General features: G+C 35.4%; 1 protein-coding gene across 1 annotated transcript; it reads right to left on the minus strand.

Annotated features, from left to right (window-relative positions):
- Nucleotides 1-61,038: 61,038 nt before the first annotated feature.
- On the minus strand, nucleotides 61,039-174,485 carry LOC124358901 (homeobox protein HMX3-like). The gene is made up of 3 exons (XM_046811153.1): nucleotides 172,708-174,485; nucleotides 62,929-63,194; nucleotides 61,039-61,706 (listed from the first exon to the last, which is right to left on the minus strand). The coding sequence occupies exons 1-3, from the start codon at nucleotides 173,828-173,830 to the stop codon at nucleotides 61,587-61,589; spliced, it is 1,509 nt and encodes a 502-aa protein (XP_046667109.1). The 5' UTR covers nucleotides 173,831-174,485; the 3' UTR covers nucleotides 61,039-61,586.
- Between the last annotated feature and the right edge of the window lie 92,834 nt (nucleotides 174,486-267,319).

Genomic DNA, 267,319 nt, shown 5'->3' on the forward strand with positions numbered 1-267,319 from the left:
CGACTTCAATTCCAGTTGTAGGTCTGATGATATTTTATTTTAAAACTAAAGTTCTCACAAAAAATTGTAAAAAATTATCGGAGTGTTTTATTTTGTTTTAATTACTTACGTATTTATGTGTCTGATTGTAGGTTTTAAATGTATCAAGCTAGTAAAAATTTGATCTGAGGAAAAATTATAATTTCATATTTTTCACCTTTCAATGCCTTTCAATTTTGACCTCCACCAAAACTAGCACTTTTACGAGAAATTTTTCTAATGATTTCAAGCAATCCTAGCTTGTGTGCTTATAAAAGAAATCCTAGCTTGTGTGCTTATAAAAGAAATCCTAGCTTGTGTGCTTATAAAAGAAATCCTAGCTTGTGTGCTTATAAAAGAAATCCTAGCTTGTGTGCTTATAAAAGAAATCCTAGCTTGTGTGCTTATAAAAGAAATCCTAGCTTGTGTGCTTATAAAAGAAATCCTAGCTTGTGTGCTTATAAAAGAAATCCTAGCTTGTGTGCTTATAAAAGAAATCCTAGCTTGTGTGCTTATAAAAGAAATCCTAGCTTGTGTGCTTATAAAAGAAATCCTAGCTTGTGTGCTTATAAAAGAAATCCTAGCTTGTGTGCTTATAAAAGAAATCCTAGCTTGTGTGCTTATAAAAGAAATCCTAGCTTGTGTGCTTATAAAAGAAATCCTAGCTTGTGTTTTTATAAAAGAAATCCTAGCTTGTGTGCTTGTACAAGAAATCCTAGCTTAGCTTGTGTTTATACCAGAAATCCTAGCTTGTGTGCTTATAAAAAGAAATCCTAGCTTGTTGCTTATACCAAAGAAATCCTAGCTTGTGTGCTTATAAAAGAAATCCTAGCTTGTGTGTGCTTATAAAAGAAATCCTAGCTTGTGTGCTTTTATACCTAGAAATCCTAGCTTGTGTGCTTGTACAAGAAATCCTAGCTTGTTTTTTATACCAGAAATCCTAGCTTGTGTGCTTGTACAAGAAATCTTACCTTTAGTGCTTATACAATGAAAATTGGCTCTGGGTTCTTGAACTAATAGATCGGATATTAAGATCGATTTTTATCAGTTCTCTCGAAAGTAATTTAATAATAGCTAATAAGCTGTTTTTCTGAATTGGACCTCATAAATTACAGTCATTATAAACCCTTAAATTATTACAGATTAATAAACTATTATTTATTACAGTTTTATAGTGTAAGACAAAAAATTTAACTCTCATGACGCTAGACCATAAATTCGCTGTCATGCAGTTTTGTGGCCCATTACCAGTCCCATTTAATGGCGCCATTATCAGTGATGGTGCATGACTCTTCGTGACGGCGCCTACCATCATTTGTCCATCACTTCTGTCCATTAAAATCTATATAATTGATAAAATACGCTATGGTTTTATCGTAAACCGTTTCGTCTATCGTGGGTTTATCGCATATTCTTTTGAAGGCAATTCATATAAGAGCAATGAAGATCATTATTTATATTAAATAAATATTTTTCTCTGCGAAACTACATTTTAGATGGTTTTTTAAATGAGGAAATAATTAATAATTATTTAAACACAGATCATACGTATTCATTTTTGGGTTTTAATTTTTTACAGGATATGTATTGAAATTCAAATCACTACAATTGTAATCCCCACTCGTTTTAAATGGAGGGCAATCAAACTTTTAAAAATATACCAATATTCAAGGTAAAACAATTAGAGTTTTGACTCATTTATCCTTCTAACTTTTATTTTTATTTCGACGTATTTTTTTATCTTCCTGTAAATCTATTGTGTGTGACGGATTCTTTTTATTTTTAAGAATTTAAATTTTTCAAGTACTTTTTCAGTTTTAAGTAATTTTATCTTTTATGTAAAGCAGTTTCAAACTGATATTCTATCTCTTTTCAAACGTTTCCTAATATTTCTTAATCTTTATTGTGCCAACGAACTTACTCAACTTTTTGCCCCCCCCCTGCTCTAAAGATACAGCCAACTAATAATTTACCCCGTGAACAAACCCTTTGGGAGACCTACTCCAAAGTATCCAATCAAACAACCCCTTCCTCTGCCACCCTCAAAGGCCCCAGGAAGTGGCACAATTACGGGGTAACTGCAGTTCCAGCACACGCTCGAGTATCTGTATCAGATCAGTTTTGCCCTATCATTTCACCCCCTATTAACCCTTAAACTCCTCCATTATTCGACGCAGGTGAAGGAAACATCACCACGACAGCTGGGGTTGATGGAGTCCTCATCATAGGATTGAAGGCACCCTGAGCTTCCTGTCCCACACGGGGATAATTAGTCCAACATGGCGGCTAACTCCCCCAGTGACAAAATGGCGGAGCAAATGACAAGTGTTCTTGGGTACGTTTCATAATTCTCCTTTTTAACAAGTAGCGAGTACAGGAAAAAGTACCATTCATGAAGGTGGTTTGAATGTCCCGTTTCTAGAAACAAATAATTAATTGACGTACATATGGTAGGAAGGGTTGATTCAATTTGAATGCTGGGTTTAATTCCAGTTCACCTTCTCTTTATTTCAGCGTCTGGTGTCAGACTTGGAAAAGATAGGTGAACTGGGGCAAAATTCAGCATTAAAATTGAATCAATCCTTCCTACCATAGCTACAATATGTGTAGAAAACTCAGTTACTCGTCCGTGCTTAGAGATCGTATCAGTAACATCGTAGTGCACTTAATTGTATACCTGATGAGACAATTCAACTATTTAGAGGTGCCTCTGATGTCGAAATGATGTAAAGGTTCGTTGTCAGCTTCTTCGTTACCTACTTCTGTGTTTCAAGTCTGAGACAGCATCAGATACCAGACACTGCAACAAAAGGAAGGTGAAGTGGAGCCAAGCTCAACATTCAAATAATGGATTATCATATCACATACCAAATAAGCAAGTCATCAGACAAATTAAAAAAAATAAATTCTCATATTTCATATTCATAGTTTTTGGTCAAATTAGCACCAATGAATATATATGTTTTTGCAGTAAGATATTCGCTAACTGGCATTGGCAAAGGACTAAAAGGTAGACACTGCTAGGTTTCCCAGACTAACACATTGGCAGTTACCTCGGTCCAATATTGTTATTGATCTTCCATGAACTGAATTTCTTGTAAGTCTGCATATAGACTCACTGACTGACGAAATCAACCCATGATATAGTATATATATAAAAAAAATAACCAGAAAGCTTGTTAAATATATCGGTTATCGTATTTCAAAGAGCATCGAATCATACATTGTCAGGGATGATTGGGCTAATAAAATGTTTAATTTCTAAAATAGATTTTTTCTAGAAAGATATATTTGTTCAATTAATTGAAATAACAACTGCTTGAAAAAGCAGTGAGTTTTGTGATGGTCAGAAAACCTTTATTTAAAACGAACGAAAAAACAAGAGATACGTCTCAAATTACGTATCAAACTCTCCGTAACATTATGCTTATTGCTAGCCTATTTACAAGTTCTGCTTCTTTGACCAGACTACTTGCAATTGCTACGATAATTAGCGTCTGCCATATTAATAATAACTTAATCATCGCAAGGAATAAGTTATGTTCCAGCAACAAGTAGTATTAATTCTTACATCAATAGTTTTTAAGTAACCAAATCAACTGCAATACTAATCGATTATCTGTAATGAAGTAATAACTATTGTTCTAAAATCGTTTTGGTAAATTGCATGAGAACGACTAGCCAAATTAATTTATCCGTGTCGTAAGTAGTCCGTTATTCCTCAATAATTGTAATTACCAATCTTTTAGGAAATTAAGTTACATTGAGTAAGGGTTTGTTTAAAATTATATGTTTCATTCCAAGATGAGCCTTATATTTTTTATCATCTCAAAAATTCCTTGCTAGAAATTAATATCTCGCAAACCGCTTATACGAGTAGAGACTGTAAAATTGAAGTAGAATATGTGTAGGGATGTTGTGCGTAATGTAGTTAAGTTAGACGAATCTAGGAGACAGCTATCCCAGAGGCAGAGAAAACTACCGAACCAGGAGACATAGAACAGTAGTTCATGAACGTATACCTTCACAGGCAGGGAGGGGTTCATCTCATCAACAGCTAGCTAAATAAAATTAAAAATTCGTCTACGCTAAAAGCATTTAAAACTCGTTTGAAACGCTGTCTTGTGACGAACTCGTTTTATAGCGTGAACGAGTTTATAGCGTGTAACTGGGAGACCGCACAATCAGAAGACTTGCTCTCGACTTGAGGTGGGGAAAAATTGGCGATGAATGGAGCAGAGCGAGTATCAAAATGTATGTATAAATGAGAGTTCGTTGTGGCAAGTGAATAAATATTTGACTATTGACTATAGGTCATATCCCATATCCTTGCATGTGGTTAAAAGAAAGAGTGAAGAGAGATAAGTACCTGTTGAGAGATAAGTACCTGTACTATTAGCCTACTAGTATTTGCACTTCAAGAATAAATGACTTTATATGAAGTCTTGCTTTATAAGGATCGTGAAACCCAATGTAAAACTAAACTCATGACCATAGTGTCACTAATTGATTATTTAAATTTTTTTAGGAGAGAAGAGCAGCGAGTATTGAATAGTTTTGGGTAACAATATAAAATGTTATTTGTTTAAACAGTAATTTAAAGCTTGAACTATATTTTCGAAGTAGTTCGTAGAATAATCCCAAAAGTGATATTGGGAGGAATGTTGAGACGATGGTGCTTAAACGTTATATTTGCAATTTTATAGAATAGCAATCCAGCAATTATTTTCCCCCAACCTAATAAGAGTACCATAGGTTATTTTATATTCAATATTTCAACAATATTTTACTAATATTCACTAATTGGTTTCCTTGTTCTCTGAAAAATATATAAAGAATACAACATGTAATAACCTTTTTTAAATTAAAATACTTCGACTTTCAGTTTTTTTAATTTTACAACGTTTTACGTAATTATACTTTTGCAACGTTTCTACAACCAACTATTTTACAACAAGCTTTAAGATACTAGCATACCTCCAAATGCATCAATTTCAAACTGGTCACAGTATTTCAAGTAATAGCACAAAACTTACTTTCATCCTAGGGAATACGTGCTGGAATACATATGTTTAAATTTCATAATTGTAGTTTAGTTGGTTATTAAGACGCCTACTTAAAGGTCTGAGCGAGTATGGGTCAAGTGATGGATGATGTAATGTGAATAATCTAGTTACTGAGATTGGCTCATCTTAACACAAACTCGTATTATTGATAAATAGTTTAGTAAGAAGGTAACCTAACGAACGCGTAGTTCAACGTTATAGTTGAGGGTCAATTAAAACTGTATAAGCACACAACTTGGTTTTTTAATCGGAAGAGGACATTTTTAATATTGTTGCTAATTCTGAGCAGGTTGAAATGAAAGTTTATCGAAATGGTAAAAAGTATGAAATAGCAATTTTTTAGTTTATTACAATGAAAACCAACCGTCGAACATAAATAAGAGTTATATCATAGTCAGAAACTAGATAGAAGACAAGAGACTGTAATACGTCACTATAAACACCTGTATATGGAGTCTGAAAATGTTAAGTATGCAAAGCTAAGAAAAATGTGAACTTAGAAAATATTATTATTTTATATTTTAACCCTTTTGATTCCGTTCAATTTTGACTTCCTCCGGAACTAACACTGCTGACAATCTGGTTTCTTTCTTGGAGGAAATTTCTCCACTGGTTTCTAAACATTCAAGTTTTGTGCAATGAGAATTGACTTGGCTCCTGGAGTATTGTATAGTTCTGAAATAGTAATGGTCTGATTCACATAACGTAGCTATGGTGGAGGGGGTAGATTCAATGTGACTGTTGAGTTCAACTCATTTACTCCTGGAATCTGGAGTCATGTTTGTATGATGTCGAAACTATCTAAAGAGTCAATTTAAGCTTATTCATCACCAACTTGTGTTTGATCTCTTCAGACTAACATGACTCCATATTCCAGGAGTCAAGTCTGGGAAAGAGTCAGATCCCAGACGCTGCACCAAGAGGAAGGGGGACTAGAGCTAACCTCAACAATCACGATGGTCTGAAAGTTTTCAAGATCTACTCCCAATCCTCACCCTAGGTGTGAACCAAATGGCAATCCATAGTCGCAGCAAACGTCTCTAGTGCAATCCTTGTTGACTGGGAAAGGTAACAGACATACAGACCGAGAGAAAACACAGTAATCAAACCCCATCGCCTCAAATTAACCATTACTTTAGCCTATGGATACGACTCTCTAACCGAGAGGTCATGAGTTCGATTCCCGAGATAGTCAATAACAATTTGTAAATTAATGTGAGCCGATTCTCCCTACAAACGTTTAATATCCTCAATAATAATGACCTTGGTGTATAAAGAAGTCCCCTAATAAAAATACAGGCTAGCTTCTAAGTTGCTTGATTACAGTACTAAGCCATGATTGCGGACCACGTGTCGTACAATGGAGACGTACTTACGCTATGCTTTCCCAGGGCCTAGTAACAAGGCCCTGATGCTTTCCAGTCCTTCGAGGCGGTAGAAACATCGGAACAACCCCACATTGCAGTATCAGAGCGCAGCTCTGCGGCGTACGGAGGTACTGAACATTGCACACGACGTACAGCCGCCATCTTGGACAACCTCCGTTGTGAGATTATCACATAACAGTGCGATCTCCGGTCCTGTAAACTTCGCTTTTGTGGTTTTTGGGAGAACAAAATTACCAATAATTTATGTTTTGTTTGTTTGTAAACACATGGGATAGCAAAGTAGGTTTCATTGTTATGGCAGCTCGTGACACAGACTTGATTGCTGGAATCTGGAACCAAATCTGAAGAGATCAAAAGAAAATCGGCAACGAAGAATCTCAAAACGAACCTTTACATCGTTCCGACTCCAGAGACGATTGGTGATGTGGCAGTGTCATTGTCTCATCAGATACACAATTGACCAACGAAACTGCCTCTTCAACTATTTATAGGTGTCTCTGATGTCGAAACGATGTAAAGGTTAGTTTTGAGCTTCTTCGTCGCCGACTTTTTTTATCTCTTCAGAAGTCTGAGACACCGTCAGATGCCAGACGCTGTAATAAAAGGAAGGCGGGCTGTAGCCAAATTCAACATTCAAAAAGTAAAGACAGTTAGTACAAGATTTTGCGTGATTTATAAATAAATACAAGTCTAATGAGTACAAATCCAAATCAGTTTTCACATCCAGTACATATAGTACCATGCTGTATTGTATTTTCGAAATCTTAAAAAAATAGCTAATAAACGATTTCGTCATAATTTGCAAAAATGTATTACGTCTTTTTTTATTAACTTGGAACTCACAATTTTTACTATGTCGTTCATCAACATTAAAATGTTGTATATGAATTGTTTTGCCGTAATATATTTTTTTAATAATGAGGGGTTAAAGTGGCGAGAGCTTAAATTTTAAACAGAAAACTGGCGTTTCTCAATAGTTTTTGCTATTACAATTCACATAAACTCATATTTTTCTTTGATTCCAAAACATGAGTGAATACTACCCAAGTAGTAAAATGTTAGATCCCGAGGTAATTTAGATCTATATTTTAATGTGGTATATGTTTGAAGTGAGATGTTTAGCGTGGGAGAGAGGGCTGCGATTGATTACTTATTGAGATATTGCCCCAGTCTGCACTCTTGGCCAATTCTAAATTGATTTTGTTTTTGAAGATTATGTTTCAGTGCTTCCTCTATAGACGGTGGACTTAGGGTCCAGTCATGTTTGGACGTGATAGCAGAGGGATTTAGTGGGTAAGAAGTCACCATAATCGGGACATCACCGGCACCCTTCAAGACGACTTCTGCTTCAAAAGGCTGGAAAATCCACCACTATCTAACATATAAAATATATTGAGTTTTCTCAAAATGATTATCCGCGTGCACAAAGTTATATAGCATTCTTGAACTTACATTTTTTTCTATTTAAAGCACAAATTACCCTAATGAGTATTGTCAATTAGTTAAAAATTGAGGATATCATTACATAGTAAGGTGTATTGCTGCTTTCTTTTGTTACTTCAGAGATAATAATTATGAACTTTACATTTTTTCTATTTAAAGCACAAATTACCCTAATGTATTCAAATAGAGTAAGGTGTATTGCTTTCTTCTTACAGAGATAATAAATATCTCTCTCTAAGGATTCAAAAGAGTAACCTCTCAATTTTTAATAATAGGTACTTGTATAGTAAAAAAAATGGATATATTATACAACCCATCCCTCTTTATTCCCGAACACGTGAGTTTTATTTCAGTTTTTATTAAATTCGGAATCCAACTTGCTTCGGAACTGTTGCTTCAAATTAGATTTCTACCGGAAGAAATCCATGACCGGTTTGATAAGGGCAAGAAAAGAATTCAATTTCCTGATGGATTCCCCGGTCGATCGAACCCTTTAACAACTTAAACGTCAGATAATACCAACACCGCTACGATCTCTGACGGACAGACCTACAAACAATGGCCGAGTCACGTGACTTACCGGGGCGCCAAGTCGGGCTGCCAGTTCCCAGCGGTGTCACGCTCCATTGGCGCGACTCTCCTAGGACTGGCCGCCACCACAGGACGTGTGTCTTGGTCTTAGTCATTACCTCGATACGCCCTATTGGGCGGGACCGGGTCCTGGCCCTGCTTGTCGGACGTGATCCGGGAACCCGAAAAATTGGCGAGCTCCATTATTGTTCGAAGGATACTGATACTGTTATCGTTTGTGGTTTCCTATCGTGTGGTCAGATTCAACTAAATCACGCCACAAAAGGGGAGTTGGCACTACATCTGGGAAAATATATTTTTTTGTTATTAAATACATCTTTAAAAATCTAAATGTTACTATATTTCTGACTATATGTGTGTATAAAAATATCAATTACTAAAAGAATGAAACAAAACTATTTGCGGGGTTTGTAACAACTGTAGTCCTCTTCAAACTTTACAACTTTACTTGTAAAGTACAAATTTATCGTGTATTAGATTTTAATTTGGGACTCTTCAAAGCATGGAGATAAACATCAAAATAATAATATATTATTCAATTTAAAAAAATAGTATTTTAGGTTTTAGCATTTAATTTATTTGTCAATTACAAAATTTACTCCAATAATATATGAAATTACAGTTGGCGCAGGAAAAAAAAATCAATCAAAAAAAGAAATAGGCGTTTTATTTTTACCAATTAAACATCCTGCAAGCCAGCATACAGTTAAAGATTCAGCAGTGAACTATTAAGGGGGTTGTGTACCTCAAAAATCGAAAAAAATTATTTTTTGTTTTATTTTGTTTTGTTTTGTTATTCTACGTTTCTTTCCGGTTAAAATGATGTATAATATGTGCTATTTCAGTATTTGGAACATATTATAAAAAATTTATAAAAATACATTGCAATGGTGAGTTTTTGTGATTTCTGAATCTGCACTAGTTTTTCTATAGTAACAGACTTTATAAAGTAAGTATGAGTGGTGAGATATTTTGTTTTTTCATTGGCAGCACTGCCAGTGACAACTGTTGCTATGGAGCAATTCATTATTGTGTTTATTCCCAGGTTTGGTTATGTTTGTTTAGTTTCTTGTGGAAACAAAGTTGTTTTATAAAAGTTGCAGTGAACTAATAGGATCATTTTGTTTGAATAGTGTTATAAGTGAAGATATTGTTGAATTGTAATGTATTATAAGTAAACTTTTAAACATGTCAAGGTCTTGTACACCTTCTGCTTTCAAAAGCAGAAAAGGGAAAGGCGGTAGGCCTAGTTCTAAAATGTGGAAAGGTGAGCCCTAGGCCTAGTGTGACAACTCCAGAAAGTAGTGTAAAAGGGGTATCAAACTCAAAATTGACTCCACAGTTAGATAAGTACTCTGAGTTTGAAGAATAAATTGATCAAAATATCATCATAAGCCTTGACATATTAAAATCATTAATTAAAAAAGCATCAGTGTGTTGAGACTGTGGTTGCGATTTGACTGTAACGGTTGGTCGTTTGTATGGTTTGGCAACTGAGATTGTAGTAGAATGTACCTATTGTTGTGCCACAAGTAAATCCTTTTCATCACCATCAATAAGCCCAGCAACTGATAGGCCTTTGTCACCTAGCAACAAACTTTGCTTATTTGATGTAAACGCTAGGCTAGTGTACGGTCTTCGGTGCATTGGCAAAGGGCCTACTGCAGGCAAAATATTTTGCGGGATTATGAACTTGCCACCACCTCCTCCTACCCGTTTTTTCAAAATATACTACAGTTGTTGGTGATGCAGCACAGAAAGTGGCGTTAGAATCAATGCAAACTGCTACAGAAGAAGCAGTGATCGCTAATGAATGTAACCGAGACATTAGCGTTACATTAGATGGAACCTGGCAGAAGCGTGGCCACAGTTCCCTCAATGGTATTGTTACGGCAACAAGTCTCGATACAGGAAAGGTGTTAGATTTCGCCATAAAATCAAAATATTGCCGTTGTAAAGGACAAGCTAAGAATGAACATGACAAAAACTGTACTGCTAACTACAGTGGTGTTAGCGGAGGAATGGAGGTTGCAGGCGTTATGGATATTTTCAATAGATCCCTGAAAAAAAATTGTCCGTTATGAGTATTATTTAGGAGATGGGGATTCCAAGGCTTATGAGAGTGTAGCACAGGCCAATATTTATGAAGATCTTCCCATAAAAAAACTAGAATATATTGGCCACGTGCAAAAGAGGATGGGTACCAGACTTCTAGCATTGAAGCGAAAAAGTAAAGGTCAAAAATTGGACGACGGGAAATCTTTGTCGGGTCGTAATAGGCTCACAGATGTTGCTATTTTAAATATACAGAAATAATTTGGACTAGCGATTCGAAGGAATCAAAACAATTTTGACGCAATGACAAAAGCTGTTTGGGCGGAATATTTTCATCTGAGTTCGGGTAATGATAAACCGCAGCACGGCCTATGCCCTCGTGGCGAAGATAGTTGGTGCAAGTACAGAAAAGCAGAAGCTACAGCCACTTATGATCATTCAAAGCACTTCCACCTTTCTGAAGACGTGATGATAAAAATAAAACCTATTTTTCGTGATCTCGCAAAAAAAGAACTTTTGAGCAAATGTTTGCATAGCAAAACCCAAAATCAAAATGAATCATTGAATAATGTAATATGGAATAGAATACCAAAAAACACTTTTGTCCAGTTGGAGACTCTATCACTAGGGGTTCATGAAGCTGTAGCAACATACAATGATGGCAATATAATGAGATGTAACATTCTGAAGACTCTTGGGATCCGTCCGGGAAAGTGTTGTGCGAAAGCGATGAAGATGTTAGATATGTCCCGTATTCAAAAAGGTGACCGTGAAGCTCAAGAATTATTTAAAAAGGCCAATCAGAAGTCTATAATAGCTAAGAGGAAGCTTGAGGAGGAATTTGAAACTAAGGAAAATGAAGCTGGACCTTCCTATGGAGCAGGGCTCTACTAAAAAAGGTGATCGCCTTACAAAATCCTCGTTTTCCGAAAGTTAACTTTTTAAATACATAATGTACCTTATCTCAGAACGTTTTATAGCTAGGGATTTCAAATTTTTACCAATTATTTAGTATAATAGTAGTAGCCTACTGAGTTTTTTTATGACAATTGGTTAAGGTTTAGGTATTTTAAAAAAAATATATATATATATAAAAAGAAAAATATTTTAAACGTTTTAGAAATATATCTTTTTAAAATAGGAAAAACACTTTCTTAGTACAGTAGTAATAAAAACTCAGTGGGTAGATGAGGCTTCAAGCTAAAATAAAATCATAAATATAACTCTCTATCTTTATTGGCTCCTGAGAAAAGGTACATCAAAGTAGTGTAATTTAACATGGGCGGGATAGAGAGGTACGCAACCCCCTTACACTTGAACACAAACGTCCTAACGAGAAATTCCAACTAGAGTCTTTTATATGATAGGGATTGCCTAAAACTGTATTATTATTATAGGTTTTAAAACCCTAAATTCAGATACTGATAGATCTAGATTAAGATAAATACTGTTACCCATTTTAATTAAGGTTCAGAAGGAAAATCAAATCCTATGTAGAGTTTGAATAAATCCTGATAAATTCAAAATTTTATGTCTAGAACGAATTGAGTCTAATCTTATCAGAAACGATGGAAAGGGAGTAAATGAATAAAGCTAAAAGAAAAAAGGACATGGAAGTAGAAGAGAAAATTAGAACAGAAATGTACTGAAAGTTGTTTCGTGGCGGGTTTCAGTGAAAAAACATGTTGTCACATTAAAATCGGTTTTCCGTAACGTGTTCTATTCTTGAGGACTATAATGTGAAATGCATCTGACAAAAGTATTGCAAAACGTTATGATGAAAAGAAAATGATTTATTTACATATATAAAACACAAAGAAAAGTTTTAAACAATAAACTTTTAATGGACATATCATTTAACTTCACTATATTAAACACTACTATATAATAATACCCATAAAAATATTTTTTCTTTAATTAATTTTCACGTTATAGAAATAAAATAAACTTTGTTTGGATTTAATTCAATTCAAAACTAACTTATTAGCCATAATTACTTTAATTTAATAGATAAGTCGTATACGATAAGGAAGCCATTATTGATTTACGTAGAGGGAAAGTGTATTAATAATTAGTTATTAGCATAATTAGTTTTGATTTTCTTCCTTGTGGCTTTGTTGTTTTTGGATTTTACCCCAATAACACAAAACCACTAAAACCAGATGACTGGGACACAATTATGGATACTATAAAATACGACTATTTTTTTAAGACTAGAAATTGAGACCTAGTTAGCTTTAAGCTGTGTTAAGTACATGTTCATTGTATTATTATATGTTGTATTTATTTAATTTCTACTGTTATTTATTAAATGTTATATATTATATTTTAATTTATTAGCGCTATTTATTTATGTTCGCTCTTATCAATCTTATAATTTCGTTAGCTAGTTGATTGCTTGTTCCTGTTGCACAGAGAGTTTTTATAAATATTTCTTCCTTTACGTAATTATTTATTATTTTACTTTTGTTGATATCTACCTATACTTTAGTTGTTTTTTATGTAAAGTACAATTTATTTGAATTAATTTTCTGAGTTGTTTCCGTACTTGAGTAATTATTGTTGTTTGTTAATCTTTATTTTTATTTTTTGTTATGTTTTGGATATTTATAACTTGTTATATCTTTGGATACTTATTATTTATTATCAAATTTTTGTATACCTATTTTGTTACTTTATGTAGATTTTTCATATGATTGTATTAATTTTATTTTCCGCTGTATTCTACCATCTATTGCTTGTCTTTGTAAATTGGCTGCTGCAGTTGGAAATAAATAAATAAATAAATACGACAATAATGTTGAAACATTGCCAGATGTTTCATGTGTATCTAGATCAACATTCTTTGTTTAAATCACATTTAAGTATTTAGTGTTGTGTCTGCGAGGCGGGAAATAGACTCTGCAGCTCTACATATTATTAAGGAATTGTCATTGTGGATTTAAATGTAGCAAACAATTTCTTGTCATGAAGAAGACGATATTGATAATTAACCAAACTGATATAGTCTGCCGTGGTAACACACTATGTTCCTTTTGTAAGCAGAAATGTCATAGAGCGATTGAGTTTATCGTGTAATAGATTTTAATTTGGGACCCTTCAAAGCGTAAGGATTCTTTTTCATAATAAACCTTCAAAATAATATATTTAAAATTAAATTTTAAAAATTAATGTTTTAGGTTTTAGCATTTAGGCTAATTTATTTATCAAGAATAACATTTACTCTAATAATATATGGAATTTACTGTTGCCACAGGAAAAATCCATATTTTGTTTCATAAGTTTACCGTCTGAAGTATACATGTTATTTAAACCAATTAAACATCAAGTAGCAGATAAATACCAATTGCACTTAGAATAACATAATAATCATAATATTACTTCCAAATTATTCAAAATATAGAGTGAAAAGAAATACAACAACGAGCAAGCTGAGTGTTTATGCCTTGACCTTTAAGCAACGTGATGTTAAACTGACAATAGTAAAATATCATTTATTTATAGCAATACTGAATCAATAAAAGAAATTATTGCATGAATGAATTATATTTTATGTTTATTTTATTGTAAGGATTTATTACGCCGTTAAACTAACGTTACGGTACATTAGTGCTATTAAATTATAGGAGACTCACTAGGCTGGCGCGACAGTCAGCTGTTCTGTGCAATTTCATTGTCAAAAGTGTTTTTCTATTGCATATTTAAAGTGTGGCAAAGGTTTCTACATTTTTTGGCAAGATATAACTGTAAACTGACCTAGATAGGTATCTTTGGCTTTTCAAAAAAATTTAAAATATTCAACATCAAAGTTAAAATTTATAAAAAAAATATTTATTTATTCAATTACAACAAAATGCTTACAAATTTAGGTTTTCCCGAGTTTTCCCAATCCCATGATTACCAAAAACTGTTAGATTATTGACATGATAGTAATATACATAGCCTACCATGTATTTACATTGCTCTGTCAAATAAATTTAAACTCTGTATGGCTGGGTGGCAGAATTCATTACTTAAAGTATACAATAGTGGCATTATTACAACCATAATCTCTATGTTACTGGTGACAAAATGACATATTGAGCAAAGTGTCTTAGGAGCTAACAGGGCAGAGAGTAAATAGTAATATGCAATAAGGAGGCATGACTAGCAAACAACATTGGCAACAACTGTAACAAGACTGGAAAGTGTAAAGGCTAGTAAACAATTTATAGCTATAGAACATAGAGCCTGAGGAGAGTTATCAAAATAAAAAATAACAACAATTAATAAAACAGCTATGAAGGAATGACAGCAAATAAACTATATAAAAAGGACTAACATCAGTAAAGAATCTGAGATAACCGTAGAATAAACTAGAGTGGAGATTGAGTCAACAGTGTATAGGGCTGCAATTTTTATAGTAATTAAGAAATAAAATATATATATATATTCAATTGTATAAGTGGCAATAGCCTTAGTTAATTTCAATAAACATTGAATCACAAAAAGTACTTGCTCCGCCGGGACTCCCGGATCTCTCACTTGCCGGGTGAATGTGCTACCATTACACCACAGAGCCCTCACTTTTTCCGATTCAATTATTTTGTATTTGGCCGTATCTGTCACATATGCGTTTAAATAATCAAGCTAACATATGATCGGAAGACCAAATACCTGACAATGACTTTTTTTATTTAAATTCAATTGTATAAATGGCAATAGCTTCATACTTTTTGTGATTCAATGTTTATTGAAATTATATATATATATATATATATATATATATATATATATATATATATATATAAAGACTAACAACAATAAAATAGCAGGTAACAATAACGGTAGGATAATCAACAAGAATAGAGATTAGGTGAACAGTGTATAGGGCTACTATTTTAATTGATAACTAACAGAAAAACTAAGTATAAATACCATAACAAAAATAAATATACAATAAACAATAACGAGAAGAACAGAAAAAACAAGAAACTGAAAAGGAGGCATTGGCTCTATAATGAGGGGAGCCGACGGCCCCAGCATTAGGTAACATCACACAGAGCACTCAATTTTCTTCTGAACGATGGTACAGACTCGTGGAAGAAATACAGATGAGTTGATGCCACCCCAACTGCTATTGCTGTTATTGTTCCCATTTTAAGGTTATATACATGTACAAGTGTTCTGTTTGTTATTACATCTTTTAGGAACAAACACTTAACGTACGGTGCTATGAACGAAGATTGCTTCCATTTTAAAGGTTTAATTGAAAGTCACTTTTCTGAGAAACAATTTTATGGCCCTGTTGCAGGAGTGCCTTGCGAAGAATCGAACCATTGCAAGAATTTTGGGGGAAATGTTTACTGACATACATTATTTTATTTATCGTTTGAAAGAGACAGTTAATATTTCCCAGTACCCACCACTTTAATTCAGGGACTTCTATTATTTAGTGTAATGCTTTGACAGAAAAATAACGTTGATTGGACTCTTCAAATTGAAAGAGATAACAGGATTTGGGACATTTGCTGTTATATGTTACAAAAGGTATAACACAACTTTTATAGGATTTGAATCCATCCTCTTGGTCAGGAGGGGAGGTATTAATGCATACAGGAATTCATTTCTCCCCCACCTGACGAAGAGGGTAGATGCCTATCCTCGAAACGGTGTGTTAAACCTTTTGTAATATATGACAATGGTAAATGTCCGAAATCCTGTAATCCTTTCAAACCTTCCATCCTCAATAAAACTTTAAACAAAAACGTTCAGTTAGGTTCCATAAATAACTATTGGAGTGTTTGAAATTGATTAGAATCAACAATTTAGTGATGTGAGGAAAAGTCGTTGAATTTCTTTTATACTCGTTTCTAATAAAGTTATTTTAAGTGATTTGAAAATTCCTCTTCAGAAAGATGTGGATAACTACTGATGTAGTAACGAATTCTAGAGACGGTTTCCTGATGGATTACAGAGGGAAAGAGAAATCTCATTAAACTCATTGACCTCTCCAAGTCTTTACATGTTCAGAATGAGATACTGCTTCAATCCCTGGAACCATAGCAATCGTAATCTAATCAACATCTAATTTCACCTTAGACAAAGAGTAAATACATGCTCTTGTATTCTATCTTGTCTTGAAAACTAACAGGCGGAGTATCATTCATTGATACAGTTACACTGGAGCTGATTGTCCTTTTTTGTTTTCACCTTGTACTTGCTTATCCCTCCAATGTCCAATGGCTGTGTTAGGCCTATAGGCTATATAACAATTTATTAGCGCTTGACATTTTTTGCACTTATTAATTGTGTTAGAATTGTAATTATGAATTTATTGGTGTTGTTAAACTATAATACCAAACCAGGAACACGTACACACATAACTTAAACAACTGTCCTTCATAAAATCAGAAATTCCATCCTCACTTAATCAATATCGAAGTAAACTGTTTTTTATAAATCCTTGCAGGTCCTTTTTCATAAAGTTTCGTTTATAATTATACAATAGTCAATAGTCAAGTATTTATTGTGGAGCCAAAAAGTACATTTGTATAGCAAATATCAATTATCTAATAATTTTGACACACATGCTACATCGAACTCTCATTCATACATACATTTTGACACTCACTCTGCTCCATTCATCGCCAATTTTTTCCCCACCTCAATTCGAGAGTAAGTCTTCTGATTGTGCGGTCTCCCAGTTATACGCCATAAACCCGTTTACGCTAACAAAAGCGTTGGACACTAAACAGCGTTTCAAACGAGTTTTAAATGCTTTATGCGTAGGCGAATTTTTAATTTCATTTGGCAAGCTGTTGATAAGATGAACTCCTGCCTGTGAGGGCAAACGTTCATGAACTACCGTCCTGTGTCTCCTTGTTCGATAGTTTTCTCTGTCTGTTGTCTCGTACGAGTGCACATCCCGTCCGTTGGTTAAGGTGCATTTAATTAAGCACAATATGACGTTGTTACTAAAATGTAGGGACTTGGCAAAGTCAACAGTTGCAATCTTTTGAAAACTGGCCTGTATGATTCTCTTAATTTTAATTTTGCAATGATGCGTATCGCTCGTTTATGAAGTTTGAAGGCTCTTAAAAATTGGTTACTTGCATATGCACCCCACAGCACTAATCCATAGGCGAGGTGTGGATAGATCAAGCCATAATAAGCCGTCATCATAACCTGAATAGGGCAGTATTTAGCTAGAGACCTCAACACATAAATGCCTGAGGCTAATTTGGAGCAAATATAATCGATAGGAAAATTCCATGTCAAACCTTGATCAAGATAAATTCCAAGGAATTTCTAGGAACAGACCTCTTCTAATACGGCCTCATCCAACACGATGGCCGGGCCTGAGGGTGTAAAAATGTTGGATACAACTGAACAAAGGTTTTTTGTTGTTTCATTAAAACAAAGAGTCGTATCATCCGCATACTTCACGTTTCTTCCGTGTGGTAGTGATGATTCTATGTCATTGACTAGATCAGGAACAGAATAGGGTTGAGAATTGATCCTTGAGGGATTCCATAAATAATTTTCATTGAATAAGAAACATGGTTTGAAATTTGGACAACTTGAGATCTGTGGCTTAAAAATGAACTAAGCCACAAGAGAGGCACGCCTCGGATGCCATGGGACCCCAATTTGTCAAGCAGCGTAAGATGGTCAACACAATCGAATGCTTTAGATAGATCGAGAAAAATACCTGATGTGTGATTTCGACTCTCTAGCCCCTCTACAATCGTCTCAACAAGACTATGCGTCTATCGTTTTGCCTTCTGAATCCAAATTCTTCAATTGAGAGCTGATTGTATTTGTTTAAAAAACTGAAGCATTCGTAATAAAAAAAGCTTTTCTAATATTTTGCTTATTACAGGCAAAATCGAGACAGGCCGATAACTATTGATGACTGTAGGGTCGTCTTTTTTGAACATTGGGATTACTTTTGTGATTTTTAGGGCCGAAGGGAAACCCCCTGTGCGAAATGACAGTTTAACTAATACAGTCAAAGGTCTCACAATATGCTTAGAGCATTGCTTGATGAGCCACATTGACATTAAATTAGTATCATTAGACCTTTCGATGGAAACTGCTGAATGATTCTATACACCTCTTCCTTAACGAAGGTGTCAGGACCATTGAGGTTACTGGACTTTGTCTTTGAATGGGTTTTACTTGATGTGATGATGGACGAGGGCTCTGCTTACAGGCTACATTTGCAAAAAACTTGTTAAATTCATTTCCCATTTAAATCTCATCATCCACAATTAAACCCCCGATTTTATGAGATACTTATGAGAATAACTCAGTCAAATGTATAATAAATGGGGTTGTCCTATCAGAGGCAATCGTTCTACACAATGTTCTTTAGTGGAACGCGATGGTTCTATTAACATCAATGACATTTTAATTTATTGTATAATGAATGCATTTTTTATGAAAAAGTTTTAGACCTATTTGCAATTATTTTATTGACTACCCCGGGAATCGAGCCTGTAACCTCAGAGAGTTAAAGTTTGAAAACCTTACCCTTACTCTACGGTGAAGTCAATCACAATCGTTCTTAGATCAATTCTAGAACTGAGTTACGTAATAGGTTATTTTATACGATTATAAAGATAGGTTATTTAAATAATAATCTGTAAAATCGTATACAATTAGAGTCAGAATGGTTGTTACACTGGATATGAGAAAGCAGAATGCAATTTATGCCTTCAATTTTTAAACTTAGATTAGTTTTGTAGAGCATCAATATTAAAGTTAAAGTATTATGTTTCGATGCCAACTTTAAATGCTTTTTTAATGCCTTACTTTGTCTGTAAAACTAGTATTATCCTTATCAACTAATTTCCATAAAGAATATTACAATTAATAACGATAACTACGCACAATGTTTATAATAAAGAAATTTCTTTTATAGAAAGTGGAGCTGTAGACGAGGAACAATACGAATGTTCAATAAATCTCGATCGATTTATAAGTTATAGTTATTGGTCTAAAGCTTTTTAAAGACTGAAGGTAGAACAAAGGGTAATTTCTATCAGGAAAGTGAGTTCCGTTATAACAGGAATAACTAACAGAAACCGTTCCAACAGATTTCTTTCCTAATTTATTTCCAGAGTCTGTCAAAGGCGAGCTGATTAAAGAACTGAGAGCGCGAGCTTGTGAAGTGATAATTTGATTTCGTTTCTGACGCCATTTCAGAGAATCAACCGTTTGATTGGAGAGACAGAGACGGAGATATAGAGAGTCTTGTTTGTTTGTGGGCGGCACTTCAAACAGTCTCGATGTGGCGCCTCTGCCGGCAGCTAGGTGAACTGAGGTCTCGGGTAGCAATGGATAAAAACTGGGAATCCTACGCAACAGTTGCAACCAGACAACAGTTGTAAAGAACCGTTATTCCGCAACTGCTCCACAAAGCGATGGTTCGCAACTGTGAGGAAGAAGCAGTTCGCTCCATATTTTAAAATAAATGTTGTATAGAAGTTAGAGTTGGAACTTTTTAAGCCTAGTACCAAGTAAGACCTATTTCAGTTTCGAAATGTGTCCAATAAATATTCTGAAAATGTTTAAAATTCTTTGAGAAGAATTTTGTGGGACAAATAACAGTTTTATAATAAAATATATGTGTTTATAATAGGCCCGCATCAGGACCTAAATATTCAAGTAATTTGTATGAAATAATTTTGCTTTTGAATAAAACATAACAAAAATTTATCGTACATCCTGCTAATTTATGTTCTTGTAGTTTCCTACGTACAGCTGAGAAGGTGAAAGCTACAAAATTATATGACAATTACTGGAAAATAAGAGAAAATACATCTAAAATAGTAACGTTATTGTAACTTTAAAACGTTTGAAGCATTTAACTATGTGCCATACGTGAGGAATGTACTGCAAGTAAAAATATAAAGATACCCCAAGCTAAAAAACATATTAGCTTTCCATGTAGGACCGATAGGATTTTATTATCTGAGGAAAGATTATTGGCTAAATGTTAACGAAGCCTATCACTTGAGAGACAGGAAAAATTCCATTAAAGTCTTTCTTCGCACGATATCCCAAGAGGAAACTGATCTATAGACTTGAAACTTTCTATGTAAGAACCGTCGAATTTGATGTTAGTACATGTCAGTCCACGGTATTTTGCTGAGCGTTAGTGATCATTTTAAGTTGTTATCATGGGTAACCACGATGATAACGAGAGCACCATAGAATAAATACTCTGAGTAAAATAACATGCAATTTAGAGAGACATTGTAACCTAATGTTATTAATTATGTTCCTGGAATAGCATACATCTCAACGAATCTTGTTAAGCGATATGTAGTGGAGCGTACTTATAACTTGTTTTAAATTAAGTGTGATGTAATAAAGTTTTCAAACGGACAGTTCAGATGATAGTATTCAGCTTTTAAAAAGATAATGAAACAAAATTGTTTTGAAGCTCAATATTGTTATGTATTAACCCAAGTGAATACCTTAAAGTACCCCACTTTAATCCTTCTATTGACAATATACCTTCAATGGAGACGTACTTTCTTCTTGAACCACCAATGTACACTGTATATAAACTAGATGATCCATGTATATTTGAAATGTCCACCAGATGTCCATTGTATATCCAGAGATTTCTACAGTAGAACCTTCACTAACTCTTTTAGTGGCCACTTATAGTTCAATCTCAAACATAAGTTTCGCAGAGGTTTCACATCATCAAAAGTTCATTTAGGGTGTAAAGAGATGTGCGAAAACCAACAAACATATTTAATTCGAAAAAAGAAAGGAATTACCCGTGAATTTACCAGTGTTACCAGTGAAATTACAATGTGTTCTACTACATCCAACACTGTGGGCAACAACTCGTACATTGCGATGCGTGACAGAAGACCTCGCCCAATCGCCCAACCTTTAGACAAATCGGCGACCCACTACCAGAAGGTCTTACTCGATTGAGCAACAGGAGTCGAGCCGCTGTCGTGGTAGAAAGTGGGCGGAAGTCATCACCAACTGTGGTTTCCGGATGACTCTGCGTCACCTCCTGACTCGTGCCACAGGATCTCCCGGAATGTGGATGGGCTGGAGAGGATGCTGAAGATTCTGGTACGAGTAGCAAGAGGAATTTCAACTCTGAAGTGGAGTTAAGATTGAAGGTTTATCTAATTAGCAAGTGAAATTTTTGTAACTCTCAAATTCATTCTAGAAGATGTTAAAAAGGGCCATCTTTCTAAAAATGGGGGGGGGCAAAAAGGGATTATAGAACTGTACTGTAAATAGGAACAAAAATTCTATTGTAGCATTAAAATAGGATTCATTATAAAATATATGTAATGTAACAAAGGGTAAGTGTTTAAAAATTGGGAGCTACGAGTATTAACACATGAAAGGTGTTATTGACAGCTACTAAATTACGGTATCTTACAAAATTAGAGATCTAATGAAGTAATTCAAACAAAATAATTCAGCATAGGATACCAAATAGATGTATTAGAAAAAAATATGACTAATTAAAAGCAATAAAATAGTAAGTAATTAACACGTTGAGAAACGAAGATAAAATTTAGAACAGTTTTATACCTGTATTTGAGGTGTGGCTCCAAACAAAACTTTTGAGATTCTCTTAAGGGATGTTTAAGTTCGTAAATATAATCCAACATCTGAATTGGAAACAGAATTTCGTAGAGCACAGGAAATAGGGGTGGTGGGGACCAAGAGCAGGCCCTAGCAGACTTCTATGAGGTAAAAGACACAAATCTTCGAGGCCGATACCAGCGTCGAACCACCTTCGAATATGAACTTAAAGACATTTTGGACTATAAACATCACCCTTTTTATCAACTCTCTGCCTGTCTGTCTGTCTGTCTGTCTGTCTGTCTCTCTCTCTCTCTCTCTCTCTCTCTCTCTCTCTCTCTCTCTCTCTCTCTCTCTCTCTCTCTCTCTCTCTCTCTCTCTCTCTCTCTCTCTCTCTCTCTCTCTCCTCTCTCTCTCTCTCTCTCTCTCTCTCTCTCTCTCTCTCTCTCTCTCTCTCTCTCTCTCTCTCTCTCTCTCTCTCTCTCTCTCTCTCTCTCTCTCTCTCTCTCTCTATCTCTCTCTCTCTCTCTCTCTCTCTCTCTCTCTCTCTCTCTCTCACTCCTCCCTCACTCTCTCACTCGCTCTCTCTCCCACTCACTCTCCCCTATTCTCTCACTCGCTCTCTCTCCCACTCACTCACTCTCCCGTTTTCTCACTCCCCCTCTCACACCCTTTCACTATCTCTCTCTCATCTCCCAAGGAGCGAATCCTCACACCTCTTTGAACGATGACGTAAGTTATCGAGGTCCTGACTATCCTTAGGCCGCTCCTGGTCGCCACACACATTGTTGTAACTACAGGTCCGCTCGTCCTTAAGCGGCGCTCACCAACGAGACAGAAAACAACCATTTCCAGTTAAAAGTTAGAATTACTTTGGGTACCTGCGGTAATTTGGCCGGTGTCTGTAATTTGCGCGCCGCTCTGGTAGCCCGCCCGCCCCTTCACACGCGGGACAATGATACTCTACTCCGCCAGCTAAATGAATTATTAGCCGCACAGGAGCAGTCGCATTCCTGATGGTATCGCTCGGCAGTCGATGTCCTCTGCGGCTGATCTCCGTGAATCATAACCGCAAGCTCCGTGGTTTTACAAAAGCATCTCTTGAAAAACTCCTCTGTTTTGAGTGACTTGATTGACAATGAATCTCCGAAGAAACTTAAAAGAATCACATAGTTGGGATTTAATTTATAGCGTGTAGTATTCAAACCTCAAACAATGATACTATAGAGCGGAATATCGAAGGCCCCAGAGAACGTAAATTACGTAAGTCTTACTGACCATCCAACAAAGTACCTCCATCACATGTGTTATTATGTCACATCGTAAGCCTCGCCACATTATGTCACATTCATCACTTGCTCAATCTTCAATTTTCTCATCGCCATCATAGTTATCCATGAGACCATCCAAATCCCATAGATTACCTTGCACCACCATCGAACTCAGTGTACATAAAATAAAGGTGTACATGAAATTAATACAAAATCCTATACGTTAGTTCTTTCTCGAGATATCTTGGAGACAGGCAAAACATAAATGAAGATTCTCCCCTGAATAATAGGCTTCGCTAACGCTCAGCCAATTAGTACAAGGTGGGAATACGACACTCCACGTTTCGGTTAGAAGATTTCGCTAAGGTTTCAAGCAAAATTTCAAGTCTATACCTCATTTCATTCTCGAGATGTCCTGCGAACATATAGGCGCAGAGAGACAATCGTCAAAAAAGAAATGTTTATTTGGGGGAAATTGTGTCAGTCATAGCCTTCAATGAAGCTTAGCCAAATTCCATAACTGGTCATCCACCATCATAAAATGTAATTCTTGTCTATGAAGCAATGAAGTTTGATGTCAAATTCAAGTCTATGGGTTTTTAATATTCTACGACAAATTTTAGAATTACATATTAGAATTTCATGTTAATGCTTAATTTTGTCAGTTTTTGGCGCTAAAACCAACAAAGATATTTCTTTGACCTGGAAGAAACAAGTTTCACTATCGCAAGGACGGCCAGACAATGACACAACGTTAAGAAAGCCCTGTTAGAGCCTTAATAATAAATGACCTCAAAGTCAATTTCAAAAGCCAATTCTCACAAACGATTTTGGAATTTCGTAATTCCGAAAGTGAGGGTACAATTATCAGAGTATGATTATTTTTCTTGATTACAAATTGATTACTTTAATGTTACATCGCTTAGTAGTCTTTTATTCTCTTGGCCAATTGGTGATCGGCCAGTGACACCATCTTTTCTTGCACGATCACCTGGCCTTGAATCAGATCTTCTAAAACGTCAAATCTTGATCTGACATTTTATAAATAGTGCAATGGCAATATTGTCTTTTTAATACAAAATACTTGTCAGCTGAGCTGGAATAATTGTGAGGCTGGAAAAAAAATTTCATTTCTGTCTATCTGTCCGCAAGATATCTCGAATAATAACTGAACTGTAGGGTTGAAATTTTGAATGAAACATCATTTCTAAATAAGGAATACTGCTTTCAATGGTGTTACATGTCACTCTATGGAATTTGGCTGAGTGTTAGTGAATATTTTTACATTAGTCTTACGGACAACAATGATGACAGTTAGAAAATAGTAGAAAAAATACTTTTTAACAAACTGAGAGCAATTTTATAAGATAACCTACGACATATTAACACATGTAGGCAAGATTTTATTTCAGCTCACTCTTCCGTTTTAGTACCTTTCTTAACCCATGGAACTGTTATAGCTTAACACTACTATGCCATCTAACTTAATGAACAGAAATGTGAAGGTCTGAATATACCATACGGCGCGATACTATAGATACGAGTAATATGTAGACTACACATTCGGAACCAAGGTGCACAATAGTTGTATGTGGTGACACTCACATCATAAGGCATTGAAACTCTAGCTAGCCAAAGTATTCAATTTTGATATATCATTCCATACAGTAGTGACTTCTACTGTATGATGGTGCATGTGTAACAATAGATTGTGACCGAGCGTCATTGAAGACTATCATTCAGTAGGCGTCCCAATTTGTCTTTGTTTATGGCATAGTTATTATTGTAGTTTAATCGTTTTTGGCCATGGATTCATTTGGAAGAAAACAGGATTATTCGGACACTTACTATCATTCAGGGACACAACAAATCAGAAATCACACTATATTGTGTGTCAATTTCTTGCATTCTATCTCTACAAAATGCATTGAATAAAATCGAAACACTAATGAACTCTAAGGGGCATGGTTGTTGTGATTCCTGACTTATTCATGTCACAACCCTCTGGTATGAATAGTTAATTTTACCTTAGATTGTAGTTATGTGTTAGGTTAAATTCACCTGAGGAAGAGATCAGATTGCAGATCTTGAAACGTAGTGGTACTGATTTTGAATCACTGAACGATGGCAAATTCCTGGGAAAATCCAGTTTCTCTCTCTGTGGTTTTCCGAGGGATGTAATAAGTTCTTTTGTGTATGATTATTTGTCTGTCTTTCAGGACATCTCGAAAAAGAAATGAACTGTAGATATAAAATGTTGAAGGGCAACATCAGTGACAACAACGTGACAACAACGACACCATGTGGCATGTTCTTTAGCATACTCCTATCTTGTTTAATGCGTTGTTTAAATACTGTATCGGCTGCTGCATGTTAGTCCTTCAAATTTTGGAACCTTCCATGTTGAATTTGAAATAATCGTGATCGACAAATGCCATGGGAAGGGCCACTCTCTCGCTGCATACATAGTTTAGGGTTCAGTAGATTTATCGCTTATTGAACTCTTGGGTTAATAATATCAGTTGGGGTCGTAAAGTAAACACAAGAACCGACATCCTTGACATTACTCGAGGAGCGGAACTTTGCCAGTCAAGTGAGCAGATCGTGGGAATCGTAATTATTGCGTGAAAGGTGGAGCTATTGGGAATCGAACGGACAAATTTGTTTGCCCAAAAGTGTGTTGAGGTCAGTAATCAGTCACCGGAATCTGAATCTGGGATTGTCCAGTCATCTGGAAAATAATTATTGATTGTGGTATCGTCTGAAGGATCTTGACCAGTGAGATCGCGATCTTTAGGGGCAGGATACGATCGTCTCAGAAGCTTAGAACGTTGTAGATTAAATACTGCATTATAATTCTTGATTAGAGATCTCCAAGGCTTCAAGGTAACCAGTAAAATTGTTTAGTTTACCGCAGTAATGTTAACCATCAATATTTTTTTGAATTTACAATAACACTAAAAAGGTGCATGGTGCATTAATTAATCTTGTAATAAATTTAAGGCTTTGCATTAAAAACCATTGTATTATCAATATTAGAATATAGTTTTTACGAAATATAATTATCGTTGCATTTTATTTATTTCCGTATCAGAGAAATTGGAGTCAGGTATTACCTATATTATTATTTGGCGTGTAACTTTGCTTTTATTTCTTACTCTATGCTGTAAGTAATACAATCAGAGGTGTGGGGACTGCTGTCTGCTGTTTTCTAATATTTTTGACCTTACCAGCAATCTGAAGAGAAGCGAAAGAGAAAATATATAATAACTACCAGTTATTAGCGGCTACGCACGCTACTTTGTATGTTTTGCAACTGTATGGACGCTTTTAGTTCGAGTTAATTATATTTCCGACGCCAATGTTGAGTGTGCATTCTTCACACGATCAAGAAAATGTAATAAAAAGGAGTTCAGTCAAGGCGTTGGTACTGCACAGGGTGCAATTCCCTGGATGCGTTATGTTCTTGTGAAATTAAAGAACATAATTTTAGAATTAAACAACATAAAACAATATGTAAAAGGGTGTAATGCAGAAGTATAAAATTGCTCAACATTGCTGGTTTGAAAATCATCACATCCAACCAACATAATACACAATTGTGAGGAGAATTTTCTCAAACACAAACTTATTGAGGCTTCATACGTAAAATTAGCCACAAACCAACCGCTAAGTCAACTTGCGGTTGAGGTTAGACAACTTTGGGTACCAATATTAAAAAAAGAACTAACTAGGAAACCTAAAAAGATCATAACAATTAAACACGCGTCAACCAACAAAATTCGTACGCACACAATGACACTAAGGCCTAGTACGAGTACATAGGGCCGGAGCGGTTACCTTTACACATTCCTCCTGATTATCGCCTTCCTGTTCCAAATTATACTACACGATGCCGATGAAAGAGCCGACAATTCTTGTTAGTATCCTTCTGTAGCCTGTGCTGGTGTGATGTGTGATTGTGAGTTTCGAACTCGTGATTTGTGTTTGGGACTTGCATCTTGTGCAGTGATAACACACACACACACACACACCCGCGCGCGCGCGCGCGCGCGCACACGCACGCACGCACATGCACACGACTCAAGCAGATTTTGGATATGTTTAAGCTATCTCCTTTCCCTTATTTTCTTTTGTCTGTTCTTTTTTTGTATTCTTTAATACTCCACCCCCCACCTGACGAAGAGGATAGATTCCAATCCTCGAAACGTTGTGTTATACCTTTTGTAACATAAAGCGAAGGAAAATGTCCGAAACCATGTTACCCTCTCAAACCTTTCATCGTCAATAACAAACTTTAAATAAAGAATTAAGGGAGTGTTCCAGTGACAATAGCGTATTTAAATCCAATTTAAAAATATAAAAACAAAATTTGAACAAATTCTCATTGAATCAGCCCTTCCCACCATAGCCGCCTTATACGTAGAAGAGTATCTATCGGTTGCTCGACCGTGCTTTAGATCGTGTCAGCCAACATCGTAGTGCACTCAATTGTGAAGCTGATGAGACAATGAAAACACCGCTTTGTCTAAATTGCACTACTTTTTGTATTCTGGGTGTCTCTGATGTCGAAACAATGAAGGAATTTGTTTTTAACTTCGTTCTTCGACCTGGAGTACTTTTAGGATCCATACAGACGAACATGACTCCAGTTTTTAGGAGCCAAGTCTGCAACAGCATCAGATTTCAGATGCTGCACGTAACAATGAGGAGCTAAACTCAACATTTGCATCTAACCATGGTCGTTCCATAAATAACAAAATATAAATGTGCCCGCTATCCCTACTCATGGTGGAAGTACTCGTAACATGTAATATCAGCAAGAGGAGGCCTCTACCCCCAGTCTTACCCACGCTGAACTCTCTGTTACACCAAAATTAGTCCAAAGGGTCCTTTTAGTTTTCATATTTTACTCCTAAACGAACGGAAGTCTAAAAAATTTCTAAATGGTGCATTTTTAAGCCTTCTTACTTTTTTAGTAAATTGTCTAAATTATAAAAATCTTATGTATAATATGCAAAAGATTTCGAAGAAAAGGGTCCACAAGACAGTATTTTTGCCTGAGCCAAAGTTGCTGATACTTTTAGTAACATTAAGTTAAATGCTGATCCCTTGGAAGGATGTAGTTTAAACAGCGACCTGCCCTCCCCTCCCCTCATCACCCACCTCAGCAGCAACTAGGCGCTAATGGTTATCGGTAATTGTAAACTCAATGAGTTGCGTCGTTTATTAAGCAGAAACTAATCAGAGCATTTTGCTGAGCCAAGGTGTCCTTGTATCAGCAGATAAAGTTTACGTAACTTGTGAAAGATAACCGCTTCACAACTAGTTCTCTGGTAAAAGTTATCTTTTATTAGTTTTGTGAATTCTTTTATTTAATTAATTCAGACAAGATTATAGTACGATTTTTGTTTCTTTTTTTTTGGGGGGGGGGGGGGGAGGTGCTTACAAAGTATTAATAGGCAAGCAAAGAGTATTTCAAAATCACACAATACATATTATATTCTTTTTAATTATATTGCCAATTTAAAATTTTGCCTATACGATAACTTTATGTTCTGAAGGTCCTTAAATTATTCTATTATTTTGAGAATTGTAAATGATGGAATACATTCCTTAACATATGACAGGAAAAGTAAGAAGTAAATTATTTAGAGTTCCTAAAGTAAATAAAGAATATTTATTAAATAAATAATAAAGAATATTTGTTAAATAAATAATAAAGAATATGTTAGATAGTTTTCTCTATTCTAGTCCAAAGTTTTTTAACGGTCTACTAATGGAAATTATATGCATTAGAAAATTCGAAATTATTCCTGACCAGAAAAAAATGCTTTTTAAAACAAAAACACGATATTTTAAAGAGTGTACTCAGGTAAGTGTTCTATCGTATACAAGTGATAAGTAAAACACCGTAATTTCTCTCAAGTTGGTCTTGTGATATTTGCTTGATTGTATTTTTGCTGATTTGTTGTAGTATTGTTTTGTTAGCGGGTTTTGTTTTGTTACTATTGTTTCTGTTGCTATTGTTTTGTTCTGGGATGTATTTTGTTGTTACAAGCTGTTTGTATTAAGTTGAATAATATGAACTGAGCTAATAAAATCTGTGACTTGGTAATTTGCTGTAATTTAAAAAAAAATGTAATTATAAATTTTATTTTAATGTTCATGCAACTAACCCAATTACTGGTAGCTTGGTTAGTTATTAAATTAGAAAACTGTAAAAAATTAGAATAAATCGTGATAAGGTATACGTACTCCACGCAAAGCAGACTTCGTTGAGGTTTCATGCAAAATTTTAAATCTATAACTCATTTAATTCTCGATAAGTTCTGCGGGTAGATAAACAGACATGCAATAATACAGAACAGAATTGCCACAAACATTACGCTCCACCAAATTCCATGGTTGGAAATGCCCATCCTAAAACACCTTGTATATGTAGAAATGAAGTTCTATAGAAAATGTAAAGTTTACGATTATAAATTTCTCGGGACATCTTGCCACACGATACATTCACATTTTTCATTAAATTACTTTTTATATCGGTATTTAAATAATACAAGTTCCGGTGATCTAGGGATGATACTACACCGAAAGAGTACGCTAAAATCAAATCACCGACTTTTTACATTGACTTTACACTATATTCGTTTTACTCTATGAATAAAAATTTCATATGATTTTTCTCGGTTTTTCACAAATTTATTTACTCTGCAATTTAGCGTTGCCATCATATTTAACTGTAAGTCCAATGTACAAATATTTGCTAACGTTGAGCCAAAACCCATTGGATAACATGCACCATCATTGAACTCGGTTTCCATCATATTGAAATGAAGGTTCATACAAAATGTCAAGTCTATAGGTCGTCTCATTTTCGAGATATCGCCTTGACAGACATACAGATAGACAGACAAGCAGAAATTTGTCCAGCCTCTCCACTCATACGCGTCGCTAAAATTCGCTTGATAAATAAATATATTAACAGCGATTAATGAGATAAAATCTGGATTGGTAAATATTATTATTGTAATTATTTATTTTCTTTGTATAGCGTTCTTGATCACACTCATGTGCGCAATATACTACTAATTAGTTGACTTTAATTATTTTAGAATGAGGTAGACAACCACTAAATCTGCATTAAATAATTTGTATTTTGAAATTAAACCTGGAAAATATTTGAGTACTCTAAAAGTGAGTGCAGTAACTGTGTAAATATAAAACCGCAGGACTGTAAGAACATTTGCTATTGATAAGTCTACGAATAAATGACTAAAACTATATTTTTAGATACTTTTAAATCTCGCCTAAAAACCCCTAGTAATTTAAATGTACATATTATGTTACACATTCTTACATAATTTAAATAAGTAATACCGTACTGTGATAGCTTTCAAGTTTTTGCTCTCTGTAATTAAAGAAAACCGTGTATAAGTTTGCCTGCTTATAATTGCGAATAAACTATATGAAATTATGAAATTAAAATACTAAAAAATTAAATAATTATAAAATTCTTACGAGATCACAAAACCACATGATTTTGTTATAGTTTGCATTAATTTTTTATATGTCTATAATTTGGAGTGTTTTTAAAATTTAAGTGTTTTTTAATCGATTTTTAGCTTTAATTTTATACATTTCTAGATTTAAATATATTATTTTGTTTCGATGTAATTTTATTAATTTTTTATTTATTTAGTTAAATAGATATAATTTTAATAAATTATTAAATAAATATAATTTTTAATTCAATGTTTATGAATTCAAACAACTTTCAACGCTAGATTAGATTAGATTAAAACAACGTCTGATTTAAATTTGAACATTATTATTTAAATTCTTATTTTATTAACAAATGACACAATAAATAACAAAGCAAGGATACTAAGAAACTAAATCACAAATTAAATTCATGATTGGTAGCTTTTAAAGGATGTTATATTTTGAAACTTTAAATTTTGAAGTTACTACAGGATAACACTAATTTATAAAACTCTATATTTATATTTATAGAATATTTAAATGTGATATTACGGCACTTATGAAGAATAGTAGTTTGTTATGTATTGGCCTAGAATAAGAATTAGAATAATGTATTCACGCAATAGAACACAAAGGTTTTCTGTACGAGTAAAAACATCAGAACAATTAATAATTATAAAAAATTAATTGAGCAGAACTTTATGCAAAAAAGCACACCATCTAAATATAACATAAACTACACTCTTGTATAATTATACAAAAATAAAACCAAATATTTTAAACTCTTTACAACTTTTAGTACGTCTCAGCGTACTTCTTCAGACGTAACATTGAATATTGAATAAATGTTTACTAAGTTGAATTACTAAACTAACTAGAAAGATAAAGAAAAAAAGAACTAAAATAGAGCAATAATAAACAGTGGAAAATACCTCTCAGATGATGTTTCATCAGAAATGCCCAAGAGTAAAAATACCTCACAATTTAAATATATATATATATATATTTTATTTATTTATTTATCTTCAATAAAAAACTGAAAAATGAAACAATCACGCCGTGTGGAAACGAGAACTGTCCCCAAAAAAGTTGAAACTTGGTACAAAATTAATCTTATAAATGTCTCACCATTCCGTTTCAATATATATATGTAAGATATATATATATTTCAATATATATATAAGGATAACAACTTTTATTTTAAATTTTCTTTCACAATTAGATACCTGAAGAAACTATACAAGTTTCAAGTTTCAACTTTTTTGGGGACAGTTCTCGTTCCCACACACCGTATATATATATATATATATATATATATATATATATATATATATATATATATATATATATATATATAAAACACTTGAGGGGGAGAGGTCTTTGGTTCTAAATCTAAAACTCTAACTTCATAGTTTAAATATAATTACTATGAATTACGTAGTTGTAATCATAAACTTACAAGAAATTCATACGCATTTCTAACACACAAGTCTAGACTTTTACTTCTTTCCCGCAATCTATTGTTTTTAGGTTATTTGGAATTGCCCATGCCAAAAATGTTTTGTTTTTAATCAACATGAAATAAACATTCAATTTAGTCTTTATTGCTAACAAGTGTATTTATTAATTTAATAGTTCTACAATTATACATTTTGTCACATTTAAAAATTTGTTATTATTTATTCCTAATTACGAATCTTCCCTTATTATTTTGTTCAGAGTCCAGTCACGTAAATACATACATATATATATAGTATATATGAATTCTCTTCACACAAAAATAAAACCAAATATTTTTAAACTCTTTACAACTTTTAGTACGTCTCAGCGTACTTCTTCAGACGTAACATTGAATATTGAATAAATGTTTACTAAGTTGAATTACTAAACTAACATAAAAAAGAAAAAAAGAACTAAAATAGAGCAATAATAAACAGTGGAAAATACCTCTCAGATGATGTTTCATCAGAAATGCCGAAGAGTAAAAATACCTCACAATTTAAATATATATATATATATTTATTTATTTATTTATTTATTTATCTTCAATAAAAACTGAAAAATGAAACAATCACGCCGTGTGGAAACGAGAACTGTCCCCAAAAAAGTTGAAACTTGGTACAAAATTAATCTTATAAATGTCTCACCATTCCGTTTCAATATATATATATGTAAGATATATATATTTTCAATATATATATAAGGATAACAACTTTTATTTTAAATTTTCTTTCACAATTAGATACCTGAAGAAACTATACAAGTTTCAAGTTTCAACTTTTTTGGGGACAGTTCTCGTTCCCACACACCGTATATATATATATATATATATATATATATATATATATATATACATATATATATATATATATATATATATATATATATATATATAAAACACTTGAGGGGGAGAGGTCTTTGGTTCTAAATCTAAAACTCTAACTTCATAGTTTAAATATAATTACTATGAATTACGTAGTTGTAATCATAAACTTACAAGAAATTCATACGCATTTCTAACACACAAGTCTAGACTTTTACTTCTTTCCCGCAATCTATTGTTTTTAGGTTATTTGGAATTGCCCATGCCAAAAAATGTTTTGTTTTTAATCAAAATGAAATAAACATTCAATTTAGTCTTTATTGCTAACAAGTGTATTTATTAATTTAATGGTTCTACAATTATACATTTTGTCACATTTAAAAAATTTGTTATTATTTATTCCAAATTACGAATCTTCCCTTATTATTTTGTTCAGAGTCCAGTCACATAAATACATACATATATATATAGTATATATAGTATATATGAATTCTCTTCACACAAAAATAAAACCTGGTGTTGTAATAATGGAGCTGTCCTGTTCTTGTTAGATTTTGATTAGTAGTGTAAAGAATAACTTCCTGGATGTAGAGGGATACTGATGTTAGTATCTTTAGTTCTTTAAATGTACTTCTGCAGGAGTCAAGTGGATTGAGGTTGGCTAAGATCCTAATCGCTTTTTTTGAATTACCAGGATACGTTGCACATTTTTTGCTGAGGTGTTGCCCCAGACTGTTATGCCATATCGAAGATGAGCCTCAAAAAGTGCAAAATAAATTCTAGTTATCTCCTGAGTATTGTTAGCCTTTAGTCTTTTAAGGACATAGATGCAGGAGTTAAGTTTTGAACAAATTTTATCAATATGTGGTGTCCAGGTGAGTTTGTTATCAATAGTTACTCCCAAGTATTTCGCTTTATTATCTAGGTCAACTTCTGGGAGTCCTGTAAATTCAATTGTTCTTCTTCCAAAGTTTAGTTGTTGAGTCTTATGGTCGTTTAATACTAAGTCATTCTGATTACAATATTGTTTTGCTGTATTTAGAGCGATAAAGGATGCTATTTCTAGTTCTTGTACTTGTTTATTTGCTATGAGGAGGACAGTATCATCAGCATACATGAGTACCTGGCTAAGCTCTTGGAGATAGTTTGGGAGATCGTTGGTTAGCAGAATAAAAAGTACCGGTCCCAAGACAGATCCTTGAGGGACGCCTCTACTTAGAGGGAGTGGTGTTGATGTTACACGATATGAGGTGTTGTTTTTGGTATATGATATTTCTACCATTTGTGTTCTTCCCTCCAGGTAGCTTGCAAACCAAACTGGCTGCATTTCCTCTGACTCCCATATTATTCATCTTTTGAAGGAGGATATTATGGTCCAGGCAGTCAAATGCTTTAGTAAAATCCAGAAAAAGGCTAGTCACAGCAGCTCCATCTTCCACTTGATCTATAATGAATTATGTGAGTTCTATCAGTGCTGAAATTGTTGATCTTCCTTTCAGAAACCCATGTTGTTGGGTGGTTAGGACATTGTGGTCGGTCAAATGTGTTATAAGCCGGTTTAACATTACTTTTTCAATCACTTTTGAAACTGTAGAGAGGAGGGATATAGGTCTGTAGTTGTTGATGTCAGTTGGAGATCCTTTTTTTAGTTTTGGAAACACTTTTGCCAACTTTAGAGCTCTAGGGAAAATGCCTTGGGAGAAAGTTTTGTTGATAATAGATGTCAGAGGTGGTACAAGTTCCTGTGAGCAGCCTTTCAAAAGGATTGATGAGATGTCATCCACCCCAGCCGAAGGCTTTTGTTTGAGGTTAGAAATGGCTTCTTCTGTTTCTTTCAGGGTACAAGGCCATAACGATATATCAGGTATTTGATTCTGTGGCTGTTTGGGTTGTTTGCTTGTTTGTGTGAGTCCCATTTCTGTTAATGTTTTGTTAGCTACCGTTGTAAAATATAGATTAAGGTGGTTTGCAACAAGTAGTGGGTCTGATTGGAGTTTCCCATCAATTTCTAGTTCTATGGAGTCTGAAGTCCTGTTGTCCCGGCATCTTTCATAATTTATCACTTGCCATAGGGCTTTTTGCTTGTTACTAGATTGCTTAATGAAATGTGATGTAGCCTGCTTTCTGAGTTCCTTAAGCTGCAGATCATACACCCTTTTTTTTGCAACAGTTTCAAGTTTGTCTATGTCTCTTCCATATAAATTTTGTTTGTCCAAAGCCTTCAGATAGTCAGTTTTTAACCTATGAGATTCTTCGTTATACACCTTTCTATACTTTTGTTTCTTCTTTGCCCTCGTTTTTTTATATGGACAAGCTGCATTGAGTGTTCTACACAACACATTACTAAAGAACTCATATGCTTTGTCAGCGTCATGTGTATTGTATACATAGTCAAAAGATTCAAAGCTGAGTAAGTTTTTAAAATGATGCATATTGTCTTTAGTAAAATGTCTACAGGTTGAGCTAGGATAGGTTTTTTTCTGTATTTGCAGGTTTACAGTGCATAATTGTGCTGTATGGTCTGACAGACCTGTTATGATGACTTCAACACCGATGTCCTCTTCGTTAAGATTTGTGCACACTACATCGATTGAAGATGCAGAGTTGTGCAGAACTCTTGTTGCTGGAAGTTCTAGTCTTACAATGTTATGACTGGTTAACATTTCTTCAAGTTTCTTCTTTGAGTTGTTAGAAACCTGAGGGAGTCTGTCAATATTAATATCTCCTATAATTATAATGGGATGTTTCCAGATTGGTAGAAGGTCAAGGGTGTCAGAAAGAGCATCCAAAGCATAGTCCACATTTCCACTTGGAGGTCGGTAGAGGCCGAGGATATAGATGTCTTTATTTTTGAAATTAACTTTTATTATATGTTGTTCATATATAAGTTCAGTGGAGTTAATACCAGTTTGTACATTTTGTGTTGAGTTCCCTAGCTCTTCATTAGTATATATGGCTACTCCTCCTTTCTTGAAGGATATTATACATATATATATATATATATATATATATATATATATATATATATATATATATATATATTGTCGAATGAAAAATGAGAAGAAAAAGGAAGCTAAGTTCAGGACTCCACGTGATCGTAAGCGGTATCTACACCTTTCATCTGGTCTAACTCCTCAGAATACCATCAACCCCTTCCTTTGAAGAGTACCTAAATATTTCAATATTATATATAAAAATCTATGATACTAGAAATATCCCAAAATATTGTCCTGAATCAACTTTGACCTCAAATAAGCCTAAGTTACCGAGTTAGCCTAAGTAATGCCAGTATCACGAGCCTCAAAATTAATTTGAGAAAGGATAACAACTTTTATTTTAAATTTTCTTTCACAATTAGATACCTGAAGAAGAGAACAGATCCTATGCTCCGCGTAACTACATATAATACATATAATCTTGTTATTTTATTATACATTGTCAACAGTATGTTTTAAACAAAGAATACAGTTTTGTGACAAAGCACCCCCAAAATAGTACATACGCTTCATGTTGAACGTAGTAGTATTTTTTAATTTTGTATAGTTTTCTAAGTAATATAGTTTTTTTAGGGTAACTTTTAAATGACACATCTTTTTCCTTCCTTAATCTTTTCCAGTAATACATATTACCGAACGGTATGCAAACATATTTAGGAACTAAATACATTTATTAAAATAGTATTGGAATTTTCGACCAGCATATTTGAATCGCCGGGCTTGAATTTACTTAACAATCCCGAATCTGTTCTTGTGAACTTTGAATTTCGACTATTTATGCTGGGTGTCATTGCAATCCAAAGTTGTTAGGTGCAAAGCGTTTTCTTTTATTATTTCATTCGAAAGGCATTAAACAATTTCTAACGATTAAAATCCATTAGTGGCAGGTGATAGTATTAAAAAAGTCGCCAATACGTATATGCTAGTCATAAAGTTTTATGAACCTGTTGATGTAAAATAAATCGTCTGGAACACTGTTAACGATTACAATTACCTTTATATTACTATTAAGATAGTGCCTTAGTACACATAAATTAAACATTCATCCATTGCTTTATAAACAATAGAAATTAATTATTACAACAAATATAGATATAACAACATTTATAAATAATACACTGCAAAATTACACAAATATTATATATCTAGGTATATCGAAATGAATAAATATGTATAAATAATTATTGGAATGATACTCACCAACATTCCAGTAACATGGTCAGTTCCAAAGAAATTTATATTGATAAAGTTGTAAATTAACAGAGTTCTAGATTTCACCTCTAATTCGTTAACATGCTGCATTTTTGACGTCTGTGTAATAATAATAAAATTTATATAATAACATTCCAATTAGGTTCTTATAAATATTAGCAGCAAAAAAGGGAGCAGAAACGTCAAAAAGAAATTTAAAAATTGATTAAAACTGAACACATAGTTTCAAAACTGTATTTATAATTGTGACTCACTTTAACCAAAATAGATTTTCAAGCTAAAAAGAGAAAAGAACGAATCAACCAATAATAAGCATAGAATTACATACATACATACATATACACAACCATACATATAAAAGCACATAAATACATATCTAAAATAAAAGAAAAACTTGTAACATAAGTAATAAAGCTTATATCTGTAAACCCAAAGAGCCTCAGTTTCAAGTTTTTAGCCAATATTTGTGAATTCCTACTGGATGTTATGTTAATTGGCAATATATTGAAATATTTCGGTGCAACATAAAGAAAACATCGTCTATCTTTATTTACTTTTTGTAGCCCGGAAATACAATCTAGATGTGCGTTGATTGCTTTCAGTTACATTATAATATACAGAAAATATTAAAAATTAAAAAAGGAACATTTCTTACATTTTCATGATTAATTACACAATAAAATTCATAACATTCGTCAACTGAGTCAGAATTGCGATTGCTTCAAGCATTTCTTACAGATACGAAAGGACACCGAACTACGAATTCAATTAATTAGCAGAAACGAAGAACTTATTCAATTAGCGATGGACTGCAGTGCTGACGCCATTTTGTGAGCGGAAACGGGTGCATAAATCCCACACCTCCCCTCATTCTGATAAAAAAAGCTAGTGCGAATATAATCCCAATTATGCAGAGCAATTATGTGCAAATTGGCACTGGAAAGGCAGAATAAAATACTTTATGACCCGCAACCATTTAAAATTTAAAGGACGATCATAACTTTAATTATTTTAATCGTACTTATTGATTAAGCGATAGAGAAGACTATTGCTTGAGGGGGGTTAGTCCTGACATATAGACTTGGAATTTAGCATGGAGCTTCAATTCTACATATGCAACATATATCTCGAAGATTCTGCGTGTCACTTAATGAGATTTGGCTGAGCGTTAACATACAACACATTGAGCCTAATGAAATGAGATAAATTTTGCATGGAACCTCAGTGAAGCCTGTTACGCCACTTGTGGTGCAAATACAATTTTTAATATTATGGTTCATGCAATTGTTGATTCAAACAACACTATATTGATGAAATGTATACTCATTTACAACAAAATAACATGAATGAAATAAAAGCCATATACCATTCACTCGCTTATCACTACTCAACATGCTGAAATTTAGTGTGGCGATTCCTCGCAGATGTGCGATCATTATTTCATTTTTAACGGTGATTTTAGTTCTAAAATTTCACTTCAACATTCTCACACTAATCGTATCTGGATTCGTGTATTATACTGGGTGTCAAAAGTCCCACCCACTCCCCCTATTAAATTTCTTATTAACAGAGGTGGGGTGATTCACTTTAGGGAATTTAGATAGGAACCCCTAGTAAGGGACACCTCATTTTAAAGGCATTATAAAATGAAGAAGAATGGTACAAACTAGAGGTCTAAAATGTTACAATATCAAATTTGGTGGCCAATTTTGAATTGCTTTACAAAACCACCAAAGATTAAGTTACATTTAAAGTTATTGTAAGGCAGATAAAACATTCACTCACAAGCTATTTTGAGCACTTACGACACCAAATCATAAAAAAAGTTATTACAAGAATCTACAAACATCAAAAACCATTACTAACATAGCATTTATTAGAGTTGTCTTTGTCTGACTGAATGCCATCAAGAAGTCCTTGGAATTGGTATTGAAATTGGTGTCGATGGTTTTGACATGTGATCGTATTGGTTAACAGTTAGTATGTGAGACACATTCGGTCCAGTTACTGTGACAAAGTAAACATTTTGACTTACCCTCCAAAAAATCCCATTTTAGAGGGGGTAAAAACTGTTCATACACCAAAATACTCCTCAGAAGGTAATATAAATATCCCTTAAATTAATTCACTCCATCTGTATTCATAAAAACGTTAATAGGGGAGGGGGTGGAACTTTTAAAACAACCTGTATATCTCTTGCATTTAATGCAATATTCTATGCTACTATTCTATGAAACATTAGCTGTACAGTTGCAACAATATTCATATCGAAGCCGCGACTATTAATAGTGAGTCATTTTACAACTTGTACAAATAGGCTAAGAAGATTTAGTAGGATAAGTACAGAAATTGTGTGTCTATGGAAATAACTCACTATAAAATATATAACGCTTTTTAAAATATAAATCCTAACATATTGACAAACAGTTAAACATTATACCTCAACTAATCGTTGCGTATTCAAGACTGAAAAAACATATGAACTTAAAAATACGCATGTAGCATTCTCTCATGATATTTGCAGTAAGGCAAAATTTCAAACAAAATTCTCTTTGGAAGTGTTTTACAATGAGTTTTTCTTAAAAGAGGAAGTTATTCTTGGTAAATAATGCAATGTAAAACATGTAATCTAGTTTAATAATTGTAAAGCTACATCAACATTGTTTCTTGAAAAAACTATATGCTTTATTAAAATTCTTAAATGAAAAATGTGTATTAGCTTGGAATAAACGTTAAATTAAAGATTAAATCTGCAAAGGTTTTAAAGGAGAAAATAATCGTTTAAATCAAATAAATAGGTGTGTATAATAACGTTTAAAACAAAATCTACATATTCGGAAATAGCTACTAAAATCAACTTCATTAATCACTACAGTATTTACTAACCAAATCTCCTTAAAAAGTAGTTAATTGTGGCTTTTCTTTTACTTCCGAAGAGTGTATCGAATATTTATTAACGAGTTAAGATTACGAAATAACTTAATAATCGTTGTTATTTTTAGTCTAAAGTAAGTTTAATATTGATGATGGAATATTCAATGTGATGGCTAGATCACGCGAATTTTCCATCATTAAAGTTTTAACTGTGGCAATTTCCATGATCTAATTATAGTTATAATTGACTTTAAAATTGGCCATTATTTATATTGGTCCCATAATAACAACGTTATACCTCAAAAATACGTACACTCTCATTTTTAGTCTTAAAAGAAATTATGGAATATGTCCTATTTTAAATATGTTATGATTCAAAACTAAACCTTTTTGTTTTTCGTTAATGTCATTTAGATAGGTTACTCTATCACTAAACCTAATCAAAATCTAAAACTCTAACTTCATAGTTTAAATATAATTACTATGAATTACGTAGTTGTAATCATACACTTACAAGAAATTCATACATAATCAGCGTTGAACATTTCTAACATACAAGTCTAGACTTGTCTTAATTCTTTCCCGCAATCTATTGTTTTTTTGTTATTTGGAATTGCCCATGCCAAAAATGTTTTGTTTTTACTTAACATGAAATAAACATTCAATTTAGTCTTTATTACTAACAAGTGTATTTATAAATTTAATAGTTGTACAATTATACATTTTTTCACATTTAAAAATTAGTAATTATTTATTCCAAATTATGAATCTACCCTTATTATTTTGTTCAGAGTCCAGACACATAAATACTCTGAATAGTAATATATAGTATATATATATATATATATATATATATATATATATATATATATATATATATATATAGTATATTTTATGAATTTTATAACATGTAACAGTGAAAATGTAGTATATAAATTATCCTGTCAACATTGCCCTAAAGACTACATTGGAGAAACATCTACGTCACTTAGGCTGAGGATAAATAATCATCGTGCCGATGTCCGACATCAAAATTTACTTAGACCCGTATCTGCACACGCTGTCCAACACAATAAAACCTTTGAAAATTGTTTCTCTCTAATTGGCATCAAGAAGTTTCAAAATTATGACAATAAAGACTACACCAAATTATTACTAAGAAGATATGAACAAGCTAACATAATGGCTCTTCAATCAAAATCACCAGTTGGATTAAATTTGAGACACAGTAAATTTTAATTTTAATTTATTATTCAAACATTTTATCTATCTCTGTGTTTAGGAAAGGTTACATGTTTAATTAATTTACTTGTTTCGATACCATATGTTTTTGTTGTTTGAAATGTTTTTATAACCTTCATTCTTTTGTTTGTTTATATTTTATTATATACATGCTTTTGATAATGTTACTGAAAAGTAACGAAATATTAAGCATTTCGATTTGAAGAAACGTGTATTGTTTTCTTTTATACCTATATATATATAGTATATATGAATTCTCTTCATACAAAAATAAAGCCAAATATTTTTAAACTCTTTATAAATTTTCGTACGTCTCAGCGTACTTCTTCAGACGTAACATTGAATATTGAATAAATGTTTACTAAATTGAATTACTAAACTAACTAGAAAGATAAAAAAGAAAAGCTAACTGAAATAGAGCAATAATAAACAGTGGAAAATACCTCTCAGATGATGTTTCATCAGAAATGCCCAAGAGTAAAAATACCTCACAATTTATATATATTCATAAATTTAATAGTTGTACAATTATACATTTTGTATATATATATATATATATATATATATATATATTATATATATATATTATTTATCTTCAATAAAAACTAAAAAACGAAAAAAACATCTTCTATATTTCGTCTAAAAACAAGACATTTTCAAGAAATATAAATAGGATATAAGACATATTTACAAAACAAAAAAATATACAAACATATTAATTTAAAACCCTTAAATAAATACTTGTATATGAATATGACTACAGCTTTATTTGAATACTATTAGTCCGAATTAACAAATACTGAATACTGGTTTGAATTAATTTTTTTTTTAATTGCATTACTTTCAAAAGTATTTGAATTCATTTTGAGGTACTCCAATACGTGAGTAGACGGCCTATATTCGATTCTGTATACGGTTCTTTCATCACTAAGAGGAGGTGAACTTTAGCTAAACTCAAAATTGACTTCAACAATTTTTCCGACTACTATTGTCAAAATTATTTTATTAAAAACTATTTGTGGTTTTACCAGGAAATATATCTGTCTCAAACCAATCACTTGGAGGTAACCGGGAGTGACTCATATTTATTAAAAAGCGGAAGAAAGATGCTGGCTGGTCGGACTGGAAGTGCCAACTAGACCCCCAGAGAGCGGCAGTGTATGTGTATTTGTACTGGGACTGGCTTTTGACACGGTTTACAATCCCTGGTGTGAACCGGCGGCGACTTCAAAGGGAGTGATTAAACAAACACGACTACAGCTTGTCCGCCGAGAGATGGTCTCACATCAGTGGAGGTTCATTATCAGCTCAAGTCATACCTCATGACAAGCAGGAGGGAGATCGAAGTGGAGAATATCACGAGGAAACGAAGCACCTACTAAACATTGTGGATGATGGTTAAACATTTAAAACATTCTTTTATAGTAAATGGTGCCAATTTGTGGTACAAACTGTTCCGCTTCACACATGAGAAGTTTGTTTCGCCTTTTTATAGTTCTGTACGTTAAAGTTTTGATTAAGGGACAACATTTCTACTATATAACCGTACAACCTAGTAAATTGAAAGAGGGAATTTTCTTAAATTAAAGATTATTATCCGTGCTAGTTTGCATAATGGTCGAAATATTATTGTATCGAAAAGGTTAAAAACATCGAACGAACACTTTTTCAAATTTTAAATACATGGCGCCTAAATAAAAGTTAAATTTGAGTGAGTCTACCATATAAATATCAATTATTAGGTGACTAAAATGGCGACTTTTAATCACGTTGTCACAGAGGGTATAACTAATTATTCATGTCTGGACGATTATTGTAAAAAAGGAAGTTTAATATTTTTGCAAAATTACTTTCAATAACGTTATATTTAGACCTCCACCAAAACGTTGCTCATAATCAACGTAATTTATAAGATAACAAAGTCGTGTGCTTATGAAATGCTGTTTACAATTTTGAACCAGTTAGGTTTTTGGGTTAAAATGGTTTTGCATCATCATGCCTACAAAAAAAAAATGAAGCTTTGCCTAGTTTCAATCTGGAGAAGAGTAATCTCAATATTTAACTCCAACACGACCAGCTGTGCAATACAACACCAGAGTTGGATAGAGCGGTAAAGCCAGTTTTGTTTCCAACTCTTTAATTCCTCTTAGGCGTACTCCCCGAGAGTACAAGAGTACTCCAGAAAGCAGCAGCGGAAAAGTTTCAGTCCTGAACACGAGAGCCAACTCAAACTGTAGCATACAAGCCGGTTTTTTCTAGAAATCGACGTCGGAGTTTTCCTGAGAAAGAAGTCGAAAATTCAGACATGCTGGTTTTGGTCGAGGTCGAAGTTCAAAATTTGAAACATGATGAATATTTAAAAAATGGAAAGGTTCTTGGTGCTAGTTGAAAGTATGTTGTGATAACAAACAATAATGGTGAATACGCTTTGGTATGATTTGTTTATTTTAACCTAGTTTGTAATTATGTATTGGGTTAGTTATTACCTGAAGAAGAGATTAGATTGCAGATCTCGAAACGTAGTGTTACTGATTTCTTGTTTCATTGAACGATGGCAAATTCCTGTTTCCTTTACAATCCTTCCATCGTCAAAAATAACCTTCAAACAAAGAATGGTGAAAACTTATTTGAATTTACTGGACCCTTATATACAAGTACTTGAAAATACTTTTTAGGCCAATCAATGCTTAGACAACGAAGGGTATTGATAAATAAGCAATTACAATTTTTACTTATTGAGTTTGAGCAATTAAAACATACAAAATGAAACATTTAGTGGTATTTTTTAAACTATACTTACATCCTAGGTTTAATGAAATTTATATTGTCTTGTAACCAATTTCCATTTAGGTTTTAATACCATGTGATACCAGATTTAAATCTAATATTCTTATACGTAAGGGTTGTTTCAGATGTTTTCGTCGTTGACAAGTTTCGTGGTAATTATTTTCACTTCGTGTAGCCAAAATTTGTTATTGTTTATTAAGAGAAATTATTTTTATGCTGAAAATAATCGGGAAGTTTGCTTGTTAGAGTTTATGATTAGAACTATGGGACTATGTTTTGTGAAGGTTACGTAAGTTCAAATCAGTTAGCTATATTTGTCCCTGGCGACATGTCAATAGCTTACATCGGAGTGATAACCTCCTGAGGAAATTAAACCCCCTGATGTCTTAACCCCCGGTAACACTAACCCCCCTGGGAATTTCCTAGCATGACTATATTAACTCCTGAGCAAATTAAACCACCTAAACAACTTAAAAATACTGACTTAAGATCGGTATTTATTATATTTATAAAATAAATCACGATAGTTGACCAGTGCAGACTATCCTTCCATGCTCTGTACCGGCTAAACTAGAGGTCGTAGCTCAAATATGAAAAAAATAAATTTCGGACAAGAAAGGTTCAGTGACTTTTTCTCGTATCTCCAACGAGAACAAAACGAGCCACAACACTCCCTCAAACTCAAATGTTTGGTTAAAATCAAACACTTTGCTTTCCACTTCCTGGCAAACATAATCTCGGACCTTAGTTATCACCCAATTCTTATTCTCCTAAATTTGCTATGACGTTACTTAATTTTTCGACGAAATATGTTGATTATTTTTATATATCACACATAATTTGGCTGAGCGTTAGCAAAGCATTACAACCCACGAGAGAGGACACAGTTGGGAAGACCTAACTTGAAAACCTCATGTCCGAATTTAACCAATAACCAAATCACTCCTATCCCCGAATTTCAAGCACTCACCTTGAGGGCCTGGGGGCGTAGCCCCCTGCGAGTCGAAGGCGAGTAAATCAATATTGGAAGCCCTGAACAGCTAAGATTTATTTATACGAGTTCAACCTAATTTTGTACGGCACAAAGTGAGAATATGAATGGATATGTAAACTTTACTCAGTTTCTTCATTTAAACATTTCGTCATCAAGATAATGTCCCATGACTTCATACTTAAAGTACTAAGATTTGTAAAACATCTAAAAACGAAATTTTCTTCAATGAAAATCAGGTTTTTGTAGCACGTTATTCAAGTAGAGTTGTTGGTAGTTCTCAATTTAAGTTTACACATGGGTTGGTACTTTGGAGAATATCACTCTTCTTTACTCGTAAATGTAGTAGTTCGGTAAGATCACATTGGTAACCCGATGTGTGATAAGTTTATGATGATCAAACGGCCGATAAAATCTTTGATATCGGCGCTTCTGGTTTCTGTTTTCCGTATCCGGCGTTCTCGGAAGCTACCTTTGATCATTCGTTAAGGATAACATAGTTGTTCATTTGATCCGTTTCACTGATTTGTTGGTTCACCACAGGACTGTAATTTAGATTTAGCTCTTATTCCAATACATACAAGTGCTGTAAAAGCTCATTTATTTTTCGTACCTGGATTGAATGTAACGTCAACAGTCTTTTACCTTTCAGGCAGTTTTGGCGACCTTAAAGTAAAGCCGTTAATATTGGTACTTCGTTATTGACATACTGATTTAAAGAAATAACGGGATTAGATTATGAAGCTACCATCATCATGTGTTGAATATCAGAAAAACAACGTTTCGCTACACGGTGTCGGTCTACTTCTTCAGGCATAAAATCCTATAACATAATGTTAAGCATTCAACAATTAGACAATTTAAAAACATGGTTCGGAATTAAAAGATGGACGGATTTAAAAACATAAAGTATTGTCTGAAACCAAGCATGTCATGAGAAACAGAAAGGAGAAATAACAACTCAATACAAGTTTTGGTCTTTAAAATATTCACACAAACACATAAATCGTTATTAGAGCCAAGTATCGGTATAATGGTATACCCATACTTGGCACTCACCCCCTCCCCCCTCACCAGGTTTAAGTGTTAATTCGAAATAAATCATTTTTAATAATGAAGTTCAATAAAAAAGATTAATTTTATTAAATTCAATACAATAGTTCTAGTTTGGAAATAAATCATTTTTAATAATGAAGTTCAATAAAAAAAGATTAACTTTATTTAATTCAATACAATAGTTCTAGTTTGGAAATAAATCATTTTTAATAATGAAGTTCAATAAAAAAAGATTAATTTTATTAAATTCAATACAATAGTTCTAGTTTGAAATTTTATAAAAGAAATATCAGTTGCAACGCTGAATTTGCTGTTTTTACTTTCATAATTAAAGTGTACACAAATGCGTATTAGTCGATCAGAAAATGTCTTTCAGTGTTCGCAGAAAACATATCTATTTTAGGATATCCTCAGTCACACAATAGTATTGCGAAAACGTGTTAAGGGCCGCTGAGACTATCACTCGAGTTGCTGGAAAAACAATTAATTTCTATTTACCTATCTGTTCCTCCGTACAATATCTCGACGAACTGACCTATAGACATGAAATTTAATATTTGCATGAAGTTTCGTTTCTATATAGGTAACACTAAGGTTGATTATGGTGCATGACGCTCCGTAGGATTTGGCTGAGAGTCATTGAAACCTAAGTATGCTGTCAAAATTCTCTTCTTTTTGCCGAATGATGTAAAACAATTTTTATTTATGATCTATGTATATAAATTTATCAGCAGAAAATCTTAAGAATGAGATCAATCACACTCTTCGTCAGGTGAGGGAGGTATTAATACATACAAAAATAACGAAGAGAAAGAAGTTCAGAAGGAAAAAGAAAAGGGTTCAAACATACACAAAAGCTGCTTGGAGCCCAGTCCAGGCGTTTTCACTGCACAGGATGCAAGTCCCGAGCACAAATCACAAGTACGAAGATCACAATCACACATCACACTAGCACAGGCTACGGTGGGATATACTCCCCCATCTGACGAGAGGATGGATTCCAATCGTCGGAACTTTGTGCTATACTTTTTATAACCTATAACGATGGTAAATGTCAGAAATCCTATTATCGTTTCTAACCTTCCATCGTCAATAACAAACTTTAAACAAAGAAATCAATCAATTATCTTTTATTGTCATTAACATGTTATAACAAAGATAAAATTACAATAATGTACATTGACATGCATTAAATGTACAACAATGGTCAAAAAAATAAAAGTAAAACATGATCATTAAACAAATAAAGAAGACATAACATCGCCTAACATAATAAAACACATCTTACTACTAACAAAATACAACATAATAAAATATCAGTCAAGTACTCCCCAACTGAGTAAAGTATTCCTCAACTAAATGCTCTCTTAATCTCTTTTCAAACAGGGCCTGTTTTTTAAAATTTTATAAATTTTCAGGCGGATTCCAATAGAATCTATCTCCCGATTTTGAGGCAGAGCCGCCAAGTAATGTCCGCATGGACTCGCGTATTGTGTTCGTTTATAGCAGCGCTATATATTACATTTATGCTATTAAGTTTCGTATACACTCTGGACTCGTAAACGTATAATGGTGGGAAGGATACAATACTGAGCTGATGGTATTTTTGCAGGAGCTTCTTCGAGATAAGCCATCCACAAAATACCTAAATCTCTCCTGAAAAATAAAGAATCTTTTCAACAAATACCGAGTATCCGAGCCCCAAACATGAAGACTTAATCTTAACCGTGATTTAATCAACCCAAAGTATATTAGTTTCAGTAATGACCATGGCAGCATTTTGAATTCTGGGACATGAGGTAAAAGAATGAAGACAGGGAAACGCAGAGTTGATATGAGATCGAAGTCAAATCTTCAACCACTTGCAGTCCCACATACTTCACTGTTTCCATTCTGTCCTTTTTTAATTAAAATACATAGAGGCAAAGAGCAACTAAAATTTTGTTTCATTGAAATTAAAATGTATCTCGTATTAAGATTGTTTAAGAAATTATATATCTGATATAAACATATTGCTATTAATTTCTAGAAATGCGATTCAAAATTACGAGATTAATTTCATTAGCTTACATGACAGTTTTTTCGTGGTTGACTGAGGCTATTAAATTGTTTATGTAAACATGAAACAAAATGGGTCCTAGGAATGATCAATGAGGAACTCCAAAATTAATCTCAGCCAGTTTTGGGCTTTTATTATATAATTTTCAATTTAGTTTTTTATTTGTAAGGTAACTTGACTCTAGCCACCTTAGTGCCTCGTTGCAAGCCTTCTATCGGTTTAATCGAAGGCTAACATGAGTTATAGAGTTAAATTATACATACAAATTCACCGAATCATGTTACGCGACACGTGATGTGGCGTATCCCTACCTTGTGAATACACAATATTAGAGATCACATTAATGACCTAACTTAGATCAATATTCAGACTAAATTTTACATACAAATTCAGCGAATCATGTTACGCGACACGTGATGTGGCGTATCCCTACCTTGTGAATACACAATATTAGAGATCACATTAATGACCTAACTTAGATCAATATTCAGACTAAATTTTACATACAAATTCAGCGAATCATGTTACGCGACACGTGATGTGGCGTATCCCTACCTTGTGAATACACAATATTAGAGATCACATTAATGGCCTAACTTAGATCAATATTCAGACTAAATTTTACATACAAATTCAGCGAATCATGTTACGCGACACGTGATGTGGCGCATCCCTACCTTGGGAATACACAATATTAGAGATCACATTAATGGCCTAACTTAGATCAATTTTCAGACTAAATTATACATACAAATTCAGCGAATCATGTTACGCGACACGTGATGTGGCGCATCCCTACCTTGGGAATACACAATATTAGAGATCACATTAATGGCCTAACTTAGATCAATATTCAGACTAAATTTTACATACAAATTCAGCGAATCATGTTACGCGACACGTGATGTGGCGCATCCCTACCTTGGGAATACACAATATTAGAGATCACATTAATGGCCTAACTTAGATCAATATTCAGACTAAATTTTACATACAAATTCAGCGAATCATGTTACGCGACACGTGATGTGGCGTATCCCTACCTTGTAAACACACTATATTAGAGATCACATTCATGACCTAACTTATATCAATTTTCAGCATAAACACCTTCAGATGTTGATTTTAAAATTTTTTATTGTGTAATCCCTGTCTCACAAGGCCCACAGCTACCAGAACTTATTATAATACCATATTTCTTTAACAATATTTAAAAACTAATAGAACGATTACATTTTATTTCATGAGTTATATAGTTAATGGGGTTGTAAAAACAATGTATTATCCACATTTATATAGGCTAAAGTTCAAGGTAAAACATTTTTATAAAATGTTTTAAAGTGTGGTCAAATTGTAGCCTTATTTACTGCAAACACCAAACGGCATGATTTTTTTTATTTATGGTTAGTTTTTTCCACTGCCAAGTCAATACTATCGAGAAAAACCGTTTGGACATTTAAAAACCATCAATTCTTTGATCTGAAATGTGAACTTTAAGAGATGGGAGCATAAGCACAAAACAGCGTTTTAGATATCAATGTCTCTCACGATAAAATAACAATTAATTACAACACCAACCAAACCTGTTAGGCATTTTTTTTTTCATCGTTAATAAGTTTTCATCCACTGGGAGCAACTAAAGTAAATACTGACAAGTGACGTCATAAACGACTTCTTCCCTACTTCAGATTTGTGATTGGATATTTACCTGAATGATGAGATAAATCCTTTTAATACCTGAAAAAGAGTGATTTTGAAACTTGGACCTACAGAAGCCTCTTCATGTACTTTTGTTCTCATGACACGCTGTATGTAACCTGGACAAATACTTACTACATTACTCAATGTGAGCTAAACAGTTTTAGCTAATGCCCATAGATACACAAATTTGCAAACCAGCCCCTGACTAACAGCGTTTTACAGAGCTTCTGTAGTTCTACATTAGAACATACATCCTTCAACGCCTAGGACGCCGGCAAAAACCCGGTTCATTCAAATATTTTTTTCGGGATATAATAGTTTCTTAATGATTCGGGATATAAAGATTCAGTTTCTTATAAATTCGAAAAAATATTGCTACCATAGTTTATCTCTATGTCGTCCTCTTATAATAATGGTTTAAGCATTCAAGATAAACGTTTCAGGCAAAAAAGCTGGATTTAATAGATTATTGTGAAGTGAAAAAGATGGCCTCTTTATACATAAATATATTTTGTATAATATGTATAAATATATTTTGGCAATAAATAAAAATTCAATCAAGTTTGTGGCAGGTTATTTTACCATTTATGAAAATATTTGCACACAGTTGTTAATATTCTGGGCGTTTTTATTAATCTTGTTATTTTAAAATTACCTTACAAACGATTTCTAATTAACTTAAAATTAAGGGATTTCTTTAAATTTAAATAGTTTGAATTAAATTCCGTAATTTCAGAAAGTACAAACAATTTCAAAATACGCCTTAGTTTTTGGAAATGTATCAGTTTCAAAAATCTTCACTGCACAGAATATTTTTAAATTTAAAAAGTTGGAATATCCCTCATAATGCACTGTCTGCAATTATCATTAAATAGCCTATATGACTGCAATAATTAAAGAACTTGCAAGATATCTGCAAGAATAGTGATGAGGGGAAAGAACTGCGTCGCAGTCCAGGTATATACGTTCCAATTCACAGCTTTTTAGTTAAAATGAACTACTTTTTATTGTTATACACTTTGCTCATTAAAGCGGTGTTTGGTCTTCTTGAATATTCACTCAAATGAGGTTAAAGCAATAAGTTCATAACTAAAGTCTTACAGGATTAATTGCGTGTACACTCCCTGTATCTGTTCCAAAGGATTTCTGCTTGCTTGAAAATTATTTAGTATACAAAAAGACTTCATTGTCTTTCAATATACATTTTCTCTCCCTAACATTTATAAGACGGTTTTGCACGCTTTCGTAAAAAATAATATATTTTCCAAATGTGTCTATTTGGAAAATTTCTTATCTTCTGGAATTTCTTAACTGCATTTATTCTATTTAGAAACCTTGATTCTTTTTTAAGAAATATCCCTGTGGGGTTTCAGCACTCATAGCACATGTTTTAGCACAGAAGAAAATGTTCTAAAAAACCGCTCAAGGATTTGAATATTGTTTTAAACATGCTGTATGAGATGCTCAAGAACTGACATAAAACTGCATAGCCAAACAACTCGCATTCAAAAGTTACATAATTTTCTATAATACATTTATATTTTATTACAATACAATGGATTAGATAAGACAATATGGATTTTTCAAATTTTTAGGAAATTCAGCATTGAATTCTGACTTTTAAGTGCCTTTCATAAACGTTTTCATTTTGATCTAAGTTTTTGGAGTTTTGTACCGAAAGCACAACTATGGTTGAGGAAACTTCCTCCCGGTCTGCAAAGCGTGATTTGCTTCAATGGTAGAACCTTTTTGATTAAGTATTTTCCAATCATTGCTTATCAGTCATTAAAGTGAAATAAACCAGTTCTCGTAAAATTATGGAGTAAGATTTAGTTTTGATATTTTACCAAAGTACGATTTAAGCTGGCATACATTATAAATTTCATATAGATACACAAACTATTAGATGTTAGAAAGCTTCAGGCGATATTTATGCACATGCAGATTTGAATAAATTTAAGAATAGGTAAACATTTTGGATAGTTCATTGTGTCTTAACATGTGTTCGAACATTTGCCATCATTGATGCTACAAACGTCTTTTTTGACAGATCTCAAAATGGATTTTATTGTTTTGCCCACCGCACTTCAAAGCTATAGTGTAATTTCGTAATGTACTCTCCTCTTTCCGCATCAGCCACTAAACCCAGAGTTACATCACGTGAAACATCACATGCTGTTTTTACTATAATACAAATGTTTTAAAAATAACACAGTAATTTTATTTTCCAGTTATGAATCGATGAATCATAATACCCAAGAAGTTATAGCAAATGACTTCAAAAACATTATTTTTAATTTTTGGCAATTTTGAACTTCAAGGTTTTTTGGCTGAAGATAAGTGACAGTCAGGTGTTCAGAAATGTCTGCTGGTGTGTTCCACTTGTCCCAGGCTCAGATAAGGACCCTAATAATTGTAGTCTCAGAGGTTAAGATATACATATACCGCAGCCCACTGTATATTAATCACTTTTATTTCATTACACCTTACGCTACGTTAGCAGCAAGTGTATATGTACGTCTATTCTTCACACTATAATTATGTGAAGAAGGGTTTTTCGATTTCAATATATCATAGCTTTTTGGTTTCCCTTTTGGTCGTGTTTCGTCTGAATCTCTAGCCCGTAACTGATTACCACGTGACTTCAGACTCGGGTCCAAAGGTATAGATACCCGATTTTTAACGTTAACAAGAAACTAACCTATATAGCTACAATAACAGGAGTTACTTTAAAATTTATCTTGTTTATGTCCACGTTAAAAAATATAGCTAAAATCATTTACAAAATAATGATGAGTTTTTATAACGGTGAGAACGAAAAAAATATAAAAGTATACAAATTGCGGAAATTTATCATGATAAATGTTTGTGGTCCGATTAAGGCCAAATTCGTATAAGAAATATGTTCAGGTGTACTGTTTTGCATTAGGAAATTTAGTATTATATTTAAAAATGTATTGTTAAATTACCTTATTAACTTATATTCTTGCCGGGTGTTGTGGCCACGGAAGTTTGCGTTTGGCGCGTTCGAACGAGTTCTAACAAAACATATGTGTAAAATATGTGTCAGAAACTAAACATTTTTAATGGTGGTTAACAAAACATCAAGCTGAAAATAATGACTTAAAAATCTCCAAATCGACACCAATGCCGAGTGTATTTAACCACCCGATCAAGTACAACAGTTAAGATAATATATAATAAAAACTTGTTTATATAATTCTGACAGTTACGATGATTGATAACAGTAGCAATTAATTAGTTAAGCTTTATTTACCTAATCCTTTCACTCGTGGAGCTGAAAAATTGTATTAATGTTGTCTGTCTGCCTATCTCCGCGATATCTAAAAATTTTAGTGATCTGCAGACTTGAAGGTTTGCATGAATCTTACTTTTTATATGTAACACTTTTTTCGATATCACTCCATAGGCTTTAGCTGAGCGTTAGCGAATATTCATTATTTAGTTAGTATTTGAAAAGCTGTGAAGCTTTGTTGTAAACTACTATAAATAGCGCAATATGAAATTATGCTCTTTTTTGCTTTTGATGTCATAAACTTTGATGTATATTACATATGTTAGGACTAAGTAACCAAAATATTTGAAAACTTTCTGAGATGAAGTTAGTTAAATTTCCATAAAATTTACTACCTAATTGTTAATATATGGTCTTGGACTAGGGGAATGACAGATGAATAGTAGTAGTGTAGATTTGGGTTTACGTCATAATTAACTTCCAACCTGAAGAAGAGGTTTACAATCCTCAAAACGTTATGATGTACATTTTGTAACATATAACAATGACAAATGACCAAAATCCTGTTATCCTTTCAAACCTTCCATGGTTTAAGACCAATATATAGGGCCGGAGGTGGTGCCTATACCCTTCTCCTTCCCGACCATCGCCTTTCTGTCTCATTGTGTCGGATGACACGCCGCTAGGCCGCAGGAATTGCCGACATTGGTTTTCTTGTCAGTATCCCACTTTCGCTTGTGCTGGTGTGACGTGTGATAGTGTTCTGAACCTCTCGTGTTCGTGACCTATGCTCGTGACCTGCACCCTGTGCAGTGACAACGCCTGGGTTCATTTTCTCCTGTCCGGAATCAGACGTTTTTGGGCATATTTAAACCCTATTTTTGTTTTATTTTTTCTACTTTTTATGTCTTAATCATCTTCTCACCTGACGAAGGGGATAGATTTCAATCCTCGAAACCTTGTGTTATAAATTTTGTAATATATCACGCAAATTTCTAAAAATATATTATCCTCTCTAGCCTTTCATCGAAAACATCAAACTTTAAACAAAGAACTAATGCAGTGTTCCAGTGATAATAGCGTGCTTCAATGCCAATTTAAAAAATATAATATTGCAAAATTTGAACAGTATTTTTATAGTTTTATGAATTTATTTTTAATGCTACAACAACATTAAAACCATTATAAATAAAATAAATAATAATAAAATGATCAATTTTAATGTACTGCAATTGTTAGAATTTTCAATATTGTAAGAATAATTAAATTTTGCACTTTTATACATTTTGTATATGAGTGTTAACCACTCAAAGTGGTTAATCATTTTATTAAAGTGAGTAGACTACAATTTATTTTTTCGTTGTTTCCTTTAACTTATAACATTAGTAGAACACTCAACTATAATTATTTTTCCTTTAATGATGAAATCCCACCACAGGCAAACCTTTTGTGGTACTTAAATAATTCCAAAATCTGAAATAACAAGCCATACAGATTTTGTATAAAAAAATAATAGCCTTCATTAAGACAGTTACAAACATACATATATTTTCATTTATCATAACATTTTGGGCGGTAATAATTTAATCCATATGAATAAATAATCGATGTCTAATAAAATGTGGGGGAAATTAGGGAAAAGACATTTAAAACTCGTTATGTAATTACCAAAGGTTTATGTCAGTTTTGTTGAGACCTTTATAGGGAGCGATTTTCATACAACTAGTCTAAATATAAGTGGAAGTGAGATTCTTCCTTGAACTTATTCTTTCGTTGCTTTGATAGAATGATTATCCTGGATAATTATCATTAGATTTAAAAGAAAGAGTCAATAACTGAGCTTTAGCGAAGGCTGTCATTTGTGGAGCTTGCAAATCTCGTATACGCTTGTCCACAGATATATAGAAAATGGACTAAACTAAACATGTAAAATTGTGCTCATAGCTTCATCTCTATATGAGGAAAACACAGTAGTGTTCGATAATGTTGCATGTCACTCTATGGCATTTGGCTAAGCGTTAACGAATATCTTTACATTTGTCTTATACGTAACCGTGATTGCAACGAAAAAATATCAGAATAAATCAATTTGTAAGCAAACCCAATATATGTGTAAGAGATTCAAACAAGTGACACATTAACTCAACACATACAACTTCATTTTATAGAGGCTTGGTATGTAGACCTTTATTATTTCAACACTGATATGTATCATGTGGCAAGATTCGTATGTCAAGAAAACTTTAATGTTATGTAGACTTTGCATAAAACTTCGTTTCTACAAGAATGAGTTGTATGATACATCATTTTCGAGTCAACTTCTGTTTTGTATGATCATCTGTCCGAAGGGCATCGCAAGAGTTAAATGAGTTATAGATTTGAACTTTTGCATGCAACCTTAGCGTAACCTGCTACGCTATACTTGGTGTGGCGTACTACTGCCTTGTTTTAATATGAGTTGGGTAACTATTTTTATATAACAACATGAAATATTATTCTCTCAGAGCTAGATATTACCATAATAGTCATTCAGGTGGAAGGTTGCATATAATATAAATTTTAATTAAATAATATTTAAGAAAGCAATAGCATAGACGTTATCTATCACTCGACAATATTAATATTCCAATCAAGAGGATCATTAATTTGATTATGGTCACTATTGGCTTTATAAATGGATATTGTTTAAGTTGTAACGCTCTCATATATGATAATCTTCAAATACAAGCTACTATTTATCTTAATTGTCTTAGTCCAAAAGAAAATAAATAAATGCTATGGTAATGTACCTAACTTTAGCTCAGAAAGTTCTTAAAACTTTTGCTTATTTTACTTATGTTATATACAGCAACGTTTATGACATGAAATCAAAACCAAACAAAATTTAATATTGCGCTATTATTAGTAGTTTACTACTACAGTCAACCAGGACTGGTAGTATCAAAAAATTATTTTCTCGTATTTTTGTTGAAACATGAAAAAAGTATGAGACCCAAGTATTTGCTAATTTGTGCCTTATTTCCCAAATAGAATTCAGGACGATTTAACAACACAAATCACACCTTATCCTAAAAAACCAAGTTGTATCAAACGTATGGTTTACACGAATTAAAATTATCCGTTTATTCCAGAACTTGACTTTTACAAAATTCGTATCAAACTTATATGTTAAACAGATAATTTATATTAAAAGCATAAAATTATTAAAACCAGGCAATCTTGTTATCCTAGATTGAATGTGATACCTTTTACTACCAAAACTTGGCTTACAACCTTCAAACTTAAAACAATTTTTCCTTCTTAATATTTAAAATGTTAGTACTTATAGATTTTACCCCAAATAAACACACTAGAACACGAAATTATTTTTTTAAATAATTTAAATAAAAGATCAATCATAATCAAAAACAGCGGTGGTATAGAGACTTCCCTGATTCAAAAGAAACTTTTATTGGCTGAACTTAGTGAAGGCTATCACTTGAGAGGCTGGAAACATTTCATTTCTGTCACCCTGTCCGCACGGTATCTCGAAAATTAAATGACATAGAGACTTGAAAGTTTGCATGAAGCTTCACTTTGATATGAGAAATACTGAATTAGATAATAAAATTGTGTATGTCACTCCATGGGACATGGCTGAGCGTTAACGAATATTTTTATATTGGTCTTATGGCTAACCATGATGGCAAGTAGAATAAATAAATTTTCTTTTAAACTAAGAACAATTATATTAGATTTGAAAAAATCACAGTTTAATTCATAGAGTAAAACGAAACATAATAGATTGGAATGTCAATGTTAAAAGTCGGTGCTAAGATTGAATTTCAGTGCATTCTTGCGTAGTAGTAATTTCCCTAGCTCACCGGAACTGTAATTGTTTGAACACTGAAATGAAACCTACCTTAATGAATAAAAATGTGAATACATCATTTGGCAAGATATCCTGAGAAATATATTAACCATAGACTTCAAAGGTTTTATGAAACTTCATTTCCGTATACACAAGATAAACTCTAATATTGGGCTTCTCCAACCATGGAATTTAGCCAAGCGTAATTTTTGTCTCAAATTCTTTTTTATGATTGTGTGTATGTTTATCTGCCCACAAGGCATCTCTAGAGTTAAATGAGTTCCAGATCTGAAATGTTGCAAGGAACCTCAGCGAAACCCGTTACACGACACGTAGTGTGGGGTACTCCTCCCTTGTAATAGGTATAGTAGAAAAATATCGCATTTGTCACTGTTGGATCGCAAAGTCAAAATAGGTTAATAAACATGAACAGACCATAATAATTAGTCGATTTGATCATAGCAAGTGTTATCTTCGGTTGATCTTCCCAGTGTAAAGAGCGGTAAAGATCAGATTGGGTGTGCAAAATTATTGTTAATACTAGTAGGAAGGAGGCACATATTCCATGGTTTTAAGAGTGTTTCCAGATTATTAAAATGCCCTGTAAGGGATTTCTGGAGGTGCAATATTGAACAAATATTGTTGTTCTATGAATGATCCCACAATTTATTTTTTTACTCTAATGATGTTCTTTGCTATTTCACGAGATAGAAAAAAAATTAAATAACAGAACTAAGCAAACAACTGTAATAAGTTACCGAGATAAGCAAGCAGTTAATAATTAGTCATTTACGCTTTAAGTACTGCAAAGTAATGCAGTTTTAGTTACCGAAAACAACTACAGAATTTTCAGAATTTACATATTTAAGAAATTAGGTGATTTGTTGGAAAAAAGTTGAATATATTCATTCTTGTCTTATGCATGTTGTATGTAGTAATGAGTTCGAAGTGAATGAAAATAAACTTTAAACTCTTTTAATGTTTAACGGTACAGCTAAAATATTGAATTATTAGTTACTTAGTGAGTAAATTTGAGCATGTAATATTCTTTATTTAAGAATTGAAATGTAATTTTCCATATTTAAAAGTGAACACATTTATCTTTTGAAATCAATAGTAAAATGTTTCAATAATTCATCTTTTTTGTTTAATTTAATATTTTTAACAGATCATAAGGTTTTTAGTTATATAAAACATATTTGAGAATGTTTGTTAACTTATTTTCTCATGTTTAATTAATTTCCAGTATAGAGAGTGTATTAATTCATTATTTCCATTACTTATATTACTTTGATATTTATTGAAACTTTCATGAATTCTTACACATTTATTTGCTTATTAGGTACATAAACATCCAGCACAACTAGGTTATTCATTTTAGAATCGGGACTGTTAATAAGAGTATACAGCTCCAATTGAATAACCATTATATGCCTCAAGTCCATACTTCTTAACCTGTGCAGAGGGTCATATGGAATGAAAATACACTGGAGCTTAGAATACACTAATAAAGAGCTTTTTATTCAATTGAATGACAAGTTATATACAAAGTATACACATAAGCTACACTATTGCACTATGATCTACAGCGTGGCAGGAACTCAACTTCGATAGTAAGTTCTTATCGTATTAATAACATTTGAAATTCGTATGAAAAAACACCTATAGTATTTTAAGATAAGAGTTTTAATATTCTCTGGAATAACCGACTGAACAAATAAAAATATACTTAGCCATCAATAATGAAATAAATTTATAACTAATACCTTATTGTAAAAATCACTGTTCATAAATATTTTGTAAACCACAAAGGAAATGGCACTCTTAGTAATGAAGCTAAAAATATGAAAATTTATGTCAAAATATTTCAGCCTGGAGGAGTTTAAAATACACAATTTCACGTATAAAACATGTGTATGATTATACATTGCAAAAATCAATCCTTTTATAAACTATTATTAAACATTGAACAAATTTAGTATTATATAACACATAAATAGCAAAAAAAGCAATTGTTTTATTAATAAAAGTCAACGTTTTTCTCAATAATAACAATATTTATTTCAAAAACTATTTGCCAAGTAGTCTCTAAATGTTAAGTAGCTGCCAGATAGTAGAAGTCAATAAATACTAAAAAAGATTCTGTACAGCAAAATTTGTACATGATTGCACAGTTGTACATAAATAATACTGATAATACACAACTAACAGAAAGTATATACAATATTATACTTTAATATATTTAATACTTTTATATACAAGCATCTTTATTTACACTATTTAAACATTTAATTAAACAACCTAATAGAGAAAATTATAATTCGTTGTGGTACTTTTAATTCAAAATAAAAACCGATGTAATATTTTTTTACATTTTTAAGTATCAATAACTTAAATAGACTGCCAATAAAAACTAATTTAACAAAGCGTGTATTTAAAAACTGGATGTATTGCTACGTAATTATTTACTAAATTTTTATTACTTTTAATTCGTGGTTTTTTTACTTTCATTTTTATTTTTTTTATTTTATAAATTAAACATATTTTTCAAGTTTTACTATAACAGTTGTGAAATAAAAAATATGCACAAATATTAAGTACACGTGGCCGTTAAATTCGAGTATTCGTATTTACAAATCGATTATGATAATAATATGGACAAACTAAGTTCTATAGTTATAAATAATACTACAGTATTATATATACAGTAAAACATAATACATTAAGTACATTAAGGAACTTAGTACTTAACACGAATTCATCAACATCGAGACATACATGTAATTTCACCTTCAGTATTAAAATTGTTCCATCTGTTAGCACTTACTACATATGTCAATATGGACTTTCATGTTGTTGTTGAACATTGCTTAGTCACACAAGTCCAATAAAAATAATACTATATAGGTCGTAGATGGCTATATATCACCAGTGTACTGTTTAAATAGCAACAGGAACATTTAAGAAGTATTTCATTAAAACGCTAACGGAATTGTTTTCTTCCGTTATTTAATAAAACGTTATTTATTTAATCATAGTGTAATAAGGAAACAAATATATTAAATAAATAATTTAACTATATTACAAAGACCTAATGTAGATGAACAAGATAATATAGTATATAAGTAAAGTAAATACATTTTGAGAATTTGAAGTGTATCATCAAACAAACAAAACTGTTCCAAAAAAACATGATTTCTAAAATAATTTTGTGTATTTCATAAAAACCCATTGCTAAAAAACTCAATGAAGAGCATCGTTTTTAAAAAAGTAGTCACTTTGAAATGTAAAAATTTTAAAAATGGATGTAATATCAAAAATATTTTTTTGAATCACCAAATCATAACGATATAAATTTCCTTCATCTGAAGATTAAAGATTAAGAACGAAATCCACATTTACGATACATTTAAAGTACGTAAGTAAACATATAAAATCATATAAATGTTATAGATGATAACTGTTATATTTTAGTTCATTACATATTTTTCATCTCATCTTAACAAAATTAGGCATTACAATTCGTGTCATTATTGTTTTCTTTGAGCTGTACTGTACTCATAGCTTAAAGTCTTAGCGTTCTATTTTATTTGACTGAATTAATATTTTGAATGTGCCTAAGTTGTAGTACAACAAAGCTATAAAAAATAATAGTAATATTAGACAAGTTTAAGTTTATATTTAGTATTAATTTTGGCCATTAAAATAAACTGCATTCTTTAACTTAAACTGTTTTTTTAATTGGGTAGAAAAAAATATATATACATACATACATACTTATATATATATATATATATATATATATATATATATATATATATATGTATTTATATGTGTATATATATATTATAATGTAAATAAACAGATGTAATATATTTTATGTTTAGTCAAACTTTATTGTTTATTTTCAGGTCCAAAATATAATTTCCTTTTGGAATCTCTATATGATATGTCTTTACAAACTATTTCGCCTTTCGATTGGAGAACAATTCAGTAAAATACAAAATCCACGAGTTTCTTGCTAGCAAAATAAAAATAACATCGAAGAAAAAAATACTTTTTATTCTATTACAAAAGTAATTATTTGTGGACTTAATATTACAAAAAATGTTATGCCAGCTAGGAATCATTAAAATAATATAATAATATTTTGACTAACTTAACAATCTGAGGAAATTAATTTAAGGTCACTTCAACATTACTTGCAGTATTAACTTAATTTTAGAATCGTTGAACTCATGAATTATTCACATTACTATAACATTAATATTAGAATGAACACTGAAGAAACGGTAAATTTTTGAGGGACGTTCATAACACAAATTTATTATTTTTCAGAGACAGTTCAGTTTGGCGTTATTCACTTCTCCATGACAACGTTCATAGGTTTGTCTTCTGCTCCAGCGCTCACCACTGACTTCTTCTTCAGGATTCCGAGATTTTGTACGTTCTCCAGGAAGGACTTATGGGCGTTCAGCACCTGAAACGATAAACAATCTAAATTACTTTACAATAATTATAAACATTTAATAAATTCGTGTCAATCAATTAAATATTGTACATTATATGATAAAATATTATTTGTGACTTTTCTTTTATAACTATAAAAATAAACACAATACAACATACAATATTTTTAATAACGAAAAACTAGATGCTATATATTTTAAATTTCAAAATGTGTTTACCAAAAATGTAATATAATATCTTGTGTAAGTAAAGCCAGTCCTAAATATTTGGTAGTGAAAAAAGTAACAGTTTGCTAATCTTTGATACATTAAAAAATTTAAAAACTAATTGTACATTATATTTTAAGCTATTCAATTCTTGTATGTTTTTCATTGAAAAATGTGATTCTGAAAACTAGTATATGTTGTGTATGTGATAATGCTCTATTTTCGGCGATACATATTTAAAATTCTAATGAAACGATCGTAGAAAACACTTCTTAACAATGGATTTATGGATTCCAAGTACATTGAATATAAGATAGGCCATATTAAAAAACAAATTCAAATTTACTATTTTGGTCTATCTTCGTCCATTAAATATTGTTACTGAAATTTACTTCAATTTAAAATTTCAAAATTAAGTAGTATGGCTCATCTAAGAGCTGGGCTGACTCTTGTTTATAATTCACCACTCAACAATAAGAGCAAGGAGTGTTGATAAAGCACCAGATTGTTAATACTGATGAAAAGTGATTTAGTCATACATTACTCTAATCTGCTCTGTCTAAACTCAATAGCTGGATGTACTGGCGACCATTTACATTGCAGCCCCATAAGAACCATTATAATCCTCATTCATTTTTTTGACCTTATTCTTAGTCGTTGTGGACATGTCTCCTTTTAATTATGTAAATGATACCCATTTCAAATGTGTTTAATTTTTTGATATTTTTAATTAACTTTCATTTTTAAATGTTTTAACTATTTCGAACTTTAAATTTTAATATTAGGATGAAATAGCTATCACTTTAAAATGAGACATCCCCCATACCACTGCGATCACAAATAAGGCCGTGAAGTGCATGAGATTTGTCATCGTTTATAGGGGAAAACCTCAGGGTCTTTTCACTACGAACGACCCTTAAGACCTAAACTTGATGCTATGGGGAAGCATGGAAACGGGCTTTTCTACGGTATTATTCTAACTTGAATAGGAGTGAATGAAAGATACAGATTACTTGCCTAACATACCTTGGTAGACTCGACGTCCTTCTTCAGTTCCTCCATGTCCCGCTTGAGCTTGGCTCGGCGATTTTGGAACCACGTGATCACCTGGGCGTTGGTGAGGCCCAGCTGGGCGGCTATCTCGTCCCGGTCGGCGGGCGAAAGGTACTTCTGGTAGAGGAACCTCTTCTCGAGCTCGAAGATCTGGTGGTTGGTGAAGGCTGTCCTTGACTTACGTTTCTTCTTCGGCTGTTGTCGGCTGTTGAACAGATTCAGATGGTTCGGCTGACCCTCTGAAACAGAAAAATATACATCAGCTATCTAAATTGTTTAATTCAAGGAAATACTAAGTATTGTTTTTGATTATATATGTTTTGTGTAAATTATTATCCTGCTTCAAACCAAATCGCTTTTGAATTACTTGTTTAAACACTTATCTAAGTAGAAGTAAGCTACATTATTAGATAAGTGTCAGCGAGAAAGTAATAAACTGGCAAAATCATTTCTGAGGAAGGAGGTTAGCAGAAATAACTTCAGTAATCCAACATAGTCTTACAGAGATGTTGCTAGGTAGGCTTAATCCAACGATGTAGCCAGTGAGGGGGTGCAAGAGGTCCAGACCACAAAAATGTTCAATTACTTTTTTATTAAACTATTATTATTATTTAAATAATTTAGTATTGCTGACATGTACTGCTGGAAGGTCATACTCAACAAAAATAAGAGTCAAGAACTATTTAAGGAACAAAATGGAGCCTTACTCCCTATAGATTACGGTAAAGTCTTGGAGATCCCTTAAACCGTTCTATAGCCAATTTGTCACTTTCCTCATTAAGAAATCCATTACCACTTCTATATAACGATTACAATTGGATGCTTCTATTTTAAAGAGCCACGTTTATACATCAGTTCGCAACTAAAATGTTTGAAAATTTCGGAGAAAGTTTGAAATATTTCAAAATACGATTTGAAAGTTTGGTGCAGCCCTTTCTAACTAAAAGAAATCTTTGAGTTGCGAAACGAATCTCATTATTTCCCTGATAGTCGGTAAAATGCCGAAACCTTGTTTTCTTTATAGGTCCTAGCAAACTTCTGCCATACTTGAAGTATGAGATGTTCAAAGTTACTGCTTGTCATTCTCAAACTGCTATCCTCAATTCTCCTGACAGGAAATCAATACCATCCCTGTCCAGATCTGCTGAAAGTCCACTCCCACTATATTGGGTCCTAGCTCGTGATGAGGAGTTATCCAGAATCCTCTTAGTGCTCTCTGGATAGTGCAAATGTAACAAGCACTTGCAGCTACATTTACGTCCTTCACTCTCCATATTTTGAATAACACTAACCATGCAAATAAAGAGTTTCAAACACTATCAAAGCTCACACATTTTCAACCTTCTGTTTCAATTCAAACAGTTTGGAACTAAAATGACGAAAAGCGAATCTCATAGCTGTAAACTTTTTAGGTGAAAACTACTGGCGGCTTCAGATTCCATAAAGTTCACGGTGGATTATCCGACAATAACAACCATTAACGAACCGCGATGGTTTCATAACAACTCAACATCTTGAACGGCTCGGCATGTCGGCATGGCACGCGGCAGAGGTGTTGAGTAGTGTCATGATTTAATCAGAGGATGACTGGCGGGCCGTGGTGTATTGTTCGCTTGGAGACATGACGAGGACAACGAGCTCGGTTGTCAGCTGTCGTCCGTGATTAGCGTACTGCAGACTGTACACAGCGTAGTAGTCTGACCTCGCATATCCGACCCTAGTAGTAGAGTTCACTCACTACTAGATGTAACGTTCTCTTACTCTTAAATGTAAATTAAGTACATCCGTATCAACTCAAATAATGTAAGATCTATAACATTTTTACCACGACTTCTGTACTACAGTGCGTTGATGTCTCCCAATAAACAGGAACTGATGAAGGACAGGAATATTAAAAGAAATAACCTTGAGACTATGTCACCATGCATCAAACCTTTAATAATAATAATCTTTTTATTGCAAAGACAATTTGACATAGTATGGCAATCGTCAGAAAAACCATAAATTTTTTATGGTAGCGGTATATACGATTTTCATTCATTCTTCCGCCTAAATCCATCTAAAACGTGCAATTAATTTCTACATTTACTCATTCTCATTCATTCCAATCGTCCCAATTCAGCACCTGGTCAGTCTGCCAATTCTGCGGTCTCCCATTGATAAGCCAAGGACTTGTCTGTGCTGTAGAATGCTTTTGCAATCAACGCAATTTCCAGACGAGTTTTGAGTTTTGTGCGAGCATTGGAGCACTTTTGAGTGATTTTGGCAAACTGTTGACAAATTGAACTAATTTTTGTGATGGCAAGCTTCCGTTCTGTGTCTCCCAGTTCCCAGTTAGTATTACCTGCCCCTATTGCGGCTCTATCTCTTACTTTGGCACATTTTAACTTGAAAAATATACATGTCTTTAATATATAGAGGCAGTGTAGTGTCAACAGTCTCAAACTTTTGCAACTTCTGCACGACTCTCTCTTTTGCAACTTGGCAACGATTCTGACTGCTCCTTTTTTGGAGAACGAAGACTTTTAAAAAGTTTTTATTGGAGCAACCTCCCCACAAAGCCAATCCATAGGAGAGGTGTGGATAGATTACTCCGTAGTACGCCGTCATCAGTACCTAAGTCGGGCAATACTCGGACAGTTTGCTATTTTAACTAATGTACAAGTATTGACACATGAGAAATAGAAGCCAAATATTGGGTCTGATGTTAATCATCGAGTTCGCCACGAAATACACAACTCTGGTTGCTGGATGTCCGCCTTACGCGCTACAAAACTTCGTGCTTTGAGAGGACCTATAACTGAGAGACGTTCCTTTCATCAGTAGTACGGCACAGTAGGATGTCCTCACTTAACCCCAAAATCGTAAAAGTCTGAACGTTTTTCCTTGATACATATGTGTAGTATGAACCACTTGGGTGACGTGTACCAGACACCTTTTCGTCCTCGGTGCATCTGGAGGAATGTTTCCTTTAATCACCAGCATGCAGCGAGTGCGGTTTTGGAACTTTGGATGTCCAACGCCATTTGTTTGATTGCTTACAGCCTATCCATACGTTTTAGGGTTTACTTTTTATGCACAAACAAACATCATTGTTCGAACATTGGTGTTTAAATTGCAGTACAAAAACATTGCAGGTTTATTTTGATATTGGCACTAGACAAGTGCTAAATGGTTCGATGTAGTGAAGCTGTTTTGTTTCTGTATCGCTGCGACTGCAGGTGGCACTCTCTTGTACGCTTCATGCCCCAAGTTGGTAATGTTGTTGTAGACCAGTATTTTGTGGCAGCGGTGTGGAGCGGTCGGCGGCTGAGAACAAAGCGGAGCGGGCCGCCCCTCTGTCATTCATATCGTAATATTTCACAGCCTCATAATCGCAGCCGATTCACCACACTCTTTATTTTGTCCCATTGAACGTGTTCATAAATAACTGTGAGTTCCTGTAACAAGTATTTATGTTGCCCGTGCGCACGCGTGTGTGCGTGTGTGATGCGTGATTAGTAAGGAATCCTATACCTGGCATTGCACTGTGAGGACAATACAATTGTTCCTGCTGACTTCATACTTCATGGTCAAAGCCCTTGCATTCCTTTTTATCGCCGACATAAACTTGCCTGGCCTCTACATGATGAGTGAGAGGCAGACGGTCTGTCATTCACTTACAGGGTGATGTAACTTCTCTAAACCGGACATTTAAAAAATTATGTAGCCTACATAAAACAATACATAAATAATTAACAATGTTTAATCTCAAGACACTTTTTGTTAGACAGTCCATTACGTTTTAATGAATATTGCTGGGATCGTGCAAATCGTATTAATTCAACAGTTAGTTCCCGCTACCCACCGTTCTTGCATAAGTGTTCTAGCTAAATTCCGTTAAATTCCACGTATACACTTAAAATAATAACGTGTATTGGGTACCCTTCTTTGTTTGAAGTTTATTTTTGACGATGGAAGGATTGTGAAGGAAACAGGATTTTTCCGGACATAAATCAGGTTAATAACTAACCTAATAAATAATTACAAACTAGGAATAAACCAATCATACTAAAGCGTTGTGAAAGGCCTAGGTCAGGAATCACAACCACCATGTTGTGTGTCAACTTCACTAACTCTAAAACATGCACTTAATGAAAAACTATATACTACAACACTAATCATTAAAACTGAACTACAGAATACAGGCCACAATACGTCTGCATTCGTCTACCAACCACCTACGACTGACCAGAGGCAAATAGCAAATGGCAATCGTCACGGAAGAAACAAGATGGCGGAGTCAGTGTAAAATTGAATACAACAGTTGAAAACGTATTGATAACCCAAACGGCGTACAGATTTGTATTAATATATGGAATAATTTTCAATATCAGAAATTAGTTACGTTTAAAACTATACAAATTTAAGCGCTAATCGAAAATGGTGGTGACACCCCGGGGAGAACTGGTCGCAGTAAACATTGCAGTTTCGGCGAAATGTCAGGCGAGGCGAGGCGAGGCAAGGCGGCAGAACCGATTGAACGAGGCCGACAGTAGAGTAAGAGCCGTGGCCGCGGGGTTCTGGAGGTGAGATGTGGCTCGCCTAATGACGCCGTAAGTCACCTTCTGGTTTGGCCGGCACCGCTACGTAATAGAATAACCGCTGGCCGGCCCGCGCGGTGTCATTTACATATAACAAGCGACCGCTCGTGCTGCCTCGCTAGTCGCTACCTACACCGGCGGCCTCGGTTTGCAGCGATGATCAACTCGGACTACACGGACTACAACTGCTCGATAAAAGTACCGTATGTTTCTTCAGTCCAAATAATTTAATTTGGTTTGTTTGCGATCCGGCACCGTAAGGACCGAAAACACGCATCATAGTTACAACTAATGCATAAACTAATTTAATTCAAATAAACTCTACAATTTATTGCTAGCCACTAAATTATAATGGCTTAAGATCTATTTGAATAAGAATATTTCTAGATTAAACCTTAAAGCTAATAGTTCTATTCTGTTAAGTGTCCTTCGACCACAACGCGAAGAGTTTACCCGATAATTTATGCACACAAGAAAGCTAAACTCTAGGAGCTCTCTGAATATAACTTGCTTTATCTTTTACACCCTGGAAAATCAATAATTTTTTACATTTCTGCCACTTTCTCATACATATTTGTTGCAATATCGAGCTAGATACTCGTGAGAGGCTTTTGATAAACCAGTGTCAGCTATAGACTTTTTATTAATTGAAAAGAAAAGTCGATCTTTATCGTACTTGTACATATTACGTCAGATAACTATGAAATACAATTTGATTAAAGCGTTTTTGGTTAACTTCTTATCTGCTTTAATCGACGTTGTTCTTGGGAATACGGTTTCAGGACTTAGAAATAAATTTAGCTTCCTTAAGAGTCAGAAACTTTCAAACTGACTCACATAGTATTTCCCGCTATTTAGCCTATACCGCACCCCTTTTCACCTGCTATCATCACACTTACCAGGAAGAAGCCGTGCCCGTGACCTCAGAGTAAATCGCGACCAACAAAGGCCGTACTTAGCGGCTCGCTTTCGGAGCCTCTTGTCGCCATCAAGGTCCCGGTTACGCCCGTAGCCCCGGTAAACGCTTTCATCGCATCGACAACAATAGAAGTCGATTGTGAGGAGAATGTCAACAAGAATGCCATTGTTGTTGGCGACACTGTTACAGGCGATCCTGCGCCTCTCGCGCCGCGGCGGGATCGGCTGACCGGGGAGTTAAACACTCAGCTCGGCGCTGCGGTTTTTGTCGGCCGGCCTCCACTCAAAGGGCCGCTAAGCGAGTGTGAAATACAATTTGTTGTGAGGTGCCGCTCTCCTCTCTCTCACACACACTGCGGTCTACTGAAATTAATCAATCATTCTAGTTCATTTGCCGATACCGACCGGGGAAACACCTCGACAATAGCGGACCGTCCACTTCCACTCGACGGCAATTTGCGTTAAGGCCTCCGCCGAATTAGTTACGCGTGTGAAAAGGCGGCGTATTAGAAACAGATATATCAAACCGCCTCTGGACCGGTCGCCGTGCGGGATTAATGAATTAGCTGGTTTTTCTAATGGGCTGTGATTTATTTTTTGCCTGAGATGCAATGATCCTGCGTCTTCCTCTGGGAGGTCCTCCAGCAGCTGTCAGACAAAGCGGGTAGGGCGAGAAGTGATTTATTGATAAAACTGTGCACAATTCTGTATGTATTTGATATCTTTGTTCTAAAATTAAATACCATAACAGATGTTTACATTACAAAAGTTTACAAGGTGTGTATATTTTCCTGGTTACTTAGCTTATTTTTATTGTGTAGGTTTATTTCTTCTTAAAATGTTCATAAAAAGACATTTTAACAATTTGTAAAATGTTTGTATGAAACATGTTTTAAGTTAGGTTGAAGAATTGTTAACATCATAAATTTTATTACTCTTTAAGGAAAATTATGAAATAAGTTCTGTTATTTGCTGGTAAAATGATTTTTATTTTATTAAAACTGGAGTCACTATTGCAAAGCAATAATGAAAATCCTAGCCCAGCATTGTTATTAGTTAATTTTTGGAAGAGGAAAATACTCATTTTTAGTTATAAACACTATTCCGGAAAGTGTATATGCAATTCTTCGGGTATTCCGCAGTGCACATCCTTATGACCCTTATTTTTCCCGACTAGAAGACCTCATTTAGAACTACTACAGAGAGAGGAGATGGGAAAGTAACAAATTGCTCCTGACACAAAGACGCCGCTCCTTACTTGATGTATTATTTTATTTCAATATTTTGGCGAGAGTGCTTCCCCCTCTCCCCCCCGCACTCTGCTGACAAGAGGGCCCGCGGCGCGGCGCGCTGAGGTGGCGGCGAGATCAAAGAGGCCGCAGGACCGTATCAATCCCGCATTAGTGGAGTCACTCGGTCCTCGGAAATATTGTCACTGGCACTCGTGACTGGTTGTGAACGATCGCAATTATAAACCCATTACAAGTGCGAACGTATGGTTTACAGCCGCCCGGTCAGACCGGGCCGCGCCATGTCGAACCGTAACTTAGCATTTTTAAATGAGACCCGTAAAGAACGCGTTATGTATTGGCCGGTCATCCTGGTAATTAGTCAGTTTCGGAGATTAGTCACACGGCTCACACTTTCGCATAACGCTTAGTCTTGTTAGCTTTCCTGAAATTTGAGATCCTCTAGCCAGCGGTACAGCGGTTAACCGAATCAAGCAATGTCGAGCGTGGCTGCCGCTTAGATAGGAGACTAGTGATTCTGTCCTTGCAAGCAGTCCGCTTGTCCACCCGTCGATGGTGGTGGTTCGGAAGTCACCTTTAAACCGTTGGTTCCAAGCTTAAGTGTTAGAGCTTCTTAACCCTAACTTCTAAAACTAAAAGAGATACTCTATAATTTTTTTATTTTATGAATCAAGAAAACTGAAAAAAATGTTGTGTTGCGAAAAAAGTTTGTTCTCCTTAAATATTAAACATTGCACCGAAATTAAAATTAAGAAAATAACTAGTTCTAACTGTATAAAATACTTATGTTACTGAAATAAAATCACAATGTTTTTTGTTAGTAAGAGTAATACCAATTCAAAACTGTTTTCAATTTTATTTAGCGATCCTAAATAAATACCGTAGTCTTTTTCGGAATAGTGAAAGCTATTTTGGCTAAGGGTCACCAGAGTTGCAAATCACGTTCCCTTGGGAATACATGTGTCATTTGCTTGCTAAATCAGAGGAGTAGCCAGGATTTTCTAAAGGGTTTTTACCAGAATTTTAAACGTATGCTCAAAGGCGCCCGAGCAGAGGCCAACGATACATTTCCGGTTGACAACGGTTTGATTGTTGTGGTGTGGATTGATTTTTTAATTAATTTCTCTATTTTGGAGTTTCCAGTTAAACTTAAAAGGGGAGTATTTATCCCAAATTCCCCCACCTTGGGCTCCACTGTTACTCAAAACTCGTATGCCTTCTTAATATCTTTAGTTTGATTCAATTCTCTCTAAAATTTAGGAAAACGAACAGCACATTAGCTCGATCCCCACGCATCCGGGTCTATGTACTTAACACCTTATTTTCTGCACTAACATTCAATCCATAATCCATCTTAGGCCTTTTGTTCCTGCAAGTCCATGCCTCCCTATTTAATCCCTGAATCTTTTCACTACCCATCCTGAATGTCAGTCTCTTTTGTAAGGTGGAGATTTAAACACCTACAAAACCTCAATTTATCACCACTTCATCTAAGAATGATTCTACTTCTTCATACCATAAAGTCTTTTGGATAATGTGACATTTTATTCCATTTGCCGGTATCGTCACCAGGATGCTCGTCTCTCGTCTCTGGTTTCTTTAATACCCCCAAATATAACACTTCTACTCTAAAATAGTCGGACGAAAGACTTTCTAAGTTACTATCAATCAAGCCAAATTGCTCAAAAATAAATCTCTTTAGAGTCTCTATCACTTATGTTTGTTATTAAAATAGGGCTGAAAATCATTAAAATTTTATGCTTAATAGTATTTTCAAGATTTCAGATATAACTGGATAAGGTATCCAGTACTAACCTAGGCAGGTAATATTAGGGGGTTATGAATGTGTACACAACAACTTCAAATATAAGTTCCAGAAAAGATCAATAAGCTGTTTAATTGCGATGGACCTTTCTGAAATCTTTCTTTCTCTGGTGATGTGTTTCCTGGCGCTTCCAGAAAATACTCTTTGGGAAAAGGATTAGTTATTGTGGAAAGAAGATTAAGAAGCGAGTAAAAGTTCGGAGATTTGAGACATCACTCGGATTTTGCTATGGCTTCAAGATTATCTTAACTCAAATTGCTCAATTCAAAATTACGCATACATCATAATATGAAATCCCCAATATTTATTGTATAAGAGTAGTGTAAATTATAATCAGCAAAGAGTTCTGAGTTACGTACTGAAGTATTTTTCAATGTTTTGACTTTAAATTCAGCAATTTTAATTCCATGCTAAAGCTTCCAATACTCCGCTCGTATGACAGTGCTATGTAATTTGCCAGTAAAGGTCATAAGCAAAATACAGGGCTGAGCAAGGTTTCGAAATGCAAATCAACCTTGTCCTTGGGTCAATACTAAGATTTTCTGAAATTTCCGGAAGTAGGTCACTGCAGTTACATTAGTAAGTAAATTGATTTTTTGTAATTAATTGATAAATTAGTAAGTAAGAATTGTCTAATCTGTGCAAATGTTTGGAGATGGAGATCGGAAGTAATTTTTTCAGTAAGAATGTAGAGTCTATGTTAAAATGTTTACAAATCTACTAAATTCCTATTTTAAATATGCTTAAACTTGTTACTAACTTGGGTTGGGTTCATATAGTAACAAATAAGCATACTAATACGTATAATGTTTTATATATATATATATATATATATATATATATATATATATATATATATATATATATATTCATGTGGCCCTAATTTTGTCTCTTTAGTCATGTACAGACACAAATATTATTTACTAATTCATTCACTTGCAAAATTCTAATTGAAATACTAATTTATTTTTTATGTGTTTCGTATATACAGTACTTTTTAAGATATCTGTGATTTTTACCTGACAGAATCCGTTTGAATGTAATTTATGTAAGAGCCTTATTTTAAATTCAGCCATCATTGATTTATTATTAGCTATTTCAAGTATATTTTGTAAAGTTTCTTCCTATCAGCGTCAAAGATCCACCATAAAACTCCAAAACAATCTTATAGTTAAACAATTATACAATGAACATATGTATTGCTTTTTACAGTTAATTTCAAACAAAACTACTATGTCGGTAGTTTTCAAGCCAATCAAGAAATTGAAGATAGTTTATTATCGGTTTACCAAAACCAATTAAAAAATACAGTTTTATCGACTTTAAAGTTATATATATTTTTAAAGAGGAAAACGAGTTCAAGAAAGTTTTAATGTTACCAATTTTATTCTTACCAGTTTCCTTGATTCTCTAGATGAATGGAGTCCATTCAAAAGTTCAGATGGAGTTGGCAAAAACTCTCTCGCTCAATTGTCAACAGAGCAACAACTGTTGCACCAACTAATGTTATAAAGTTTCAAAAACTGAAATTATACCTTTATCGCGAAATTTAAACACAGAAACCGACGCAAATTTAAACATATGTAATGAGGCAGAATGAATGTAACAACAGCATTAAAGAGTACATTAATCTGTGAATAAGGTTTATAAAGATTTGGAGATAGTAGAAATTTTCTTGAATTGAGATTTATGTGATAGAATAGGCTCAAGAATTCCTCGCGGATACGTGGTATAATCAATCTGCAATAAAAAATATCGTTATAAGTGACTTGGCAGTTTTTTACAAGGGTTCGCCCAGGACGTAGTTTTACGGCAGGATGGACTCCGCTGATTGGCCTGAGTTATGTTTCCTGCGGCGCTTTCGAGGATCAGCGGCAAAATTCAAATCACGGGCGGCCAGGAAGTCATTAGACGCGGTTACCACGCCATCGACGCAAGATACCATCTTCAGTCGTCGCTGAGTCTGGACTACCATCTGATTCTGTTCTGAGTCGTCGGTGAGTCTGACTAGCATCTGATTTTGTTCTGAGTCGTCGGTGAGTCTGACTAGCATCTGATTTTGTTCTGAGTCGTCTCCGAGTCTGACTACCATCTGATTCTGTTCTAAGTCGTCGGTGAGTCTGACTACCATCTGATTCTGTACTGAGTCGTCGCTGTCTGACTACCATCTGATTCTGTTCTGAGTCGTCGGTGAGTCTGACTACCATCTGATTCGGATCTGAGTCGTCGCTGCCTGACTACAATCTGATTTTGTTCTGAGTCGTCGCTGAGTCTGACTACCATCTGATTCTGTTCTGAGTCGTCGCTGTCTGACTACCATCTGATTCTGTTCTGAGTCGTCGGTGAGTCTGACTAACATCTGATTCGGTTCTGAGTCGTCGCTGTCTGACTACCATCTGATTTTGTTCTGAGTCGTCGCTGAGTCTGACTACCATCTGATTCTGTTCTGAGTCGTCGCTGAGTCTGACTACCATCTGATTCTGTTCTGAGTCGTCGCTGAGTCTGACTACCATCTGATTCGGTTCTGAGTCGTCGCTGTCTGACTACCATCTGATTTTGTTCTGAGTCGTCGCTGAGTCTGACTACCATCTGATTCTGTACTGAGTCGTCGCTGAGTCTGACTACCATCTGATTCTGTTCTGAGTCGTCGCTGAGTCTGACTACCATCTGATTCTGTTCTGAGTCGTCGCTGTCTGACTACCATCTGATTGTGTTCTGAGTCGTCGCTGAGTCTGACTACCATCTGATTCTGTTCTGAGTCGTCGGTGAGTCTGACTACCATCTGATTCTGTTCTGAGTCGTCGCTGTCTGACTACCATCTGATTCTGTTCTGAGTCGTCGGTGAGTCTGACTACCATCTGATTCTGTTCTGAGTCGTCGGTGAGTCTGACTACCATCTGATTCTGTTCTGAGTCGTCGCTGTCTGACTACCATCTGATTCTGTTCTGAGTCGTCGGTGAGTCTGACTACCATCTGATTCTGTTCTGAGTCGTCGCTGTCTGACTACCATCTGATTCTGTTCTGAGTCGTCGCTGTCTGACTACCATCTGATTCTGTTCTGAGTCGTCGCTGTCTGACTACCATCTGATTCTGTTCTGAGTCGTCGGTGAGTCTGACTACCATCTGATTCTGTTCTGAGTCGTCGCTGTCTGACTAACAATCTGATTCGGTTCTGAGTCGTCGCTGAGTCTGACTACCATCTGATTTTGTTCTGAGTCGTCGCTGAGTCTGACTACCATCTGATTTTGTTCTGAGTCGTCGCTGAGTCTGACTACCATCTGATTCGGTTCTGAGTCGTCGGCTGAGTCTGACTACCATCTGATTTTCGGTTCTGAGTCGTCGCTGTCTGACTACCATCTGATTTTGTTCTGAGTCGTCGCTGAGTCTGACTACCATCTGATTTTTGTTCTGAGTCGTCGGTGAGTCTGACTACCATCTGATTCTGTTCTGAGTCGTCGGTGAGTCTGACTACCATCTGATTCTGTACTGAGTCGTCGCTGTCTGACTACCATCTGATTGTGTTCTGAGTCGTCGGTGAGTCTGACTACCATCTGATTCTGTTACTGAGTCGTCGGTGAGTCTGACTAGCATCTGATTCTGTACTGAGTCGTCGGTGAGTCTGACTACCATCTGATTCTGTACTGAGTCGTCGCTGTCTGACTACCATCTGATTTTGTTCTGAGTCGTCGGTGAGTCTGACTACCATCTGATTCGGTTCTGAGTCGTCGCTGTCTGACTAGCATCTGATTCTGTTCTGAGTCGTCGGTGAGTCTGACTACCATCTGATTCTGTTCTGAGTCGTCGGTGAGTCTGACTACCATCTGATTCTGTTCTGAGTCGTCGGTGAGTCTGACTACCAATCTGATTCGGTTCTGAGTCGTCGCTGAGTCTGACTACCATCTGATTCTGTTCTGAGTCGTCGCTGAGTCTGACTAGCATCTGATTCTGTTCTGAGTCGTCGTGAGTCTGACTACCATCTGATTCGGTTCTGAGTCGTCGGTGAGTCTGACTACCATCTGATTCGGTTCTGAGTCGTCGCTGTCTGACTACCATCTGATTCTGTTCTGAGTCGTCGCTGAGTCTGACTACCATCTGATTCGGTTCTGAGTCGTCGCTGAGTCTGACTACCATCTGATTTTGTTCTGAGTCGACGGTCTGAGTCTGACTACCATCTGATTCTGTACTGAGTCGTCGCTTTCTGACTACCATCTGATTTTGTTCTGAGTCGTCGGTGAGTCTGACTACCATCTGATTCTGTACTGAGTCGTCGCTGTCTGACTACCATCTGATTTTGTTCTGAGTCGTCGGTGAGTCTGACTACCATCTGATTCTGTTCTGAGTCGTCGGTGAGTCTGACTACCATCTGATTCTGTTCTGAGTCGTCGCTGAGTCTGACTAACCAATCTGATTTTCGGTTCTGAGTCGTCGCTGAGTCTGACTACCATCTGATTTTGTTCTGAGTCGTCGCTGAGTCTGACTAGCATCTGATTTTGTTCTGAGTCGTCGCTGAGTCTGACTACCATCTGATTCTGTTCTGAGTCGTCGGTGAGTCTGACTACCATCTGATTCGGTTCTGAGTCGTCGCTGTCTGACTACCATCTGATTTTGTTCTGAGTCGTCGCTGAGTCTGACTACCATCTGATTTTGTTCTGAGTCGTCGCTGAGTCTGACTACCATCTGATTCTGTTCTGAGTCGTCGGCTGAGTCTGACTACCATCTGATTCTGTTCTGAGTCGTCGCTGTCTGACTACCATCTGATTGTGTTCTGAGTCGTCGGTGATTCTGACTAGCATCTGATTTTGTTCTGAGTCGTCGGTGAGTCTGACTAGCATCTGATTTTGTTCTGAGTCGTCGCTGAGTCTGGACTACCATCTGATTCTGTTCTGAGTCGTCACTGTGTTCCAATATAATATCAGGAATTATTGGTGTATTGATAATTATCAAGTACCGTGTTTGAGTGCTTTCTGAATCATCTGAAAAGTTTCTGAACTAATCATCACTGAGCTTTTTCATAACCTATTCTATAACCACAACTTTATTTTTCTAAATCCCTGTCATATTTAATTCTCTGGAGTAAAACATTTTCTTGGTTGGGTTTGGATCATCCGTTTTTGGGATTTAGTACTGAGTAGTCGAAAAAACTGGAGCTAACCTCAAATTTATTGTTGAAAACTCGGTTGCTCCAACGTCCTTAAAGATCGTGTCAGAAACATCGTAATGTGCTCAACTGTGCACATGATGAGACAACGAGACTGCCACACTACCTATTTATAGGTCGTATCTGATGTCAGAAACATCGTAGTGCGCTCAACTGTGCACCTTCTGAGACAACGAGACTGCCACACTACCTATTTGTAGGGTCGTATCTGATGTCAGAAACATCGTAGTGCGCTCAACTGTGCACCTTCTGAGACAACGAGACTGCCACACTACCTATAGGTCGTATCTGATGTCAGAAACATCCGTAGTGTGCTCAACTGTGCACCTTCTGAAACAACGAGACTGCCACACTAACTATTTATAGGGTGTCTCTGACGTCAGAAACATCGTAATGTGCTCAACTGTGCACCTTCTGAGACAACGAGACTGCCACACTACCTATTTATAGGTCGTATCTGATGTCGAAACGATGTAAAGGTTCATTTTGAGCTTCTTTGTCACCGACTTCCTTTGGATCTCTTTAGACGAATATGATTCCAGATTTCAGGAGTCAAGTCTGAGTCATTCCGATACCAGGCGATGCAATAAAAGGAAGGTGAAGTGGAGCCAAACCCAACATTCTAGTTAAATCAACCCTCCCTACCATAGTTACGTCGAAAGAGTCATACTGAATGTCCAAATCATAGTTTTTTTTATTTCATTGTTTCTAAAAAGTTCCCGTATAACCTCAGTTATAACCGCGTTTAGGCCAGTGCTGAGTTGTATTTAAGTCTTGATGTGCTGTCTGTAAGATAGCCAACTACTTTGAGCACTCACGGGATTCAAGTCATTACATAATCTTTATTCAGCCTTACTTTGTATGGTGTTTTCATACTTTTATCATCTCCTTGGTGTATCTTTACCTTTTTAATGGTAATGTACAATTAATAGTCCTTATTACGATGTAAAGATGTAAATTTTGGAAAATCACAATTGCACTTATAGAATACTTTATTAACTCTCCACAAAATATCAGACCCTAAAAAGGTTTCTTAAATGCTTGCTTACGTTTCTTATAATTGTTTAAAGCTGAGTTACTAAATAACCCCTTTATTGCAAAAATAAATACCAAATACTTTCATGAGGTGCTTCCAATATGCCTAACACCAAAACGAGATATAACTATAACTCTTAATAAATCGTCCTTAAAATTATGTATTTTCCTACTAGATTTCACTTAGCACCAAAGTCTTTTTATAACATATATGATGCAATTAGTGGTTGTATTCTATTTCTCAAATATCCGGTACTGTTATCGAATTTATTACAAATTCGCAACGTAACATCAGGTTAACCATGTGATCCTAGTTAAATTAATAGTCCTATAACAGTCTTATTACACATAACAAATTATCACAATCGAGATAAGAAAGCGGATTGTCGGTCGGGCGCGCTCTTTGTAATCAAATTAATTAGATAATAATTAATGGCTTGAGCCTAGGGAGGGTAATTATCTAACAGTAGCCTGCACTGTGCTTCCTGCTCGATTGTGGTGCGAGCAGTAGAACGAAAATCTTCACGTATGTCACATTTAGTAAATCGTCTCCTTTTAAAACTTTGTATACACCAATAATACCCAAACATGTTTAATTTTCCTTATATTAATTTAATTTAGTTTAATTTTCCCTACTTTTAAACATCCCGCAAGGTCTGAAACATTTCACTCTTTCAACAATTTTTTTTTTAAAGGCAAGAAATGATCTTGCTTGATCTTGGATCTTAGATATTATCCAAAATGTGTATCTAGTTCTTGTAACTATTGAAATGGCTCGCCAACAAACCTTATGGACAACAATGTGAAAAACAAACGGTCTCCCATTCTTTCAATACCCCCCTATGGCAACATATTTTGTGATTTTTGAACATCTAATCATATATCGTTGATTTTGAAAGTTAATGATTAGGATTGTCAAAACAATATTTATTTTGAAAACTTTCAAAATCGTCTCAAACATGAGCAAGCATGGTATCCTTCTGTACCTTCTAATTTCTCGCATTTCTAATACATATTATTTTTCAATTTCTTATCAGGTTGCAGTCCGGAATAAAGCAGACTATCATTAGAGTTTAGTTACACTCGAAGAAAAGTTTATAAAAAGTTATTACAGTTGTCTTTTTGAGTGTGGAATGTTTCAGGAATACTTCACACCTGAAAGGTGTTACCTTTGTAATACGCTCTTTACATGATCAATGTAATGACATTCTTCATTATTGACTTGTAAGAAAATTGTTACAACTGTTAATTGGCTATCTTAATATGTCATTTTATAAGTTGTATTAATTTCTAATACGGTACCATAGTGGTTGTTTGATTGATTCATTATTCATTATGAAACTTGAAAAAGGTTTAGCTTTGATTCATTATCTATTGTGACTCATTTATTAAATTCTGTAAACGATGTAACTTTAATGGTTTTTGGTTTGGGTTGTGATGTATTTCATGGCTAAATCGGTCCCATATTATAAAATTCGGTATATCATACAGTCCGGAATATAAATTTTAAAATTGTTTGTCAAAAGAATTCCATTTGACTCTACTTAGTACAGTGATTGATATTTGATTTCTCCTCACATATTATTTTACCATAGCAAACTTTCGCAGTGGTTGGGTGAAGATCAGATATTAAAATAAATGCTAGGCAATTAGAATCAATCTTAAAGCTTGTGTGTCGCCGAATTATTTAGGCCTCCTCAGACGGACGTTGATTGCAGATTCCAGGATAAAAGAGTTGAACTCAACATCCGTATTAAATCAACCCTTTCCACAATAGCTAAGTTACGTGTAATCAATCTTGTTGGCTCTCATCCATCGATCGAAAAACAGGGTTCGAAATCTAAATGTGCACGATCAATAGTACCTGATGGTATAATTTTTGAGTTCCTAAAAGTCTAGGTACTTCTGACGTTATGTATTTATGGACCCCTGAGCAGGGCGGCTCGTATGGGACTTTTTGTCCGTTCCTAACAAAACTGTTTGTTGAGAAAATCAGAAACTTCTTTTGCATCAAACAAATTTCGTCTGTGAAAGGATAGACACTTTTTTCCGTGAACACCCTAAATAAGTGTTACATGATAGCCTTAATCAGAACATTAATTTCCTGTCGAATACTGTACTTCAGGAAGCACAGAGTTTAATGAATGACTGTGAATATTTTTGTAAGTTTTGTCTTTAAGACCCCGACCAACTAGACACCGACAAAGTGACGGACGTCGCGGTCATCTTCGGCCTGAATGGTCTGCTCATCATCTCGCGGCAAGAGAGACTCAGGACGATCAAGAGAGCCGCCTTTGATAGTCCCGTGGTAGACAGGGCGAGTCGAATCTACCGGCAACATACCACCACGTCCCTTATTTTACACAGTATCACGTGAAAGGTAATGGGATAATTATCAAACAACTGTTGCGATATACTTTTGTTTTAATCTTTTAGTAATTTAACTATTTATTAAACACAATCAGACGATCTGATTTCACCTTTATCTTCGGACAGGAAGCTTAGAAAAATTGCACCTGAGACCTTTGCGCTACTTTCGGAGTGACAGGATGTTCTGGATGGGTAAGATTGGGGGTGCGGTCCGCCTCCTGTTAAAATCCATGAGAGAAAAATTAGGACACTAATCTCAAGTCATGTCCCCTCGGAAGAAGGGGAAGCCAGCTCTGAACCAGCCTCTCCAGTCAAAGCAGGCTGGGGGTGGCACACCCTTATGTCTAAGCTAGCAAGAACCTCTGACTCTTAGGGAACGAACTCCACCAACTCCAACAGTCATCTCCCGCAGTATAGACATATCGAATTATCCTTGCACCCCAGAATCTCGACATTTGCGGTTAGGGATATGCCGCTCCTGGACATCCATAAGATTGCCCAGATTTAAGTGACACATCGGTTTTTGCTGTACCCACTGTCGGTTCAATTGGAAGGTACAAACCAGCCAGAAGTCAACCCTCCTGGAGGTGCTTATTATTTTACTGTTATCTTCGTACTAGTTCGTATCTACATCTATTTGATTGCACATTCCTGTTGGTCTCTCCTCTGCTCCATTACATTTCAGTGAAATTGAGACGCATTTTCGTTGAAATAAATAAATAATTTAAATAAGAATTCATGCACTGATAATGATGGTTATTTAAACGCAAGCTTAACTTCTGTATACAAGAGCTTATCCAGGAAGGAATTGGGAGGGGGTCCAGACAATTGATATTTTCCCGTAGTGGACAGAGTAAGGCCTCATTTTGGCATTAAGGCCTTAAAAAGTTCTTGGCCCGTTTCTTTGTTGAGAACGATCTTTCAGCAGTACATGTCAGAAATACTGGATTATTTAAATAATAATAATAATCGTTTACTAAAGAAGAAATTGAAAAGATTGAAAATTTTGGGGGTCCGGATCCCTTGGACCCAACGCTGGCTACATCCTTGTCTGTACAGGAGGTGTCAGTTTAGCATGCATTGCGTGAACATTCAATATGGTTAATTCAAAAGTAATGATTTTCTAGGGAGCATACTCTCAATACAAGTGAAATCTCCAAGGGGTCTGAATGGTGTGAAAAGATAGTCCATCAACATAAGCCATACCATACTTGAGGAACTATTGAGATGTTTCACCATAGCCCTATTCTATCGGATACGAATGTAGAGTAAATTAATGAATACATTGTTAAAGACGTGTCATCATTCTTGAATTGTAGTAATCTGAGATTTTAAATGTGTAATATTGGAAAGAATCTTGTAACATGGACTCTTTGATGTTTCACTGATTCCCATGGGAGTCCGTGGACGCGACACAGCGGCGACTCGACCACGGAAACTGTACCGCGCGCTAATAGAGCAGAGGCCCGGCCGGAACCGATCGCAACCCCGTATATTAGCATAATTCACCTGTTAATCACCCGCAATTGATATTTCAATCGGCCGAAATCACTGCCTCATTAATATTTCGTTTCACAAACAAAATGGCGGCCGGTTTGGGTGGTCAGCGCGCCTAGTGGGGGGTCCGGATACTAAGTGCGCCCGGAGCGACGTCTGCCGACGATCGGGACTTGTTCTGTCTCTATGGTATTTATCTATGGTGGGCACGATTTATATAGCTGTGGGAGTGTCTTGCGCTCTGTACCCTCAGGAATCGATAGGTAAAGATCATCGTAAAATAAATATTTTAATATATAAAATACATTTATGGATCTCAATATTCATGAGAAGAAATCAAACAATAAAAAATTAAATGTTAAAATGTACTATTCTGTATCTAATATTTCGGTGTAGGGTCTTAGAGCAGTTCTAAATACGAGTATTAAGATCCTATTCAAGAAGGGGTTTCATTTAATGACCCATAATTAAGTACGAAGAATTAAAAAAAAGAAAATTTACTTTAACAAATTTAAACATTCCAAGTAGTACAGTAAATTGTGAAATGACTTGGTTATAGGAAAAACATTTATTATTGATTTCAAAATTCAATCATAACGAGTACAGACCAGTTACATAGCAATCCTACACGTCGAGGGCATTAAAGCACCCGAACAATAAATTTGCCCTAAAATCTCAATCTTACAAATAAGATGCACAGCAATGTCTGAACTCCCTAACCCCACTTTTCCAAAGATAACAGCCCTACTCAAAAAGGGATTTTAACTTAATGACCCATGATTGAGTTTTGCACCTTGGCAAAGGAACTACGAAGAATTTGTAGAAAGGAAAGGCTAATTTAAGAACAGGAATAAATTTAAAAACCCCAAGTAGTAGGTTACAGTAAATTGTGGAATGAATATGTTATGGAAAAAATAATTTGTTAGTTATTTAAAAATTAAATAATACAACGAGTACAGACCGGTTACTAAGCAATACTACTGTCAAGGGCATCAAATAAGTACCTGAACAGTAAATTTGCCCTAAAATCTCAAATTTAAAAATAGAACTCACTGCAATGTTTAGACTTACCTATTTCCATTTTTCCAAAGTTAGTCAATAACCAATAGCAGTAAAATATTTATTGAGGAGACAAAAAGTACATCTCTATAGCAAACGTCAAGTATCTAATAATTTTGACACACATTCCACATTGAACTCTCATTTATACATACGTTTTGACACTCACTCTGCTCCATTCATAGCCAATTTCTTCGCACCTCAGTTCGTGAGTAAGTCTTCTGATTGTGCGGTCTCCCAGTTACACGCCATAAACTCGTTCACGCTATAAAACGCGTTCGACACTAAACAGCGTTTCAAACGAGTTTTAAATGCTTTAAGCTTAGGCGAATTTTAAATTTATTTGGCAAGCTGTTGATGAGATGAACCTCTGCCTGTTAGGGCAAACGTCCTGTGTCTCCTGGTTCGGTAGTTTTCTCTGCCTCTTGTCTCGTACTAGTGAACATCCCGTCCGTTGGTCAAGGTACATTTAAACATACAACACGACGTTATTTCTAAAAAGTAGAGACTTAGCAGAATCAACAGTTGAATCTTTTGAAAACTGGCCAGCACGACTCTCTTAATTTTAATTTTAAGCCTTCATCATAACCTGAATAGGGCATTATTTAACTAGAGACCTTAAAACATAAATGCTTGAGGCTAATTTGGAGCGATATGAACATTCCATGACATACCTTGATAAAGGTAAATTCTAAGGAATTTCCAGGAAGCGACCTCTTCTAATATGGCCTCATCCAACACGATGGCGGAGCCATATTCGCAGTCTGTCGAGCGTAAAGAAAATTTTAGATATATCACAGGATCTGATCCACAGTTGGAAACAGACTTATAAGGTGCTGATAAGGTAGCTGGCCTAACTGTGGATCATCTACTGGTTCTCCGGACTGATAAGGAGATCTGGGGAGGGACCAGAACTGGTTGTCGCGAGTGAGTGAGAGACTAGGATGTGTCATTCGGAAGGTCAAGGATACCGCAAGTCACCTTAATTATTTGCATATTAGATATAAGTATTATGAAATAATTTAATTAATAGGGAGGGGGCATGTGTCGGAAAATTATGAGGGGTGAATTAATTTTGTAAATTAAAATATTTATAGATCGGTTTTAACATGATTGGGGATCGGCGTGGTGTTGGTATGTGTGTGTTAAAAAACACACACACACTCGTTTTCTTACTCTTGTTTTGTCCGGTTTAAATTAATTAAGGTTTTAAAATCATTTGGTTCTATTATTTAATATAATATTATTTAATTTATCAAAGCTGGCGTGAGAATGGGTGTAATTAAGTATTATGGTCGCTCCACGGTCTTATCGTGCACGGGCTTCTACATTACACACCGAAAATCGTAAAATAATTAATAGATCACCACAATTGGTAGCAGAGCGTGGTTTCGATCCACAGGCCTCTGGGTTATGGAACCAGCACGCTTCCACTGGACCACTCTGCTACCCCCTCCCTCCTAAGTAGGGAGTTTTAAGATAACAGGCTGTCGCACTTTTTTTTATTTTGTCAAAACACGAAGTAAACTCCCAGAGGCGAATGATCCGCGCACAACTGCACGTATGGGAGTACCCAAGGACCACTTCTGGGTACTGCGCTGTTGCCGGGACACACGACATAAAACTGGGAGTCTATTAAAGCGCCTTTGTCAGCGCCGAGCCGCTCTGGCACAGCGTAATGGCCGGCGACAGTCACCACTACTCTATAATTTGATGCAAAGCCTACATGGAACAAGCGGCCGCGCCGCGGCGGGAAAAGCGAAAACGGCAATTTGTTTCGTGCGGGCCGAATGATGCCAGTAATTAGAATAGGAATAACTGAGGATTTGAGGGAACAGGCGCACAGTAGCGGCTTCCTGTGTTTAAATTGACGGTTAATCAATGTTGAGTTGATTTGTTTTAAAATGCGACTGCCGCTTTAAAATTAGAATTACTTCAATTACTCTTTGCGGCTGTTACAACAGTCGTTTACTACTGTATAGGCTGGAACAATTCCAGTTCTCTCTCCGTCCGTCTGTCTGTCTATCTGTTGATTCCGTGATATCTCGAAAACTAAATGACATACAGATTTGAAATTTTGCATGAAGCTTCATTTCTGCATGAGCAACACTGAGTTCGATGTTGGTACATGTCTTTCCATGTGACTTGGATGAGATTTATAGAATATTTGTACATTGGCCTTGTACATTTTACCAAAAAGATATCAGCAATCAAATAAATTTGTAAGCAAACTGTGTACGTGATTTTAGCATGTGAAATGTTTGTTTATAGTGAGAAACAAAATTGAAAAATATATACCACTACGTTTCGAGTATTGAAATCAATCCTGTTTCTTATGTTTAAACAACATAATCCATTAACTTGGACTTAAAACCTACAACGTCCTGCCACTAAAAAATTGCATCATACTTGCATAAATTGCAAAATAGCCCAAGCAGGAAAATATGGGCCTAGAATCACTAACAAAAGGGAAAACAACACGTCACGCCAACACAAGCGAAAGTGGAACACTAATAAGAAAGCAATTAAGTATTTTACACTTGAGGAGTAAGGTAGAGTTTAATATTTTGTGTTATATTGAAACGTAGTGTTATGTTTTGTTCAACATATAAGTTCAGCTCTTTTGTAACTTTAAATTTTGTGAGGGCTAGTCTCCAAAATGTCTGCAATTTAAGGTTTTGTTTTATACTTACGTTTGTTTTCGAGTTTCTCATCATGAAGACGACGTATACGTGCTATTTTGTACAGGCCTTTTCCTGAAGTTCGACGCTTTAGTGAGAAATTGGAATGGGAAACAATATTTGAATACGCATTATTTAAAATGCTACAATACGGAATCGCTCGACGATCAACAATAGGGTAGTTAAAACGACTTTTACGTCACTACAACTATAAGGCACGAAGTCTATGTGAGTTATGGCACAAGTCTTGCCAAGTGCCGTACATGAATTGTGGTATGTCATAACGTTACGGTTGTGTACGATTATGCCAAATGTTACAAAAAACATCCGCGTATGATTATTAATCAATATTTTCAAGAACGTACCTATACGGATATTATAGATCAGCCACGTTCGAGGATAGTGATTAACACGTCTACGTCACGTGGTTCTTACAGGTGACGTAACGCGTCGGTATTTAAACATTACCTAACTAAATCATGTAATACATCTAAAAAAACTACTTTGTGCAAATTAAAATGCAAATTGAATCTCCTGAGTTTACACAATTGTCTATACTAAAAAACTCAAATTATACAGAGTGTCACATAACTCTACCAATATTTTCATGTATTACTCCTGGACCTAAGACAAACAAACATTGCATATTAAAACTTTCGAACGCTCGATGATTAACCGAATAGCCTCCATTTTTTTTTTTAATAAACTATTTTTCTTTTAAGAACGGCTTGCTTTAATGAGTTGAAATTTGGTAAGTCGCTTTATACCCTAAATTTCAATTCATTACAACAATCTGTTCTAAAATGAAAACATATTAGTGAAAAAATAGCAGCTAATCAGGTAATTATTGATTTTTCTAAAGTTTAAATATAAAATTTTGGTTTTGCTGGGTTCAGAAATAATACAAGAAAATATTGGTAGAGAGTTCTGGGACACCCTGTATATTTAGCCAATTTAAAAGCCGGCTTTATTAAAAACAATCTTGAAATTCGACCAAAGAACAATGTTTAATCTCATACCCATAACCCATATTAGTTACAGCACCGGTATGCGAAATGACTCGTTAGCATATAAGATATAACTAATACGTATCAAACTTTGTTTAGTATTTTTATAAAGTGTAAGCCTTTTAAATATTTAAACGAAGAAATACGAAAAATCGAGAACCTTTTCTGAACAACCTTTAAAAGTATCGGAAAAACCTAAAAGCGTTTAGCTACGTATAGGCGTACATAATGCTTTCAAACGAAACACCATCTAAAAGACAGTGGCTATAATAAGATGTTCAAGTGCACGAGGTTTAACATTGTACTTATGGGGCCGTGAAAATACCCCATTCGAAAATTAAAGTCATTGTTGTGGGAATTAATTAGAAATGTAAACTCCCCTATTTTTTAATAATGATAACTTCATTTTTATATCCTTATGTAAAGTTTAGCTAAGAATTTTCCCAAGCGGGATGTTACGAAACATTTTTTACCCATACTTGGCTGCTTGTACGTGTTCAATTAATTTAGAATTCATTAATCAATAAACAACGTTGTGGTATTGGTATAGAACAAATTTAAAATTGGAGGACGGGCTGAATCTAATCTTGCCTAAGTAGTGCCCTAATGTGGAGTGCGCGGCGGCGCCTGTCTTTAGTTTGGAGCGTTACAGGCGAATTACAGTGTTGCAAATAAGTATTGATTGCGGGAGTGCGCTGCTGGGATGGATATGTTTGGCGGTTCAATCTGGCAACACCGCCGGAATAACGAGCCGCCTCGACTTTCTGATTAGTTGTACCGACTTGTAATCTGGCAAACCGCTCTTACTCCTGCTCACGCACACCCTCTCCCTCCCCTCATTCTCTTCTCCTCTCCCTCTCTCTCCTCTCTCTCTTGCTCATTCATTCTCCGCTTCTTGCATACTTCCGCTGTAATGAGAAGCGGCAGGAGTGTCCGCTGCACGTAACGATCTAAACGAGAAAGAACAAGAGAGAGAGGTTAGGTGCATTGATCCACTTGTAATCTGACTCTGCTTTATCTTTTTCAAGAGGGCCTTTTCAGAGTAGAAGGGCTGGATTATTTTTACATACAGACCTTTGTTGATGTGAACATCCACATTGATGGGTCGATATTATTTAAAAGCTAAGGTAAAACGTCCTCGAGTAGCATTTAATCATTTAAAAGTAATCATGCGAATGACTCAAGGAAGCTATTGTGTGCTTTCTGGAATTCCTTGGTTTTAACTGTAGTCTACACAGTTCATCATTCAACGGCAAGAGTGTCCGCTGCAGTAACGATCTAAACGATAAAGAACAAGACAGAGAGGTTACGCATTGATCCACTTGTAATAATCAGACTATGCTTTATCTTTTTTAGAGGAGCCTTTTCTTCAGAGTGGAAGCTCTGAAAGGACCATTATTTTAAATACAGAACTTCAATGTTTAAGTCGTTGATGTGAAAATCCATATTGAAAGGTCGATATCATTTAAAAGATAAGTATAACGTCATCGAGTAGCCTCCAATAGTTTAAAAGGAAACTTCCAAATGAATGAATGAAACAAATTTGTCCCCTCTGGAACTTCTTGGTTTTAACTGTCGCCTACACAGTTCAACCTTCAAATTTTGTCAAAAATGTCATGTAAAAGTGACGCAAGTTTACTATAGTACGAATATTACCTATCTTTACCCTCGAGTGATAGATTTCGCTAACGCTCAGCCAATAAAACTACGAGGCCTTCATATATTCCATAAGGCGAGGCAATGCATAAAAGGAACTTTTGATTCTCAGCAAAACCTGGAAAATATCATTTTCTTTTCTTTGTTCCTTTTGTACGTGTCACTAAAGTAAACAGGAATCGCGATAAAATGGAAATTAGAGAAAACTTATTAAGAAAGAATCATGTAACCACGATATCATCCTCAGCAAATAAACCTCATTAAGATAGTTACCTTACGATAATAAAATAACCATAAGCTATTTAGTTTCGAATTTCACACTATAATGAATCGCAGACGATATAAAACCCATTAATGTCCCTCAGACCACATTTTCGGGGGAATGCGCCTCCCATAAAGCTCTCCACCGAGAGTTGGGCGTAGTTTGGGAAATTTATCGCCGTTAAACCACGGGGGATAGTCTAATAGAGCGGTGTTTATAGAGGGATAAATTTACACCGCCCACTGCCAGACATATGGCAGTGGGATATTTCATGCAGTGGTGAGAGCTGTTGGCATTACTGCTGTCACTGTAATTACCACCTCGAGGTTATTTCTGAATATTTCCCTCCGGAGGGTTGGTAAAGCAAAGATGTCCCGTCCCTTGGGTTTCTAATAGTTTCATAATTAACATTCACTGTGAAATTAAGAAATACGTTTCCTAATTAACAGAAATTAGGATGCTATTTTATTTGTTCTTAGGAAAAAGTTTTTAAGTGTGTTTATTTTATTATTTACACAAAATGCGGACCGCTGTAAATAATAAGTTATATAGCGTTATTCATTGCAACTGAAATCACAGTCCCCCAAAAAAGTGTTTATATATTGACTAACATTAGTAATAGTACGAGTATTATAGTATATAACTAACCCCAAGATACTATCAATTTGAATATAAAACTTAAATAAGTCTCACTCAGCTTTTCGGGTGAAGCCGGAATGGCTTGTGATCTTACCCTTAACGTTCGCCTACTTATAATAATGCTTTAATACTTACATTAAGGCCGACTGGAAATTTTTATTTTAAAATGTTATAAGTATACCTGAAGTTCAAGCATTCATTTCATTCCTAGATTTGCAACTAAATCACAATGAGCTAAAACTCTGTGTTTAAAGTTTGTTATTGACGAAGGAAGGTTTGAAAAGATAACAGGAATTCGGACATTTGCCATCGTTATAGGTTATAAAAGGTATAACACAACGTTTCGAGGATTGGAATCTATCCTCTTCATCAGGTGGAGGAGGTATTAATACATACAAAAATAAAGAAGAAGAAATTAAAGGAAAGGAAGGGTTCAAACATACCTAAAAGGTGCTTGGAGTCCAGTCCAGGCGTAGTCAATGTAAGGGATACTGGTCCGGAGTACAAGTCAGTGTACGTGGAACACAATCACACATCACACAGTGTATGTACACATGATGATAGATTCCAATCCACGAAACGTTGTGTTATACCTTGTATAACCTATAACGATGGCAAATGTCCGAAATCCTGTTATCCTTTCGATCTCAATTGTTCAGTTAACGGTATGCGAGGTTTAAAATAAACTTAAAGAAAGAAAGCAGGCATAAAGGAAGTAATAAACATATTTTTAAGAAACTGTGTTTTCAAAGAATGCATCATTTCATGTCGTAGATAATGTTTTTCTTCTGGAAACGTATTAATTTCTGAATCGTTTGATTGTATAGCTTATGTAACAGACATAGGCTTTTAATACGGAGATAATGTTTTTCTTCTGGAAACGTAGGGGCCTATTAATTTCTGAAACATAAATATTTTTAATTACATATTTTAAGGGTGAGCTAATGTGGATGGAGGGGATGTACACTTGTTACCTAACATCGACCTGCGTTTTTACTCGGAGTAAGGACCACATATATTTCGGTATTTGCTGAACTAGTAGGCTGCCGGAATTCTGAATTCCACCTATTTTTCTCCTGCAGGCGGGAGGCGGAAATTTTTTCTCGTTAAAAGTCATCGAAGGGCTTAATACTGACTTGTGTGAAAATGTCACTCTCCTTTGATTTATCTATAAAATCTAAATACAAATGTCAAGGGAAAATTCAATTTTTATGAACCTCTGGAAATTATTGCATATATTTTGCATTTCATTAACATTACCAAACCTTTTATTACTGTCTACAGATCAAAAGATGTTTTACAGTTAATCATATGCAATAAATTAGTTTCGAACAATTATTGATGTATAGCTATTTTAAATCGAATCAGGGTTAACATGATGAAATGATAAATACATCATCCTCCTTCATTAACAGTCATTGTATATATTTTCTATTTTTAACACGATGCCGATGCAAGTGTTGAAAATGCCATTATCCAAATTACACGTTTCTTGTCATATTACAAATGCGGGTAGATTACGTGCAGTTAGTCAATTTAGTTTCGTCAATTACACGTAATAACACCTACGACATACAATTGAGTAGTAATTGGCTTTCAATGTTGCAACTGCCTGCATAAACCGTACCCATCGGAATAAATCCAATTAAAAACAGAGCACTAAATATACCTCCATATTCTTAATTTTTATACAAAATAACATATGCAAAACAAATTGCCGGCAAAAACAGCATTAGTTCGCTCAAGCTCATTTATATAACACCTGACTTCAACGAGATGCCAGAGAATATTATTACAACATTTTGATTTTCTTTTTTGTTTTAGATCTATTTCTCGCCTTTTGACGTCAGTCCTGACTTCGGCAACGCTGACTTAATTACTTTCCTTTTAAGCAATAATTTAAATCACTTGACTTAATTGAAATCTTATGACTTTATTGCGATCTCAGTAAGTCTTGTTTGTAATAAACTGATTTGTTAGTTCTGGTCTAAGATGTTAAATTACAGACTAAGAGGTCCTCTATTGGGGCTTCTACACTAATATGGAATAAGTCTTAATTTAATTACTGTGTATAAATTAAGTCAACGATATTACATTTCTATACACTTTAATGTTACAAATACTGGAATATCTCAGGGTACACTTCTGGGGCCACTTTTATTCCTATTGTATATCAATTATTTATCGACAAAAAAGAAACAATAATTAAGTTACCGTATGAGTTTGTACCGGATAGCCTTGACTAATAATGAATATGATTTGACATCATATTTTTAATTTCACGTTAAACAAAATCACTGAATGGTTCGTTAAATACTCGTACTATAATTATTTCTAAATATAACACTAGCACAAAATGTGAGTTTCGTGTAAAATGCTCTCAGAACTTCCCGACTATTAAAAAATTAATAGTACAACTACTAGCTATTCTCTAACGAGTGAGTTAATGGAATTCATTTGTTCATTATGGCTTTATGCGCAATCTATTCCTGAACATTATGTCTACACTGCGCATTATTTACCCTTAGCTGTTTGTCTGTACGGTTTCACTGAGACTGGTGTATTCTATGGAAATTATTTATTTTGAAAACGTTCCTCTACTTTATTTTTATCAAGATTTTATCCTTCTGAAGATATCCATAAAATTAATCAGGGAGTAGAGAGCTGCAGTGCATTGTTCCAGTTTAGTTAAATTTTAATTACAAATTAATCTATTTAGTAAATAACCGGCACAGAAGTAACTACAGACAGGTAATCTACAGCTATTATAAATATAAGTTTTCCATTGAACCAATACTTAAACTATTCATCAAAAATAATTAATTATCAATAAATGAAAGAATAAACCATTTTAACCTTAACTCTCTTAAAATTTTATCAGTTTAAAAATGTGTACTTACTTTGATCGGATTTCGAGCATCTCACAAGAATAGCCCGTTTGCGATTGATTAATGTACTACATAATTTTATTGATAAGGTGACGGACTTTGGTTCCTATTTAAAAATGTTGAATTATCTCCAAACTACCCCATTTGGGAAGGGGAAGTCAAAAATGTCATACATCAAAAAATCCTCAGTTGGTCATAAAAACATTCCCAAAAGTAAATAACTCCATCTCTAATCATAAGAAATGTAATAGGGTAGAGGGACTTTTAAGACACCCGGTATATTACAAAAAGTACAACACTAAGTTTCGAAGATCGAAATATACCCTCTTCTTCAGTTGTCAAAACCCCTAATATGTATGAAACTTAAAGACTAAAAGTACATTGTCACGATTTTTGTTGTTAGTTTCTGACACCTGAAGAAGAGGCTAGATATAAACCCTCAAAACGTAGTGTTAGTAACATATACCGATGGAAGTTTCTTATTGCATTTTCGTTTGTTTAGAAAACAAATAACTTTTAACACTATTAAATAAAATGAATAAATATGAGAGAAATAGGCCAGCCTATCAGTTATTAAAGAGTATAAAAAGTAACCCATAGTTAGCATGGTTGCATCACTCAAGCCAGTTTCCTCCCAGAGACATACCTCGTATTGTTTCTAATTATCCACGGAGTAGTGGCAACACTGTGATTATTCAGATATATCAGTGGCCTGAGTCCATTAGGCGGCTATTAATCGTGCCTTGTTAGGTGGTGGCCTTGGCCGCAGGCCCCGCTTTGATCTCAAATCCTAAACACCTTGTAATTTGATCTATTCCCCTTATAGCTCCGATTGGAGTGCACTTGTCCATACCTTTGAATACATCAGGGCTTCCTCGTTCGTGGCATTTTTTGCTGTTTTGACGCAACAGTAATAAGGTTCATTTTCGCATCAAACCACTTATGTTTAATCACGGTTTAACCGTTTAACCAGCTGTGTGCTTTGAAGTTCTTCTGGTACATTCTGGGCTCATCACACACTACCAACAATAATTAGGCTATTTTTTAAATTAAAATTATATAACGATGTTTATGAACACCATATTAGCACGATTATTGGCTACTAATGTACGCTAATGTGAAGTATGAATAAATTAGCTTTGTTTGATTGAAGAACTGATTTATTTTGTAACTCAAATTAAAATTTCGGTACTTTACGAATATCCTGAGGCCACTATTTTTAGAAGAGTTTTTCTGACCCGGGACCTAAAAAACTTAATTGTTAGGAAGGACAGACTTTCTTTGATTTACTGTGAAAATTATGCTACATGTCGCCCGGTCCGTATTTCCTGTCTCCCAAAAAGGAAGCGATGTCGGCGAGATGGAAGACATTCTGTCTCTAATTAGTATTTGTTATTAGACTATGTATTTAGGTAAATATATACGTACGTATTATAACTATAAAATGTTAAAGAACACTTATGTGAACTGAGCTTAAATTTGGGTACTATCTCTGTTTTCACTTTTGTTCGCCAGAAGGGCGAGGTGACGCCGAAGGCTTGGACAATCTGGGACGTGATGTGAGGTCGGGAAAGTATCGATCAGAAATGCCCCGAACATAAGTTCTGGTTTCGGTGGAGCCCTGCACTTCTGGCGAAAAAACGGGAAAAACATCCCCTGAGATAGTACCCAAATTCAAGTTCAGATCACGTAAGAGCTCGTAAAGGTTATCATTCAATTTTGTGCAACTAGTAACATATTCTAATCTATACTACTTATACAGCGTAATAAACAAATAGTAGATAGGGACATAGTGGCCTCCTCACTGACATCGCTTTATTTTGGGAAGCAGGAAGCAAGAACAGATTGTTATGTAATTTTCACAGTAAAACAAATAAAGTATTATTTCTAAAAATATAGTTTTTTGTGTTCCAGGTAAAAAAAATGTGGCCCCCGAATAATACCAGAGTACCAACATTTTATATATATAATTCATTAATAGATCAATGATTTTTTGAATTGTAATTTTAATTCCTTATTTTCATGTAGGCCTAAATAGGCTGTAAGTGCATATAGCAAAAAAAGGCTATGTACTGTAAACCCTACTTATAATCCGAACTAAATGTTTCAGAATAGTAATTTGTGATAGATTTATTGCACTACCCCAGGAATGTTAAGAACTATGCGTTTCCAATTTCAACAAAGTTGCTATCATAGTCCCGGATTTGTGACTATTTCTGTACACACATTGTTCATAAATAGCTTCTTGTATTAAGTGACAAAGAGTTTAAAATGTAGGTTACAGCTGTAAAAATAACCGTTAGTTCTCGAAAGATAAGTATCACCTCGGTCACGATATTTTGTGTAAAACTTAAACGGTCCGACTCAAGTTGTCTCGCATGATTCTGTCATCCCACAATTTCTGGGATTCAAATTAGCACCAGCTAAACTTAGCGGCGCTTGTTGGTGCGGACATATAATTGTCAAAATATTTAGAGCCTTCCCTCGTATAAACATAAACACTGTCTGTTAGTTTGGCGACGACACGCGTCTATTTGTCCAACTCGCGGCGCACAGTATCCGGCACCAATGGCCCAATTTATAGCGTTTCGTTGCCTGTCACAGGCGTATAAGACAGCGTTAAGTGTTTGGTTGCCGTATTTAATTTTCGTTACACTTACGAAAGTTAATTTTTCATCACCTTTTTGAAACTTTTTGTTGAATCACTAATAATTAAAACAAATTCATCTGAATAAGTGCTCAATTTCGTGTTTTTTTTCCTTTTTGCATTGAAATTGTATCTTCCAGGAAAATCTTTTTTCTAAATTAAAGTGACATGAAATAAAAGTTTTGGTAATAAATTGTAATCAAACAACATACGTATTAACCACGCAAAGCAAAGTCCAACTGAAGCAACTGTTCGCGGCTCTATCTGATGGCCAGTCATAGTACTACTAAAAAAGGTGGTGCTGCACTAACGAATCCTTTTGACTGCTGTAGTTATTAACCTCAGTTTTAATTATCTTCGTCCCTAATGTATTCAAGAAGAAGAAAAAACTTCGTTTTTTCACCCTTTTTACGCATGTTTTATTTTTAAATTCAAAACTTATTTAATTTTATTTATTAAAAGTTTCTTATTTTTAAAAAAGTAACTGAATTATACCCGTGAAAATGTAATCAAACACATTTATTGGAACTAATCTTTATTTGTATTTTTAATATTTCTGTTTTTTATTTTTTATTAAATATCGTATAAGTACATATATTTTGAGGTGTATCTCTAGAAATTTTGTTCTCAAGAGACCCAAAGACTGAAATAGCAACCGTTTTACAGTTTTGGCATACTAGTGACATATACTCGTATATATATATATATATATATATATATATATATATATATATATATATATATGGGTTTCTCAACCTGCTGAAATACATAAGTCACTTGATATAACATTACAGGTCACTATCTATACATATCGTAAAGCATCTCATAGTCTACCATGAAGCATATTCATTCAAGCGTAATTACTCTATTAACTTGTTTAACTTTCCACTATGAATGACGTATTTGATTTAGGAAGACAGGTGAAAGAAACCAGGAACACTCCCGGAAGCTTAGCTATTTCGGTTGTACAAGAAGCTAATTCATCTTCCGCTCTTCAGCCACAAAAAGGAAATTGCGCGTGAATTGAATGTGAGCTGCCGCCATCTTGTTTGTAAAGCGCGCCGTTTTAATTAAGTATGTGATTTAACAAATTAAAGGAAAGCAATCAGCTGGCGCGAGGCTCACTTCAGTCTGTCGTTAGCGAGAAATTGTACTCGGCGAACCGCGAAATTGAATTAGTCCACGATGTCATTTTAGCATAAATTGGTTGACGAAATTCTCTTTCTTCCCGGAGCAATTCGACCCGGCCTGATAAGTAAGTATATTGAATGAGATCGGCTTCTTTAGAAGTGTCATCAGGATAATTCGCCCGTAGCCAATGGCCGGAAGTTTGTTTTTGCTGATGACACAGCAGCCTCAGTTCGGCTGGCCTGCTAACCATCATGGCAATGGCAGTTCCTCGAGAAGTAGGCTTTCATTTGATACAAATAGTCCACCCAATGGGTTTTGCAAGGAATGTTTAGCAATAAATCCCAAAGGTTTTCTTTGCAATCTGAACAAACAACGGTATCTAACCGTGTCAACAATGCCAGTTCTTCGACATGTAGGCTTTCATTGGATACGAATAATTTCATCAAGATGCTAATAGGTATTGTTAGGAATTTTAGATCTAAAACCCAAAAGCCTTCTTTGCAATCTGGCTAAACAGCGATTTCTAACCATGTCAACATTGCCAGTTCTTCGAGACCTTAGGTTCTCATTGAATACAAATAATTTCACCAAAGTTCTAATGGGTATTGTAATGTATTAGCTCTAAATCCTAAAAGTTGTCTTTGCAATCTGGCCAAACAGCGATGTCTAACCATGTCAGCAATGTCAGTTCCTCGAGACCTTAGGTTCGCGTTGGATACAAATAGTTTCATCAAGATGCTAATGGGTATCGTAAGGAATATTTAGCTCTAAATCCCAAAAGCCTCTTTGAAATTTGTCCAAACAGCGATAATCCATTATATACATCGAAATGTTTACTGTTGAATACGATTGGCTTTAGTAATTACAGAATACAGTGGATACTGAACTTTAATACTATTGGGCTTCAATTTGTTTGTGTTTCCTAAAGAATCAGCTCGCGTCGCACAACTTTACTCATTGAAGACAATGCTAAGTATTTTACAGTCTTTGCAAAACAGAATTTGTCCAAACAGCGATAATCCATTATATACATCGAAATGTTTACTGTTGAATACGATTGGCTTTAGTAATTACAGAATACAGTGGATACTGAACTTTAATACTATTGGGCTTCAATTTGTTTGTGTTTCCTAAAGAATCAGCTCGCGTCGCACAACTTTACTCATTGAAGACAATGCTAAGTATTTTACAGTCTTTGCAAAACAGAATTTGTAAAACAGTGATAGATCATCATCGGAAAAACTTTTATTGGCGAGAGAGTGTAGAAATAAAGAGCAGAGAAGGCTTTTTCAAAACATCGTCACCTTATATAGTCTCGATCTTTAATTTATCTCATTGTGGAACATTTAATTTCAGAATTCTATAAAAGAATTGCTGAAATGGTTTGTAATAACATTTCATTGAAACTAGTGAAATATTTGAATTTGAAAAACTATTTTCACTGTAGCCTATACTCCCTTGAATGACTAATAAAAAATGTTAAAATATACAAATACCACATTCCTATGCATAAACCTTTACAGAAAAATTAATTCAAACAAGAACATTAATTTCGGTATAATATAATTACAAATGTACATAAACGTATGAAGCAAGCCGGTCACTATGATCTGAGCTCACTCTCAAAAATCCCCTCCAATTGCACAATCAGCATAGATCGCATTACTACCACCGAATTAGAAACAACGATAAACCTAGTAAGGAGCATTTTAAACCTAATCTATTCAAAAAACGTTCCTGCTCATACAGAAGATAACTAACACTTGAAGTAACTACGCCCAAATGAATTCAGGTGACACAACAACAATCAAACTGATTCATTAGGCGTTCTTTGAACTGGTTTGAATTAATTGGTATGACAGCTATGGGTCTATTGTTTGAGGTATCGCGTGTGGTCCGGGCCGCCAATGGCCGTGATATCGCCTGTGTGGAAGCTTCACGGTGGCCCGCGCCCATTGTCGATGTCATTTGGGCTTTCTTCATCACCCAATCACGATACAACAATCAATTGGCCGGCACGCCGCTTCGCGCACCTCTCCTCCTGTCCACGGTCCGCCATTTTGTAGAAAGCGCGGCCGCCTTTTCCCGGCACTTTTCAAGCAATTTTGATCGGCAGTGTGGTCTCCCGCCGTGGCGCGTCTGTGTGCCATACAATCAAGCAATAGCAACCGAAATCATAATGTCAATATTGTTACAAATTAATAGTGTAAAACCTACAAAATGTAATGAAATAAATATTTTTATGAAATACAATGGAATAGGGAAATGCCCATTGTGACGAAAGCAAAACGACATTTTTAACATTTTTTAAATAACCTTTTTCAAACACTGCACTAAATTTACTTCGCACAGCTAAACATATAGGCCCTAAGCAGTTAAAAACAATTAGACCAGCATTAGCACTGTTTGGTCTTTTGCAGGTTTAATGGAACCATTTCAAATAACCTACTGCAAGAAGGATGATAGGAAAAGATTTTGGAGGTGGATCAAAACGACTGATAATTTCCGTTAGTTGACAGAAAGTAAGGAAAATGCAGTAACCGCTCACTCCCCATTTTGTTCCTTAATAAGTTATTGATCCATTCTTTCAAGCAGTAGCCTAAATCTCAGTAATACTGAATTATTTAAATAATAATAATCGTTTTCTAAAAAAGTAATTGGAATATTTAAAAATTTGGGGGGTTCGAATCCCTTGAACTATTTCATAAACTGCATTGCTACCCTCAAAAACGAAAAAAATATGTCTGAAAATCGACACAGAATTTGCTACAATTAACATGAATCACCTACTTTTTAGTTGTAATTCCTAGAAGAGAGTTTTTGTTTGCATTTCAAATAACTATGAATATATTTTCTGTAAGTATAAAGTATTTACAATTCAAGTTTAACTAAACGAAAATAACTGCAAAAGTTCAAAATTAAAAAAACGTGTATGGGATTTAACATAAAGTACGCTGAAAAATACTGACATTTTTACTTATTGCGGTTTATTTTGTGTCAGCTGCCAAAATATTACAATTATGATTTCTAAAGTTTTAAGTAGAGTGAGTCCACAAAAAAAAACTGGTCCTGCCCTTTAGAGAAATACAATTTATTATCATTATAGGGATCTCAACTTCGCCTGTGGCGTATCCCAAAGATAAAAATAATATTTTTACTCTTTTTCAAAACCTATAGATTATAAGTAAAACACATCTAAAATATCAAATTTCATTTTTTACATTAAAATATTTATTTATGTACATTTTTAATAAAAAACGTAAAGCAAAATGTTCACGACCAATAATTACTTTATTAATTCCCGAAATTTGCCTTTCAATTCACGATTGTGCGTTTAAACTTTTATTGTGACATTTTAATTTGCTTTCATCTAAAAATAATACAAAATCAGGAATGTATATTTCATGATAGTAAGAGTATATAATATACTACAACAATATTGGGCAGTAAACTGTGGTATAGCATAAAATGCCTAAAACGTATCCTCATAGTTTAATGTATGAGGAGGCTCCATCATTAAAATTCGAAACCACCTCATTCATTAAACTGAGATTATTGTTTCACGTTACTTATCAAATAACCATTTAACCGTAACGCCATTAGGTTTTGCCTTTGAATGAACAGTTTTATATGAGAACAATAATCTGTAATCATTATGCAGCCATTTCTGGGAAAGGACGTGATCTACCGGGGGCGCACAAACGGTCCAAGGGACAAGCGATCCAATTTTTCTATTGGAAAACACTAAGTACAAATCAGAGGGCAGAATGGCGGTGGGGGGCGTGGTTTACCCAGTGGTTTACGCAACCTCCAAAGTAATACAAGCAAAGAGTATCAGGCGCACAGAGGTTGGCCAAGAGAATTGGATGATGCTACCCTCACAGCTGCTTAGGAAGAGGGCGATGAGAGCCCACCGTACTCACGACGGATGTATTAGATAAGACAATGAATATTGCAGCCGCATTTTAGTTATCTCTATACACATAAGTTTGTTGTATTTCTTGATCACATATTACATCATATTTTTGCAGTTCAAAAAAACTGCTTTTATCTATTACCAGCCCAATTCTATGCAGCTTTAGTATAGACTGCTTTTCTAAAGAAGAATCAGTTTTGTGTTTTTAATTTTAAGCGCTCTCTACTTTAACCAATTAACAAGAAAATATTGACAATAAAAATATCTTATTCAGAAATTGTAAGAGACATCTCTTGGGATATTTAGGAGTATATTGTTTTAAAATTCTAAATTAATGATATAGCAACGATATCCATAATTGGAAGTAAGAAAATCAATAATTACGTCATGTGACTGCCGTAAGAATTTGTCATCATTCAGCACAAGCGTATATTGCGTAATTCGGCAGCCGTGTATGTGTATTTTAGCGGCGAACAGTGTTTCTAGATTTTATTTAATGAATATCAAGTACAATCACATAGCGGCTTATGAATATTGTGCCTGTGTCAGGCCTGTCCCGGAGCTGTGATTACAGAGAGTCCTGTCACGCTCACCGCGCGTACAGGCGTTAGGTTAACGGTTAAAATTTATTGTATTTTAAAGAATGTTCCACCGCGGCGCCTTTCATGTCCTGTCAACCGCGTGCAGCACCTGCGGCTCGTGCACAGCATCTGCAGCTTCAAGATTCTAGTCCATAAATTATAAACTTTATTATTTATTCTCGTAGACAATTTGTATACTGCAATATGCTTCATATATTCATTTCTTAATCAAATATTATATTATAAGGTACGCGACACGTGGTTTGGTTCAAAATGAAAAGAGCAAGGAAGGAAACCTATTGAGAAATGTATTTATTACTTCACTTAGTTTATTATTTATGTCTATTTAGATCTCTCCTTAAACATTTGATAGTGCTGAAGTGGTTTTTTGAGACATAATATCGTTACAATTTCGTATGAATGTCTATTTAATGCCTACTACTAGTATGCAAACTATCTCTGTGTTTGTATCGTCATGACGCAAAAATACATTGCTTATATTTAACCTCTTTCCACTAGTCAACAGAGCTGAAATGTTGCATGTAAATTCTAATCCTGTAATGTTTTTTAAAAATATATAACAAAACTAGCGGACCCGGCGCGCTTTGCTGCGCATTTCAATAATTTTTTGCAAAAGTTGCCCGCGGCTTCGCACGCAAATTTCCCGTTGAAAAACAGTACACTATATTCACTTATTCTTTTTCTATCACATTCTAAACATTGCTGAGATAATTGATAGTCGTTCCCATCGTGAGCCTCTTGGGCGTATTATGAAGGTATGTACCATATTCCTTCCTGCCTCTATCTAGCTGTTACCCACGGCTTCGCACGCAAAATCTTAAGAACCGAAGTCCTTATATTACTTAGTAAATTTTTTTTTTTTCCTATAATAAATTTTAGATTAAATTAGTTATATCTCCGATGCCACGATTGAGCTTGCTTTGTTGTCTCGATCGAGAGGAATATGTACACACGGAGTTTTGAGAACCATACTTCTGTCAAAAAAAAACAACTAAGGTTGATTTTATAACATTCTTTATATTTGTAGCCAACGTAAGATAGTATAATTATGATATCTGCATTACTCTTCTGATCAAGCATGAGCATGGTTTATATTAATAAATATTGCAGTTAAAGGTGAATTTTTACGTCAAATTTGAATTGTATTATCTGGATAGTAAAGTCTATGTTTAACAGTGATTGCAAAAACAGTTTAAACAAAATTTGTCGTTTCTCTTAAGCTTACTCTATGCTTTAAAACTATAAGTGTAATATATGTTTACAAAGAACAGCTGATTAAAAATTTGAAAAGACGTTAACATATGTTTTGCTGCAATGCATTTCTTATGGGTATTTCTGTAACCAGTGGGGCGGAATCCTGAATCGGGAAAGGGATGGGCATAGCTCATAAACCTTCTCCGTGGAAAAAATACATATACGTACAAATTTTCATCATGATCGGTCCAATAGTTCACGATTCCATAAAGGACAAACATACAAACATTCATTTTTATATATATAGATAATACTACATCATTACATTTACATATTATACGTAGGCTAGCTAAACAAAGTAACCATTAAAGATGTTATTTGTTATTACTGACTAGTTTAGGTACTCCGTCCAAGATTACATTAGAACTGACTACCTTAAATTATAATAACAAATAGAAAGACGTCGATATATATTCAAGACTAAACTGTATATCATAATAATAAATCATTAATATAATTAAAAAAGAATCAATTATAAAACGAATTAAATTTCTAAAGTTTAAATATCTAAATTACGCTAATAATCCTTATACCTGGTGTGTAAAAAGGGAAAATTTTAAAATGATGATATTATTAAAATAAAATAAAAATTAATTAAATTCATATTTCTTATGGTAAACGTTATTAAGTATGTAAACATATATACTAATATTTAATTTTGAGCTTAGCTGTTATTATGCATACATTAATGTTTATACATTAAGTACACGTTCAAAAGATAAACATTTCTATCTATAATTTATAAAGTGAAAGTGTTTTTTTTTTTTTCATACAATAGCGGACTACCTCAACTTTCACACAGAAATATTAAAAAAATAATAATAAACAAAAAGCATAAAAATATGTTATTAAGAGTACACTATTGTAAAACATTTAACGTAGATTATTGAATAAATTAGATAGATTACGGGAATTTCTATATTTCGACAGAAACATGACATTTCGTGAGATTATATCTGCCTTTTTCCGTCATTTAAAATCCAAAACATAGGGCCTAGTGTTTTAACATGCATGAAAGTAAATATTTTTGAACATGATTACAACACACCAAATTAAAAGTTTATATATATAATATAACAAAAAGGTTTCACGTCAAAATACGAAAATTTGTCATTGAGATACAAAATTGTATAATATTTAAATATAATCTAGAATGAAAAAATAATAAAACATCTACACAATCAGGCAATGGCATCAGTTTGATTCTATTAACTCCCACAAGGCCGTGCTGTGATCGCTCTGCATTCACCGCCATCACGATATCGTTGACTCAACTCGCCGTCGTACTATATAAAATGAACATATACGGGAGGTGTTGCGCTACACATGTTTCTATTAGTCACGACGAACTTTGCGCGTTTTATAATCGCAGTCATGGCGATGTTCTGCTTGATTCTATTTGTTGCAGAACAAATAATAGATTTTGAAATAATGTCACGTCGTTATTCTTGAGCAGATATTGCTATAGAGAATCGCTGGAGTGATGAAAATGTACGAACTAATTCATTTGATGTTACACATTTTCTATTGAAACATATTATTACAGGGGTCATGAAAACAATGTTCAGATAGAAGAAAGTACATTATCGCGTGCTATACTTATAAATAGCTTACTTTTAGTTTTTCTGGAAATGGTCTTTATGATTTATTCATTTCTCCAACTATAATGATTAATTTTTGCTTATCTAGGCCTAAATCACGTTATAGTTGTTATAAAAGGTGTGCATCGCCGTAGCATAAAGATCGCTTGGATCTGGTCAAAACTGAGTTTATCGTTTAATCCAATGCAATTAATTGTTGGAAAATAGCATCTATTCTGAATCATGTTTCTACAAGGTTTGAAGAAGGCCAAATGTTTTGAATGGCAGTTACGCAATTTGGGCGAATATATCAGAATTGAATGTTTGCTTCAATTAATTTTGTGCCATAGAAAATTCAATAATCTTTCGAAAACTTTTAATTCAAATCAGAAAAAAGTTATTTACTTACATTTTAACAAAATAATGAAATATGACCATTCCGACAAACACGTGAATGTTAAAATACATGTCTTTAGAAGCTTGATAATTAAGGTTCATTATTTATAAAATTTGATATGTAGCTTTAATTTAAATGCCGAACGGAAACACGCTGGGGCAGCTGTATTATGGAAATAAATAGGTAGTTGAGAAAATTTACAAAACTATCGTGGTAATCGACTATTAAAAATATAATGTTAATCTTTCAAAATCTGGGGGGCTCTGATCAATAAAGAGAAGATGGTATAAACTAAGAGAGGATGCTCGAAGGCGTAGTTCCTCATAGTTAATAGGAGTCCCAAAAGATGCTCTGGTTAATGAAATTGTCCCAAATTAGGCTACTGCGTGCGCTGGTACCGGGGCTATTCCGCTAGTTGAGGCTCACGCGATGCGGTGCTTTGGGCGGAGTTGGTGGCCTGGAGACACAAGTCAGGACAGGCGACAACTCGAGTCCGTGCTTGTTGTTTGGACTTTTAATATTCATCCTCGTTCCATCATAAAGTCAAAAATATTTATGTCTGTTACAGGATCACCTTTTACAGTCATGTCCACCTAATACTGCAACTGCTCTTCCCTTTCTATATTTAATAACGTTCTTACACATAGGGCATTAGGCGTCGTTGAATGTTTCAGAAATGGCATATGTCTATCACAAAAACGTAGCCAGGAAAATATTGTCAACTGATATTTTCCCGTAGTAGACAGAGTAAGGCCCCAATTTGTTCCTTTAAAAGTTCATGGCCTGTTTCTTTGTTGAGAACGATCTTTCAGCAGTACATGTCAGTAATACTGAATTATTTGAATAATACTAATTGTTTACTAAAAAAGTAATTAAAAAATTTAAATTTCTAGGGGGCGGACCCCTTGGAACCCCCTCCCACTGGCTACGTCCTTGATTCTTATTCGTGCTTTAAATAGTCTACGTTTTGGTTACTTTCTATGGCGTTTTATTACTAAGTTTTCAAGGCTTTGGAAAGGATAATAGCCTATTATCGTTTCAAACCTTCTATCTTCAAAACAAACGTTTATAACGGCTAAAACCTTTTAGATAGTTAACAATTTATTCATAGCATTGGAGGATAAGCTCTTCTTATTGGAAAAAAGTTAAAATAAATAAACATTTTCCAGTTATTTTAAATTTAGATCAGGCCTTTTCAACATCACCTGACGACAGCATCTTTGATGTTGAAAGGGCTCGTGCGTTCAAAATGAGTGGACAGATGTGTATCTTATTTTACATCAATAATTTATTCAGTGTTAATCTTTTTGAATATAAACATAGCAATATCCACAAGTTTATCGTTTTTAAACAAGAAAAATGTCTTTGTTTTAAACAATAGTTTACTAGTATTATTTAATTAGTATATATCGATAATACTAAACTCCAAAGAATTCTTACTCAGATGAAGAAAAGGAAATGTTTCTCCTTTTTCTCCAAACTCTACTCAAAATCTTATAATTATTATATTCCTAGTTATTAATTTTACGACAGTAATTGGAGTTAACTGCCATTCCGGAGAGAGGGCGACGAAACTGCTAAACCGTTTCCAGGCTCACAGACAAAAGTTAACCAGTAAATTTCCAGTGCACAAACGGGTGTGGTGTTAGTTAAGGAATGTCAGTTGGGGGTTGACAAAAACAGAGCATCCCATCTGTCTGGGGAAGGGTTGGCAGTATTATCCGGGGTATAAACCCCCTCTCCCTTAAATATCTGCGGCTCCCATTGGTTGAGTCTTCCACAACTGCTTGCCCACCCCTCAACCCCCCTTGCTGCATCAATGCTGCCTTACCTTTTCAACGCCCGGTTTATCATCGTCTTCACCGCACCGTTTAGAACCCTTGAACTGAAGGGTATTTTGTAGAGAGTGTGGATAAGACTGTGTCATAAAACCTGAGAAATTATACCGGTATGACGTAAATTCTACGTACAAGTTTTCGTCAACACAACTATGCGGTACGATTTTATATGCTCTCTTAAAAAACCAAACTTGTTAATGTCATATAGACTACAAACACAGAACTATGAAAAGCCTAATTTTTTATTGTTCTTTGCTAGAGTTCAGTTTTGCTTTACTTTTAATATAAACTCCTCACACACTTCCTATATATTTCAAAATAAAGTTAGGATGTCTAAGAGTGATTCAAGATAAGTGAGTATTTGCAGATGACAGCTAATTGCACTTTACTTCGCGGAAATTATACCGAATTTCCTCCGCTCGCCCATAAAGTGGGCTTTGGTGAATATGTAGGGTGCGATCTTAAAACCACTTAGTTAAGGTAATTAACCCAGCCTGTTCACGTGGTGTCGTGATGAGGTGGTCGTGCTTCCAAGAAGTTTATGAACCATTGGTCAACGAGTGGGCAATTTTATGGTACCGGTTGACCAATAGTTCAAGTAGGGAGATTTATGGAGTTGCATCACCGAGAAAGCTGTAAGGTGACAGAGCAACTTCTTCGAGAGCACGATTTTCGCTATATAGAACTGTTCTAGGAATAGTTTAGGATGATTTGAGACCAAAATGGTATTCCTTCAATACACCTTTTTCCTTATTGGAAGTTCGTTCCCAGTTCGAACTGGTTCTCTCCACACTAGATATAATTTTCTGCTTTTACATCCACCATAAATTATTATAGACCTATAATTGATAAACAGGGCTTGTGTTTATCTTTTGTAGTTTGATAACCGTTATTTGGGGCTATAACGATAATTTCATAACAAGTGATATGGAACTTAATGATTTATCTTTCTCATTTCAGGTGCTAATTAGTAGAGTACTATTGAATTTATTATAAATAGTCGCTTTAATTAATGGGAGGGTTGCAACTGCCATAGTCTTCTCCCATGTAACCAAACAAATCTGTAGTATATTCTTTTTAAATTATTAAAAACTTAATCAATTAATAATTTTAATGTTTAATATTTTTATATTTATTTCTACAGAAATTTTAATTATTTTGATAGATATCCTTTTTAGTTTGTTGTAATTAAGCTATAAAGTATAAGTAACAATGCGGTACAGTACAAGACTCATTCTCAAAACACAAGTTCTTACTTAGTTTGGGAATTAATTTCTAAGTTTTATTTTATAGAGATTTACAGCAACGTAACTAGTTATTGTAGTATATTCTATTCACTTAAGAAAATATATGTAAACTAAATGTAAATAATTGTTGATGAAGAAATAAATACTTTTTGACTTTGACTTTGACCTCCTTGAAGTTTAAGCAATTTACTGCTTTCAGTCCTCCAGGATAAATATCAATCTATAAAACCTGCCATCCGTGGAGGCATGGGAGGGTGGGAAGATGAAGGATGAAGAGCGAAGGGCAGACAGGAAGGCCAGAATGTTCTCACAAGGCGGTGAAGGATGAAGTGTGGACGCAACCCCTGCTGAGGGCTCCTACCCTCGTATTAATCACTAATCACGGAATGACTTCCCTTTTCACGCTTACCACTTCCTTCAGTCACCAACTGTAGCGGTTTTTGGATTTTAAAAATGTTTTCCTCCCTAGCAAAGGCAGTGTTCTTCCATACCAATAATGTGATTTTAATTACCGGTACTGTAGTCACAAATTTTTACGTTCCCAATTCCAAGTTTTTTTTAGTATGGAATGGAAAACAAAGAGTTGCCTTAGGCGAAAAACTAAACGCATTAGTTGTGGGTAATCTGATGGACAGAAATAGTTGGGAGTAATTCTACGCTGCAAAAGTGCACGCAAGAACTACGTTGGTCGAATTGGCACTTTAGCTTAACGACGGTTACAACGGAAAACCGACCGTGTTTCAGTGCTAAGGAGGTTCATAAAGTCACATGCAATGTGGTAATTACTCGTGTTGGCTAGTGTTCGCTCGTCGGTCGCCCGGACAACAGTTGTAAACTGACAATTACAGACCTATCGCCACATCACTACGTTTTGGAAATTTCTTGAAATCCAGCAGTAAAGCCTCATTGCAACGTTGTTTGAACTAGGCATACTTGTTAACGTCAGAGTTTGCGAACATACGCCCATTCTACCCAATTGGTTTCCTAATGAGCCTATTGAAGGTGTTGGTATGTTAATTTTAGCTGTAACAAGACGTACTTGCACGGTAATTGAGCCAGTTTCCTGCCGCAGAGCCCAATTAATTACAGATTTAAAATCCGGTGCTCTTTGATCCGTGAGCAATTACTAAAACACATTGTTTCGGTCAGCTGAGGGAATCTGGTTGCGATGAAGTTTTTCAAGCATGCTGACTCGGTTTGTATAATTTCTTAGAACCATAAGATTTGGTTTGGTCAGATAACTGCAACAATACCACTACGCAACCATTAATTACACGTTAAACATACTAACTGAAAGATCAAATTTAGTACATCTGTAAATGGGGATCAATTTTAGAAATTTCCATAAATCATGCTTCAGATGTCACCCAAGCATTCTACAATATTGTGCTTTCTAGACCGAGTTCCCACGCCACCGATTGTGTTGAGCTGTTTAGGCTGATGTGTTTTATTAGTTTTGGAAGGAGCAGGTAGCAGCTGACACTTGCCAGAAGTGTCAAAACACTCGTAACTTTAACCCCTCCGGCCCACCGCCCTTCCACCCTCTGGCAAACGTCTGAGAGCAATTTACTGTAGTGAGAGATTTCTTCCTGGTGGTTACAGAAGAATACTGCCCAGTTTACTCCTGTAGGGATGCTTTTTAATAGTTCAGGCGATGATTCTGGTTGAATCAGATTTCTTTGGAGATACTATTATAGAGTTACACTTATATCCCGGTAGTGGCCAAGCGTTTTCGTCGTTGTGTATTAAGGACAACTTTATATGTAATATTGTGTAATACACATAAGAGTTAAAATGACTAAAATACCTCTATGTTTGTTAGGATTATCTAAAATCAATCTATTAATTCACTATCAGTAACTGTAAAACTAGAGGCGAATTCTCTTAAACACAGATTAATTGGCAGAATTGTGTTAACGCGAAGCCTTCAACATAATATGTATTAATACCTACTGTTTATTTCTCATCAAAACCTTTTGTACTTAAAATTGCATTAGAGATTAATCTATAATTTAAGCAAACTTTCTTGTTCTTTCTCTCGCATTAGAAAACTTAAATGGCTATAATAATTTTTATTAAACTAGTACAGGCTGAAAAATATCACGTACTTTTCATCGTACATCTTTTGATAATTAGGACATTATGCTCGAGGTAATATATTTGAAGAAAATGAGCTTAACTATCAATCTTTATTAACATACACTTAAATAAATAAATAAATGTATGTTTGAACTTCAATTTTCAAAATCAATATTTTGGTTTAATATTGAGTTTTAATTGAATACAGCACGATCTTGCTTACACAATACTTATTGGAAATGTGTGAATTTTTAAATGCTACTGGTACTTTTTCGTTAGATACTAGTGGCCATACTATTTTTGAGTACGCGATGAAAGATTTAATTTTATATTATACAAAGAAACTTATTAGAACCCTCAAAACTAATTATGGAAGGTACATTTTAGTTTCAAATGAGATTACAATCTAAAGTACTTATTCGGATTGAACTCCGAACATTATCATATGACCACAGAAACCGATTTGAAACAATCGATTACTGATGTTTAAAGCTTTACGATTAAAGAGATGTGTTGACGAGCAAGCCCAATTAAAATTGAAACCCGGTGGAATAAAACTATTTGGCTCCGAAAAGAAGGAACACTTTAAAACTGAAATGTTCACTAAGAAGTCACATGTTACACGTAGAACATGCGCTGTAAATTACATTACCGAGCACCTTTATAGTAGTCCTGTGCCCGATCCAACCGCCCCGTTTGAAACACGCACGGCCGGCGAGGCGCTGGCGGTGAAAATAGAGTCATAAATAGTGTCATATTCGTCACCGGAGGTGTAAAGCCGTCTGAAACTTTGCTTAAGTCAACAGTGCGTTAAAACAGGGCACATAACTCTATAAAGAATGGCGCGCGGGTCGCAACGGTCAATTTACAAGCAGAAGACACTATTAGCCCTCTCCCCTGACTCTATTTCTGGCACTTTGAAGATAGACCTCTAATTGGCCCTAGAATCCCAGTCAAGATTGATCGGAAGCAGTTAGATGGAGGTTAATGATGTTGCCCTAACCCGACACTGGTACTTCTGTGCCCGGATTATTTAGTGGACTCACCTGCGCGCCATTCGCGAGACAGTTCGACACATTAACGGACACGCTGCTGACTTTTATGACCCGAGATAAGTTGTCGTCTGACAAGAACCGTCTTGTTTTCTAATCCTGAGCTTGCTAATTAGAAGTTATTGTTCCACCGCGGGAGCTCTGGCTGTTCTATCAATTGGCTCATCGGAGTTACTACTCGTTCCAAGAGCGTAGCCCGCAACTGCCAAGTTTTGGCGCAATAACTGTAGCTACAGAAGCATTTAAATAAAGTAAGGACTTATATTCGTGAAACCCTTGTTTCGAACTCTCTGTGTCAACAGATTGATTAGGTTATCTCGTGAAAGTTAGTCGTTTATGCTTAGTCTGAGGTTGCACAAAAATGCTTCAAAATTACCATCGTAAACGATCCTGCTTTGCTGAAAGAATTTGCAACCCAGTTTAACGTTCACCAAGAAGTCTTTTAGATAGACACGCTTCTTGCTAAATAAAGTCTTTATTTTAACCTCTTCTTAATATTAAGTGATATGGAGAACATCTAAAACGTAATTACAGCCTTAAGAGTCTACGGTGCTGAAATTAACCAATTATCCAATCAACATTGATCCCTCTATTGATGTAGGCTTAGATATAAATTCCAATAAAAAAGGTGATTTGAACCTGCTTTGGTGCATATATTTGCAACACAGTTTAACTTTCTCCAAGTAGTCTTTTAGTTAGACACGCTATTTGGTCAAATAAAATCATACGGAAGTCTTTATTTTAACTTCTTCTCATTGTAAAGCGACATCAAGTACATCTAAAAACGTAATTATGGCCTAAAAAGTCGAACCATTAACCAATTATCCCAATAAACATTTATCCCTCTATTGATGTAGATGTAAAGCCAATAAAAGAGGCATTGGCGTATACATCTACATTAAGTGGGGGGTTTAAGTCCTGGATTTAGTGGCTCAATCAAGGAGGCCGTGTTTGTATTCGGCTCGACGACGAGCTATCTGTCAGGCTGTGCAATCAACCCACCACTGGCACAGCCTCTGTAGCCAATCTAGCAGGCAGTGGAACAGCTGATTTAGACAAATGCCTGACGGATCGCGGACTTTCTTCACTCCTTACCTGGTCCGAGGCCGGGCTCACAGTATAAATCCTGTTTAGTGTGGGAGGCTCCTGCTGGATTTATTTCTTCTCCTTATTTATGGCTTGGCTCTGATCCTCATTGTGGATTTATCTCCCATTGCTCCACATGGAGATATATTATTTCCTGGTTTATTTGTCCAGTGCAATTCTACATACAAGATTTCACGACTTTGCTTTGACACGTAGGTTACATTAGTGTTGTGGTACAAACCTATATAAATGGGGCAAACCGAAAATAAATAACTTAAAAATACATTATATATTTACATAGAATACACAATGTGTCAAAACCACTCACCAATTCCGAGAAATTCTAAATAGCCCTTTTACTAAAGCGCATTTTCAGTATAGTGAATAGGATTTCGGCCATTTGCCATCGTTATATGTTACAAATGTACAAATTTCTTGGAATCATTTCGTAACGTATGTCGGAAAATTTTCGAAATACTATTATCCTTTCAAGTAATAACAAACCTTCCGCCGTCAATAAGAATCTTAAAGGAAGAACAGTGACTTCAGTATTACGGATTCGCTACTTTACAGTACATTTCGGAAATTACCTTACTTTTTTAATTATGACTAATTTACTTACAACGTAGAGACAGCTTACATCGTGTTTCAACGTACCTGAAACAACCATCAAACACTATTAGTACAACATGTATTATTAATTAACGTGTTTTCTGAGTTTTTAAATTTTAAAACAATTTCAATCTACATCAAACGTTTTCTGAGGAATGCGTAGGTTTGAACTAACTACTAACAGGCTATCGCTAAGCAGACGCTACTAAATTAAGTATATTTTCATCCTAGCATATAAATACTAACGCTAAAATCACATATAAGGACACATATCACTAATTTTGATTTTTGGGTTTGTACAATGTGCCATAACTATTCTGATCCATACTATTATTTTAGAAGAAAATTGTATGTGAAATAATTATATTTTATGAAATAGAATAAGAACAGACAAATTAAATATTTATCTTGACCTAGTACATATTATTTATACTAAAAGGATCACTTGACAAACATTTTACAATTACTAAACAAAGTTTTATTTCAGTTGAAATTGATAGACACTTCCGGCAGAGCCTGGGCGAGGCGAAGAGAGGAAGCGATCATAGCGGGAAGTGTCTGTCAGCAGGAGCGGGGTCGAGCTCCGGACCCTGGGGTAGTCCATGTCGCGCCACCCGCCAGGGAGTTATCACCCCCTAGGGGCTCGTCCATCCGCCAGTATTACTGCCACACTAATGGCCCAGTTTGTTGACTGTTTAAAGACCACCAAATTGCCCTTTATTGTCAGGAAGCAAATGTTGAAAGTCCTTTTCGTTTTTAGGGGTTGCCGGTAGATCAAATCGTTGGTGATCGCTGTCGGTAGAAATGGTAGAAATAAAAAAAATAGAAAGTTCCATATCAGCATGCTATCGTTAGTTTGTAGCAGTCACATATGGATCTACCGTGTCTTAAATTAAAGGTAAGTAAGCATCAAAGAAACTACGCAAGGTTAGCTGTAATATTCTCGCAAATAAAGCAGTAAACCAAATTATTCGTAATTTATGTACAACATTAAAATTAACACAGAATAACCGTAACCAACAAACAAAAGTGTACGAACCGCATTATAGAAGTAAATTTGAGAGAGACGCAACCCTTTTCTCCTCTTAAATCGCAGAAATATTTGAAGAAATATTGAAATTAGTCTTAAAAGTGAAAACAATTAATAAGGACCATTATCAAAATAATGAAAGGAGAAAGGTGCAGCCTTATTTCACTGTTATTATGCGCATGTTAAATTAGAAGCCACGTTAGAAAAAGTTTCCTGAATTCCCCCACAAAACCTTGCAGCAAATTTTAAAATTTTCAGAGAGCTTCTCAGTTTTGAAAACATAAAAATCTGAAATGGCATTTTTTACGAAACAAGTATCGTTTTTAAACAATTTAGAAATAATTGATGATTGACTGCGAAAATGTATGTATAAGTGTTGACATATTACGTACTGTAATAGATCGGAGATAGCGTTCACCAAAGAACTGTTACTATAATTCCAGAGACTGTTCAAGCACGAACGTAGCCTTGGTTTATATAATGCTGCGTACACATTGAGGTTTATATAAAACTAGCCGTCGTATTGTAAAATAAAATAAAAATTCAAGATACATTTGTAAAATGTTTGAACCAATTTATTTATTTTTAAAATTACTTTAAAATTAGCCCAATACACCTGTTTTATTTTTCAAACAATTTCACATGTTTTATTTGTTCTTAACGCTTATATCCAAATCACAAAACGCAATACTTCCCGTGTGGTAATCAACATTTACCTTGCCTTTCCTTGATCATAGAGCAATTGTGGGATTTTGCTACATTTTGAGTGAATGGCGACTTCTAACATCCATCCATAACGCCAAACATTACCTTAAAGCCAAGAGATTAAAAAGTTTGGCTGTCAAAATTGACCAGAACTGAATTTTTGAAATAACAACGAGCCCTAAGTTTTTAAAATCTATTTTAAAAATCAAATGGCTTGATCAGCACTTTCAGTGAAATTTTACTAATGCGTCTATACTCAGTATTAGCTCTAAAAGTTCTTAAATTATGACAAATATGGCGGATGTTTCCATTTAACACTAAACAAAGCATAATGACTATTTAAAACTTTCAGAATTTCGTCCATAAATAGATTCCTTGATGCAACCAATGCTGGAGGTAGGGTGTTGAATTGTTCAATGTATTATAATTTTATAATAATTTATAATGTATAATTTATAATTTTGTAAATGCCAAATTTTGTTTCCACAACAGAAATTTGAACCGTTAGGGCGTGAATGAAATGGCAAATTTAAGACAATTTTATCATTTCCATGAGCATCTGCTCAAGTATAAATGAAGAGTTAGACTGACGTATCAGAGCCAAAAAGATCAACTCTTGAATATCTTAGAAGAGTGCAAAAAACCAGTTGCCAATTCCAAATTCGATAACAACAAAATCTGCAATAGCATTCAAGATATGTCTCATTAAAATATCCACGGGATATTCTAAAAACGAGCGAAGTTATGGCATTTTTAGATGAGGCTTTGTTGAAAGAGCTATCCCAATATTATTTGTCAAACGGCTCAGACAGTTTTATTGCCGCAGGCGCTGGGAGCAGCCGCTTCACCAGTTGTCAGAGCCGCGAACAATTGAAGTGGTCTATTTCAGATCTACAGTGAGCCACTAGCCACAGCTCTCCATCACTCCACTGAAATAACAAACCTCCTCACAAACAGCTTCTGTCGCTGCGGCGTCAATCCCTATGTTTATGTTTGGCCGAGGTTAACAGTTTATCGCTACAAGTTTTTTTTCAACTTGTCGCTCTAGAGAATGCGTTGCGAAACTTCCCCAATGTGCTCAAGGTCCTTCTATATCAGATTTTTATCCCATCTAATCTAAAAACAGATTAGATTGTTGTTATTTCCCCCTTTATCATTACACTGGATAATTGTCGTTAAATTGTTGTTATGCTCTCATTGAGATTTATTATTTTTGTATTTTTGGATTAGGAATACTAGGCCTACTGTTACTGATATTTTGAAAATTATATTGCATGTTGTTGAATTGTTGTGGAACATAATAATTAATGATCGTTGTTTGATATTCGTACTGTTTTTTTATGTTTTTTTTTACTGAGCTTTGCTGTTATTGCAACTTTGGCTGTTTCTCTTACTTAGATTTGGACTATATTGTGTTATTCTGTTATAAATTGTGCCAATACTAGGCTAATGTTTATATTGTAATTGAATCATGTAAATATTGTGTTTTAAGCTTATTTTGTAAATGGGTTACCGTTGAAATGAATAAATAAATAAAAGTAGCCTACAATGGGTAGCCAGTAATATACTCAAGCTCAAAAACTAAAAAAGGCTTAATTATAAAACGTTAAGTCAGAGTGGATATTTATACTTAACGAAAGCAATTCTCCAATGTGTACATTGATTCCCCTAATTTTACTCACTTATGCTAACTCCTAAATTGTAACTGGCAGAAGCAAGAGTTAAGGAAAATTAGGTATTCTTTTATTCTTTCAATGTTGTCATTAACGAAACTGTTTTAAACCAGTGCCTATTGCCCACTTTTACGTGATAAAAATGTATTAAACATGTGAGTAGACAGAATAACAGAATTTCGAACTTTTGTTATCGTTATATGTATATACAAAAGGTACCTCCCCCACCTGACGAAGAGGATAGATTCAACTCCTCGAAACGTTGTGTTATAGATTTCGTAACTTATACCGATGGCAAATGTCCGAAGTCCTGTTATACTGTCAAATCTTCCATCGTCAATAACAAACTTTAGACAAAGAATGTGGGTAGAGTTAACTTAATCTAAACAAACGTATATGTTTTATTGCTTAATCCAGGAATCCACTCAATCCCCCAAATTGATTCGGTCTTAGAGGAGGGGATGGAGAAATATTAAAGTAATTGCTTGTTTTTGCAGTTTAGAAAGTTCAAGTTGGAAAGTTAAAGACTACCCTTATTATATTTTCCGTATAGTCGAGACGCCCTATATTTATAAAACGCCTAGGAAGGCTATTCTTACCATTTTCCAGATGGCTACTGGTAAATTACGGAAAACAAGGATAGAAAAGGATACTCAAGGAAAGGTAACAAATATCCCTACCGATTCGATACGGTTAAAATAAGGTAATAAGGGTATCATATCCTAAATGTAAGCATAAAGGCCGGTATCGACAGTGCGAGGCTGCTCGCTGCAAATGCCTCGTGGCGATTGCTCGGCGTTGCCTCGGACTGTGGGTACCGGGGTTGCTCGCTATGAGGCGTTCGCATCACACAATGTGAGGCGAGCCGTGTGCTTGTCGGTTTTAGAGCAGTGCTCAAAGGTGCCTCGCTCCGAGCTGTGCGTCAAGTGGATACCTGCGCTGTCTGCCTCGCACCGTACAAGATACAATTCTGAACTGCAAACCAACAAACCTCCACAAGGAAACTGTCAACATGGATAATCATGAAATGATCAGACAACTAGTGAAGTGTTTTAAAGCCAAACGTTTACTGTGGAATTCAAAATGCCCTGAGTATTATTATAAAAACAAGAGAGAAGACTTGTGGCGCGAAATATCGCAACTGTAAATGAGTCTCCAGTAGCTAAGAATCTCAGAGTAACAGCTAATCTTTCCTTGGTGGTAATACCACTGCGCATGTAAGTGTCACGTTTCTTCACGGCAGACTCTATCAATGTAATTAAATGTTCAAAATCTTGTTTGGACATTCGCAAGAAATTTGGCACGTCTTCTAGGAGTCTGTTCCCGTATTCAAACCGATTTCGATCATTTTCTTTTGACTCACCACTCACCAACGGGGGTTTTAAAGGTTTACGTCGCTTATTCTGTTGTTTTTTCCTAATAATCGTCGCTATCACAATAAAAGCAGCGGCAGACACTTGCGCATTTCTAGAAAAAAAAAACATATTGTCCCGACTGTCTTCACTACGAATGCGGGTGGTTCGCGTGCTCGCAGTGAGCATTCGTGGTTACAAACTAGCTGCTAGCTGAAGAGCTCACCATGAGGCAGATGGCACGAGGCGTTCGCAGCGAGCAGCCTCGCACTGTCGATACCGGCCTTAAATGCAATAGCTTAAAGAACTGAAGAGCATACTTGGACAGATATTCAGTAAAAGAAGCATTTTGTAATCCAACTGGAATTTTTGAACTTGGTTGTGTGAGAAATATACAGCAATTAAATAAATCTGTTCTTTTCCTTTTATAATTTGAACACCATTTCTAACTAATCGACATAACATTTCAAAGATGCGATACGATTAAGATTACTGTAATTATTTCTTCACCACTTCACCAAAGTTTTCCCAAAAATTAGAGGATTGAAGGCATTTTCCAGAGAATACACTGTAGGTGTTTTTTGTTATTAGGCAGTCCCAAGCATCCCACAACTACATGCACCGCCATTGCCAATTACAGAGCTAATGAACGGTGAAATTTCCCCAATTTAGACGTAATTATAATTTACCGCTTGTCTGCAGTTTGGGTGCAATTCGCCAAGTTACACAACTCTCGCGGCGTTTATGTCTAATAAGTCACAAGTAACTGCTCTTCCACTGTCAGAAGATGTGCGTTTCTCCCTACTTCAAATTTGTTCTTATTATATATCGTATATTTATTGCTATAACGACCTCGACTCAATGCATAACACACACGCTAAACGTAGGTCTTCAAGTTTGGGATAAGTTCATTTTATTCGGATTACTATTAAATGTTATGGACCGACATGAGTTAAGTAAAAAGAACAATTTATTCCTATTACATTTCGTTAGTTAAAAAACTCATAACTCGTAAACAACTTAAGTTTTGGCTGTGCGGTTGATCGTGAACATTCATGCTGTAATGTACCACATTTTCTAAAAAAAGTTTCAACTTTCATTAATTTCAAATCGATAATTCTCTCTGAACAAGTCTTACTGAACACGTAAAACCTGAAGCACCAAACGTGTGTATTATCTCATTTTGTAGGATCACACGAAAAAAAACACAACAAATTTACACTCAAACAAAAAAAAAACCAAACATTATTATGTATAAACACCTTACAATATACTTGTTTAATGCTTTATCACTTTTGCTTTATATTTTAACTCTGCTAGGATTTTTCGTGCTTTTTGACATTATATTGCTAAAATAATCAAACCATTTTATTTTCAATGCTGTATTAATCACAGAAGAACTAAATTTAAAACTGCAAGAATGAAACTAAATCCGCAAAACAGACAACAGAGCTAGAAAACATAAATTATCTTTACTGAAACTTGTTTACAAGTCAACGAAAGAACAATTCATAAAAGTTCCCTACAGATGTAAGGTCCTGTGTGAAATTTATATTATATTACAATATCCGCCAGTTAATATAATTATATTTATTGTTTTAATATTTTGTTTTTAGTAGGTAAACGTTTTAATTTATATTCTTGCTGTAATTAAAATTAACAACTTATTAAAACTAAAATGTTGTATCGCTACCTGCGATTTTAAGTAGTCAAGTTTGTATAAAAATGAAATAATAATTTCGTTCCTACTTCTAATAAATCTATATCGATTGCTAATTTCTAAACACCATTAAATTTTTTTTATCAAAATGTATAAATAGCAGTTGTTTTTTTTATACTTAAGTTGTCAAAACAGTGATTGTTTTTCTTTACCTTGTTTGTAACTGTTATCTGCAAAAAATCACAAGAGAAAAGGGTATTTAATGCGCTAACCTATTTATTATTTAAAAATAATATAAAAAACACAGCTGTTTTGTATTGTAAACTTGACAGTATTAATTAAAAAGTAAAAATTAAATAAAACGTGTAAGATTTAATTTTATTTCCCACAGTAAAACCATTGTTCACCACATTGAGCAAAATTGTCAATGTGGTAACGAGCACTCTTGATCCTAGCGATAAAAACCACTCATTATTTTTCAAAAATTAACTCATATGTTGATAATATTGTACTTTATTAAATAACGTCTGTGGGACAAGTACTGTTCGTTGTTACATGTAACAAACGTTCGCACATATATTAAAATTAATATTTTAAAACAGACTGTTTAGGTAATGCTGTAATTTTTTCGGCAATGGAGATGGAGAACCAGTTCGTGGGCGAGATGGGGAATCGCTGGAGAGAGAGGGAGAGAGTGAGACGGGAGAAGGAGTTAGAGATAGCGACATAGATAGATAGCTGGGCGGGGTATCCAATCCAAACAAGAGATCAATACAAACATCGTGGCCGACACTTTTGTCAAGTGCCGGCACAAAATGGCTGCCCTTTGTTTAACCCCCCCCCCCTCCTCCCCTCGACCACCGACAACCCGACATGATCGCGTGTCCCCAGTCGTTATCCGGGGTAATAATACAAATCCCACACCGAATGTAATACCCGCGAGTATTTTGTTAGGCCAACAACACGGATACTATAATCATGCGTTATTTGTCATCGAGACAAGAGATTGTATCTGCTCGTTCTGCTGGCTGCCCAGCGCCGTGCCTCTAATGGCCGACTGCCGAATTGCAGCCCCGGCCACGTGGGAGAACTGTCTCTACTTTGTTTTCGGCGTCTTTAGTTCCACCGGTGGAAATTATTCCGGTCTTTGATCCACTCTAACGACGGTGACGTGCAATCGGAGTGGCCTCTTGTTAATTCCGTTGGAGGTGTAACTCGGTTTGGGTAATGGCTCATAAATATACATAAAAACTTGGCTATTCAAATCAAACATCTTTTTCGCTGAAATTGCGGAAATTTACACAGGAAAATACGTATTTTGGAATAATATTAAATCTTAATTGCAATCTAGATGAGCCTGAAATTGCGATACACTGACAGTATAGTTGGCCGGCACTTAAAATTTAGCAGCGCCTTTACATCTTAATTTTCCTCAAATACTAAAATAAATATTTATAGCAGATTCATTTAATTTAGTTTCATTTCATTAATTTATACAACATTTTCTGTTTGAATTATTACATAATGTTCTTGATTGTTTTATATATAGACAGTAAGAAGTACCGTTTATTATAGGCCTACCGCATTTTTTGACATCGCCAAGGCCTATGGAGATATAACATTTCAAAGTTTCCTACTTATACTTATTAAGTTATACGTTTTAGTTAGCTCTTACTTCACTTTATGTTAGAGTCATTAGCGATAAAATAAAGACATCAGCAAGCAACTATAAGAAAATAAATAAAAAAGGCTATTAATGGCTACATGTTTCGATAGGGATTGAGTGAACACCTGATTCATTAATTACAACGACATTCCAGTAACATTTCCTATCTTTTTGATTTTTAAACTGATTTTTTTAATGTTTAAACATGTTAAACATCGCCTTAGTATTAATAAAAGATTCTGTTACATAATCTGAACACGATAAAATAACGTGCCTGAAGAAAAGAAGTGATGAAAAGTGTACCCAAAATATAACAAGTTATGATATGCTTAAAACATCCTATTATTATCTTGAGATTCCGTTATACTCAAGAACATCAGTGGAGGATATCTATAACGAGTTAGTAAATTGGTCTACTGTGAAAAATCTTGAACAATTTCAAAACCCAACTTTCAAAGTAGCTGAATGTAGACCCCAAAGACAAATGAAGACTATCCACTGAAGACGGACGTGGACATCCAAGCACTCCGGAGCGAGATGCAAGGGTGCGGCATGGGATTAGTATTATTGACATTTTGGGAGCGGGCCAGTTCAAATTACAGAGCACGAGTGACCTTTATGCCCTTCCCTGCACACATACCGCGTGCCGCCGGCCGCCAGGGCAGTGGGTCAGCCCCCATCACATCGGTTGTTGCTTCATTTGTCCAAACAGGTGGTGAATGGAATCTGCTACTTTCAGTTGAGTTCAACCCTAACAGTACGTCCACGTTTAGAAGTGGAAGAACGTCAGGAAGATGGGGTTTTCAGATAAATTTGGAAAGACCCTGAAGGACTAAAAATTTCCAGGTCATCTGCAAGGTTTTTTTTGTCAAGCGGAAGCAGAGAAAGATACTGCAGTAATAGAGGAAAAGGTTGGTAGGAAATTGCTTGTACACACAATACTGCCACCTTTTGTTCTCTCAAATTCCTATACATTGGATGAATGAACTATCTAACACTGAAATTTCCCGAATTTCTAATAGTCATCCTAAGTTCATACATCTACCTTGGAGATTCCTTGTAGAAACCCAAAATTGACACCCAATCTTGCTAAGATCTCTGCCCAATGAGTTTATCTATTAAATTCCCACATATTATTCTTCAAAAGCCCGAAGAATAACATACATTGGCCTAAGTCATTTTCGTTTGAGGGATGGTGAAACGCTTTGCAGCTGCTTCACCAAATATACACTATAAACATTTTAGGCTTCAAACGAAATCTGTTTAAATCATATCAAAATTGAAAACGCGTCTAAAAATGCATTCAGCGATTACTCGCTCTGTTTTTTTCCCTACATCCCGAAGGACATACAGCGAAAAGTAGTTAGACACAAGCCGGAAACACATAGGTATGACACAAAAGGCAAAAATGATTTTCGTGATCAACAAAACCGAACTTCGGCTTTAGACGATATGCGTTTCCATATTGAAGTAGAGACTATCTAAGGACACTAAATAATCATAGTGTCAAATCTCGCCTGAAACAATTGTTAGTGTTGAATGGCTTTTACTCAGTAGAAGAGTTCTTGGAAGGTCCTGGGAAAAAATTGCTTGTTATGGATAAATGCGATGGTTAACTGATAAGTAAGAGACTACGTACGAAACAAATGTGAACTATCAGGATTGTGCCAAAAGATCATTATTCACGTAAGTGATGCAATAGTGTTTACATTACATAAAGAGTTATTATATGTTCAAATCACCAGCCTTAATGCTTAAAATCAAGATGTTTCGAATCGTCAATTATGTATACGTCTCGGAGTAAGAAGGACCATCAATGCCGTGTTAGGGAAACACAAGAGGAAATCGAGGGTATTTATAGTATAATTGTGAAAGAAATCAATTTTTACCAATGGAATTTCTATTCAGTGCATTCTTTCTTGTCACATTAAGAGTGTTTCAAGAGTAATACCTCTCCGTATTTAACGACGCCGACATTAAGTGACAACTACAGGTTCAGCACTCTTGGAATTGAAAAGTTTAAATGGAAATGTAAGTGTTACAATAACAGTACTAAGACAATGTTGGCTTCGGGTCAAGCAATTTTCATAAAGTGTACAGCCTTGAGACTCTCGGCAAAGCTACAGAGCGGCGACAACAGCAGAAGAATGAGTCACAGTTAATTCCTCGCCTTCATTAGTTATTGAGCAAGACAGCCCGGCGGAGCGGCGGTGGTTGACATTTACCAGGTGGTTGGTTGATGCTATCAAGTACCGAAATTACTCTGGAAATTATCTCTAACTGCATATGAAAGTGTTAGTCATAACGACTTCGTTGTCTACGACGTGTGTTTACAGCAAAATCCGTCCAGGAATTTATCTTCCATGTTCAAAGGCTGAGGTGTCCTTGGGTTTATCACCAGATGATATTTCCAATCTAAAATAAGACTTCCGGGGAAAGCGATTCTTTGAAGACGATGCAGGCAATACGTATTGGATATGTAGTAAATTGAGGACAGACCTTTTCACATAGTAATGGCCATTCTGAATTTTATTCCTACTACTATTGGATAAGTCATTTACTTCTTGTTGTTATTCAATGGGTTTCAGTTGAAAGCTTTCATGCTGAGATCTTGATAGTTTGTTAGTGAACTCTGAAGATAGCTTATTTCTTTACCACACACTCAGAATGAGAACTCAATGTCAATTTGCTAAAAAAGGTCAAACTGTGTATCTGAGCATTGAATTTTTGAAAGGAAGGATTGGAAAGGCAAATAAGTTAGACGGCTTAGCTTTCGAAACGCAGAAGAAATTTAGAGGTAACTAATTGTGGACTTTTTTCGATCAGCTGGTAGTTTCATAGTTTTTTGAGTGGACAAAACACTGTTTTGAAAGAGTGCCAACGCAACTTCATTTCTTTACAATTTGCGGCTAGGAGTTTCGTAGGATGGCAAGTAAAAAAGAGAACACGCATTAGATCTTAAAACCTGTTCAACATTGAGCATACTGTAATTCTACACCAAAATTAAGATCAATCCGCCGATGATGTCTGCCTGGCTGGCAGTTTCTCGGGTGGTCTCTGATGCCCGGAATGTTAACAAACCCTGGTCTGAGTTTTCGTTGCAAATGGTCCCTGAAGTCGGTTGGAACCTTTCCCAGCAGGTGCAGTCGTTGACTCTGGCGGAGGATCAAGCCCGTCCCCCTCCCTCTCACTCCGCTCCGGCACCAAATTAATTACCACCGCTCGTTATCTATTTCCGAGCGAACAAATGACTCTGATGTGTACATCTTTTGTTGATATGGTCAACTAGCCGAGATGTATTGAGCCTTTTGCTCTCCCTCAGCCATTTCCGCCGCGTCGGCCGCCATTGCCAAGGGTTTCTCAAGTCGCTTCTTGTTAGTCGGCTAAAGTTGGACTGCTAGCTGTGATCCGAGCTCGGATAACGCTAGAGTACACGTGGTGAGCTCACAGAGAGCCCAGACCATTTCGCTTCTTATCAAAACGTCCAATTTACGCTTCAAAATTGTTTCACTGTTTTGTCTTTTATTTACGGCAATACCCACAAAGGAGATTCCAAACTTAGGCTCTATGACTCAATAACTTCATGACACCCACGAAACGGGGAAAGGTAATCACAAGGCTTGTTGACTTACTCTTTTACTCCATGTTTTTCGCCTTTTTTACAACAAAATTTGTATTAGAAGATTCTTCCAAATTCAAATTTAGCACATAACGGAGCTACGATAGGAAGTTCACCATCCTTTTATTGCAGCGTATGGTATCTGACATTGTCTCAGACTGGAAACTGAAGTCATGTTTGTTCGAAGAGATAAAAAAAAAGTATAGGTGTCTCTGATGTCCAAACGATGTAAATGTTTCATTTTGTGCTTCTTCGCCGTGGACTTTCATAGATCTTTTCAGACAAACATTACTCATGACTCCACGACTCAAGTCTGAGGCTGCGTCAGGTACCAGATGCTGCAATAAAAGTCAGGTGAACTGGAGCTAAACTCAAAATTCAATCAAATTGAACACTTAAGAAATCAATGTCATAAAATTCATCACCAATAAATCAGTCACATTTTTATTTGAATAACAGGTGAACAATAAAATTGTCTAGTTAATTTAAAAAATCGCAATTTACGTACTTGTTCTGAAATTAAATTATATATGCAGACTCCAAAAAATTATTTTTAGTGAAATTTTAAATTGAATTATTTAGAATTAATTTTAGTCCTGGCAGATGCGTGACTCTAACAATGTGCCCTTGAATATACAAGAGACGTTCCAGTAACGTAATCCTGTGAAGTACATGACTCCATAACACTTGAGCATTTCTGACCAATGAGAAGTCAATTTATGATCTCATTGCACTCCTCCTCCCTCATTTTGGGCTCCAATTAGAAGCTTTCCGCAGGAAACTCATTAGAGCGGACACGTCTCGGGCCTGAGCACGTGAGAACCGTGAGCTGCTCTTTATGTGTTTTATATAACAATTATGTAGATTCCTTTGTAAAAACAGTAAATATGTTGGCGGACTGGGAGGAAACCGAAATGGGCGGCAGTTTTTCAAAAATGTAATTGTAGCCTTCTACAGTGACTCGGGGTTGCGGTTGCAAACAGCAATTTCTAATTTATGCACTAGGCCTACTTTTACATATTTGAAAACAGTTTGTGCTTACTTATCGATGCCTACCATGCAGTAAATACTGAATCATACTACATAGTCCTACTAATGATCATAGCAGTCCTACTAATGTATCACTGTGATCAGAGCCAGTATTACGAATGGTGGTGCACTTAGAGGATCACATAGGTATTTTGGAGTGGCTGTATTGTTGCTAATGAATTATTGTTACATAGTTGTTATTCGATGTAATTGCTATGTAATGGTTTGTTGTTGTATGTTGCATGGTTTATTTTCTTGTTAATGTTTACCGATAATTTACGTTAGTTGTTGTTATGGCTTTTATTATATTTATTATATTATTATGGTAATTGTTATTGCTATCGCATTTTTATTGTTATGGCATTATTATTGTTATTGATTTCGTATTGACATTACTTCTTGCATTGATATTGGTTTTTAAAAAGCTGGATTTAGTTTGGACGTGGATGTATTTTGTGCACGCTTGCTAGTTGTTATGCATGATTAATGTTGGTGATCATTATGCAATATTGTAGGCTTACATACTCTTACGTTAATGCTTATAGATATATTTACGTTCTTGGTTCTTTATTTATTTATTTTTGTTTCTTACTATGATTATTGTTATTGATATTACTTACAGTGTTGTCATTGGTTGTATACGCTGTCTCTTTTTTTACTTGGATACCTCTCACACACAATGGACTATTGTTTAATTAATGTTGTTGCCTGCTGCTATCTGTGTAATAATATATAGATAGCTATGTCTATTTTTTTTCAAACATTGAATGCATATTGTAATGTACTTGCATGTAATGGTTTTCCGTTAAATAAATAAAATAAATCATTGCAACAGAATTGCAGTTGGAACTCGCTTGTTCTCACCATAAATACAAAGCGCACAGTAAGAAGTTTTCCTGTGTCATTTCAGGACGTGGTTTTGGTTGTGCAACAGGAAAAACGGAACCTACACCTCTCCTGTTGAAGGTCTTACAGACAGTTATACAGTGTAATGCAGGGTATTGTAAGCAGTGGTAATACGACTGAGGAATTTCGTAATAATTAAGAACGTGTGATAATTTTTTATATGAAACCTCAAATTGCACCTGGAACGATCCACCACATCCTCGTTCAGTAGTAGGAAATCCCCATACGTCACTTTTGTGTAAGAGCCGGTTTTATTGGCGGTCATATTGAATTTGCCTCATAAAAACAATGTTAAAATTCAAACACTGTTACGGTGGGTCAGTGTTACAAAACAAAAATCAGTAACACTACGTTTCGAGATCTGCAATCTGACTTCTTCTTCAGGTACATAACTAACCCCACACATAATTACACTCTAAGATATAATATCCAAACAGTACCAGAGCATTGTGGCACGCATAAGTTAGGAATCACAACCTACATGTTGTGTGTCAACTTCACCAACTATAAAACATGCACTTAATAAAATTATTTTGTTGTATCACTGTAAAATGGAAAAAGTCCTGGAGAATCCTGTTACTTCAAAATCCTTTCATCGTCAAATACAAACATCAAACAGGAGACTTTTACAGCCTTAATGTTAATCTTATAGTAATGGGAGATGTTTAATTTTAGAGTGATTTTAGAGTTCTTATATTTTTTATTGTTTCTTGTATTTATTAATATAAATGCTTAAAATATATACAGTTTACAAGAAAAACTCAAATGCTTTCCTATTCGTATTGCTAACATCTTTGAAATGATGACATATCCCGTGATATTACGATCAAATTATTTTTATTACGCTATTTTCATCAACAATTTATGTCATTGTGTGCTTCATGGCTCAGCGTTTGAGAAAGGTGGATTATCCCGAGGAACCGCTATAAAACCAAGAGTAGATTGGACCAGATAATATTTCACAGCTTGTACTTTGTGATCAATCGTGATATTCACGTAAATGAAAAGACATTATTTTCATCGACAATTTATGTCAATGTGTGTTTCATGGCTCATCGTTTGTGAAAGGTGGATTATCCCGAGGAACCGCTATATGTAAAACCAAGAGTAGATAGGACCTGATGATATTTCACGGCTTGTACGGTGTGAAAAATCGTGATATGCACAATAGTAAAATTATATTATTTTTATAGAAAATGTATGTCAATATATGTTTCATGGCTCAGCGTTCGAGAAAGGTGGATTATCCCGAGGAACCGCTATAACACCAAGAGTAGATGGGACCAGACGATATTTCACGGCTTGTACGGTGTGAAGAATCGTGATATTCACAGAAGTGAAATTATATTATTTTTATCGACAATTTATGTCAATATGTGTTTCATGGCTCAGCGTTCGAGAAAGGTGGATTATCCCGAGGAACCGCTATAAAACCAAGAGTAGATTGGACCAGATAATATTTCACGGCTTGTACGGTTTGTGATCAATCGTGATATTCACGTAAATGAAAAGACATTATTTTTATCGACAATTTATGTCAATATGTGTTTCATGGCTCAGCGTTCGAGAAAGGTGGATTATCCCGAGGAACCGCTATATGTAAAACCAAGAGTAGATAGGACCTGATGATATTTCACGGCTTGTACGGTGTGAAAAATCGTGATATGCACAATAGTAAAATTATATTATTTTTATAGAAAATGTATGTCAATATATGTTTCATGGCTCAGCGTTCGAGAAAGGTGGATTATCCCGAGGAACCGCTATAACACCAAGAGTAGATGGGACCAGACGATATTTCACGGCTTGTACGGTGTGAAGAATCGTGATATTCACAGAAGTGAAATTATATTATTTTTATCGACAATTTATGTCAATATGTGTTTCATGGCTCAGCGTTCGAGAAAGGTGGATTATCCCGAGGAACCGCTATAAAACCAAGAGTAGATGGGACCAGACGATATTTCACGGCTTGTACGGTGTGAAAAATCGTGATATGCACAATAGTAAAATTATATTATGTTTATAGAAAATGTATGTCAATATGTGTTTCATGGCTCAGCGTTCGAGAAAGGTGGATTATCCCGAGGAACCGCTATAAAACCAAGAGTAGATAGGACCAGATGATATTTCACGGCCGGGAATCCATGAGATGGCGACACGCAAAGGGGAGGTGAGGGGAATCCAACAACGCGTCTCATAAACAGGGAACGGGTGAACGGACCGGGAAGGCGGATTCCGGAGCTGGATTGTTACACTGGCGTAGTTGGCCGGTAACTCGACTGCCGGGACTATATTAAGGAGTAATCGGCTGGAAAATAGAAACCGACCCGGGGGTGACAAACTGTATATTACACCGTCGGGAAGTGGGGAGGGTGATCCCCCTCCCTTCCCTCCCCACAGATCATTTGTCACCGCTGTTTCGTTCGATTATCCCTGTTGTTTTAGGACGGATTTGTTTTATCGTTCATCAACTTCGGATCCGACCCCGTTCATCTGCCGCAACTGACAGTAAATCCGGTTCTTTCGAAGCCGCGGAGTTTATTTTGACCGTTCCTTCCGCGCTGGATGATCACCTATCTGATTGTTTCTATAAACTTGTTTACTGTCTGGAAAACTTGTGTTTTCTCGTGATTTTAAAAAACAACAAAATCTTTGCAATAAACAGTCTTTCCTGCTCAGTCGGAAGATATAGTTGTATTTTGTCCTAACTTAAGAATAAGAATATTTACCTTCTTTACACAAAAATAATTTTAAAACAAACAGAAGGAAACATAATATATAAAATAAATAAGCAAATAAGCTTTTATTAAAGAAATTAAAATAAAATAATATTCAGTACTATAAGCGAGTACATATCATATAAACAAAAAATATTATCTTTTTGAAATAAAATACTGGACATTTAAATACAATTTACTTCTTAATTACTAGCGAGAAAATTTAAGACCTCAAAAGGCTAAGCCTGCCTAGAGGTTTCATTTTTAACATTAAATATTACATTACAATTTTTATTAATTTATTCTTATTGTATTTACAGGTACTGAGTACCTCTAAAATCGTTCGAGACAAAAAGTTGAATATTAATAGTCTTAGGACAAATTTACACGCATCCATTCCAACTTCTGTCCCAACGTGGGGTTTCCAACGTCCATAAATAAATGTGTGAATTTTTAAACGCCGTAATTTTTAACCCTCCAACTGGCGGTCATTTTTTCTTATAGTGGCGGCATGTTTTCGAGCCTCGTGCAAGGGTTTTTTAAAAAATTTATTAAAAATATAAATTAAAAGTAATACATATAGAAGTATAGGCCTATATTTTTGTGTTCAGAATTAAACATATAATAATATTAGTATTTAAATTTGGCCTTAAAAAAATGTTTACTAAAAATTTCTTTCTATGAAATTCAAAAATAAATTTTTTTTTTTTTTTTATTTGGGGGGGGACTATACCTAGCAAACCAAGTTATAGTAAGAAAACTATAAAAGTGAGATAGCCATTTTGTGTCAAATTTATTCTAGTTTCAGAAACACATAAGCATTATACAAATTTATGAAACTATAATAAGACTATATAACAAAAAGCAGCGATGCGCATAAATTGTGAAAATAGGGTGTATATTTAAGAGTTTGCTAATAAAAGTTTTACTAATACAGTTTTACTTCAATACATGTTATATTGCATATTTTATTACTCAGAATGAAGTAAACTATACAGCAGTAGTAAAATAAATTCCATAACCTTTTTTTGAAGAGTCGAAAAAAGTTTCATTTTGTCATTATACTCAAAACATTTGCGAAAAATTTTCGAGAAATTTATTTATTCTAAAATATATTTATTTGCACTAGTGCAATATTTAACAATTCACCACACACTAAACACACCACAAAAAAACACAAATAAACCTACTAATAAACACAACTCGTCACATCAACAACTCAGACGGCATCGACAACATGGTGGTCTTCTTTTACGTTCCAAACTACGAACTTGGTACGTTGCAACTACAATATAAAGAGGTATAAAACTATAGTACTCCTTAGGCTTTTTTTCCCGAATCCAATGGTGCATAAATCGAATCGATACGTTGCCGGAATATACTGTAATGAGTGATTATGCAAGGGAATGTTTGTTGAACAACAATCAGCTAAGGGTTATGTTTATCAAAATTTTGATGAACAACAGTTGGAGGGTTAAACGAAATAGCATATCAAACTGGCCTAGGGCAGTTTTCGTTTTACCATTGAGAGCACTTGCAATACGGTGATTGCGAATACAAACTCTACCAAATGAGGCTAAAACACCGATGACACTATCAACCATATACTTTTCATAAGCTTTATAACTGTACTTTTCTTGTACTTGTGTATTTTAATTTCCTGAATGCAATGACTGTATTAGAGAAAAGCACTCTACCGTGTATTTGTCAATTAGTATACAAAAGTAATCTAATATTTGTATTCTTTAATCAAAACTGCGAAGATGATATAAACAATAAATCACAAAAACATGTTAAGGAAGTTAAGAAACAATGGTAGTTGCATTCGTGGTTGTATTTTGAACTTTTATGGCATTGCCAAGTTATGATGGTTTGTTAAAAGTAACAGGGATATAATATTTGATGTTAACGAGCTACCTTCCATATTCGATGTCACGAAAGACACACAAACGCTTAGGAATTATAGCTTACTAGTTTAGTTAAGTGCCGTACTAAATGGTAACAAGGCTTATACACAATGCAAGGTCCATTAGTTATGGTGTAACGGCATGTGTCTAAGCTCATGGAGTTTTACAGTCATCCTGCAAAAAACTTCCCATTCAACAGAATCGGTAATAACTTTAACTTTATGTTACTCCTGGACAAGAATGTTGCTATTTTATGTGCACGTGTCAGAAGTGTAATATATCCTTCATCGTAATGCATGGACCCACTATAAGGGAGAACGGTTTTGCTTATCACCATGAAATTGTCTGGGCAAGAGTGCGTGGAAAATCTTCAATAGAATAGTCTATAGTCGAGTTTTAGTAGTGAGACTTGGTTTTGAGCTTCTTAGTCGCACACTGTTTGTGGTTTCCTCAGACGAAGATGACTTTACATTTCAGGAGACGACTCAACATTTACAAGAGTTTTTAGTCTAGATAAGTGTGTTTAGTCTAGATGAGTTCTAGTGTACAAAAGAATTTCCAGTGAGAGGTTCCAACTTCTTAAAACTCAGAGACCATCTTGCTCAAGGAAATTGCAATATCATCGGGGTATCATATATTGAAAAGTATTTTAAATAAACTTGTTCATCGTAAAGTGAGTTTTTAGTCGAGATAAGTGTTTTTAGTCTAGATAGAGAAATTTGTGGTAAGTGTGTCTATTTTATATAAGAGTTTCTAGTCGAGATAGAAGGTTATAGAGTAGATAATAGATTATATTAGAGATAATAGTTTCTATTAGAGATAAATCTAGGAGATTGTAATATCATCTGGGTATCGTGTATTCAAGTGCATTTTAAATAACCTTTTTTACCTTAAACTACAATTTTTCTTTCAGGTATGTGCTTATAAAAGATTAAGCAATTAATAACGTATGAAGAGGACAAGATTCGACAGTGAGATGTAAAGAGAAAGATGGAGTGAGAGAGGACAGTCGGAAGTGCAGGACTATAAGTGGACTGAGGTGCAGTCGACCCGTACGGAATAACGTATAAAGAGAGCAAGATTAGACAGTGAGATGTAAAGAGGAAGATGGAGTGAGAGAGGACAGTCGGAAGTGCAGGACTATTAGTGGACTGAGGTGCAGTCGACCTGTACGGAATAACGTATAAAGAGAGCAAGATTAGACAGTGAGATGTAAAGAGGAAGATGGAGTGAGAGAGGACAGTCGGAAGTGGATTGTAGGACTGTAGATCCACGCCTAGTTTGACGAGGGTGGCTGACGTCACTTTTCTGCAGGGTAGGACAGTTAGCCCACGCCGACACCTGTGGACTAACTGTCCTACTTTTCAAAACTGACCTGGCCGTGCATTAGTTTTTCTACCTGCACTTATTCTATATTTTGGTCAGTGATGCTTCCACTACATTCGCACAGCGTACTGCTAAAGCAGCAAATATTAACAACAGTTTACTCAAGCTACCACATATGAAGTGGATTACTAATAGGGATTATATCTTAACGATTTCCATGTAGCATTATATTACTTTCTGATTAATTTGGTTGGCATTGTCCTAATGAATCATAAACATCTACAGTAAGTTTGTATTAGTTATTCCTTATATTGGACCATCGTTTGTATAATACTGTATATACCAGTAGACACTATAATCGTTACAGACATTCTTAAGTTAGAAATGGCGTAACTAACCTGACTTTATTTTATGTATATAATTTCGTTTCATTCTTTTTGCAGCTGTCTTATGTAGTGTACTGAAAATTATTTAGCAGATATAGAGTTTAGATCTCGAAACATCCATTCAAGTCCTGCAGTGTGAGTACGACGATCCCTTATCAACCCCTCGTCAAAAGAAACCCGTGAGTCGGACAGTGGGTCCCAGACCGGGACCGTGGACCTACTGTCCACCCCTTAAGAAGTAGGTAAGAAATGCTTCCGGCAGTTTTATGACGTGGACCTACAGTCCGTTTACCTCGGAAGTGCAGGACTATTAGTGGACTGAGGTACAGTCGACCTGTACGGAATAACGTATAAAGAGAGCAAGATTAGACAGTGAGATGTAAAGAGGAAGATGGAGTGAGAGAGGACAGTCGGAAGTGCAGGACTATTAGTGGACTGAGGTACAGTCGACCTGTACGGAATAACGTATAAAGAGAGCAAGATTAGACAGTGAGATGTAAAGAGGAAGATGGAGTGAGAGAGGACAGTCGGAAGTGCAGGACTATTAGTGGACTGAGGTGCAGTCGACCTGTACGGAATAACGTATAAAGAGAGCAAGATTAGACAGTGAGATGTAAAGAGGAAGATGGAGTGAGAGAGGACAGTCGGAAGTGCAGGACTATTAGTGGACTGAGGTGCAGTCGACCGAGTGGTGCTGAGAGGCGAACGTGCAAGTCAGAAGCACAGTTTGTCAACGTTATTAATGTGTGTGGGGGCCGTGGCCCGGCCGCTAGGTTAAATATTGGCCGACGACAGCGAATCTGGTGGTCGCTTGTGAAAACATTAGTCCAGACACCTATTTTTCAACGTAGGAAAGACCTGTGGGAGTTTTATTGCGGAGACTCATCACTGAAGCTGGGGTTATTTTATTGTCATTGCTTGTTTTTTTCACGGGAATTTTATGTATTATCTGAATATGATGTAAAATTGAATCGTTGGGTTATTTCACTATTCCATCATTCAGCATAAACTCCCTTATTTAAGTTTTATTTTAGAATATTATTTTGTTGAATAAAACATTATCGTCTATTTAATTATCTATTTGCGTTTAAATTTACTGTAGACTGTCAATAATTCGAATATGTAACTTGATTTTGTACATTTCTAATTGCTATAAATTACGAAAAATAAATATTGAATCTATACTCTTCTTCATGTGTAAAAACTTAGGTGTCGAAAAGATTAAACAAGGACTCTCAATATATGACGATGAACTTGCCAAAATAAATGGTTTTTAAACGGAACAATAGAACAAGTGTACCCCAAATATCCTTGAAAGTACAGAAGGATAAGAAATAAGAAGAAACATAAGCCATAAGACATGAAATAAACTGCTCACTGTAGTAAACGGTCTCTAACCCTCTGGAGTAAAAGTGGTTTATCTCTGGTTAATGCTTACGCAGGGTAAGAGACAATATACATTTCAAACCCCAGTGGCCCAACCTATTGTTTGTGTATGTCTGCTACAGTCACTCCACTATAAGGTTTTATAATAGTTTTAATGATATTTTACTTTCTACACCAATAGTATTTTAATTGATAACAACGTTTTAAAGTGAAAAAGTTACTTATATCAACATCTTTATTGACCTCTACAGGAATTGAAACCAATATCACTACACGACGATGACTTTCATAGAACATATTATATATGATTATGTCTTCCTCAAATTTAGCTCTTCTAGTTCAATTTAGAAAATTAACACCAAATATTTTTGGACTTTCTAAGATGTTTTTATATTATTTTGCGTTAGGAAAACAATTAAAAAGTATACAAAAGAATATTGCATTATATCTTTTATTGCGTATTAATGCAGTGTTTGGGATCTAGAGTCACGTTCGTCTGAAGAGTCAGTCAGCGACGAAGAAACTCAGACGGTACTCTACATAGTTTCGTCATCAGAGGCACATATACTACAAAATATACACTGTAATCTAGGTGAAGAGGTGTTCTCATTGCCTCATCGGATGCACATTTGAGTGCTTTGCGATGTTTTTAGGCACACTGTTTTATCTTCGGTTGGGTTTCTATCAAAGTTTTACTTATGTCAAAAACGCAGAGTTAAGCGAACAGAGCGAAACGAACCGCTTCGTTTTCCTCGAGTTTAGACGAAGTCTAATTATACATCGTCTAATTAGACGCAACATCTGTTTTACAACTGATACAAATCGTCGCACGGATAGTTGGCAGTGACACGTATAAAAACTTCAGTACTAAGTAACTATCCGGCCGAACAGAGTATCAGCTGTTGGCCAATTATCTCCATTACCATGTGGGCCATACCGGCTGCGTGGCGTAGCGTGGCGAGGTGGCGTAGTATGGTGGGTGGGTGGAGTGCCACCTAGCCGAGCCAATACATCATGGTGCCACCCAAAACGTTCATTATAACTTGGCCAGCCCTCCACCGGTCTACTTAATTTGTTACGATAAACAGTGTAATTTTGGAAACACTAATGGGCTACGTGTTCCGACTGAAATTAATAACTAAATCGAACCCGCCACCACCAGTCGCTAGAGAGATGTTATAGATTACGTTTTAAATTGCCGATTAGTATTAAGGCAAAGCTGCAGTGGCCTGAAGTGTGTAAAGAACGTCGTTGTCAATAACATAAAATCAATTAGTCCCATTTTGTACTGCTTGGTTTGGACTTCTTCTTACCTGCGCTAGCCATGTTAAATATTTGTACAAACGCTAAGATACTGTTTAAATTTATATAGTTTAGCATCAAAATCGATTTCATTCATATTTTGGTCTTCACCAAATGTATCAATAACTAGTGAATACATTCAGTTCTTGTACAGCACATATTTCAAGATTTATATATGAGCATAACTTTGGAGTCATGTTCGTCTGAAGAGATAAAAACAAGTCGGCGACTAAGAAGCTCCAAATGAACTATCTACATCGATTCAACATCAGAGACTCCTAGACTACAGAATATAGTATAACCTCGGTCAGATTCAAGACGCTGCACTAAGAGGAAGTTGAAGTGGTATTAAACTCAACATTCACAAAAAATAATGATTTAATTATTTATTCCGAGATAGTAGGCTACATAACAGGACTTGGCGGTGGACTTGGGAGCTCAAGCCCCCAAAGTTTTGGGGGGGGGACTTGCGCCCCCCAAGTCCCTCCTTTGTATACGTCCACGAGTTCAAGAATGATATATTTGGTGAAAAACCATATTTAATTAAAACAATTTTACATTTATTTTGTATTTGTACCAGAAAAATCCTTTAAAAATGGTTAGGATATGCTATCCTACCTGAAACTCTCAGTGTGTCAGTTCTTCCCCTCATGAAATTTTCTATATACGCCACTACTCGAACTAATTCTTTGAAATATTAATCATCCTACTAGCTTGAAAATAAAGATTGAAATTAATAACAAAGTGGTAAACCGACATAGCGAACAACCGCAAGTGAGTTTTATCGCCGCTCCCGCTCCGACAACACGGGGATGCCCCGATAACGAACTCACGGGCTCGGATTGCAAATGAGACCGAATATCGAATGTTTCGCAAAAACTCGTTGTAGCGAACGAACGAACGCGAGCACTACCAATTACTCGTACAAGGTTTCAATAAGTTAGCCCAACTATACTAATGGGAGGCGCTGCCGCCTGGGGGGGGGGGGGGGAAGCGGATCATTGCTTAAGCTCGAATAAACACCACCCCATTCAGCTGGGTTATTGCTCAACCTGATTTACTACCCTATAAACCACCCTCCTCTCCGTTTATTAGCCCCAACGACGCCAAATTGATAAACATTACTGTTCTGTGGGGGATTTGTCACCCTTGGCTTTCACGGTTGGACACCTCTCATCTAAGCGAGTTTATGGCATCTTAGAATTCTGCAGGAAACAGCGTTAATCATCAAAAATCTTTAAAATGTGCAGCTATGCAATCGTGCACGAAGAGTAAACTTTGTTCATTGTGATTACCTTAAAAATTCAACAAATTATTAGAGGAAACACAGTATTAAAACGAGAGTGGCATGAAATCGAACTTTAAGAACCGGGCTTAGTGGTGGCCATCTTGATTTTAGTCGTACTAGAAACGTGTTAAACCTTATGTACGAGTACGTGTACGACCTTACTTTTAGTCCTAGAATTATGAGAGATGACTCATTGAAAAAGGTTAACACGAACCAGAACGCTATTTCATGTTTGTTCGATATTTGTATTGGTTGTTCAGAAAAAATCGTTTGTACTTCATCGTTTAAATATTACAAAAGTATAAATTTAACAAGAGTCTATCCTGAATTGTATGTGTCCTACAATGAAAACATACATTTCTGTAATGGTCAATAAAGCTTAGATTTAAATACAAATTAAATTAAAAAATTAAAGTAATTTAAATAAAAAAATTAAAGTAATTCAAAATAAAAATAATTTTCAAAATTCAATTAAATTTACTTCAATTAAATTTAAAAATAAAATGAAAACAAAATAAAGTGCAATAAACTAAATTAAATTAAAAGTGCCTTGATAAAGATTCTTAGCTTGACACTGAATAGAGGAGTCATCGAAATGAATGTTGCTGTACTTTTGAATTGGAAACCCGACCGAACTCTTTATTTGCATGTAAACCCAAAGAATGGAAGATCTTGCCTATGTGCCGAGTCAGGGGTGGGACGAGACTGTGTTGCCTGTGTGCCGAGTCAGGGGTGGGACGAGACTGTGTTGCCTGTGTGCCGAGTCAGGGGTGGGACGAGACTGTGTTGCCTGTGTGCCGAGTCAGGGGTGGGACGAGACTGTGTTGCCTGTGTGCCGAGTCAGGGGTGGGACGAGACTGTGTTGCCTGTGTGCCGAGTCAGGGGTGGGACGAGACTGTGTTGCCTGTGTGCCGAGTCAGGGGTGGGACGAGACTGTGTTGCCTTTGTGCCGAGTCAGGGGTGGGACGAGACTGTGTTGCCTGTGTGCCGAGTCAGGGGTGGGACGAGACTGTGTTGCCTGTGTGCCGAGTCAGGGGTGGGACGAGACTGTGTTGCCTGTGTGCCGAGTCAGGGGTGGGACGAGACTGTGTTGAGGACAGAAACTGTCGCGAGACAGACTATTCATCATATGAGTCGGCGATAAAACATTGATAAGACACCAAGTGGAAGAGAATGTGACACCAGATGGTGACGGAATGTGCTGTATGAAAAATGTTCTACAGATATTGTCCACATGATAGATTCAAGTGCGTTTCGTTCGTCTGTGGGTGCAAAAACAGTAAAAAACAACTTTTTCTGTATAATTTTATTTTCTGACGTATTTTCTATAAGTTTAACGAAGATAATGCAAACTAATTACTCAGAACATTCAGTGAATAAATCGATGTTAAATACTCTACATTCCGCCATTTTCTTAACATTAAATACAAAGTCGTCACCACTCAGCGAGAATGTGTCATGTGATCACCGATATTCCACTGTGACTGTAATTTCATTGGCTGTCTGTCACACCTCAGACACTTGACATGATACAGGCAAGAAATTCTAAATTCGTAAATGGCCATCAAAGAAGATATGTCACATCATCATGGACATGATGATTCATGATGGTGCTTTTTGGAAGTGGCGTAATAATGAATAAAATCGTCTAGAAGTTAAATTTCTGTTTTAAATCCTTCTTTGTATTGACGTTAGAAAATACATAACTGCCTTTGTTGCGAGTATACAGGTTGTTCCACGAGTAAGCCGACAAACTTCTCAGATGGTTTCCCCCTTCCCCCCCCCACCATCAAAATGATGAAAAAATTATGAATTAATTTCACAAACTACAAAAATCCAAGTACTGGTATATTTGATCTTGTAAAGTATGCATTTTGTGTTAATAACCTCTAGACTGTTTGTTTTTCTTTTTTTTTGAGACCTTTTAAGCATTATTCTGCCCGCCCTCATAGGTCACTAGTCTGTGTGAGGATAACAGATCAGAGGGGATAACAGGATAAAACAGAATAAGGAGGAAAGTCAATACAGTACAAGGTCGATGATTCTGATAAAAATTTCTGGTCAAAGACAGGATTTGAACCTGCGCTATCTCTAACTCAGATCCAAAGTCAGGTTATAAGACTGCTCGGCAATTGGAAGTGAATCACTGAAGTGAGTTCCACTTGGTGAGTCAACACTTCTAGGAAAACCGACCTTAAACAAGTCCAAAATTGAATTGATGGCGATGAATTTCCACCATGATAAATAATGCTGACTGATGGGAAAAAAGGTTAATAAAACAAACTGAGCATCGTTGTGGGACGAATCAATCCGCAGTGTAAACAATTTATCCCGGCAATGTGTTTAGACTTAGGCTCACTTTCGGGCGATTAGACAAATCCCTGCAGGGACGAGGGCGATAATCCGCGCATAGCTGGAGACCACCGGTGTGAGAGTGTCATGAGTCACCGGGGGTCGTCATCGGGGGAGGGGGGTGACAGGGGCTACTGTAAGCAGCTGTTCCGGTAAACAGAGATCATCGTTGTCATAGAACCTGAACATCGTGATATGAGTGGGAATAGCGGATTTTACAATCTATTTAGGAAATGGTTTTTCCTTGTATGAACATCGATTTTAAGGGCATGAAATGAAATATGGTTGTTTGTCTTTTAATTCGTGCAACATTAAACCAGGCAAGAAACTCTTTGTTTAAAGTTTGTTATGGAAGGCTTGAAAAGACTTTGGACATTTGACATCCTTATATGTTACAAAAGGTATAACATAACATTTCGAGGATTGGAATTTATCCTTTTCGTCAGGTGGGGGCGTTATTAATACGTACATACAAAAATAAAGAACAGAAAGAAGAAAATAAGGAAAGAAAAGGGTTCGAACATACCCAAAAGCTGCTTGAAATCCAAAAAGCGAAAGTCGCGTGTACTAGTGTGATGTGTGATTGTTGACTCTTGATCGGGACTACAAGCATCTTTTGGGCATGTTTCTTCTCTTTTCTTCTTTCTGTTATTTATTTTGTATCTAATAATACCTCCCCCAACTGACGAAGATTCCAATCCTCGAAACGTTCCCGTTATAACTTTTGTAATGATGGCAAAAGACAAGAAACATTCAAATCCATTCAAATCAGTCTTTTATTGCCATAAACACCTTACAATGCATAGCAAAGTTTATCATATATCTGTAAATAAAATGTTGATACATATACCACAAGAAATCTCACTCAAACATACAATTTACTCATACAAACGTCAATCCGTTCTCCAATCCTCCCACCTCCAGCAACGGTGTCAGTCTTATTGAGCGATCTCCCAGTCGTATTTCAGAAACACGATAGCATTATAAAATGTTTGTGACCCTAAAAAGCGTTTTAAACTAGTTTTTAACACCTTTGGCGTTTGGGAATTTTTTATACAAACTGCAATTTGTTGTTAAAATGGACACCTGCCTGCGAGGACATAAATGGAGGACAACATTTAGCTCCTGAAGGTTATAGACCATTTCACTGAACCAGCCGCTCCAAACCCTTTACCTGCCTTATGCAAATCATTAAATGTAGTTAAAGGTACAATGTAGTGATTAAAACGTATTTATTTTTAATGTAATGAAAGTGTTAAGACATGACATGATGTTGTTAACTCCTAGAAAAAAGAGAAAACTAACACGACATAAATATAATGTAAAGAATAATAATCATAATTTCCCTAATTCATAATTTTCACTCTGTCTCTGCTTTGATGTAAAAATTAAAAATTTTAAGGACGGAATTGAATAATAATAAACAAAAATTGCCAATTCATATTGTAAGCACAATCAGTGAGTCACCCAACAGGCCATCTGGTGGGGTAAACGGACTTTAGGTCCACCTCGTAAAACTGTCGGGACCATTTCTTGCCTACTTCTTAAGGGGTGGACAGAGGGTCCGACTCACGGGTTTTGTTTGACATCTGGTGATGAAGGCGCGTACGAGTGTTAATTTCGAAAAAGGCCTGTACCTAATCCTCAGATATCAAGGTTCCCTGGACAGAGTTTAATAATATAGTAGCCTGGATGTTCATTTGTCATTCGGTATCCACTTTCATGTAGATCGAATTTTTATTTTTAGATATATCTGAAAAAATTATTAAACGATACTTATCTTAAAATCTCCTACTAATACGTTACATTACATCATTTACGAATTTAAAACATCCCATACAAACCCACTCTCGATGAAGGCTGCTCGGAGTATTATGCGGATTACACGTTTACTCACATTAAAGTAAGTGCAGAGGCGGAGGGAAATTGGCTAATTGAAAGGGATTTTAAGGCAGCATGGTGGTAAGCCTGATGTGACCGCCTATTGATCCGCTCAGAGTGAGCTGCTCCTCCTTGCCAGTTAGGTTATTGCTATTAATAAGCGTTACGTGCTGGCCGCTGCCCCAGCCTAGGCCTGAGGCCGCCGAGCCACACCGCTAGCCGGGCCAGCGCCGCGAAATGACAGCTAATCACCGACATTTGACCGCGGTGATAGTTTCACCGCCAATCCCTCCACGGCAGTCGATGGGATACAGACGGGGAATTGTGGGAAACTATCTGATTCCGTGATGACTTTATCTGTTTTAATAACTCTCTTGCAAGTCTCGAATGTTTCTGTCTGAAGTATAATTTGTACAGTAACGATTAAATCACTACCAAATTGACAATATTCACCATTCGACCTGTTCTGGCACCCGTGACTGATGATTTTTAAGGATTATTTTACCTTTTTCCTCTTGTGAACAGATCTGAAAACCGTCTAAGCCTTGACGTTGACAAAGATTGTAGCGTTTGCTTATTGATTATTTTTGAGTTTAGGTTGGAAACCCAAAAATTAAGTTTTGTGAAATTATAAACATGTTTTCAATTCCAAAGCCCAAAATTTGCCACATAGTTGTCATATTCATGATCTATAATAGACTCAGCCAAGACTGGGAAGTAATTTGCCAACAATTATTAGGTCACATCGTATTATCGGAGTTTGCCGATATAAGAAAGACCACTGATGGTTGGATAAACGAAGGACCATTTAAATTAAAGATCAGTTAGTTTAATGTGTCTAGTGTTTGCCCATTCATTGTTTGATGTTCAAAATCGAAAACGTTTAAAATTCCAGGGCGCTCAAGAAAACGTTTTTCTCCACTATAATTTTCAGTTTCCGAAACGTAATGAGCTTGTATGACTCATATTAATAGTGTATATCTTAAATAACTCATATTATTCTTTATTCATCGATCGGTAACAGTGATCTATAAGAAATATTACAAATCTTCCATGGAAGATTATCATAAAAGGGGTGAATCTGTGATGGAATACTAAGAAGCAACATTTCCTCGCGAACATTGTATTAGTTAAAAAACCTATTCTCTTTTCTCTGTACGCTGCCGGCAGCTTGGCGAGCAGCGACCTCTCAATCGCTGTCGATGACCGACACGACGCGGTGTAGCGATCGCTGCCTTACACTAACACAAGAGCGCGACCAATCGGCAAGTTGTACCTTGACGTAAGTGGAACCTGAGAGTAAACGGCTGACAGCAGGTGTTGGAGCGATGGGGCGCGAACACGCGTACACTGGCAGAACACGCACATGTCACCAGTCACTTGGTAGTGTAACACGCTCACTTCCACAGTTGTACGTCGATGCCACATTCTTCAGGGCATAAGTGTGATTATGATATAACACCCTCCACATGGTAGTGTAACACGCTCACTTCCACAGTTGTACGTCGATGCCACATTCTTCAGGGCATAAGTGTGATTATGATATAACACCCTCCACATGGTAGTGTAACACGCTCACTTCCACAGTTGTACGTCGATGCCACATTCTTCAGGGCATAAGTGTGATTATGATATAACACCCTCCACATGGTAGTGTAACACGCTCACTTCCACAGTTGTACGTCGATGCCACATTCTTCAGGGCATAAGTGTGATTATGATATAACACCCTCCACATGGTAGTGTAACACGCTCACTTCCACAGTTGTACGTCGATGCCACATTCTTCAGGGCATAAGTGTGATTATGATATAACACCCTCCACATGGTAGTGTAACACGCTCACTTCCACAGTTGTACGTCGATGCCACATTCTTCAGGGCATAAGTGTGATTATGATATAACACCCTCCACATGGTAGTATAACACGCTCACTTCCACAGTTGTACGTCGATGCCACATTCTTCAGGGCATAAGTGTGATTATGATATAACACCCTCCACATGGTAGTGTAACACGCTCACTTCCACAGTTGTACGTCGATGCCACATTCTTCAGGGCATAAGTGTGATTATGATATAACACCCTCCACATGGTAGTGTAACACGCTCACTTCCACAGTTGTACGTCGATGCCACATTCTTCAGGGCATAAGTGTGATTATGATATAACACCCTCCACATGGTAGTGTAACACGCTCACTTCCACAGTTGTACGTCGATGCCACATTCTTCAGGGCATAAGTGTGATTATGATATAACACCCTCCACATGGTAGTATAACACGCTCACTTCCACAGTTGTACGTCGATGCCACATTCTTCAGGGCATAAGTGTGATTATAATATAACACCCTCCACACGGTAGTATAACACGCTCACTTCTACAGTTGTACGTCGATGCCACATTCTTCAGGGCATAAGTGTGATTATGATATAACACCCTCCACATGGTAGTGTAACACGCTCACTTCCACAGTTGTACGTCGATGCCACATTCTTCAGGGCATAAGTGTGATTATGATATAACACCCTCCACATGGTAGTGTAACATGCTCACTTCCACAGTTGTACGTCGATGCCACATTCTTCAGGGCATAAGTGTGATTATGATATAACACCCTTCACATGGTAGTGTAACACGCTCACTTCCACAGTTGTACGTCGATGCCACATTCTTCAGGGCATAAGTGTGATTATGATATAACACCCTCCACATGGTAGTGTAACACGCTCACTTCCACAGTTGTACGTCGATGCCACATTCTTCAGGGCATAAGTGTGATTATGATATAACACCCTCCACATGGTAGTGTAACACGCTCACTTTCACAGTTGTACGTCGATGCCACATTCTTCAGGGCATAAGTGTGATTATGATATAACACCCTCCACATGGTAGTGTAACACGCTCACTTCCACAGTTGTACGTCGATGCCACATTCTTCAGGGCATAAGTGTGATTATGATATAACACCCTCCACATGGTAGTGTAACACGCTCACTTCCACAGTTGTACGTCGATGCCACATTCTTCAGGGCATAAGTGTGATTATGATATAACACCCTCCACATGGTAGTGTAACACGCTCACTTCCACAGTTGTACGTCGATGCCACATTCTTAACGGCATAAGTGTGATCTTGATGGGCTTTACCTATCAACCCCTCTTGTAGGGAATCACCAATAAAGGGTCAACCTTGATATACCACCCTCCACTTGAGAGGGGTCGCGTGACAAGATTCTACGTGTGATCTGAGAATATTCTAGCTTTCAAATCCTTTTGGGAGATTCACTCTTAGTTCTTCACTTTAGTATGTTACCTGATCGCGTTAATGCAGTAACACGGTCATATCACAGCTTGCATGCAATCTTAGGAGTTTTATCTATCAGGCCTTGAGGCTCCAAAACCATGTTGAGAAAAGGAGTGATATTGCATCACTTTTCTTATCTGCCCTTCACTTGGAGCGTAAGGCTTATCTCCTGTGTTCGTACGTTCACGTCAACAGGCTACGTATAATCTTTGAATCTTATCAGACCTTGAGGATCTGACTCCATCTTGCGAGATGTACTTACAGATGGCAGATGCACCTTTCACTAGGGACGCCTTAATCAGTTCTGTGGTTTCTAGTTCTATTAGTGAACTGGAAGAAGATATCATTTTGAACCTATAATCTAACCCAGAATTGTATATGTAACAACTATCAAGGGAAATTATTCTTGAGCAATACCAATTATAAGGCTGTTTAGCCTTGTTTGTGATTCGTTTCTGTTTTGAAAGCTAATTAAATTAAACACTTTTTTATTCCCCAGGAATAAGAATAAATAACAATTATATATGGTCGGAAAAATACCCAACTTGATCACTCATTGTTTTGGTAGAAATAATATTGTAACAACAAAAAATATTACTTTAATTGTGCTTTATGTAATTTTTAAGCGACTTGATAGACCGTACATAATTTTGAATTACGCTCAAATAAACTGAACATTAGAGCATCTAATATGACCTAAATATGTAATACTGCGTACATAGTAAAAACGTTTGTAAAACAAACACTATATTTTACATCTATATCGCTTTGAGTGTCGTAATAGACTAATTATTTGCAGATTAGTACAATTATAATTGAATAGTGCCAGACGATGTCTAAATGACTGACAGATCCATCGCTAACATCTTTAATTATTATCATAAAGCGACACCAGCTTGTGTAAATGGATAATTAACGCGATATGTGTTGAAGTTAATGGCTCGGTTGCGATGTGTCTTGGCTGAATTAACCGCCTGTAATCAGTCATCCACTGTAATGAATGGTATCGACTTCACGGGTATAGATTAGTCGGCAGGTGGTAGACGTACGGTAGCTGTAACCTTCCACACAGGGTTCTTGTTTGTGTATCCGTACGTCACAACACAGACTTGTAAATAAGAACCAAAGGAACGTCAAAACTTTTTGATAGAAGGATCGTAAACACTACAGATCCGAATTCTATGAAATTTGCACAAAATATATGTTATGTAAATATACCGTTATTGAATTCAGTGTTATTTAATTTCTAATACTATTTACGGTTTTTTATAATAAGGCTCAACGAAACCTTTTGCATCTTTAATAGTATACACTTGAATCGTCATTGTAATAAATACAATTTTTATTAACTATTATACTATTAAACTTCCTTACCTTAAGTTTCTTTTTCAAATTATAATTAAATTAAAAATATTTTTTTCCCATAAATCTTTGAAATACATGTCACTCCAGAAACTCAACTCATGTATACATTGAAAATTGGCATTTTAAACCTTATCAGTTGTTCTGTAGGGGTTGTTTTATATATATAATTCCTCGTGGAACGATGTTTGTACTTCTTAAATTTATAAGGAATTTAATCTTAAAGGCTTTGATTGCATTTTTAAAATTAAGGCAATAAAAAACCAATTGTACCACCATAATGAAAAAATGATTGTGTGATGTCAATGGTGGTGTTATGATATTTATAAAAGTTGCACCACATGCGAGACAACATCTTTAACAATATGAGACGTTTCTACAAACCGCAAGTAAGTGGTTGTCAAAAATATTATTTGCTTTAATAAAATCATTCTCCTAACTGAACCACTAAATTGACTAAATGATCCACACAATTAACATCCAAACGAGTACTCCTCTTTTCTATTACGTACATCTAAAAATAGTTATAGAGTTTTAAAATTAATTTTAAATTAAATACATCATTTCAGATTTATGTTAAGGCATGTTTTAATATTGAATAATTCGTGAGTTAAAGAGTGGCTGACATTCACCTTGAATTATCTTGAATTTTATCCATGGATAGCTGAATGTGACTATGGTAAACCTCTCTCTCTTTCTTCTGGGTTTTAGAATCGGTGTAATCGTACGGTTTAAGGCAAGAGAAGCGTATGATGAGGTTACCGAAGGGTCGCGGGTTCCATTCCCGACGGGTTCATACCATTTGAAAATGGTTTTGACCATTTTTCCTTAAAAACATATGGTACAAACAATTAAAATTCCTCTGTCATAAGAAGAACTCGCTTTAAAAATTCGATAGGCGCAAGAAAACTAGCCTAATCCAAAATTCAAACCAGAGATTTGAAATTTCATGGGGAATGCGAACAACGGAGGGATCGCTTAAGATATCAACTTGTACCGCAGAACGATAATCAGATTCATTCCCTTGTCTAATTAGACTAATCGAGATTCTTAGTTCAGCACTCTGAGAGGAAATAAAACCGACACAAATCATCATGATCTCAAAGTCTGACATCCGAGCACCTGTAATTCAAAACCTCTAGAAAAAAGTAATTCGTTAAACACCTAAAGCAAACCATTTACAGAGTTTATATTAACACACGACATAAAACGACCACAATATGTAAATGAACAATAAAACTGAAGTGTTTGGCTATCCAGCAGGAAGTTCTGGGTTGTAATGGCCTATAAAGCCAGGTGTACTATATTAACATGTTCATTAACATGATTTCCATTTTACAGCACATTATTTGCGGGTGACCGGACAAAGCTTTAAGGGGCCATAACAGCTGGTTGGGATATTAGATCCTTTTGTTGTCGTCTTTAATGTGGACATAGTTTCCGTTAAATTTGTTTAACCAAGGAGGAGACAAATTTTATCACCCGGGAGTTTAATTTTCAAGTCTTACGTTGCCATACTACACAGCTACTTAAGTTTAGATGTAGAAGGATAACCTATAATGTTATACATACTAACGTAACTCCTGCTCAGTTAAAATCAAAACTGCACCACCTAAATCATCTTTACAACTCATGTTGCTCACCTGTAACGTGAATAGAACGGTAAATTATGTTTTCTAATACTCGAATATTTATTGCCTTCAGAGACTTTTGAGTATTGATGTCTTCATTTTATGTACGAGTATATTTTTAATACAAGTGTAACATTAAAATTTTCATTTAGAGTTTTTTAATAATTATAGGCTAACTTGACTTCCGAGATTCAGTCTACCCCTGGGCTGCATCTGAACATTCTACATCTGCATTCCATCTATCATCACATTTCTCAACATCAAGTTTGTTCTCTTCACAGGGAGTCAACATTCTGGCTAAATACAAACGGAAACAATTCCGACTTAAAAACAGGTGCAATGTGTTGATTTTAATAGGCTCTGTGACAACTTTAATGGAGTTTCTGCCATAACTGGAATAATTAATTACATTATATATTAAGCTGAGAAACCGGAATTTGCAAAAACAGGAATGTTGTGCGTAAGCATTAAAATTATAACGTTTACTCAGCTAATGATTAAGTCCATCAACATCCTGGAACGCCGATCCACTCGGCTATCGACTACAATCCACCAATATCCTACAACCTCGATCCATTCAGTTAAGGAATAAGCCCCCAACATGCTAGAATGTCGATCCACTCAGTTAACAACTACCTATCAACATCTTATATGTTGATCCACTTGGCTAACGACTGTCTCTCAACATTTTAGAATGTTGGTCAACTCGGCTAACGACTCTTTCTCAACATCTTAGAACATCGATCCACTCGGCTAACGAGTGTCTCTCGACACCCTAAAATGTTGATCCACTCGGCTAACGAATAGGCCCCCAACATGCTAAAATGTGGATCCACTCGGCTAATGAATAAACCCTCAACATGCTAAAATGTTGATCCACTCGGCTAACGAATAAGCCTCCAACATGCTAAAATGTTGATCCACTCGGCTAACGACTAAGCCCCCAACATGCTAAAATGTGGATCCACTCGGCTAATGAATAAACCCCCAACATGCTACAATGTTGATCCACTCGGCTAACGACTAAGCCCCACAACATGCTAAAATGTCGACCGACTTGGCTAACGACTACAGTTCACCATCAGCGTGGCCTCTACATCTAAACGTCTGCGAGGTCCCCAACACGACAGCTGCTGTCTTCCAATCAGCTCTGACATCGCATCATCCCCATTTGCGCTTTCACTAATTACCACATTCCCAAAAGCGTTACGAATTAATATAATCTACCTCTAATTCCAAACACCTGACCAGGCGGCCCACGATAATGTCAGGCTTTATATTTAATTTGTGGCTATCGCCAGTGTGCCGTCTTCGGGTGTATCTCTGCCATCGGTCCTTCTCCACAGGACGAATTAGCGTAACTAAATACCGTCATTGATATTTATGTTTATGGGGGGCCCACTCCTTACAATTAAAGCGTATGAATTATTTATCACCGAATTCCTGTCGCAATTATTGTACCGATTACGTACTCTATTATTTGACTTCACTCACATGCTGCCTCTTTATCGTCCTTTATTCTGTCAGTTTAGCGGTGAGGATGGGACGGTGTAGGCTTGATTGTGATTTTTATCGCGCTATGTAATTGATGTTGATTTTATTCACCCGGTAGGATGGGGTTACGTCTGAAAAATTGTGTTGGGCGCAACATAAGCTTTGTCATTTCTTAATATGAGATTCTCTTTAATTTCTTTAAGCATTTTTCATAACTGAAATTACTATTTTTAAGTATTTGCAGCCAATAAGGATTACGTAGGCCTATGCAAATGTGAAGTAAATGTATAAATAAGATAAAAGTAAATGAAACTCTAATCTCGGATTGCTTATACAGAAAGAGATATTCACACGTTCATAAATGGTGCAAAATAAAAGAGAGAAGTCAAAAGTATGCAAAGGATACAAGTATCCAAAAAATGTTCCTATTTAACCTACAAGTAATTTTACTCATTAGAATCGACTTGGGTTTACTAGTAATGAATTAACTGCTTCTTCGTTCTTCTAACATCTTTTAATCGAGATTTGTGTTGTCGTAAATTTATATTCAAATTCAGGAGATAACAAACAAATCAAATCGTACATTCAATGAATACTTGTCTTGATTTAATTTATAAATTATGAGATTTGTATTTAAACACAATTTAATGGGTCTTTATGCATAAATAAAGATTCTAGGCAATACAAATTTAACATTTCTAATTTTCTATGTGAAACTATACAAAATTTAAATGATTATTAAAACAAATGATAACTTTCAATCAGCTTTAGAAGATGCAACTTCATTTTCACGTTTCAGAAGCAGTCCGACCCAATTTCTGACCTCTGAACTTTACAGGACTCGAAAGATCCTCGGAATTGGATAGAATACTGGGTCGATCTTTCGCAGGTTATCACGAAGCAATCCTCTCTCATTACGGTGGTAAGTGAGAATGGCCTCCTTCGACCACTAAATGGCCTTCTAAAGCCTTCACACTCTCGGAATCCTCCGGCTCGGAATGATATCGAAGCAAACCTCGGGATCGGCCACTTAACCGCCACTTTTCCTAACCGGACAAAAACAGGAACGGTCATCAGCCACTAAACGACCTTCTGAACTCTTTAGGGTCTCCCACTTGGAAGGAGGATATTGGGGCAAAACCTCCGAACCGATCCGTCTGGAGGTAATCACTGTGAATGTTCTGGCCGGATTCCAATAGGTCTCGTTACGCGTGCTCTGTGGTCAAGACCACCGCAGACTGCGGGATTCACACGCCGCGGTGATGCCAGTTACTGTTACCAACGCTGTTCTCTACTGGATCACTCTCAAAAATACACGTTACTTTTAGATGATACTGTACTGGTTATAATGTTGTCACTGCATTTACTGTTTAAATCCGTGCTGGTTTGAGGTAATAATCAAATTCAATAACATCAGCAACAAGGTATATCTAAGTATCATTTAGTTCTTTGTTTGACGTTTATTTTTTACTATAGAATGGTTGTGAAAAAGGATTTTTCTGGACATTTGCAATCGTTCAATGAAACATAAATTCGTTATTTCACTGAACGATAGCAAATGTCCGGAAAAGTCTTATCATTTAGCCTTAAATGGGCTGAGCTGGACAGATAACGAAAATCGGAGTATTTTTCCTTTGAGATCTAAAAATGAAATTATAAAATAAATGCGTTTATAGAATTGTTTAGTGCGATCCAGGATGGTTTCGCAATTTTCAGGAATGAACCGTTGACTTGACGAAACGCCTAGCAGCCATAAAGCAATATAAAATGTCGTGCCATTTTCATTTTCATCAGGCCACATTAATGCGTCAGTATTTACATTTTTAAGTGGCGTGTTTGTGTGGTGCACTACAATTATCCCCCCTTCTCCTCCCCCTCACAACCCCCCCCGCTTCTTTCCATGAGAGTAATTACTCGCCTCAGATCGCCCTGATAACATTTAGCCTGCCTGATAAGGGTTACGTGCGGACGTCTGATGGCTGAGGAAAGGTCGCTGGGGTAGGACTCACGGTTCTGCAGAAGGCATCAGCAATGATGACTCAAGGACGTATCATCATGTCGGCAGTAAATATTATACACAAGTTATCCGCCCAAGTTGAACGCCTTAGAAAAGCGGTAAAGTTTGAATTACTAACCGTTTCTTATTACTACTACCAATGCTGCTTAATTGGGTATCGGGCCAATCCTGAAGAACTATTCTGAGAACGAAAGATAGAAGATGTGTTGCCAATTAATTGATCCCAAGATGTGGTCCAATCGATTAGTAGTTTGGAAAATAGGGTTTAATGTTAAATTCGTTACTTTATTAGATAACTTCCATGAGTACAGATAAATTATGAAAGGAAATGCAGGAAATTTAGGTGTCCTGATCAGAATTCACAATTTAATTAATAAATTCTCTATCTTCTGGATTAGCAAAATAGTTTAACAATTTCTTACATACATCAAAATATAAATAAATAAGAGTTTTTACATAGTACAAGACTTTAAAAAAATGTCTTAATATGACATCTTGCCAAGTCTGACCAAAAAGTAAAAGCAAAATCCTAAATACAAACTAAGAACTAATCTTAAATATACAGCAAAAAATAATATATTAGTTAACAATGAATGCTTTTATAATTGAAAACAGTTTACCTACTTATACTAACGTACAAATCAATGAAATTGTTAATTTATAAACAGAAAAGCAAATAACAAAATTTAGGACCTTCAAGTCACTTTGTCTAATAGGAAGTTCCTATTGCTTACATTCTAAATAGTTAAAATTTACTTGTAAACTTACCTGTGACATTCACAAAAATTCAAAATTACTTTTAAAATAGCCTACATTTTTCATTTAGAAATGTTTAGCCTACTACTTGTTCCAAAGATTAATCGAAAACTATCAACAGGTGCTTTAAAAACAACAATATGTCTGAGTTAAGTTTATTATTCCACTCATGTCTAACGTAGTGTATCTTCTAATTAAAGTACCAAGGATACTGTATTAAGTTATTTACCAAATATTATGTTGTGAAATATCTTTTTTAGAAACGTCAAAAAACTGGGAGTAATTCTTCATCGATGTTAAAACACGTACCAAATCTCACCCCTGTTGTAAGTCCGTATCGATCAACAATTAGTCGTTTAATGATAGCCTTTCAATTAAAATGGTCGCTTAAGGATCATACAGACGGCCGTACGTTGCTTCACTTATTGGAAGCAATTAGCCTTAATAACTACAGCCTGCACAAACAGGTAGCCTAAGTGTAGTTTTTACGGAAAATTCTCAATGCGTTTCTCTTAACACATTACCGGAATCAAATTACCAAGACTATATTATCCAGGATAAACACATTTGCTGTTAAATGTCCAAATTTAAAAAACAGTGATAGTTATTGGTGAATTGAAAAAAAATAGTATTCAGTAAGTTTATAAACGAACCTCTATGAAAAATTGTATAGGAAATTAAAATGCAGAATCCCTAAATTACTCAAAGAAGAGTTCACTGCTATGTTATGATTTTTATGTCGCTTAAATACTCAAAAATCATACATTAATGTGATGCAAACTGTTTTTGGGTTTAATAATATTTTATTTTTAATTAAATATTTACACTTGTTTCAAAATGTTTGAATTTCTGAGGGAAAAAGGCATATTATCAGTGAACCCAAATCATCAAAATTATGTTTATTCATAGCTCACAGCTCAATGTGCACTCAAGTTCAAGGATAGATAATATCGTGTAGCACAATTCCCCCATTACCATGCAAACTATCCGATATAACTGTCGTAAGTTGGATGAGAGCTTGGCAAATATGAAACTTCAGACACTCGTTATCAAAGTTTGAGTGACGTGCCCAGACCACACCGACAGTCTTGCATATTGCATATGCAACTAGCTTGCGTGACATGCCTACCACGGTAACTAGCCCATGCTCATGCAAGAGTAAGTACACTCATTATTTATGATGCATGGGCTACTTTGTATGCTACGTCAAGACTTTTATAGCTTTATATGTATAACACACTTAAGTATAAATAAGAATAAAAATGTTCAGTAATTCGTGTTGTTTACTTCAATTTATTATACAGTTAACATGTTTACAATTTCTGGAAATATCAGATTCGAGAGTAGTTTACTAGATAAATTATATTAAGTTTCATGTTATGTAAAACGTTACTGATATAAGCTATACAATTAATTACTAGTAGTAATTATTTTTTTAAATTTTACAAATAACTTCATAAGACGAGAAAATAAGTGCCATACTAACTAAATTAAATTTCAAAATAAATTATATCCTATCCTTGATTATGAAACTGTACAACTATACAGTATTAATAGTTTTATGTGATTTATTAACAATGCGGTAATAATTAAAACACTTTATTTTAATATTAACAGTACTCATTCCAAATTTAGAAAACTATAAATTCCATATCAAATATGTACTCTTGATAACTGTAGTTAACAATAACTGAGCATTTAACACAGCTTTGTATTGTTTAAATATAAGGTGTATTTGGTTTATTAACTTACCTGTACATGTCAAAAGTGAGTTGTTTTGATGAGTTGAATTATAAGATTTACAAAACATACTTTCTGTAAATTAGCTTATAAAATATACTTTTTCCAAAAATAGACATGATCTTTTTTTTGCTTTTTCTCCTACTATTAAAGAACTCAGTTTTTTATTCTATGTAAAGAAGATTGTGTAGTTACATTATAAGTTGTTCATTGTCATTTTTTTGTTCTCTGCGGAGACTATTGTTACATATACCCCCAAAATCATCATACTTCAACATCACATATATGAATTGTATATAAGAATCCTCAAAACCGAGATTTAAGAAGAGAAGTAAATACACACACGTCTTTGATCCGCTTCTTTTTAATGATACCTGCAACACTGAGATAAAAAGTCTTCCTTTCATTAAAGAAAACATCGTTTATACATAAAACCATTTAAAATAATTATTCGTCATTTAATCCTTTTTGATTAATTTATTAGCTGAATTAAACGTTGTGTTTTAATAATGCTAATTTTAATTTTAATCTCACCCGACGTGGTCATTAGAAAATAGATTATTCATCTCTTTTAAATGGATAAATTTAACCGTTTAAGCCGTATCACAATTAAATAGTATTGATTTAATGAACGGCAAATCAAACAATGAGTTCAAATTGCTAAAATAATTGGCTAATCAAATATTGATCAATGAGTTCTCGTGGATATAACTAATACTTGCCAAACTCATCACGAACTAATGCAATTTTTTGTTCTAAATATCATGGACGTTAGGAAAAAATTGGGGGGTTCAAAACAAAATTAGAGGGCCTCCCACGGAAACATTCAAATTTAAGCAAAATATCAAATTTCTTACGTTTTTCAATAGATTGTATGGACGACGATATTATATGGATTGTATATGGACGATAATCGTAATTGTGGAAGTACTGCTTTAGTAGGTTGTATAGAATTACTAATTGAAATTTATTAGATTTTAGTAGTAATGTAATTCCAAAAAATATGCCTTTGTTGTCTGCAACACACAGTACATGGTATACAAATCCACAATAAGAAATGATAGTATGTAAAAAAGTTTTTTACAAGAGTAAAATTCTTCTTGACTTCTGAGCTATCGTATCTAGTACTTCCTCTGGAGCAACTCATATTTTCCCACAGTGAACAGAAAGTAAGGCAAGTGTAGTTACCCGGTCATTCCCCATTTTGTCCTAAAAAAAGTTCTTGATCCGTTTCAACCTTGATCACGATTATTCAGTACTACCTTTCAGTAATACTGAATTATTTAAATAATAATAATCGTTCGCTAAAAAAGTAATTGAAATATTTGAGGGGGTCCGGACCCCTTGAACCACCTTTTTGGCTACGTCCTTGGGTCGAACAAGTATTTGTAATGTGTATGTCTAAAGGAATGTCCACATAGTTTTGTCCGGACATAATCTTAAGAACAGTGTCGCGTACAGCAGAGAGATTTAGCACGAAAGTTGTTCTATTGAATAGTAATGTACAGCCGAAAGTTTGAATTTTCTTTTCACGCTTTTGGGAAGTAGACTCTTTAACCAAAATAGGGTTCTCAGATTTACTCATGTAGACTATACTCCGCCTTGGTCGGGGTAAGAAGGCAAAACCATGCCTGGTACCAAAACTATCTAAGATTGGAACTAAATGAAAAGGTCAGGAAATAATTACGTTTTGAGCAAAGTAGACTTCTTAATCTACCGTATGCATATTTATTCTTTATAGATTCTTCCAAATCAAGCTCAACTTTGGCGCCGGAAATATAACTCCTTTGAACCAGAAGACGTATACACGCGTATACTAGAAAAGCTGCAATCACAAGATCACTTAACTTTGCGAAACCAATTACGTAATTAATATACCTATTAGTATCTACTACTTACTGTAATAAAATTCTAATCAGCAATATAAAGGTAGAATAAACGAGTAAACCAATTCCTATTTTTGTAGTATAGTTCTATTAATGAAATACGAGTTACAAACTTCAAATTTTAAGATGAAATTCGTTTTCGGATAAATCATAATTTTTTTTAGTTTTCATTTGAATAATACTAAAAGAAAAAATGTATCTATCATTATATTTTACTAATTATTTATTGATATTTTAAACCTGCTTGTGTAACTGCTAGTTATTTATACTAATAAATAAACTTGTGTCCATTTCCAAGTATTAATATACGATATTTCTTATCAAAATACAGTATATTTTATCAAACAAACCATCGTTCAAAAGTGAAGAAGTGACGAGGATACAACTTTAACATAACGATAATGTATTCACTCGTTACAAAGACGTGGGAACGAAGGGGTCCAGGCGACCGGCTGCTGCTACCCGGGGACCGGAGACTCTCAGAATGTTTGCAGGACGGCCAGTAGAGAGCGCGAGGCGGCAAGATGAAAGGCGGCGGCCTCCTAATTGGAAGCAGAGGTGTGTGGTCCCAAAGGAGCCGCCACGCTCGCCCCTTAATAACTTCATAACCTTCCCGGCCTGCCATTGTAGCCGGTGTACTAGTCTGGCTGAAGACGTAGACTCGCGATCCTGATGCAAACAGCCTGCAGAGGATTCGCCTCACCGAGTTGCCCCTGCCTTCCTGCAGGATCAGATTGACCTGAGCGAAGGATCGCAAGTTCAGCGTTTTTAGTAAACAGCTGTTTAGAACACTTATACTGACATTGAACGAATTGTGGACTTATTTTAAATGTATCATCGGTCAATTTTCGCTAACTGCCCTCGTCTTCAGGGGAGACTACAACGCCTGGTATGACTGAAGTCAAAAATGTCCATCCTTTGGAATTACTTTTCATCTAAAACCATTTCTTTGTCAAAGAATATCAAACATATTTTACAGCCTATATATAAATAGCAATGATTTATTTCATAGTTGTTGTATACTGATATAATCATTTTGTTTGTTGCAAATACGGAATCATTTTGTATGATAGTTCCTAAGTCTATTAAACTGGAACTTAAAGATAAAGAAAAGATATTGGGAATTTATATGATTAAATATCTTACTATGACTTTCGCATTGATACATTTTATGTAAAATAAAAGATTATTCATTCTTTTTGCCTCTTAGTTTAGGATACTGTTAATACAAAGTTTATAATCAACTTCTTTTCATTTTGTTATCATCGTACCACTGAAACCGTTGCAGTTATGTTTCTGGAAAAAGCTAACAATTTTAAGTACAACTTTCGTGATCGATTTGATGCATGTGGCGTTAATATTTCTCTCAATCTTTTGTAAAATTTTGAAATATTTAGAGACGATACAAAGTAATATAGATGTAATACGCATAATAGTCTATAAACTTCCGATTTAAGAAAGATCCAGATCTAATCTCATAATGGAATATCTTCACATTTTATATATTACTTAGACCATTATTAAAAATACGAGACTAGTCAGAGCTAGTAATTAATTTTGATATAGTGGAATACCGAATAAAACTGCTCTTTTTCAAAGGGTGAGTTCTTATAAAAAATAGAGAAATTTTGTAAATCAATCTTTGTAGTTCAATTTTTTATACATTGACATGTAATCAGCAATGAAATGCAATTTTTATATTTACCCCATAATGTCATTGTTGTAAATATAGAGATAATATGTTACGTTTAAAACCAATGTGGTTCTGCAATATTTTTGGTGATTTACAAAGATAATTGTGTTTTTTAAATATAATTTCATAGATCAACTACATGTCACGAATAATATTACAAAACTTTTGATTATAAAGAACCAACTAAAACTAAACAAATAATAATTGAATCTAGGAATAAATTGAAAATGTAAGTAAAAATACTACATACATAATGAAATATTATAGTTTACAACTAAACTGTAAATTTAAATATTAATTTAAAAATGATTGGTATGAAATATATGTATCAATCAATTTATGCCTGTTAGGAAGATGCTAACTTAAACATTCTTTACCACATTCCAGATTTAATATTTGGCGGTAAAACTTCTTAAAATGATATCCTGCATACATGCTGATGATGATTAGTCACCCATGTGATGAAGTATATGCTCACATAGAGATAAAAACCTTAAGATAAACATGTGTTTTATCTATTCATTATTTCTCTATGAACTAAAAGAATTGATATACTCTAATATGAGCGAGGGTCTAAAAATACTGCAACATCTTTTGCTAGTATTCTCGTAGGGTAAAACTTTGTTGTTACTCTTGCTTCCGACTGAATAAACTTATCCAATAGGCTTTATAAACTCAACAGTTTAGAAATACAATATGGAATATAGGCTAATAAAACAAAACTATATAGAAAGAGCATCTCCTAAAAAAATGTATTATCTAAAATTTATTTGAAATATTGCCTAATATGGCTTACTACCGTTTATTACTGATAAAGCATTTTAGCATAAAAGCTCAATTTCAGAGTTCTAAAACTAACCTATAAATATATGTATCTCTATTTATTTTGAACAATGTCACATTTTGTACTTTCTAAAGAAGAACAATCTTTCTAATTGAATACTTTTAAAAGAAAGTTGAACTAATCCATAAAAATAACTCAAAACCGACTAACGACCGCCATTTTGAAACGGGTATAGGTATTTTGTTAATATTTTATTTTCAAAATGGTCTACCAGAGGTTAATACAATTCTCAAGTTTCATAAATTTGTCTTAACTGGCTCCAAAGATATACTTTTTTATGAAAAACACATAAAAACAGATATACGGAAAGTAAAGGTTTTAGGACATACCTTCATGTGAACTTTTTTGCTAATTTTTATGTATAGAACAAAATCACCAAGTATTGGAACACTTATAATAAAAACCCTGTAGGCTATAATTTGTATCGCAGCAGGTATAATAATATCAGATACAACAGACTTGAGTTTTTCTGAAAATCAGATGTAATGAAGAAACGCTCGCAATTAAATGTATTTGTATTTATTTAAAGTGATTGTTTCAAGAAGAATGAAGTCCAACGCCCTCTCAATCGTTGTCCAATTTCTACATAGAAAATATTGCAAATTATCTTTATGATAGAAATCAAAGTGTTAATCCTCCGTCATAGCGGACTTATCTACAGTTCGTACTTCTTTCGGTCTTAGATTTAGACTATTTATTAATAAATTCAACAACTGTTTTAATTATTGTTCTTCCAATTTTGTACTCCGCTTAGATGGAATAAAATAAACCGTATGTCTTTATGTATGTCTTCTTCTTACAAAATTATGTGAATTAAAAACATTATGATATTGAATTTAGATTCAATGCGCTCTGTTTTACTTTTTTCAATTTGTTATTGCCGAACGAAGACATTTATAAAACCATTTAAATTCTACGTAAGTAAATGTGTGGGAATTTCATGCACTCTCGTGACGATTGCAGGTAAAGCGTAAAAATGAGCCATGTGACTCTAACGTGCCTATATAATGATAGATTTTCGATTTCATTTCAAACTTGGAAGTAATGTCTATTGAACAAATCTTCAATCTTGTTGAATCTTGTTGTGAGTAGACATACTTATTAATATGAAAATTTCCTCACTGTATTTTCTTATAAGGCTATTTTGTACTCGTAATCCATCACTAGTTTTATATATAGTGATAATGATGGTAAAACGAAATTATTATAAGATTACTGTTGAAGGTCATCTATATTTTTTATTTCACTTCAGAACTATAATAAATTGGTATTTTTCAAATCTTGTTATTTTACTTTACTGTACAAAGTAGTTTTAAAGTTTGTGGGTTAGATAATCATTCAATAAACATATTGGAACGTATTATGATCTGGTAAGTTCTTTAGTTTTTACAGTCTATGAAATTATATTGTACGAAAAAATGTATTTGTTTTATATTCAAAGGTTGCAACTATATCCGGAATCTACTCTTAAGTAAAAAAATATTTCCTGTCAACTTCTTTAGACTTCACTTAAGTCAGTCAACATTGTTATTATACACATCCTAATTCTTAGAAGGCGTAATTCAGTTTTCCTCCTAAAATATAAGACAACTGAATTAATTCAACGCCTCGAAGCATTCATTTCCTCAATTATAATTTTGTAAACATTTTAATCCTTTGTCCTTGCTCAGGATGCAGTCACTATAGTTTGTTCCAGCTAGGTCGACCAACCCATGATCATATCGTACGATAGTTATGGTGTTTGATGTAAATCGTCGGAAGTCGCTCCCGGCATGTATTGTTCTCGATCAGGAAATGAATCGTAAGCAATAAACTTGTTCACAGTCCGTTCCCTTCTTACATTTAAAGTCGGTGAAAGACGATCGTTGAAGCATTAGTGAATAATAATTTTAACTGTTTGGAATGTAAACTATATCTTCTTGATACCAATATAAGTGGAATGAATGAAGGGTTCTATGAAAAGTCCTTCTAGAGTAGTTATTTAAAATAAAGAATAGTGGTCCTAAGACAATACCTTGTGGACTACAATGATATTTTTCCTTTCTCTTATGAATCGCGAGTTTTTCTTCCAAGTAAACTCTGTGACCACTTATGTGTTTATGAATTAGTGATCTTTTCCCCTGATTGTAAATGCTTTATAGTACCGGCTCATCGATTTTTAGAGATAATAGTTTTTCGGCCTAAATAGCGTGATCCCAAAAAGAAATCTTCTATTGTTTTCGCGGATTCGGTGGACCATTAGAAGAGTCCCGCTGGGCCCGTGATTGGTCGGTGTCCAGGGCCAACTCTTGTAATTATCAGCTGATCGATTGTTGGCTTTGCTTTATCAGCTGACGTGATTAGCAGCCGCGGCGCGCTTTGTTTGTGGACCTTTGTTGTGAGCCACTTGCTGGCCGATTGTTGCTGGCCTGGCCGACCGATTGTTCTCCCAGAGATCCTCGGTAATGGTGCCCTTGATGGATGGATGGACGCCGTGCCACGCAGTGCTACGACCTGCCGTCTTGCGAGGCGGACATCAAGAGTATAAGAGTTCAGAATCATAGTTCTTTATTTCCGAGAACTTGTAAATGGCTAAGTCAATTATTAATTTATGAAAACTAGAGTCACAATTGACCACGTCACAACCAAAACATCACAACTATTTCATTTCAGAGTCATACGAACTCCCAACAAGACTGCTGTAAAATGCTTTTCGAAATTTCTTGACGTTATTTTCTTAATTAATTTCAAACTCATTAAAAAATAATAAACTCTGATGTCAAACGATGGAAAGATACGTTTATAGCTTATTCGTCGCCGACTTTCTTTGGATCTCTTCAGATGAACATGACTCCAGATTCCTGAGATCAGATACCAGACGCCGCAATAAATATAAGGTGAACTGGAGCTAAGCTCAAAATTCAAATCGAATCAAGCCTACCCTAGCATAACTACTTTATGTGTTATTTTTTATTAAAACAATGGTACAGGTATAAAAATAGGTAGATGTAGGAGTATTCAGCCAAGTTATTGCTGTTCGAAGAATAGAAGTTGAATATGTAAATTTAATTGACAGAAGCTTTCTAAAAAAACATAGTCTAGCTAATACAAGTTTTGCCAGTCGATTAGAAAAATTACAAAGAACAGGGGGATATTATCAATGAATAGTCAATATTTGAGTTGAAAACAAAGCCTCTTCGTCCATTGAGGAAGTCTGAAATCAAGCGAAACTGGAAAACTCCGTGGACAAAGCAATTATCGGGAAGCAGGAAGAAACAGGAGTCAGTTATTAGTGAAGCAAAGGCTTCAAAGGAGTAATAGACTTCAGAACTAGGAACGGAATGGCAGAACATACGGACAAGAAACAATGGATAAGGAACTGAAGGCTTACCAGATGAGGTAATAAACTATTCTCGTATCGCTGGTGTGTCACGGGTATCTATCGCTCAAGGAAGCGAAGAGATCCTGATCTGATAGGATCTCGGCTCCGATCTCTCCAGATCAGAGATAGCCTCTAGTATAAGCGGTCGGCATTGAGGTCCGGCTCGTGCCCAGAACTGCGTTATACAGCTGTTAACGTTTCTTGAGCCTGAAAAACCTGTCTTCAGAATTGTTGGCATGTTTTGCCGATAGAGTGGCGTACAGTAAATACTGCTGTAATCCTACTACTCGAGATTACACATACTACACTCATACTCATTATTGTGTCATACTCAAGCTTCGAACAGTAATCTTTCAAAGTACAAAAATAGCTGAGGCCAAAATGTTTTCAAGTAAAGATAAAAGGTAATGTTTAAAGATTACAATAGCTGTGAGAAAGCCGCGATAAAAATATGGTGAAGCAGCTCTTAACTAGATGAAATACTGTGTTTTCAAAACTGCTAATTTCTGTTTTCGGATTTTCAAAAATGGACTTTAACGTGCTAATAATCTGAGAATTGAAAGATGAAACAGCACACTTTGAAACACGCTTTCAAAGCTCTCATTCAAACTTACAAATATAAAAATAGTCCTTGACGATGGAAGGTTTGAAAGGATAACAAGATTTCGGACATTTGCCAACGTCATATGTTACAAAAGGTTTAACACAACGTTTCAAGGATTGGAATGGGGTGTGCTTCGTCAGGTGGGTGGGGTAATAATACATACAATAAGAAAAAACAGAAAAAGGGGAAATAAAAGGGTTGAAGCATACCCAAAAGCTGTTTTTGGTGTCCAGTCCAGTAGTCACTGCATGACTAGTCGTGACTTGTGCTCGGGACTTACATTTTGTGTAGTTACGCCTTGACTGGACTTAAAGCAGCTTTTGGGTACGTTTCAACCCTTTTCTTCTCCTTCTTTTCGTCTTCCTATTCGTTATTTTTGCATGTATTAATACCTCACCCACCTGACAAAGAGGATAGATCCCAACTCTCGTAACGTTGGTGTTATACCTTTTGTAACACAAAAGTAGCGAAACTACAACTACACAAAGTGGAGGAAAAGGTAAACAACTGCGAATAGATCATAAAAAATACACACTTTTTAATTACAAAATTCATGTTAAGTTTTAATTAATTCAATTAATTTGTGTTTAGGTGGTGAAAGCAACAATGTCTGAACAGATCTATTTCTTCACTTCAAAAACTTTACTATAGTTTTTATATATATAAATCATCATGTACTAAGTTCATTTGTGCAATAATCTCATATGATGAGGACGCTTTTGAATGAGGAACAGAGAGGCCCAACAAAAGAATCCTGTATACAAATTAAGGCTAATTTCGCAGCGCCCGAGGGTTCCGCAACCGAAATTATCATAAGAGGAAAACTGCTATATCTGTCCAAATGTATTGAATTACACTGAATAGGTAGAAATACGGCAGACCACGCGTCTTTTGCAGGCTTCGGTAAGGACAGAATGAAGGATACCCAGTAGAGGGACATGAAGCATCATCAAACTAGATCTCGACAGAAGGGAAGTTTTGATGCTACTATGATCCTTCGCCAATCCGTAGCCAAAATACCAGCAAAGCTCACTTTATTGTACGTTAGAAGGATTAACGTTAGAATTATAACATTCTAAGATATTTCAAGTGAAGTACTTTGTTAGGGTTTTTAATCATATGGATGAAACGATCTCGCTTGATTCTCAGACTGGCTAGAGAGAGCGGGTAGTGGTGGCGTGGGCAGGGTGGGAGCCCAGGGGTGTGTTATTGTTCCTCGGACCCATCAATCACCCCACAACACCCTCTCATCCCCATCCGTCATCCACTGTGACCTATCTGGCACCTTCTGTTAGTCAATTTGGAGACATGCTTTGTTCTTTCAGGGTGTAAACAGTGTGACCGTATGAAGGCGATTCATAACATTTGTGCGTTTGATAAATTAAAGTAGTGTTTCATCTCTTGGAAAGTCAACATTTCCGGTCCTCGTTAGCATGGGAACTACTTAACTTAACCAGTTTTTAACGTCAGCATGTTTCCAAGAACTATGCTCTTCATTTCCACAGCAAATTTTAAAATCCAGTGGTTGCGCAATCATGTACGTTATACGGTCAAATTCAACTCCAAAAATGATGGTTTGCTAGTTCAAAATTCATATCCTAGATGTTACTCACTTGAATGAATTATTTTTTATCTCCACCCATTGGTGAGTTAATCATTGTCTCCCTACATAAATGAAGTTGTTATCAAATATTTAAAAGTTGTTATACCATAAAATTAAAGCCTTCAAAATTTTGATCGAATTTATAACTTAAAATAATTAATACAACGTGCCGTCCGTACGAAATGATCATCTGACATTTTTTTTCTGAATAGTAATTTTAGCATATGGAAGTGAATATTAGATAATTTTGGCAATTAAGGAATAATATTAATAAACATTTAAATGGTTTGTATATTATTATTAAGGTTATCTGATATATTTTGTGCATATTACGCAGTTCTCTAAGTGTTGATTTAAACCTTCAGATTTGTCTGTATTAGTTACTACACAATACTATTAACTTTAATTGGGAAAATATTGAATCTACAGCTCACTAAGTATTGTTACATCACTGCATTGTAAAAGTGTGCAATGTTATTGTATAAGACATTCAACAAATTAAAAAAAGACGCCCCACCTTTACTTTTTTTAAATACAGCAAATAATTGTTTTGTTGGAGAATTTTAATAACATTTCAACCTTATAATTGTAGGTTTCGTTAAAATTGTTCTAGCCTGCGAAATCAATCGTAACAAATTAAAGTTTTGGTTGTGACTTAATTGCATTGCCAAATTTCAATTTATGACGAATATCAAGACTTAAGGAAATTAAGTTTTGCAAGGCAATAACAATTAATTGAAATTGTTTCCCCCGTTTGTTGAGTTACTCCTAGGTTAATTGTCACCTCCTCATTAACCCCTGAGCTCGGAGACACCCGGACATCACTATTAACTTCATTAGCTCTCTTTAATTTCGCCTTCTACTCATCTACGTGTACTTTCTCTACGCAAATTGCGTACCACCAAAAACACTCCGATGTTGGTTCAAGAGGTAATTTCTGTCCGTTCATTAGTTTTTCACTCTCTCCAGATCTTATGTAGACTTTCGAATCTTCTTATGATTCCCCTCCTTGGCGCCCCTTCTTGGTCTTATGACTTCCATCGCGGTTTATTGGAGTATTTGAGTTTCACGTTTTGATAAATTTAATAAAAATTATAGTTGCCTGTAAAGTCGGTTTTACGGGCGAAGATTTTACGTGACAACGTCTTTTTCTCGGTAGAATATTTATTGATATGAATATTATTAAATTGCACAATAGGAACAAGGAATTGAATGAAAATAAGAATTGCACAAATTTTAACTATAGAAATATATTCTGTTTACTAAAACATTGTACATAATTTGAAATTAATTAAAATTTGTTATTGTAAATGGTAAAGTTGAATAAAACATTTACTAAAATTGGAATTTGAAATTCTTGCTAAACACAGTTAAATTCTAACTCCGCGCGTGGTGATTGGTCGGTTTAGTTCGTTTGTTTGGTCGCACTGTTATGACAGGTTAGAGGTTATAATTTGTTATTTTAAATGTTTGACTAGCAATACGCGCTGTTTCTTCTCAATCGACTGAATTACGATTGATTGCAGAGTGATTTAAACTAATAATTTAGTTAACACTATCAACATTTGTCAATAGTATGACATAACCTATAAACTCAGTTTCTCAACTTTTGTGTCAATCTAACAATTAATCAATCAATCATAGTTTACGATAATGAAATATCAGTGTACAATTATTTACCTTTATTGTTGTAGTTGTTGTAAATGACGAATCTAAGCACTCCACATTTTCACGAATAAACATAGTTATCTGCTTTATCCCGTGCGGCGGACCCACAGTTATCTGCTTTAATCCCGTGCGGATCCCGTGCGGCGGACCCACTGGACGGGCATCGTAACGTTACCGGGCGTTACACTTTTTCATGAGTGACTCCGAGCCGCAACCTAATTTAAGACGTTGTCACGTCAAAAATTCACATATGTTGGAAGACTTCAGCGCTGTTTAAGTTAATAAACTATTGAAAGATATATTTGATGCATAGTAATGTTACTGTACTTGTAAACGTTATTGTAGGATAGTATAGGCCTACTGAAAAATCAATTTCGTTTCAAGGAGGCTAGTTAACTTTTATACTTTTAAAACACCTTTGCTCCATATTAAATTGTTTAGTTCCTGTAATTAAATTATTTATTGTTCCAATTGAGAGAAGTTACAATTTGCACAAAGAATGACAAATTCAACTAAACTTCTTATAAGGAGTTAGAAGTTAAAGACTTATTGGAAGAAGAGATACATTTGTTGAATAGTAATGTTATAGAACTTGTAAAAGTTTTTGTAGAATAGTATACTAATAAATTAATTTCGTTCCAAGGAGGCAAGTAAAACCCAGTTTGAAAACTTATTACACTTTTAAAACATTTTGCTCAGTACAAAATATTTTAATTTCTGTAAGTGTATTATAATTATATATTATTCCAATTGAATAAAATTACAATTTATATACCAAGTCTTGCTTTACATAATTAAACAAGTTTTCACATTGTAACCACTTTAGGGTTCAAAAACAAGTAAGACGTATGGATTGTTTATAACGTTAATTTCTATCTACAACAGATTATATGTGTATTAGTGGGAGAAAAGGATGAACGAACGCAATGGATGCTTCGACCAACTTGACGGTAAAGTACCGAATAATTTGAGCTGTGTCAGCTTGGACCCTTATTAAGAGGTTCTTTCTACACTAATGATATTTTCATTATTTATACTAAACGTTTGTTTTTGGAGGAAAGGCCCAAATCCAACCCGTGAGAATCGAACCCATGACCACTTCGTTAGAGCCTTCTCCCTATGCTACATAGTAGGTCATAGAGTAACTAGAATATGAACTAGTAGTTTCTAAAACAACACGTACTAACTCGTGGTAAAAGTAAAATATATTGGAAAAGTGTTGTTTTAGTGTTTAGTAGTTAAACAACTCATCCAATTGCTCTTTAACTAGATTAGAATTGTAATTTTCAATTCAGAGCATCGTATACATCACAAGTTTATCAATGGAAAGAAACCGAACATTGCAGCAAGGACGTAACCAGCAAGGAAATCCAAGGGGCCGGAGCCCCCACCCTTTAATTTTTTTTCAATATTGAAACGGGACCAGAACCTTTAAGGGAAAACATGGGGAAATAGCGTTTGACTGCAGTTTCCTTACTTTCTGTCCACTATGGGAAATATCAGTTGTCTTGACCCCCCCCCCAAATATTTTCCTAGCTACGTTCTCGTTGACTGCAGCATCAGAGCCAGAGCGTGGTGGACCGGCTAGTGGCTAGTGGCCTGCCCCACAGCAGGTAGTGTTTGATCTCGCCGCCCTCGCCGTGTTTTGACACCCGCCGCTCAACAGTCTAGTCACTCAAGTGACGACGTCCGCCTCCGCTTGACCGCTTGACAAAACCACTTAGGTGTGTCACTTCAGTAGCTTTAAGCAGGTTGTTGGCGACGTCTCCAGTTCATTAAAACCCGGTGGTCTTCAGAGTGTCAATGGCACCTGTGTCAGGTGTAGAGGAAGTTTTTGTCCGAGTAGACAATGGTTTGTCTCCCTTGGTGTCCTTTGCCACCGAGGTGTTGCTTCTCGTGTAAGTCACACTCTACAGTACTATTGTCTTTAGTGATCTAAACTGTCTTCCTTGAAATTTATGCCCCTTGTAAACGTGTGCATTTTACACTTTCAAATAACCAAAATATTACTTTCTGAACGTTATGACACAGTTATAAATTGTTTTGTCTCTACTCTTCAAGTACTATATGTCTACCTTGGTCTCTGTTTTATGCATATAAGAAATTGCATAATTACAACAGTCGATTTTCAACGTAAGTTCGATTACGAGGACGCCAATACAATGTTCAAATAGATTATTTTCCTCTTAACCACCTTTATTACAATAAATTAAAACGCTTATGGTGTAGAATATCCCCATGAAAATTGAATTCCCACCCTTTTCTCTCCCAATGTGATGAATTAAATCTCGATTTTACCTCACTCAGAAAGCTGTTGCCGTTACTAGTACAACCAAAGTTCCTACAAGGATATACAATACATTCTAGAGCACATTATATGGAATATACTACACTATTTTGACTAGCTAGAGATTTCTTTGCCACCCTTGGTGCTTTGGATTTCTGTAAATTCCGCCAGGGAGATCTAAATTGTCATGTTCAGCGGTTGTGAGATTACTATAATTGTTAAATTACTAGGCCTTCATATTTCTGTAATGCGTAATAGATCCTTAAGGTTTCAGTAATGGACAATAAGCCACCCATTGGAATGACGATGATAAAAGCTCAAAGCGTCCATATTTCATCTTCCATGACGACTCTAGACTAAATACGAGAGCAACACCTAAGAGATGTTCTAGGAGACAGTCGGCTACGGCAGAGATGTTAGGATGAACAGTCGGCTACGGCAGAGATGTTAGGATGGACAGTCGGCTACAGCAGAGGTGTTTGGATGAACAGTCGGCTACAGCAGAGATGTTAGGATGAACAGTCGGCTACAGCAGAGATGTTTGGATGAACAGCCGGCTACAGCAGAGATGTTAGGATGAACAGTCGGCTACAGCAGAGATGTTAGGATGAACAGTCGGCTACAGCAGAGATGTTAGAATGAACAGACGGCTATAGCAGAGATAAAGTCAGTTATAGCATAGATGTTAGGATGAACAGTCGGCTACAGCAGAGATTTTACAATGAACAGACGGCTATAGCAGAGATACAGTCAGTTATAGCATAGATGTTGGGATGAACAGTCGGCTACAGCAGAGATTTTAGAATGAACAGACGGCTATAGCATAGATACAGTCAGTTATAGCATAGATATTAGGATGAACAGTCGGCTACAGCAGAGATTTTAGAATGAACAGACGGCTATAGCAGATATACAGTCAGTTATAGCACAGATGTTGGGATGAACTGTCGGCTACAGCAGATATGTTAGGATGTACAGTCGGCTACAGCAGAGATGTTAGGACGAACAGTCGGCTACAGCAGATATATTAGGATGAACAGTCGGCTACAGCAGAGATGTTAGGATGAACAGTCGGCTTCAGCAGATATATTAGGATGAACAGTCGGCTACAGCAGAGATGTTAGGATGAACAGTCGGCTACAGCAGAGATGTTAAGATGAACAGCCGGCTACAGCAGAGATGTTAGGATGAACTGTCGGCTACAGCAGAGATGTTAGGATGAACAGTCGGCTTCAGCAGATATATTAGGATGAACGACAACAGCAGAGATGTTAGGGTGATCTCGTGACAAGTGAGAAGCATGTTTGTGACGTCAGAAAGATAAACAGCTGCTGACCTCAAGATGTGATATCCAGGCGAGGATCCTCAACCTACTTAGACCAACCAATTAGGATAGGCATGTCAGGGATGTGGTAAAAACGGGCGTCGGGACTTTGAAGTGCGGGAGGGCAAAACAATGTTTTTGTTTCTGGGGGGGACCGGACCGTACTAGAGGTCAAAATCGGACAAAAACCAGTCGATTGACGCAAGAACCGAGCCGCGTCCTTCCTTGGGGGGAGGGGGGGGGGCAGGGAGAATTGATTCATTTGAGGGGATTGCTAGATCAAATTGACGCACAGCCACGCATCCGAAACGGATGTCTGGTTGTTAAGGCCGCTTTGTGTTTGGGGGTTTCAGGAAAAGTTATCTAGTAAGCTTTGATTGTCATGTTGGAACCTAATAAGTCTATACGACGAATTACGCTAGGTCGATCTTTATATAATTTGGTACATACGGCTGTGATGGTTCTAATGTTAATTATTAATGGAACTGCAACCTTAAAAATATATCCTATTTCTATAAAAATATGCAAATTATAAGAATAATCTGAAATTGATAAAAACTTTGAACAATCTAGAACAATGACGAATGGACAAGCGCATCAGTTAAAAAACATCCTGCTTTAATATTTTTATCAAATATGCTGTTTTGACAAAATAATTTCTTTTAATTTTTAAAACCATTAATTCACCAATTTTTTGTTCGACAAATAATATTAGACTATCCTTATGGCAGCTAAATATGACATGTGTGTATTATAACCTTCCAAACCAACTGTTTTGTTGTTTTCAAGTTTCATGTCTTCAATTTAATGTGCACAAAACACATTTAAAATAGCGAAATATCGTTGTTTTTGATAACTCTAAGAATCGTATCAACAAAGTGAAACTCCGAAATGTAGAAATTCTAAGACAATTGTAGTGGATAATGACGAAGTGCTTTAATAATTACGCACTCCAGTCTGAATTTGAGATATATTTAATGTATTAATAAAATGTACATTTCGCTAACATACCTTTCAAGTGATCATGTCGATCAAATATCGGTGTAGTCCTACGATTTCTTTCTTAATTTTTCAATAATTCTCCAAAATCTTAAATATTTCAGTTTTTAAAACTATTTTCCAAATCAATCCAAAGATAAAATAGTGGAAAGTAAACAAAAAGTAAAACAAAATCTTAGACATTGTTGGGATCTTGGACTAGGTTAAAGTTAGTTTAGTACAGCAACGCCTTAGTGCACAAGATATCGTATGACTGATATTTTCATGTATGTCGATTGTCTCTAAACTATTATATGTGAGTTATGAACATTTTCATCAACAAAAATATTTATCTGTCTTAGGTAAGATAAAACTTTGAATAATATGACATCACTTTTGGCATTTGTGTGTATTAGGCGACGAATATGTGACTGTGCCAGGTCATGTATACTGAGAAGTTATCAAGTAAATTGAGTATTAATGATTCATATTATGACGTCAAACAACGAGTAGCTATTTACGTACTTATCTAAGGTAGTTGTAACAACACCGCGATAAAGTTATAATTTGAGTGAAACAAAACGGAACATTTACAAACAATGATAATGTTCCAAAAACTACAAGACCACGACCGCACTTGTTGCCTTGAATGGCTGAAGACGCTCCTTAAAAATTAATATATAATGCAAAAAGTATAATAGTAATATTTTAATTATATATGATATTGAACGAGGCACTGGTAATAAAATTCCACAAGTTGACAAAATAATTCCTTGTACGTATACTCATAGTAATGAAAATTTTTGTTTCAAGCGAATATCAGAAACCCTTTTAAGAGCGTATTCAAGGATCCATTAAAAGCACATTGTTTAAACGTTTGGTTGTTTATATATATAATAATAAATAACTAAATAAGGTAAAATACACTTAATTGTATGTTCAATTTATGCTAAGCCGATTTGTACAGTTTTAGGATTATTTATTGTTACTACAAAATTCTGTAGTAAATGTATACCGTATATAACTTACTCGTCAAAGGGATAATTCAGAATTTTAATAATATTTATTTATTTGACATACCTTACATTTTCTTCCCAATTTTCAAAACGCATTCAAATAATATTTCCTTATAAAAATTATTATTTGCAAATCAACTCTTTCTTGCTATATACCATCATATGTTTTTGCATGAGCATTATAATAATGTTTAATGGTGATAGCAACAGAAAAATTTTAAATATATAAATTTATTTTGTTCTTAATACCTATTCTGGAAATAATTGTTTTTACATTTTTAATATTGAAAAAAGTCTTTATTTCGCAAAAATGTTTTTGGCTGTAAAAGATTTGCAAATTACTGTACTGTATTAAGTTAAAGTTAACCGTGTTTGTTTCTAAATTAGTACATTATGACGTTATTCTCACGAAAAGTATTAAATTATGCGATTATACTGGGTGCAGTAATTCCTTCGGCAACTATTACACATTGCAGTGATTATAGCCTACTTTTCTACGATACAAAAATCTTTGAAATTGGCAAGACTCCAGGAAAGGTGTCGATATTTGTAAATTGCTTGACAAAAATTTTAAAATATTTCCGTATACAAACGGGATGTAATAATTTATTCTATATTAAAATACGCTTTCTCATCACAACATACTAAATACTTTTAGGTGCTAAGGACGCCAGGTTAATTGTTACTATTCCAAAAGTATTACAAAGTTTGAAAAATATATAAAACTAATGCTTATTTCCAAAAATTGTTAGGTTAAAACGTGTTCATTAAAGAGTTAGATGTGTAATGAAATACAATTGAAGCTGTATATTTATGTTAGCTTTGATTTTTGTATCCTGTTTTAATTTTTATTACCTAATAATTTTGTTACTCTTATTATTTAGCCGATACAGTTCTGTACATAAGCGCTTCAATGAAAGATCCTCCCGCTTTTTTAGAATAATAGAAGTTATAGCCAAATATCAAGTCAAATTTCTTTGGACGGCAAATCTCACCTCAGAACAATACATCTAAGGCTTAATCTTCTATAAAATCTATAAAGTGTTAACTAATATTGTATCTATATCAAAATACTAACTTATTCAGAGTCACTAATGTCTACTTAAAAAGTAATATTTTCGAGGTGTTCCTTTGCGGCTAATCATACAGCCAGTTATTTTGAAACGACATAAAATAAAAATATTCGTTTTTGAATATTTAAATGTATTTCACAAACTATAAACACTTGCGTAACAAAAATATTTACAAAAAAGCAAAATGACAGTCGTGTTGGTCTAGGTCAAATATTTACTGACAAAATAATTAAAGAATGTTGAAACACCGAGTGTTATAAATGTAAAGAAGTATTAGTCAGCCGTTGTTCTGGAACAATCGAACAATATTCTAACTTATGCTGTACGTCATTCTAAATTTAAATGAACAGTAATTCCAAATATTAATAGAATCAAACGCTTTTATTTCGATTAAAACATTTGCGGCTAAACAGATAGATGAAAAGCTTGTTCAAAAGTGTTGGTAAAATTGACAGATATGAAGTGAGATTTGAAAGATATTTACCCAGAATTAAATTTTATTAGCGTTATAATATATTTGTCCACCTCTTCATTACAATGATACCTACAAAAGGACAACGCATTTTATACTCATACTTCAGGTATACTTGCCGTAATAGTAGAGAACTTTAAACACAGCGATTTTAGATGGAAATATTTGCATGGAACTGAAATATGTTTTTACAGCATAGGCTGCTTATTGTCTAGTTTAGGGTGTTTTTCCCTTGACCTTCAAAATCCCTTACTATTTTATTATATCAACATGTAGGCCTGCTATTCAAATTTGAATGCAAACCTACTGCATTTACAAGTAAAAAACATTTATTTTTATTGTAAACTCACAATTATTAATTTCCAACACATATATGTTTTTGTTGAAATTATTTGCAAGGAAAGTTTATTAATTTGCAAGTTTAAACCTACTTTGCAATATTTGTAATTTGTACTTATTTAGAGAAGGGGTTTTTACAAATGATTGTACTAAAAAATTGCTAACTAGATAATCCTATGCACCTTTCAATTTAGTATTTGCTCCAAAAATTTATTCTTAATATTATACTTTACTATTTGATTAAATTTATAATTTTAAAACTAAAGAAACTATTCTCTGGGGCTAATACTTGGCAAGATAAACAAATATTCCTCTGTAATCGTCTTTTGTTGTTACAAAAAATGCAAGTAAAAATTTAAAAAGTGATCATATTTTTGCATGTTTTAATTTACAATAAATCTAAAGGTATGCATTTGTTAAAGCTCCAATTATAATTATTATATTTTACAAAACAACTACTATATGTATGCCTAACTGAAAGATAATTAAATAATTCTAATGCCTTTAGATGTACTTTATATTTTTTATAAACGTCACCTCATGAAATACTTTTTAAACGAAATTTTAAATTGATAACTAGCATAAGATATGATTATTAATTACAATAATTTATATACCTATGTTTTGGGAGGGCTACAAATATGGTTACAACAAAATACTAATGTTTCTCTTCTTGTACTTACTATATGTACAAAATATTTTACACTAGTAACAACTTAATAATAAATAAGAAACTATTTTATTTGATTTTAATAATTTTATATTCGTATGTGAATATTGTAAGTAATTTTGTTATAGTCACTTACAAAACTTAAATTTATAAACTGTTAGAATTTAAATGAAATTGTTTTATAAAATCAAACAAACAGATTTGGTAGCTTATTGGTATATACTTCTTTGTAGCTTATATTTCGTACAACTTTTGCTATATCCGTATATTTTAGCAAAATAATAACAGCCTTGCTTTTTATAATAGTGGGAAATGCTCTGATAATGAATTCACAATTAAGTTTTTTTATTATTTATTAGTATAAGAGTTTTGAAATAATTGCGTTTTTTAGACCAAACAATTCTCGCTAAATATGACGAAACTGTAATAAGTCTAATTCGTAGTTTAGAACTCATGTATATATATTAAACCCTACATCTAGTTTTAACTATAGGTTTCGCCCACTTGCAGTTCTTTTTACCTGTGCACTATTAACTTTTAAAAATATAATCATACCTTCGAAGTTTCAAAACGCTACCGATAATGAAACAAGTTGTATTTTCCTAATCCATACTACCTGTATGGATAATTATTCTAATTAGGCTGCTACTCTCCAATATTTATATTTGAAATTATAATTAAACAGTTTTCTATGTGTATGTACTAAGGAGCGGAACAAAAAACATGAAATTCTTGAAAATCGGTCTAACAGAAGTTTTATCTGACCCGACACGGTTGTTATTAAGAATTTCTAAGCTATGTTCAAAGGGGTTTTACATAAAAAATGTGCTTAACATTGCGAATGAATGCTAAAACTATTATAATTCCTTTTATTCATTTATTGTAAATTACAGTTATTAGTCAGTTGGTGGGTCTAGAGATTACAGAGCTGTTGATATGATAGGCCTATAGTTGTTTAGATTATATTAACAACCTTGTAGAAGTTTATATTGTAATAATAAAGAATAAACTGATTATTTCTCCTGAAACTAAAAACCAGTCGTACTAAAAACTCATTCGTAACTTAGGTCAATTCTGTTGTGAACTGATTGTAATTTCACGTTTGTCAAGACAGTGAAATGGAAGAACCCATAACCTCAAGCACCTATTGACAATAAAGACTCACCTGATCCTCCTTCGCCGTTCAGCTCTTCAAACGTCTTGCTGGTCATCTGGAAAAGAGCGTCCAAAGGTGACGAGCTGGCTTGCTTCCCGGACTTCCTTTGGGTCTGAGGGGGTGGCCGCCGTTGGTGCGCGGGTCCGGGGGAGTTGACTGTACAGTTGAGGATGTCGGGGGACGTGCAGCAGTCGCTGCCTCCAGTGCTGGAGCGGCCGCTGGAACTGCAGGTGGAGGTGTCGTAGGAGGAACAGAAGTCCGCTGACTTGGGGCGCAGGTGTTGGTGAACCCTGTGGTACCTTTCCAGAAGCAGCGGGGGCGGTGGAGGAATCAACCCTCTGTGAGCCGGAGGAGGCAGACAGGACCCGCTGGGGTCTTCCAACCCTCCGTAATCCCAAGGCCTGACGATCCTTGTCGGAACAACTGTATCCCTCGGTTCCTCTAATCTAACTCCTTTCGAAGGTCTATGATTTAGAATATCCAGAATTGAAAATGATTTCACACCGTTAGATGACGAATCCTCTAAACTTTGTCTTCTTACTGTGGACGTTGATTCCTTAGGACTATGCGACTGGTGAGGCCTGTGTATCCTCTTGGAGGACTTTGCACGGTTTATACTATAACTAACTTTGTCGATCTGCATCATTTTTAACTTCTTTAAAGGTTTGAAGTACTCGTCTTCTCTGTGCTCGGTGTCGTCTTCGGACGAACACGTGTGAGAAGTTCTTCTGCAATGTATGGTCGTTGACGCGGAACTCAGGGAGGACGTCCTTTCGTCGCTTTGCTCGATTTCATCTCCCGATGACCTCTCTTCTTGATAAGCTGTTCTCGAAAGTAAAGGAGATTCGGGTCGTCTGGGACAGCTGTCTTCATCAGAATGGTACCCATCGGCTAATCTATCCGGTATCGGCGAAGGACACCCGACACTGATTTCGTCCTCCTCTTCATCGGAAGACATCCCACGGGGCCTCCTCCCTTCAGAGGATTCAGGACTCGTCTGATAATCCTCTGCGTATCTGAGATCACCTGGGAATCCATTCTTCATACAAAGGCCTGACGTTTTCATCTTCGCCGGCGTCTCTCTCGTGTCCAAAGAGCCACTGTCTTCCTCTAAGGCCCCGCCGGTTGCCATCGTACTCAGCAACGCATTTTCGTGTCAACACTCCCAACCCGAACGCACACGCTCAATTGACAGTGTCGATAAATGCCATAAACACAAACACGTGCAAGAAGCCAGCAGGAGTTTTACAACGGAAAGTCTATTAGCAGCTTTGTTATGATGGTACCAGCTGAATTTTATAGCCCTGCGGTTGGCCAAAGTGCCATAAGGGTAACAGGAGCAGGGCCAATAAAGTCAAGCTTTAAACAAGACCATAAATGGTTCAGTGTCCATAAAGATACCCGTACAAATAAAACTGTTGTGGTCAAACCACAAGAGAACCCGGATCACGACCGAGTAGGCCTGGTGGCTCTTGTGTGCAAACAGGTTAAACCAACACAATTACACCACTTTCTTGATAAAGTCCTAGTACAATCGTTAAGTCCATTACGAAATATAGTCTACAATAAGTACTTTACCGGTATAGTCCAAAAGCACAATCTGCAGCACCACCAGAGATGTCTCCGTAAACAGTCAACAGTGAAAAATCCAATAAAGGACACCACAAAATCCAATCAAAACGAGGAAACACCACAAAATCACAATACTCGTGGAGCACTATCACAGACACAAAGAGATTACGTTTCGGTGCAGCAAACCGAACGCGTCGACTCAGCCAGTACGCTGCTTGAAGAGTGGCCACTTAATAAATTACAAAGGCACGAAGCCGCTCCGTGGGGAGGGGCGAGGGGCGGAGCTTGTCTACCGCTAAGTACTTCCTCCCCGCTCGACCAATAGCAGAGTCCTGTTTTTTCTCACCGAGCGTATTCCTCCCTTCCCCAACGCAAACAAGTATCTCGGGCTCTGTTGTGATTGTTATATCTTTTTTATTGCGCCAGCCCGTTCCTTTGTCGGCGCGGCCCCCCAGCACCTCGCCTCCACCGCAGTTTATAACGTCTAGATCACTAATTGTCCGTCGGTACTACCTTCGGTGCTGTCACGCCGCCGAGCCTCTACACGGCGAGCCGCTCCCAATCACTTGCATTATGTTTAAATTTAGTGTAATCGACTCGCGTATCGGGTAATAAACGGATTACGCACGTCGCCGATCCTTCAATCGGCGTTTAGATAAATTGGCCCAAATCGAGTGATGAATCGACCCCGAGATGCGTCCCGATTTTGCATAGAGTATCGTGTCTTTTTTAACTGGTTATTAGGACCACCCCGGTCGCTTCGCTCTCCCAGACTCCAGCACTGCCCGTCCCGTCTCACATCCACGGTCACAAGCCCATTACGCCTCGGATGGGATAATTACTGGGGGCGATTATCCTATTCTCCTATCCAATGTACTTAACTGCTCGTTATAATAACCCAACCTTCTCTCGTTTCCCAATCAACCTCAGTATTAGGAAAACTGAGTTTAAAAATACACTCGCGGTATCCACTATAATCTATAAATGGAAGATCGTAGACATATCAGTTAACCCTTTTAACCCCGACGTCCAGATTATAGGCTACGGTCGTCGCAAAAATGGCATAAACTACTGAGTCCGTAGACTTTAGTTCCGACGTGCATTTTTATCATTTTACTGGCCATCTATATCATAAAATGCTTTAAAATCCACATACTTGTTTACAAATATGTATTGCATCGAAATATATTACTTCGTAAAGCTTTGACTTCGTATTTTGTCAGTCTGTGATTGAGAAATTCACATAAGCTGATTTAAAGTATATTCATGTAGCTATATTTCACCATATTGTGAATATTACACCTTCACCTTGCTTCATGTTTTTAGATTAAAACTGTATAAAGTAGGCTACGGCAGTTTATGATTTGATTTGTAATGAGTAAAACAAATCGTTTCCTTACGTCGTCTGTAAGCGAAAACACACCAATTAGTAACTTTGTTGACATTTCTAAAAGCATTTCCTACTAATGTAAATATTGCATTAAAAAGATTTCAAGTTTTAAAATGCATGCTGAAAACAGTTTTCATTATTTTATAAAATAACTTTGTTTTAATGTTAGGTCTAAGTATTATGCATTTCAAAGCTCATGTTAAATTTACTTGCACAGAAATAGTAGCCTATAAAAAAGGTGAAATGGTACTTAAAAAAAATGATGATATGCTACTTGTAAATAAAGCAGGCCAATTATTTTTGTTTACTTAGATTTATAATTAAATTTAACATAAAATGAATAGATGTTTGTGTGTTACATGTTTTTAGCTATGTGGTTAACATCAACAAAATTGAAATTTTATTTTTATTTATTTTATGCTTAAATAATAATGCACCTAATATATATATATATATATATATATATATATATATATATATATATATATATACATTTTTCATATTTATGTAAGCTACATTTAATAAGAAGTAAATAAAAAAAAAGAATTAGCTTGATAACTTAAACAACAGCCTAGATATGAGTTGTTTACAAAACTCGTGCATTTTGTCTAAACAGGTTTGGGGTTTTGGGACATCACTTGATACGATATAATGACTGGGGTTAAAAGGATGTGAAGTTAGAACGAACAGTATAATTATTAAGTTCTATAAAGACATTAATAGGATAAAATTTCAGCCTTGTTTGTAGGAATTGTTTGGCACATTACACTGCTAGAAATTACAACTCTTAATTTGCAACATATATTTTACAACTTATTAAGTGATTGCTAATTTTAATAAATTGGTTAAGTAATTGTATTAGGCCTACTGATACAAAAAACCAATTACAAATTGAATTAAATACAAGAAAACTCTATTATATGGATAAAAGTACAAGTAGGCTAATTATGAAATTTAAGCATTAATATATTGCCGACAACAATCCAAAAATTTTTTTTATCTCGTGTAAAAGATGAGCTTGCAACGAATACTGCTTTAAAAAATATAGAATGAAGGCATTTCCTCTGAGTGACGAATACAATTAAGGCATGAGAATCCTTTTTAGTAGGTAATCCGATTCACTTCATGGCTTCCAATTTTATAAATCTATAAACTACCTTTTGATACAATTAATGTTATGGGTATTTCTATAATAATATTTGTTTAATCTCTGATTGTTACATATTTTCATTTCTTTCCACCTACCTATCACTTTTTTAATGCCTAACTTACATACTTAAAATTGTTTAAACTTATTTGGATATTATTGTGATACAATTGTTTTCGGTTTTGGAAATTAGTGTTATTGTTAAATTCATAGTTAAAGATAACTTCTGTAAATACAGAAAAAACATAAACACTTTTTTTATATTTAGTAAGATACATGGTTTTTGTTCATTCATGATTGAAGGCCTTACATTTTTCAAGCTAAATATGTTTTTATTAAAAAATGACGTGAGCAAAAGGCACTATAAAACCGTATACTGAAATCATGCGAAACAGACAAAATAGTGCAATCGATTTTGGCTTTGAAAAAATATTTGGTTATGCTAAATTCAACTCTTCCAGATAACTAAGCTGATTTTAAAAAAATGTGAAAGGATTTTTTGTTACACCTCGTGGAATTACAGGCATTTAAAATGAGCAATCTAGTTCATTTTGTAATCAGACCTAAATACAAAAGTAAATGATAAAAATGAAAAATGTTTACAGTATGTAGCTGTCTGTACCTAGTCTCATGTGTTTAATTTGTCAACAAACCCATTTGTGGGAATAAAGTAAAAAATAGATCGATTTTATTATTACAAGCAATTATTCTTCTTTCCCTGTCAATTCTTAACCATTTGAGCTCGAAGTTTTCTTTTGAAAGTGCTGAAATTTTGCAAAAATGGACTAGGCCTACGCTTTGGTATTCTTAAATTTATTGGTACCGTACCCTAAATCAATCTCCATCACATGTTCTTTAATCTCAATAAATGTTTCTTTTTCACAATCATTTCTATTAATGATCTTAGCAAATTTTAAAACTTTCACCTAATGTTATGTACTCGTATACTCGTAACTTTGTTGCTGGTTTTTAAACTTTTCGTGCAATGTTCTACAAATCAATAAACAATCTTATCTCTGGTTTAGGCCTACTCAGATGAAATTTTTTAACAACATTTTTGATAGCAGATTTCGGACATTTTTCTTCGTTATATGCTACAAAAGGTATAACACAACGTTTCGAGGATTAGAATCCCCCACCTGACAAAGAGGATAGATTCCAATCCTCGAAACGTTGTATTATAACTTTTGTAACGTATAACGACGCCAAATATCCGAAATCCTGCTATCCTTTCAAACCTTCCATCATCAATAACAAACTTTAAACAAAGAACTATGTTGAAATTGGATAATTTGGGTAGATAAAAAAGTATGAAAGTTAAATACTGCCAGCTGCAATTGAACAGCAGCTATTACAACGTATTTAAGCTATCAATTTAATTAAATTATTTTTAGTCTAAAATCAGAACAATGTAAGTTGCTTGATATGTTATAAATTTTTTCAAATGTGCACTTAAAAGGGTTTATTTTTTATTTTAACATGTTGCTTGTTAAATATGATTTCTAAATTTCAGATGTTACCTGTAAAACTAATTTGTATACTTTGCATGTAAAATAAATGTGGTAAGGTCAATAATATTATTCTAAATTGTGTTTTATTGAACGAATGCGCAAGTTTTCGTATAAGATCATGTTTACCTACTTTTAGCTACTTATCTGCACTTGTGTTACTCCGTGAAATTGCGTTGGATGTCAAAAATCTACTAGCAATACACATTAAATAAACAATAAAAATTATAGTAGTCGTTGATTGGGATGATTTTTTGACAAATTCATCCGTAACCTTTTTCCTCCCACCCTATACAGTGTCTTTTAACTCTCTGGGCAAAACTATACCACGTTATTGTTCAGTTCAAGACAAACATATTCACCATATGAACATGGGTCTCCGATGCTTAGTTTCCCATCTGTCTGTCTGTATGTATGTGTGTTTTTTTAAACTTAATAAATTACAAACTAATAAATTCAGTGAAATTAAATTTGGCTCAAATATTTAAGATAACAAGGCCAGTTAATGAAGCAAATACAATGATATTATATTAAATATTTTCAAACTGGTGACCTTTAACAGTTTTTAACTATTTATTTAGAAAAAGAGCAAATTTTCTCAAAAAATATAAGAATTGACACAGTCCTTGCTTTTCCTGCTTTATGTCAACGACATAGGATCATCACTTCTGTATGGAGGATTAGTGCAGTAAGCTGATGATACGACTCTCTGTTTTAGTGCAATATCAGGTGAAGTGTTGGAACAACAGGCCTTTGTTGACGTCAATAACTGTGTACAATACTTCAAAAGCCTCAATCTCATAACAAACACCTCAAAATCCAACGTTTTAAATTTTGCCTTGAGCGATGTAGGCTACCATTGTGGACCTGCCGTCTTGTTAGCTGATTCCACACTGGAAGAAGTGCTCTCTTCAAAATTCCTAGGAATACACCTTGACCGAGGGTTCACTCATCAATCATGTTTGCGCAAAACTTTCCTCAGGCATTTATGTCTTGAGATCCTTAGCAAAATACTGCCCAAGTCAGGTACTGATAACGGCGTATTATGGCTTAATTTACCCCCATTTGTCCTATGGAGTGGTCCTGTGGGGAGCGTGCGCAAGCTCTCAGTTTCAGAGAGCATTCAAACTCCAAAAAAAAGCTATTCGAATAATCGCAAAAATAAAATTCAGAGAGTCGTGCAAGCAAGCGTTTAAGGAACTGCAGCTGTTAACCCTCCCTTGTCTGTATATTTTGGAAACCACTTTGTTTTGTATGTATAAGTGTGCCTTAACCAGAGGCCGGGACATACATATGCATACACATGTCGCATGAGAGACGAGGTAGAGGATTACTACGAACTGCAAGCCACAGAACAGTGGTTTTTGAACACTTGCCCTCGCAGGCAGGTGTTAATTTTATTAACAGACTGCCAAATTCAATAAAAAATTCCCTAACGCCCAAGGCGTTCAAAATGCGCCTTAAACACCTTTTGGTGTCACAAGCATTTTATAATGCAGGGGAATTTTTAGCATTTAACTGGGAGACCGCCCAATTACACGAATGATTCTGCTGTTTAAAGTGGGATATATTGGCGAAGGATGAAACATAAGTGTAAAATAGTATGTGTGAATGAGAATTTTTTGGTATGAATGTAAGAAATTTTAGATTAAAATTTGTGACGTTTACTATACAATGCAATATTGTCGCTGCAATAAAACTGATTTGATTTGATTTGATCTTTATAAACATCATCACCGAAATTGGTTCAGGAGGGCACATCTGTTTATGACATCTATTGATATAAATCTGCTGATCTCATTCAAATGTGCGTCTGCAGATAAAAGTCCCAGTTTGTGTAGTTTTCAAAGACTAACAGAAACAACAGAGATGTGAATGACATCTGAAATTTGTAAGCGAAAAAAAAAACTTTTAGAAAGATCCTTATAATCTTAAGCTGAGTTTTCGGCAAGACCTACTCTCCTTTTACTCCTCAACTAGTTCCACATCCCTATTTAATAATCAGCAGTAATTAATACACACTGTTACCATCATATTAACTATCATAGGAAATAACTCGTAGTTATCTCTCATGCACCTTTATCTTAAACGACATACAATATCTAAGCTGACATACAACTGGTAAATTGGGTTATCTGTCTCATTAATTTACCATCGAATCCATCTTCACTGAATGGCATGATAACATCACGCTAGCTATAATGGGTTTCTTAATGAATGAAAATGTCCCGTACATACGAACCGGTATTCAAACCGCCGTATGTGTACAGACCACAAATAACTACTTGCAGAACGTTATGGCCGTAATGCTTTGTGATTATCATTCCGTTAAAATAACATATTGTATGTTGTTTATGTTACTTATACTCCAAAAAGTAGGTTAATTTTAAGTGGTCGTGTTTTTCAAAGAGACCATTTCACGTTTTCACAAATACTGCTGGAATTACTACGGAAAATATTGTGTTGGCGATGCTATACGAGTATATTAATCGCGTACTGAAGGATATTTTTACAGTCATTCAGATTATTAGTCTGTCGCTGAATTAGAATGCACTAATACAATTATTAGAGGACGTGTGCTAGCTGCTTTCCAGTATACAGTAGAATAGATCGGGGACTTGTTGAGTGATGTGGGCATGGCATAAATATGTTTTTTATTTCTTTGTATGAAATAATTAATTTATTCATAGCGCTATGTAGTTGTCACTTTTGCCATAATTGTAGCTCTTCGTATTTCTTTATTTATATGCTTTGTGCAGTTGTTGTTTATTTATTTATTATTATATTTGGCATTTGTATGTGTATGTGTTTTTCACTCGTTATTGTTAAGGATGGTAGTTTGTATTGTGAAATGTTTTATTTATTTTTTTATTTTTTTTTACTTTCTTGGTGTTTATAGATCTTTGTCACTTGTTATTCATTCTTAGTTTTTTTTGCATTGTCACTTATTTAAAAATATTTTATTAACATTGTTGTTCATTTATATATTTCTTTTTTTGTTCTTGTTATCCATTTATAGTTTCTGCACTGTTACTTATTTATGGATAGTTTGTTTTTGCACTGTTATTTATTTCTAGGTTGCTTATCTGCTCAATAATTATTATCATTACTGTTATATTTATTATAATTTATACTTATTATGTACACTGTCAATCATGTCTAGGAGTATAGAGTCCAATCGCATGTTTGGCTTGTCCCTGTCATGTGTGGGCACTATAATGGTAATTAGCTACCTTGCACTATGTTTATTGTTATAAAGTGGTCTTTGACCGTTGAAAGGAAATAAAATAAAATAAAAATACCGATATCTCCGTATTATTATTCTAACTCTGTGATTCAATTTAGGTTCAACACAGTGTTTGCCCACACCTCCAGGCTATAGTTTCCAATGGCTGCTAAGTTCTTCAATTAAGAGTATTGATTTTGTAATGGGATGATAAACGGGACAAATTAATTGTGTGTCTACTTTGAATTGTATTAGCTGAGCATTATCGTAGCCTGTCACTCAGGGGGTAAGCAAAATTGTTCTGTTTATATCTCTGGCCATCCGCAGGATGCCTTGAGAACGAATTGTTATAGTCTACAATTTAAATTTTGCATATTTTGCTAAAACTCAGGCTACTAGCAAAATTCCTGTTTTGATTGTCTTCCACGAGATAACGCAAGAACAAATAGAACTACAGATTTGAAATTTTGCACCAACTTCCATTTTTACGTGGGCCATGTAAAGTTGTATGTGGTGCTTGATTCTCCATGGCTTTTGGCTGAGCGTCAGCGAAAATTATCACTCATAGAGGGGGCAAAACATTTATCCTACCTATTTAAACTTTAGCGGAACCTGCTACCAGACATGTGGTCTGGCGCACCCTATTTTGCAGTCACTTAAATTCAATATTCCGTTTTATTTACGTCAAGTATTTTTTTTAATCATGTACGAATCATGAAAGACCAAAATTGCCACTCTAACACACAACACGATGCAAAAACAGATTTTCTTGTGTATTCGAACGCGTACCAACCGATGCGAAGTATTTTCATTAAAACTTTGCTGCAATATTTATACAACTTCTATCCCAGATTCTTGTTTCCAAAATCAAATTTGGTGCAAGAATTTTCAATATCCAATAGAGCGTTTTTCTTGTTGTAACAGAATTACTCTATAATGCGAAATTGATTTCAGAGAATAACAAGCGTAACGGATTTGCTAAAAAAAAGAGCACACATCTGTCCCACTGCTTATGAAATATCGATTTTGGATTATTATTACAAACCTTTCTCCAAGTGATGTAAGGTTGCCAAGCGAGTGTGCTCAATGCTCAATGGAGAGAGTGACCCACGCCTGGTTGTCACCAAATCAGGTGTCGGCACATTCTGTACGCTTCGCCGACTTTGCGACCGTTACCGAGTGGGTGTAAATGTAATTTATTTCGCACCTTTTCCAGGACCTGGCTCTTAGGAATAATGCAGTCACAAATTTACAAAGAGTAACAAATGGTGGCTAAATTAGATGTAGTATTTTGTCTGACGAAAAGACGCTCCAAATTACAGAAAACGCCTTAAATGAAAATTGCAAAGTTCTGCATTAAAGAGGATAAAATATACTTTCTGGTTTACTTCGAAATACATGAATTTTCAATACTCAGTAACTAGTATTTAGGCCATGAATTTCTATAGGTTAGGCTATTCCTGAGTTGATGTATTCTGTGGCTTCTAGAGAAGTTTGGACTCCCGTCTTTTGAGGGTTTTCGAGCCCAAAGCTCTCGAACTTACAGTTTTACTTTTTTTGTAAGTTCACGGTCTTTGTTAAATCTCTGCTTATGGCACTTGATTCTTCGATCACTGTTAACTCCTGGCCTTTGGAAGCTTCTGATTCTAGATTGTATGAACGTCCAACATCTGGAAGCTGTTAAGTACTGCCGAGCCCATCCCCAACGGATATTTCTTTTTCATAGAAGTTTTTATCCGTGACTCTTGAAATACGTCAGCTTCTATAATTTTTCATATTACCTTAGCCTAGCTTCTAGGAGGACTCGACCGCCTACGGATCCTGTGGGCTCAGAGAGCTCCATACTTCTGGACCTGTGGAAACTCCTGCGCCTAAAAGTTTTAGCCTCTATACTTTTCCGGACCCTAAAGGGTTTTTAGCCTCTGGTAACAAGCTCCCTGCCTTTGCCATATTTTGGTCACTGGTTGAATCCGGTTACAGGACACTTACCGTCTAAAACTTCATGGCCACTGTGAGCTAAGAGCCTCTAGAATCTTCCTGAAGCTCGTGGAGAAAATTACTGACACTAGTAGCTTGTGAATTCTCCTGACCTCTGCAAATTCCAGGAATAGAAGTTGTCAAATTCTTTAAGGTATCGGTGTTTAGGAAATTAGATCCCTGGTATCTCTCATATGTCATTGGAAGTTTCTCCTTCCAGAAGCTTTTGGAAGATTCTGGCCTCTGGGAGATCGCAGAATTGTAGCAAATGAACTGGCTTAGGATTAGTCACATAGGATTCAATTCAATTGTCCTCCATCATTTCTTAGAATACCATACTAAATCCTATTCAGATCAATAAGTCCTAGCTGTGCAAGGAATTTGTACGAACCTCGATTTTATCACTGGAACTCTGCCTTGTCGATTCTCGAGCAAATGTGATAGTTTTAAATAAGAATAGTTCAGTATTCATTTTAAATACTATGCTTGGTATTGGTGTGTAAAAATTAGTCTGAATGCCACATTTGAATGAAATCCATCCAATAACTTAAAGTCTAGAGTAGCTGTGCAGGTTGGTGTTAGTAATGGTGCTCAACGATGAACTTATCTATAACTTCCAAGCAGAACATCCATGTTCATTCCAACAACAGTGATGATACATTGATACGTAAATGTTTATTGATTAACACAAACATGTAGCAATACGTTGAATGCCTACTCAGCATATACTGCAGTTATGTCGAGAAATGTGTAGAATATTATTAAGCTGTTTGAAAGTCATACTCAAATTAGCAAAGTCCTAAAAAAACAGTTTGGATTTTAGAATCAAGAGAAATTACACCCTACATTCAGTGAATTGTACGACAATCAAAACAATATCTCGTTTTGCTTAGCTTGTTGTTTTATAAACATTTAAATTTAAGCAAGGGAACGGTTATTTATTGAATCAAGAGGACAATTTAATATAGGCCTAATATACACAAAGATTAAGCCTTACGAATTTAATGAGTTTAAAAGGTTAGAAGGAACACATGCGTAGGCCTATATATTTATGTAACGATAATGCTCGTTTCGAGGTAATGAGCACTTCCTCAAAAATTCGAATGCACATAAAAATTACTCGTATTTGGAAATCTTGGATCCTATTCGTCACGCGAAGTGAGAATACAACTTAGAATAGGCATTTAAGACCACTAGATGGGGGGTGCGAATACTAGGAGACCGTCCCTTTGAAACTTTCACTACTCATAAACCATTCACCAATTTTTCCTACAACTGCTTTCATTCAAGGGGAACTCAACTAAAAACTTCCCATTCATAGACCTGCGTCGAGGTGGGTGGGCCTCATAACTTATAAGCGAAAATTCCCGCCAATTTCCCAGAGCCCAGAGCCGATCACGGGGTGACTTACGACACGGGCGGCCACCCAGAGGTGTGAATGGCTGGAGGTGACTCACTCGGTGCGGGCCATGTCGTCCACAGTCCCGGCAAGTTGTCCTGCACTGCACCTAATAACCGCCTAGTGCTAGTGGGTCAGCTTGTGTAGGCCTAATACTCGTGTAGTTAACATCCTACTCGTCCCATGTCCTTTGTTCTCAGAAACAGATAATGACCCAGAGGAGGTTGTAGAAGATGAACAACTAACTGCTCGGGAAATGTTCAGAATATCTTGGTTTCCTCCAGATGTTCCAGAATTTCCTAGAATTTTCTGGCAGTGTCTTGTTGTCAGTTATAATCTATTTGTTGTGTTACAGGAAGAGATTAGAAAACTCTGGAACAGTTTAAAAAATGGTTACAAAACTTTCGTCTCGTCTCAAAAGTGTACTTGTTGTTATTTAGGTTCCTTAGATCAACAAAAGACTTGTAGGGTCTGCACAGGATGAGTCAGCTAAGGCGTCCTAAATGTATATTAGGATAACGGTGGGATCTGGAACAAAGATAGAAAATTCATTCCTCTAAATCACATTCATGGAATCTATTTTAAATTATTTCATCTGATCGAGAAAGATTTGCGACAACTGGTCTTGAGTTTAAATCTGAAAATTTTCAAAGGTGAAACAACGCCATATGGCACTTGTTTGAAAGCTCTATTTGACAGAAACATTATAGAGAAGTTTTAATATGGCGGACCAAAGCAGTCCAAAATTCGAGTTGTATGTAAGACCGTGTATTTTTCCACAAACTAAACAACCTGTGGATAACAATCTCAGCCTGAGATAATTATCAATTAGTGCAATTACAAAAATTGTAAAATAAATAAGTTAGTTCTGTGAAACCGGCATGAATCCTGTTTGATCCTTAGAAAAACTTTGCACTAATCAACTAAGGCTCTGTTTCTAACAATTTTATTGTCACAATTGTTTCTTCCTATTTTTAACCATCACTATGGCAATTCCCCACTCAAGCATACACAGCATCCTTACACCCTATTTGCACCGTTTTCAGATTAGAAGTTAACTTTATTGTAAAGCTATCAATTTGCAACAAGGCTTTATACAAATAAACGTTTTGCTTTTAAATATTGCTCTAAAGGCAGATTCAAGCATGCAGTTACCAAGACGAGGTGAAGAACTACACTGTACCCTAAGGACAAGGCTACAATTGTAACGAGAGGTTTCGAGTTCAATCCTTGGGAGGTAAACAAAAATTTGAAATTTTGCTTGGATTGTTTTCCCTTAACAATGTTTAATATTCTTTCTTGATTAAAATGTCGTTAGTGCAGGATAGTAGCAACAATAAAATTATACTTGCTTTTAGTTCAAGAATATTAGGTATCGCATTTATTGTAGCGAGCAGTTCCTTTCGTTTTGAACTACAATTTCACACATCATTTGCTAACAGATTTTATTTGCCATTAAATTTTACTTTTTGTTCTCTTAGGACAAGAAGATTAAAAATTGTACCTAGTCGTATAAGAAAGAATCTTTGTGTAAGATTGGGAGTAAGGGCCGCCTCTTGTCGAGATCCGTGAGGAAGAATTTAGGGCACTAATATCAAGTCATGTCCCCCAGGAAGAAGGGGAAGCCAGCTCTGATCAGCCTCTCCAGTCAAAGCAGGCAGGGGTAGCACACCCTTTCGTCTAGGCTAGCAAGAATCTTTGACACTTAGGGAACGAACCCTACCAACTCCAACAGTCATCTACCGCAGTAGACTAGACCTATCGAATTACCCATGCGCCTCAGAATCTCAACATCTGCGGTTAGTGATGTGCCGCACGTGGACATCATAAGGTTGCCCAGAGTAACACATCGGTTTTTTGCTGTGGCCACTGTGGGTTCAAGAAGTTGGTTTAAATTGAAATTTTACTTAATACAGGTATTATTTACACACTATCCTGTATTAAGAATCATTTACAAAAATGTTTTTACTATTCATTTTGTATATCAAAACTTGATGTTTTGTTTGCTCTTTTAATATTAGTTTCTTCTAATGGTGGTCTTGGATTTTTCTTAGATGTAAAAATCAGAAAAGTTTAACAATTAATTAAATAAATAAACAAAACAAAGACGAATCTTCGCTCACGCCCGTATATTTTTGTACCAGTTAATTAATAAGCACTGTGCTGATATTTCAATTCCGTTCTACTTGACCAGGCTCTTGACGTTGATGAAACTATTTACCAACTAAGTTGCGGTAACAAAGCATAAACTAACTTGCTTATTTATTTTTCTTTATCTTGTTTGTGACAGTTATATCTGTAACAGAATAATATTAAATAAACGACTGTAAACGATATCTACAGTGATAGAGCACCAAAACATCACCACGCGATGTGCTGACACCTCCCCTCATCGCGCCACGAATCGTCTGCTGATGAACTGATTTTAGCCTACTCGTGCCCCTTCTTCGGATGGATGCAAACTTGTTTGGAATTGCAACTAATCGTCACCTGTCCCTTTCAGAGGAAATCTGGCCTTAAGTTGTTTTGTAGGTAAATAATAAAAATAGGAAGATGACTCTGTATCAAAATTGTTTTAATCTGGCTTGAAAGGCAATGGTCGATTTAATGTTATACCGGGGGTCTTCTTGTTATGCAGAAAATTCTTTCTCCCTCTCCCGCAAATGGGGTATTTTTGAGATAAGTCAACATTTTTAAAGAAGAACACCTAGCAATTGACCTCATTTTAAAAATATTATAAAAAGAAGAAGAATGGCACAAACTAGAGGTCTCCAATGTTATTCTATCACATTTGGTGACCAATCATATTTTGAATCTTTTATAAAAACCTCACAGATTAACTTAAAGCAGATAAGACATTCGCTTACTAGTTATTCTGAGAACTTACGACCGAAATCATAAAATAAGTTATTACAAGAATCAACAAACATCAACAGCCATAATTAACATAGCATTTATTAAAATGAGACCATTCAGTCTGCTTTGACACGGTAACTGGACTGAATGTTTCTCACATACTAACTGGTAACCAATAGGAGATAACATGGTAAATTGGTATTCCCAGGACTTCCTAATGAGCTTCGGCCAGACAATCAAAACCTAATAAACGCTATGTTAATCATGATTGTTGGGTTTTCGATTTCTTTGATAATAAAAAAAAAATTAAAAATACGACTTGAAATTCTTAAAAATACGAGAATGTCGTAAATCCTCAAAGTAACTAGTGAGTTAATGTTTTAGCTGCCAATTGTGGGGGCTTATCAAAAATTCAAACTAATTAACCACCAAAATTGATAGAGTAACATTAGAGAACTCTATTTTTCGCTACTCTTCTTCTATTTATAATACCTTTAAAATGACGTCTCTCACTTTCTGGGGGTTCTATTTAAAAATATGAAAACTTACCCCAAAATACCCCATTTAGGGGGGAGGGAGAGTAAAAAATTATTATACATAATAAAACTCTTTAGTTGATCACATAAAACTAAAATAAATCACTCCATCTCTATTCATAAAGAAAGTTAAGGGGGAAGGGGGAAGATGAGACTGTTAAGACACCCGGTAGTTATTATTAAGATCCAGTTCTCATGGCACTTTCACGCCTTTATTTTTTTATAGAATTATAGGAAATGTTTCATTTGAAAGATCTTAGCCTATTAAATATGAATTTAAAACGCTTTTTACACTCTTTTTCAATATTTTTGTATGCTAGTCTATTCAGAAAATTATAATTATTTTCGTATTTTATTCTTGAAATACTTAATATTATAATTTTACACTCAATTTAAGGAGCTGAATAAAAAAAAACAATAATTCTATTTTGGTCACATAATACGCAGGGATGTCAATTAATATGATTGGCTCGGTTAAGATTTTTTTTTAATTAGGTACATCGTACCTACATATTTTATCCAAATAAGATTTCACTACAAATTTAGAAATATTATAAACATTTTTTTCATGCACAATAATGGCTTATTTTGCGCTATTTGTGCTAATAATAACGCGCAGCCAAGGATGAAGTACCTACTTTGCAGTTCTTCGTGAGCTATTTATTATTGTTTCTGTGACCTTATACTCTATACTCAGGTATTTATCATCATTTTTACTTTGAATTTTTGTTACATGATTAGAGCGATGTTTTATTATGTTTATATATCAAACCTTTTTATTTTTTGCAGTTTTCTACTTATTTGAGTTGTTTATTTTATGGATGTTGTGTATTTCATATTTATTTTGGTCACATTCGGATTTTGCCATTACAATATTTTTCAATTTTATTACTACTATTAAAATTAAAATCATGACATTTAAAATAAAGCTACATAGCCATTTTATTAGTTTCAAGATTGCGTAGAGAAGATTGCATTTGCGTCACACGTAACATCATAGTGATGGAAACATCGGTTAAAGGCAAATTTTGCAATCTTCCTTTGTAACTAATGTATATTAATAATAAACTAAAACCCATGTTTCTCTTATTTTGATTTATACTCCAAATAAAATATTGTGAAATAGACACTCCTATAAAGGTCATATTAGTCAACCACTATGTAATTTACAAAGAACAAATTTATACCTATTTGGAGTTTACCACCGCATTCTCAGAAATTCAATTTTTACTTCCCAAACTATTCAACGTATGATGGCAACGCGTCAGGAACCGACACGGGACCTGTAACAAGTTCTAGTTAATAACGATAATTACATCTGTTTAACTTTAATTATTACCAAACAGCGTGAGGCGGCTCATTAAAGTGGCGAAACGGCAAAGTAATTCCGTCAACTTTGCATAACATACCAATCAACGTCCTAGCCTTTCCTACCTCCCCCACTTAGTCACTTTGACCACTTAATTTATGTAGAACATGTAAATATAATTAAATTTGATAAATTAAGCGGCGGCGGTTTCCGATGTTTTTGGAAAGGACGGTATCGCGTGATTAGTAACTGGGCCACCACTTAGACTAATGGGATTCGTTAATTTCCTCTGGCAACACTACCCCTCTATTTCCCCTCCGACCCCTCCACCGGCTCCGCCCTCGGCTCCGATTGGTCGGCTAAGCCCCGCCCCTCACTTCCAGGAGAAAGACAAACAGCCTGGTTAGAGATTGGACAGACGATTGACTAACGAATGGAGGCGCTTGTTTCTTGACGGATTGACATTTCGCTCGGGAAATTGGAACAATTTGTTTTCCAATTTCTCAGAGACTGAGAGACGTTTCATTAGAATATTTTGTTGTTGAGCGGTTGGCTGCTTGTCTACTACGTTACTCAGCTGTCTCCGAGACGTCTGCAGTTATTTTATTCCGGTCTACTGACTTGTCACAAGTTTGGCATTCCAAGTCGAATTGAAAGGCACGCTTATTGAAGTCAAATGGACTACATACAAAAATAGGCTACAGAATTATCTGGCTCATAAAAAAATAGTCAGAAAATAGAAAATGAACATTCTTTTGTAGAATCAGATCATTTAGTTAGGGTTTTCAATTGAGAATTTCATTAGAATATAATTTTAAGCATATCTAACATCGTTAAAACAGTTTAAATAAATAACAACGATGAACACAAATAAAAGTATCCAAGTGTGTAACGGTACATTTTTAAAGGAGGTATTATATTTTAAAACCTAGTTCGTAACTTATTTGAATTATCATTTAATTTATATTTATTCACAGCAATGCTTTTTAACTGTATAGGCTAAGTGCACTAAATGGATAGCCTAATTATAGCACGCTTTATACGAAGAGGTAAGCATGAAACCATCACTATTAGGAAACCAGACGAAAAGTAGCCTATAATAAAACAATAAAATTATAAGGAGTCGATAAAACCAAATAACGATAATTAATATTAAGTCAATGCACTATAACATTTAACACAATATGATGCGTAACAGAAATTAACCATTGAATTTTAACAAAATAGAAAATATAAAAGAAATAAAACACTGACTAAGACAAATATTGTTATCGATAAATAAACAGGACTCAAATCACGTTTATTACTTGACAAATATGTGCTGCAAGAAATAAATTAAGAAAATAGATATCAAAATTACTAAAACTTTATGTTCCAATACAAAATTGAAAATTAGAAGTTCAGATTGTTCAGCTATAACGAATAAAAATCCAAAAAGGTTGGTAATAACTTTCAAAACTTAGCCTAACTAGGGCAGACATATTACTCATTTAATGAGGAACTGGCGTCCACTTCTTTCAAGGAGACATGACTTCATATTATTGCCCTAAATTCTTCCTTATGGATCTCGATAGGAAGCGGCCCTTACACAAAACCTTATTTATCCAGAATACCCTGTCACTCCAGAACCAGTGCAAAGGTCCTTATAAGATTAAGTAGGCCTACGGTTTATAAGCTTCTATTCTTAAGAGAGAGAAAAAACCAGAAGCAGGAGTCGTACTACTCAGAAAAGTAACAAAGCAATTGGGGGGAGTTTAAACAGTAAAACAAATGTTGACGGACGAGTAACCAGATTTCCATTAGCGATTTAAAAGCAATATTTTTGACAAAATTGATTTTGTACATAATTTCCAAAGACTGAGCCAATTTTATGTTCCTAATCAAAAGGTTTGAGACAAATCATCTCAAATGGAAAATATAATCATAAGTACGGTACAAAATGAACAGCAGTTAAAGATTTGTGCTCATTAATTATTTATAACAAATGTTTTATGTCTTGTACAACAATTATTTTTTGAAGGTGTAAAATAATAATCTAGGCTATATGAATAAAAATGCAATTATGTTCATTGTTAATCACATCACTTGACGGCTGGAACGATTTGACTATATTTTGTTTCAAAATTGTTTTAAAAAGTTAGGTTTTCAAGTATTTTTTCTCTTTTAAGCCTCAGCTCTTGACAATACTGACTTGTCTGATATTTGACTCATATTTATGTCTGATGAGACCTCCCCGGGATTTGAACCCGTGATCTCTTGATTAGAGAGCCGTGACTGTACCCACTAGTCTGCGGAGGAGGACTTTTCAGGGGATGAAGAAGTGAAAAAAGGATATACACTGAAAAAAAAAACAGTGGTGACAATTATATGATCTAAACTTTTCTATAGATGGTGCCAGAAATGAGATCAAGTAATGCTACAAAATTCAACTTAACGAAATTGTCAACAAATAAACGGAAGAATTTTGAAATTTTCCTCCTTCAGCAATGATGTACAAAATATTTACAGTAGGCCTATTTGAATGAATTAAATCAGAGAGAACGGGCACTGATGTGGCTTAACGAACTAATTCCTCCGTGACTAGGCCTACAATTGTGACCATTGAAAACAAAGTACAAATTAATGCTCCAGACATAAACTGCAACTTTTTGAGGACTGAGTGAAATATCGAAGGGGTAGGGAGTCCGTCCTACACTTACGATACGATACTGTTTAGTTATATACAAGCTTGGAGTACGCTACTCCCCGTGTAAACAAGCCTCGCTGAGGTTTATTGCCAAATATCAAGTACATTGTTCACTTTATTATTGACAATTAGAGCAACACACACTATTAGGAAACGTTTACATACTCCGACAAACAAAAGAGAAATTGTACAGATCTATAGCCGAGATATAGGCTTCAACAACGCCCAGCCTAATTCCTTGGTTGGACATGCAACATCATAGAACTCATACTTGTCTAAGTAGAAATGAAGTTTAAGCACAATTTAAAGTCTACAGTTAAAATCATTTTCGAGGTATCTTACCACATTATACAATCAAATTTTGGTTCATTAAATTAGGTTTCGTATCAGTGTTTAAACAATAAAAGTCTACACACCAAGACACCATAAAATTGTGTTGGATGTTTTGGGATAATTGGGCTACACGTTTTAATGTCTCACGTGATCAAATCTCTTCAAGAACGTATCCAGGAAAAAATTAGGGGGGGGGGGGCAGAAACTGATATTTTCCCGCAGTGGACAGAGAGTAAGGCCCCAATTCGTTCCTTAAAAAGTTCTTGACCGGTGTCTTTGTTGAGAACGAAGTACTGTCCTTCAGCAGTACGTGTCAGTAATATGTTACTGAATTATTTAAATAATCGTTAACTAAAAAGTAATTGAAAACAATTGGGGGTACGGACCCCATGAACCACCTCGTTGGCCACGTCCTTGAATCTCTTATGAAGACACTGTGTTTGTTTACTGATTTATCTATTCTGCTACTTTCTCCTTTCCATCATGGTTACTCATAAGAACAATGTAAAAATATTCACTAACGCTCAGCCAAATACCATCGAATGACACGAACCATAATCGAACTCAGTGTTCCTAAAAAAAAGAAATGAAGGTTCATGCCCAATTTAGAGTCTATCTATGGGTCAGTTTCGTTTTCGAAAATCGTACGGACAGACAGTGAGAAATTTTCAGCCCCACGAGTGATAGGCTTCTCTAATGCTCACACACAAAATTTGGTTTAATTTTTGGACTAAATCAGGGAAATATGATGATACATCGAACAGAGATTGGAAGCAAGGCTCTGTAATGTATCAGAATTTAAATTTGCATATGTTAGAAGAACAAATCGAGGATACACTCGTCAACACCGTGTTTGGAAGCCTATAAGCATGTCCTTTAACCTAATCGTAAATATTATAGATGTGATAATTTGGCCATTTGTGTTTCTATCTACCTACTATCGTCAAGCCAATAGGTACCATGTGTGGAAATATAACACACTGAAATAATGTGAACCTCATGTATATGTGTTCAAGTGCTACACGAGTATTTGGAGCTAACTATTCAATCAAATACCATGGGAATGATACATATTTGTATATATTCGAGTTATTCCATTTCTGGTAATAACCGTGGTTTTACTCTGTGATTTCAGAGTTCCAAAAAAAGTTACTTTTAATTAGTCAACATATTATAGAACAGATCAGAACAAGGGGATTATTTACCGATGACCAAGTCTCAATTCAGGATTGCTTAGTATGAAATTTAAAAAGGATATGCTACGACCTAATTCAGCATGTCGGCAGGGCATTCTGTGCGAAGCCATGTGGCTATTAACCATTTATCTCGTAAATTTAGCCGAGCTGAGGAATTTAGCTACCGAAAAGGATGGGAAGGTGAAATGACAATGAAACACCTATTCAACTTATAACACAAGCCTGCGTAATGAAATTTGACTTGCCAATGCAGGCTATCAAACCAATAGGTTTTTACGCTTTCTGATTGGAAAATCAAGGAATGTAGGTGCGTCGAGGTGCTAAACTGTGCCCTAAGACTCTTTAATCTAGAAAAGGAAAGTTTTGTCAGCTGTAGGAAGTGGAAATCAGATGATTCCCATCCCTTCCCTGACTACCTTCTTCCAAATGCATAATACCTGATCACTTCCATACACAGGGTACTTTTTAGGGCTCCTCCACGTTGTTACTTTCTTTATCCATAACAGAGCCAACTAATCAATAAGAGGCACCTTGAAGCACGCTTTGGCAAGTCACCATTGCCGCTCAGCCTTCTGCACCGATCTAGTTGCGTTGGGATATTGGGGTGGATTCAGAGATCCTCACACGTCAACCTGAGCTTATTGTGTGTGCCCCTTTGATGTTAGAGGGGTAAGCCTATCTTTGTGCCCTTAATTAGGCTAAGAAGCTTTTCCCCGATACTAGCATCTGGTTCGTCGCCTGGTTGTTTATTACCGAAAAGAGCCCTTCTCCTTGCTCCCAGTCTCTCACAGTCCAGTATTATGTGTTTTGCAGTCTCTCCAGACTTATTGCAGAGTCTGCACTCCAAGTCCTCAATTCGTAAACCTAGAGTGTTTAGGTGCTTCCTGAAGTGGCCGTGTCCAGTGATCAAGGCAATCACTTGCCTAACCTGATCCCTGCCCAGCCCCATCAGCCATCTGGTGAAGCCGGAGCTAGAGTCAGTAAGCAGTCTTTTGCCGAGTGCTTGTCCTTGGTGACTCTGCCACCGCAGGCGGTGTGTCTTCCTGGACCATTTGTTTATACTTTGGTAAGCAGCTGATTTGCTTATACCACAACTCGGTTCTGGACCAGTGTATGGCATGCTTGCTCCGCTTTTGGCAAGCTCGTCAGCGCATTCGTTGCCACCTATGCCTGTGTGGCCCGGCACCCAACCAAGACGTACAAAGTTGCGTGATCCAAGCTTGCAGAGAGTGTCGAAGCACTCCCACACAAGCTTGGATGAAATGCTGTTGGAGTCAAGAGCTTTAAGAGCTGCCTGACTAAGTTTCTTCCAATTGCAATGCTAAAACATTCAACGACTAGATTCCACATAGTTACAAGGCTTCCGGGATGTTTGAAGGTTTACTTGTCTGAGAGATCCGGTAGGATCTACGGCCTATGGGAGGAGTCCCACTATGTAGACATTACTGAGCCTTGGACGCTCTTGGTGTTGGGAAAAAGATCCAACCTTTTGAAGTTCTTGAACTATGATGAGTCTGACCTCTGGGAGTGAGCTTCTAGAATCTGTAAGATTTCCACTTTTAGTAACTTTCGGTTTATAGAATCTCCTAAACTCCTGGAGCTTCTCTTTGTGAAAGCTCCTGATCTCTGGATAGTTAGTCTTTGGAAGCTTTTTAGCTCAAGAAGCTTTCGGTATATTTAACCTTTTATAGAAAGTACTGGCCTCTAGTAGAATACAAATTCTATAATCAATCAGATTCTGGAAGCTTTCCGGCCTTAAGAGTTTTCGTGCCCTGAAGGTTCTTGACTAATAGACACTGTTTTGGAGACTGCTTTCCTTTTTATGAGCTTCCGATCTCCAGAAGCCTTAAGCTTCTTGGCTTCAAAATCGGGAAGGTTTGGTCTTTATCAGCGAGTTTCTAGAATCAAGAATGTTTTTGTGGAAGTTCTAGTCAAATCCCTCCTACTGGAAGTTTTTGGAAAGCTCCTGGAGATTCTGGTCACCTGGAGCTTCTGATATTCGGGAATTCCAGACCAGTGGAAGCCTCTGGAAATTTTAGGTAATTAGAAACCTGTAGGCGTGTAGGGCAGTAACGTGGAACTCCTTCCCCTTGAATTTGAAAGCGCTCAAAATGATACTTTGGTCAATATAATTTTTTTACAGTATGCCAAATTGTACTTAGGCCGATGTATTTCAGACTTGGAGTTGGTGCCAAGGATAACCATTCTATACCTTGAACTTGTGCCTTTGTGGTTCAAAAGGAGTTCACACTATTAGGTGCTTAGCTTAATATAATTTACTATTGCATACATATTTTAGTAAAACATTATTCTGGTTGCGTATATGTATAATTTATAGCAAATTATCGTTCTGATTTATAAACTTTTACAGCGTACGATTCCTTGAAATTGTTGTTCAAAAATTCTTGTTGTTCAGAGTGATTTCTTGTAAAGTATGGCGAGTTTTATTTCAATGACGTTGTAAATGTGGGGTTGATTAAAAAAACTACCCATAACTTTATATTGTATTTAAAATATTTTAAAAAATCAACACAAAATGTAATTTTATCTCAAAAGGAGGTTTTCTGTTTAAAACTTAAAAATATCTCGAAACGCCACTAAAAATTTTGTATACTTACCCATTTTTTTTTAAAAAATAGCCTACTAAATTGTGATTTTATATAAAAAAAGCAACTGAAACCATTTCGCTTCCGAACGAGTCAATCTTGACTTTTAGAGGACCATGCTAGTGTTGGTTTTTTTGTATTGATAATGGGAGATATTTGCACCATATTAATGCATATTTAGAAGATTTGTGTTTGAAAAAATCTATAGATACACCGGAATGTTCCAATTCATAGACTTTTTACGAGCTCTCCGGCTATATTTTGGGAATTTTTTCTTCAAGATAAACAAAAATATAAAATAATTATGGGTCATAAACGCTTATATTATCACCACATTTCTATTTGCACGTGTTTTTTTTTTTTTTTTTTTTTTTTTAATTTAAAAATTAGTAAAGATAAAAAATCCTCAAATGTTGCTCAAATATTACACTCAAATAAAGAAAGAATTAATATTAAATTATAATAGTATCAACATTTGTTATATTGTCGGTGTGACGTCATTACCTACAAATTCTGGATCCTTGAGCTGACGCAGCGGCAGCGCACGGGGACCCTGATGAGGTCTTCCTCCAACGGTCGAGGTGTAGACGCCGTGTGAGGGCCGCGATTAGTCTCGAATGCGGACTGTTTTATCAGAACATACAAGCGGGCGCAGATGTGTCTCTATCCCTGGTCTTCACGCCGAGTTAGGGCTTCATTTGGCCCAGTTATTGACTGCTAACCGAACTACTTTAGTACGTGGGACCGTGACGGGGGGTGATGTCCAGACAAGAGGCCCAGATTGGGTCGTTTAGTCCGGGCCTCGATCAGATCGACTCAATGGATTGCCTCGTTCCACTGTAATACGGGCCCTCTTTAGTTATTTTGTATCCTGTTTTGGGAAATCTTAGTTTAGAATCTGAGTCGGTTAAGTAATCCCACCCAGTTTTCCTATTTTATTACCAAGGTAGAAGTACGCCTCACCGTTTGTCACGTAACAGGGTTCGCTGAGGTTGTCTGGACAATTTCAAACAAATATGCTCATTTAAATCTCTAGATGTCCTGTGGATATACAGGAAGAGTGTGTTATACAAAAAAGAAATATTTACCCCAGGAAGACGAAATTAAAAACATCTTTATTATAGCAGTGAATTTAGGACTTAAATCCTCTCTGCCACGGACCGATAGGAATTTTGCTCAAGCATATTGTATGGTTCTTGCGCCATCATAGGCTTATTTTGGCTGAGCGTTTGCGAATCCTATCACCGGTGAGGCTGGAAAATTTTACTTCTACCTGTATGTTTGTCTATCTGTCCGCACTATATATCGAAAAATTCTGTTTGAAGTTTTTTTGACCATGGAAGGATTGTGAAGGAAACAGGATTTTTCCGGACATTTGCCATAGCTCACTGATACAAATAATCAGTAACTCTATGTTTAGAGATCTGCAATCTTATCTCTTCTTCAGGGAAATAATTAAGGTAACACATAATTAAAAACTAGGTTAAAATAAACAAATCATACCAGAGCGTTGTGACACGCGTGTCAGGAATCTGACCTGCAGAAGAGATCAGAATGTAGATTTTTTGTATCAATGAACGATAGCAAATGACCAGAAAAATCTTGTTTCCTTCACAATCTCTAAAAAGAACTTATGTATAGACTTGACATTTTGCATAAAGCTTCATTTATATATGAGAAACACCGAGTTCATTGTTGGTGCATGTCAATGTAGGATTGTCAATAAGAGTACATACTCATGCATGTAATAAGATTCGCTTATTTTGTATACAGAAAATCCGTTCAGACTAATCTAAGTTATAGTTTTCTTACTCGAAAAAAATATGCGAAATTATCGTAATTGTGAATTTGTCCTACAGGGTAGAGGCTTCCAGGAATGGTATGTCCTATGTCCTAGTTGTCCTATGGGGAGAAGCTGCTGGAGACTGAATATTTCACAGATCACAAATTCGAAAGACGAATATTTAAGGGGTCTCTGGTTTCTGGTGTTGATACTCCTGAAAACAGAGGGGTTTCTTAGACTTAAATTCGAGTAAAGATTGGTCCCAAATTAAAAATAAGTATGGGACCTCCAATACGTTTTCTGTTGCCCGGATGGATACCTTGCAATAAATGTTCGCAAACTCATATTATTTAGGTTTGTCTAATGCCTGACTTACAGGTTCCAAGAGCACTGCCCATAGTTTGGGTTGGGCATATTTTGTTACACTTTATTCCAGTCTCATCACTAAAAGGGCTGGACAAATATGTACGAGTATTCTCTGTCTGCCAGTATATGTGTCTGTCTTTCTACCCGAACGTTAACTCGGGAACGGTTTCATCTGTAGGCTTCAAATTGTTCATGAAACTTCACTTTTACACTCAGAGAATGATGTCATTCAAGCTTCTGCACTCAAGGATATGATGTTATTTAAGCTACTAAACTCAATTAAATTATGCCATTCAAGCTACTACACTCAATGAATGGTGTCAGTCAAGCTACTACACTCAAGGATATTATGTCCTTTAATCTACTATACTCAAGTAAATGATGTCATTCAAGCTACTAAACTCAAGGAATGATGCCAATCAGATTCACACACAAGGAATGATGTCAGTCAAGATACTACACTCTTACAATGAATGATGGTTACGTCATCAGTAAAGTTCACTCAAGGACCTATTCCTCACTAGGCCTTGGCATTATCAGGCATTACCATATACAGGTCATCTGGTCAATAATCAGTCCTCCTGTAATCAATAACCCCTCTATAATCGTTCATTTTTTTGTTTCAAATTAAATTACATGTTGGTAGTAGTGTTAGTGGCAATACACCCTAATCAGTTCTACCAACATATTAATTATTTGTCAACATTTACGTTAAACTGTCTTAACAGAATATTACAAAGAGATCTGTCTACTTTCAAACATCTTGATTGAAGATATCTTAAGACGGCAACTAAGGTATAAAACAGCCAGAAGTGAACCCTCTGGGGAAGATCTGTATTAAACCTCGCTTGTACGTCCTTATTTCTAGTCGTAGATTTATGTGAGGTGTCTCATTTAAAACCTGCCCAAGAGCTCTTTTTTAGTCATTTCGATATTGTAATTTAAAAAGAAGTTTTATGTATTCCATTTGTAAACATCTGATATAACGCTACGATCAAAAATGTTAAAGTGCATTTAACACAGTTATTATGGGGAAAACTGAAATTAGTTTCACCGCTTGGTAAAAGCCTATCTGACTCTCTTCTCATACAGTAGAACTAGCTGAATGAATGATGACTCCAATCTAACACACAGAAAACTCATTTGATCCCTCAGCAGCAAATACCGCATGGCCTCAATGCTAAGCGAGTTGGGCAGACCAAGATCAATCACACCTCAGACCCCTAAGTAAACACAAGATGGCGGCTCTGCGACACGTCACAGAGAGACTAAACCGCTACCAACTGTCTATAGAAGAGCTATTAGATTAGTCTCGGCCCAGTGGGCGAAGGGGCAGATGTGTTTGGCGGAACTAGCTGCGACAAGCGCTCAGCCCTCGCCCGGTGTCAACTGTACAATAGTATCATTAGGGGGTAGCACTCTATTAAAAACACGTTGTCACCTACCAGCTCACGGGTGGTGTTTGTGTAGCGAATGTTGCTAGGAATGTAGCTCTCAGACAGGGTGACCAGACGTAAATTCCTAAAAGGAGACCTTTTGGAGTTGAAACTGAGGACATTAAAGCGAAAAAGGAGACAGTATTAAATATTCTTATAAACTTTGTAATAAACATTTATTTGTACATTAAAAAAATGCACATCATAAATTAGTACTGTATTTGAGCATATTATAAAGAAAAAATTGATTTTTTGTAACATAAAAATCGAAAAACTATATATCATTAAAGAATATATTGACGGATAAATAAGTTATTTGAGGTTATTATTTTGTATGTGGCATAAAAATAGAAAGTTTTCCTCCTTACATATTCTACCCAAAATCTTAGAACGATTTTAAAAATAAATTTTGTTAAACAATTGGAATTAATCCATTGTATGATTGATTACATTATTAGTAAACTATACTACACATATATCAGAAATTATCACTATAATAGAAACATACATTAAGTATTATGACAAAATTAAAATATCATTCATAATAGAAAATCAAGAGTTAGTAGCGCCAGTGCAGCTGAGCGGATAGAAGCAACAGTGAGTCAGTGACACTAATAGACAACACTCAACATACAACTGAATTTAACAGCAGTTCACATGCCATGGCATTACGTGTGCGCTGCAGTAACTTTTCATCTGTCTTGGGAAATAAGAATTTTTATTGTGGAAGCCGGACATGTTATATAATTTTCAAAAGCCAGGAGGACAGGAGGAAAAACATTAAAAAGGAGGACGTGCCCTCCTAAAGCCGGACGTCTGGTCACCCTGCTATTGAACCTGCATCCTGAGTTTCACAACCAATTCCCACATACATGATTCCTTTGTCGTTAGACAAGATTTCCCTTATAAACTGCGTCAAAATTTAAAAGCTTACAAACTAAACGATGGTCAACATTTAAAACTATTTACATAACGACCTTGAGAAACTCTTGAGTTTTTCGAAAGCTTACGTTGTTGAACACTGCGGTTACCGTAACTGTAAGTTTCATTTCTAAGTGGGATGAAATTGAGTCTTTCCCTCACAGTGTAGTGTAGACATGTTGGCTATAAACAGTTACTACCCGAAGTCTGGTGGAAGTCAGTCTACAGTGGTCTACAAACTACCTTACAGAGCTTTCTTTTGCAGTTTTAGGATTTCCTCACATGCTCCTGAGTGGCCCCGTAGCAAAAGTCTGTAAATGACGTGGCTGTGAAAAAGACCATGGTAAACTGCAAGTAAGTATGGGTCACGTATTTTTGACTTAGGTATCTTGAGAAGGCAGAGCACTCTGGAAAGTTTGGTACAAACTTGTGAAATGTGGGGGGTCCAGGGTAATCTGGAATCAAGTCAAAACCCCAGCAGCTTACCCGAACCTTCGGCGACAAAGCCCACCACCCATTGTAACCCAGAACTTTTTGACGGGGTCAGAGAGAGCCTAAGGTGGGCAATTAATTGCTTTCTTTACTAGTCATGCAGGGCCCATTCAAGAGTCATTTTAAGAGACATCCAAGAGCTGCGAGATCTAGGCTCTGTAGTTTATACGGGAAGAATTCTCAGGAGGTAGTGATAGAAGACAGTGGCCCCAATGCTCAGGTCAACCTAGAGGATGGTGATTACAGAATACCATGATTACAGAATAGACCATGAGCAGGCATCCCAGGCCAACTTGTGCCAGAGGCAGAAAAATATATAGATCAGGAGGCTCTCTTTCTGCATTCAATATGATTCAAATCTAGAAAATACTATACCCTATATGGTATTTTTAATAAGTATAAGATCGACTGTAAATTGCTGCAATATGGATGGCAAAATCTAATCGTGGTAAAAAAGACACTTGAAATACGCAGTAAAGACGTGTAATGTCTCTGTTAATTATAATAGTGCGTTTTTAATCTATTATTGGTTGATTTAATTTTGGCTCTTTCTGCCTTTGTTTACTTTTTAAAAAATGTTCAGACTGCCTTATTCCGGGGTCTTAAAAGTCCGCCCCCCTTCTATACACTTCTTATGAATAGAGATGGAGTGATTTACTTAGGGGATGTTTATATAACAAACTGAGGAGTTTTTTATGTATGAAAAGTTTTGACCCCCCCCCCCCAAATGGGGCATTTTGGGGGTAAGTCAAACTTTTTAAATAGAAACTCCTCAAAGAGTGACATCACATTATAAAAAGAAGAAGAATGGCAAAAACTAGAGGTCTCTAATGTTACTCTATCAAATTTGGTGGTCCATTAAAGTTTGAATTGTTTTATAAAACCTCCACAGTTTACTCCAAGTTACATTTAAAGGCAAATAAAACATTCACTCACTAAAAAACTTCTCAGTTGGTCATATAAACATTTCTCAAAGTAAATCATCCACTCTCTGTTAAAATTAATCGAAAAAGAAAAATTAATTGTGGGGGACAGAGTTTATACATCCGGTATAAAACCTATACTATTTACGAATTTGAAACAACTAAAGTTAACTCCTATGTTCAGGCGATATAACACGTTACTGTTACTGCTTTTACTATGTAACTTATTTTAACAATAAAAGAATATGACCTTAAATTTTGAATTTTTTATTGGAATGAACACAATTTTATTACTAAACTCTAGTAGATTCAGGTTACATTGCTTTTGAATTAATACTACCGACAATAAAATATATATTAAAAGCAGAACTATATCTTGTATAAATCGCCGTTCTCCGCAATTATGCTATTTCGAAGTTTTGGTGCAAAATGTAGGAAAAGTTTTTGATTATCTAAATATACCATTCTACAACTAGGTAGTAACAGGTTACTTAGGCCCATGAAAACCAGATACTACGTAGTATAGTTCTTGGATAACGACTCATGGCACACGTATTATATTACGATCTGCCAATTCGCTACTACCTTTGAAATCAAGTCGGTGACAGTTTGCATTTTTAATTCAATTCATTTAAAAATTTTAAAACAGTAGGGGGCTATTTCATACAGCAAAGAAGGTCAAAGGAATTGTCTCCTTGAGAAGGAATTGAGGAGCAAAAGAAGCTATATAATTATAATTATACGTAGCTCCTTTTTCAATTCTACTGTTTGCTTACATAGCTTATTGCCCAATACTATGAATGTATTTACTTGTCTGGCACCAGAACATATAATTTATTATACAAAAACATGTTTTCCAGCAACTGGATTTCATTTCATACAATTATGATAGAAATGCTTTCATCTCCAAAATGGATAGTCTATTTTCTAGAGTCAAATTTATGTTGGGCATTAAAACTTCGTAATATGGTGTGGTGGGTGGTGTGGTGTGATTTCGTGGGTATTGGTGTGAATTTTATTAAGGAGAAGTCGATTCCCTTTTAAGCCTTATTCTGCTCGTCTTCATGGGCCACTGGCCTGTGTGCGGATCTTATCAAACGGAATAAGGGAGAGAGTCGATACAGTACAAGGTCGATGGTACTGATAACAAGTGCAAAGGTCACAGACAAGATTTGAACCTGCGCTATCTCTAACTCAGACCTAGAGTCCAACGTCTTAGACCGCTCGGTCATCAGCAATCCCATGTCTTAAAGCTGCTTTCAAATGTTAGTAACTACCATTTACATTTTACCTTCTCAAATAGAATTTGATAATCGTATTTGATCTTAAATTTTTAGTTTAATTTTTAGAAAACATGTAATCTCCTCTTTTGGATAAAACACTAATTCCTACTGTTAACCTTCAATCCAAACGCCAATACATCACAAATTAGATGTTACCGCTTGAAATGTTTGAGTTTGATGAGGGCTCACTTTTCTTGGCAATGAACCAATTTTTAGAAGAGAAGAAATTTCCTAGAATCCTTTTACTTGGAATAGTTCTAAGAAAGCATGGGAGGCCTATATCCCACAATAGCTTAGATAATTTTGTTCGTTAAACTGCATTTTTCCTTAACGGCCTAAAATTCTTCACGGGTCTTCTGGGACGCACAGAAGTCCAACATAACCAAACAGAAAGTGAAGTGAGAGGTGATGACAGTTTGATGTGAGAGGAGGTGCGATGATGTCGGTAACAATGGCAGCTAAATGTCAACCAGACCCGTGCTTCGTCACCGTCTATTGTGACCGGGCTCGGCCACACACGACCAGGCTGCCTGGGTATCACGGCTTTCTCTGCGGAGCGTTTAGCGGCATTTCGATTTGGACGATTGACTCTTTCGTGAAGGTCTCGAGAAGGCTCTTTCGCTTATTCTCGTCTTGCCCAAGTCAGAATGGCCTGATCTGAAAGATAACGATAACGAAGAACGCCCGTTGTAGAGTTCTACTGAGAAATAAAAGACCTATGATGAACTACGAATTTACTGTAAGTTAAGGTGTCTCAAATTTGCTGTACACTTCCAGACGAGTTCAAAGAAAGACGATTTTCGTGATATTTACGAAACTCGCTTTCTAAACACAAAATGTCTCTGATTTCCTTTGACTTAAAAAAGGAGGCAAATCATCTAACCATTTTTGTTTTTAAATTCGTCTTCTTACCAAAACAATTTTAGGATTTCAGCAATGTGAAGTTATGCAAACCCTTGCTACCCAGCACAATAAAATGCAGATAAAAGAGAAAGAGAAATGCGTTGTATTTGGATGTGGTTTCATACCAAAATCAGTTTTTTATTTGTTGATTTTTCACTTTTTACAATTTTTCACATTATAAACAGTTTAGTGCACTTAGTCCTGAAAGGACCTTTGCACTTACTTCTGGACAGACAGGATATTCAGGATGGGTAAGGCAGGGGATTGGCAAGATCCTGTGAGGAGAGTATCAGGTACCATTACTCATATCATCTTGGGAGAACGGGATGGACTTTGCTTCAGCATCCTCCAGTTAAAGGCAGCAGAGGAAAGCTCTCCGTCACGTGAAACATCCCACTTCGGGAATCCCTGGTCTACAGAGGAGGTTTTGTAGTCACGTTGTAGGAGGCAAGTTGAAGATTTTTGCGAATGTTAAGTTTATCTCCAGTTTACCTTCCTCTTACGTGCAGCATCTGGAATCTGATGCATCCAAAAGGGATCCAAAAACAGTCGACGACGATACGAAAAAGCTCAAAAACGATGTCGAAACGATGCGGAGAGTTTAGTTTTTCGAGCTTCTTCTTCTTCGTCGCCGACTATTTTTGAATCCCTTCAAACATGACTTTGGATTTCAGGAGTCAATGCTGCAGCAGCATCAGATTTCAGATGCTGCACGTAAGAGAAAGACGAACTGGAGCTAAATTCAACACTCGCATTGAATCAACCCTTCCCACTATAGCTAGGTTATGTGTTGAAGTTGTTTTACGTACAACATTAACAAATAATGCAACTTAGAGTAATATTTAGGAAACAACATTCATTTTTCTTAAATTTAGAGGCTTTTACCTCAGAAGGAATATTCTTATATAAAACAAGTTGTAGGACAACTAGACAGTAGACAACAATTATTACACCTAGATTATACCCTAGAAGGGTGTTGCATGTGTACAGAAACAAAGCAAAATGTACTGTCGAGGTGGGGAAATTTGACTGTAGATTTGCCCATTGAAAAAGGAAACAGTGGGATTATTTCCATGAGTTACGTTTATCTCTCACGAGAGCTGGTAAAGTAAGTATACTTACTGGCTTATCGCCGTTCAGATCAAGATGGCGCCCTGTCACGTGATCGCTGGCACATCGACCCTGTAACTACACAGCAAGCACCTCAGCCCTACTACGTAACTCCGAGAGGTCAAAGAGTGTTCGAACACTGCTTGGCACGCTACCACAGTCACCGTAAGTTCTTTAACTGCTCCACTTATTTTTGGACAAGTGGAGTATCAACAGTTAAGCTTTCTTTAGCACATACGTTTAGTGGAGCAATGATTGCGTTATGGAGCGGAGCTTTCTTTCCTCTAATAAAGATAGGTATTGGATTTAAAAGATCTAAAACAGAAATAATGGGTCTAAATTGACAAATATTCTTTATTTCCACGCACCGTAGAGGAAGTACTTACTGTTATTTTTTTAAATTTTGTATTAAAACATCATTTAGTTCAGTTCTAGGACAGATAAATAATTTGTAATTTCAGTGGTCACTGTTATTTATACTAAACATAACGATAGTTCTAAATACTGAGGATAACAAAGCAGAAAAATCCACAGAAACGATACAATGTACCCAATAACAAGAAAACAGGCAGGATCACCGGAATACTTAATTTCAGTGGTCACTGTTATTTATACTAAACATAACGATAGTTCTAAATACTGAGGATAACAAAGCAGAAAAATCCACAGAAACAATACAATGTACCCAATAACAAGAAAACAGGCAGGATCACCGGAATACTTAATTAATTAGACACACGCAATGGAGAATGCAGTTTGCACAAATACGAACGAAAAACATAACAAACTCAATAAATTTTAGACGTGTGCAATACAATCAACAAACTTGTACATTTGGGGACAGATTAATGCATGATAGACAATACTAAATCATCCTAATAAGTGATAAGAGAACATTTTTTAAATCTTCAATGCACTCACAACGTCAACGTTTTCCGGACTTACTAATTTGTCGTCGAATTTTTTAAACAATAATAGAAAAAACCCTAATCAGTTTTTTTACGTCAAACGTCTAAATACAACAAGAAAGGTATGCATGCTTCACAATTTTGCTTAAAAACAGTGATTTCATTGTTTTTTTTTTTTTTTTTTCGTGTACCCCGAGGGATACCTAAAAACATTAACATAAAAATTTAAGCAATCGTGTGCTCGACGTGGTACACGATAGTCTGACGTATTTATTTAAGCGCGGAATCAAATCTAACAAACCACCAAGACAGGCAAACAATAAACACTCAATAACGAATTTCATAGCAATGATCGGGTACAAGACGGCATTTGTAGAAAGGAGATCACGTGTACCCGATGGGGTACACGTCGTCATGTACGAGTTAAAATTGTTTCCATACAAAAGTGAATAGAAACTTCCTTTTTAGGAGATATTCCATTTCTGTACAATTATAATGAAATATAGCAAGTTCGTTAAGCACTTCAACTAAGATAGTAACAATTGTGGTTACACTTTCAAAACAGCAAAATTTGAAATAGTGAGCGAAATCATTTCAGCAGATAAAATCTTTTGAGCACTGTTGTTTAAAAGTTAACACTCCCGGTACGTTTTAATGCCCTGTACTTGGCACTACCCTCAGTTGACGTTGGGGTGATGACGTGAGTGTCAACACTCGCCGAGTCAACCGCCCGCGCCCCTGCAGGGTTGCTGACTCAACAGATACTCAACAGCAAACAATACGTCGAACGTGATTGTGCATCATGAGTCAACCTGTTAGGACCTGGTCCTGTGCAATATTTACCTCATCCGGAACCGGAGTGATTTGGAATCTAAGAACGCAACTCCGTAAGACCAAACTTCCTTTTTCCGCTATTAAACGAAGCAACGTGTGTGAGTAACAACCTGTTAGGACCTGGTCCTGTGCAATATTTACCTCATCCGGAACCGGAGTGATTTGGAATCTAAGAACGCAACTCCGTAAGACCAAACTTCCTTTTTCCGCTATTAAACGAAGCAACGTGTGAGTAACAACCTGTTACGACCTGGTCCTGTGGTATATTTACGTCATTCGGAACCGGAGTCGTTTAGAATCTGAGAACGCAATTTCTTAAGATTAAGAACTCTTGTATTACGATCATTTCCTTTATTGCAATAAAACGAAGCAACTCGTGAGTCAGCAACCAATTAGGACCTGGTCCTGTGGTATATTTACGTCATTCGGAACCGGAGTCGTTTAGAATCTGAGAACGCAACTTCGTAAGATTAAGAACTCTTGTATTACGATCATTTCCTTTATTGCAATAAAACGAAGCAACTCGTGAGTCAGCAACCAATTAGGACCTGGTCCTGTGGTATATTTACGTCATTCGGAACCGGAGTCGTTTAGAATCTGAGAACGCAACTTCGTAAGATTAAGAACTCTTGTATTACGATCAATTCCTTTCTCGCTATAAAACGAAGCAACTCGTGAGTCAACAACCATTTAGGACCTGGTCCTGTGCAATATTTACGTCATCCGGAACCAGAGTGATTTGTAATCACTCAATAAAAAACTCAATAAAAACACTGTGGTTACGTATCTAAAATGTATTGTTTTCTGATAGAGTGATTCCCAAAACGTTCACTGCATACAAAATGGGGCTTAAGTTTAAATATTGATATGATTTCAACATTCTCCATTTTGTAATGAATAAAGCTTTTCGGGTAAGATTTTTATCATAAATACCTTAAAAATGATATGCATATTGAATTAATCTTTCATATCAATTTCGACGACAATCTCGAAGACTGTCTCCTCTTCTCCAAAGAAGTCGTGAGATGATTATTGCGTGAAAGTTAGCCATATAACATTCTGGAAATTTGATCTGCTACGGCTTATAAAATATTAAGGCGTTTCCACACATTTTACACAGCTTGCACTGATTCTGTACGAGTGTGAGTTTCAGCGTTCACTAAAATATCGTATTGTAGCCGCGGTGGCGGGAACACCGAACTGATGATTGATGACTCCAGCTGACGGGTCAGTTACCAGAAGCAACAATGGATCAGCCGTTCTGGTTGCCAATCACAGACCATTTCACGAGATTAGTTCTGCTCCAAGATATTGGTCAGAGCTGCCTCTGCCTGCTGCCAAACCCTTCCCTACCCACCCTTCCTCTGCCGTCACATCTTAATTCTCTCCACTTCAATTTTTCCTCCATTGTGATCTTTTGTGAAAATATTTTTGGATTTCACAGGTAATTTTGTGTGGTTTGCTCTTTATTAACTTGTTGACGGAGTCTCAGATTCAATACTCCATTATCTCAAGTGTAACTTCTGACTTCTTGAATTAAACAGTTTTCATTACTGTAAAAAAACTTACTTAATGCTTCATTTTCCTATTTGAGGGGACACAATGGACACATGAAAGCGAAATTATACCTATCCTTAACTCACAATAAACTAAATCTAGAATATTCCAAAATAATGTTAAACCATAAGTGTAATCAATGGTTATGAAACAAAAATGGAATATCACACAACTTCATAAAATCTAAGTGGATTTTGATGATGGTTTTTTTTCAACGTGACTTTGGTGTGCCGTTTGGCGTATCGTATGTTTTATATAAAATTCCCCACATTTTTGAAATCTGTAAGGATAAGGAAGTTTGTTTGCAGTACGCCATGAACTGTTCTTTGGGTGACGAGTAACTATCACTGAAGCTGAAGACGGTTAGACCATCAAGAGTTTAAAAGATGGGAATTTTCTATCAATCCTACTTTAAGAGGAGCTGAAGTCAACAACTCTGTTAAATACTAGGCTAGTGTTGTTAAAGAAACATTGTTTCTTGTCATTGTCTTATTTTCCTCAGTTGTAATAAACGGGCATCCTTTGCTCACGCATGTTGTAAAAAACAAGCGCGTAAATCAAATCAAATCAATTTTTATTGCCAGGACATAATCACATGTATAGTAAAAAGTAAATAAGGAACATTAAGCAATATTCCTAATGGGATATCGAAAATCTCGCGCATACATTTTGGTCATCGAGATTTTCATCACTAGAATAGAGATTTTGCCGTTCTCAATCCATTAAACTAGATCAATGCTATTAATTCTATGTCATGGTCTACGGTGTTACTACTGTCGTGACAGTAATTTGTAACACAGGATGTTTGAGATTTTCATTAACTCTTTACCATAATATGACTTTACTACGTAACAAATAAGTGACATATGCTTAAAGGATTAAATATGCCAAGACATGTTTCGCACGAATATGCATCATATCCATTTTTTATTGTCTGGTATATGCAAACTCTATAAATAAAATTCTACAAAATTATTTCTTTATTTTTTGGGCTACATTGATTTTTTCAAGAATTATTATTAATACAAAACAAAATAAAATCTCTGTAATGCTGCATAGTTATGGCTGTCTGTGTCGATTTTAACACATGCGGTTATCGTCGGCAAAAATACTATTATACCTTGATGGATTTGTGCAGTCCATCAGAAGTTAGATAAAGAAAACGGAGCCAAGAAACAAACCTTAATGTACTCCTTATCATGATTTTAAAATCTTAAATATATTATCTGTACCTATCCAAGTAATGGTAAGACATTTATATTATATTTACGCAGTATTGTTAGTAATAACTTTTACTAAATTAAAATGTAAAATTAGTATTTATTAAATTTAATACATGTGACTATTGTGTGGTAATAGTTCTTGCGCTAGCTCTGAACCAATGTACAAAATCGACAAGCTTAATCTAATTCGCTGACTCTTAAACATATACAAATTCATATACAAACTTGATTATTGGCTTCCTAATATAGAATATGTGAAGAAACACGTCACGTTAAAATTTTGACACTCTCACATATGGTCTGGACTAGTCGTAGTGATATATGACGCAACAACGCGTCTGTTGCTCTCAAAGTATAATTTTGTAATATTCATTTACTGATCAGACAATATACAGGATTTTAAAAATTGAAAGGCAGTATTTTTGTATAAGGGAAAATGGGTTAAAATAACCAAAGACTTGTGTCTGTCTATCTGCATTTTAAATTGACAGATCATAACTTTGGAACTGCTCAAGTTGAGCCGTAGCAATTTGCTATGGTTATATTTCTTATGAGGATTTTACTTTATTGTGAAAGAAAAATAATTTATAATAGTTTCAAAATGGTGACCTAAATATATTACCGACATATGTTTTCTCTCAACATAAAGTAGCATTCTAATAAAATACAAACAAGCACAATACAACGTCGCAGCTTGAACAGTTTCTGAGTTGTGACGGTTATTTGCTGAGCGTTAGCGAAGCCTATCACAGAGGGATTGAAATTTCATTTCTGTCCGTCTGTCTGTCTCTAAAAAACTAACCTATAGACTTAAAATTTCACATGAAGCTTCATTTTTCATAAACGCAATATCGTTTCCTTCGTCTTGTCACTCCATGGGATTTGGCTGAGCATTAGCGAACATTTTTCATTAGACCTCAGGGTAATCATGATGAAAACGGGGAAATAGTAAATATAGGAGTAAACAAACTGAGTGCAATCATTTAAGATTTAGTAACACGTGTACCCCAATGAAATGAGCTATAAACTTTGATATTTTGAATTATTGTATTACTGTTGGATTTATTGTAATTATTTGTTGTTATTTGGAAATAAATTTATTATTTATTATTTTGCAAATGATACACAACATGTGTTGTCCTTACTTCATTTTTTTATTAAAAATATACATAGACAGACAGACGCTAAACGAAGCGAAAAAGACACCTTCCTTCCTTCCTTTTAAGGAAGAAGACTTCCTTTTAAGCCCTCCCCATGAGGATCCTATCAAAAAGAATAAGGAGGAGAGCCGTAGCAATACAAGGCTGATGGTACGGATAAAAATAGCAAGGTCACATATAGGATTTGAACCTACTCTATCATCAGCACTGTCATGTTTTAAAACTGCTTTGAAATTTTAATAACTACTATTTATATTTTACCTATCCAATTAGAAATTTGATAATCTTTTAGTATTTGATCTTACATTTTTAGTTTAATTTTTAGAAAACATGTAATCTCCTGTTTTGGGTAAAACACTAGTGGGAGGTATATTAATCTTTCCTGCTGTTAACCTCCAATCCAACTTCCGAAATATCACAAATTAGAGGTTATCGTTTGAAATGTTTTAGTTTGAGTAGGACTCGCTTTTGGGGTTATTCTTGGCAGTATAGAACTTTTTAGCAAGGCTAAATTACCTAGAATCCTTTTACTTGCAATCGTTCAAGGAAGGCATTAGAGGCCTATCTCCCCCTATAGCTTTGATGATTTTGTTCGTTAAACCCGCTTATTTTCCCTTACCTGTCTCAAATTCTTCACGGGTCTTCTGAAACGCACAGAAGTCCAAGTTTTAGATCGCTCGGGAATCGGCACCATAAATTACGGTGTTATATGAAATTTTAAATCTATTTTCAACTATGTAACATTTAAATTTAAATACTTTCATTTATGAGCACTCTGTACGGAGGGAATAGTTAAGAGTTCTCATTATATTTCTTGTTTTTATAGTTGCAAAAAGTAAGTAAAACAAGGATGTTTAGTCGGAGTTGTGTGATCTGACATCATTAAGAAGCCGTCCTATTAATCTGGCCGTGTGATGGAATGATCCGGCGGCGGGTGTCGGTGTAGGTGTCGGGTGAGTGCGGTGGGTCCGTCGCTTCTAATGGTGTTTTGATGGGGTGTGAGCCGCGGCCCTTTGATGTCTGCCGCCCGCTGCACGATTCGCACTCACACTTCCACCTCTCACGCCCGCCCGCCACTCGCCTCCAGCCGCTCGACTCTACTCGACCGTCGTCGGTAGCTGTCGTGACGTACTGCCATCGATCTCCGGCTGCGTTTTATTGCAGCGCCCCAGAAGAGAGAAGATCTAAGATTTATGGTACATTCCAGTTAAGTTTACTCCACCAGCTTTAGATTTCAAGCTATAGGAGGTCATATCCTCCTTTTAAATGTCTGTCCTCCTGTCCTGTCCCCTGAAAATTACGTAAAATGTCCGATTTTTTTTGTCAACACTGTTCTAAAATTTCTGAAAGTAGACGATGAATGTTTTTATCTCTTCAAAGCCTCAGCTCTAGGCTATGTTGGCTTGTATGATTCTTGGATTTGAACCCGTGATCTCTCAGTTAGAGAGCCGTGACTATATCCACTATTCTACAAAGGAGGCACCATGAAAAGTTATAGCAGCGCACACGTAATGAATGTGAACTGCTGTTAGATTCAGTTGTATGTTGAGTGTTTTCTACAGTGTCACTGACTCACTGTTGTTTCTATCCGCTCAGCTGCACTAGCGCTACTACCCCTTGATTTTCTATGTATGTATTACGAATGATTTTGTTATATATTTTTTTGTTATAGTGATAATTTGTTATTATGTCTGTTAGTACAGCTTACTAAGTAGTGAATCAATGCAATGAACTATTTCACAAAATTTATTTTATTATCATTCCAAATAGTTGGGTAAAAAAATTATGGTTGCCTGTAAAGTCGGTTTTACGGGCGAAGATTTTACGTGACAAAAGTCTTTTTCTCGGTAGAATATTTATTGATATGAATATTATTAAATTGCACAATAGGAACAAGGAATTGAATGAAAATAAGAATTGCACAATTTTAACTATAGAAATATATTTTGTTTACTAAAACATTGTACATAATTTGAAATTAATTAAAATTTGTTATTGTAAATGGTAAAGATGAATAAAACATTTACTAAAATTGGAATTTGAAATTCTTGCTAAACACAGTTAAATTCTAACTCCGCGCGTGGTGATTGGTCGGTTTAGTTCGTTTGTTTGGTCGCACTGTTATGACAGGTTAGAGGTTATAATTTGTTATTTTAAATGTTTGACTAGCAATACGCGCTGTTTCTTCTCAATCGACTGAATTAACGATTGATTGCAGAGTGATTTAAACTAATAATTTACTTAACACTATCAACATTTGTCAATAGTATGACATAACCTATAAACTCAGTTTCTCAACTTTTGTGTCAATCTAACAATTAATCAATCAATCATAGTTTACGATAATGAAATATCAGTGTACAATTATTTACCTTTATTGTTGTAGTTGTTGTAAATGACGAATCTAAGCACTCCACATTTTCACGAATAAACATAGTTATCTGCTTTATCCCGTGCGGCGGACCCACAGTTATCTGCTTTATCCCGTGCGGATCCCGTGCGGCGGACCCACTGGACGGGCATCCGTAACGTTACCGGGCGTTACACTTTTTCATGAGTGACTCCGAGCCGCAACCTAATTTAAGACGTTGTCACGTCAAAATCAGTTATAATTTTTAAAGAGGAAGATTTTAACATTAATTAATTCAATCTTATAACACATACAAAATAATGAGCTGAAGTAATACTTTTATCCATGAATTTATGCCGTCAATAAAATGTTTGAGTTTGATTGTGATCCTTATACTCTATATGTGCAGAAATATATGTTGGATTCTCGATGACAAATCAAGATTTGATTGGATTGATCAAATTTTGCAGTTTTTAAAATTTGTAATTAATTTACTATTTCATAGGAATTAAAGTTATTTCAAGTTCAACTTTATTATTCAGATGTCATTAAAGATGAAATCGTTCAATCTTCATTTCTATCAAATATCATCAAAATATCTATCAAAATCATTTATATCAAAATGTTATTTTTGTTAAGAGGTTACTATGGTCATAAATATTGTTAAAATGGTCATCTACTTTCGCGATTCAAAAGAGCACGGCGTTTATTCTGGCTAGCAGAGCGTAAAAAGGACTACCAAATGTTATGAAATGGTTACAAATTTTATGTTTGAAGCCTATGTATAGACTTAGCCTGGGGAAACTCTTTAAGTGACTCGTCAAAGCGTCACCTGTATTTGAATAATTCCAGCGTTTACCGCCAGATCTCGACACCTGCCGATTAGGACCTCCCGACACATTAGGTCGCGTTCATAATTGACAGAGAGGTTATTACAATAATTTATACCGGATCGGGGTAGGTATGCGTGGCGTAGCGCGTACCGCGCGGGGCGTATCATTAGCCTAATACGTGCCGTATTAATGAGCGTACTAACCCGATATTAACTCACAATTGAGGGTACGCTAGCGCCACCTTCGGTCAGCCGGCGATCTAATTGAAAGCATTCACAGATGGAAAGCCGGCCGAGGCTCCGGACTCAATCCTTTCCATTGCAAATGTGAAGACAGACCACCCGATCGATAGAAGTAAATAAGAGGTAGTCGCGGGCTCGACGAATCGCTAATGTACGCTCTGGCGGCAGATGTCAGAGTTAATTGGACTTTATCGCAGACTTCTGTTGGCTTCCTGACGAGTTTCTTACAAAATAGACAACGTTGTTCCCATTTCCAACTGTGGAAGTTCACATATAGACATGCAGAACGTGCCGTATCTAAAGACAACAAACCACAAAATCTACCAAGAAGGATTTACTTCTGACTGGATCATACCTTCCAGTTGAACCTAACACAGGGCACAGCAAAAACCGATGAGTTACTTAAATCTGGACAAGCTTATGGGTGTCCAGGAGCGGCACATCATCCACCACAAATGTCGAGATTCTGGTGTGCAAGGGTAATTCGATAAGTCTAGTCTACTACGGGAGATGACTGTTGGAGTTGGTGGGGTTCGTTATCTAAGAGTCAAAGGTTCTTGGTAGCTTAGACATATGGGTGTGCCACTCCCTGCCTGCTTTGACCATAGAGACTGGTTCAGAGCTGGCTTCCTCTTCTTACGAGGGGACATGACTTGAGATTAGTGTTCTAAATTCTTCCTCATAGATCTCGATAGGAGGCGGCCTCTACCCACAACCTTACCCATCTAGAATATCATGTCACTCCGGAAGCAGAGCAATGGTCCTAATAGGACTACTGTAGGTGGGATTTCTAAGCTTTTTATCCTAAGAGAAAAAAAAACAATACTAATCAACACGGAATAAAGGAAGCCTCACCACGTATGTTAAGAAATTAGGCATCATAGAAATTCTTGTAAAGGTGAATTCCGATCAAAATTTTAAGTACATACGTGAAATCTCTTGACATATGATATATTATGAATGTTGCTTGTTTGTTAGATATGTTATATATATATATATATATATATATATATATATATATATATATATATATATATTGTATGTTGTTATATATTGTTGCATTTGTTACTGTTGTATATATTTTATATTAAATCCTGTTATTGTAGGAATTATTGTTAAATAACAATATATTTGTTACAGTTGATTAATTTTGGTATTTAATCATTTATTACTGATATAAGTGTACATACGAATATGTTTTTAATCTGCCTAATTAGTCCTTATATTTGTTAAGAATTTTACTATTATTTGGTTTTGTTTGATTTGTGTAATAGTTTATACATTTATAATATCTAAAAATTTTGAAATGTACAAGTTATTTAAATTTAAGTTCACCCTCTGCCAAAATAGACTGAATATACTGAGGCATTGAATGTACTTTGCCTACTGTAATATATAATGCCAATTTATTAAAAAGAACTTGTTTTCCTTCTCCACACGTGCTTTGTATAGCACATGGAACTGTACTTGTATGTAAAATTTTCTGTTAATAAAAAATTTTTGTGAACTGTGAACTGTGAACAGACGGCCAGGGCCGGATTCCAGCATAGGCGACATAGGTGCACACCTGGGGCCCGTACCACAACTACAAAAGTACAAAATAATGTTACTGGTCATGTTTTATTATAGTTGATAGTGCGTTAAACGTTCATACTTGATACAAGACCATGATTGTGAATGTACAGGGCTAGTGTATAGTGAGTGACATTGGAAGCAAAGCAGTAAATTGGCATGCTTTTAAAGCATCTCTTACCGGTGCGAGGAGTGGGCAGCGGGTGCCGCACCTGCGTGTGTGCGAGTAAGGGTGCTTGTTGGTAGATGAAGGTGCTTTGACAAAGAGGCTTCAAGCATACGAGATTTGAGTTCCTTAGTAAATTGGACATGCTCTCTAATGATGAGGTGTTAGCAGCAGAAAAATGTAGACAGCTACAACGAAGGATTGGGTAACAAAGTTTTACATATTTTTAATTAACGAGATTTGAGAATTCGATCCAACCCCTTTACTATGCACAAATGAGTTATTTTGGAAAAGATTTAATTATTATATGAATATTTACAATGCGAATTCCACAAAACAGTTAGTTGTCGTTTTTAATAATTAGTCAGAAACTTCTCAAACTAGAATTTAAAATGTATCTTTTGAATATCCCGTTTACTGTTGCTTTCTGAGGCTATAGCCAAAAAGGTTTCAAAATATTAATTTATTGTAATAGATAATGCATTAGCATTTAATGTTTACAACAGAGTTGATAATGTTTGATCTTGTATTCGTAGTTCTCTAATGATAGTAATTCTAGTTGCTGAGATATATAAACTATAGGTAATTGGTAGGAAATGAACTTTATCCACACGCCTTCATGAAAGCAAAAGCAAACACTTTTCAAGCAGCATCGGACATATGGCCTAATGTAACCAATTGACAAAAATCATCCCTCAATCTTCCAGGAGGTCAAGAAAACTATATCACGTGATAGGCCTACATCCACACTAACTCTAATTGAACACAAGATGTAACGTCGTTTAGAGATGAAATCCGTTAACTGTTAACTGAATCAGGTGATCTGGAGCAATCACGGAACCACAAAGCTTCTGTGTAAGTGGAGACCTATCGCCATCATGCCGTCATTTCGGAAAGATTGGGCAGCACTTACCAGTGTCCGGTTTTCGGTAGTTTGACCTCTCTTGGGGATATTGAAAGTCCTAATCATCGGTGCTGAATGGCATTTTTCAAGAAATTAAACTTGTGGTCAGTAGAAATTACGGAACATGGTATTATCCGATGATTTGATTAGCCGGGACAGCTCAGCTCTCCACTCGCAAATGGAAATTTAAATTGACCTGAAAATCAATCATAGGTTCCAATTTAACAACGTTCTTTTTTATCCAGCCTTACGTTTGTGGGGCCTCCAATTACTATGCCAGAGCTATCTCAACCTAGACTACTTTGCCTTTTCTCTAACAGAACGTTACATTATGTATTATTTATTGTGCATATTCTAAAAACCCTTAACATCTTAAACGTATTTCATACTTCATAGTTATCCTCAAAACTGGAGTTGAGTAGTCTAATAACGGTCATGTCCAAAACACACACATGAAAAGTTATAGAACAAATATATTAGTTGTGTCCCTATATTTATTATTTTATTAAAATACACAAGCAAAATCAGTAATCCTGCATTGTTTTAGATATAAACAACTATAAAACAATGTCTGTATGAAAAATACTACCAAACAAATACCCGTATGTACATATTTGTTGAAATACATTTATTTTTGAACGTAAGAGAAGTTTGGATTTTTTAGATATGATTGGAAACTGGCAAATGTTTACTTTGTACTTGTGTTTAATTGTTTTATTAACTGAGTATTTCGCGATTATACTTTATTTTGTTTAGATTTCGCTTTTTCTTTCTCCATAGACAATTATCATGCTTTTCTTAACGTAATGTTTATTTGACTTAATTTTAATCCATTCTAATGAATTTAAACTACTCGAGTAGTTACATCAATCACACACGCTAAAAGAATTACGACGAATTAATCAATTTACCATTAAAATAAAACACATTACGACTTGAAATGAAATGAAATGAAATGAAAAATGACGTTATTAGAGGCGAAGTTAGGACTATAAAGTCCTCTCTACCACTTAACCTCATAAAAATTAAACTAACATATATATGAATACATTTATAACTAAAACTTAGTCTATTTATTTACACTATATATTAAATGAATTTTAAAACAATCAAACTATATTAAAACAATCATCAATAATTAGTGTAACTATATACAAATTTACAATAATATCGCAAGACACACACTCGCATTCATTCAACTTGCATGCAATTGCCTTAAGTACCGCACACCAAAGCCGCCAATCGCTATACCCCCTGAGCCCCCAGCATCAAGGCCCTGACCTCCACCCCAAAGCGAGCGCGCTTATCGATGGCTCTGATGTTCACGGGTAAAGCATTCCACAATCGACAGGCAGAAACTGTAAACGATTTGCTAAAGGTAGTTGTTCGATGAATTGGGATAGATAATAAGGATGTACCCCTCCTTGTACTTCTTTCACTTATTTCAGACATAAATCGAAAGTTGTTTGAAAGATAACTAGGACAATTTGTATTTAAACGAGCGTGCAACAGAATGAGTGAGTGATAGTCTCGAAGGTCTTTTAATTTTAAGATAGATAATTGATTGAAGTAGGGCGTTACGTGATCATCACGTCTGAGATTGAAAATGAACCTAATGCAAAAGTTCTGAGCACGCTGGAGTCTATTTGAAAGCTCCACAGTCATGTCATTAATGACTATGTCACAGTAGTTGAAGTGAGGCAGTACAAGAGTCTTTATCAGCATTATTTTAACTTTCTGGGGTAGATATGAAGCCAGCCGCTTAAGGCAGTGAACACCGGCAAAGACCCTATTACATGTCAAAGAAGCCTGTTCAGTCCATCTCAAGTGTTTGTCAATAATGAGTCCTAGATTTTTAACTTTCTCAGAGTATTCTAGCTCTTGATCATTTAGTTTTAATTTGGGAGCCGTAGTAAAGTCAATTTTACGAACAAGCTTTGGATGACCTATCATAATACACTGAGTTTTGTCTACGTTTAATTTTAGTCCATGTTTCCAAGTCCAGTGAGTAACAGCGTCAATATCGGAATTCATGAGAGTCACACAAGTTTGCATTTCTGTTAAGGAAAAGTGGCGGTATATTTGTAAGTCATCTGCATATAAGTGAAAATTGGAATGGGTAATTTGAGTAGTAATGTAATCGATGTACAGTGAAAATAGAAGTGGCCCAAGGACTGAACCCTGTGGAACTCCACGAGTGACTGGTCTCCATCTCGACTGCTTCTCACCTGATCTGACACACTGGCGCCGTCCCGAAAGGTAAGACTCAACCCACTTGACACTACCATCAGAGAAACCATCCTTCCTAAGTTTGATGAGGAGAAGGGGATAATAAACACAGTCAAAAGCCTTTGAAAAGTCGAAAAGGGTTAAAATAGTTACCTGACTCTTATCAATTCCAAGGAGTATATCATCAACTATTTTTAGAAGTGCAGTAGTAGTGCTGTGGTTGGAGCGAAAACCAGATTGAAAATTTGATAAAATGTTATTACTTTCTAGATATATTGAAAACTGCTGATGAAACAATCCGCTCCAAACACTTTGATAAAGCAGGGAGTATACTTATTGGCCTGAATTGTGAAGGATTCAGTGGAGAGGAACACTTCACTTGCAGGCTTCACTTAGGATGAGTTTAACATTTTAAATCTATAGCTCATGTTATTCTCGGGTCGAGGACAGATAGAAAGGCAGATATTCATATAGAAAAGAAATTTTTTCATCCCCAGATGAGCTGTAACAGAGAAATGTGTCAGCCTAGTGGGTGGTAGACTTCAATCTTACTCCACCATTGTTCATTGTTGGGCTGAAATTCATGCTAAATATAAAGATTATAACATTTTTTTCGAGACGTCTTGCCACATGAAACATTCAAATTTTTGTTCATTAAGTTAAGTTTCATAGCAGTGTTCAAATAATTCAAGTTCCGTTGCGCTTTGGATGTATTAGGCCTACAACGCAAGAGTGCACTGAAATAAAATTGTATCCACACCTTAAAATCTTATATAATTGTACTAAGTTTGTTAACAAATTGATTTATTCTGCTATTTTCTCGTTGCCATCGTAGTTACCCATAGACGAATGAAAAAATTGTTGTTGCCGATCAGCTAAATCCTATGAAGTGACAAACATCATCATCGATCTCAGTATTTCAAAATTTCTACAATTTCTATTAGTCAATTCGTTTAAGAGATATCGTGCAGCCAGACAGATAGGTTTCGCTTACATTCAGCCAATTAAATATTTGTGAATTATTTCCAATAAATAGTAGGCAATACAAACAACCACCCCTGCTGGAATTAAGATTTCTATATAAGCATTTTGATAGAAAAAGCCAGGCATTTTGATTGTTTTGTTAATTAATCTATTGAAAAGTTAAAAAAGGCTACAGTTCTAGGATAAATAAACAAGAGTTGAGATGTTGATGTTGACGGAAGAGCATTGAAGGTGACAAAAGTGTTGTGTGGCAGGCGTCAGGCAATACATATATTCAGTGGTAGGCGGCGGCACCTGTCTACCAATAACAGGGCGTCTGATTAGAGAGCGGCGGCCTAAACATGGGTTAAGTCTCAATTAGTATCAAGTAACAGGAAAACAAAGACGGATGCCGGCCCACACCTGCGCTCTGGCGAGCCGGCGAGGTACTGAGAATGCTCCAGCTCTCATTGCTGCCCTCCAGACCGTGTCACACATGTTACACAGTTGGGCAGCTTGTCAGCAGTTCCTCACGATGGAACACTGGCGGGCCGGCGAGGTACTGAGAATGCTCCAGCTCTCATTGTTGCCCTCCAGACCGTGTCACACATGTTTCACAGTTGGGCAGCTTGTCAGCAGTTCCTCACGATGGAACACTGGCGGGCCGGCGAGGTACTGAGAATGCTCCAGCTCTCATTGCTGCCCTCCAGACCGTGTCACACATGTTACACAGTTGGACAGCCTGTCAGCAGTTCCTCACGATGGAACACTGGCGGGCCGGCGAGGTACTGAGAATGCTCCAGCTCTCATTGCTGCCCTCCAGACCGTGTCACACATGTTACACAGTTGGACAGCCTGTCAGCAGTTCCTCACGATGGAACACTGGCGGGCCGGCGAGGTACTGAGAATGCTCCAGCTCTCATTGCTGCCCTCCAGACCGTGTCACACATGTTACACAGTTGGACAGCCTGTCAGCAGTTCCTCACGATGGAACACTGGCGGGCCGGCGAGGTACTGAGAATGCTCCAGCTCTCATTGTTGCCCTCCAGACCGTGATAGACATGTTACACAGTTGGGCAGCCTGTCAGCAGTTCCTCACGATGGAACACTGGCGGGCCGGCGAGGTACTGAGAATGCTCCAGCTCTCATTGCTGCCCTCCAGACCGTGTCACACATGTTACACAGTTGTACAGCCTGTCAGCAGTTCCTCACGATGGAACACTGGCGGGCCGGCGAGGTACTGAGAATGCTCCAGCTCTCATTGCTGCCCTCCAGACCGTGTCACACATGTTACACAGTTGGGCAGCTTGTCAGCAGTTCCTCACGATGGAACACTGGCGAGCCGGCGAGGTACTGAGAATGCTCCAGCTCTCATTGCTGCCCTCCAGACCGTGTCACACATGTTACACAGTTGGACAGCCTGTCAGCAGTTCCTCAAGATGGAACACTGGCGAGCCGGCGAGGTACTGAGAATGCTCCAGCTCTCATTGCTGCCCTCCAGACCGTGTCACACATGTTACACAGTTGGACAGCCTGTCAGCAGTTCCTCAAATGGAACACTGGCGAGCCGGCGAGGTACTGAGAATGCTCTAGCTCTCATTGCTGCCCTCCAGACCGTGTCACACATGTTACACAAGTGGACAGCATGTCAGCGGTTCCTCAAGATGGAACACTGGCGAGCCGGCGAGGTAGGTACTGAGAATGCTCCAGCTCTCATTGCTGCCCTCCAGACCGTGTCACACATGTTACACAGTTGTACAGCCTGTCAGCAGTTCCTCACGATGGAACACTGGCGGGCCGGCGAGGTACTAAGAATGCTCCAGCTCTCATTGCTGCCCTCCAGACCGTGTCACACATGTTACACAGTTGGACAGCCTGTCAGCAGTTCCTCACGATGGAACACTGGCGGGCCGGCGAGGTACTGAGAATGTTCTAGTTCTCATTGCTACCCTCCAGACCGTGACAGACATGTTACACAGTTGTACAGCCTGTCAGCAGTTCCTCACGATGGAACACTGGCGGGCCGGCGAGGTACTGAGAATGTTCCAGTTCTCATTGCTACCCTCCAGACCGTGACAGACATATTACACAGTTGGACAGCCTGTTAGCAGTTCACACGATGGAACACTGGCGAGCAGGCGAGGTACTGAGAGTGTTCCAGCTCTCATTGCTGCACACATGTTACACAGTTGGACAGCCTGTCAGCAGTTCACACGATGGAACACTGGCGAGCTGGCGAGGTACTGAGAGTGTTCCAGTTCTCATTGCTACCCTCCAGACCGTGACAGACATATTACACAGTTGGACAGCCTGTCAGCAGTTCACACGATGGAACACTGGCGAGCAGGCGAGGTACTGAGAGTGTTCCAGCTCTCATTGCAGCACACATGTTACACAGTTGGACAGCCTGTCAGCAGTTCATACGATGGAACACTGGCGAGCAGGCCAGGTACTGAGAGTGTTCCAGTTCTCATTGCTACCCTCTAGACCGTGACAGACATATTACACAGTTGGACAGCCTGTCAGCAGTTCACACGATGGAACACTGGCGAGCAGGCGAGGTACTGAGAGTGTTCCAGCACTCATTGCTGCACACATGTTACACAGTTGGACAGCCTGTCAGCAGTTCACACGATGGAACACTGGCGAGCTGGCGAGGTACTGAGAATGTTCCAGTTCTCATTGCTACCCTCTAGACCGTGACAGACATATTACACAGTTGGACAGCCTGTCAGCAGTTCACACGATGGAACACTGGCGAGCAGGCGAGGTACTGAGAGTGTTCCAGCTCTCATTGCTGCACACATGTTACACAGTTGGACAGCCTGTCAGCAGTTCACACGATGGAACACTGGCGAGCTGGCGAGGTACTGAGAGTGTTCCAGCTCTCATTGCTGCACACATGTTACACAATTGGATAGCTTGTCAGCGGTTCCTCACGATGGAACACTGGCGGGCAGGCGAGGTACTGAGAATGTTCCAGCTCTCATTGCTGCCATCCAAACCGTGTCACACGTTACACAATTGGACAGCTTATCAGCAGTTCACACGATGGAACACTCGAGAGCTGGTTCTGAGCGTGATTGTAATAAACCGATCCTGTCAACGGTAAATGTTTAGGAGTCCCACTTTGCATGATTTGTTGGTATTTTTTAGTGGAAAATACTGAAAAAGCGTTAAACAAAAATGAGGAAAGACATAATAAAAAAGTTCATGTGTGTGGGAGTAAATCTCTTGATTCAGAGAATTTTTTAATCTCCCTATATTAGATGTAAAATACTGATATTTAACAAAACATATTATTGAAACATATCAAGAATAAGGGCATAAAAGGAAAATCAAAATCTTACGTAACTTAACTATCTGACTATCTTGCCTACCAGAGGACCTATTGCTCTGCTTGAGAGCCAAACGTCCTATCCAAGAATTTACCACTCTTCCGAGAGCTAACCGTCTTACCAGAGTGCTAAATAGGGCTTACAATCTTAGTACCCAAGAGTACTTTTATCTCTTTAAGAGGAATAAAATTAGCCTTATGGGCTGTTTGAAAGTTGAGTTTAGATCCAACTGACCTCCTGGACTCTGGAGTCATGTTCGTATTAAGAGATCCAAAGAAGGTCGGAGTCGAAGAAGCTCAAAACGAACCTTTACTTCATTCCGACATCAGGGACACCAGAAATAGGTGAAGTGGCAGTTTTATTGTCTCATCATGTGCACAATTGAGTGCACTCTGATGTTTCTGACACGATCTCTAAGTACAATGAAGCAATTGAGTTTTCTAGACTTAACGTAGCTATGGTAGAAAGGGTAGACTCAATTTGAATGTTGAGTTTAGCTCCAGAACACCCTCTTATCTTTTATGGGCTTTCCTCACTTTCATGTAATTAGTATACCTTATTAGGACACCTTTTAATAAATACAAAGGGTTTAGAAGTTTGGACACAATATCTGTAGACTAGCATCAATTCATAACTTGCCCTCCTTCTATACAGAATTTGGAAAGTTCTGTATCCTTGCGCTACCTCTTAAATTCCTACCACTCGACTCCGAGGGATTCTAATAAAACGTGTGGGAAGCCGAAGTAAACTACCGAATAAACTCGGGTTCCCAAAGATGCCGCAGGAATTTGATTTGAGTAAAAAGTGGATTCCTGTGGTCGAAAATGTGCGGCGGCGGGAACCATTTTGGGGCGGACTAAACACGACAGACGACAGGTTCCGCGCGAATCCAAGTCCAACCCGAAACGTTTACCAGCGGCTTAATTACAGAATTCCGCCGTAATGGCTGACCTAAGAAAGTCTCTTTTGGGTCCGGAATTTCCACTAGACTTTTGTAATTTAAGCTGGTTACTTTTCTGTGTTATCCCTTCAATCTTATGTAAATTGCATCCTTTCGGCCCACTAATTTTCTTTAGGTGGTTCTAACTGAAAATGAGTTGCAAGGGAATGATCACGATGATGCTGCCAAACATAGCTTGTCGGGAAAACAACACTCAGTATGAAACTGTTACTTTATCAGTTGAACCTTTTTTTAAAACAATAACCTTCTAAAATTTCTATTTTGGATTCATGGAAATATAACTCAATTATGGAAGAATTGAATACAACTGAAACTGGGCAGACCAAGATTTTCCTTTATAAGCTTTGGAATCGATGGGTTAAAATTACGAAAACTCTTTATGTCCCTGACCCGTAGATTATTTTCAGTAAATGTTTACAAATAGCTGTATCTTGTAACTCCTATCTCTTGAAGCTTTTGCGCGCTGCTTCTCAATTTGTAGATGTAGGGTCCCTGTCTGATATCATCCTCTGCAATCTCCCGGTCTGTAAGAGTTCCCACCTTCGCAATTACCAAGCTTCGGTCAGTCTCCAATTCCCGACCTCCGGCAACTCACAATTTCTTGGAGCTTCAGCCTCTTTTAGCCTTAATGCCATTTAGTTCTCTAGCTCTGAAATATGGCAGCCTTTAGATGGTTTTATACTATAGACACTTTTGGACCTTGGAGTGTTCTGACCTTTGGAAATCATGGTAACTTTGGGTTTCCGTGTGTTCCCTGCTCTCCGAGATTCCATTAAGCGGAAGCTCTCCACCATTCGGACAGCTCATGATCTCTGAATCCTTCCATTCTCTAGAGGCCTTGGAGTCGAATGCTTCCGGTATCTGGGAACTCATCGTATAGATGCTTAAGGAACTTTTTGTCTCAAAATTTGCAGCCTCTTGAAGACGTCTTCTCCTAAGAACATCTATTGCTCGCAATTTCCACCCTCAAGGATCTTTAAGACCTACATGGTAGCTGTGTAAAAGTATTTTTGGATATAATCCCTAGGCTTTCCGTTTAGTTCCCATTTTGTTTTAAAGTCCTTGCCAGCGAGGTCACCGTGGAGACAGCCTTCATAATTTTCTTCAATATGATAGATTAAAAACCAAACCTTTCAAAATCTTCAACTTTGTGAATAAAGTCTTTTGATACATCCGAAAGTCGATTGTAAAGGTAAATTTAGTGGCACCAAAAAAATTGCTTGATTAAAGGACAAGCTATCTTCATAACATCAAATATGTGCCTCTGTATTTTTTAAAATTCGAAACTCGGATTTAACATTTCTTTTAAACTTTATAGCAATTCCCATATATGTATTATTTGTTAAATAGGACAGTTCTTATTATAACGTGAATGTATAATGAAGTTGAGCTACCCACGAGATTAACACTTTGTAATTATTTTTTATAAATCAAAAAAGGCCAAAAATAACCACTTTCATTGCCTTAAATAACAAAACTAACGAAAAGTATCGACTGTTATGAAATTTGTCTCGAAGTTACACGGTGGGTGGGCTTCCGTGAAGTTGGTCCACCCAAAACTAACGGATGAAATCGAAACACACGTCAAAAATATTTAAACTAACGATTCCGACCAGTTTTATAGGTGGGCCTTTTTGGATGGACAAACTTCACAGAAATATTGCAATATGCAGATTTCTATGAAATGATGGTCTTCTTTTCAGAATTCAGGTTTAATCTTACAACCATACATGTGAAGAATATGCAAGTGTAGACCATTCAGGATCTGTAATCATTAGTGCCAAAACGGTATGTATAGTTAATGTATCTGATGTATAGTGGATGGGAGGAAGCTTGAAAACTATCTCTGTTTTGTAAAATATATGAAATGAATATATTTTGTGTGAGGTCAGACTGCTATTTACTATTGCTGTATTACTTTAGGTCAACTAGGCCTTAGAAGTAGCCTTTAAGCAACTTGGTAAAGTATGAGAGTTGTATAAACGATTTATGAATTGATCTGATTGTTTTGGCTGATAGAAAAACCTTCGCAAAACTCTGATTGACCTTTCCTAACCAACCTAGCCATATAAGTATTCTCTAGCTGGGCCATGTTGGCTTCGAATGGCACGCGGACGTAAGAGAAAGTGAGATTATCTTAATCAAACATGTTCCCCTTAAATATCCCAACACCTGGCCTGTAAGTAGCAGAATTACATCATTACATTACCAGTAAATCGTATTGGGTGAAAGTCGCAATAAAGTACATTCGAAGGAATCTTGTGTAATTTATTCTGATTATATTAATTACAGACTGTTGAAAAAATGCAATACTAATGTTAATAGAAGTAATACGGAAGTAACAAATGATTCATGAAATAATTGTACCATCTGGCTCTAAATCGGTAACAATTAATTAAATCTAATAATATTTAAAGTTAAGGTTATCACTCGATGTTTTGAAAAACCATTTCTGTCTGTCTGTCTACCTGTCTGTCTGGTCGTATCTCGAAAACGAACTGTCCCATACTCTTGCAATTATGCAGGAAACTCCATTTGTACATCATCGTGCAAAACTGAGTTAGATGATAGTGCACGTCACTCAAAAGAATTTGGCTGAGCGTTATCGTACATTTTTTACACCCAAGGTAACCATTAAGGCACCGAGAAAATCAAATCGCTTTCATCACTGTGGTGACTTTTATTATTTCATCACTGCTATGAAACCCAAATTAATGATTTAAATTTTCAAAATGTATTAAATTTTATTTTTACATAGCCCTTTTTTAAGGAGAGACCGATCCCCTTTTAAGCCTTATTCTGTCCGTCCTCATGGGCCACTGGCCTGTGTGAGAATCTTATCAAACAGAATAAGGGGGAGAGTCGAGTCGATACAGTACAAGGTCGATGGTACTGATTCGAACCTGCGCTATCTCTAACTCATGTCCAACGTCTTAGACCACTCGGCTATCGGCACTCTCAACATAAGGTAAGATTAAGTTCTCTAGTGATGCTTATTCAAACATAGAATTTGGCTGAGCGTCACTGAAGCTTATCACTCAGTAGGCTGACACAATTTTTTTCTTCTAAGTAAGTAAGTTTCTTCTTCTAAATGATGTTTTTACATCTGTCTGCTGAACATCTTAAGAATGAAATGAGGTATAGACTTGACATACTGTATGTAACACCAGCAGAGCCTTCTACGTGACACGTGGTGTAAATAGCATTTAATAGAACAAAATGCGTTGTTTTGAAATATCCCTTCCGACACAGCCAACAGAAAGTAAAATTTTATGACAGGTTATCAAATGGAAACATTAAACTGAAGAGGGAGGTCACTAAATATCTCTCTGGCCACACGTGAAACTCTGACACTGAACGTTATATTTTGCTTGCTGTTTTTTTGTTTTTGTTTTTTTTTTGTTAACACTTTTGTTTATATTTAATGGCATCAAACCTTGCATGTATTGTCGCATATTGTATATTTCACTGAATAGAGATGGTTTCTTGTGAATGTTATATATTGCTTGCTATTTTCTTAACACTTTTGTTCATATATTATTATAATAGCATCAAAATTTGCATGTATTGTAGCATGTTTGATATTTTGCTAAATGGAAATGGTTTCTTGTGATTTTTTTTTTATATATATCAATGAACATAGGCTACGCTAATCTTTATTTTTTTCTATTTGTTCATATGCATATGTATGTCTCAGTAGTATATAAGTAACTCTATATTTTATACGCTACTGGTACTTTAATTAAGTCTTTTTTACGGTTCCACCTTCATGTTGCACTTGTTTATGAACTATATTGCTGTTGTAATTTTTCTTTTTATTCACGATGTTGATGTTATTTGGCACTTGTTTTGCTTATTTTTTTGCTTCTGTTTGCTTTAGCATGTATGCATGTAAACTATTTATGTAAGTTGTTTATATCAAGCCTCTTGTATTTTTCTCAATACCTATAACAAATGTGAAATGGTGTTTACCGTATGTAAATAAATAAATAAATAAATAAGATGCATTAGAAATTAAGAGGTTTAATAAACTCACATTTTGAATACTTATAACCGTGTACAGTGGTTTCTAAAGACATGGACTTGTTTGGTTGCAATTGATATTCAAAAATATATAAGCACTTGTAATTTTTAATGTTGCCATAAACTTCTTTTGAAACCTAGAGACATATCAAAGACCTTTTGAGAATATTCGTTGTCATAAATTTCAAGACACTTTTCTGTTTACTTGGTGCCTAATAATTGTGCACCACACTTTTAGCCGTAGTTGTTTTAAGAATCAAAAAAATAAATAAAATTTTATTTGTAAAAAATTGTTGTAGTCGAAAAGAATGTTTAAAGTTGAGAGTCCACGGTTTTATTTGTCCCCAACACAACCTGTGCCCTCCTGGAAAATACTCTTTGTGCAAGTTCAACAAAACCAAAGCCGAAGGATAACAAAACATAGACAGTAGGCCTAGTTCATTTCTTGAATATCTGCGTGACAACATAAACCACATTTCCAGAATCTTTACCAAAGATTAATTTCTAAAAACTGCCTTCATGGGAAAACCCAAAAGCGAAATGAAAGTTTCAATGGTACAATATTGCCAAGGATTCCTAAAACTGTGTTTTTATGACTCAAAACGCTAAAGCTAGTGACAACATATTCATACTAAATGTGTTAGATATGCTAGACACTCAACCTGGAAAATTTTAGGACTAAAGAGAATCGGCTCTGAGAGAGGTAAAGAAGCTGATAAAGAAACAAAGACATCAAGAGAAAAGGAGTTTATTTAAAAAGAAAAGAGAAGAAATGAAGAAGAAAGTTACTTACCTGGAGGATTTAAAAAAGTGAGAAGTCTTGTGCAAACTTTAATCGTGTTTTCCCGTAATCTTTAGGAACCTATATTTAAGAAACTATGATAATATGTAGAGACTTTAAATTTAATCACATGACATTAGTACCAACCCCGCACATTGTTAAGGTATTCAGTTTTTTATTTTATATAAAAATATCTATGTAAAAATAAATATAAGAATTACATTTCTAAACTTTGAATTTTATTTTAAATATTTTACAAGGGTTTTAAATATCTTTATTAAGTGTACAAAGTAGTAAGTATATCCATAGTAAAATATCCACAAAATATCATCTACATAGGCCTAATAGTTTTTGAGATAGTGAAACTTACGATAAGGCATGTTTTTCCATCTAATTCACATAGACACTAGAAAAGGTACGTCATCGCCCTTTTAAATTCCTAAAATCTTGTTATTTTTTTACTAGTATTATAAAATACACATCAGAATACACATTTTGCTTGGATTTGAAAAGCCTTTATCTTGAATTTTGTATTTGTAGAGTATGAAAGTTGGTGTGAACTAAAATTAATAGTTACAGCAACTATTGTGTTCAGAAGCTCTCGCTGCATTGCATAACCTCATGCTCAGCCTGTATAACAATTTCTTGTATCATGTTGTTATGATTTAGGGGAGCATAATCGACATTAAACAGGCAAAGGCGAGAAACAATTTAAATATAAGGAAGTAACGGAATATGCCTAGATAACGACATATAGCTGAAAGATGAAACAAGGTTTAATCACTAGTAATGCCTAAAAACTTAAACTTCTCTATAAGATGAAACTATGAAAAAGCTAACATATCAATATTTAAATCTTATAAACATTTTAATTTATAGCAAGGAATAGGGTGATTACGAGAACGTCTCTTAATCAGAAGCACCATTTGCATGCAGTTTCATGCCTGCAAAAGTTCGCGCGCTCTTCGCTTCTACTCTTTGATAATCCCCAGTTCTAAGCCAATCCACAAACTAAATAGTGTAATTAGAATGACACCAGTTGCTTTGAAATTTATCCTGTCTATGTATAGGTTTAGACATATAAAGTAAATTACTTTCAAACAATAACTTCTAGTTATACGGTAGTAGATGAAAACGATAAAGGTGACCGGCTTTGGCGCCACTCAAGCAAACTGAAACTTTGAACATTCATAACTTGGAAACATGTGATCCGGATAAAACCAAATTTACGTATATACAAGACAGGTACAAGTGTAATGTTTTTGAGCCAACAGTCGTCTCAATACACGATCCTAAAATACAATAAATATGCTATTAAAAAAGGGAAAGATAAGTGAATTAAGGGACAACTTAAAGATTATTTACCACCCAAAGATTATTACTTTCGATTCAAACTCTTTGAGGAACCTATCAGGTTCCGTACATGTATTTTAATGTGAAGTTAGTAAAAGCAATCCACATTATATTTACAGAGAATACAAACAAATTCTTTTACTGCTTTGAAAGTTAGTAGAAAACTTCTTCTCTTGAGAAGAATCTGAGCATGATGCACATTGAAAGCAAGAGTCTACCTTTGGTTGCTCATCCCTGCTAGTATTTTGTTATATTGTTTATTTTTTGTTTTATATTGTTTTGTCATTTCATTGTTAAATTTTCATAGTTTATACTATCAGCACACACTTATAGCATGTACTTATAGCACTTATAGTATTTAGTATTAGCATGTGGTTGTCTTGTTGATTTTTGTCTTCTTGTATATTGACCTATGCACTAGAGTTAGCACACGCTTAGCATGAAGCATGTAGTTATTATCTTGTTACCTTGTTTTCAATTTGTCTTTGATGCACAAGTTGCATACACTTAGTATGTACATTATTATATAATTATTATCTTGTAGCCATTGTTATCTCTTTTTGTATCTTGTCTTTGATGTTCTATTTTATTATCTTTAAATGTATACCATATTCAATTGTTCTGTAACCATGGCTAGTCCAGTACTACTAATATCGCATGTAAGTGGCTATGCATGAAAAGTGTACTATCAATATTTCGAATACCATTTTGTAAAAATTTTTGTAAAATGGCGATTGCCGTATGTATGAATAAATAAATAAATAAAATTGTAAAACAAAACCATGATCGCGCCGTTTGATGAGTACTGGATTTCGACCAACCTGCGGTCAGACAAATAACAATAGTAACTAAAGGGTGTGATTCAGATTGTACAGCAAAAACAGTTCTAATTTCCTTTCAGCTACCGATTATTTAAATTAACCGTGAAATCATCATAATGACGTCACGCAGGGGTCAGTATTGCTCTCACGAGTACACCCATTCTCCCTTCGACACAATGCGCTTCCTCTTCTACAAATCAATCATTCAAACATTCCCACACTCGTAATTCCAATCCATTCCTTAATCGAATTAGAGACAATATCGATTTCCCATTCTTCGCAGGCGCACTTCACAGCGGCTGAGAGGTGGTTAGCGGCACGTCAAACACAGAGTCGAATAGTTTACTCGGTTACTTTGAGATTGGAGGCGAGGAAATTGTTTCCAATTGCATTAGTGAGGCTTTAATCGAACCTGCAGCTTCCAAATTGCCTTCTCGTAGGGTGCAGGACCGAGGACGTCCCCCCCTCGGAGGGGGGGGGGTTTAACGGGGGCCAATTTGTCCCGTGATGGCGAACCGCTCTTACCCCGAGAAGAGTGTCGAGAAATTAAAAACCCGCAAACCTGGAAAGGCGGCAGTTAAAGAATAAGGTTAATTGTAATAAGCGAAGAGTACTAATGGGGGGAAGGAATGTGTGGAGGTCGGGTGTAATGGAGTTCGGAATGACACCATTAACAAAGGTTATTCAATTAAAAGTTGATCTCGCGTAATAACCGGCATTAGCCGTAGTTCCGCCGGTTGCCGCGTGGTGCCGCAGCGCTACGGAAATTGCAGTGTGTGTTTCTCCGGGCAATTGGTAGACCATTGGGTAACTGTCGGTGGCCGCCATTTTGTACCCAGATGCTTCCTTTCGCTGACACCTACGCGCCAATCAGCACTGCCTCGCGCACAGAGCAATCGACTAATGAGTTTGTTACTGCGATATCGCCTGCCGGGTGATTGTTATTGGGTCGTGAGCACGCGAGTCCTATAATTGGGTGAGAGCTCTTCTGCACTCGTATTGACTCATCACTGGAATTGTAGCACCGTGAGTCCCTGGACAGAATGGGATATAATTGTTACTGGTAAGGTGTGAGCTGGCGGAGGATGAATTCTTACCCAAAAGTCTCAAAAATTGGTTCTTAAGAGATCAATAATTACTGAAACACCATTTCAGAGTGAAGAATCTTGGTTCATTGGAAGAATGTGTAATTTACTATCGCTAGTAAATAAATACAAATTTTCCGATGTTAAAATTTGTCGGAATCAATGATTCCATCATCACTTCACGAACGAATAAATATAATAATGAAATTACTATTTCAGAGGATTCAATTTTAAGAAAAACTATTAGAACTAAAATATTGTTTTAGAAGTCAGATATTTGTATAATTTGTTCTTATTGTTTCCTCCGCCAAAATTTAAGACCAATAATAAAATTTAGGGATTTAAAAGTCTGGTGGGGAGGGGGGTGGTTCGGTTCTTGCAAACAGAATCAGAAGGCACGCATCGTGGACTCGTACATTTAACTAATTATATGAAAATTTCCTTCCCTTTTGGTAAAATAATGTCAGTTTTAGTGCTACATACATTAAAAAAAATAAAATAAGAAATTGATGTAAATATGACGTATTTAAATACCCAACTCGATTCGCAAGTATTGTCAGAGATTATTGCTACTCGAACAATATTAGGGAAATTAAAAATGCTAGTTGGTTAATGTATTTCACGTCAGTATATAAGGAAGAATAGTACTTAGGTGGTGATAAGATATATCCATTGTGTGAATTTTTTAAATCTGGTCTCCCATTTTGACCAATGCCGATGAGTAAGTGGTAAAAGTAATTCAGAAAAGTATGAAACCATTATTTTGATATTTACGTTTTGAAAAATACATCTCAACACCAAAAAAGTATTTATATACTATGCGATAAAACTCAAATTGTTTGGATGTTTGTTAATCTATCTTTAATATGTGACCTTCCCACACAGTAAGATCAAAAAATAAGAGAATCAGAGTCTTTGAAGTTTAAAATTGATATTATCGGGTGAACCTCACCCGATCAAATTAACATTTTTTTTCTCATGGCAGGATAAATTCTAGTACAATACACTTATCAGTAAACAAATTCCAAACACACATAGGACTTTTGTTGAAAAATACCTAAAAATACGTTTCCTAACTTTGTTAGTTTTACGAGTAATAGTTTTAAAGCAAATATGACGAAGTTGTATATGTACCTTATATACAAAGTAAATTCAAAGTTGAAAAATAATAAACATTTGACATACGAATATAATGATAAAATATATGCAGTTAATGTAATTTTTAATTAAAAAAGGTAGGAATTTTAATATATGTATCGTCTAACAGACTTTGCTGAAGTTGCATGCAAAATATATAATTATTATCTAATTTCATTCTTGAGACATGCAACTAGAAATAAAATTTCGTACAAAATATAAATTTTACAGACGACATATTTCTCGAAATATCCGTGAGATAAATAGGGTGATAAATAGGGTCATACGATTGTATTCATAAATAAGCAGTTGTATTATTCTGAGATTTTATCGCTACTTTCATGTTTATCCATAAAACAATTGTTAAACTGTTCGTTAACGTTCGGAAAAAAGCACGTAACGTGTCATATACGAATCATCATCAAACTCAGGGTTAGCTGTATAGAAATTCATTTGCTAAATTTCAAAGTCTATAGGCTAGGTACACATATCATGGAAAGACAGAAATGAAAATCTTCCACCCCCAGATTGATAGAATTCGCTGTCGCGCAACCAATAAAACAGTAGTTACTTCTTAAGTTGCAAGTTTTTATATTTACTATTTTGATTTTATTAGAATTGGTGAGTACAGATTTTGCACAGTACTTTCAAATTTACATTCAAGGTTATCCACCGAATTATATAGCTATTGCACAGGTCGTGGCTGAAGTAACTCTTGTTATTATGATACTATTTCTATATGTGTTCAAAATTTCGGTAAGTTCATATATATATATATATATATATATATATATATATATATACATATATAATGTATCCTTAAATATATTATTAAGTATCCTTCTTTATGTGTGAATGACATACGAATTCAACTATGCATACCAAATCTGTACACAGATGGACTAAGGAAATAGGGTAGATAATTATTACAGCTCTAGTTTCTTTTATAATCACCGAGGATGTGGTTAATTGCTAATTAGCAATTACACATAATTACGGCGAACAATTCTCAGCCCATTTGTAAAATGGCGGTCGGTCATATCTCAAGGTAATTTACAACATGTTTACAGCCCTCCCCTGCACGTGGTGGCAGCACGCGTCATTTGTAGGTTTTGTGCAGAACGCAAGTAGGTTATAGTCTAGTTGTTGGGAATCGATTTAAACTTTTAAACTTTGAATTTATAGATTTAATGTTAAAATAACATCCTTATTAAGAACGTAGCCGGGAAAAATTTTGAGGAGAGGGTCCAGACAACTGATATTTTTCCATAGTGGACAGAGAGTAAGGCCCCATTTTGTTAATTAAAAAGTTCTTGGCCTGTTTCTTTGTTGAGAGCAATCTTTCAGCAGTACAGGTTAGAAATAGTGAATTATTTAAATAATAAGAATCGTTGACTAAGAAAGTAATTGGAGGAATTAAACACTTAGAGCGGGGGGTCCGGACCCCCTTGGACCTCCTCGCTGGCTACGTCCTTAATTCAAAACTTTGGTATATATATATATATATATATATATCGTTGAACGGATAATATCATACTATTGTTTCAAACGTAATATCGTCAATAACAAACTTATACCACGGCTAAAACCTTTATGATAGTTAACAATGTATTCACGTCGTTGAATAAGGAGCTCTTCTTATTGAAAGCAGTTATTGCTGTAAAGAAATTACGAATTCTCCAATAGTTTTAAATTTACTTGACACCTTCAACATCTCCTGAAGATGGCATCTTTGATGTTGAAAGGGCTCGTGCAATCAATGTAAAAATTAATGGAAATATGTGTATTTTATTTTACAGCAATAATGTATTCATTGTTAAACTTTTTGAATATAAACATAACACTATCCACAAGTTTATTTTGACGTGACAACGTCTTAAATTAGGTTGCGGCTCGGAGTCACTCATGAAAAAAGTGTAACGTCCGGTAACGTTACGATGCCCGTCCAGTGGGTCCGCCGCACGGGATCCGCACGGGATAAAGCAGATAACTGTGGGTCCGCCGCACGGGATAAAGCAGATAACTATGTTTATTCGTGAAAATGTGGAGTGCTTAGATTCGTCATTTACAACAACTACAACAATAAAGGTAAATAATTGTACACTGATATTTCATTATCTTAAACTATGATTGATTGATTAATTGTTAGATTGACACAAAAGTTGAGAAACTGAGTTTATAGGTTATGTCATACTATTGACAAATGTTGATAGTGTTAAGTAAATTATTAGTTTAAATCACTCTGCAATCAATCGTAATTCAGTCGATTGAGAAGAAACAGCGCGTATTGCTAGTCAAACATTTAAAATAACAAATTATAACCTCTAACCTGTCATAACAGTGCGACCAAACAAACGAACTAAACCGACCAATCACCACGCGCGGAGTTAGAATTTAACTGTGTTTAGCAAGAATTTCAAATTTCAATTTTAGTAAATGTTTTATTCAACGTTACCATTTACAATAAAACATTTTAATTAATTTCAAATTATGTACAATGTTTTAGTAAACAAAATGTATTTCTATAGTTAAAATTTGTGCAATTCTTATTTTCATTCAATTCCTTGTTCCTATTGTGCAATTTAATAATATTCATATCAATAAATATTCTACCGAGAAAAAGACGTTGTCACGTAAAATCTTCGCCCGTAAAACAGACTTTACAGGCAACCATAATTTTTTTATGCATTTGTTTTAAAACAATAATTAATTATTTTGTAACACATTTTAAGTGTAAATGTCAGTATAAACACTTGAAGAATGACCGAATTTTAGTAATGCGCACTAGAAAAAAACATTTTAATCATGCAACTTCAAACATTCATTCAACATCATTTCGGAGACCAGTGCGTCGTGTAAAACGCTCATTGCTAGCTATTCGAGAAAGAGAATCTGTAATTATTATTAAGTGCAACCAGAATGACCAGACGTAAATTCCTACAAGGACTTTTAGGGTTTAAAAGGAGGACATTAAAGCAAAAAGGAAGATAGTGATAAATATTCTTATAAAATTTAGGAAAACACATTTATTTATACATTAATAAAAAATGCACATTAAAATAAGTACGGTTTTTAGCATACAATAATGCAAATAAAAACTCACATTGAAATTATTTTTATTCATAAACCGAAAAATTAATTATTATCAAAGAATACATTAACGGATAAAAGTATTATTTGAGGCTATTTATTTTGTACGTGGCATATGATTGAACTAATTATTGGAAGCATTTTCGTCTTTACAAATTATTACTTATTAGAACCAAAATATATTTTAGTGATATTAAAAATACATATTGTTAAATAATTGGAATTTTTTCATTGGATTGATTCGTTACATTATTAGTAAGCTGTACTAACAGATACATATATATATGTATATAAGAAATTATCACTATTAAAAAAATATATATAACGTCTTATAACAAAATCATGCATAATACATAAATTGTAAAACAGGGGGTAGTAGCGTCAGTGCAGCTGAGCGGATAGATACAACAGTGAGTCAGTGACACTATAGACAACACTCAACATACAACTGAATCTAACAGCAGTTCACATGCCATGCCATTACGTGTGCGCTGCAGTAAAGTTTCGTCTATCTTCGGAAATAAGAATATTTTACTGTGGAAGCCGGACATTTTACATAATTTTCAAAAGTCGGGAGGACAGGAGGAAAAACATTAACAAGGAGGACAAGTCCTCCTAAAGCCGGACGTCCGGTCAGCCTGAGTGCAAACTTCAATCGTGTATAATTTATAAATAAAAACACTTATGCATTTAAAAAACTATAACATTTTAAGTTCGTTTCCACGCAGCTGACTTTGATGTATAGGACCTTCTGTTCATTAGACTTTTCATTGTACTGTAAGAAATATAAATTGTTGAGATCGAAATGAGTCATCAGGAGTGCCTTCGCCATGCCTCAACACTCTTTCGAGTGTTGTCCACATCCTAGGAAATTGAGATATCTTGGACTAGTTTGCCGTCCAATGTGTCCAAATTGGTGTTCCCAAGTCTAGACCACAAATCACAGCCTCAGTCGGCTGTCACCGATGTTACCGCAGTCGCAGGACAGTTCAGGGGTCATTTAGCCACACATGCCAGTTGGGCGGCGCCTCAGACCCAGTAACGGAAGCGCCGGCGCCCGCCCGCTCTGCCCCATCTACCGGGAGAGAGCCGCCGCTGCAGGCCAAGGGTCAGGAGAGAGGCGATGAGTGATCTGTCTGTGAGATGAGATGGAGGCGAGGCGAGGTGGTTCTAATCAGTCGGTCCAATTCACTCCAGAAATTAGAGCGAAATGGAGTTTTCCTTGGCGCGTTGGCTTTGCAGAAGATTAATCAACAATTTACTCTTCCCGGATTTGAGGATTAATTCGATTTTCCATAAAAAATCCAAAGCATTTTACAATTACTATTTTAAATATAGTTTAGATGAATTTTGGACGAAGGTGATTTAGAAGAAGGATGGGATTTGGGGGTTGATATTTTTAGGTTGGGATTTGAAGGCTAGAATATAGGGGTGGGTGTTCAATGGGATTTAGAAGGTGGTTTTGACATTATTGTATTGTTTATGGAAGCAAATTTTGCTCCCATAATATTATTAATGATGAATGAAAATCTCTGACCAGGTTTCTCAACAATCCATCTAAAAATGGGGAATCTATTGTCAGCTCTTTGTTCTTTTTCATACTTCGAAATTTTTGAAATGATTGTCTAACAAACCAATTATTACAATGTTGTAGTTGTTGTTATACTATGCAGGTTTATCAACCCATAACTGTATTTTTGAAATTAATGAGACAGTGACTATTTATGGAGTGGTTTAACCCCTTTTAGTAACTCCATCATGTGGCACCTTCTTTTACAGGGTGAAGGAAAGAAAGAAGATCAATAGTAATAAGTGTTCGTAAGTGTTAGTATTACAAAGATGAAGATTACTATAGCAAAATGTTGTTCAGTTTAAAACGTAAATAGATGGAAATGTAAGAACTTTAATCTCCTTGAAAAGTGACATACATGAAGCTCAAGTGTTTACTGAAATGGGCTCTCAACGCTCTCTTTTGAAATTTGAAAATGATGTTAAGTACGTATGCTTTTGCAAACCCAGATCACCACTACGTATGAAAGAAAAGAATAAATCAGAATATAATAAACAACCAAGGACACCCTGTAGTCAGCGATTTTTAATAGATTCTTTTCTCAAAAACACCACAGCTCAGCTTCTTTCACAAACAAATTCAATATGTTCCTGAATATTTCATTTGTTGTCGATCTGAAACATTAAAGGAACGTAAAACGAAATCTCTTCATCCCCAAAATAAAGTGCTCATAGTATTTGGAACTGCTTGTGACAAAATGCATTTATGCATTGCGTGCATTAGTTTTCCATCACTATTCATCAACAAATCTTTGAGTTGAAAGCACTTAAATTTTCTATTTGACTCTTCATAAGCTAATAAGCTAATGTTTCGAAGTCTAAAACAATTTTGTCCATAACAGTGGGAGATGTACCTATGCAAACAGACAGATTTTAGCATTAACATTTGTAATAGAATTGAAGGCCAGTTATGAACTAGAGGAATAGAATCGGTGCAACCACCGAACCTTGTGGAACGTCTCTGTTAACCTGGGATGATTTTGAGGACAACCATGGCTGTTCATAAAAGGTAGTTGGACTGATAGCGTTCTACCACATAGGTATGGAGAAATCCATGAATTCAATATACGTCTAATGCCAATAAGTTTTTTACAAAAAATGCTTTGATCGACCATGTCGAAAGTCTTGGTCAAATTGATGGAAACAAGTCAGATTCTCTCAGGTAAAATGCTAAGGTAAAAGTGAGATAACGAAGTTCACGCATCAATGTTTGATTACTCCTTTGTGATTTGGAGAAAGTAATCCATTATTTAAATAAAATTTAATAAAAATAACAACAATAATTATCACTGGTATGTCATAGAAGATGAAAACTTATATTAGGACAAAACTTAGATAATGTAAGCAAATAAGTGTTAACAGTCCAGAAGATTATATAGCCTGCTTAGACGGTTTAGAGTTTAGGAAGAGGAATAAACTCGTTTTTTTCTCTACTCTTACGTATTTGAATAGGTGTGAAAAACACAATAGATCAGAATATATGGATAGGAATAGTCTGTGGCAGAATAAGTTGCATAAAACACTGGTTAGACGAGAAAACTCATTTCTCGTCCGAAGATTTATTAAACGTGCGAACCAAATAAGCCAGGCTGTAACTCTGTCAATAAATTACTTCTCGACATTATTACATGTGCTAAGCCTTATTATGAATAAGGACATTTTTGCTACTTCCATGTAAGGGCATGTACGTATCGTTCCTACAAAACTCCAATGTAAGTACCGCTACATGTAAGTACAGTTCACCGTTAAGGTCCCTGAAGTAACATAACTTTCCACCCAACATTTACGGTTGCGATTACGGTCGTAAACGCAACGACACGTCCGCTCGTCGTAACACCGGAAGTCGTGTTCCGGAAACGGTTTACGATGGAAGTGTGAGGGCGCCATCACCTGAGACAATGTGAACTATAAAACAAGCCGACATCGGCTGTCGATTTGATGACAAGTGTGAAATCTGTCCTTCCCTCCTTCTCCGTTTATTACAGACAAAAATGAGACAATTTTATACACTGTACGAGAACACACCCTGATTTTTCTTGAAATCTATAGATATATTTTTCCTAAGAAACGAATTGGTCGTCAGCCGCGTTAGTTTTGGTGAAAGTCAAAATGGGAGGGTAAAATATATACAGACCCTAAAAGTAGCGACATTCAGGCACTTCATCTAGTTGCCCGAAGATGATATAAGTATTATTTATGTTATTCACGGCTCTGGCAATCAATTTTCTCCAATGCCCACCTTTCCAAAAGAACATTTAGAGTACAATTTGGTGGAGTGAATTTCTAAGAGTTTTTGCCAGTACTGGAGTGCCTAAAGGCTCCAATTTAGGCTCCATTATTTTCTTCTTGTACATTAATGACATAACATCTACTTTGAGCTGTGACGCCCAGCTTTATGCTGATAGAGCTCTCTGTGCCTATCCTGGGAGTGACAATTTAGTTCCGCAATCAGCCATTAGTTCTGCTGTTGAGCGAGTTGAAATCAATCGTACGCTCCTAAACCTCAGATATCCTTAGTCACATACTCGTAAAACGTATCCTTCGTTCTTAATTATAATATTAGTGGACTGATTGAAAATTAAGATTGAGATGAAACACTTCATGCACGATCTTAGCGTTTCGACAAATTCCAAATTAATTTACACTGAAATATGTAAGCAGTGTTTAAACACCAGAGCCTGAAGGAACTTGGAGTTTGTAGTGTGGAACTCTAGAATTGTTGACTAAAGGTCTTGTAAAATATTTCAGAGATCCTTGGTCAAAATACATCTTGATTCTTGAGTATGCCACTGTCGTTCTGAATATGGAAGAGGTTACCCATGTTTGGGCAAATTCTGCCTGCGCAGAAAAGTTTCCTTTCGAAATGATCTGGATCCTCTTCTCAAGTTCTTTGGTTCGAGAAGATGTACGGAAGGAGTTACCACCATCATTACCCTAATGAGTAGTTTGTCGTTCTTGCATAGGGATCGGCGTAGTCGCAACCTATTAAACATAGCTATATGATTTGTTTCCAATTGTCCGTTAGTAATTGTTTAATTGTATGTGATCTGATAATTAGCTGCGTTAGGGTCGAAATAATTTTAATCTAAATAGTTTTTTATGAATTTTGGTAATGGATTAAGAATGTGAAAAGCTTACATAATAGCTGTGAATGTGTCACGCATTCTCACCTTCAACTTTTATTTACTAAGGCCTTATTTTCCCTAGTGTTTCCTCTTTAGGACATTTTCTTGAGTTCTGTTATTTGGACATTGGTGGCCAGTAAGAGGATCGTTGAGATTTAAGAGTGTGAGCATTTTCCGGAACGCCTTTTCCGGATATCTGACATAAAAGCGTTTGCAATTGGAAAATTCCTATCGAAAGAAACTAAAATCGTCAACTAAAGCTGTGGAATATCGTTCTCTGATATATTGTAAGACTAGTTTTGTTTCGAAATCATCTTCTTCTTCAAAAGAGTATGTCCCATGACCACACTGTGATCTATCAAATATTCCAAAAGACTTTTTATAATTAGAACAATTCCAAACTACTGGACTAATAATTTCCAGCAAGTCATTGTTCTAAACCATCGAAGCAAACAGAACACGTCCACATGGTCCCATAGCAGAATTACAAGAGCTTGGGTTATTACCAACAGCCACTACGCCATCGGTTCCCGCTCGCCAAATTGTCGCAACTCCGGGAGGCCGCTCCATCAATAACGCGGCTGCAGACGGTGAAGTAATTAAGTCGGCATGTGCCAGGTGACTGTCGAGTTTTATTCATCACTTCTGTAGTAGCAGGACTATCCCCCGGGGAGCGCTGCTGAGCGGGTGAAGTCTGTATTACCCGCGGACGCCCCGCGGTCGGAGTTAGGGAAGCGGCTGTTAGGCAAGGATGGTCGATGTGTGAGGTCGGCAGGATGCTTACTACTATACATATCGAGTGGGTGTCTTGCTATGTGAAATCAACTAGGTGTAAATACTGGGTGAGGAAATAAATAGGCTCCACTTTATACTGTGTGTAGCCCTGTCAATTCCTCGTCACCACATTCTCGCTGAGTTCTGGTTAGCCTTGTTTTGGACCCGAGGACGTAGCCAACGCGACGGTCCAAGGGGTCCGGACCCCCCAAAATTTCAAAATTTGCAAACGATTACTACAATTGAAATAATTCAGTATTACTGACATGTACTGCTAAAACACTGAAAGGGGTGAAGAACTTTTTAAGGAACAGAATGGGGAATAAGCGGTTGACTGCACAGTCGTCTTGACCCCCTCCAAGAAATTTTTACAGTTAACAGTTAAAATATAAAATTTACACGCAACTCAAATAAATGTTTAACTTCTCTCTCTCTCTCTCTCTCTCTCTCTCTCTCTCTCCTCTCTCTCTCTCTCTCTCTCTCTCTCTCTCTCTCTCTATCTCGCGCGCGCGCGCTGTGACCTTATCAAACGGAATAAGGTTACAGTTCAAGGTCGATGGTACTGATGGTAATAATGCAACGGTCAAAGACAGGACTTTAACTACCACACGGTCAACGACTCTCTAAAATTGCTGAAAACTAAAAATGACAAATTATTAAATTATATAGAAATATTTTTGTTTAAGATTTCTTTCAAAGAAATCATGACCTTGACCAGAAGGCAGACTGTATAAATCTTGAGATTGATTTGTGACTTGGTTCAACAAGATTTTCGCTCCTTCTTGAATAGTACGTGTGATAACCACGGCTTAGAGGTGGGTCCTGAGGAACATGCACTACTCGTATACCAACAGTCTCTACATTTGTTAGGTTCCGTCATTGCCTTTATTGCTTTAGACATGATTACTGTAATTTAAACAGTTTTACTTTGGCATAAAAATACATCGAATTTAATATTACATCTGCTATTGTATGGAAAACCTTCGTGATTTATGGGGAGCAGTAAAATTTTACTTCCCGGCTGTTAGTTTAATACAATTAAGTTTGTCCTTTTTGTAGAAATGGACGATTTAATTAAGTTTGATAACAGTTGGTATACTCTCGCCAGATTCTACATTCCAAATTAACAAGTTAACACAATTTTGATCCAGTTAAAGGTTAAACTATGAAACAGTTCAACTGGTCTTCAGTGTTTAAAACATACTGCCTCACAATATGAGTCAGACGTGAAATCCATCTAATCCAATTAGAGTTCAGTGCTGAACAGCTGTTCAATTTCCTCAAATCACGGACGCAATAAGGCATCGAGATTTAATGTTCACTGCGGAGTGCCAGACAATTATGATGGCGGCGAACGCGCTTTGAAGCTCATCATCTAACCAGTCCGAAACCGTCTAACCACGGGCATTAGCGCCTAGAAGGAGGCTCATGGAGGCACGGGCTACCGGAGGAGGAGGAACATTCCTCCTGTGGTCGGTCGCCGGACTATTCCCACGGGCTCTCCCAAGGTAGCACTCTCGGCCCAGAGATGTTCTTCCCACCTGAGACCATTAGGCTGGTTAGTTACCCGAGGCGGCTTGTCTGTGTTAGGAATTAGTTGTGTTAGCCGCATTTAAAAGATTGCGGTCGAGTACTGACCACACAATAAAAAAGGCCTAGGTATATTTTAAAATAATTAACAAGCTCTAAGCTCGAGCCAAATTAATATAAGGGGGTCCGTATTTACAAATTCGTAATGACCTTAAAGAATAACTGGAATGCTGGTTTTTGCAAACGTTATTTGTCACAACGTTTCGAGGATTGGAATCAACAGCATTGTTCACGTTTTAAAATCAATATGGCAATGAACTCGCCAAAGACAAACAAACAATTAACAAAACGACAAGTTATGCGTGAAAAATTCAAACATTTACATAAAGTTCACAGCTGCCAGAAGTACAGTCTCTCACCTTCTCTATTATATACGGTTATATGAGGTTAAGTGGTAGAGAGGACTTTATAGTCCTAACTTCGTCTTTTTCATTTCATTTCATATACAGCGTGTTTTGTGAGTATGTTTATGATTCTTCTGACAGCTATATACTACAGGTATAAACAGCTTGAAATTTTCATGCACAACTGCCTGTTGTTAAATATTTTTACTAAGACAATTCCGTCTCAATATATAGATTAGTGCTTGCCTAAGTGCTTTTATGGTATTTTTTACAATTGAACGAGATGAAAGATTTCAAACTATAAAACGAAGTGTTCTATTATTGTAACAAAAACTATGGCAAATAACCGAAATCGTGTTATCCTTTCAAATTGTACAATGTCAATAATAAATTTTAATATATCCTCTTTGATTCATCACTCTTGCTGCCCTTTTGAGGTATTTTCTAAAGAGATATGGAGGTTAAATGTGTTACTTGACTCTGACTTGACCCTGCAGCTCTGCAAGTTCATATGGTTGAGATTCCCCTAGTCGTCAATCCCTTAAAAAAATTGATATTTTAAAGCCCCACATCCCCAAAAAACGTCCGCGCCAAGAGGCAATCAAATCCCGGATCAATTGGTAGTGTACCACCAGATAGTACCTGACACTCTACAATTGAAATAGATCCAGCCTTGAAGACTCGTTACTCTAAACTCAGCCACTATCACAGGATCTGAGTGTCAATGTAACACTATATCGGGCTTAGAACTTCCTTCTTCGCTGTCGAAGATCTGCTCTCGTGCCGCAGTCCACCCAGCGTCAGGCGAGCTGCATCCTCCGACTCGCTTACACCATCACGTCTCTTCATACTCCACCCTGAGTACGGCGACGGGAGTCACAATCTGACACATACAACTCGTTTACAACAAACAACAGAAAGTGGTAGTTGGGTACTTCATAATAAGTAGGAAAAAGTACGGGATAATTGAAAAGACGTTCCACTCCCCTAAAAATTTGTTGCAGAGTGGTTCGATTTTAATTTTTAAAGTGTGTTTTTTTCGACTAACCAAGACCTTAAAAATGATGTTACAAGACTGTAAGTCCTATTTGAAAATTGTAAGTTACCCCCACACCTCTTTCACCTGAGGGTCGAAAATGTGAAAACTATCATTATTGTAGTCCTTTGTAGCTAGTAAGAGTGCCTTAAACAGATTTCACATGTGTGTTAAAAATAACAAAATACTTTAGGTTGTCCAACTTGTGAACGAAATTGTCACAGCGGTATAAAACTCAGTGTTGCCCGTATAAAAGGAAGCTTCATACATACTTGAAGTTTTCGAGATATCGTGCGGACAGTTAGATAGACAAATAGACAGACATACAGGAATTCTCCAGTCTATCGAGTGATAGCCTTCGCTAACGCTCAGCCAATGCACGGAGTACATCCTTGTAAGAAATGAATATGCTCGATATGTAAGCAAATGAAAGAGCATAGGAATTCCAAAGCAATTTGATCATAAAAGTCTACAAATTTAATTGCATTTAACGCGTGATATAAAAAAGTTGTAAATAAAATTCAGTGTCAAAAATTCCCAAGAAACTAAATTGACTCTACAGCAGAAAATCTATTGCTATAGCTTTAAACACCATGATGAAACCAAACAGCTAGTTACTCATGGGAAAATAGGTAACGAAGCTTTTAAACATGTATATCAAATGAAATAAAAAACGTATAATTGATAGATAATAATTCAAATATGTCAAAAGTACGAATTCAACAAACAAACCAAATTGAAACAAAATCGTAATTTCTTATGGATTACATCCTCTATGGTTAGTTTATATAATCTGAACGATATCACCTACACCTATATACTACATTTTGATCATATGTTAACCATTTTCAAAATTATTATATTTATTTGTTTTGGTTGTGTATTTTATTCTGTTTGTTTTTAAGTACTTTGAAAAAGGGTTAAGCGAAATATATTACTATAGTATTAATATTTTGGCCTTTTTTCTATATATGTAAAGAATAGATTTTACTAACCATCGATGAAGAAATAGATGTTTTAATTCCATCAAAATAAACTATTATTACCGTAAAATCCCTATTTCTTCGACTAGAAATTTCTTTATGTTACTAAATGAAACTTCAATATATTAACAAGCTATCGAAAATGTTATTGACCTCAATAAATACACCAAATATTAATACAGTATTTGGAGATTGTAAAAATCTTGGCCACAAAAATCTCTAGGAGTGAAAAACCACCATATGTGATTTATCTGAGCGTTAGCAAATATCTTTACATTTGACTTGGGTAAGCATGATGGCAACAGAAAAATCACTAAATAAATAAATTTGTGAATAAACAAAGTACAATCATACGGAATATTAATATATTACTTTATTTAACATCTTGATCTACATAGACCTCCAAACACCCAAAATTACAAACAAGCATTCCTTTTTGTTGTAAAAAAATACTTCTACTTGATAGGTATTCTTGTTTGTCATACTATGGTTAAGGATATGGATAACAAATGTCAAATGAATGAAACATTTTGAAGTTTATCGTATTACAGCGACACGACGTATCAAAACGTTGAGCAATAGCCATTTCTATTGAGTCCGTTTGAGATAAAACTTGCGGGTCTTTACTAAAAAATATGAGCCATTCAACATAGCCTTCCATAAGAAAGGTTATACGTCGTCCTCTACGGAGCAGATCTTCTGTAACGAAAAATACAAACAACTCCAAAAATGTGGGTAAATGTTAATTAGCAATATAGTAAGCCTCAAGTATCTGTACTCAATCAAGATAAGAATCCATAGTTGAACAGCTGTATTGTTATTGCGATGCAACAAACTAAGAAGTAGTTTTGTTAATTTAAGTACTATTTAAAATTTCTTTACGTCAATAATATGGAAAGAGTAAACTCAAAAGTATAAAACTTATTATTTTAACATGTTCTGTCATCAGATAATAATAATCAATCAAATAATAAAAGGGGAAGTTTTAGTAAAAATACAATGTTAACTGTGCATTTTAACAAATTTAATATCTGCGTTTCCTACAGATTCGAGGATTGTTATAAAACACATCTTAGTTGTTTTTTTTTTATTGAAGTAGGCCTTTTAGGCAAACTTAGCTGTGATACCAGAAATTTCTTAGACTGGCACAAACTACAGTGGCCATAAGTATACAATTTTTGACCGAAATAGGCTTCTTAGACGTGCTTCTTGATCGGGGCATCAACGCTAAATCAAACTCCGTATGAAAATTACATAGAGCCTCATTATTCATTAGAACACTAATCTAAACCTAAGAACTTTGACTTTAGTCTTCCTCCACGCTGATCTAAAATAGTTTAATTGTTACTGAAATCGGTATTTATTTCACGGTATAAACTTATTAATCCTCCGATTTTCGAGCCCCAAACACTGCTCTTTAAACTTAAATCTAAAATGATTCAGAAGATTGAGATTTTTTAGATGTTATCACCTAAGTTTTACACTCGTGCTGCTGCCAATTCTGTTTACATAAGACCAAAAATAAATAAAGCTATATTTGGAAAAATCTTTTATTTTTTTAGGTCCAAAAAGTTTTTACGTGTTACCTTACAGCATCAAAAACTACAAAACCTTAAAAATTTTCAAAAAAGAAGTTAAAAGATGGCTAGTATAAAAATAAGACGAAAAGGGTTTTGAGATTCTGCACTAAAGTTTGAAATTTTTCTTAAAAAACCTGGTTTGCATTTATTCCTTTACTTTATTAAATTTTGTACCGCTGTATCTTAAATTCTGAATATATACAAAAATGTATGAATTGAATTGTAGAATACTTAATTTCTTAGGTTTGTAAATTGTTTATTGTTAATATTCATCTATGTCATTTTTCATTTTGTGGTGAACACTGCAGTGGACAGCCAAGTTTTAAGTTTATTTGGACTGTAATAGACTTTTTCTATCACTTTCTTTTTGTGCTAGCCATTTCTACTCGGTTCGATGGCTAGAAATTCCGAGCCAATTTTTGATTGTGTATAAAACTGTGTAAAATAATAAATATAAAATAAATACATATATACATATAAAATAAAATAATAAAAGGAATAAATACATATTCTATTCTATACTAACTCAGGAGTGTTTAGAATGTACTTTAAAACGAATATACCCACGATGTGCCTGATTTCAGTAGGAAATTTTGTGCTAAACCGTGGGTAACTGCTAGTTAAATAAAAAAAAATAACCACACTCATTAAATTGTTTTTTTTATTTATTCTGATAAAAGTGAAATATGAAATACAGACCTGTAATATACTCGTATTATTGTCTTAAAAGCGTTACGTAGTTCAGGGTAAAACAACCAGAATGCAGTTCAATATTCACGTAGTACTGGGGCCAGTCGACCTGGTACTAGCCTCACACGGGGTGCGTGTCTTAAGGCAGTTAGAGGCTAGGGTGTTGCTTGTATTTACAAGTAGCTACAGGGTCACAACACCTTATTACAAGTAATATAGTAGTGGCACGAGAACAGCGGAGTGGCAGAACCCTACTTCCGTAATAACATTGTGAACTGAGTTATATTTAGTATTGACAAAACTTTCTGATCGTGAACGATAACGTTCTCCGACCTACGAGCTGCAATTTATAAAATTGAAAGATCAAACGCAATTAACGTCGCTAACATATTCCAAACCTAAATATAGAAACATTTGAAGTTTACACCGTTCCAGTGAACTAGAAATTTAATGAAATGAATTCATAAATAGCAGAGCAATTGTCTCATATTTTCTCGTTTCTTATGTGTTGTCAAAATACACCTCATAGCAAGTTTTATCCCCTTTTCTGCCTCAAGGAAATGAAGTTTTTAAAGTAATAGCCCTAAGGTGTTATTTGCAATTATCTCCTTTGCAATTCTCAGTGTAGCATTGCATTTACATTATCTTTTATTTATTATCTTTATTTACATTATCGGTAAACCGTAAACTCTGTTTCACCAGCTTTAATTACTGAAAAACTCAAACTCAAACGCGATTCTCCAGATTTTGCTAAGAACCATATCTTCCCAGTGTGAAGGCGGCATTGAAAACAATGATTTCATCAGCAAATCTAATTCAAATATCTTGTCCTCTGGAATCGTTGCAACCCTATGTGACAATATCGTAATGAAATAAAACATGTGCTGACTTCGTTAGCAACCTTATCCCATTAGCCCCATGAAAAGATTGGGAAACACTCGCCTCCATCTTCGGAATCTCCAAATTTCAGGTTCAAAGTTAAATCTGGAATACACTGGATACGTTGTCACTCCCAACTTGCAGCGTAAGGCATAAATTTGGAATACAACGACAATTATATCTGGCAGTTTCAACGCTAAATCTGAAACAAACAGGCTTCTTTGGTTGCTCTATTTTGCAGCTTCAAAACTAAATTTGAAATATACCGAAACCGCTGGTAATCCTAAATCGTAGCTTCCAGGATACCTTTGGAATATACCGTCTTCTTCGGCAACCCTATCATACAGAGCAAAGCTAAAACAGGAATGCCTGATAATACTACGTGTCTGGAATACTAAATTTTCCGGTAATCCTTTCCTGTCAACCCAAAACAATTAATAGGCTACGTTGGTGAGCAACTTATGTCATCCTTTCATATCTCTATTTTGAATAAACAGATTTACCGGCACAGTGTCTCCTCGACTGTATACACCATACATATCCAAAACTGTATCTGAAACTTTTACATATACTGCGTGCATTTTGAATGTATGAATTAAATCATTTTTATGTTTAAAGGCGTATTGAGTCCCGGATTATAATACGGTTCTTAGAAGTGACCCCGGACAGACGAAAATATTATTGATATAATTTGTAAAGCCAACTTTCCGAACTGTTAAATATTACATGTAGTTATGTTATTTCACTGAAATATATGTTTAAGAATTTTATTTTATTTTTTTTAACTTGGACGCGGTGTATATCAAAATCCAGTATGATTAAAACTCATCATGTATTAATACTTATCCAAATTATTTCTAGTTTTTTCTTCTAAAAATGGGAATAGGCCTACACAATAATTTGGAATAAAAATTAATCGAGGAAGCAGAAAAGTTTCTAATTCTTTCGTAAAACAATAATCATATTTAAAAACAAATGAAAAGCGACGGGATGCGTATTTGGTTACGCTTTTAAAATGAGACACTTTCCCTAATTCTATAATAAGAGCGTAGTGTTGAGTTTTAACATTGCTCATGCAGAGTTAATATCAAGATGGCCACCAATAGTAGTTATGTTAGTGTGGAACTTAATTTTTCTATTAAAAATTTCGTTCTGTAGGAATATAAGAAAATTGTGCATGCAATTTATAGTTTCTTATACAACAGTATTTTATTGGAGGAATACGAACAATTAATATTGTTCGTCCGAATCTTGCGACGGCGCCTTTTAAACTTAGACGCAATATAACAACTAATGTGTTACTCTTTTGTATCTAATTTTATCAGGCGCTATGCTTTCCTGCACTTATAGTTTTTATCGTAACAGCGCTCTTTGCAGTTACTAAAAAGCTTACGATAGAATTGTTCTAAAAACCAACTATGCGATTTTCTTCAGGGAACTCACCTTGATGCACTTGCTGTTTATGACGTCAACAATCTTTCCGAAGGTAAATACTTTCCACGTTTTTTCTGATGAGTGTAGATTCTGAAAATGTGGATTAATGTTACATTTTGTATATTTGAATCTCATTGGAGCTTAAACACATTATCAACCACAGCTGTTCTTGTGTTAAATATATCAACAATAGCACATTAAATTGTGCTTTAAACACTAGAAAATTTCTTTTCATAACTAATTTAAAACTGCTTTTCATTTACATATTTCCAGATTCCTCATATCCGCAAAGTACGACCATACGGATAATAACCTAAAATATTATAGAGAATCATGATGTACATAGAACCTTTTTATATTTTAATCAACCATCTATAATATTGACGATTGGACTGTAACATGGGACTTGCTTGGCTGAGCGTTAGTGAAAGAGTATTGTTTGTACTGAGCACTGTTCCAGTTGATATTTTATTCTAAAAGATCGTCCATGTTTAAACTTTAAAATTTTTTACAGTGCTTTAACACCGTATGACTGCATGAAACACTAAAATGTAGGTTTTTGTCAAGGTAGATGTTACTAACCATTCGTTAGAAAGCCGTTAATGCAGTTGATTAAAAAGAAAGTCTGGTACCAATACGAATTTCTGTAGGTGGAACAATATAACAACCAGCGCTATAAGGCTACATCGCAATAACATCATAGTATTCTAGTGTTCTCTGTGCTTTTCTTTTCTTTTCACATCTTGTATTTGAACAGCTTGTCTTTGAAATAGAGTGCTGTAAATCTAACTATTTATAACTGTATAGCTCTTCCGATATATTTTATTTTTTTGTTAATAAAATAAAAATATTTTCGAAAAAGTACAGGTAGTAAGTAAGTAACATTTATGTATAGCAATATCAAGGTACCCTAACTAACTTGCTGTTAGAGACAAAGACATACAAACTTGTTTTCCATTCCTGGCAATATAAACGGATATGATTAAGGGTAAATAGCTTACGTATATACAGATTTACAGCACTCCATTTCAAATATAAGCTGTTGAAATACTTGAACCCACTATTCATTCAAAATATTCATTGCAAAATATTAAAGCTTTTTCATGTTTCTCCAGTTAAAAACTTAGGTAAATATTACATCACAACTGTATCATCTAGTTTAGTTTAGTCTTTAAGATTATACAGGCTGTTTTGTGAGAGGTTCACACAACTTTAGGAAATAATTTGTACACACAGAAACAAGCAAAAACGTTCCTTAAAACATAAGGAATTTTTTAATCACACCTAAAAAACAGTTATTGTGAATAACTTTAAAATTGACGATAGTAAAAGGTGCATTAAAAACGATAAATAAACAATATATCCCTGTATAAAAATGGCGTCATTTAAAATGTTCAAAATTAAACATTAAGAAATCTTGTTTTTGTTTGCTAGACCTAAAATGGACCTAATTATGATAAAGGAGGTAAAGAATTATAATGATTTGTTTTATTATTTGTAATAATTTTGTTTATTTAATAAATTGAGATGTGTCCATGCAGAACATGCATGTCCGTAACCAAATGACGTGATCGTGACTGATTCACTTAACTTGAGTGAAACTTTTAGGAAACATCTGTTTGTACATTTAAAATAAGTCAATAAAATAGTAAAATACGTACAGTGGTCAGTGGATATACGCATTTAAAACTTCCCATCTTTAAAAACTATTAAATTAGAATAAATGCCGTTGCTAGCTTGGCCGATTGGATTTATTAATTAAAAATTAACTAAAGATATATACATTTTAATACCAACTTTATCGCAATAAACTAATCTTCTATACTTGGGCAAAGTGTAAAAAATGACTTCAGGCCTATATGCATTAAAAATAACTTTGCCACAACCCCAGGCTTGCGAAGATACGTATCGTAATAAAATTTCTATTCCAATAGTTTTCACTGTAAAAATAATGATCTTGTTTGAACATGAATTATTTAATCCCATTTTGAATACTCTGAAACAAAAATTTAAAACATACCCTAGCAATAATTGTATAGCAAAAGTAACGGATATCAGCAATGATTTGTAGAAATATTTCTGCCTATATTGTCGCCTACATTGGAAGCATTAACAATTTAATTTATTTTAGGTTAAACAAAAACATAAAAATAAATTGGTGTTCATGCTGATTTTAGTGTAAGAATTGTTGACTTAACTGAAAATTTTATGTGTTCTTATGTATAGTAAGGACCTTCTTAAAATACCGTACATGGAAAATAGTTTAATTTAATTTAAATTTCGGGAGAGCATTTTACGAAAGAAGCATTTGAGGGCATCCTTAAACACCTGTCCTCAGATGCCTTGTCCCTTTAGATCAATTAGTAAGGTTCGTCCTATCGGTTCGACCCTGGAATATTACCGATTCTAACTAGAGTGCTATTCGTAAATTCCTTATTTCGTGGCCCTAGAATGTTTGAGGTCAGTTATGAATTATTATGGAAGACATAATATACCATACCAGTATCCGATCTCATTTAATTGCATCATGTCCAGCAGAAGCATGGGACTTCCTAACGCAGCGTCATCAGAGCATCTCGGAAAGAACTTCACTTCGTAAGTACATTTGATGGATTTTGGAAGCACAGGCTAATAAATAAAAATATATCAGCGCTATAAAAAACAAAATATCCATAATACGAGTAATAATAAATAAACAATAATATTGTTTATTTATTATACTTCTGTACTTCAAGCGAGGGTTTATCGGCGCCAAACGAATCTTCAAGAAACCCAAACATATTTGTTACATTCAACACCTGTTTGTACTGAACTATGTTGTACTCATACTAACCGGAACAATATTTAGTTGTCTTTGCCTTTCCATTCAATTTTGTTTTGTAACTGAGTCTCAATACCAACTTGTCTGTTGGTAGTAATTTTACACAATATGTTAACTTTTCGCTTAGTATCCATATATTATCTTTAGGTATCTGTTTTGTATATAAGCTAAGATAGTATTTGATACGAACAAATAGTTTCGGGCAGTAAAATAATTAATTTTCATTTAAAAAATATGAAATCAAAGTTTTTACTATTTATTGTAGTTTGTTATATACGTATTTTATTTATTTGTGTAACTAAACAATAGACATTAGAAAGAAACAAATTTTAGTTCTGTGGACATTAAAACCTGAATATTTTTGTTTTACATAGCCATAACAATAAGTTCGATATGAGTAATAAAGTTCATAAAATTAAACCTAATAATGAGGAAGCTGTATTTTTAAACGAATATTAGAAAAAAAACCGCTTTAAACCCCCCCCCTTAAATACCGGGGGTTTCGTTTTTCCTTAATTATTTAATACAGTATCGTTAAACAAAATTTTTTAAGTATGGGTTCAAAGGGGTGAACCAATACTATTACAACGGAAACTACAGTGAGCCGGCAAAAAGTGGCCTCTAGCAACATACAATATTACAAAAATAACAAAATTAATGGTACATAGTATATGTTTTATTACATTACTAGCTGTTACCCCCGGCTTCGCATGCAATCTTTAGAACCTAAGTCCTTATATTACTTAGTAAATGCACTTATGATGTAATATGATGGAGTTCTATGAAAATTTTAAAACGTAAATAGGCATACATCAAGTAGACATTATTTAAGTTTATGGTAAATAGTATCAGAGTTTAATTTAATCAATATATCATGTTTTGCATGTGGAAAAGCATTTCTGGTTCAAATTAATTATATTTCCAACGTCACAGCTGAGCCTGCATTGTTACCCTGATCAAGAAAATACAATACACAGGTCTCGAAAACTTACTTCAGTCAAAAACCGTCTATTTCTAGCCTATATCACATATTTCAGGTCTAAGATATTTCCAGTACCATTTTAGAGTTTGCCTTGTCCTGTCGAAGAAAAAAAGTATATACTTACGTATAGGGCCAAGAACCCTACATCGATTAAAAAGTACCAACTGCAGACCGTTTAAATTCACTTACTATGTCACATTTCAGCTTGCTATATTTCCTCGATCAAATTCTAGATACGTTCGATTATGCAGTTCTCGGAAATCTACTTTTATCAACATCGTCTACTATCGGCTTCTGTAGTCTATGTTAAAATATTTCAAGGGATATAGTTGTTTGTTTTGTTGTCCTGATGAAGAAAATATACACATACGTAGGACTGAGAAGCCTATTACGGCCTAAGGAGGAGTCCTACACATTTCCTATGTACTTTCGGTATAAGGGAGAAATCCGTATTAAGGTTACGCAACATTCCAAAATAAAAGTATTTTGTTACGTAGAGGCATGTTAGTATTAATTTCTCTGTTTTCCCATAAGCCACTATTAAAATGCCATATCACAATGTCAAGGAAGCCCACCAGTTTAAAGTAACGTGTGTGTGAAATCATTCATGACTTTATTCATTAAGGTTGGTTTTATAACAGTGTTTAAATAATATATAAAATGCATTAGAGGAATTAAATTCATCACTGGTGCGATCTGAAATAAAATTATTCTATTAACTTTTTATTTACTATCTGCATTACACTACTAATAAAGTACTGTTTACTTAATATTTGATCAATTAAATGTAAATTTCGGCCAATTTGTCGACATAACACTGAAGGTGTGAACAGCTGTTTAGTGCCAGTTTAATTTGGATTATGAAACGTAAAAACTACATTTTTTCTGAATTTCAAAATATTCCAGGTAACTTTTCTTATATTTTGTTTCATAAAAATCTTCCTCGGATTTCAATGGACATTTTACAAAAAGAATTAACCGAATTGGTCTAGTCATTCTTGAGATTAGCGATTAAAAACACATTTAACGATTCATTTTTATTTATAAGATTATTGCATAAATGACTTAAAATAGTCATACTGTAAAGTTAACTATTGAAAACAGCTGCTATAATTTACTAGTACTGAAACAATAAAAAACTTAAAAATCTCCATCGACTTTTCAAATCGCTGTTACAAGGTTACGTATAGTCTAGTCTAATGTTTAACTCGTAGACTGAGATGAAATATAAAAAACAGCTGTTATTTGTACTGTATTACAAAAAGCGGATGTTTAAAATCAATTACATGACCGTGTTACAGGTATCCAATTTGTATTACGTAAAATCAATAACACTGACAAAAGAAAACTCAGACCGGTGAGTGCAGCTACCTGGTGGCGTTTCTATGAACTAAATCATGAGCTAAAAGCAGAACGGCTGGTCAAAGAGCTGTTGATTTTGTTTCTGTTGTAAACATTTGAGAATTAAAATAGAAAACAGGGCCGGCCCTAGCTAATTTTATAGTGTAAGCAAACAGTAGTTTTGGCGCCCCCCCCCCCCCCCGATAAACCGTCATACACTACACCGTAGAACGGTAAATGTCACATACCTTGTACCTAAATAGTAAACAAAGGGGAACAAATTAGGAGAAAAAAAAATAGCTGACAAACCAGAGTTTATGTTTATTTACCAGTGTTCATTTACAAATACAGTGACACATTGTAGACTACAATTACGATACATTACATTATTAAGTTTAAGTTATGTGATGTATGATGGAAAACACAAAATCGTCTACAATCAATATTGTGTGTACAAGTCATTGTTAAACGTCAGGTTGTATTACAGACAATTCAAATTAAAAAATAATAGCCTAATAATTACAATTAAGATACTCAATGTTGCAATTAAAAAGGAATTCGTCTGGCTTTTAATTTTGAAAACTCTTGCAGTAGAATGTCCGTTTCCATTTCATTTAGGGCATCATTTTCAATCGCCAAGGTTGCTAGACCACTTAAGTGTTCTTGGCTCAAATTTGATCGTAGGTAAGTTTTTATCAGTTTTAATTTGGAAAAACTTCTTTCGCCACTGGCCACGGATACTGGCAGCGTTAACAAGATTCTCAATGCTACAAAAATATTTGGAAAAGTATCCACATAACCACGTTTGGTTATAAAAGACAACGCTCCAGCTGGGTGACTTGTAGGGGGCAGCATTGGTCCAAAGATTTGAAGCTCATCAAACAGCTCATCTCCGTTAATGTCATATTCTTTTGGTTTGTCATCTCCATCACCACCGCTCAAAACTGTTTCAAGGTGTTTGCAGGCTTTCTTTAACTCTGATTCACTCCATGCTTTTCCTAAGCTAGCAATATCATAGAGAAATTTAAAACCTTCACTATGGTTTTCCATCAGTTCAAATCTCTCCTTTAACGAGGATATTGCTCTATCAAGCATAACAAAGAAGAAATTTACTTTAAACAAATCTTTACCAGAACTTGCAGCTTCATCTTCACTCTCGTAAGAAAATTGTTTTTTAACTCTTCTTGGTCTAACTGTTTTTTCTTGTTCAAAGTCACCTGCAACATCAATTTTTTCTGCAAGTTCCTTTGCATCAGTAATGACGCTGTTTAGTCCTTCTTCAGATCTCATAGTTTCCAAAAATGATTTTACACTCTTAAGAAGATCTATTGAACTTTGAAGATCATTTGTGACCTTTTGCAACAGTTTACTAACCATGTTTGTTTTATACAGGATTTCATGCCAAGTTACAATACAACACAGAAGCTTTGCAGTTCTTTTACTAGTCCTACGGCAGTATGTCTACCAAATGCATCAAGGTTCTTGTCTTGAGAAGCTTCATATAATGCATCATATACTTCTTCAATATGGTACCTCAAGGGTAATAATGCCTCAATTCTACTTTCCCACCTAGTGTTGCAGAGTGGTTTGACTGTTAGACTCGAAACGTTTTTCAGCAAAATACTCCATCTTTGAGTAGAACTAGAAAAAAAGTTATATATTTCTTGTATGGTGCTGAAACAGTCTACTGCACTATTGCAAGACAGAGCTGCATCGAATTACCAAGTTCAGGGAGTGGTTTCCACATGGAACATAAAATGCTCTAGGATTTAGTTCAAGGATCCTCTTCTGAACTCCAACATGCTTTCCCTTCATTGCCGAACCATTATCATAGCCCTGACCCCTCATGTTTTTTAAAGGAATTCCTCGTTCCTTTAGTTCTTTCAATAATGCTTCTGTGAGACCTTCACCTGATGAATCTTTAATAGGAATGAAACCTAAAAAATGTTCTTTAATTACCACATCTTCATTTTCAGTAATCTTCACAAATTTTATCACAAACGTCATTTGCTCAGTATGGCTAACGTCAGGAGTGCAGTCTAATATTATCGAATAATATGTGGCTTGCTGTAGGTCTTGCAAGATTTTATCTTGGATCTTGGCTGACAAGAACAGAATGAACTCGCTCTGGATATTTTTGCTCAAATAATGAACGTGTGTTTCTTTTGATTTGATCCTTCTCACATGTTCAGCCATAAAAACATCAAACTTTGCTATGTGTTCTACCAATTTTAAAAAGTTTCCGTTGTTACGTTCAAAAAGAACATCCTTTTTCCCTCGAAAGGCCAACCCCTGTGTCCCCAAAAACTGTACTATACACAGTAATCGTGTCAGGACTTGGTGCCAATGTTCAGTTTCAGCATGGATAAGTCTTTCATGTTCTTCATCAATAGTTTTGTTTAATCGTAAACGTACAGAGAGCTCACGCCAAAACGTACAGTTTTTAACATGAGCAGAGGATTTCTCGTGACTGGTCAAAGTCTTGTGTAGGTTTTGCCAGTCAGAATACCCTTGGTCACTAGCAAGAAGAGAATTCGTGTTTCCAAACAGTTTGCAAGGAAAACAAAATGCTGCATTTTTCGATATTGAGTATAGTAACCAATTTCTGTGAACTTGTTCTCCGTTGCACAGCTTCCTTGTGTAATGATTTGAAGAAAATCTCCTACCTTTACTGTCCGCAGGAAACTCTTTTTCAGTGACTTGCTGAGGCCCTCGTTCAACAAGCACTTTCCGTACCTCGTCATTTATTTTGGGTGGCCACTTCCCACAATCATTTGAAATCACAGGTAATGTGTTTGTGTCCTTGTTCGGTTCCTGGAAGACAAAACAAAACATTATAGTTGGCATCGTGGTGTAATCGCAAGAGATGTATGATGTGTGATAACTCTGTTAAATTACCCTTTTCAGGATTTCAAATATTTAATGCAATATTTATATCTATATTTTATTATAGTCTATAATAAATAGGCCTTCCTATTTAGGTTTAACTAAAATATAGTAAACATTTTTAAAACATCTTTTACACCTATCTATGTTATGGTGGTATAAAATAAAAATTGGTTTAAATAAAAGTCAAATAAGGGCTTAAACATTTGTGTGTTTTTTGTTTGCGGCCACCATATTGAAACGGTAGGCCTAATCATATCATATTCATGATTAATAATCCAACTAAGTTGGCCGAGGTTATTGCTGGACCTATTTATCCTAAAAATGCTAAGTAAGTTAAATAAGTCAACTTACAATTTCAATGACTTGTTGACTATGCGTAACAACAGACGTAGATGAAGATGACGATGACATCACTGTATCAACTAATAAATCATCATCCACAACTTTGGTGGCGGCTACAGAATCGTCACAATCAATATTTGATGGTGGAAATGGTGTTTCTGTAGCTAGATAACTATGGAATTGACTGGTTGACGGTCCAGGCAGAACCTCAGATTCAGTTATTGGTAAATTATTGTCAACATCATGATCTAATTCGGTTGTCTCTACGCTTATTGATGCACTCGCACATAATGGTGGATTTGTTAAAAACCTTTGCAGTGCTTTACACTGCTTTTCATCTTCTTTAGATTGCTGCAACTTTCTTTTGCGGTTAAATGCTCCAGATGTTTTTTTCTTGCTCGACATTTCGTGTTAATTAAAAACGGCATTAATTTTGCAACTTACTACAGTACAACGCACATCAATGTAATTATATAAAATAGTAAGACAGACAGCTGTCACGGCGAGGGTGCTTGCGAAGCGGCGCTAACAGTGACCGTAACGTAACTGCGAGACTCAGACTGCGAACAGAAATAGACATATGAGTCATGCGGACGGTTCCATGTCACCAGCGATCACATAAGACCAATAGATGGAGCAGTGGGGTTGCCCGTTGAAGCCGCCTCTGTCGCCTGATGATACAACAATGGCGGCGACCTTGGGATGATTCACCCTAGTGGCGAGCGCTCAGACTGTGTTCGCTGCTGTCCTGGCAGGTTTTAGAACATGAGAAGGAAGATGAAGATCTCGACTATTACTATGATATTGTAGGAAACACTTCAAATGTAACGACGCATATTGTGGAGTACCTTTCTGGTTTTGTAGTAAGAAACGTTAAGAAATAAAATAGCCTGTAGCGGGTGCCTACAGCTGTTACAGGCTAATGAGGAAACGCAATACCGCAACAGTTTGATAAGTTGTAAAAATCGAGGAGGACTTTTGCAACCTTCTGAAGGTGTTGTGAAAAACTTTGTTTGTTATGTGAAACAGAAGTAAAGTTGCGTATTAAGAAAGGCGACGTGACAACTGTGAAAAACTAGAGGACAGAATGGTAAATTCAGCGTTACGAAAGTTTATCGGTGTAAATCTGTTCCCAGGAGGGCATTGTTTTGAACAAGATCCTGGGGTAAATCACCTTATATTAGTTTAAAAAAAGCTATTTGACAAAACAATACTTCAAAGTGCGACTACATCCACCACTGCAAAAAATGTCAGTGCCTCATTACACAAAAGCAGAATACGCAGTCATTTATTAAAAACATTTTTAGGACAGTAGAGAGGTACGTTTTATTGTAAGCTTTGGATATTTATGTTTCTAATTTTCATATTTTAATTTCCATTACATTAAATTCATTATTTATAAACATAATGAATTACCCATTTGGGTAATTTGGTGTGCCAGCATCTGGACTATTTCGCATGTAGCTATAGCTTTTTTAGAAATAGTCTTTTCATCATGCTCAATGATACTTAATTTATTTATTTTTTACGTTATTTTTTTCTAATAGCTTGGTGGTAAATTTAACTTATTTGTTTTGTACTTTTTTAAATGAATTAATATTTGTTTCTAAAATTGCACTGCTAAATGAGATTGTACATTGTTAATTACCTGATTTCTTGTAAATGTATAGATTTTTCCAAGTAGATCTGCTACATCATTTCTTGTTGTTTGTTATTTGCTCTAAATTTATCTTGTTAATTCTTAAATGTTTATCATTATTTTTCTTTTATCTTGTTGTTGTTGTTGTTGTTGTTCTTGTTATTATACTCAAGTTATATTAGTTTTCGAGTTGGTTAGTGTTATTTATGATTTTTTTTATAATTATTGCATAGTCAAAACTAACACACCATGTTTTATTATAAATTTGTTCGATTATGCCTGTCTGTCTTGAATTAATTAATTTGCACTATTCTTATAAAAAATGGTTGTCCGTTGATAAATTAAATAAGTCTATGTCTAGTGGTTTACTTTATTGTACCTTATATTGCCTCAAGTTTTAGTTAATATTTTAATTGCACTGAATGACAGTTTCTATTTACATGAAATGATAAGCGAATGCCTTATAAATGGGGTTTAAAAAAGTTTAACATATTAAAAATAATTAATTACATTTAAATGAATTTTAAAATTAACGATATGTTGAGTTTTAATTTAAGAGCCGAGAGCGGCCTGGAGTGTAGGCATCTGTTGTAGGTCGGGCGATGCGGTCAGGGTTTTCGCCTATATTCTGCCGATAATATCAGGAAAACGACTGGTCTTAGAAAATAAAGTTTCGAATGAAAAAAATTAATTCAACTCTTTATTCTCAAACTTTCCCGCTTACAAAACTTGCCTGTCCTAAAAACAAAAAAATTCCTCACAGACCGACTTTTTCATGTTACGATTTCAAATGTGTATAAAACTTTTAAAGTTTTTTGCTCATTAAAATTATATAGAGATCAAAACTGGTAATTTGAGTTGCGCCATTGGAATCGGTGTTTTATGAGATATACGTACACCAAATTTGAAACATTTTGGCTTAATCCTAAGTGGGCTAGGTGGCGATTTTATTTATGCGCGCGGACTGCAATTTTTAAGCTTTTCTGGACGGCGTTTGGCGTTTTCTAGACGTTCTCAAGATGGCCGCCACTGGCTTCAACACCAGAAATGCTGTAGGAATAGGAGTGCTCCATCTATTGGTCTTATGTGATCGCTGCATGTCACTCGCGTAAGGGGTGGGGCGTGTGTATCGGGTAGCGGTGCATTAGTCAGTGCAGGGCGCACGTGCACAGCGCCCCCACGGCGCCCCTCTCCTCGCGGCGCCACCCGCGGCCGCGTAGTTCGCGTATATCACGGGCCGCCCCTGATAGAAAATGAATGTTTGCGTATGTATCGCAGAGTAAAACCCATTAAAGCCCAACGGGTCGTTTTCGACCCATCTAAATACGTGTAAACTATTTTGTATTAAAGCGTACTATTGACCTTGAGAAAAGGTTTGGGGCCTCTCCCTTCACCCTTACAATCACCTTCAATCGCAGTCTGCTAAATTGAGAGTTGCACAATACATCATGTCTTCTCCACTTCACAGGTTAGTTTTATACCTACCATGTCCTTTTAAAATATATATGACAAGTGAATATTGCTATCAATATATGTAGTAAACAAAATGTTTATTAGTGAGATTCACGAAACTTACTGACTTTTTACTATTACATGACAAACTATTAGTGGGTCGAAAACGACCCGTTAACATTTATTAACATTCATTAACATTATATTCATTAACATTTATGTTATCTGCTTTTTCAACAGAAAATGTTTTATTTTATTTTTAACATTTGGGTTATTTCATGATCGACAGTCCGCTTACGCTAGCTGAGATCTTAGAAGCCTTGGAAGACACTGCATCAGAATACACCGCAGCTGATATCTATATTAGTCCTCCCGACAATGTGACCCTCACAATATCACAGATGAAGAATCTGGAGAGGAAGATTCTAATGACCTAGACCGAGTGTGCCGTCGTCAGCTCCAAGCCGAGGCAGAGATTCGATTCGAAGGAATTGAAAACGATGAAGATACACCAGGTGATTTAGATGATCAACGTGGTGATCTTAGTGATGTACGCGTTGAAGACAGAGGTAATAATTTACAAATAGCTACACATTCTAAAGCTACTGGAAAGAGGAAACCCGTTTCGAATGCCACATGAAGGGTCAAATCTAAAAAGGGGGGAGTAAGCCGGGAAAAGCCTGAGCCCAATAAAAGATGAACTCCGTTAGAAACTGGGAAAAAGGAGACTTATTCAGAAGAGAGGTACCCCTTCAGTGTGAGATATTCAGATATTCAGTGACAGAAAGAAAGAAAGTTTCCATTCCTCAGCCATATCTTATATTCTCATTCACTGTACATATATCTGTATATTATGTGAGGTTGAGTGGTAGAGAGGGCTAAATAGCCCTAACTCCGCCTCTTAAATAAAGGCATGTTTGTTTTATTTCATTTCTTATTGCGCAATACAACAGGAATATGGGAGGTGTCGATCTAATGGACCATAATATATCGAACTACAGAATAGACGTTCGTGGAAAACGGTGGTATATCCCAATCGTTCTCTCGCTTTTTGATGTTATGATGAGCCACTCTTGGTTTCTGGCTCGCTCGCAAGGAGTTACTTTGGACAGTCTCAGTTTCCGAAGAAGTGTGGTCCAGGCTTTACTTCAAAAATTTGGACACGCTCCTAAAGCAACTGGCCCTACAAGAGCACTGAAGAGAGCTTCAAACCCACTCCGTCGTGACCATGGAGGTCATCTTATAGTGACAGGTCAAAGTAGAAGAAGGTGTGTTATATGTAAAAATAAAACTGTAAAAGCGTGCAAACGATATGAGGTCCTACTGCATGAGACCTGTTTTGCAGATTTCCACAAAGAGTAATCATTTGTGTAATAAACATGTCTTTCAAATGTGTTTGTAAATAAAGTTTGCACTATATACAATTTATTGTGTTTTACTAACGCCTTACTCCCAACGGGTCGTTAACGACCCATGTTAAAAAAGTACCAAAATGTTTAAAATAAATAATTTTTTCGTCATATTAGTGTAAATTAGATGAGGAATAATTGATTTTTTATAGTGAATAAAGTATTTTGAGAAAAAAAAGTTTTTGGCTTTAATGGGTTAAAGAAATGTATCAACGATTTAAAAACCAATTATTAATAGTTTTCAAATTAGTTTCTTTGCAGTGGTTTGGAATAATTTATAATATTGTTGTACAATATTTAATATAAAATCTTCATGTTGATATTGCAGAGTAAATGTGATTTGTTAATATTTAAAAAATATGTTGCCAGAGGTACAGTCGATAATGTAAGCTTATTATCAGTTTCTTGTCATCAGGTTCTTCCTGGTTTTTCAGGCTCTGATCGGGTTTTTTCGAAATATATCATAACTAGAATTATTGAAGTTCATATCTTTTTTCCAAGAATTCTATCGATTTCCTCAAAGTTCTGAACAAAATGTAGTATTTATATCTATCAGTATAGGCCTATTATATGAATCAACTTCATCTAAATGTTGTACCATTGACAAAAAGGAAAATTATCCTTATTACATGAAAGTCGGAAAATACCCAAAATTAGACTTTCCTCATAATAGTACAGGATATACGTAAATAACTTACATTAACGTATACAATGCGTAGTCTAGCACAAGTTATATCCCTGAAACGTACACGTTTGGTTAAAATTATAGTTTTCATAAAAAACTAAAGCTCGTATGTTTTTTTCTGTTATGGTCGGCCTGTACAGGTATGTCCAAACTTGTATATGTTTTCCTTATTACAAGTTTGTTGTTCTAGTAACTTGGATTAAATTTTTATAATGTATAATGTTCGATAGTTTAATACATCGTTTTATGCCTGTCTTTACTTTTAGATGATATATTATAAATAATTTAACTTTACTAAGTTAATGAGTATTTCATGTGTTTCAGCATTAAATGATCAGGCTGTTTTTGTAATTATTTTGCAATTACGTCAATTAGTGCATCTTTAAACAGCTAGTTTTGAAAAGATTCTTTCTTCATATTTTCAGTTTATTCTACTGTGAAAATCCAACGTTACGTGTTGGCTTTTTTGAATCTACTTATCAATTTCAGCCTGAGGTGTCCATGTTGCTCTACAGTAACTGTAAATAAATATCCTCACCATGAATCTTCTTAATTCGCTGAGATTATTAACTACTAATACTCCAAATTCGTAGAATTCCAGAGATTTTAAATTTAAGTACATACTTCAATGTAGACAGTCTGATTAGTACCATTATATAACAAATTAACAAAGCAAATTAAAATAGTAACATGTTAGTCTAGGAAGATCAGTAAATGCTGCAACCTAGTGGCGAGTAGACAAACTACATGTAGCTATACTAAATGAAGTACGACAAGCGGACAGTAACATTTATTCGATAGTGTTTTCATAGTAGTAGAAGTTTTGCATCATCGACATCTGCTGAAAGTCCAACAACATTAAGAAAAAACATCGTTCTGCAGTTTGCATTCAACTTCTGTAGATTGTGGAACATGAATTGTGTAGCGTGCATGAGTCCGGTATTTTGTGGTAGAATGTTGCCACATAGTTTCTACTAGTTATGTGCTTCTATTGACTTTTTTGGGACTTTCATATGCTTGTACTTTGTCATTTACCAGTTTATACAGTTGACAAGTTTGACTTCGCAGAATTCATATTTTGTTAATGTGAAATCAAATGAAAAATGTCTTACAACGTAAAACATATTCAATTGGCGAGGTTTGGACTATTAAGTCCTCTCTTACACCTAAACATACCTAATGTGCTTATAGTTTCGATAAATGCTTTTATGCCTTTATTTTTACAACTGGAAAAGAGGGCAGATTGCAGTTCTCGAAACGTCGTGTTTTACTTTTGTAACATTCACCGAATCCCGTTATAATTTTATATCATCCATCGTCAATAACAAAGAACCCATAATTCATGTTTAGAAATAGGGCTGGCCATAACGCTTTCTTAGCCAATTTATATTTTCTGTTACACGTTTATTTACGTAAAATTCGTGTAACTATGGACAAATGTAATGTCCATGGGTTGCATTCCTTGGAAGGTAACTGTGTGGGAACAAAATACAGAGAAGAGACCAGTTTCTCAATTGACCATTGAAGTCAAAGATAAACGTAATTTAAACATCCATAATTTAGTAAAAACATATTTGACTAGTAAAATGTATGATTTTTAAACATAAACTTTCATTGGAAATAAATAAATGATATGTTAAGGATATTAGAAAGTAAAATTTGTATTGACTTTCCAGACATGACACTGAGTGACACGTTTTAGACGATGTATACATCAAATTTAAATTCAACATGTTTAAATTCATCAAAGTTCGAATTCCAAAATATTGACTAATAAGCCTCATTGAATTCGAAGTAAGACGAGGGACAGTAATCATTTGTTTTACTTCAACTGTAATATTTCAAAAATGTGGCCGAATAAAAAACATTGAAGAACTTGTGATTAAATAGGAGAGTTTTAACAACTTTACTAGTAATTAGGTGGATAAATGTATAAGAGAGAACCTCACAGCTACAATAGTATAAACTACTCTGCAAGCAGTGTTTTTAGCTTTCACTTAAATGAAAACGCTTAATTGAGCAGCACTTGCTTTCTTAATTTGACAGGAGAAATATTTGTTGACCATAGCTTTTAGTCTAGGGGCAGACAGCCAGTTTGCATTGTAAAAATAAACACACAAACCAGTGGTTGCAAAAATTTATAGTGGATGTTTTCGTAAAACGTAAATTGTTCGTCAGCCACAATTAATGAATTTTGGTGAAGATCAAAACGTGAAGTACCGAGAGGGTTATAATATATAACACGATATATTTTCACAGATTATGTTTTCCTTGATAAACTTCATTAATCTTGATAAAGTAGGTAAAAAGAATGGAAGTCACCATTTTAAGGGCCTATATAGGGCCAGCTAATAAAAATATTATCTAAAAAATTATAATTTCATATTTAACCCTTTTATACCCTCTCATTTATACCCTAACCAAAACTAGCGCGGCTGATTTCTTGCTTAGGGGAGCTTCTTGTATCTTTCAAAGAAACCAGAACTATATTTCTTTACGTTTTTTGTGTTTGATGTAAACAAAAGAAATATTAATAAAATCATAACATACAGTGCTGTTGTTTTGCTGA

The sequence above is a fragment of the Homalodisca vitripennis genome, chromosome 4 (genome assembly GCF_021130785.1).
Source record: "Homalodisca vitripennis isolate AUS2020 chromosome 4, UT_GWSS_2.1, whole genome shotgun sequence".
Lineage (NCBI taxonomy): Eukaryota > Metazoa > Arthropoda > Insecta > Hemiptera > Cicadellidae > Homalodisca > Homalodisca vitripennis.

Bases quoted from the DNA above. Each gene is read 5' to 3' on its own strand.
- LOC124358901 (XM_046811153.1), bottom strand. From the start codon at position 173,830: ATGGCAACCGGCGGGGCCTTAGAGGAAGACAGTGGCTCTTTGGACACG. The intron at 63,195-172,707 runs GTGAGTCTTTAT...TTTCTGTTTCAG, and splicing joins GAACGGCGAAGGAGGATCAG to AGGGTCAGCCGAACCATCTG. The intron at 61,707-62,928 runs GTATGTTAGGCA...TTATCGTTTCAG, and splicing joins AGGACGTCGAGTCTACCAAG to GTGCTGAACGCCCATAAGTC.